Genomic DNA, 288358 nt, shown 5'->3' with positions numbered 1-288358 from the left:
CCCTGCCACTTGTTTTTTAGACCTTACATATCTCAAAAGATAAACAAGTCTTTATATCAGATACCAAGCTCAGAGCAAAAAATCAAAATCCACAAAGTTTTCTTTGCATAATTTAGCCTTCTCAAAGTTTTCCTGAGGAACACCAGCAATGGATTTCAGTGAATATACAAAATACCCACATTTCTGCAAATTTGTAAAGTCCATTGTTTTTGTATGCAGAAATTGATATACCCTCTGTGACTTTCTATTACCACCTCAACTCATTGGCTTTTGGATAATGTGAGTTCCAGTCATTTATTTAGAATTGACCTTTGAGGGAATTCCTGCTACAGATCTATAAGCAATGAGCACAAGGACATATACAGTTAAGCTTTGAACAACATGGACTTGAACTGCATGGGTCCACCTATATGCAAATTTTTTTGAATAGTAAATACTACAGTACTGCACCGTTGAATCCGTGGATGCAGAACTTGGGATATGGAGAAATCATGGGGCCAACTATAAGTTACATGATGATTTTCAACTGCACGGAGGATCAGCTCCCCTAACCCTGACATTGTTCAAGGGCCAACTGTATATAGTTTCCTGTATGTAAGTGTGAGTGTTATATGTACTTGTTGATGTGAGTTTTTTTTCCAGCATTTTTTATTATGATCAAAACCAAACAAATAAATGAAGAAATGAACTAGAAATAATTGGACTACCAGTGAAGAGGGATATGAGTTGAACATTTTAGTATATTCACTTCATGAAATAATACACAGCTATTAAAATGAAAGAAAGGGGTAAAGGGTGTATAAATTTATTTTATAAAAGATGACCCAGATGAACTTCACCTTCATAGTGTCCCAGAATCAAATAATATTCCTCAATTAATTAAGAAGCAGGGGCAAAATTTAAATAAGTATCAAAAGTAGGGGTTCATATTCAAATTGCCTGGTTGGAATAAGTGTCAGATTCTATTTTTAGACAAATAACTGAGCTGTTACATAATGTCCATCCCATATGCAATATTATGTTGGGGAGAAGGACAACCACCCAAAATTACCTAAAGAGGCTAGAGCAGAAAATGTTGGTCAGTGTCTGAGTAACTAATAAAAATTGATGGAAAATAAGGAATATCTCAGTTTCTAAGAAAACCTAATTTTCTCTCTGTGCAGAATTAATGCTGTGTTGCTGTCATGCTTTATAGGTCAAAAGAGGGCTGCAGTGGATTTCTGAAACCAGAATGTGGCCATGAGGCGAAGGGTAAGAGTCATATGAGGTGATGGTCCAGAAGCTCAGAATTCTTGGAAAGGAAGTCACGTTGATGTTGATAGAAACCCAAGCTTCTGCCATGGTCCTCTTCTTGTGGTCCACCCCTCTGAGAGACTGGAGATGTACTCTCCCTTCAGAACAGTAGAGAGTGTTCCTGTTTGCCACCTTGGTGAACCTGTCTTTTCCTGACGGGGCCCTGGGCTATTATCCTCTGCAGCTTTTGCTCAGGAAAGTAGTCAGCAGAATCTTGCCTGGGCTGCCTCCACATTCTGCCACTCTGGTATCCTGAGAGGTCTACCTTCTTCCCCCTATGCGTACATGCCATGAAAAAGTCCATGTGAAGAAGGAAAATGACTTTGAAATTACTCTCTACCAAATGTTTCCACAAAATTCCCTTCTTTGACATGTTCCTGAACTGCATTTCTGGGTTTCTGTGTTACATCTTTTCCATGTGTGTGCATGGCATCTTGAATTACAGTTCCATTTATTTATAAAAAAGGAAAGAAAAGGAAAGGGAAGGAAAGAAAAGGAAAGAAAGGAAAGGAAGAAAGAAGAGAGGAAGGAAGGAAGGAAGGAAGGACGGAAGGAAGGAAGGACAGAAGGAAGGAAGGAAAGAAGGAAGGAAGGGAGGAGGAAATAAAAAGGAAAACAGAGAGGAAGGTAAGGAGGGAGGCAAGAAAGTAGATGCAGGGTAACTGACCTAGAAGAAGGTTCTATCTAAAATAATAAGTGTGAAAAGTCAGCTACAGAGTGATATACGTAGTCAAATCGATAATCAAAATAACAACACAATGTAGACCTGTTCATATACCTGTATATGTTGATGTGAGCACAGGAGACGTGAGCAAGAGTACAAACATTCAAATGTTACTTCAACGAGTGGGATTGTGGGGGGAGTATTATCTTTATGCATTTCTATAGGGTTTGATTGTTGCATGAGCATGTTTTATTTTGTTCTTTCAAAAAATGTGACACAGAGAAAAGAGGTAGATCAAGAGAAAAATGGGAAAAGAATAAAAATAAACAAAAATGGCTAACAAGAATAAAAGATTCTGCCATACTAATAATTAAAAATGTGAATACAAGTAAAGAAATTCTATTTTCCCCTCTTAAACTGGAAAATATTAAAGAAAAAATAATTCTCAGTGCTGATTAAGGCACTCTGAGAACAGCACTTTTACACACTGCTGGTGTGTAATTTGGAAAAATCTTTCTGGAAATCAGCTTGAAAAAATATCACACACATAAGGATGTTCACATCTTTGATTCAGTGGATCCCTGTTTAGGGACTTATACTAAGTAAACAAGCAGAAATGAGAGCAAGCATGTGTGTAAAATGGTCTTTACTATAGTTTCCTTAAGAAGTAGCACAAATGATCCCACCATCCTTGCCACGAAAAAAGAAAAAGAAATCCATAAATGCTTTTCTATATTTCTCTTTCTCCTCATCTCCCTTACACCCAGCACATCTAAAATGCCTTCCCAGGGGGCTTCCCTGGTGGCACAGTGGTTGAGAGTCTGCCTGCTGATGCAGGGGACACGGGTTCGTGCCCCGGTCCGGGAAGATCCCACATGCCGCGGAGCAGCTGGGCCCGTGAGCTATGGCCGCTGAGCCTGCGCGTCCGGAGCCTATCCTCTGCAACGGGAGAGGCCACAACAGTGAGAGGTCCGCGTACCGCAAAAAATAAAAATAAAAAAAAAATAAAATAAAATGCCTTCCCTTCACTTATCCACACAACCCCTTGAGAGCCGTGCTGACCATATTTATGCCATCCTTTCACAGGGAAAGTGACTGGAATGCTCCTAGCACAGAGTCCCCAGCACAGCGGGGCTTTTCTTGTCTCACCACTTTTCTGCAGCAAATCCACCCCAGCAGGATAATTCAGTTGAATAAAACAAGTAGCCCTACACCAAAAAATATAATAATCCAAGATGTAAAGTTGTAAAGACTGGTTTTTAACTTTTCTTTCTAAATTTCTATATTTAACAATTTTCTAATATGGACATGAGTTGACTTTACAATTGGTTTAAATGTTGTGGTAGAACTTCAACACATCTTTTTTTTTTTTTTTAATTTTACCGAAGTATAGTTGATTTACAATGTTGTATTAACTTCTGTACAGCAAAGTGATTTGGTTATACATACACATGCATACATAATATATTCTTTTTCATATTCTTTTCTATTATGGTTTGTCACAGGATATTGAATACAGTTCCCTGTGCTATACAGTAGGACCTTGTTGTTTATCCATCCCATATATACCTATATAAACTAGTTTGCATCTGCTAATCCTAGTCTCCCAGTTCTTCCCTTCCCCACCCTTCCCCCCTTGGCAACCACAAGTCTGTTCTCTATGTCTGTGAGTCTTTTTCTGTTTTGTAGATATGTTCATTTGTGTCATATTTTAGATTCCACATATAAGTGATATCATATGGTATTTGTCTTTCTCTTTCTGACTCACTTCACTTAGTATGATAATCTCTAGATACATCCATGTTGCTGCAAATGGCATTATTTCTTTCTTTTTTGTAATAATCAACATGTCTTTTTTGAGGGGACACAATTCAACCTATAACAGTCACCCAACACACTTCATCAACCAGTCCCAGGTCAGAGACACGCTAGTATTTTCTTTCTGGACCCCACCTTGAGGACCTCATTCTGAAGATTGCTGGAAACCTACTATCCCTGAGCAGTCCTTCTCACAAAGTTAGGTAATGACATTTCCAAACACAAATCAAATCAACCCCAAAGACAGGAAAACCTTTCCACTAAGAACATTAGGAAGCTGTAAGAAAAATGTATTCTGAAAAATTTGCCTTCACCTCAATGTCAGAAGTCTAACAATCGAGACATTTGGAAGACTTTCCTGATAGTTATTGGCTTCTTTTCTAATATAAACATAGCTCACAATGTATCTCAACAAAGATTATGAATGGGCACAATACTGATGTCCTGATGGAATGCAAATGCTTCTGAAGTTTACCTGTCAAGAGCAATAAAGCTTAGCTGAAAACTCTTAGTAATAGAAATAATTTTATTTGTATTTTTATGTTACTATCAGAATTGAATTTTATATATTATAATGTTACTAGCACTGAACCTAATATATTTTTACATAATATCATATAAAAGTTGCTGTACTTTACTCAGATTCTGAATTTTTAATTTTGCAAAAAGTAATCTGTTTCAATAGTTAATAGGAAATCTGAAATCAGAGAGGCAATGGTTTTCTAGTTACAGATTATGGACATATTACTTATCTCTCTTCATCTTAACTTTCTGCTTTGTAAAATGGGGAAAATAATAACTACCTGACAGGATTAATAAATATGGAGTAAGAATGACTGTTCTCCAGACCTATCTCCAAATCTTATTAGCATATTCCTCAAACATTTAGCAAATATGTGCCTCAGTTTACCCATCTACAGAAATTAAAAAATAAAAAAACAAGCATGACAATGGTATCTATTGTACATGTTTGTTATAAAAATTAAACAAAATAGACCACATAGAAGAGAATTTATATGTAATGTATGTATAGTGTTGGTCAGGATTCGCCAGAGACACAGATCTAATAAGATGTGAACATGTATAAAAGGATATTTATTATAAGAAATTGGCTCAAGCGATATGGAGGCTGGTAAGTGCAAATCTGCTGCCCTTTGGGAACAGGCCTGATAAGCAGGCTCCAGCCACACTTGTAGGGCTGATCCTAGGAAGCTGTTCCTTTTGGCTGACTCCTTCCTGGTGCCTTGCCTTGTACCCAGTGGCATCTTCCCACAGCCTTTGACTTCCCTCCTAACCTCAGGGTCACATCACTCCTTTACTCAATCTCTTAAGAGTTCTCAGAGCAATAAAGGGTGTCCTATGTCTTCAGGCTCCTCCCAGGCCTGGGCTGTCTTGGGTTTGGATTTTGCTGTGGGGCAGCCAATGTCAGTGAGGTTGGAGCTGATGTTGGCTTTGCGAAGTCAGCTCAAGGTGGGTCAGGGATTTGTCAGCCATACCAGAAGCACATGGCAGGTGCAGAAACCAGCAACACCTCCCTCTTCTGCTGGGCAGCGGCCTGGTAGCCCATGTGCAGCCCACCTGTGACCCTGTTGCACTGTGGCAGACTGGAGAGCCCAGAGAACCAGTACTGCAGAGAAAGTCAAAAGGCAGTCTGCTGGAGAATCTCCGCTCACTTGGGAAGGCCTATCTTTTTGTTCTATTCAGTCCTTTAACTGATTAGGTGAGACCCACCCACATTACAGAGGGCAATCTGTTTACTCAAAGTTCACTGATTTAAATTCTAATCTCATGCAAAAATACCTTCCAAGTTGACATATAACATTCACCAGCACTCGTGCTAAATAAATATTGGATATTCTTTCACGTCACTGTCCCCTAGGTAGGCTAACACCCTGGCCACGAGGAGGAGGGTGTTAGAAGGCTAACAGAATTTTCTTTTAAAAATCAGGAGGAAAACAAAGACTGAGCTTACAGAGAAAAAGATACAGGATGGGACTCCAAGATTGGAATTAAAAAAAAAAAAGACTAGAAAAAATTTGAAAATCTAGAAATTTAGATTTGAGATTTTAGAATAAAAACAGAAGCAACTGAGTGGGAAGCTTTCTTACCAGGAGGAATCTAGTAAACACATTTACTGAAACTTGAGGAGACAGCAATTATACTGTAACAAGAGATTGCCGCTGAGGCTAAGTTATGCGCTATTCTCTGTTTCAGCCCTCCTTGGATCCCTTATGTGATAAGATTTCTGGTTAAGGCCAATATAGATCTTTTAAGATTAGGATAACATGAGCAATTTCACAGAATTGGAGAAGAAAAGAAGTCCTTCAGTTAACGTATCAATTTCTGCACCATATTCTGTCTTCACTAATCAACTGTAAATAACCAGCTCATACAGTTCTGAAAATCAATCTCATATGTTCATCCTACCATTTGGACTGAATTTAACACAGTGTTATGTAATTAGCAGACACTGTTTACTGTGGATTGAACATGTAATTGATGATTTGATATTGCAAGTGACGGTTCTGGGCAGGAAAATTTTTTTCCAATAAATTTAGTAGCACAGATCCATTGCCTGCATTTTTCTCAGTTCTGCACTTTGCATGAAGTAGGCACCATGATAGCCAATCAGAAAATCTGTTGGATTCCTGAGGTAAAACTGCCACAGTCTTTTAATTAGTATCTCTTTGCACAGCCCATTCTGTGAACATATTTTAAAACTTTCCGCCTTATCACATATGTGTTGCAAATTAATAGTTAGCAACTTTCCTTATGCCTGGAATTAAAATATATATCAAAGAGACTCAGTATTGGAATATCTAGAACTTCCAGCCAATTGCCCTGCCAACATTATGAAATATTATCTCTGGGAGTATTTTCAGGCTGTGGAGACTTCTTATGGGTGGAGCAACAAAAAATAATAGCCCTACTCAAAGTTAGGATAAAGACTGTTATTTGGAGATGGGTTCTAGATAAGAACTCTTCTTTGGGAAGTTATATGAATGCTTGAGAGAGTGTGTGTGAACATGTGCTGTGCACAAATTAATGTTGACTTTTCAGAAAATATTATATTTATAATAACTAATTATTTAGTGTAACATGTGATATACTTACATTTCATGAAACAATGTGTGTAAACCAAACCAAACAGCAAGGTGATTTTAAAATGTGTGTTCTCTTGAAATTTAATCCTCAGTGGAAATCCATGAGTTGCCATTTTTTCCTAGCTCTGAATGAGGAAACTGGGTCTCAAAAGAGTTAGTGATTTTTTCAGGATGCCCCAGGTCTATCCACTTCCAAGACCGGTGTTCATTCTACTAGACATGGAGTCAGAAAAATTCAGGCCAAATTTGGCTTGCTGTGTGTTTTTGTAAATACTGCTTATTCATTTATGCGTGGTCTATGGCTGCTTTCACACTACAAGGGCAGAGTCCCCTAGCTGCAACACAGATCCACATATATCCTCAAATATTTACTACCTTGCCCTGAACAGGAAAGCTGACTGACTCTTGCACTAGACTGTGCCTTCAGCTTCGTGTGAAGAAGGATACCACTAGACTTTTCCTTTGAGACCATCAGTAAAGACAAAGAAATAAGATACAAGCTTTTGTTCTGGTTATAACTGCTCAAATACCTGATGAATAAGGTTTACCCATTTCTACGTCTTTGGATTCTTTGTTGTAAACAAAAGAAAAAAACTTTGATGGACTTAAAAGAAGTTTTTGGATAAGTTAATAGCTCCAGAATCAAAACAAAAACTACAGAAAAAAGCTTTGGAGTGTCCAAAGACGGTGAACTATGTCAAAGTCCTGGTCTCAGGAATCCTCTGCTTGGGCATTGCTTTTTGTGCTGTCATCCTGGAGGACTTCAGGGCAGCATCCAGGTATGAGCATTGCTGCTCCTCTCTATATGACATGAAACAGGAGAAAATTTCCCCAACCAAGTCTCAAGATTTGAGGCTCAGGCAAAGCATCTGAATATTTGTATTTGGACAACATGACTCTTTAGTAACCAGGAGTGCACAGAAAGAATATGTATGTCCATCATCACCATTTCCATCAGTGTCTATAGGATGGTTCCCCAAATCAGAAGGATATTCCAATGCTGAGCTGGAAATTCAGTAAATGTGCATTATACCATTCTCTTGACTCCCCATCTGCATCTTTCTAGACATCTACTAACTAAAAGACAAATTCCCCTGTTATTTACTTTCCAGATTATGGATATAATTAATGAAATATTAATATTATGCCCAACTTTTGACAGTTGTGAAGGTAGAACCTCAGTTCCACGTGCACACTCTCTCTCTCTCACATACACACACACACACACACACACACACACACACACACACACTTTCAGATTCCTTCCCTTTTGTAGGAAGTGGAGATGCTCCCAGGGGTATCAGAGTATATTCACCAATAAGCATATTACCTTCTCTTGCAAGTGGTTACAAAATTACCTTAGCCCCCTTCTAGGCGGATGTTTCATAATCTCTCAGCGTTACTATTTTTGACATTAGGTTGCTCCAGGGCATGCTCCCTTCACCTTGTTCCTTTTGCCAGAACTGCCTTTAAATCATTACCCCATACTGTACTCACTTGGCCACCTTCCTCGTGGCTGCCACTAGTCACCTCAGGGCCATTCTGCAGCAGTTCCACTCAAGCTGCCACCTGCATTGCTAGACTCCCAGCTCTGTAGCCTCCAATTACAGCTCCCTCTGGCTGCTTCCATGGGATAGTTTTCTCCTAGCTGATCCTTTTCTGCTCCATTTAATGGATGGATGGCCCATTGGTGGCTGCTGCCCACCCTCGCTCTCCCAACCCCCCTTTAAATAAGTAGGGAAACAATTCTCCTTATATAAAGCTTTTAAATAGCAAGTAGCTACATATTGAGGTTTAAAACTCGTAGCTTGCATATGCAATTTATTTTTTCTCCCTACATTGTGCACACTATTTTCAGTAGCTAGGTTAAGTTTGGTTCAAATAACAATGAGCACACAGCACTCAGAGCCATTATTCTACTCTGATCCTCAAGCTCTGGTTGGATTCCAACTTATACTGGCTTCTTTTCACAAAAAAAAAGAATTATTTTTCAGAGGGTCCTATAATCCCCTCTTGAAATTTCCCCCTTATCAATTAAGCTTCAAGTCATAGGAAGTGTCTGAGTACTAATAAAACCCAATCATTTGCACTCTTCACATTCTTTTACTGGGAGCCTCCTTTGTTTCTATATAAATTGGTTAATTCTAGGGGCTTCCCTGGTGGTGCAGTGGTTAAGAATCTGCCTGCCAATGCAGGGAACACGGGTTCGAGCCCTGGTCTGGGAAAATCCCACATGCCGTGGAGCACCTAAGCCCGTGTGTCACAACTACTGAGCCTGCGCATCTGGAGCCTGTGCTCTGCAACAGGAGAGGCCGCGACAGTGAGAGGCCCGCGCACCGCGATGAAGAGTGGGCCCCGCTCGCCACAACTGGAGAAAGTCCTCGCACAGAAATGAAGACCCAACACAGCCAAAAAATAAATAAATAATTTTTTTTTTTTTTAGTAAAATAAATTAGTTAATTCTAATATGCACCAGATCACTATTCCCTGTTCCCTCAGTCAGGAAATTCTTTATAAAATCTCAAATTTATGTTTTCCTTCATTAAAGCCTGAATTCTTTCTATTCAGACTTTTTCAACATAAACAGAGGATGTGTAATCTTTTCCATCTTTTGTCTCTTTCTTTCACTTACTCAGAAATGCAGATTAAGAATTAAAAAATAGCTAATTCTTAGAGAGTTTATGGTATGCCAGGAGTTATTTTACACTCCACGTAAATGACCATTTGAACCCTCACTACATCACCACAAGCTTATGAATTAGGTCCCATTATCACCATCCTTGTTTTACAGATGGAAAAGCTAAAGCACATAGAGTGTCTGTGTGACATAATAAGAAATATATATTTGGTCTTGGCCCTGGTTCTTGATAATATTTAGTCTCTGTCCTCATTTCCTGGCACACAGCTCCTAAAACCTTTGGTTTCTCTGAAGCACTGTGTCTTTTTGTATGCTAATGAGATGACTGGTGGCTGTGGACTCCTGGATAGCTTCAGGACCTGGGCTGGCCGCCAGGGGAACTAACCAGTGATTACAGGGTTGGAACTTGAAGCACCCGCCGCTCCAACCTCCAGGAGAGGAGATGACTTGGACTTTGAATTAATCACCAATGGCCAATGGTTTAGTCAGCCATACCTAAAAATTAAGCCACCATAAAAATACTAAATGACAGGGTTCAAAACGCTTCTATGTTGGTGAACATGTGGAGGGGCTGGGAGGGTGGCCTGTCTGGAGAGGACATGGAAGTGCTGTGCCCCTTCCCCCATACCTTGCCTTACGCGTTTCTTCCATCTGGCATTTCCTAAGCTGTATGATTTTTTCTTCCTCAACATATTTATTTTTTTTGGATTTTATTTTTATTTTTTTATTTTATTTTATTTTATTTTTGCAGTACACGGGCCTCTCACTGTTGTGGCCTCTCCCGTTGCGGAGCACAGGCTCCGGACACACAGGCTCAGCGGCCATGGCTCACGGGCCCAGCCGCTCCGCGGCATGTGGGATCCTCCCGGACTGGGGCACGAAACCTTGTCCCCTGCATCGGCAGGCGGACTCTCAACCACTGCGCCTCCAGGGAAGCCCTGGATTTTATTTTTTTACTGAAGTATAGTTGATGAGCAATATTATATAATTTACAGGTGTACAACATAGTAATCACAATTTTTAAAGGTTATATTCCACTTACAGTTATTATAAAAATATTAGCTATATTCCCTGTGTTGCACAATATATCCTTCGATCTTATTTATTTTATACATAAGAGTTTGTACATCTTAATCTTCTACACCTACCTCCCTCGCCCCTTCCCTTCCCTCTTCCCACTGGTAACCACTAGTTTGTTCTCTATATCTCTGAGTCTGTTTCTTTTTTGTTATATTCACTAGTTTGTTGTATTTTTTAGATTCCACATATAAGTGATATCATGCAGTACTTGTCTTTCTCTGTCTGACTCATTTAATTTAGCATAATACCCTCCAAATCCATTCATGTTGTTTCAAATGGCAAATTTTCATTCTTTTTTTTTTTTGTGTGTGTGTGCCTGAGTAGTATTCCATTGTATATTTATACCACATCTTCTTTATCCATTCATCTGTTGATGGAAAGTTAGGTTGCTTCCATATCTTGGCAATTGAAATAATGCTGCTATGAACATTGGGGTGTGTGTATCTTTTTTAATTTGTGCTTTTTTTTTAGATATAAACCCAGAAGTAGAACTGCTGGGTCATACGGTAGTTCTATTTTTTAGTTTTCTGAGAAACCTCCATACTGTTTTCCACAGTGGCTGCACCAATTTACATTCTCACCAACAGTGAATGAGGGTTCCCTTTTCTCTACATCTTCACCAACATTTGTTCCTTGTGTTCTTTTTGTTGATAGACATTTTGACGGGTGTGAAGTGATATCTCACTGTGGTTTTAATTTGTGTTTCTCTGATGATTAGCAGTGTTGTGCATCTTTTCATGTGCCTGTTGGCTATCTGTATGTCCTCTTTGAAAAAAATGTCTATTCAGATCTTCTGCCCACTCCACCCCCCTTTTTTTTTTAAATTGGATTGTTTGGGATTTTTTTTTTTTTGATATTGAGTTGTATAAGTTGTTTATATATTTTGGATATTAACTCATCAGTCATATCATTTGAAAATATTTTCTCCCATTCAGTAGGTTGTCTTTTTATTTTATCAATGATTTCCTTCACTGTGCAAAAGCTTTTATGTTTAATTAGGCCCCATTTGATTGTTTTTGCTTTTTATTTCCCTTGCTTTAGGAGACAGATCCAAAAAAAATCATTGCCACAATTTATGTCAAAGATGTAAGTTGTATTTTTTTATAATAAAAAGGTGATTAAAATAAGTAATCTATTTTCCTGAGTTTGGTGAGCCATCCTGAGTTCTGTGAGTCATTCTAACAAATTATAGAGCCTGATAAGAGGATTGTGGGAACCTCCAATTTGTATCCAAGTCAGAGAGAAGCTGTGGGTGACCAAAGGACCTACTACTTGTGACTGGTATCTGTGGCTGGGGTGGAAGTGTGGATGTCTTGTGGGACTGAACCCTTAATTTGTGGAATCTCCAGGTAGGTAGTGTCAGAATTAAGTCAAATTGTAGGACACTTAGTTGTCATACACAGAGACTTAGAGAATTGCTTGTCATGGGAAAACCCCTACATAGTTGGTGACCAGAAGTATTAAGAGTATGGACAAGGTGTAGAGAGAAAAATAATGTGAGTATTTTTCTTTCAGATAGCACCATTTAAAGTCACTCTGTTAGTACATGGCAGAGTTAGAAATTGGACCCATACGGTCTGACTCTGGAGTCCATACTTCCAAACCCTATGTTTACTGTCTTTAACAGTAGGTGATTCTCAGTGGTAGGTAAAGTTTATTATTTTTTAAAAAAATAATTAATTAATTTCTGGCTGCATTGGATCTTCGTTGCTATATGCAGGCTTTCTCTAGTTGCAGTGAGCAGGGGCTACTCTTCATCATGGTGGCTGCTCTTGTTGTGGAGCATGGGCTCTAGGTGCATAGGCTCAGTAGCTGTGGCTCGCGGGCTCTAGAGCACAGGCTCAGTAGTTGTGGTGCATGGGCTTAGTTGCTCCGAGGCATGTGGGATCTTCCTGGACCAGGGTTTGAACCTGTGTCACCTGCATTGGCAGGTGGATTCTTAACCACTGCACCACCAGGGAAGTTCCGTAAAGTTTATTCTTCAATTACTTGCTTAGGTCACTATTACTCCTTTTTTAAAATATCTGATAAGGATGTGATTCTTTTAATATAATTATTTTTATGTTTTTCAGTAATCAGTACAGGATATTTCATAGTTATTTGATAAGTACTCTGATTTATCTTATTATTACTTATATTTTCACATGTTGTTTTTCTTTATGTATAGATATATTCTAAAATATAGTTCATTTCAACCAAATCTCATTGTGCACGTTGCTAACTATTGAATTCTCAATGAATCCTCTAGGACATTTTTTTATTTTGCTCAATAAATATTTATTGAATATACATTAATTAATTAGTACCAATCACTGTACTATATGCTAAGGTTAAAAAGATAAAATGAGATGTGGTTCTTGACCTTATCACACAGACATATAAAAAGATAATAGTACAATATCAAAATGCTAAGATGGGTAAATTCAGAATACTAGAAAACATGGAAAACTGATGCATATTTGTGCTTCTATGGCATTTAAAGAAGCAGAAATTTTGAAAGCTGAATCACAGAGCTTTAGTTTCTATATGTGCACATACATATTCCCTTTTTTTCTTTCCTGTTCCAAGATGATCCTGCTAATGGTACCTATAATGACTGAGAATAACTAAAGAGAGATAGATTTGTTCTGATATGCTCTACAAGTTGAAACATAAGTGGTCAGTGTGTTGTCTGTTTAGTATCTATAGCCACAGTCTTGAGTTCCTTTGATCTTTGTAGCAAAGACTAATTATCCTTTAATAGCCAGAGAAAAGCTCTATTCTAAAGGGAATGTTCTACATCTATTTCAGCTTGGTTCACACTTAAGCTTTGTTATCTCTCTCTGCCATCAACACTTGGCTGACTGACTTAATGTTGGGTATTTTCTCCAGCCCACCCTAGCTTCAGTTAAAGGTATATCCTCCCTCCTGTCTTGGCCAAGATACATTCTGATACACTGCATTCTGTTACTGTATCTTGTTGTCCAAGAAACAGTCTATTAATCCATTTCCAATGGAGAGAATTCTGTTGTGTAACTACTGTGTACTGTAGGAAATAAAGAAGAAAAAAATTCTGGTCTCTGTCCTCAAATATTTGAAATATGACTAAAAAGACAAAATTTCTGTTCAGGAAACAACTGCAGAAAAATGCAAAACAGTAAGTAATCAAGTGGTAAAGTGCGTGTAACGGTTAATAAGTGTTATAAGGAAAACTTCTCGTCACATCATAATTGAACCACTGAAAACTAAAGACAAAGGAAAGAACCTTGAGAACAACCAGAAAAAAAGGCACTATCTATAGGGGAAAAATGATTTGAATTTCAATGAATTTCTCTTAGAAAACCATGAGTCAGAAGGAAATGGCATGACATGTATAAAGTGCTAAAGTGAAATCAAAGAACAATCAACCTAGAATTCAATATTCTGCAAAAATATTCTTCAGAAACAAAGGTGAAATAAAGGAAATAAGAGAATTCATTGCCACAAGACCTGCTGTAAAAGAACTGATAAAGGAAGTTCTTCAATCAGTAGGGTAGGGATTCTAGAATGAAACCTGAAGCCTCAGAAAAGATGGAAGAGCAGCAGAAGTGGTAAATATCTGGGTAAATCTAATAGACTATTCTTCTCTTGAGTTCCTTAACATGTAATTGACAGTTGCAAGCAAAAGTTAAAATATTTACTCATGGAATTTATAAAGTACATACATATAATATATAAGACCACTGTAAAATAAAGGGGAGAAGGTAATTAAAAAAACAGACAATATAAGATTTTTACATTCCACTTAAAATGTTTAAACAGAGGTTCTAAGTAGAATGTGAAAAGTATGATTTTTTATATTATAATCTACAATAATCAAAAAGTAAAACTATTCAAAGAGATGCAGTAAAAAAAGTACTAAAAGTTAAAACAAAATACAGAAAAAGTTTAACCCCCTAAAAGGCATGAGAATGAAAACACAGAGTACAAACAGAAAACAAATAATAGAATGGCAGCCTTCAATCCAAACATATAAAAAATTACATTAAATGTAAATGATCTAAACAAAACAATTAAAAGGCAGAGGGTGACAGAAAGGATTAAAATGGTTCCATTATAGTTTGTATACAAGAAACTCACTTCTGATATAATTATATTGAATATAATAGAATAAAAAAATAAGAGGATAGAAAAGAAATACCATGCAGATCCTGATGAAAATATTCAGTGCCTACATTAATGTCAAACAAATTAGACTTCAGAACAAGGGCTATTACTAGTAACAGAGAGGGATTGTTGCATCATTATAAAGGAGTCAGTTCACTGAAGGACACAATAATCATAAACAATAAATGTGTATGCACCTCATAGCAGAACATCTAAATATATAAAGCAAATCTGACAAAATCACTGCACAAAAGACTGTGACAATTTCTATAAGGTTAAACACCTCATGAACCAACAATTCCACCCTCAAGTATTTATCCTAGAGGAATGAAAATTTATGTTCCCATGAAAACCTGTACAAGAGTGTTTATATCAGCTCTATTCATAATCGCCCCAAATTGGAAACCAATTATTCTTCAACAAGTGAATGGAAGAAAAAACTGTGTATATTCATAAGATGAAATAGCAGTCAGCTATAAAAAAGAATGAACTGCTGATACACACAATAGCTTGGATGAACCTCAGATGCATTATAAGTAATGAGGAGCTCATCATTGGTTCATAGGGTTTGGAGGTAGGGAGAAGATCTGATTATAAAGTAATAGCAGGAGGAAAGTTTGGGGAGGTAATGAAAGTATTCTGGATCCTAATTTTGATGATGATTATATGAATCTACACATGTATTAAAATTCATAGAACCATACCAAAAAAATAAGCCAATTTCACTGTATGATAAATTGAAAATAATAAATAAAATAATAAAATGCTAAGCACTGCTTTCAGACTTTTCCCAAACTTCTCAAGTCCATAGATTATTCCACCCATACATATACATTATGTACCCATTATTCCAAATATTTATCTTCATTTTTATCTCCTGATATTGGAATGAGGCATTTTCTCTGCCTATATTCTTTTACTCTTTATCTGACAATTGTTGAAGTAAGAATAGGGGTTATCTTTTGGGGGAAAGGGAAAGTTTTGGGAGAGAATTCTTAAGAGTCATGGGGTGCTGGTAATGTTTAATATTCTGATCATGATTGTATTTACATGGGTGGTACATTTTCTCTAAATTCATCAGGTAGCCTGTGCTCTTTCCTATATGCATAAAAAGGGTTTGAAATGAAAATTTTAAAACAGAACCCAAAAATCTCTTATCCAGCATTTAAAACCTATTCAAAATATTAATTCCCGTGAAGCCTTCCGCAATCTCCTGGAGAGCAGTTAGACCATACCTATGCCTCAGTTGTAAAACTTGTCATATTTTGTGATGATCTTTCATGCTGTGTGTGTGTGTGTGTGTATGTATGTATATACTCACACATATGTATGTGTGTGTCTCCTGCACTGTCCTGACTGGAAATAGAACATTAAATCGTTCAGTTCTTGGCACTCTGCAAGCACATGGTTGGCACCAACAAGCATGTATTCAATGAACATTGAAAAAAAAGTATGTAGAATTACTGTGTCTAGGAATGGTCCAATAGGCCCTGGTTTCTTTCTCCTGGCATCTCACTAGTGGCCATTCTTTCCTAGCTTGAGCATATCAGATGCTGCATTATATAAACAGCTCCTTTTTTCCCTTTGATTCTTTGCTTGACTACCAATAACACTTTGATCCATTTACTAATGCAGTGGAACCTATCCCTTTCACATGAGATGTGCAGAGATGTGTCCTAGCAGAGGTAATTCATAAGATTCTTGAGATGAGAGTACTGGTAGAGAGAAACATAATGCTCCAGTATCACAACTTTATAGGCAGGGTCACAGGAATATGTTTAAGTTGTTTGATTTCGATTACTTTTTTTGGAATGGACTTTCTTTTTGCAGGGGGGAAGAGTGGGATCTTGAGCAAAATAATTTGTTGTATCTAATCATACCTGGAAGGTGACATCATTGTGAACTTTAAAAAGCCTAGCCTAGTTCTTTGGTGAGACTACTGTAGTCTGTGCTACTGCATAATTCTATTGAAAATCCTGGTAGGGATTTAACTTGCTAACCGGCCCCCGGCATTGACTCATGGCCATGATTAATCTCTATATTTACTGTACTCATTTGGTGATTTCAGGACCAGTGATCATGTCAGCCGTGTTAATTTCAGTTGCTATACAGTTTCCATTTTTCTACTTATCTGACCCCTGAAAATCACTATGTAGGGATGATCTCAGTTGAAAAGGTAAAAAGAAATGTGCTTGAAGAAAGCTGTGTGCTTTCTCCCTTGACCACAAGGGAGGAAGAAAAGAGTTGATTTGTATCAACTCTACTTATTTCCATTGAATATAGTGTCCTTTGACCTTTGAGTTCTATGCATCTACAAATTAATTTATCATGGAATAAACTTTTCTTTTGGCTTTGTCTACATAGTCAAAAAAAACAAAAGGATGAACTTTTTCAAATGAATCTTGACTCCCATGTACCTGAACATTCAGGTTAAAAAGTATTAAACTTCCAAAGAATATGAGCTGAGGTATTTCAACAAATTTGATGAGTCACAAACTGTAAATTTACAGCAGAAGCTGGACTCATAATAGTTCTCAAGCCTTAATGTAATGCCTACAAATTATGTAAAATTCTAAGCAATTGAGAAATTCCATGTAGAGAGCAAGGACATGCTTTAAGACTGAATCACCTGCTTTTTTGTGTTAAAAAAAGAAAATAAATGCCTGCTACTAAGCTGGTTAATATGTATAGTGGGTTTTTTTTTGTAATGAATGCTTAAAAGAATAATACTAATTAGCATAATAATATTAAGCTTTAAGAAAATACTTTTAATCTTCAAAGCATTTCACAAAAGTGTATGTAGTTAATCTCTGAACCCTAAAAGCAACTTGCCAAAATATTTTGTTTTACAACAGATGCATTTCAGAAGGGTTTCATTCATCTTTACATTTTCTTGGGCATAACTACATATGTTTAAAAAAAGTGGGCTGTAGAAAATAAAATCCATCAAAGCCTTGCTTTTTAATGCAAATAAGCTTCTTTCTATTCTTTCTAGAGGAAAGAAATTGTTCAGTTGAAACTGACTATAAGCCCAATTCTGTTGAACCTGTGTAGTAAGGGTCATTTTGTGTATGACTGAGGTTCAGCTGTTCTCCGTCTCCACTCAGATCCAAACAAACAGAAATAGGCTTGAATGGCAAAGGGCGAAGTAAATATATTTTTAAAGATTTACTGCTGTACAAGAATTAAATTTACTTAAGATAAAAATCTTTACTAAAAGTAGTCATTTAGTGGAAACTGAGCTGGAACTTATTATTTCGCTGGAGTAGGATCCTTCTTTCCAACTGCTTTTGGAAAAGCATTTTCGGATATAGCCAGAGCTGACCTTCCAGGAGAACACACAAGTGTTAAGTGGAAGAATCAGGGCAGGGACTGCCTGCAGTCAACTCTGGGGAAGCAGGTGAAGTGTCAGGCACCTCTGTCTCATTACTCTGTATTTAATAAGCCTCAAAGTTAACGCCTTGCCTCCAAAACGTATAGCAATTCAAGATGCCAGCCCAGCACTCTTCTTCTTTGGTTTCTTTCTCTCTTTTAATTAAAAAAAAATGACACCAGTAATGCATGTTAATTGTTGAAAAATGAATTTAAGGAGATAAATAGAAAGGAAAGAAATGCAAAAATCTCCCTCATTCTTGTCAGAGATAACATTACTAAATTCTTCTGGACCTTTCCAATAAAATGATACCTTATTTAACAAAAACAGGTTCTCACTATACTTGTGTAATTTAATATTTTTAAAAACTTAGTATATATCCTTATAATTTTCATGAGACTATATATACACCATTGTTCTAATTGCTATATGGTATTTCATTTCTTAATGTCATTTTACTAAATGTAATGATCCTCAAATTTACCATATCATAAAAATCACCTGGAGGACTGCTTAAAAATATACAGTGATAGCCCTACCCTAGACATACTGCATTAGATTCTCCAAGAAAAGAGTCTTGAGAATCTTTATTTTTAACCAAGCTATCCAGGTTATTTGAGAAACAGTGATTTAAGTCATGTTTTGTATGTTTCATTTAATTCCCATTAAAAAAAAAAACTTTCCTATATTATATCTCTTCATCATGTTCTATCCTGATAGTTTCCTTAGTTTAAATTCACAGAGGTGGAATTACTCGCACACGTAATTGGATGCAAGATGTTTGTATGTGCTCCCCTTTGGTGGCATTGTGCTTCCAGAACAGGTGATGGGCAGGACCGTTCTTCCTCAAAACAATTATAAGCTTTAACCTCTGTAACTAGCAGTAAAAGTTTGAGGATGAATTCTCACCCAAAACCAGTTCATTTTGTAGAAAGTATCAAATACGTAAGTTAAACAAGAATTCCTTGTTTATACCCTCCCTTTTTCAAAATGTTAATACTTTGAATATTCACTATGGAATTTTGAAAGTAAAAATGTGACAAGTCTTCTGAATCCAGTGTTCTTTAAATTTGGTTATTGGTTAAACAATATGGAGTAATTATTTAAAAAACAGATTTCCAAACTCACCTAAATCAGGAAGGAATTTTCTGGAAATCTGCATTTTTCTAAACCTCCCAAGATATTTCCCATGTACAGTCAAGCGGGAAGACCTCTGCTGACCCCCACTCCCAGTTTTGTAGATGGAAAAAGTAGACCAGGGTAATTCACTGTTTGGCCCTATGGCAGATGCAAGTGAGTGACAAAGCTGTGATTAGAAGCCATGCCTGTGTCAGTGGATATAGTGTGCTTTCTGGTACTTAACTGTATCTATGATTAGGTCTATGGATTTATCAAAAATAGGCATTTTTGTTAAAATTCTACAAATAAAAGCTACTATTTTACAAATTCAATTATACTTAGACATATAAAATTTGATAAAGTAGCTAATACTGCTTTAATAACCAATAAAATAGCACTTAATGCTTTTCGGTTTTATAGTAAGTATAGCTTCCCTATTAATGGAAAATAAAGGCAAATATTTCAGAACTTTATCCAAATATAAAAAATGTTTTACGTAACCACCCATTTTCTCTCCAAAGAGCCCCTGTTTAAACTTTGTCCTTTCAATTCTTCTGAATATCTCTGTGAGAAAGCCTCATTTTTGTGCTAATCATCTTTAAAGATTTTCTTTCCTATTCAGTTCTTCCTCTAAACTGAGCATATGTACTGAGCCTGGAGGAACCAAGAACAGGCAGAAAGGTGGGAACAGGGGGCTTTTAAAGAGAATCAAATGCATGAAACTTCAATGATTAAGTCTAAAATCTTTAAGAGTTTCTCTATCCTTGGTTACTAAATGAGTTTATTCCAAGTGCATGATCACTGTTTTCCTTATTCTTCCTTATCTTTTACACTTTAAAATGTATGTGATTCTAGACTGAGTTATATTGCCAAGTTAGGTAGGTTCCCAAATAAATATGTGTAATTTTTGCTCCAAGAAAAGCTCTAAAGTTACATTTAGTCTGCATGAGCAATTTGACCTGCTCACTTGGGATTATGCGGGTGAAACCCACTGTTCTATGATATATATCTCATTAATGTTACAGAATTTAGGGGCATTTCAATTTTGAGCCAATATTTCCATTACTTTTATCTTTCTCAAAAGATGACTATTCAGAATTGGAATTTTTCATGGTTGACATCACTCTGACAAACTATTGTGCTCTTTCTGAGTGATATCAATGGGAATAAATAGTATATATATATATATATATATATATATATATATATATATATATATATATATTTTACCACTGCAAAATGCCTCCTCAATGTTTTATTGTGGAGAAACAAGTTTATTACATGAATTTTCCAAAATTTAACTTGTTGAGGATATTGAGTTTTAATTTATTCAAGTTTACAATTTGAAAAACATTACTTTTATCAAGATTGTGTGTGCTTGTGTGTGTATGTACATGTAAACAGTATCAAGAAAAGAAACGAGGGCTTCCCTGTTGGCGCAGTGGTTGAGAGCCCGCCTGCCGATGCAGGGGGACATGGGTTCGTGCCCTGGTCCGGGAGGATCCCACATGCGGAGCGGCTGGGCCCGTGAGCCATGGCCGCTCAGCCTGCGCGTCCGGAGCCTGTGTTCCGCAACGGGAGAGGCCACAACAGCGAGAGGCCCGCATACCGCCAAAAAAAAAAAAAAAGAAAAGAAAAGAAGAAAAGAAACGACTTATTGAAGGAGCTGACCCTTTATAGATGCATGTTCAATAATCTCTCATTCTTATAATGTATATAGTATGTACCTCAGATAAATACATATGTACACATGCATATGTGTAGAAACGTAGACAGGTAGATTTTATTAATTTAGTTATTGAAATTGAAATAAAATGTTTTGAACACATAGTAGACACAGGTGTGTCCAGTTATATGTTGCTCAAGCCTCTTAAATTCAGTAACTTAAAAATTGAATCTCAGGGACTTCCCTGGTCACGCAGTTGTTGAGAGTCCGCCTGCCAATGCAGGGGACACGGGTTCATGCCCCAGTCTGGGAAGATCCCACATGCCGCGGAGCGGCTAGGCCCGTGAGCCATGGCCGCTGAGCCTGCGCGTCCGGAGCCTGTGCTCCGCAACGGGAGAGGCCACAACAGTGAGACGCCCGCGTACCGCAAAAAAAAAAAAAAAAAAAATTGAATCTCCCCTGACATCCACATTTACTTCTTGTATTATCAGTTTCCATAAACGGCATTGCTGTTGTTCACTAATTCTCCCCAACATGAAGAGTCATCGAGTCCCAAAGATTTTAATGTCCTAATATCCCTCATGGCTAGATTTTCACTTAGTTGTACTGCGTTGAGTATAAGTTTTGTGGTATGTTAATAGGTGCTACCCAAAAAAAGGAGGAAGAAAAGGAGAAGGAAGAGGAGAAAAAGAAAACATTCTGGGGTTGCTACATTTGGAGAATGCTACATCATGCATATCAAGCATATTTTGTAATTTCAGGTTTTGAGGAAACCTTTAAAAAATTAAAATACAGAATAGTCATTTTTAAATTAGCTTCATCAAAGAACCATTTTACTGAAACATGGTGGGAAACCCCGTTTAGGCTATTCCCCTATTAATCCTTTCTCCACCACCACTCAAATCTTTATCAACCTTTACTTGGTTTTTGCTGAGAGCTCGCAAATATTATCCTTGACTTTATCCATATAATGCTCCACCTTAACATGAATAGCAAAGATATTCGTGGTTTCACATCTTTGCCTCTACTCTGTGTGTAGCCCCTCCAAACTCGGTGCCAGCCCTGTGCTCTTTCATTCCCCCACTTATTTGCACACACTGTTCCATGGTTTCTCCATCCTATCTATGCCTGACTAGCTGCTGCTCAACCTTATGAACTGCCATGGGAGTTTTCTCAGGAATATCCTTTCCTCTCCAAATCAGTCCCAATCCTCCCAAGGTGAGGTGGGCGAGCCTTCTCCATCTCACCATCACACCACACCCTGACTTAGCCTACAGCACTGAGCACTGAGTGAATTTTAACCATTGATTTACTCATGTTTTCCTCACCAAGGAGCTTGACATTCATCTGTATGTCCGCAAAGTGGCTAGTATTAGTTCAAACCCATGATTAATTAGTAAACTAATTAATTTCTACAACATCTAACAATAACACCATTAGCATCCGGGTGGGTTCTTCGGATTCTAGTGTCAAGAAACACTGTGAGGGCAGGCAGGATAGTCTAGTGGTAGAAAGCCTGAGAGCCAAACTGTCATTTACTAAAGGTGTGACTTGGGCATGTCACCTGACTTCTTTGTACCTTATTTATTTTTATATTTAAAAATATGTAGCTTATGAATAATATTAATAACCACATTTTAGGGTGTGTATGGGGATAAAACAAGCTATAAGAATAGTACCTAGGACATAGTGTTTATTAAATTTGTGGATCCTCTGTTTTGTTTTTGCTGGAGAATTGGAAGGTATGATATTAAATTCTCATTTAAAAAGGCAACATATTGGACTTCCCTGGTGGCGCAGTGGTTGAGAGTCCGCCTCCTGATGCAGGGAACACGGGTCCGAGCCCTGGTCCGGGAGGATCCCACATGCCGCGGAGCAACTAGGCCCGTGGGCCACAACTACTGAGCCTGTACTCTAGAGCCTGCGAGCCACAACTACTGAGCCTGAGTGCCACAACTACTGAAGCCTGTGCACCCTAGAGCCTATGCTCCGCAACAAGAAGCCCGCACACCGCAATGAAGAGTAGCCCCCACTCGCCGCAACTAGAGAAAGCCCGCATGCAGCAATGAAGACCCAATGCAGCAAAAATAAACAAATAAATAAATTTAAAAAGGCAACATATTAAATATACTATTAAAAATTAACTCTGCTCCAATTTCTGCAAGGTATTACTAGAGAAAGAATAGTATATATCATGCTGTTTTTCTAAGAACATACACACAAACCCACATAAACATACGCTCATAAACATACATACAGACATAAACACACACACAACACACAATGGTGTGCTTTAAGTAATTCCCCCAGAATTGCATCTTCATTTTTCTTGTATAAACTTCCCCCTAAATAGCTTTCAGGGAACCCATTTAATAATTTTTCCCCTGGGTATTGGTTAAGGATGCTGACTTCAAATCCCTGGTGAGGAGATAGGTAGAGGTCACAGGAATCTGTACTTTATATAACACCCCAGATAATTCTTGCTTAAGTAAAATTGGAGAATGGTTGTATAACCATCTTCTCTATACTTAAATTTCATTAACTCTGTCCTCTTGATTTATTCTCTCTCCCACAACCCCATAGCCCTACATGCTTCTATCCTAATCCCTCTAAGCATAGTTCAGAGGTCAGCCAGATATTTCACCTTTAACATCCCACCCAGCCCAGGCCCAAACCCTAGATCATTACTATGACCAAGGGCTTAGTTTTCCTGAAGCAGAGCTAGAATAGAGCATCCCTGAATTTCTTTTAAGTTTTCCAAAATATTCCTGCTCCCCATCAAATCTCATAAAAATAAAATGACTAGGGCTTTCCCTGGTGGCGCAGTGGTTGAGAGTCCGCCTGCCGATGCAGGGGACACGGGTTCGTGCCCCGGTCCAGGAAGATCCCACATGCCGCGGAGCGGCTGGGCCCATGAGCCATGGCCGCTGAGCCTGCGCGTCCGGAGCCTGTGCTCCGCAACGGGAGAGGCCACAGCAGTGAGAGGCCTGCGTACCGCAAAAAAAAAAAAAAAAAAGAAATAAAATAAAATGACTAATCTTTTTCTCTTTTCCTTCAAATACACATACGTATTACAACAACAAGAATTTAAAAATCCTCCCTCTGTCATACTTTTCCATTTACATAAAGAGATCGTAATGGAAACAAAAATTCAGTTTAATTAGAAGTAACCCAGACCTGTGGTAGGACTCTGGCCAAGTTATGGGTTTGAGTTTTCTCTGTGTATTAAAGGCACCAATAACTTTGAAAATTTCTGCTCTTGAATATTTTCAATGGAATGGTTTGAGTGCTGCTTTCTCTAGACATAATTGTTTTTCCAGACCTTCCTTGCAGCTCACCAATTAACATGCCCAGTCACTGATTCCCTTCTGCATCCTCATCTGGACTTGGTCTGGTGCATTACGTTCTGTCATGTGGTTTCTTCTTCCTCCAAGAACAACCCAGCTTCCAACATATAGCAAAATGGTTCACAAGGAGCCTACACAGCTCAGTGAGCTTCCCTATGAATTTCAGATATGTATTTAAGGGATTTTTCCAGTTATATATTGGCTATTCAACCTGTCAGATGATCAGTGGCTATAATCAAAGAGAGATCAAATTAAAGTAAGGATTACTTATTTTGGTAGAGATTATTGGTTGTTCTGCAATACCCATTCTTTCCTTCTACGTATTAATAGAATGTCTAATTTTTAGCTAAGTACAAAGCTTCTGAGAAATTAGACCATTTCCTTGTTTCTTTTGCAGCTGGATGGTGTCATCTGATTAAGTTCTTGCCAAAGGATATAAATGGAAGTGTCATGTGAGAACCTTTATTATGACAAAAAAAAAAAAACAGATGAATACCCTTTGTCTCTGATTCTTTATCCTATCATACTTCCTGCTGGATGGAAATCAGATGAAATGGTTGGAGTCTTGGCAGCCACTTTGGACTATGGGGATGACCATGGGACTGGAAGCTACACATGACAAAGAAACAGAAAGGAATAAGCCTGGGCCTCTGATTTCATTAGTACCGCAACAGTGTTGGATTTCATCAACAGAAAGAAAAGTAAACTTCTATTTTTGTTTAGGCAACATTATTTGAAGATTTCTTATCATTTGCCTTTGGACCTAATCTTAATACACATAACAATTCAAAAAATATTTTCAGAAAAAAATATTAAAGATGACATATGTGAACAGAACAAAACAGAGTAATGGAAGAAAAAGGGGAAATCTGTCATTCCTTATGCCTGGTTATCACATTTTGATATGATCATTAACTTTAAGGTTCTATAATAGGGGAGGTAAAGAGAAAACTATTTTTTGATCATCCATTATGTGTTATGCCTGTGAACTATGCTTTATATTATTTCTCTTTGAGTAGCAAGTGCAAGTTCCATTCCCAAATTGCATAACAAATTGTAATACTGAAATCAACCTGCCTTTTTCTGGTAATGTAATAAGTTTAACCAATCTCCACTATTGTGTTTCATAGTTTTTCACTGATTTTTCCTTATAGTCTAGAATTATAAAATCTTCAAGGTGAAAAATCTTTCTCTGTAGAATAAAAGAAATTGGTTTAGGTGATCTCTAATTAATTATGTAATAAACACTGGATAAAAATTCAGATCACTTGATTCCATTTTATTATTGCATTTCCTCTCATGACTGCATAAAATATAGACTTGGAAGGAAATGTAGAAGTATCTAGGCAACTTGGAAATAACTTTTGTTACATGTATACAGTTTTAGTGATTTCTAGCTGACTTGTGTAGTCCGACTTATTTTCTTGGATGCCTACCTTCTTTTTAAAAATTTTTTTAACATCTTTATTGGAGTATAACTGCTTTACAATGGTGTGTTAGTTTCTGCTGTATCACAAAGTGAATCAGCTATACAAATACATATATCCCCATATACCCTCCCTCTTGCATCTCCCTCCCAACCTCCCTATCCCACCCCATAGGTGGTCACAAAGCACCGACCTGATCTCCCCATGCTATGTGTCTGTTTCCCACTAGCCATTTATTTTACAGTTGGTAGTGTATATATGTCCATGCCATTCTCTCACTTCCTCCCAGCTTGGATGCCTAGCTTCTTAGGAGGTATTGGTTTATCCATATCCATTGTGGCATGTATCCTAGGCTTCATAGATTTGATGTTAATAACAAACTGCAATTTGCTTGAAAAGTCTATGCTGCTAATATTTCTGAGTCCCAAGCATCTGCAAGTCTAAGAAAGCAAAACACTTAGATAAATACAGTTCTCTCTAATTAATCTGCTTGCATCCTCACTTGACCCTGTAGTCTATACTCAACAGAGCAGCTGTAACAAGCTGAAACCCATCATGCTATTTCTCTTCAAAAATTTTCAAATGGCTCCTAAATTCAAAGTTAAACCTGAAGTCTGTCCCAGGCTTATAAGATCCTTTATGATCAATCCCCCTCCAGAACCCTTCAGCCTTTATCTTCTACTGGTCCTCCCTCAGTCATGCAGCTCCAGGCTTACTGGTCTCCTCACCATGCTCTGAACCAAGGAAATGGTGCCCCACAGGCTCTTCTGTCAGTCTGGACAGCTTTCCCTCAGACATCCAGGTGAAGCACTCCTTCACTTCCTTCAAGTTCTTGCTCTAACACCAACTTTTCCGTGTTTAGAATATAATCCCTCATGTTCCTGATTTTCCATTACCCTCCACTCTTTTCCCCATAATATTTATAATCATAAAGTATACAAAATAATTCTTATTGTTCGTCTCTGCCTACTAAAATTTAATCTCCATGAGAACACAAGTTTATATTCATTTGGTTCACTGTGTGCCCATTCTTAGAATAGTAAGTACTCTCAATATACTTTTTGTTGATATAAATCCATCCCAAGTCTTAAGCATCTGTGTAGAACTTGGTTCTAGTGAGGAAAGTGTAAGAAAAGAAGTCTGAACACATTTGTATCTAAGCTCCTAGAACAGAGCGTGTTAATTTTAGCAGACATCTCCTTGTGTTCTAAAGTATCTAAAAATTGAGAATAGGAGCATCCTGTAATTAAATGAGGAGAAATGTAGCAGAACTGGTTGACTTATTTCCATCATTTCTCTCTCTTCTCTAAAAGTTGTATTTATTCTACATTCTAAACGTCTCTTGAAATTACTTCTTCTCAGTTATTTCCTCTCAATTCTCAGGTCAGTACTCTTTGTCCAGCTATTCTTAGATTATGTTATATTGTGTCACCATATGTCCTCATAGTATCATTCTGTTCCTTGAACATTAAACATCCTATTTTACTGAGAACACGGAAAGTCTCATCAAGCCTTCTGAGGGCCTACACTGGTTCTGTTTGGCTCAGTATGACATTTCTGTTAACAAGCACAGTCCCTCACACAGAATGGGTGACAAATAAACATTGATTCAATGAATGAAACTCTTACCTAAACCTTTGTAATAGTCTTCCATCTGCTCCCTTTGGCTTCAATTTCTCCTGTTTCTTCCACCCAACATTCTGCAGAGGCAGAATTTTTCTAAAATGTAAAATGCGTTCAGTTCTCTTTCTTGCTTACAACCATTTATTACCTATAGGAAGAAACCAAATCCCTTAACTTTCTCCATGATATGATCCCAAACTCCCTTTATGGCTTTCTCCCTAGCGATTTCATTGTACATCCCATATATTCTGGTCCTCGATGAAACAACATTTCTTTGAAAATGTCTACTTCTTCATTCCAAAATGCATTTACACTATTGTCTCTTCCTGGAAGACAGTCTAGTCATCTCCTAACCACAGCCACCTTGGCTTTGCAGGATCTCTGGGGTCAACTGATATCATTAAGACAATAAAAAGCCCACCAAATTCCCTCCACCTGATCATGATCCCATCCTATGACATTTATTATGATATACATGGGAATTTTCATTTTATAACTGGTGAAGGTGTGTTGAATAGGGCCCCACCAGGAAGGGAGGCTGCAGAATGGCAACCCGCCACCCTCCCCCAGGCCCTAGCTCTGAACTTCTACAGTGAAGGGAGATTAGGATCATATTGGATTGAATTATTCCTGAGATAAGTTGTAAGGCACTTAGTCATTAAGTATAGCCTTGGATCCTCTGTGCCAGAAATAGGCAACTGGGGAGGACACCACCTAGGAAGTAAGCAGTGCTTGCTGTTACCATGGATGTCGCAGCATGGGCACTGCTGCCTTAAACTGCCTTTCACTCAGAGACCTATATCACTAGTTCTCTCACTTCCTTCAGTTATTTGTTTAAAAAAGACTGAAATAAGGCTTTGCCTAAACAGCTTGTCTAAAATTTCCATATATATCTTCTTTCCATGTGCTTATTTTTTTTCCTCCTAGGACTAATTATATATATATATATATATATATATATATATATATACTTATCTTGATTGTTGTTTGTTTCACCCATTAGAATTCAATCAGAGAAGAGATCCCTCATATCCATTCTACCTCACTGTTGCATCGTCACTGGCTAAAACAGTGTCTGGCATACAACACATACTCTACAAATGTTCACCAAATGAAGGGGGTAATCTGTCTGTACACCTACTGCCTCAACTAAGCAAGGATCTCCTTTTAGAGGGAAGTGGAGATATGATGGCTTATTTACTTCTTAAACCCTCCACCTAGCAAGTCATCACACACGGCACACAATGACTAATATTTGGTACTTATTTCATTACATCAATGAAATCCATATCAAAAACCCCTCCACCTTATTTGTTTTGTAGACTGTTTTTCCTTCATGACATTTTGTACAGCATCTTCTGTGATGCTTTACTGGATTTTCAAAGCACTAAGTGCACAGGAGAAATTCTTATTCTCCTTTCACCGCCAGGGAGATTAAGACACATGAGAAATAAGACCCATATTTAAGTCAGTGACATGGTTAGGATTAGAATCCAAAATGTACTCAGCCTATGATCTCCTGAGTCATCCTTATTTCAATGGCTTACCCTTGGATAAATATGTTAGAGGGGAAATAAATCCTTCTGTTTTCATCAGGGAATCTATTTGTTGACATCTGTCTTTTTCAGAGACAGAAGGAATATGTATTTCTTTTTTTTCTTAAAGCAGAGGGAGAGTAAAAAAAATTCTCACTAGAAATATTTGACAATTAAGTTCATTTAAGAGGGCAGTCAACACCTGAATGTTGTTTTCTCAATTCATATCACCATAAGTTTTATAAAAATAAAATAAAAGTGCACTTGTGAATAGACTCAATTCAAATATTTGGAGGCATATTTCAAAAGTTTCTTACTAAGGAGAAACATAGAAATAAGAAATGTATGCTTATGAAAAGGACCTAAAAACTTAGCACCCATTTCAGTACCTTTTTTTATGTGGGAGTCTGCTCAGAAGTCTTCTTTAAGTAAGTATTTATGAATAAACTCTCAAATTTCTGTACAAAAATAGCTTATTTATTTGTAAGGCAAGAATCTTTCTTTTATGCACATTGTTGCAGCATGGCAAGTGTAAGAAACGGGGAGAAATTTGAAGTCAGGGGGGAGTAGTTAGATTATTGCAATCATTTAGGTAAGTTTTAACTTCATTCAAGCAAAATTTATTCATCATCTATCTTGTCAATAGGGATACTATGATAAGAGAGACAGACCCAGGATGGACCAGAAGAGGGCTTGGTGAAACTGACCAGTGATCCTAATAAGGTTTGATGGATATGGCTCAAGGGAGAGAAAGGTGCTATAGGATATATGATGGCAGGACCTAACGTAGCCTAATGTGCTTTGACAAAAACAATGGCCTGAGAATCAAGAAGAAATAAATCTAAGAAATGTGTAGAGTGTAAAATCAATATAACTTCTAGAGAGGAACAAGGAGTCCAGTGTTTGTAGGAGTTGGAGAGAGGAATGTAGAGGGAGAATCACTACTCCTTAACATTGTGAAGAAGATTCTAGAAAACCTTACCATCCATACCTTCCATCATCCCTCCCTCTCACTTATTTTTTGACATCGCATTCTAGGCTTCCGTGAAGCCCCACATGTATGTGGTCTTGCTCATGTTCCTCTTCCTGGAACTGCATCTCTTACCTCTCCACCAGGCTACATCTTATCAATACTCTAAGATTCATCTCTGTTATGACCCCCTTGAGGAAACTGCTCTGACTCGGCATTCAGGTTCATCCAGTTCCCTGGTGCTCCCATAGCACTTTGTTTACACCTAGATGGTGACCCTTAGATTATAGTCTAACAGTTTCCTATGGACCAGGGTAGGTGTTATTTGTTTGTAATGTTCACTGCTGAAGGTTGTTTTTTTTTTTTCCTTCCCTTCTAGAGATTAGAGATAATACATTTCTCTAACATTGTGTGCTCTTTTTATCTCCTCTGTAGCTTGTTGGTGTTTCCCTGGTTGGTTGGTTGGTTGGTTTTTTTGTCCTGCCCTTCTTCTCTTTTCTCTGACTTGCCTTTAAGATCTTACTGAGTGTGCTTGCTGGTTGAGCCCAGTGGTGAATAGGTGTGACTCCTCGTTAGCTGAATATTTATTCCATGAGAATCCAGTAGCTTTTGCTGCTGCTCTGTGAGTGTGTCATATCAGTGACTCACCTCTAGACCTAGGTCACTGATTTTCACAGTTGAGACATCATATCCCTCCCTTTCTCCCTGGTGGGCAATTGAGCTGGACGGGGCTAGGGATAGAGATGCTGGAGTTGAAACATGACGTTTTATAGCCTTATTTCCTTTCCCTGCACTTTTACAACTTTTCATGGACCTTTCCTGGCCCTAATGAATCTGTATCTCCTGTGAAGGCACGAATATGAGAAGGTACTTCACAGCTGATCCAGCAAACCCATTCACATGTTCTTAGAGTTTCTATTATATGAAAATCCTTAAACTCTGCCCTTACACAGGCGACTAAAATATGGTCCCTGTTGTCAGTTAGGACTAGCTGACACTAAGTTGGCCTCTGTTAAATGTTTATTCCATCACTAAACATCAAGTGCTTCTACTTGAGCAAAGAAGATAAGAGTGAAGAGTTTGAAAGTAAAAAGTTACATAATGTATAATTAGTAGTTTACGATGATAATTTATGCTCATATGATTTAAGACCAAACCCCAATGGATTAGTATGTTCTTTTCTAGACATATATTTCTTAACATATTTGAACTTTCTTTATTGAAATAAAATATTTAGGAGACCTTTTGTATTTTTTATACCTTTATCTGAAATGTAAATGGACACTTTAAAGTCACAAAACATTAAAATGGTCACTTAGACATACACACTCACACACATGCACATATACACAAAGAAAATAAAATCAAACCTCTTGTAACAGGTTACAAGTTCAGGTTACAGGTTCTTTATTTGGTACTTTTAATCCTGGCCCATTCAAGGCTTATATAGGCTATCAATATTTCCAAAGTTGGGGTTAAAACCATGTATTAGCTTTAATGTAGGAAAAAAATAATTATAAAATGAAATGGGCAATACCAGGCAAATTGTATTTAAAAAGCATACTACTACTTGTACAGTTTTGCTTCAAGATATTCTCATGTGAATTAGAAATAAACCAGCTAATGAAAGACACTTTTATATTCTGCTCACTGTAGTTGCTGTGGTCATTTCTAATTGATTCACCATGGACAATAAACATTGAACGGATCAGTTTTGCTTCTCACTGATTATTTATTCTACCCCCCAAAACCATATTATTTTAGCTTACACATAGTTATAAAATGTCTTTTATGTTTTTATTATAACCAATTTCCTCCCCCCCTTTCAGCAAAAGCTAAATATGGATGAATGTTCTAAAACTTCTCACATTACACATAAAAGCTTTTTAAGAACAGTTTCCATTTAAAAGAATCCAAAAAAAATTTCTTTGGAAGGGGGTAAGATTGAATACACAATAGTGCAGAAATTCAGGGAAAAATAAAATAATTTAAATTTGACTTAGAGAAACACTTTAAAAAAATTTTTTTCATTCTTGAATTTTTTGCTTGTTAAACATTTTGGTGAAACTGATTCTCTGGAAAATTGGGATTAGATTTACGGCTCTCCCCTTGGGTATGTAGCAAAGTCCCTGCCCTTCACCCAGAACACTTATCCATCATCCCCTCCCCTGTCCCATGTCAGGTTAACTCTCACTTACCTTTCAAATGTCCTATGCATTATTACTTTTTTCATAAGGTCTTGGCAATCTCCTTGTCGATAGATTTTTTTCTGTATTTCCACTACTTACTTAGTTGAATGCCTGCACATAATAAGCATTTACTAAATAGCTGGTGAAAAGTAAGGAAATAAATACCTGATGTTCATATAACTTGAAATGCTAACTACCTCTATTAATAGGTGCATTGGTTTTTCAACTGATTTTTAACAGTTACCTTTCATAAAAGTAGAGTCCTCCAGCTTCCCGTTCCTAAGTCTTAGATAGATTTCACCCACAAGCAGAATTGAGAATCAAGCAGCATTCTTTATATACAGTATTATTCTTTCTTTATCTCAGTGTCACATTTTTTACTACTTCCCAGAACTACTGTGCCCTATTCCACTTTACCTCATTCCCATTCTTTTCTTTAATAAAACCAAGTCTTACAATTCTTGAATTTCTCAGGGTCTCAGTAGAACATTGATTATTTTATATAAGACCTGTTGAGTGGCTGTCAGGTTTTGAGAAAAGGACAAAGACTTTGAAAAACAACTAAAAAAAAAAAATCAGATTTTAAATTGTGGCTTCCCTATTTCCCAATTCTGGGGCTTTGACATTTATTTAACCTCTATAAGCTTTCTCTACATCTATAAAATAGGGATAATTACAGAAAACCTACAATATTGCTGTGAATATTAAAGGAGTAATTCATGTAAAGTGCCTAGAACAGTTCATTCCTATAAAGTAGGTAACTTCTAAATATTTTTTTTCTTAGTATTAACACTATCATCACCTAGAAGAGAATATTAAACTGATATCATCCTGCAAGTTTGTTTTAACAAAGTACTAAGATGTCTTTTTAAAATTAAGTAACTGAATAGTTGGCCAAGACAGCTATATTCAATCAATCTGGGTTTTTGTGATTCCTAATGAATCCATACATGTTAACATATACTCTCTTCCTGCTTTCCTTAATCATAATACATCATTTAATTCCAATAGAACTCTTAAAATATTATATCCATTACTTAACTTCTACCTTCTGGTTGATTTCTATTACCACATGAGAGAGATAGCTGAAAGAGTATTTTTGCATCTCATTTGAAGTTAAACGGGTTGAAGAATAAAATGATATTCTGCAATACCAAGCCTGCTGGAAGCACAACACATCAAATGAGTTAAATATCCAGGATCCAACAGCACATTTGAAGGAAGCAACAAGATCAAACACACCATTCTTTACCACTCACCTTACATTCTTTACTTACTCACCTTACAGATGAGTATGCTGATATCATTGGTACGGGTCCCCAGTTCTCCTATAGTGTTACCTAAGATATAGAATATATTTACTCTTTAGATGGAAATCATAAATAGAAAATTAATTTCAATCCTGTAAATATTTAGTAAATAAAAATCTCTGCCATATTACTCATTGCCCTCCAAATTACCAATAATACCTAAAGGGCACTTGAGATTTACACAGTTTGAAAAGATTTTATGCTTTAAATTAATGAAGTTTTGAATAAGAAATACATAGGAATGGAATAAGCATCAATCATAGACACATAAAATAAAAACAAAGTTTGTTACCCTGGATTAAAAAAAAAGAAGAAAATAACAAAAAAACCCAAATTTAAACCATACCATTTATTAACATATCCATAGTTTAAATGTAATTATACAGAAATGTTGAAAGTAAAAGAACAAAAAATACCATATACCATATAGCTATACTAGTATCAGAAAAAAATAGGCTTTAAAGCAAGGTAATTGCCAAAGAAAAAGTGAGAAATTACATATTGATTAAAGGGTCAATTTACCTATATGCATGCACCTAATAAGATAGTTTCAAAAAACATATTGTATGAATTGATCAAACTAAGAGAAAACAGTAAAAATAAAGAAGATATGAATAATCTGATTAATAAAATTTACCTAAGAGTATTATACTCCAAATTGACAGATTATGCTTTCTTTCAAGTGTTTCTAGAGTATGCTAACATTGAACTTATGATGAACCATAAAACAATTCTTAAGAAAATTTTTTAATTTAAAAATAATTTAGAGTATCTTCTCTGACAAAGGACTTGAACTAGAATTCAATAAAACAAGCTAAATAAAAAATAGCCACATATTTTGAAATTATACAATATACGTCTACATAATCATTGACGAAAAGGAAATTAGCAAATATTAAACCAAGGAACTATGAAAATGAAACATATCAACACTTGTGTTATACAGCTACTGCAGTGTTTACCTAGAAATGTATAACTTAAAGACATATTTAAAAAGAAAACCTATAAATCAGTGATCTAAGGATCCATCTCAAGATGTGAGAAAGAGAGCAGCAAATTAAACCCAAAGAGAGTGGAAGGTGGATATATTAGTTTTCTAGGGCTACATAACGAATTACCACAAATTGGGTGCTTTAAAATAACAGAATTTATTCTCCCATTGTTCAGAAGGCCAGAAGTCTCAAATCAAAATATCGACAGGATTGGTTCCTTCTTGGGGGCTCAGAGGGAAAATCTGTTCCATATACACCCCTAGCATCCAGTGGTTGCAAGCAACCCTTGGGATTCCTTGCCTTGGAGCTGCATAATTCCAATCTCTACTTGTGTTGTCACATCGGTGTCTTCCCCTGTGTCTGTTTCTGTGTCTCTTCTCTTCTTTTAAGAACACTTGTCATATCAGGTTAAAGGACCATCCGACTCCAGTATGGTGTCATCTTAACTTATATCTTAATTACATCTGCAAAGACCCTACATCTAAATCAAGCCACATTCACCAGTACCAAGGATTGGGATATGAACATATCATTAGGAGGGACACAATCCAACCCCAAACAGAAGAAAATTATAAAAAGCAGACCTTAAGGAATGTAAGAAAAAAAGCACAACAGAAAATTATTAAAGCCAAAATTTGGTTTTTGAAAAGAATAATAACAGACTAATAAGGCTCATAGATACCCAAGAAGGTTGATAAGGAAACACACACACACGAACACAAACACTTTAATTGAAGTTGGAAGCACCTCTTTTTTCTTCCTAAGCAGATATAAAGCAAAAATGAAGAAGATGAAGAGTAAAAGTGAGATCACTGTGATGTGGTTGAAAGAATCCTGGTTTAGAAAGTACACGATACAGTAGTCGTGTCTCAGATCTATGATTTATGAACTGTGTGAACATAGGATAATCAGTGAAATTCCAGGAATTTAGTTTTTCTCAGTTGTGAAATGTGAGGAGAGAGGCACAATCATCTCATGGTGTTGGTTTAATAATAAATATAAATGAAAACATCTTATAAATTTGAATGGTAGCAAATAAAGATTTAATGTGATTACAGAATATACATTACCAATTTATCGATTGTTTCCCTTCAATTATTTAGATATTGTCTAAATTACTACGTACCATAATTCCACATCTTCCTTCTTAGAAAACCATTAGCAGTGAAATCACTCCTTCTTTTTTTTTTTTTTTTCGTTACGCTGGGCCTCTCACTGCTGTGGCCTCTCCCGTTGCGGAGCACAGGCTCCGGATGCACAGGCTCAGCAGCCATGGCTCACGGAGCCAGTCGCTCCACAGCACGTGGGATCTTCCCGGACTGGGGCACGAACCCGTGTCCCCTGCATCGGCAGGCAGACTCTCAACCACTGCACCACCGGGGAAGCCCTCCTTCATTTTTAGTCTTGACTCCTAGAGTTCCTGTCAGAATTTACATCATCACATTTTAATTTTGTTTTTAAGAATAATTATACTCCTATTTGCCTTTTATCTCTCTTCAATTTAGTGTATAAAGCAATATAATATCAAAATAGCATTTCAGTGAAAATAGTCATTTCATGTAAAACATTCCTAAAGAGAGCAAAAAAAATCTAATTGTGACAAAACACAGGGTGGAGTTTATGGTTGTTGGCACGAGATCTGAATCTGCTTCCCCAAATGACTATTTTTATTTTCACAAAGTAAATATTTCAAGAACACATTTGGGAAAAGACGTGCTTTCCATTGAGATTTAGAAAAATAAACAAAAACATAATTTTTTACCCTGATTGCCATATATGGTTAAGAAAGTCCGCAACCAAGTATGTGAAATCACTGCTCTGAAGTGTGGCTGCAAATAAAATGGCAAGAGAAAAAGGCAGAGAAACCACAGCAGGAGGTGATTTATATTGTGCGAAACAAGTTCTGGTCCATCCTGTGCCATTGTTTGAGCACTACTTGGCCATAAATGAACCATGTTGTGCTTCCATTTTTGGTTCAGCATGAGTAGCAGTAAATTATGGACTACAGCGATGTGGTGTAACCCTGCCCCCCGTGAGCCACTCATCCTCTACATCTTCTTTCTCAGCCTATATCACTAGTGCCTTGTGCTGCTTCTTATATAAGCCACATGTGCTTTCCCATGGCGTATGAGAAGACAGGGAGATACTTATGTTCAGTAAGAGTCAATCAGAAATCCTGGTGGCCTTTCTACTGCTAGGGATCTGCAGAGGATGCTTACCCAGGAAAAATCTTTGTCATGACTCTCAAAGGCCATCATCTGGTGCCATGATAGATGAGACCTGATGGTCCATATAATTCTCTTTGTTTTCATAGATACTAATGTAATTATTGACTATAAAATTTGCCTGCCTTTTCAAATACATGCAGAGTATTTTACTGATGACCTCCTTCTTTAGGTTGAATAAAATAATATATTCCTTTTAGTTTTGAATATAAAAGAGTAAAAATTATCTGAATGAGATTTTTAAATTAATAAATATTGGTCAGCTTACGTTATGTTACCATATTTTCAATCGTCACAGTTCTACCTCTCATACAGCTTAGCTCTATTACATTAACCAGATTTTTGTACTCTAAAGCATGAAATGCCAGCTTTCATTTTTTTTTCCTACCTTTCATGTTTTGTTTTTTTTTTCTAAAGGATATCTCTCCCTTTGGTCATTTAAGGTCTGAAACCTTATTTTAGGATCAGTTTATTTTTGTTTTCAATAGCTCCTACTACAGTACCTACATAAAATTGACAAGCCATGCATGAGAGCTATGTAAATAAATGAACCTTAATATTTTTCATTTTTATTAAGGTCTAGTCTAGTAAAAAGTGAAATCAATTGGAAAATAATTTTTGCTGTAAATTCTCTAACATCACTATTAAACTTCTGTTTCTTGAACATTTCCATAGAGGTACACTTAACAGAGAAAGGATTTACATATATATATATACACATACACATACCTCATGGCTAGAAATACCTCTAAATTCTGCAGTGAGGGAACCATTTCTTTGAAATTTTATGATTTATTGTTCAACTGTACTCACAAATTGGTAAAAGTTCTTTAGCTGAAAGCATACCAGTAAATAAGCAAAGGCCTTGTAGAAAAATATTTTATTTTATGTACAAGTACGGTATTTGGCTAAAGATAAATAAAATAATTAGCTCATCATGAATGCAAGAAAATTAAAAAATAAGATATTTTAAATTGAGCATACATACTACTTACTAAGTGCCTGTTTCTGTTAGAAGTACATCTACAGCAGTCTTCTGAGGTAGGTGCTGTAATTATGTCCATTTCACAGACAAAAATCTGACGCACATGGAGGTTAAGTAACCTGCTAAGATTACCTGGAGAGTTGTAAAGTGGCACTTTAAATCTGGCTGTTTTCACAGTTCATGGGGTTAATCACTGTGCTTTATTTTCCAGTGATAAAAATAATGTCAGAAATCAAAGGAACCGATAAATGAAATTTGAAACATACAACATGTTGTTACTATGAAATCCGAATGTGGTTGTAATTTGAATTTTATTAATTTTCAAATTTTGGTTTCTATTTAATTTGTACTTTTATAGTTTGGTAAAAACATAAGAAATTTTTATCTAGTTTTGTGTCTACATATTTAAATAATATAAACAAATACGAGCAAATATTATGCATCTGCATTTTTCTTTTAAATAAATCCATATATTTCTTGGTTTTGAAAAACAGCTTGCTATGTACACTTTTAACCAACTTTTTGTGTCGTAAGAGTTACATACTTGTGTCTCCTATTATTATTTCTCTATATTTTTCATTTTATTTCATTTCTTTTGCCTTAAAATTAAGTCATAGCCATTTGATGCTCTATTTGACTCATAAAGGCTTACAAATAGTTATATTTAACTGCAGATTATACCTTATAAGAGTAGAAAATAAGCTTTTTTTTTTGTTTGTTTAGTGCTTTCTGCCTTGATTTCTACTTTGTGTGGAATTATGACTCTTACCACCCCTTTCCTTCCCCACCTTGTATGTTTTTGTCTAATATGACCTTTGACAATCCCTTTTATTTTCTGTGACATTTTGTTAGGTGTATTTTTTTTTGTTTTTGTAAGTAACATATAGTTGACTTTTGATTTTCCATCCAAACAGAGGTTGCACATTAATAGTGGATGCCAGCCCTTATCCATTTTGTCATAACAGATATGTTTGCACATCCCTATATCACCTTGCTCTATGTGTCATTTATATTTTCACTTTCTTTATTTCTACACCCTGACCTATGTATTATGTTCTCTTTGAAGTTAAATTCTAAGTTGACTCAGAAAGAATCCAAATTCAGTTTGATAAACAAGAATAGGAGCAGTAAAGTCTGAAAGCAAGTTTCTGACCTTCCTTTTTCCTCCCACCTCTCTGTATAAATAACCCATCTGTCAAAATAAGTTTATAGGTGTGGATAGGGGCTGGGGTGGGGTGAGGGTGGGTGGTGATTCCATGTGCTTTTGAGGCTTTGAAGTATCTGGAGAAACTGAGTCTTCATTATGTGTTGTCAGGCTTTCCCCTTAGGCAGACTGGAGCAAATGTGACATTTATCTGAGAGTCCTTCTAGATAAATGCAGGATAGAAATCTTCCTGTCCATTTACTGGCAGCATTGATGGGCAAACTGCTGTCAGTGTATTTGGATACTGACAAATACTTTGGAGTGACTGGAAAGGAAAGAGGGGGCATATTCTCTTTTGTTTGCCTCAGGAAAGGACTGATGACAAAGGGAGGCAACCTCACACACGTCCTCCTCGGGGGGACTTCACCTCTCTAGCAAGTTTCCTGTTAGACTATTGGCATTAAAGTGCCATGACTTCATCTCAACCCATGATTCCATCACTGTTACAGAAATCCCAGCAACTTCATCTATAAGGTTTCTTAAAACAGTACCTTTGGAAAAATTACTATATCAAACAAAAACCTATCAGGAAATAATCCTACAATCCATTTAAAGGAATTTAAGGGAATTAAACTAAGCTAATTAATGAGAACAAGAATGCCCTATTTAGGCAGAATTAATAAGAGAAAAAAGAGGAAACATTACATCTATAAGAATTTGTTCAAGGTTTTGAGAACCATGCTTATAATATTTAGAATTGATATTGCTGCAACTGAAAGAAATGCAAATCAAGTTGGTGTTAAAAAGTCAGAATTTAAGGACTGGTATGGCTAATCCAGGTGCTCAAATTACATCACCAGGAGTCAATGCCTTTTCATTGCTAACTTCAAATGTTAACTTAATTTCCATCACTACATGTTGATCTTACCAAATTCCAGACCTTTAACCTATCAGTTTCAAATCCAAGAGAAAAAGATCTATTAACTAACAGACTTAGAAAACATAAAGATTAAGCATTGAGTTTCAGTGTATTAATCTGTCTTCTCTGTACTTCCAAGAGACAGAAGTTCTGGGAAAAGATGAATAGATAGATTTTGAGGGGGATAATCCCTCAGGAAACTAACTGTGCTCTCATCAGAAGAAGCGGTAAGCAAAAATCCCTTCTTATCATTATTATTAAAACTGATGGTGTGAGTCCTTGTATGTTATTTTGTTAACTTTATTAATTGTTGTGTAATAGGGAGGAACAAATCTGACTCCATATTGGATCTGTTTCTTTTACTTTAACCTTTGTATTCTATTGTTTTGTTACAAGTTAATCACTAAAGGGATGTTGCCTACAACCTTAGATTATACATAGTGGCCCATCTCTGGGAACCCTGCCTCCCACATTATGAGAGTTAAGCTAAAATACATTTGTTTAGCTCACAAGAAATGTCCTGACCAGACCCACCTGTGAGTGCTTCAGGAAGGCAGAAATTAACACATCCCCTCTGGAGTCTGACTGGAACCAGGACATTATCCCCTCCCCTTTTAGTATAAAAGAAGCCTGGATTCTAATTTAGAGATGATAGTTCTTTGGGACATGAGTCCACCATCTTCTGGGCCTGCTGGCTTTCTGAATAAAGTCTCTATTCCTTGCCCCAACACCACATCTCTTGATTTATTGGCTTGTCCTGTGGTGAACAGTACAAGCTTGGGCTCAGTAAAAACTGTATTATATATCTTCTTATAAAGAATTATCATTGGCATTTCCAATGTGATTGTTGTTCCTATTTTTATTACTTATCTCAGTGCTTAACTGATTTAAATGCCCACAAATAGTGCTTTTATTTCACTTTTTTTTTTTACCACTTTTGTGTTATTATTTGTAGTTCTCACTTAGCAACCTAGAGTAGGGATTCAACATTTTAAAGGGATTTTGAAGATGATATATTTCCTGAAGCTTTTTATTTTTGAGAAAATATTTCTGTTATAGTTCCATGGAATGTAAACTAAGTTCAACATAATATTTATGTACCAGTATACATTTCTTAAGCTACCTACCTCCCAATTCTAGGGAGAAAAAACTAAGGGATCATGTAATTCTGCTTTTTACCTTGGCTTAGATGATTGGACCAAGGGGAATATTAGATATCAGCTGTCCAGTGACCAATCACATTTTCTCTCTAACACTTGAGACAAAGACCATGGGCAGCTATTGGAGTTAGCTACCATGAAAGGTCACAAAAAAGCAGGGTCTAGTGTCAGAACCATGACAAAGCCAAGTGACAGTCACTCCAAAGTTGTTGAATAACAAAAACTATGACTATGAAATAGAAACTGACTGGTATAGAAAAAGAAGAAAAAAGGCTGATGTGAGTCCAGGAGAATTAAATACATAACTGTCATATTTCTGGATATATTTCAAGTTTGGAAATTTGCAGCTTCATTAGCTTTCCTTGAGACTTTTGTGTTGAATCTTGTAGTTCAAAAAGGTACTTGACTCTAACAATGAGTCATTTTGCCTTAAACACCATAGGCCTTTCCCACTGTGTTCTGGCATCCAGTATTGCAGAGTCTAAGCTGCAATCAGCCTGGTTATGTTGTACGGATTTTTTTCAATAAATACATATATGTACTGAAAACATATTTTCTCTTCCTTATGATTGTCTTAATAACATTTTATTTTCTCTAGTTTACTTTATTGTAAGAATACAGTATATAGGGGACTTCCCTGGCAGTCCAGTGTTTAAGATTCCATGCTTCCACTGCAGGGAGTGTGGGTTCAATCCCTGGTTGGGAAACTAAGATCCCACATGCTGCACAGCACAGCCGAAAAAAAAAAAAGAATTCAGTATATAATACATACAACATAAAAAATATGAGTTAATTGACTGTTTACATTATCAATAAGGCTTCCAGTCAACAGTAAGCTATTAGTAGTTAAGTTTTGGGGGAGTCAAAAGTTATATGTGGATTTTCAACTATGTGTGGGGTGAGCAACACTAATCCTCCATGTTGTTCAAGGGCCAACTGTATATGATACTCAAAGTCATTCTAGGGCACACAGATGTGTAATAAAAGAAAAACTATATATGAAATAGTAACAACAAATACTTGGTCATAACTCTCAGTGAGTTCATAGTTTACTGGTGGAGAATGACAAAACTAGCTTTAATTTTATCTTATAAATGGTAAAGTGGCAATAGGAACAGAGAATGATAGGAGTATAGACTGAGGAAAATGTATTAAAGAGGGGACATTACCTCCTGAAGCAGTGAGTGGTTTACCTTGTGTTGTCTCTGTGATCTTGACCTCCTCCATTACTAGTCTCTTTAATTATTTAGTGAGTAGTAAATATACTTTCATTATGTGTAAATGTTTGCATTATCTACAAGGTGTGATAAAACTGAGTTTCTGAAACTCTTGACTAGAAAATGTCTAGGGAATGATGGTACTCCTGGTCTGTGGCTCAGAAAAGAATCTGGAATATATAAAATCCACATCACGCTATTTAATTCAGAGAGAAGAGATTGCACTCCTGCTGTGAATGAAACCTCCTCGCCGACAGGTTTTCCATTTGTCAGCTCTGACAGGGACAGATCAACATATCCAGTTTGCCTTCCTTCTCGGTTAATTTTAATCCAGAGAGAGACACTTGTGCACAAGTGAGGGAATAATATAAACTGTGCTTATCTTAATTTGCTGGTACCTATTTGAACAATTTTCCCCTTTTCATCTCAAGTTAATCAACATGAGTAAGAATTGAAAGTGTGTAAACATGTTAAAGAGTATAAAGAAATATAAAACGTATGACGGGAAGAGATTCCACTAGCTCAATTAGAGAACTGAGGAGACGAAATCGAAGGAGAAGAATATCACATAACAGAAAAGAAAATTACAACAATGTGAATACTGGCATATATATATAATTTATATATTATATATACATATGTATGTATATAATTTATTTGGAAAATTACTATGCCTTTTTCCTGCTGAGTAGTTAAAATTTATGTGTGGTCTATTGTATTTGGTGACTTTTTTCTTAAGTTTTCTAAGCGACCAATGTACCTTTTACAACAAATGCTATAAATAGAAGTGCATACAATGATAGAAATTCAAATTCTTACTCTTCCTTTGGAAATTGGATAACCTAGGAGAAATTCAGTATCTAACATTTAAAATAAAGATTCTTGGAGTTATTTCACAGTAAGACTTCTTTGAAATATTTTTTTAAGTACCTAACAATACACTTGGTAAATAAGAGATAATCAATATTGTGTTTTTTTCAAACAGAAACAGATATATACTCTCACTACCACCCTCTCCCCACACACTACACACACCCTGATTTCCTTTTTTTATTCTGAAAGCAGTTCCTTTCCTATCTGACTTTTAGTGCTATGTGAAACCACTGCCATATGGAGAAGTAACTCAGCTGGGAGAACTACAGTCTGATGCTTACTCTTCTGCTTTAGGGCCTTATTAAAATTTTAATTTTACAAATAATATGCAAGACATATATTCAAATGATGAGGAAGCTTTGAGGTAAAGATGGTACTCTCAATGTAAACAAGATAGTCAGATCTCATCAGGGAATCCTCTGATTCTTGATTCAAAACAAAGCATTGTTTGCTCTGTATTTGAGTGGTGAAGATTTGAAGACATTCCCCTTCATGATAGTTAGATGAAGTGGACCAATAGAGGCAAATACAGTTAAGTAGATAGGTAGGTAAGTAGTTGGGTAGATAGATGCTAAAATTAAATTTCTCATGAACACAATTCCAAATCCATATCTATGATTTTAAAGGAGAGTATCAAAATACAACTATTAAACCAAGTAGTTCAGGGATATGGTTTGAATATTCTGCAATAAAATATTGGTTAATACAGATGGACCCAACTTAAGACGGTTTGACTTAGAATTTTTCAACTTTATGAGGGTGTGAAAGCCATATGCATTCAGTAGAAACCTTACTTCAAATCCTGAATTTTGATCTTCTGCTGCACTATCAATATGCAGACCAATGATGTTGGGCAGTGGCATTGAGCTAGAGTTCCTGGTCAGCCATGTGATCACAATGGTAAACAACTGACACATTTATAACCATTCTATACCCACACAACCATTCTATTTTTCACTTTCAGTACAGTATTCAGTAAATTAGATGAGATAGTCAATACTTTATGATAAAATAGGCTTTGTGTTAAAGGAGTTTGTCCAACAGTAAGTTAATGTGTAAGTGTTCTGAGAATGTTTAAGGTGGGCTAAGCTATGTTGTTTGGTAGGTTAGATGTATTAAATGCACTTTCAAAACATATTATCAACTTATGATGGGTTTGTGGGGATGTAACCCTAAAGTAAATGGAGAAAGGTCTGTATACTATATTGGGTAAGCAATATCTTCCTCAAATCTCTTTTTGTTTCACACTTTGTTGCTGAAAAACTGTATATATGCAAATATCTATATACAGGCATATGCATGTATATACACATATTTCTGCTTTAATCCAGCATTTAAAAAAAAACAAATTTAAAAAACTTAAGACTTCCATAAAGATAAAAATATCATCATTCTGAAAAGCAGGTCTCATTTACTTATATAGAAACTGACATATAAGTCTAGAAATTATAATTAATTATATGAAAATTTCCTAAAATCCTATAATTCCCTCATGTTCCCACCAAAATTTGAAAAATGTACTTGTTTTCTTGGAACATGAATCTTCCTCCAGAAAGTAAAAATTGTGACCAAATAAAATTCAGATAAGTAAGAATTCATTCAGAATTTATGATTTTAAGATTACAATTATCAATACTTTGAATTAAGACAAGAAGGACATCTACCATAAGATTGCCAGACACAAAGCACCAAACCAAGGAGTGACATTCTAAGACAAGTGGGAGATTTTGTCAGTAAGTTGGTGCAAACACACTTTCTGATTTCTGGTGTTCATCAAGTGCTCCTCTTTGTTTTCCACAAGCTCACTGTCCTCATACCAACTGAGTCATCTGGTTCTATTCTATTCTATTCTAATTCTCTTCTCTTCTCTTCTCTTCTCTTCTATTCTATTCTATTCTAATTCTATTCTAATTCTATTCTATTCTAATTCTATTCTATTAATTCTATTCTATTCTATTCCTAACTGATAAATAATAACCAATATGAGAAAACTGGGTCATTAGGCTCCTTTGAATAGACACCAGGCATCCACAGCTTAAATATGTAAAGCTCCAGGCTGACAGATACAGGTCCGCCTCTGTATCAAAGCTGAGTCAAAAGCAGGACCCTAAGTGGGAGGGGAGCCCCTCTTGAAATTCTCACAGGAATATGTTTCTTTTCTCTGACAGAGCTTTTAGCTCTTTACTGTGGTTTCTTTCCTGCACTGAACTCTTAAAATTCCCTTGATCTTTCTAAACCATTTAAAAACCATCATTTATTTAAATCTTCAAACTTGTCATGGCAGGAAGTATTGTAATGATATGTATGAAGGAATTATGAAGAGAAGTGTAATGTGTGTGTATGTGTGTGTGTGTGTACTTGTGCAAGTCAGTGTGGCAAGTACAGAGAAGGATCATCTGGTAAATGAAAAGGATATTCTAATCAGAGTGAAAACGCCTGTCTTCTGTTTTTAGGTGGGAATATTTTACCACTGATCAGCAATGTGTATCTTCTAGTCACAAGCCTTCCATCATTAACATGAAAGAATTGGAACAGAACAAATCTAATATGGATTTCAATTTTGAGATTCTAAGATCCAAACACACAGATCTACAGTAAACACTATTTTAAACCATTTGACCAACTAAGACTTCCAACAACTGATATCCTAGTATTTTCTGGTAAACAAATCAACAGATTAATAAATGTCTAATGTGAGCCAGATCATAGAACTTGGGCAGCTCTGCTTGTTGGAAACACACTCCTTGTTGTACACTCTTCTATCTCTGTCCTTCCCTACAGTCATTTGTAAACAATACTGATGCATTATATGGGCATCAAAAAAATATAGACAATCATTTTTAATCTGAGTGCCTGTACAAGCCTCCTTCCCATCCCAGGATCTGCACTTAGCTGAGGAGGAAGACCAAGACATGCGGTGATAAAATTCTATCAGCTGATAGCATCTGAGGAGCAGGAGAGTCAGGGTAGGAAGTTGGGAACCAGAGCGACCCTGGGTTGAATTTTGCTCTGCCGCTGACTTTGCTCAAGTTTGCTCATAGGGTTGCTATTAGGATTCTGTGAAATAATCTATGCATATTATTTCTTTACCTGCATCATCACTGTAGATAGAAGGACAAGGCCAAAATTTATTGAACTAAATCAGGAAAAAACCCAACAAACAAAAAAAACAATCTTCCTTTCCCCTCTCCTTTCTCATATTTTCAGCCAAGTGCGAGTTCTATTGGACACATTGAAAAGGTGTGATGTCAAAGCAGAGCAATTGGAACTTCTGATGGAGAAGAGCTAGAGGAGGAAAAAGAACTGACAGGACCATTTCCATTCTAGATTCAGTCAGTATGGGTGATTCAATCTTCTTTATGGAAAAAACAAAACAAAATATAATACAAAGAATGTATACCTGGTGAAAGCAAATATATGAGTCTTTTGCAGACTGATGGTCTCTGTGGAAGTTTTTACAAATGTTCTTCATTTTATCACTGTAGAAACCACAAGAGGAACTTTAAGGAAGGAAGCAAGGATTGGGTAGATATTCAGGCACTCTTAGATCTTGCAGTAATATACCAAGTGCTATTTTTTTTTTTGTTTGTTTGTTTGTATTTTTGTTTTTTTTGCGGTACGCGGGCCTCTCACTGTTGTGGCCTCTCCCGTTGTGGAGCACAGGCTCCGGACGCGCAGGTTCAGCGGCCATGGCGCATGGGCCCAGCTGCTCCACGGCATGTGGGATCTTCCTGCACCGGGGCACAAACCCATATTCCCTGCATTGGCAGGGGGACTCTCAACCACTGCACCACCAGGGAAGCCCCCAAGTGCTATTTTAATACATCAGAGCATTATGCACGTGAGAAGGAGATTTTTGAATGCAAAACGGCCAACTGAAGTAGGAATAAATACAAACTAACAAGACTTTAAAGGCAATATGGGATAAAATATCCTGTCCCGTTTATAGATTTTATACATGCATAGTGATTTTATTATTTTATTAAATTAAGTAAACATTATAAAAGCTGAAAGAAAAACTGCTTTCTTTTTCAGGGATCTTTCATTATCTGAAAGACGTACAAAATAATGCTTAACATCTGGGTATCTCCCTTATTTAGACTGTCCATTGTAAAATCTGCTCTGCAGGGTACAGGGAAAGAGGAAAGCTCCCGTAAGCATCCTTAAGCACTAGGCTTGTGAGATCTCTTACCCACAGCAGTCTAGTTGAGGATTCCCTGATCTTATAGGAGGTATGCTCCAAATATGTGTGCATTAGGTTGATCATGGTGTAATGTAGGCATTATTTGGAACCAGAAGGAGTTGGATTTGACCCTCAAGGCCTCCATAAACTGCTCTGTCAAGTCGGACATCATCAGAGTGCATAAATTTCTTGCACTTCAAGTTGGAGATCATGCAACCCCTCTGGGAAGCTGTTGCAAGAAGTATATATAATATATGTCAAACACATAATTGTGGTAGCATAGTAGTCATCGTATAATATATTTGTTTTAGTATTTGAGGTATCATGCAAAAAGATAAGTGGAAAAATACTCTAACTAGTGCCTGATCATTTGGTATACTTTGGTCTTATTTCAGAAAAGTATGTATAACAACAACAAACCATCTGTTAGCCATTCCCATTCTCCTAGGTAAATGATTTTGGCTGTCCATTGTAGTCTATCTGCTCAGACTTGCAGACACTGTATTATTTTAAGTTGAAAAATATGTTGCATGCTCTAGTAATTCTTCTGTTCATTGATATTTCTCCCAGTACCCATAATAATGCTGAGAACACAATAGGCACTCAATAAATATGTAAAAATCCATAAATACCTAATTTTTTTATAATCTTTCTTAATGCAGACTCTAAAGCAAACCTAGTTAGGTTTAATTCCTAGGTCTGACATTACCTTAGGCAAGCTATGTAACTTCACTAAGATTCTATTTCTTTATCTATAAACAGTGATAATAAACCTCATCTCTTAGGACTTGTATATAAATAAGTTAAATGATATCAAACATTCCCATAGTAATTGAGAAAGAGTAAATCATCATTAAGTTAACTATTATTATTATACCTTTTTAACGTTGTGTCACATATCAAATACACGTTATAGTGAATATCAGATACAGGTCAATATTTGTTTTTTCTGGAAAGAAAATAGAAAAAAGAAAAAAAGGAAAAACTATCTTAACATGAAAATTTGATAACATACTTTCTAGTTTTCTAGTGAAAGGTAGGCTGAGAATATATTCGACTATTCAGGGTGTTGGGACAGTTAATTTTTTGAATGAATACAAGTCAGTACTTGTACAGAGAAGTAGCAGCATGCCCTGATCCTCTCTACTGAATCATAACAAAAGAAAAGTTTCAAAATTGCAAAGTTGTGCTTTCAAACAGCCTACTAGCATTTCCTCCAAGAAACAGTGATAATTGTATAAGGAATTTTTTCAGGAGTCTAGAAATGGCCTCAAAATCTTTCCAGCACACTCCTGAGAGCCCACACAAAAGATACAACTTATTTGTTATGAATGCTTGGCCTTATTTATCCAACTAGAGAATCTATAGGATGTGATTATTTCCTGTAATCTTGTTTGCTCAGAATTAAGCAGAAAAGATCATTAACTCTCAGCCAGAATACACAGGATCTTTTCTGAAGTGTACTAATGTTTGTTAAAATAATTCCAAATTTTTAATCTCGAGTTTCCTTTTCTCTGATCAGTTCTGGTTTATTTATATGAGCATCACCTGTCTGGCTTAAAAATTAAATTACTTGTCTTGAGTTTTCAATTTTAAAATGTTTGTTTGCTTTCTTACAGTTTGTTCTTTACTCTTAGATGATTAATCGCAGTGACAAGCAGGGATTTTGTCATCACCCTAGAGTACTTTTTGCAATCAATTAAACAAGAACATGAATAGCATTGTATACTACAATATGCGTGTTTTCTTTTTAAAGTCAATGTGAATCATCTGATTGTTCATATAATGTGACTGTATTTTAAGGAAAGAATTCATTTCCTCTTGCCTGCATGTTGCCATTCATTTTGAAAGCTGGTAATGGTAATAACTAACTTGGTTTCTTTAAGTTGAAGTTACAGTGATGATATTTGCATGTGCAACTGTTTCTGAAGAATGAGCAATTTTTGTTACTTTATTTCTAAATTGATAAAGTGGAGACAAAGTACATTTTAGTCCTATGCCAGCATACATTCAGTCAGTCGGGCATCTTTTCAAATTTATCAGGTCCACGTTATACCACCATATTTAAATTTACCATGCTTATGGGAGAAATCATATCAACATATCAAGCATATCCTTTCTCTTTTATTTTTATTTTTGCCAACTGACTTGTAGAGGCATAGTCACACAGTTGGGACTACATTGCTAATTTATCCTAGTTTGTGATGTCTTCTTTGCTCACTGTGAAATGACCTGAAATTTGAACTTGCATCCAAATTGTAAAAGATCCCCAAATCTATCTTAATTCCCCAAGCACATATAGTTCTCCCCAAAGTGATATCATTTTAATGTAAATAGTTTAACCCGCTGAGTGCTTATATTTTAGACTCTGAAGTATTAAGTAAGAAAACTTTCAAATCCAAGCTTCTGTGAATGGATTTTTATTTTATCCTGTGTCATACATGTCTATATTTTAAGGCTCTAACTCTTGCCCCTTTCCCCTGTATTTTTATGTAAATGTATTCTGAGCCTAATGTGTTTATAACTATTAAATGCCATGTGTTGGTCTTCTGTGCGATAATAAAGTACATCCGTGCCTTCCGAATTTCTCATGTTCACTGTCCTCCAATCAGCATCTGCAAATGTAACCACTTAAATCTGATCCCACTGTCTGAACCAGTTACTCAGATAAAAGGCAGCCAAGATCTAAGCCCTGCTCCATGTGGAACTCTCTTAATACTTCCCCCCAGAGTGGACATGGTTCCTCTTACCAGGAGTGTCTGTTTTTTGTTTCTTTCACTCATTCTTTATCTACTCCCATGTCTCCTCCTGGATTCTTGCAAGCTCTGTCTTAAGCAGGAGCCAATTATGCAGAATTTAACCAAAGGCTTTCTGAAATTCAAACAGTCCTAACATAGGTACTGTCATTCTCAACACTGCTGGTACCACTTCAGATTGGAAAGGATATTAAACAGGCATATCTGTTGTCTAAAACTAAATTTATCATTTCTGTTTTAGTCACTGGGTTAAAAAAATCACTATTTCATCAACTTATTTTTTAAATCTTCAATTATTAAATATGTATTTGTGCTGCATAATCCTCAATAAAGTTAACCAGATTTCTAAAAACTTTACTTGATTGCTTTTCTTTGAATCAGCTTTAAGCCAACGGCCGATTCTGTTTTGTGCATTTTTCTTCAGAGCAAAATTGTGATATCAGCATGAAAGTAAAATACAAATTTTAAAAATCTCCGTCCCAGGAATATCCAGGTTTTCATTGTGGCTACTCTTAGAAATAAGCTGGAGACTTGCATTAATACATGCTCTTCGAAGCTGTGTTTCATTAAGCGTGTTCCATGGCACCTCATTATTCTCCTATCTATGAAAGCATGGCTATGGTCATTTCATTCTTCACTATGTTAAGAAGATTTTATTTGGAATCATTAAGATGCCTAAATTTTCTCAAGTTTAATTCAGGAACGAGAGTAGCAAGTAAGCTTGTTTCGGCATTGAGTATTCCACAGACGTTCCATCTAAGGTCTAGGAGTGGTAGTGAGCACTTGATATGTGCTTTAAGAACATGACAGGCAATTTCATATTTATTTTCACGCTCATGTAGTCTTCTCAGGTAGGTGTTAATAGTTCCATTTTTTTCAGATGAGAAAATTAAGACTTAGAAAAGTCTTAGTAATCTGCATAAAGTCCCACAGCCAAACTATGAAAGCTTGCATTCTAACATCAGAATCATATGAATCTGAACTATATTCTTAGCCACTGAACATATGCTGCTCCAGAAAATGTGCATGCGTGCACACGCACATACACACACACACACAGACACACACCTGACTCAGAGATGAATCTCATTCATGAACTCCAGATCAAGAACTCTTGTTCCAAGTTAAAGTGAAAATTGAAGGGGATCTTGAGATTTCTTCTGGGTCGGCTACCCCATTTTACTGGGAAAGGGAAGGAAGTTAGAAACCAGGACAGAAACTCTATCTTAGGAACTATCATTGTTTTCTGCTGGACAATAGGTGGCAATTTTTTTCTCAAACCAGAGAGTAAATATCTTGGCATTTGTGGACCATGATATGGCCTCTATTGAAACTACTCAGTTAAGCAGCTGTAGGCAGAAGTCAACCATTGACAAGAGTAAATGAACAGACGTGGCCAAATTTGATCTGTTGTGGTTCCCACTGGTGACTCCTGGGCGAGAATACACAACATACTGTGGTTCACGGGAGCCTGGGTTTTGTCATCAGGATATAGGAGAAGGCACAGGAACAAAGTCATGATTTTAAACTTATTCTACTATGGTAAGTCCCTCAGTTACTATTTATTGACATGCTTTATCAAGAATACAGGCTTCTCAAGGGAGCTCTGTTACTACCAACAGAGACCAAACCATGGCAACTAGGTTTTCACTCTGGTGATGAAAATAGGTATCCGTTTTTGGTTATTTGAGGGATAAAACAGAGTGAATTTTCTGAATGTAGAGCTTCTCATGTACTAACAGCATAACATTTGGTGTGAGCATTTGGTAGTGACAAGTTCTGGAAGAAATTAGTCACATAGTTGCAAGGCTCATTATTAGGTTTTGGGAAGAAGGATAACATGAATGTGATGTCCAAGGAAAGAATCCCAGAGGAGATGCAGAAAGTTTAATGGAAATATTAGAAATTAGACTGTGAAATGGTGTTTGACAGCAGGCCTTTAAAATGGTCAAATTACAGGGGGAAAAAAGTTGATATAAGGCCCAAGACATAAAACAGTAAGTTAAGAACAGTAACAATTAACAAAGAAGGATTTGAACATAAAAAAGTGAGTATATACAGCTTCCCTGGTGGTGCAGTTGTTGAGAGTCCACCTGCTGATGCAGGGGACACGGGTTCGTGCCCCGGTCCGGGAAAATCCCACATGCCGCGTAGCAACTGGGCCCGTGAGCCATGGCCGCTGAGCCTGCGTGTCCGGAGAAGAGTATATAAATACGATATACCTTTTGAGTAATTTATTTCAAATGAAGCACTTGCAAAATGCATGCATTTGGTCTTGTCCATCTCAAAATACAGGTCAAGAATGAAGTACTTGGAGGTGGGAGAGGAGGACCAATGGGATTATTGTTATGTGAAATTTACACATGAAAAAACGTTCATGTGACAAAACTATTACCTAATAGCAGTCTCTAGCAACAGCTTCATAAAACTCTATCTTACCTCTCCATTTCTGTGACCTCCTCCTCTTTTTCGCCCAATCAGACCTCCATGTGTATTAAGTGTTGATCAAGTGGTTGTGAACCCCTTATAGGCTTCTCATTAGACTCAGTCACCCCCCAAATTATGACTACTGCCAGGACAGCTTCTGTATAATATGAACCCATGAAGCAGGGAAGGGACAATATTCCTGATGTTTGCCTGGCTTGACATTTATACACATAAAACTGTTTAGAATTGTGTTTGTTTGTTTGTTTGTTTGTTTTTTCTGGGGGCTTAGTTTTACAAGAACATACAGATGTTTCCATTTCACCTAGAGAAAAAATATGTGCTATATAATATCGAAGATAGAATTTAATTGAACCCATCAGATGATGATAAAGAAACAATGCTACACTTCAGTTGACTTAACTGCAGCTTTGTCCTTGGCTCTTTTCCCCCCAGCACCCTGTGGATTTCTTCCATGGCCTTTCCCCTCTTTGAAGTCAGTGGGAGCTCTGAGCTTAGAAAAGTCACCCAGAGTACAGAGGTGCACAGGACAAGGCTGTTTGACTTTCTGCCCTCGCAAGGATCATGGGGTGGGTGAATTAGTAAGCAAAAAGAGAAGAAAAATGCTAAACTTAGTCCAAATGCAAAGCAAGCATTTTTTTCTTTCTTTCTTTCTTTCTTCTTTTTTTTTTTTTGAAGTTCAATATTGTTTCCTTTACTTTTTTTTTTTTAGTATTTTGTGTTTTTACCTTTGCCCTTCCTGTTTCCAACAGGGGTTGGAAGTGCTTAGAACTCTTCAGAAAGCATGCTCTGTTGATATTTCTAACAGGGACTGGAGCAGAAAGTATGACTTATGAACTTCTACCCCTTTGATGCACTATCACTGAAGCTGGGAGTGCAAAGCATGAATGTATCAGGCTTGCATTAGCTCTCAAGGGACTGCCAAGATCAAGGAGTGTTGATGGGGATTTCAAAAGATGAATAACCAAGCAGACTCCTTCAGTGTGCATTAACACTAATAATTATTAGAGGGCATTACCCATGCTTTCCTTAAAGCAGAGATATTTAATGTTCCTTTTTTAATTGTATATGGGTTTCAACAAGTATCATTTATTAAAACATTTTGAATCCGTAAAAAGAAAGATATTTTATAAACCCTTACCATAATGGCCCATCACTACATTTTAATAAGCTGTTAGTATTTATTAAACATATAATTACTGTCTTATTAAAATAAAAGTTAATGCCGGTTAGAGACACTTAATATATTACTACTTTGGCTAGCTAATATCAACCTCTTCCATACTTTCCAACAGATGAATAAAAAATTTAATTACTGTATGTTAAAATTTTCTAGGTAGTTTACTTTTACTGCACTATTGGATTTACTTTCTCTTTTAATCTTCTTTGACTTTCCTGGGCCTACATCAATTCACCTGGTAACTTTTCACTCACATAAGACAAAGACATTTCCCTTGGGTCTACGGTCAAAGAATATGCCTGAACTGATAGATGGATTTTGATAGCAACCAACTGAATTTATTTCCATTCAGTAGATGTTAATTGAGCACTGTTCACATGCAAGAAATGATGCTAAACATTTTAGGGAATAGAGGAAGAAGCCCTAAGGTGACCAACTGTGCTGGTTTGCCCAGAATTGAATGGTGCCTGGGAATCGGAAATCAAACCAGGACAGGCGTTTCACCCTAAATGAAGTCCTGTCCTTAGGAAGCTTTCTCAAGTAGAAAAGGACAATGAATAAAGAGCATATGCTGTAATATTAACTTTTATTAGATGGCCCAGCAATGCAAATAGGCATATATTAATTCTGGGTTAGTGGCCAGAAAAGATGCTGCTAAAGTAGTTTTTGTTGCTATTAATAATCATCATGATTTTCGCCATGTCTTGTTTTAATGCAAAACCTCATAGAACATATGATAATCGTGGTACTTTTCTGAGAATTCTGAAGTTCTGAGTAGCTAAAAAAGCTGCACTAAGTTCTCCTTAACTTGGTGCTAGAAATTATAAAAATTGAGATATTTTGAGTTATATCTTCACTACCTAGTGCTTTATGTTTTTCAGAGAATTTCCTTAAATAATCTTGTTGGTACTGTTGTACACGATACATAAATTAATGCATCCAACAACAATTCCGTAAGATATTTCAATCTTACATATAGAAACACTGAGGCTTAACGTTAAGTAACTGGTCCGAGTACAAAAGTATAAATTGTAGCCAGGATTTGAACTTGGGCAGTCTAGCTTCAAAGCCCAAATTCTTAACCATAATTATTACCTGCCTTTCTGCAGGAGTGTTTGCCTTTGGTATTACAGTAATTATTATTTGGTTTAACTGGAACTTAATCAGGAGGGTTATCCCACACCTATATCTAGCACTGCAAGCGAGGTACAGGCTTAAACTAGCTGTCTTAAATTTTAGCCTGACTTTCTTTCCATTAAAATTTAGTTTAATTTTTTGTTATACCTAGCATAATGTCAACTCATATAATAGCATTTATTCATTCACCAAGTTATAGACAAAGTAGTGCTGGGGAATCAAAGAGATGTTGGAAAAATGATCACTTTCTTGGCATTTATAATCTAGCACGGAGAGGAGATGTTAGTTTTGGTTTGTTTAATTTTGGATTCATTTATTACTTTTTAAAAGCTGTGGTATACTTAAGTAGATGTAAGCTTCATATGAATAAGGAAAAATAGATAAATAAGCAAAGGGCTTCCACTCCGGTTGAAGCAGGTGAGCAAGATTTAGAGCTCCACCTCCCTGGTGCCCATCCCCCTTCATCACCCAGGAGGAGGGATGAGCTGTGTTCTGACCAGCGTGGTTTAGGAACCATTTCTAGAGATTCTAAGGCCATGGTATCTGTGGTCATGTCTGGGTGAAGTAATGGAGAAAGAGCTCACAGATCTGGTGGGATTTTATTTTGGCTTTAAAGCATAAGTAGTATTTCACTGATTCTACTTAGGGAAGTAGTTTTATTGTGTGGGGGTGGTCAGTAAGAAAAGCCAGCCATTTAACAAAATCAGGACATTTGCACTGAGAAATAATGACCAAAAAATGGTGTGAGGTTGTAAATGGCTTGAATGTGACATTATGCCTTATGGATTTCTTGAAGAAAGAAAATAGCTAAAAACAGGTAAATCAAAGGGAAGAAGCTGAATAGTCCTCAAAACAGGCTCAACATACGTGAAATTTTTCTCTCACAATGATATAAATAACCATGACACTTAGTCTTTTCACAACTTCAGGGTAAGTAATATTGACAGTACCCTTGAACTATTAGAAAGGTCAAAAATTCAGTCAGATTTCTTTTTATTATTTTAAAGAATTGTAGAGTCCTATCAAACTAAAAAGTTCAAGGTGTGCCATTCAAATCCCAATTTACATTTCTGGTCATATTCAATCACAGTCACCAGAACAGGAAAAGCCAAGGATTTGGGGATGAATTATTATACCCAACTGAGTTGTATTTATTAACCTGAAGAAGATTAAATTAAGCAGAGAAATATTTAAGAGAATTTAACTTGGATGTCAATATTCTGATTTCAGAATATGCTGTACATGTTTGACAATTTGAGAACTTAGCCAATCAGGCTAAATACTCGCAATTCCTTTCTAAAATGTGTTAGTCTAGTTTTGCAACTTTATATTGAGGTCTAGTAAAGTTTATACACACTAAAGAATTATTTAAGTGATTACCATATATATTGTATTTATTTAATTTACAAGATTTACTTAAGTATTTGGGACAGTTTGTTCTCCCTTGGATAATACAAGTACTTAAAAGAAAGAAACTATAGGGCTTCCCTGGTGGCTCAGTGGTTGAGAGTCCACCTGCCGATGCAGGGGACGCGGGTTTGTGTCCCGGTCCGGGAGGATCCCACATGCCGCGGAGTGGCTGGGCCCATGAGCCATGGCCGCTGAGCCTGCGCGTCCGGAGCCTGTGCTCCGCAATGGGAGAGGCCACAGCAGTGAGAGGCCCGCGTACCGCAAAAAAAAAAAAAAAAAAAAAAAAAAAAGAGAAACTATAATTGTTCTATAGATACAGTTTAAAATGTTTGAGAAGTGTATTTAATAATTTTGTAAATGTAAGAAAGCTGTTTTAAGGCTCCTTAAAAGTGATTGCCTTCACTTGCCATACTTACTAATAGAGATTAAAAACAAAGTAGAACAAAAAACTAAGTTTTAGGATATATAATATCAATACATTTGATATTGAATATTTAAATCAAAATATTTACAAATGGAAAATCATCCTTGAGGACATCAAAACTCACATTGGCGTTAGGTAGGTGAACTGAATTCACTATAAAGGAAAATACTTTCTGTGATACTTAGTAATTATGGAACAACTTAGAGATGGAGAGGTAGTTGCACTAAAAATAAATAAATAAATAAATAATAAAATGAATAGATAGAAAGCTACTCTGTGATTAGACACTCCCTGAAATCTAAGGAAAAATTGAGATTTTACCAGGTATCATGTTGATTTCTCAAGTGCCTTAGCCTTTGGACAACTAGGAACTGGAATTCTGAGGCAAGTTAGGATGAATACTGTTACATGCAAGAAGTTTCCATGGCTTAATGGACCACTTCACATCCTGCATAATGAGTGCCATTATCTGTCTTTCATAATTTTCATGCCACCTCTAAAAACAAAGTGATTGAGATATTTCGCACTGTAATTAACAAGTGTCTGATGATTCCGGTCTTAATTTCATTTGATTGAAAAGTTATGGCACTCATGACTGAAAGTAAGTGTGGGCCACATAGTTAACACTACATTAGCATTCAGTCCCAGCTGAGGAGTGGGGCTGGGGTGAGGGGCTGGTGTCTGCTGCTTATATTGCAATCATCTATTACTCCTGAAGCCTGCTAGAGGAGCAGTAGTTCTATGGTGTTATGAATGACTAAATGATCTCCTATCACTTTAAACATGGTTGATAAGGAGATATATTGGACTGATTTCATTAAATAGCTATGTAGCCCACACAGCCTAATAGTATAATTTGACAATCAAATTTGAAAGCCATTTTCTTTCCTACATAGTTTGGATCCCTCCAGAGGCAAACAAATCCCACACACTTTCAGCCACCACAGAGGCAAAAGTACTCATTTGTAAGAACCACATCAAGGCACCGGTTGGGGGTTTTCTTCAAAATGAAACATTTGCGGCCAGTTGACATTGCAGAAGTTTGGGTTGAGCAAACTGTATCAAGAGGGAAGTGTTTGCTGACAGTTTGACAAAAGTACATGTTGCTTTTGCTTTACCAGAGGAGAGGTTAGGCATTACACCGCCACTCCCAATGAGACCTTGGGGTATTGCGTAGCTATCCATTCACAGCTTTCACGGTGATGAATGAGGTCTTAGCAGATGCCTTGCAGAGAGGGTTAAAGAAGAATAGATTCCTCATATGTCTACCCTTTTCCCCTCAGATTGGACCAGGCAGATGATTAGAGAAAGAATGGTCTGGGCAGTTTAATGAAACCCATCTGCTTTGGCGGTTAACAGAAAAGTCCTTCAGAAGCTCTTGGAAAGTAAAAGCAATTTAATTTAAAAAAAACATATATATGTGCATATACATGATTTTTATATATAATAATATGCTTATATTATTATTTATTATATACACACATATGCACACATAGAAAAATATGTATTTATTTATTCCAAGGATAAAACTTTCCTTTTCTGCAGTCCCAGCTAGATGGCTATATTGCTGTATCTATATCCATCATGGGTCCCTGACTACACAGTTTGGAACTCAATAAATGGTTGTGTTGATTGAGCACAGAGGAAACTGAACCAAGGCAAATCCAAACCATTTTAACCTGTTAGGTTTGCAAAACAGCATAGGGAATTTTATAGCAAAAGATAATTTATTGAAAATACCTGATGGCATGAGGTATTGAAATAATACTGAATGCTTCCTTTCTCACAATGCCTTCAGGACTGGTTTTCACATAGGATCTCATTGAGGCAGCCAAAAGCTAAAACAGAAGGGGTAAAATCATTATTTCAACCTACAAACTTCAAAAATCATAGGTGATGTTTGAAAGAGATTTATTCTATACACACTAACTCAGACACTCTTTTATGCCATATGAACTATTTTTGTTTGAATCAGGTTTATATCAAAATTTAGTTAAAATCATTTTCATTCATGCTCAGAATTGAGTGTATTGCAAAATATAGACAAATATGTGTATATCATACATATGTATTTCCTAACGAAAGAATAAAACATGCAAAGAAATACTAGTGGCATTAAAAAAGTAAAAAGCATTAGTTTTTTGAATATTTTCATACTGAAACTTAGGAGTTTTTGATACTTTATGACATTTCTTAAAGTTACCAACAATGTACCATTGCTGCTAGGCAACTAATATTTTTTTATAAAGAGAAATATAATGGGCTTATATATTGTAAATAAATTGAAATTTTAGGGAAGAGCTCTTAAAACAATTTTTATTTTATTAAATTTATTTTTATTGAATATATTCTTCATATAATGAAAGTGTTTCATGAAAAATGTCCAGTTCTTTCAAAATCAGGACAGACATTTTTCAAATCTTTATGGAGAATAACAAGGAGGCTAGCCTGGGGATTATTTAACTCATAGCAAAATACATAATTTTTAACTATTAAATGATATGCTTATTCTTCTTTATGAAGAAATGACTCATAATATCAATTTTAGAACATCGACTCTCATCTGCTTTAAAGCATAAAAAAAAACTGCTTAAAAACAAATAACTGAATTGAGAACTTCCATGCTAAGACAAGTTGAATAAGTCATAAAAACTTCAGGGACCTTAAGGTTTACAACAATCGTTCTTAAACTTTAGAAAGCACCAGAATCACCTGGAAGACTTTATAAAGCAGACCGCTGGGCTCCACCCCTGGAATTTCTGACTCAGTTAGTCTGCAATGGGACTGATCACATGTCTTTTCTATAAGTCCCCAGGTGATGCTGAAGCTGCTTGTCTGAGGGCTATGCTCTGAGAACCACAAGTTTATACTAGCGATTTGATCTTTGAATGTGAATTCACTGCTACTAATAAGAGAACAAAAATATGAAATGATGAGGTACGTTAATCATAAAGAAAGGAAAATGTTCTTCCATCTGTTTGAAAAATAGCCTTTTTTGTTTGTTTGTTTCTTTAACTTCTTTTGCTTGCCCAGAAAACCAAATAGGAACCAGGAAATTGGAGGAGGAAACATGAATAGGCAATTGATTTGTATTTATAGCCATTGACCTTGGTGTAGAAGACTTTTCCGAATCTCACACTCAGCCTTCTTAAGTCGCTGAAGCATCCTTCTTTTCCATTTCTGTGACTTACTGAGATGTAATGGTAATTTTATATGGTTATTGTATTGTATCCTTCATAATTTTTTTTATCGTAACTCCATAACAGAACATGCTTTGTGTTATAGTGATATAATGTCTTGCAAAAGCTCTCCTTTTCTTACTTATGCAAACATTATTTGTCTAAATTTGTTGGGAAATTCTTAGCTCTCTAAACTGTTTCTATTACAAATTAATATAAATGTTAATGGTCATGGCTTTTCCTCTTCCTGACAGGAATTTCCTTGAATAGCCACAGTAGACTTTACCCTGCAGGCCTAGCACTTATTGCTACTTCATTACCTGGAATATCAAAACTAGGCATCATGTTTGGATAACAAGGAAGTACTTTCATACCTGGTCCACAAACCAGTGTAAGCCTCCTTCTCCAAATGAGAGCAAAAACTACCCCTTTCTTTCTGTTTCTTCTCAAAAGGAATCTGAACTTAAGCCCAATCACAATAAAAGGGTGATTTTCTGGAACCCTGGGCTCCTAGCCCAGTTCTCACAACAACATAGACACTCAACAGGAGGAGACAAAATGTAAGAATGTCATGGCATCATTTTTATATAATTTCTTTTTTGTAAAATGATCTCTCTTTTCCATGTTCACCTCCCCTCTTTCTGGCAGAAAGTTGATTTGCATAAGCACACTAGTGACTAATGTGTTGCTTTGGGAATGTCCCTCAACATCTCAAGGACTTAGTTTCCTTCAGTGGCTGGCTCTGAGTGCACTCTCACATGCTTTTCAGATTTAAAAAGGGAAGAGACCATGGTGCCAAGTAAAAGAAATTCCTATCACTATCGGAGTTTAAAAAACAACTTGGTTTGAAGTCAAAGTTCTGTGTCCTTCATCACCAGGCATAATCCCTAGGAGCCAAAGCACAGTAGGTACAAATCTCAATATATAAGCAATGCATAGAAAGAAAACAGTCCAGCCTATAAAGAAGTTCACTTACTTCTAATTTATAGAATGTCTCACTGACTGCCTTTAACATATTTCGTAAGCCAGTCTGATAACATCACTGAAGATGCTAAGTTCTTCACTGGCCTCATACATTGACCCCTGGTCCAGAAAACAAAATGATGTTCTGGGTGGTTTTCTTGGTATCAGAAAATTCAAGTTCATTCAGCAAGAATATCCCCAAATTTTCTCCCAAAAAACCCATTTTAAAGATTCTGGCAAATTATCATATCACAAATATGTGTCATATGGTGGTAGCTGTCTGTGCATTCCCCACGTATCCTCTTGTTTTGGTCTTTTGATGAAGTACAGTTAAGGTCTCAGGAGCCCCAGCCACTTAATGGAAGTGAACAGCATTTTGAGAGACCCAAAATTTTCATCATTGAATCTATTTAGGGAGGCTGCACAGGAGTCATTCTTCCCCTAATCTCCTACTGATTTTCAATGCAAATACTGCCAGCCAGGCTCTCGGCCACAGGATTTAGTTACGCACTTCACTGAAAACCATGTGTCAATGCAAATTCAGAGGATAAACCAGCATGCAAATCCCCAAGGTCTCAGCAAGTTATAATTCAGCCACAGTATTAGCAAAACAAGATAGCAATTATGCAAGAAATCAGCTGAAAGGTTATTTTTTAATTTAAAATTTTTGCATCTTTACAACTGGGAGAAATGAAACCCTGCCTATTCTTTCTTGTAAAACGCACCCAGTAGAAGCCAAAAGCGATATAGTTCATTATCACAGCCATGTTCTAAGATGAGGCACACATACACACACATCAACCTACAGTTACACAAACTGCTTCAGGAAGAGTAAAGAGACTTCTGATGAGATTCAATTGTTATATTTTTTCCAGTTTTTTTTAATCATCTTTCAGAGATCAGAGCATAATTGGCATCCAGTAATAAAAGATAGATATTTGAAGGTAATTAGCCCTGGGCATTTTTTCACCCTCATTTTTGGACACTTGTCTCAGGTCTGACAATTTCTCTTCAATCCCACTTCTGGTGCTGTTGCTAAAGTCACTTAAGCTGAGATGGGCAAAGACAGAGGTTCTACGTTTCATCAGTGTGTGAGGACCCATTTTGTGTTCAGAAAAGATCAACTATAATTTACAACTGGTAGAGCTATTTAGTTTATTTAGTTTAGGTCTAGAGTAATGAAAGTCCTCCTACTGCGTTGTAACTCTAAGAAGGCAGCAACCACCTGTGCACGATACCCTGGATACCCTGCAGTACTCATGAATAAAGGGGCAAGATAACCACATGTTTCACTGCAGTATTTTCAGGAGCCAGAAAGAGAGGCACAATTTTGGAAGGGAGACAGGGTAGCTGGTGTGGTTGCATTTAGGAATGGTCAGAGTTTAGGAAAGCAGAGAACATGCTTGAGAACTAAGGAGTCAGCCTGGTGTGGGTTAGAATGCAGGATGTTCCTTAATCTGCTGGGTAAACTGGACAAGTTACTAAACTTTCTGGACCTCAGGTATTCTGACATAAATGTTTAACTCCTTGTTTCTCAAAGTGTGCCCAGCATCAATGACACCCCAAAACTGCTGAATTAAAACCCACCTTAAAGCAAAGTTCCCAGGTTATTTTATGCATGTTAAAATTTGACAATTACTTCAATACCATACAACAGGTCCTGCATAAATGATAACATTGTTAATTTACTTAGTACCAACTGTCTCCCTGATGCTGTGTTAGGCTCAGTGGCTATAATAGAAACCAGAAACTACCACTGGTTTTTACTCGCTTAGTAGGAGAAACAGATTTGAACCGCATAAATGAAAAGGCTAACTACAGTTTGAGATGAGGGCTCTAAAGGCATTGGAGGAGGCCTTCTGAGCATAAGGAAGTTTACTTGGAAGGGGTGTCACAGGAGCTGTCTGATTATTCTTAAAGTTTGTCCTTAGCTCTGTTCAGAGAGACCCCCCCCCCATGTCATTCCTTCTTTCCCAGAGTATTTCGGTCTTAACATCTTATGTGCTAACCAGTCTTGCACTTCTGAATACATGTTAGATCCCCTGAGGATTATACATTTTCTGTCTCCTCCTTGACATCCAGTCCTGGACTTCCAAACAACCGTGTGCCCTGCATTAACTCAGCAGACATAAATCGCTCATTTTCTTCCTCAATGGGGATCTCTCAGAAAGGGTATTTAGGCTGGTAAGGGAGACTTATCTCTTGACTATTCAAGGCAGCAAGTGGAGCGTCTGCTGCAGCTCACAGGATTCCGAAAGGTCAAGCCCCCTTGTTGGACATGTTATATTATAGTTATTACTTTCCCTTGGTTTATCCTCCTTTAAGTACTATTCTTGTGCTCCACTGACTCCTGACCTGCCCACCCAAGACTGCTGGCTCCTGAGTTCCCATATCAAGGGTAATAGCACAGCCACACAAGATCACAATGAATGGAGAGACCCTGTGGGACAAAACCTCCAAAACAGGAAAATAGAAAAGAAGGAAGAATCTCAAATCCATCAACTTTTGACACTTGAATGCTGAAGCATCAGTATTAAAATAATGGTAGAGACTTATGGATTCTAATGACCATACCACAGTATATGCCTTCCAGAAATATTTTAACATTGTCACTAACTGATATTTTTAGAGGATCTTATTTTTTTGGGGCTTGTTCATTTTGTTCAGCAACTTACCTTTAAATGGAAATCTGACCACATCACTCTCCACTGCTTAAAGTGCTTCAACAGTTTCTATTAAGCAATGTACGCAAGGTTCAATTCCCTACAAGTCGCTTCATCTACTGTGGCCCTTTCACCTTGGATCCTGCCCACCTACTATATGGAAGACAGAGATTTCCAAATATGTCTTATTACTCTGTGAATCTGAGCCTTATTCTTCAATCTGAAATCTACTTATTCCATTTCCTCTTTTTTTCATCAGTAGTTACTCATATCTCCTTGATGAGGCCTTTCCTGACTCCCTGAGAAGAGCTAAGTAATTAGAAATTCCCAATAATGTCCCCATTAACTATTTTATTACACTTTATTTTTGTTACATGACATATGATACACAAATATTTCTAGTTTTTGCATGTTTTCACATTCTCTTGTGGCCTCAAAAGCAGACTTTTGAGTTGCTTATTCCCAGATGATAATACAGGTTCTGAAGCATAGTATGCTCTTGGGGAAAATGTGTTCAGAACATCAGGCAGGAAAAATTGTGTCCATTTAACAGATGAATGAATGAAATCACAGGGGTCATAAACTGCTTCCATCCATAATTGAAAGCAGTACAAAATTAAACACCAGATCCCTGCACATTGCTTGTTTTGTAATTAATGCTGAAATATTTGTAAAATCAACAAGAAGACTGTATGCAGGGAGACAGAAAGACAGCCCTACAAGCACTGAAATTGTATCACTTGCTTACAACAATCCCGCAAGTGTACTACGTAGGCACTTTCCAAACCTTTCAAATCCAATGTCATGTTAGGAAAATACTTTTTATTAGTGGTTCAACTTCCAAGGTTCCCAGAGCAATTTGTAAATATTATCTTATCCACTCAACTAAGGTAGACAGGCTGAAAACATTACACTTATGCTCCAGATGAGAGAGACCAAGGGAGTGTGTGTGTGTGTCTGTGTGTGTCTGTCTTTGTGTGTGTGTGTTTTGAGTGTAAATCAGCCCTCACTATGCTAACTCCTCCTCAGTCTGTCCCTCTCAGCTCATTGCTAGTTTACATGAAGCTTATCAAGATGACTGGGCAGAGATCCAGAGCAATCATTTAAATGACTCCCCTTCCAGGTTTCACACACTGTGTTCGTTTGTGTAATGCTAGAGACTAGTCAACAACACAATTTCTCTCTATCTCCTTCTCCATCTCTGTATCAATGTCTCTCTTCTCTTGTCCAGTCATGGCTTTCTATCAATACAATACCTCCTGTCCCTGAATTGGGGAAAAACTAGAAAGTATAAACCACATATTCTTCTCCCAGAGAGTTCACAATTCGATGGCATGCCAAAACTTGTTCACTGTTTCAATCATTGTTTGTTTATACGTGACAATAATTACACAGTCCAAACTATATGGCAAAAATGCAAGTGTCAATATGGTCCCTACTACTTGAGCAGGGCTTCAAGGAGTCATCTTCTCTGTGCCCTTAAACCCTTCAATAGAAGGACAACATCTTAGTTTATCCACTCTCATTTCTTGTGATACTTCAAGGGACTCCAATCATGCTGCTGGTCTCCTATTCTCACACTCATGCTGTGGAGCCCTATATCGAGGGCACAGGACAAAAATCTCCGGAATTAACCAAGCCCCTATAGTAACTGTTGCCATGGTCTCTCCTGACCTAAACTGGACAGCACGTGGCTCCATATTAGGTAAAATATTCACCATGTAGCATCCTGACCAATTACCTAATGCCATCCTGCCAGCAGGAATTTTCTTTGTCTTGAGGCTATAAAAGTTGGCTACTAGCCCACAAAGGGGGCCGGCTCTCCCTGCTCTATCAGGAAGTCGACCCACTGTATTTGCAGGGCCCCTCACTAACTCTGCTCTTTGTTCCCAATAAACTCACTCTCTTCTAAAATACTTTGTGTCTGGAAATTCTTCTTCCAACCCACACACGGACCACAACACATGCAGCTCCCAGTTCTGCTTTAACTCATGTTCTTTATTCTGCTTAACCCACCTTGCACATTTTACCTTCTCTACATAATCAAATTCTACCCCTCTTTCGTGATTCATACCCCATCCCCACAAATAAGCTTATTTCCTGGTGATTCTTTCTATCCCTGAAGACCTGGTAAATATTACAAAGGTTAGCATATAATTGCATATTGATTTATATTGTTCTCTATTTGTTCTGTGTATGCACATTTTATTTCCCCCAGGATGATCTAAGGCTACAGACTTTTACAAATATCATATCTTAAATTAGTTTGTATTCTCCAAAGGCTGGATAACAGTATGGACTCAATAAACACTTCTTGCTTAGGAGTTGGTATTGAAGCATGTTCATTGATTTTTCCTTTGCTTACACCGTGCACTCACAGCTCCACACCTATATTCATACAGTTCTCTATGCCTGGGGTTTCTTCTCTTTACCCTCAACTTTACAAATTTCTATTTGTCCTGCAAGAGCCAGGGCACTGAAGTATTTCTCCTTAGACATTCCCAGAATTAATTTGTTTTATTTTCATGCTCCTATGATACTTTACACAGTATCTATTTTTGCTGTAGTTACATACCCTTATAATGTAACTTTTATATTATCAAATTCATTACCATCTGTAGTAGACTGAAAAATGCCCCCCCAAAACATCCACCTCCTAATCCCTGTAACCTGTGACTGTTACCTTATAAGGCCAAAAAAGGGGGGGGGTGAGGTATTTGCAGAAGTAATTAAATTAAGGATTTTGAGGTGAAGAAATTATCCAAGATCATCCAGGTAAGCTCTAACTGCATTCGTATCGATGCTTATAAAAGGGAGACAGAAGGAGATTTTAAATAGATATAAAGGAGAAGGTGATGTGTATGCAGAGCAGATACTCGAAGATAATGATTCTAAAGACTGGAATGATGCATCCACAAGCCAAGGAATGACAGCAGCTATCAGAAACTGGAAGAGGCAAGGACAGGATTCTCCCCTAGATTCTCCAGATACAGCACGTCCCCTCCCACACTGGTTTCAGCCCAGTGATACTGACTTCAGACTTGTGGCCTCTGAAACTATGAAAGAATATATTTCTGTTCTTGAAAGCCATCTAGTTTGTGGTATTTTGTTACAGTGGCCATAGGAAACTAACAGGCCATCTCTCAAATTACTCAAACTATTTCTTATTCTTTTCTCTCCTCTACATTTAGCATTATACCTTCCTACGAAAATACACTTAAGAAATGCTTATTGAGTTCCTACTAGGTGCAAGGTATATGCTACATGCTTGGAGATGTCATTGCAGTGAGGATTTTAAAGGCTGCATTTACTCTGATGATGTTTTATTTTTTATATATCTAAACTTAAGCTTTCCCTGAAAGACCAGATTTGAATATCTAACTGCCTATTGTACTTTTCTGCTTGTATTTCCAAACAGTGCCTCAACTTTAAAATCACTGAAACATAACTTTTGATAGAGTCACTCCAGCTGTATTCTCTGGATGTCACACTTCTGCTTTTCTCTAAACTGCCACATCAACTAACCAAACTGCACAAGGTAAAAATCTTTTTTCTCTTCCCTCACCCTCTATATCCAACCCATCCCAACAAGTCCTCTCATTCCTGTCTCCAAATCACATCCCATATTCATTCATTTCTCTCCATCATCACCACCGTCACACACTTCCACACTCCTAAGGACTACAGTGGTCTCTTAACTGATTTCTTTGCTTCTACTCTTGTCTCTATTTCCTATAATTTATTCTGCATTCATTTTCCAGAGTGTTCTTTTAAAAGAGCAAACCAGTTTGTCTCCTATCAAAAAATACTCTAGTGTTTTACCACTGTAATCTTAGTTAGCTCAGGCTGCTATAACAAAATACCATAAACCTGGTGGCTTATCTGGAGGTTGGGATGTCTAAGATAAAGGAGTCAGCCAATTCCGTGTCTGGTAAGAGTTTGCTTCTTGGTTGCAGAAGGCTATCTTCTTGCTAAGTCCTCACACAGTAGAAAAGAGCAAGGTAGTTCTCTGTCCTCTCCTTATAAGGGCACTAATCCCATTCATGAGGGCTCCACCCTCACAACTTAATTACCTCCCTAGGTCCCCATCTCCAAATATCATCATATTAGGGGTTAGATTTCAACATATGAACTTTGAGAAGACATAAATATTCAGTTCATAACAACTTCATTTAAAAAACAAAAAATAACTCAAAATTCTTACTTCGTCTCATGAAGTGTATGTCTCAGAGTTCATTCCCTGCCACTTTTTGCTCTGTTCATTATGCTCTAACACATTGGCTTTATTTTAGATTTTCAAATAAATCAAGCTCACTCTTACCTTCAAGTCTTTACAGTGGGCTTTGCATTTTCTGATTGAAATGGTATTTCCTCAGAGTCACTTGGTAACTTACTATCATCATTTAAATCACAGTCTTCAGACGTTAACTGGTTCCTCTCTGCTACAAAAGCCAATTATAAATCTTTGCACAACACTTGGCACCTTCAGTTACATATTTTCTATCACCTCCTCACTAAAAGGTAAGCTTCAAGGTAGCAGGAAAGCCCTCTCTCTTTCCTTTATCTCTATCTCCAAAATCTAAATCAGCATTTAGCATATAATCATTTCTCAATAAATATCTGTTGAAAAAATGGAATGCAAAAATAAGAGCCCATTAACAATACCCAATAAATGAATAATGTACTAATTCTAATATAAAATGTATTCTTATGCGACCGGTCTGGGTTACAACAGGGACACACAAAAATATATTAAGACAGAATTTCTCTGCCTCTGTTCACATCAGAAGAACTGTGAAAACTCTAGACCAAAGGAGAGGAAGCCATCTGTCTTTCAGGAAGTGCCATCTCCTTTCTGCACATCTTCAGTTTCATGTTACATTGCTGTCTACCTGTATTATTTCCATGTACCTGATCCATCCTCCAAGGCAGGCCTTCTGCCAGTACTGCCACCTGAAGATGCTCTCCTATTTCTCCTGCCTTGGCCGCTCTGGTTTATCTGATCCCTTTCACAACCCCCAGCCGCACCACCACCAGGGCTTCCCTGTATTTATGCTTTTGAAGACACTGTCCAACATAGGCCAGGCAACTGACTGCTCCATTTCTCCACTCTGTGACACGTTTTTAACACTCACTCCAGCTCCAGGAAGTCCCTGCTCCTAAGGAAAGTTTGTACCATATGTCTGTCCCTTTGAAACCATTTGAAAGCAGTCTTGCCTCCTAGTCTGTCTACTCACAAAAGGATCAAAGCTAATTACCAATCTAATATCTGCTTGTACTTTACTCTCTTTCCTCTTTCTTCTTCTGCTGTGGTTTGAGTGAAAGACTTGGAAATTTGCAAATTTGGCCTAATACTTATTTAATTCTTTTGTAGGAAGTTTTTTATTTTTAACAAAAAATATTATTGTCTATATAGTCCTTTATTCCCATTTTGTTTACTTATTAGGCCAGTTTCTTTAAATACAAGTTAATTACATGAGATAAGACAAATACAGATGCTCAATAAATGGAAGATATCATCATTAGTGTTATCATTAAACAATTTACAAGGGAAAACCTAACTTCCATTCTAACTTCTATCTTTTTGCAAATGCTCTGCAAATACAGTGAGTTTTCAATGTGTAAAAGTCCTTTTTCATTTTCTCTCAGTAATGAGTTGAAAATGGAATATTCTGTCAGTCAAGAAACGATTCTTGTACCTAATGTCAAACATCAGATTTAATTTAATTACTTGATCAATATACCATTTGTAGTTGTGAGCACATAGTCTCATGTGCAGTTCGAGATTACAGTTTGTGCCTACAGAAGGAAAGGAGAAAAAAAAAGCAGTATCCAGCATATGATAGCAATTTCCCTTTGATCATGTCAAAAGGAAAATGTGTATAAAAGATGTGCTCAGCAGTTTATAAAGCAAATTCTCTCTCTCAATTTGTGAATATGGTCTATATTTATGTTCTCAATATTATAACACTGAAATATATTAACTACCTCAATAAAATCTTATTTCTTCACACATAAACAATATTCCAAAATAGCATATATTATCAATAGCACTGCTGATTACTTTGGATTCATAAAGAAACTTTCATAACACATTCTTCTGGGTAAATTACATGTTTCAGATCCATACCGTGAAATCTCCAAATTCCAAAAAAGAAGGAAATCAGCTCTCAATTAACTAGAGGCTTGTCTTAGAAAAAATATATTAAACAATTATACAAAAATAGAAATTTATTTCAAAAATGAAGATAAAATAAATCCAAGGGAGGTGAGATAAATAATTAGTAAGAGGAAATATCGGAATTTTCAAAATTTAATGAATTAAAAATCACAATAGATGGAATTTCCATTCAAATTGATTTCAAGGAATATTAGGGATGTTTCTAAAGAATTTCTTTCCTTTGTTTTCAGAATCAGCCATCAGCCACTAAGTCAGTTTTTAAAGGCTACAGTTATCCCTCTCTTAAATCCTGTCTGGGTAGATTTTAGACCTTTGCCTTTGTCAGCTGGGTCTTAGGCATTTTCTCCACTAGGAGGGTACCATGGCTTTCTACAAATCCTTCAGGGCATGATACTCTCAGTCATGCAAGGAAACTTCTTCAAGCAAAACTATGATTTATTCTGCCCTCTCAGCTCAAGTCTCCCCATAATCCTCCGGGGTCTTCCATAATTCTATACATCAAAGGGAGGAAGAACCTGTAATTTTGACAGCTGTGTTATTTCATTTTCAACCAAACACACTTTCTTTTTTTCAAGGATGAGAAACAAAATAAGTTCATATTGTTTTCAAAAGGAGACTCAACATACTTGGCTATGAAACAGAGGGGTCCCTTCCGTACTGTCCCAGCAGAGAGTGCTCTGGAGCGTTTATCTTCATCCCAACCACTGGAACTCACCCCAGCACATTGCTGGGTGTCCAGAAGTTTCTGTCTGGTCTCACAGTTATTCTGGGTTGGAAGACACTGTGGAAAGAGTTTTGCAGGGTAGTTAGGTGGGTAACCAGGCAATTAGCCAGCATGCTGCTGGCTGGATCAGGAATGAAGTTCCCACTCACAGGAAGACTGAGTGGTGATGGCATGAGCAGTAAGTGTCATTTTCAAGAAAACCAAGCAGAGATCTGGCAGGTACTCTGCACGTTCAAACATAATCCTGTTTGCTTTGCAGTGGTTCTTCGATCGGCTCAATCACAGTGACTGCCAGGCATTCGCACACTTAAAAAATTCTCCCAGCTCAAACCCCTACTCTTCTTTTGCTTTCCCAATCTCACCCAATGTAGGTCTCACATCCCCACTACTCCTCTCTACTGAGCTATTATTATTATTTTTCTTATTATTCCTATCACAATACACGTAAGAGGCATATCAGGAAGAGCCTGTTCACTCATAACAACAACACCAAACAAAACCACACAGAGCCAATTGTAATATAAATTAGTGTTCTCCTTTCCACAAGGAAAAGGGGGCTCTGACTTTACAAATAACTCAGTCTGGTGTTTCTTCCCAGGAAAAGAAAGGAGATGCTCACATTTCATTCTGGGGAAAAATGTCCTCCACGCCACTATAAACAGACGACCCCTAAAGCAGCAACGGAAAAAGCAAGCAAACTAAAAAAAAAAAGTTGACTTTTCCAAACAATTAAACAAAAAATTGAGTTTTCAGATCCCATTGTATCTCTCTGAACAGCCTCAAGTTTTTTGTTTTTTTTTCTTTAACCGTTCACACAGAGTTCTAGTCAAACTTTAAATTTCAGCCAATGATACTCACGAGGCCACTGGTCTTCAATCTAGAAACATTTTGATTCTCTAAATCCATTGACAATTCCAAGACTTTTTCCTGTTGGTTCTATTAACTTGTAGTCCAAAGTCTCATTTATTTATTTTTTTAAATTTTTGGGCACTGATGAAAGTTTCAAACATATTCTTTTCACAGTTCTTCACATAAAAAGTGCCCATAAGGTTGATTTAATAATCCAAAAATGTGTTCATTTGTTATCAAATGCTAAAGCTAAATGTAAAATATATAGGAAAATAAAATGTGAGTGATTGTAATAACAGCTAATAGAGGTCAATAATTATCAATCTCACTGCATTCTGCCACATTAACATTTTCTCATTTCTATGTACACAATTCCCGAAATAACAACCTTGAGATTTTAAATGTTTGCTTTATAATTTTATATGTAATGAGCCTGCTAACGAGATAAAACTATATACAGTTAAAAGAAATAGATTCTGTGGAAGTGAAGTACAGAACCTTAGTTGCTCTTTGTATAAAGAGCTTCTCTATGAAAAAAGAGCATTGGAATAGATGATTTCTGTGTTCCCTTCCAGGTTTTGGGATCTATGATGCCTGTCAGGCATTTTGTTCATGTTACTTTTTGGAGACTAGGGGCACCATTTTTAACTGTGGTGTGCTCTGTTTTCTCAGTTCAATTTACTCATCTGGAAAAAAGATACTATATCTGCACTGGCTTCCCTCAGTGAGTTTCTGTGAAAATATAGCATGTGGGAGTACTTTATGGACTAGAAACACTTGCAAATCATGATGGTAGATCTACTGTCCATACCACAAACTGCTATCAGAAAATAGAATTTAAGGGTTAAGGTGTGTGACCTGGCCGTCTAACTCAGATTGTCTTTATCTCCTCAATGCCACTGAGTCTGGTACCTGACTCCAAAAATAGGGATTCAGTTACCTACTTTGTGAGTTTATTGTGAGAATTGAAGGAGATAATACATGCACAGCTCTCATCACAAGACCTTGCACAAGTTAAGCACTCAATAAATGCCAGTAATTATTTTTGTACCCTCTTAGCCTTGTAGGGAATGCATCTGGGCAGTGATCATGAAACAAAAAATTAAGAGAAAATAAATAAGAAAAAAAGATTTAATTGTACTAATTTCTTAGAGTGGCCATTTCCCAGAGGTTGTTCTATCTCACAAAAGAGGAGGCAGAACTAAGTAAAAGTTAATTCCGTTTGGATTCTTTCCCTTTCAAATGGGAAAGAACAGTGTATAGAGGTCTCTGATCTCCATTCTCAAGATACTGATCAATTCTTTTAGGAGAGATGAAGATTGGTATACTAGCCCACCAGGCTGTTTTTTCCCCAAACTGTGCTTCCAAATACCAGCATTCCACAGGTGTTAAACAGATGTCACATGAGAAACGATTCTGTGATTTAGTAAAGCACGAGGGATGCTGCATTAGACAAAGTAAAACACATTTCTTTCCTGTAAATTTTCTCAAAGGTATTAATAAAATAATGTGCCTTATAAATCTTTGGAAAAGGAAAACAGTATACGATGTTTTTTAAACCTTTCTTCTGGTTAGAATCATGTCATTAATTTGGCACTCCTCACTGCTTCATTCTTTGCCTGACATCTAGTACAACTTCAATCAATGTTATTTGAACGAATAAATAAGATCCAGGCAGGATGAGGGGCAGAAAAGGCACTCAGAGAAGCACGTGTTAGAAAATTTATTTTTGCAGCTCACACCTGTAACAAGAAAATGAGCACATTTTCTGGGGAATAAGGTTAAACACAGAAACATATCTTGACTAGAATATGATTTTTAATTGAGAATGGAGGCTGGAGGTGAGTAGATTTTCTATGGCCTAGATTATTTGCTACCCTTTAACAAAAGTTGTGTCATGAATTGAGGGGAGGAAGTTCTTAGTTTCAGTTACAATTGGTTTCTTCCACTGGAGTATGATAAATTATCTCTCTTATCTAAGGACAAATATACAAACATTATTAGTGATTAATGAAATAATCTACTCATCCCTTTAAATTATCCAGGCATCAGATATGATTCTGTGACCTCTAATGCAGGAGATTGGGAGAGGTAGGCTAAACTCAATCTGAACAATCTTTCTTTCTGTTTTTTGTATATTTAATGGCCTTTAATTTCATCTAAAGTCATCATGTTCCCATGATCTGGAAAACATCTGCATAGGGAACACTGGAAGCTTTTCACTACATCTGTTGAACTATTGAGAAGAGCACTGAACTCCCCATGAGAGTCCTTGACTGCTACAGACGTTGCAGTGGACCCGTCACTCTGGCAGGACCCGTCACTCCCCCTACACACTGAGCACTGGGTTACACAGCATCAAGACACTCTCTACACCTTCTAATGTTTCCCTTTTGCCCTCAAATAAAGTTCAGACTTGCTTGCATGTTTTATGAGGCACTTCCTAGTTATCTCATAGACTCATCTCTCCATCTCTCTCACTCACTATCTATGTCCCAGCTATACTGGATTTCTTTCAATGTCCTGAGTAAGCTAGTTTTTATCTCATCTCCATATCTCTGTAAATGCTGTTTCCTCTGCCTGGAGTGGCCCGTTTCCAACACCCTCCTTCCTCCTTATCCTTCAGGTCTCTTTAAATTGAGCTCCCAACAGAGACTCCATATTGGCTTCCTTTTAATTGGTAAAGAGCTCCTCCTGTGAATTTCAAAAACATTCTGTTCCTCCTCTAAGAATCCATTTATTATCACACTGCATCCCAAACTGCATGTGTACTCATCTGTTCCTCCCATTAGACTTAGCTGTTATTTTTTACCTTTTTTATCTTTAAGGTTTAAGGTAATACCTGTTACAAAGCAATTACCTGAAAAAATTTGTTGAAAGAAGGAATAAAAATATAATGTAGCCAGGTATCCTTTAAATAAATAATCAAGTGCCTATATGTGCCCTGGTTAAAACGTAATAAACATGGTGGACAAAGTCCACAAATGAATATGTAATATTGTAAAAGCTGTTGGGAAATACTTATAATAATAATAAATGTTCTGCAGGGGTGAAACAGTGGTTGAGAGGAGGATAAGGTGTATAGTATAGAGCTATGGAAAATAGGGCTGGAAAAGAAGCAAAGTGTATTTTCAGAAAACAGGTAAATACAAAATAATAAAAAAAGAAAAATAGGCAAATTTCAAATCAAGAGAAGCCATGAATTTGTTCAGAAAAACAAGGGGTGTAAAATATTGAAGATGAATAGGTCATTGGTGTTTATTGAAATGGGTTAATTTCAGAATAAAACCGTGCTATCTGATCACCAAAGACACTATCCCTCTTCATCTTGGACACATTGTTAGACTAACTTTCCAGCCTCTCTTATGCTTCTGCTGGTTGGAGGCACACTAGCATGAGAGGGTTGTGGAGCCACAAAATACAAAGGACCTGGGCCTCCAAATCACTGGGGAGTTAAAATCTGCCTCTCGGTCAAGAACATACACTTCAGGTTGATTTGTGAGCAAGAAATATTTCCTACATTTTATATTTTAAACTTTAGAACAGTGTAGTACAAAAATTATTATTATCAACTACAAAGTGTTTTTAGAAATTTTCAACTGTATACATTTCACCTTTTCTTATTCAGACATTACAAAGATTTTGCTTTTATTAAAGATGATATTGGGGTTACTAGGCTTTGTCTGTAAATACAGTTGCCAACACTAGTATTTTGTTTATATTTATTAGGGGCTATATGTAATCCAGAAGGAAAGGGAAGAAGTAAGCAACACTTAGAATATATAGATGCAGAGAAAGATATACATACAGATATAGTATAGATAACAATAGAGACTCAAGTAAATGTTAAAACTACATAATGATTAATATTAATTTAAGTATAGCCAAGCTCCTACTATAAAGAAGTATATTAGAGACCTTAACTATCACACTTTGCAATCTATTTGGAATGTTCACCACCCTCAATAGATAACCATAAGCTAATCATTTTACAGATGCTTACGGGACGTACCCTCCCTCCAATAGCTTCTGTCAAACTCATCCAACTCCTAAGAATATAGCACTAGTTATTTAAACATTTTCCCACTGTACTCATAAAGTACTTGATTTTATATGAGTATACTCCAGTGGGAATTTGAGCACTAACTCTTATCCACTTTTACATTCTATATCATTTTAGCACATATAGGTGTTTAATTGGATTTGGAGGATGTTTTCTTCTCTTATAACTTAAAGCACTTTACATCTACTTGGTGTGCTTGGGAGGTGGGGGAATGATGAGTCCTGCAGAGATTAATTGCCATTGGAGCCTAGACTAACTGCATTTAAAAATCTAAACGGTGCCAAAGAGAAAGGTACAAGTATAAGCTCCAAGCAGTTGAGTTTGGGCTGGAAAACCCAGTTCTGCTACTTTCTGCAAGACTAGAAATAAATAAATAAATAAATACAGATAAATTTAAGAACATAGGGATGATAAATAGTAATGACTAGTACATACCAAAAAAGATATTAACACTTGGATTTGAACATCTTATCAATTAGAGCTAGGGAAAGGAAAGCCAGCCATTTTTTTTAGTTTCAGCTACAAAACTAAATAAGTAAATAAAAGTGTGATTTTTTTCATTTGGATTCATGACTTGGATTTGTGACTTTTCCATTTCCAAATCCTGACATAATCTTTACCACAGAAATGCCATGCAGCATCTGATTGCAGTAGCATAGATAAATGTGCAGTTCAGAACAGAACTGAAATAATGGTCTTATTGTTTGCTTGTTATGTTTTAGAATATGCCCTATGTGTTCAAATCTTTCTTCTTGTTACTTAAGGAGCACCTGAAACTCAGTGCTTTTATAATTAGCAAGGTCATAAAAATTACGTAAGAATTATATAAACCATCCAAAGGGATGGAGAATTTTTCTTATGTTCAAGATACAGAAACTGATTACAAATATAAACCCATCTATGTTCATACACAACAGTTTAATCAAAATAACACCCTAATCTCAGGGGTGGATTTTTTCACTTGTTTAACTTGAATATGAGGGGCATAATTCTCATAATAAGATAACAGTGTATATTAACAGAATACAAAGGACCCACCTTATTATTGCTGTGCAATTATGATAAACTCACTTTTTATTAATCTTCTACCTCAGGCACAGCAATAATTACTGATGCCAGAGTACACTCTCATTTAATAATTGAGGCAGCTGTCATATTTATGAAGATGCCAGGGAAGATGCAAACATTCTTGCAACCTTGCTTATTAACTTTGACAAGTATTCTTTTGCTGTAAGATTGTCACCATCACATTAGATAAGATTAGATGAAAAAATAATTTCCATTTGAATGATGTGATCTTTGTGTTCTTTCTTTATTAAAAACACACAAACCACTTGAAATGTATAATTGTGTTCGAATAGTTATTCATGGAATAAAAGGCACAGTTTACTTAAAAAAAAAAAAACATCAGTCCCTATTTTTACATCTCAATGTGCTGAAACGTACTAGGATTGAACACATCTGTTAGAAGAATTAGATACGGACCTTGCAGCATTCTTCTCTCGTCTAAACCAGCTCACTGGTACTTAAAACAGAACTAAATAAGCTGGCTTGATTTGCTTTTGTCCCAGGAGGAGGATAAATTCTGATTATCCCTTTGAGAAACAGGCAAATTTGTTCTGTCTGCATCTAGAAAGTGAAGGCTACACACCATTCAGAAATTGTAATTCAGGTTCATGCTGCAAATACAGAAGAATATGTGAAACAGAAATCTAAAGGCTTAGTCACTAAATCTGAAAGATGTCTATTTGGAAACAATAGCTAGAAACAGGAAGAGAGATAATATACCTCCATATCTGCATACATGAGCTTTCAAAGTAGGTGCATAAATGAAATGAATGAGGTAAAAGAAAATTACAGACAGCCACGACATGGAGGTAAAAATGAATACAGACCTTAGCAGGCAAATCAGAATAAGATGTCCTACTCTGGGCAGAGAGAATTAACATCTCCCTATTGTCCATATCACAATTGTATCAATGGAATATATAGAACCTTTGACCTGTAAATTCAGTGAGGAATATTCCTGAATTCTGCATGTCGAAAGAGTAGGAGAAAATAAAATAATACAGAATAAAGCTGCATCTTAAAGATGCAGAAGCAAAACCTCAATTCTATTTTCTGCTCTCTCCTAGACTAACTTCTAGGTGAAAAACATCTGCTTCAAAGAGAAGATAAAAAATGATTAGGAATTTGAAAGTCAAAGGCCATAGAACCATCAATAGACCAGTGGAAATCTCAAGCTAGTCTTCCTGAGATCTTTGCAAACCATATGTGCTTACTTTCTACCCATTTCTTTAGTATATTTGTCTTATGATACACTCCTATATCTATTTAATATTTTTATATTATTCCTATGCTAACTTTCTTTTATACATGGTTGTCTTTATTGGGACATATGTTTGTTTTATTTAAGTATATCACCTTAAATAAAAATCTGTGCCAATGAGTGGTTTTATGCTAATCCCATTTTTATGAGGCTCAAATTTAAAACATTAATTGAGTTGTTCTTTAATGGGATATCATAGGGAATCCTTTTGTAGCATTAGTTACCCCAAATTTATCTTGTATGTAAATTCAGATTTATACATACTGGGTGTGTTTAAAAGAGATTTCTAATGTGGTGGTAAGCTTTTCATAGGTAGAGCTCCGATCTGGGTCTTATAATTATCTCTGTATAGGATCAAGCAAAAGCTTCTGTCTCAATGGCTGGTCATAGAGGAGCAGTTGCAGCATTTCCTAGAAGCTCTTTAAAAATGCAGAATCACAGGCCACACTCAAGACCTAATAAATCAAAACTTGTATATTGATAAGATCCTCCACTGATCATATGTTCATTTAAGTTTGAGAAGCACTGCACCCGTATAAACAATTTTGTGTGTAACTTGTTTTATAGATATATATGGTGCTAGAATGCCAGTAATTTTGATGGTGATAGTGATGGCAAAGATGGTGGTATCCCAGTGGTAATGTCATAACGGTGGTGTTTTTGGTGGCAGTGGTGGAGGTTGTGATGGTGGTATCAGTTTTCTTCCCAGGTCCCACTATATAAAAGAAATATCACTTCTATCACTTTGGTATGAAAAGATCACTGGAAAAATAATTAATAAAAATGAGAAAATTGTATTTACTAGGAGTCATAGGAGGGGAATTTTATGAACTTAGGAAGAAAATACTGATAAATCACTTGAAAGAGACATAAGATTTCCAAAGTTTATGCCAGAGAAGGCCTAGAAAGGATAGTTCCTGGTAACAAACAGATAATTTGAGGGCAAGAACTGAACCTGACACAATACAGTAAGCTCTGCCCTATTACGTTCAATAAATCTCCCACACAAGACTCAGTTGCTCCTCTAAAGAAATGTTAACCAAATAGTTAATATAATTTTGAAGTATGGATACATTGTTAGCTTTCCCATAACACTCAATTATTAACTTGTTCAATGTGTCTTTATGTTTCATCTCAGCCCAAATTATCATGAATATTTGGACATGAAAATTGTCAATTTTTTTTTCTTCCTCTATAACGGAACACAATACAGGAATAATGAATGTTTTGAAAGGGCTGGTGAAAGTAAGAACCTGGCTTCTGGATAACCTTTCATAAGCAATCAGCTTATCCTCTTTATCTTTTTAGCCCTGTGGCGTTTTCTAGGATGGCATACTAACCCAATTGGATTAAGGTCTGGGGACCTGTAAAGAAAATTCAATCTGCATTTATTGCTGTGTTATAATCTCCCTCTGCAGTGCATAAAGTTTCTACTGTACAGACGATGAGCTGGGAATCAAATTTCATCAACAGCTGTCTGTAGTGCCCTGTGAGGAGTACTGAATGTACCCCCACCGTGCCCCCGGCTTGAGTGAGTATCTTCATTGGCTATCAACACAGAGTCTCGATGTGTTTAGGGGTCAGTAGGAGACCCTAAAGCAGCATATTAAAATTGTAATTGCAGCTATTCTGTCAAGGAACTTTCCCTGTTGGTAATTTATAAAGAATATGATAACATATGTCCATAGTCATTCTGCAACCTAGGTTCTCCTGAAGCTCTGTGTGGACTACTATCATGTCTGGATGACGAAAACTGCTGTGTAGCACTTTGTTCTTAAAGCATGGCCCCTTTATGAGTGCAAAGAGAAAGACAGATTAAAATAGAATTGTTTTCATTGTAAAATTAAAAAAGAAAAACACCCGAAAAGCGGGGGAGAATGGCTACATTTATCCTGGAAAGCCATGATATGTACCATCTTTTAGGGAAACAATTTCGGGGGGTTAATATTCACAGTGCCTGTCTAAGGCAGGAAATTGAACTAAGTCTCTAGAGTTCCACTGTCAATTCATCAGGATAAATAAGAGGCTGCAATGCAGCATGTTCCAGACGAGAAACAGGCCTGAGGCAGCTTCTGCCATATTTCATTAGCAACCTTTCTGATCACTGGGTAATACCTAAGGAAAAACATGTATGTCACATAATGCAATGAAGACCAAAACAGGTAGTCAGAAAGAAAGAAAATAACCCTCAGTCATGGTCTTCTGAGTTCTGTAATTATGTGAGAAGATAAAATTAGAATAAAGTATACTCTAAAATGAGTTAATGTATTAAAATGTTTGATATTTTGTTTATTCGTTTTTCAGGGTCAATGGATTGAACCATTTTAGTTAGAGATTTTTTGTTGCTTTTTTTTTTCATTTCATAATTTTTATTAAGTGCCCTGTAAGATATACATACTTACATTAAACATTTGGGGGGAGGCAGCAATTAAAGATCATGATCTTTGAGTCCTTCCAGTAGTAGAATGATTTGCTGTATACAGTTTGCACTGAGATATGCATACATCTGACTCTGACCCCACAAAGCTTCCAGGTCCCTGCAGAAAATTTTAAATATATATTTTATTTTGTTATCAATAGGTAAATCTTTGGCATCCCACTCATTCTTACTTAGCCCAAGTTTGTGTGTGTGTGTGTGTTCAAAATGTAAAATATTTACAACTATATTATTACAACTATATTATTATTGTATACAGACTTACTGTGAGAACTAAATTAGCTATATTATGTGAAAAATCACAATTTAGACTGTAAAATATTGTTCAATTGCTTAATACAAGTACAATGCCATATTGGAAGGAAGGCATTTCCCAGTGGGGAAGCAGAGCAGGAAATGGAGACCAGTTGTGTTCACATATGTGAGATGACCAAGAAAATGACGGAAGAACATTTAGAAATGTACATTGGGGCTATATTACTGAAAGTCTAAATACAAATTTCTGATAGTTTTTGAATTGTGTTAAAAGGAAATAAGCTAATGATCACTGGCAAAATAAACTTTATTAAATTAACTTTCAACTGACTTAGGAAATAATGCACAGAAGTGGAAATGGAAAGGTAAGGGGAACAGATATTGTGAAGAAGACAGCTGAGTGCAGTGTCTTAAGGTAGAGAGAAATCAAGAAAGGGAAAATGAGCTTTTTGCCTAAATGAGGGTACCTAAAAAAACATAGAAAGCTAGGAAGAATAGATGTAGATGAGATGATCATTTCTATTCTCAAATTTTCCAAAGAGTGTAGTTTTTATGGTTTTATTTTTTCTGTTGATAAGAATTCCCAGTAACTTCCTGACACAGTTCTAAGATATACACATACACATAAGGAAATTAAATTTTAACAACTGGAAAAATTTTGTTGGAAAGGATTGTTAACAATATAATAAAATACTTGTTTTTCTCATCCTCTGTGTGGTCTTCTGTACTGAAAATATTTGATGGGCCCTAAAAGACCACCCAGAGTTTCAATCCTTGCTTTCCTGACTGGTTCCTTAATAATGTTTACTTTTTCTTCAATTTTTCCTGCTTTATTTGAATTTGGATTCCTTATGTATCTAAACATCCTAATAAATTGGAACTCATTGAATAAAATGGCAGAGGTGTAGACAATAAAGCCAATTCTACAAGAGCCAAATATTAATGCATTGTATAAATGAATGTAACAGTAATCTATACAGTATCATCTACAGATAGATTGCATAGGACTTATTGTATATCTTGATAATAACTTCTAAGCAATTTAAAGTAATTATAACAACCAATGGTAAAATCAACTCAGCCACAAATGATAAGGATCCCATTGGTCATTTTAGAGGTAAATTAGTTAAGGGTAACATACCTCTTTATCTCCCTAAAAACAAAATAAAAATATTCAGCAACTACCTTATCATGAGTGGCAAAATCCCCAAGATATTTTTCTAGACTGACTCATTTACTCTCCAAAACCTAGTGAGTTGTTTAGCAATAAGAAGATCACTAAGGTACAATATTTTCTTAATATAAAAGTTCCAATTCATCCAATTATGTTGTTTTTATAGGTGCTTTAAGACTCCAGTATAAAGAATCTGAATTTGTCTCAATTTATCATGTAAACCAGCAAATGACACTTTTGCAGTGGCTAAGGATTATGTTTGTGTCCTTAGTTATAAATTCCTCTTTCTGTGATACGGAAAATCGTTTCTATGACATTGAAATAGAGTTCAGTAATACAAACTTGTCAGAATTACTGTAAATCCAGATAGAACCAACCAGTAATTTTCTTCTATTTTCAATTCTTTTACTAAATATCTGATTTTTGAAGCCAAAACTAGTAGTTTTAGAGAAAAACAAACCTTTAAAGCTAAATTTTAGACTTTTAGCTTATTTATGTGTTTCTACTGATTTCCATGTGATGACAAGTACATGATTTCAATTTTAATAAGTGATTTGAGAGCTTGGAAAATTTGTCTCTTCTGTATTTAAGTGTTATTCCAAGTTCTTTTCAGCACAGAGTTAAGCATTTCATAAGTACCAAATGTTGCTCTTGAACACCCTAATTAACATATGCAAATTCCAATTTAGAAACCTTCATATATTTATGAACTGAAATTTTTTGTTGTTTTTAATTAAGAGAGAGTTAAATCATTCCAGACTCTCAACCAATGTGAATTTAGTTTTAGGGAAAATGTACAAACAGAAATGTTTTTAAGAAGATTTAACATTTTTTCGAAGGAAGATCAATTCTGTTTTGTTAGTGTTAAAATTGGTGGGCAAGGGTGGATATGTTATACCAATCTAACCAATCAGAAAGGTTTGAATCTGTTTATCATATTAGTGCTAAAATTGACAGGAGCATGAATCAGATAGAAATTAGAGACAAGAAATTTCTCAATTGTTGCTTGTTACAATTCCTACTGTTTTCAGGAAAATTTTAAAAAATGAACAAAAACAGAAAGAATAAAACAAAAAAACAACTTTGCATCCTAAAGCTTATCTCGCAAAAAAACAGCTCTCCATTTTTGTTTTGTTTTTGTTTTTGGAGTAGGAGTGGGGAGAGGTCATGAACATGACCTCACTGTGAAGGAATGAGAATTTCTAGTCCAGGTGCCCTCATCCTTCCCTGCAGGCTGCTACCCCCATAATTGCCAAGGGGAGGCTGAAGCAGGAGCCTAGAGGTGAAGGGAGGTGAGTGAGGGGAGGAAACACCAGACTCTCTCTCCCCTTCCTGTCCTTCTCAGGTAGCTCCTCTGGCAGTGGCTGCATCTCCTTCAAGTTTCCAGCTCCCAGTGGACAAGCCAGGGCGTGGCCTCAACTTCCCGTTCTTGTGATGCTTTCTCCTCACTCTGTCCCACCAGTGGAGGGGTGGTGATAACTTCCTGCTGTCATCTCATTATCCTATTTTATCACCCGGTTAACCAATTGCCTGTATTCCAGTTCTGATTTAAATACTCAAGTAATTTCTGTTTCCTTGCTAAACTCTGATATGCTCTTTTTCAGATGTCTAATTTTTGCTCATATAATTTGTATATTCCCTAATATGCTTTTCCTCTCACAGACTGGATTTGCAGTATATTTCTAAAGGTAGCTAATCAGTACTAAAGTTTTCCTTTATTACATCAATTGACATGAAAATCTTGGTGCTTGATGTTTTATTTTGAAATTCCTGTAATTTTATGGCTTATTTACTTTAGATACTGGAGTTCTAAAAAAATATGTTTGACCTATATTTTAGGAAAGTTTAGTCTAAACAGACAATTAGAATTTATTTAGTCCTTCACTATTCACCTTTCAGAATAGTGCCCAAGAGGTGATCTCTTAAAGAGTTTTGTATTCAGTCAGAAATTTGAAAGATTCTAATGCAGATTATAAGACTGACAAAATCTTCTGTCTAGAAATGATTGGTTTATCTCAAAGGAACCTCTAGTGCAAGGTGGGTGGAATAACTCACATAACATAGACTTAGAGATGACTTAACCTTACAGAATACTTGCATGATTGTTTCTATGCCTGTTTCTTAATAAGAGTTGCTAGGTAAGAGGGAATTGGGCCAGATTCTTCTCTATTGAAGTTGTAGGAAAGAGCTAGCAGAAACCAACTATGGGCAGCTATTGTTATCCATAAAGAAGAAAGAAAAATAGAACGGAAGAAGGAAAATAGGAAAGAAGGAAGGGAGGGAGGGAGGAAGGGAGGAAGGAAGGAAGGGAAGAAGGAAGGGAGGGAGGGAGGAGGGAAGAAGGTAGGAAAGGGGGAAGGGAAGAAGGGAAGGAGGGAGAGAGGGAGGGAGGAAGGAAGGAAGAAAGGGAGGGAGGGAGGGAGGGAAGAAGGTAGGAAATGAGGGAGGGAGGGAGAGAGGAAGGAAGGAACGAACGAACGAAGGAAGGGAGGAAAGGAGGAATGCAAGAAAGAAAGAAGGAAGGAAGAAAGGAAGGAAGGAAGAAAGGACTAACCCAGAATTTATAAAATGTGTCACTATTACAAACAAGATAAATAAAAAGAAAGCCACAGCTAGAGATAGCATGAAACCCTGAAACCCTAGAGAATAAATAAATATTTTAAATACAGCTAGAGGAGGAGACAATTCTCTTGAAAATTTCAGAACAATCAAATGACTATATAAGAGTGACTCTCTCTCTCTGGGCTATCTTTCTGTTTCATTAATCTACCTGTTGACCTTGGTTTATAATAAGTCTTGAACTCGGGTCTGTACATTGTCCAACTCTGTTCTTCTTTGTGAAGATGGCTTTTTATATTCTGTATTAATTTTGGAATTGGCTTGTTACTTTCTCCCATTCCTCCAAAAAAACCCTGAGATTACTGAGCTCTTTTTAACTTATGTTTTTTAAAGATTATTCTGGTTTCCATGTAGGAAATGTTTTAGAGGGAAGAAGAATAGAGTAGGGAGCCCAGTTTGGAGACTATCACAGTGGTCCAAAAGATGTTGATGGAGGCCTCATACATAGGGTACCATTGAGACGGACACAAGTGAATGGGTTCAAGCTAGACCTTATAGGGAATTCAAAGAGATGGAGACAATTCGGAGAGCTTGAGAGCATGGTTTAGGGCATTTATGAATGTAATTAAAATGTGATATCATGGATCGAGGTGTAAATTTTGGAGTCATTTGACATACAAATGAAATCTGCATGAATCGGATGTGATTACATAAAACCAGCATGAGACTATCTTATTAAATTATTGGAAAAAAAGTATTACATGCTATTTTGGGGGATGATAGGAGGCTAAATGAATTAATCTGCAAAGTAACCTTAGAGTTGGGTATCAAGGCATGATGATCTGTAATTATAATGTTCTCTCCTTCAGTCATCTCATTCTGTGAACCTACTTAATCAATCTGGCTGTATAATAAGCCAAGATGTCATGTACACCTCATGAATACATTTTACTAAGGGTGGAAATCATTGCTAAATGAGTTTGAAACCTGAAGTGGTAATGGGTGGGGTGGTGGCTAATCCCTGAATTAAAAGAATCATGTTTAAGATGTAAAACTGGCCTCAGATGAGGAAAAACCTCCAGGGTCTGAATTACAGAATCTCTCGTGCGGGCGTGCGCGCGTGCGCGCGTGTGCGCGAGCTCGTGTGTGTGTGTGTGTGTGTGTGTGTGTGTGTGTGTGTGTGTGTGAACAATAACAGTTGGAAGCTGTTCTCTTCTTCATCCAAAAAACAGCATGCTGAAAATCTTAGCTCTAATAATTTCCCTAGATGTAAGCGTTTATACCAAGAGACTGAAAATGCCAAGTCATTTCATAAAATAGATTATTTTCTAAAAAATTCAAGAGGAGAAAGAGACTTAACCCTTTGACCCTTCCTAAGAAGCTGTTTATATGAGTGTCACTTGACAAAGGAAGTGGAGATTATTAGACATAAAATATTCATTCGTTAGACATAAATTATATGAGCATGTCCTACATACACTATACAAATTCCTACTTAAGGACCTCATTTGTAAACAATTCAATTAATAAGCCTTGCTCCAATACCTTCCTACTTCCTAGTCTCTTAACAATTGGAAAGCCTATTATAAACATCTTTATGATCCTTTTACCTGTATATCACATAAATGTCACCCATTATAGGAACAATCTAGAAGAGAGGGCATTCTTAATAAATAATACTCTAGGTCAGGTATATTTCTAGTCCATTGGGCTAAAGTTCTGAGGGAAGCAAAGAAGTTTAATAGAGCTATGTTCTCTTAGGCATTCATAAAGGCCAAGAATAAATCCAAAATAATTATACTTTGGGGAGCTGTAAAGGAATGCTTTGGTGCATATAAGGCCTATAGTTATAGGAATGCCACTGAAATACCATTTCCTGTTTGGAGAATTATTGAGTCACAGAATCTTTCCACACAGGTGTCCCCAATAAATTATGAGTGCCATGCCTTGTCTTTGAGTAATATCCCTGAGAATAGTTTAACGATCTATGGAGGATATTCATGGAGTTGGGGAGACAAAAAGAAAAAGAGGTCTTCCCTGGTGGCGCAGTGGTTGAGAGTCCGCCTGCCGATGCAGGGGACGCGGGTTCGTGCCCCGGTCTGGGAGGATCCCACATGCCGCGGAGCGGCTGGGCCCGTGAGCCATGGCCGCTGAGCCTGCGCGTCCGGAGCCTGTGCTCCGCAACGGGAGATGCCACAACAGTAAGAGGCCCGCGCATCGCAAAAAAAAAAAAAAAAAGAAAAGAAAAAGAAATAGTTTTGAAGGTGGATGACTCACCAAGGGTTATATTTATATAGACAGTCTATCATTTTAACCCAGACTGTTCAAAATAATATTTATTTTGTTTCTATAATATACACAAACCTGTGTAGCATGTTGTGACACTTTCAAGAGAAGTAGTAAAGCTGGAGCCTGTCTTCAGAGAGTCTATAACTTATTTAGGAAGCCTGAGATACATAAAGCTGAAAATTCAAAATAACATAGGCATTACCCTAACTTTTGAGTATGTGGCTGACTGATGGAGGTCTACTCCATAAACAACCTCTATGAAAGAACCATACTTTTATTCTGTACTGTAACATGCCCTGGTGAAATAGCCACCTTTTCAGAGTACCTAGAAACTGAGAGTACCCATTTGGCTGATTTGTAGCATTGAGATGTAAACAAGCATATCCCGTATGGGTATCGAAAAAGCCATTGTTTCAGTGATAAAAATGAATAGATTCAGTTGGCAGCAGCATTTGTCCATTTGCTGTTTATCTTCTCCCTGCCTGAAATGTGGATGCAATACCTGAAAATGGAACAACCATCTTGTGACAAGGAGAATGAAAGCCACAGGCCAAGAGGATGGGGAAGGAAAAACTGAAGAAATCTGCTACCCCGATGGCAGTATGAGCCACCATCTCAGCTATGGTGAGCATACCTTTGGATTTCTTATCATGTGAGGAAATATAGTGTCTATTTGGTTAAGCTTCAGATTGCTGAATTGAGTCCTAACTGATAAATATGTTATTAAAGTCAATAAATGAGTCATGACATTATTCCCAGTAAAGTCTTCTTTATTTATAAATTCTCTGAGCACTATCTCATTTATTTCTCACAACATCCCTACTGGATTAAGTGACAAATCCACTTTTCCAGATGAGAAATTTGAGATTCATGGAGGTTGTGTCTGTTCTAGGATCACACAGATAGTTCATGGTAGGGACAGTAATAGCACCTACTTGCTCCACTATATTACCATACTTTATCAATTCAATATCAATAATATTAGAGGTTTCCCTAATATATATTAACTAAAAAAATTCTACTTTCTGTTTTACTTTTTTTTTTAACTTTTGCTTGTGTGGGTCTTATAATTCCATGAATATTTAAGCTACAGTAACTTACTAGAAGTTCACAATTCTATAATGGAAGAAATAATTCTTGCTATTCATCTTCTACAGCTGGGGAAGTTGAGTTTAGAAGGTGAAGAGCTTGCTGAAGAAAGGGAAGGAGGAAGAATATGCTTATTTTATCCAACCCTAACATGTCACCAAACCTTAAACTGATTATTTAAAATCAATGCTTTTATAGGTCTAGTTTGGCATTTAGCTCTTTACTTACTCTCCCTTACCCCTCTTTCCTTAGTGAAGATCTCTCTCTGAACCTGAAAATAACATGTTTAGGAACCTGAGTCAGTACTCTGAGAATCCAAAGCCACGTTGGTTCTGTCGATGACTACTACAGAGTCCTGAACAAGTGATTAAAGATAGCTGTTCCTAGCAAACTTGGACCTCATGGCAAACGTATATCCCCAAACTGACGAAATACGGGGGAGTTCACCTGTGTATATCCAACTACTAAATGCTGTGACACATTTAGATACTTAGGTAGGAAGTAAAGTAATGAGGGCTGCAATGGTGCCAGCAAAACATACAAAGGAAGGTGCTGGGTGACCCCTGAGCAGACTGTCTCAGTTATGTCTAGGACTTTTCAAGGTGAGTCTGACGCCTGCTGGTGGTCTGTCTCACTTTTTCCATATTTCTAAGTATGCTCCGTGGATTTGGAAATATTTATGCACCATGTTAAGACCTGCCAGTCTGATTGCCACTGTACCCCCTATGGAGGCACATTATTGAATAAACAGGAAAGCTTTTATCCTGCCAACCTGCTGGGTGTCTTTCTCCAAGGCTGAGTCAACACACAGCAATGGTTATATGATATATTTGAAAGCTTAGAGGATAGGGGTTATCTTTACCAGATTTATTAGGCAAGGGTGTCCTTAAGGTCTTTCAAATTTTTGCATGTATAATGCTGCATTACTCTAATTCAATAATTACTGATATATGCATTTTATTTAAAATCTAGAATTAAATAAATGTTACCTAAAGATCTAAATTTTGTGAGTTATTATAAATACATTGGGAAAGCTGAATTTCATGTAGCCTTAGAATAATTTAAAAGCAAGCACAAATTTAAAGTAAGACACACGGTTTGTATGAAGTGAATGTGCACATTGGTCATTGCTTTAGGTTTATGTTTTACTTTTTAAGAAAATATATATCCTTTCTGTTGTTTCTCAGTGGGCACCAAAAGCATCTGGAGTCAGTTACATTTATTTATGTTCTATTCTAACCAAAATGGCTTAGCTAAAAAGTATTTCAACATTTATTTAAGGAAAAATAAAACTGACTTTAGACTCACATGCCAGGTTTTAGCCCAGAGCAAAGTGTCATGGTTGATTCCGAAATGAAATGGAAACACTGACAGACTCTTTATCCTGGCAGTGTTATAAGGATAACAGGTAAATACAATAGTTTAAGATAATAATAGGTAACATTTTCCAGGTTTTGCTATTAAAGGTCTCTCAGCACAAACAAGCTTTATAAAGTTCCTCTAAGAAAAGTTAGTTTATAAGATAAAAAGTCAAAATTCAGCCAATTTTCCATTGCAATAAAATATGATTCTTTTTTTGGTTGTTTTCATATTGTTGGTTTCCCTTTGCAAGTTTCACATGATTAGAATATGTGCTTTTTGATATTAGGCCTCTATTTAAAAGCAACACTATAAGCATCAATAAAAGGAAGGCATATAATGAGATATTATTAAATTCCCTTTTAATGCAACTTAGGTGTTTACAAGATCTTTTAAAAATTAGTATTTTTATGAAATATCCCTTATCTCATTGGTTTCCCATATTACTTCAACTTATGATTCTTTAGTGTTTGTATTTAATTGAAATTCTGAACATGCTGACATTGTAGTTTGTATTTATTTTGAAATAAATTATTGTTTGTTTGTTTGGTTTGGTTTTTATCATTAATGTTTCTCAAGGAGAAATATATAAAATGAGTGCATGGATTTGGGTGAGGAGAGCAGTGTTTAGATCCTGGCTCTGACACTCCTGAGCTTTGCAATTTTGGGTACTGTTTGAATTTTTAAAATGGGAGCTAAAATAGTAGCTAAATCAAAGGGTAAGTCTGGAAATGGAAAGAGATAAGGGGCTTAGCAGAACTCCTGACTCATCGCAAATGCTCTATAATGCTTAGCTGTAATCATTTACTGTGTAATTTTTTTTTGTCGGAATAGCATACAGTGCAATTTCCTCCATCAAGCACCAGTTAGCCAACCACTATGAAGTGGTGTTTAACGCCAGTTTTACAGAGCTACTGTTGTCGTTATGAATTTCCATACGTGTGAGGGTCTGTTTCTGGACCTCTTTTCTATTTAACTGGTCAACCTGCTTTGTGTCTGGGTCAATAAACACTATATTATTATGGTTTTATAAGATACTTTGAAAGTTAACTGTCCAAGTCCTCTCAGTTTGTTTGTTTTAAAGACTGTATTGCCTCTTATGGGCCCATTTACTCCTCTTCATATACGTTAGAATCTACTTGGTCAAGTTCTGTGAAGAATTCCATTGTAATATGTATTGAAAATTCACGGACTCTATAGATCAACTTGGTAGAATTGCCATCTTTTGCATTTTGATTTTTTCTTTCCATATGCATGGTATTGTTTTCTATTTACTTATATATACATAAACACACATTCATAAACACATATGCATACACATATATACTCTTGTATAACTTCCAATAATATTTTTGTATGTTTTTCATATAGATCTCTTTATGAAAGATTATTCTATTCATGTATTTATTTTGCTAAAAGTAATTTCTGAAATTAGGTTTCCTATTTGTTGCTGGTGTATATAAATTTAATAAACTCCATTATTAATTCTGAATAAAATTATGTGTAGATCTTTACTGGGTTTTGTGTAGGCAGTTATACTTTCTGCAGTATTTCGAATGTTGAGTGAAAATTTTGAATAAGAAAGAACAGTGAGCATATTTTTCTTATTCCTGATTTTAAGAGAAAAGTCTGTTATTTCACCACTATGTATGATGTCTGAATTTTTGTAGATATCCTTAATCTGGTTAAGAAATTTCCCTATTTTTGTTTTGTTTTTTTAAAAGAAAACAAGTGTAGAATTTTATGACTGGTTTATTTGCATATATTGAGATTCATGGTCATGTAGTTTAATCACTTAATTTGGTGAATTATATTTATAATTTTTTTTCTAACGTTCATTTACATTAATTTCTGAGGTTGACTCCTTTAACATACAATTATTGACAACTTACTACATATAAGGTCCTGGTCTGGGTATGGGGGCTTATCAGTGAACAGAACGGACATTCCTTAACAGAGTTCACATTGACTACAGAAAGTATTTAAAATTGAATAAGTCGTATATTACAGTCATAAGTACAATAGAGAAAACCCACAAAACTAACTTATTTTCAATACATTGTATCAGATTTTTTGTTCTGGAATTTTTTAGCCAATATTTTGTTTGGGATATCTGTGATCTCATGAATGTGGTTGGCCTACCATTTTTCCTTTCTCATAGGGTCTTTTATTGGATAATAAGATTTTATAAGCCTCATAAAATGAGTTGGGGAGCATTCATTTAAATTTATTTTTGCATTGTATTACTTGTCTAAATGACATACTAACAATTTGTATATGTTTTCTCCAATCAAGTAATGAATATTTCCCCCAATATATTTATTCATAAAATGTGCAAAATAATTACCTCCTCTGTATAACTTACATCAGGGTTTGTGATAATTCAGTAATATTTAGTATTTCTTAATTCAGTGTGATTTATATCATTGCATCTGTTCTTACTTTGATCATTTGATTTTGTATATCAATGCCTAAAACAATGTGAAATATTTTCTGGTATCAATGTTTGTATTCTGCATAAAATTCTGCCAGAATGTTATCAAATTCGATTCTGGTTTCTGTCAAGTGAAGAAAATTCCCACGCTCACATTATTTCTGGAATGATCATCTCAGTGCTAGACATGGCCTCGCCAAAAACAGAATCATATAGATTATGCATTCAAAAACAGCATTTTTCTCTCATTTCCATATAATTTTGTTATGCAGAAAGGCAGTTGTTAGTGTTTTTAAAAACCATATTTCAATTTATTATACTTCAATCTATTGAAAATGCACATTTTTAATTCCTGTTACAATGAATATGTGATAAAACTGTTAATCTTTATACCCACTCTAATTCTTTAATCGACTATTTTCCACCTCTAAAATATTTGCAATTCAATAAAATTTAACAAAAATAATTGGAGGCAGAACAAGTAACTAGGATCTGATCACTTGTTCAACATATGCAAGAAAAATATGTATGTCTAAAAATTTCCTATATATACCATCTTTCAGACAAAATGACCAATAATTTAATACTGAAATTTCAAATTTCATGTCATTTTTTCTGTATCAGAAATAGCATATTTATTTCAATGAAGTCTTTAGGATAGTCTCTCTTCCTGTTTTTCCTGAAATTCATCCATGATGACTGACATGTAGGTAGAAAGTATAGATATATCCTGTCCTGTTAGTGAAGTATCTTCTACCATATAATGGCCAAGTTAGTAGCCCTGAAGTCATTTCCTGTTTTCTGGAATTTCACCCATTCTTTCAAAAACTTTATTCACTTATCCAGATAATTGTATTTTATTTTCATCTCTAATTGCTTTTTATTTTTTGCTGATAATTCTTTGAAGATGTATTTCTTTAAATAGTGAAAGAATGCTATACAGCAAAGTAACATAACACAGAATTTGTAAAAACTTTAAAAATGATCTACCTCACTGAAATATTGTTATAGCAATTAAATATGTACTCATGAAATTTCTATTTCATCAAATAAATGCTTGCAATAATATAATTAGTGGATATTTATGTATTAATTTATTACTACTAATAAGTCACAAAGTCACTTACTTTGTGACTTATTAATTGTAAATGAAAATTATTTTCTACTTACCAATTCATATTATGACAAAAGTAACTGCAGATTTAAATTAAGAGCTTGACAGTATCATTCCAGCACATGAAACAAATGGTAGACCATATGACTGCAATGTGAAATGTCATATACAGCCAATGTACTAATTCAGGTAGAGGTTTTATTTTATTTTATTTTTTTATTTTTTTTTAACATCTTTATTGGGGTGTAATTGCTTTACAATGGTGTGTTAGTTTCTGCTTTATAACAAAGTGAATCAGTTATACATATACATATGTTCCAATATCCCTTCCCTCTTGCGTCTCCCTCCCTCCCACCCTCCCTATCCCACCCCTCCAGGTGGTCACAAAGCACCGAGCCGATATCCCTGTGCCATGTGGCTGCTTCCCACTAGCTATCTACCTTACGTTTGTTAGTGTATATATGTCCATGCCTCTCTCTCGCCCTGTCACAGCTCACCCTTCCCCCTCCCCATATCCTCAAGTCCGTTCTCCAGTAGGTCTGTGTCTTTATTCCTGTCTTATCCCTAGGTTCTTCATGACATTTTTTTTTTCTTAAATTCCATATATATGTATTTGTCTTACGGTATTTGTCTTTCTCTTTCTGACTTACTTCACTCTGTATGACAGACTCTAGGTCTATCCACCTCATTACAAATAGCTCAATTTCCAGGTAGCAGTTTTAGATGCTCATCAACCGACACGTCAGTCAGAAAATAGTTTTAAATTTTAAATTATTTTTATTTTAAATATTTTTTAAAATGTGGTAGATTTTCAATGGAGTTATAGTACCCAACACATGCCTTTTTTGGTAAATAGAAGCAAAACAAAATATAATCTCCAAATAGAATAAGACATTTTATTTTCTTCTGTTGAAAAGAGTGCTAATGTACTGATTTATAAGAATAAATACTCTATCTTCCAGAATATTTTTATAATAAATGTACAAATTATCCATCTTTGGATTTAGCAAAATCATAAAAAATAGAGAAATAAATTCCAAAGAAATGAAGAGGTCTACTAATCTGCCTAGCTCATCCTGCAAGGTGGTACCCATATGCAGCCTGCCATGAACAGCCTGTCATGATGATTCACAGAAGGTCTCTACTGACAAATCCATCTACACCATTTCAGGAAAGTAGCCAATGACTTTTTCGATTTTTCTAAATATATCTCCAGAGTTGTTCTGCATTGTTCTTTTTTTATATAGTTTAGTCACTCTCTTCCTCTAACTCATAAAGCACAAATATAATCCGTTTTCTTAATTTAAGAAAGAGTCTTGTTTGGTTTCAACTGCAGAATCATGGCACTTTGAAAACAAATGATGCTGGACTGTCAAAAACTCAGAACTATGTGGCATCATATGGCTCACCAATTCAATGCCATAACTTTATATAAAGTTTCAGTTACTGGGAAGATGGCTGCTAATGTTGTAGATGTGTTTATACATGCAACAGAGCACACTGGTACACAGGCAGTATCCTCCCTGCCAAAGTTAAGGCAAAATTTTTTTCTTGGACAAAGAGAAAATTATTTGATCAAGCAAGCTCTGGGCAGTCCTACTGGGTAAGAGACTGAAGTTACCAGGAGAAGGAAATCAGATTGTCAATGGGGGCGAGGATGGGGAATAAAATTGCTGGTGCAGGGCTGGAGTTATATTTAATAGCTCTTCCTCTCTCATTTTCCATTTTTTTACTAACATGTCTTTCATAATCAAGAGTATGTTATCCAACTTTGGGATTGGCATACAAAATGTAAAATGTATTTATATCAATTAGAGGAGCAAAATCGAACGTGAACAACGAGCAACAACAAAAAAGATGGCAAACATAAACCAGCCATATGCTATAGAAAAGAAAGCTGATGTGCTATGATGATTTCAAACAAAATTGACTTTAAGATAAATACATTACTGGAGATAAAAATTTCAAGTAGGCAAGATGTTATAATAAATACATATTTAAATGAGCCTAATAAATAACCTCACACACACAAACAAATTGTTAGAATATAGAAATTGGTAAATCCACTATTGGGGTGGGATATTTAAACAGATTTTTATTGATAATTCATAGGACAAAAGGCTACATTTTTATAAGATTATAGGAAATTTAAACAACTAAAATAGAAGCTCAGTTTAACAGATATACAGACAACCATGTGTCCAAGAAAGAGAGTATCCATATTTTTCAGAGCATACATGCAACGTTTACAAAAGTTGGTGTTATCTGAGGTCACAAGTCCTCAATACAGTTAAAAGAGTTAGAATCATGTAGCGTATGTTTGCTGTACCATACTGCCCTTGAATTGGAAATCAATAACCAAAATACATGAAAAAAACCTTATGTTGGAAAATATATAAACATTGTTCTGAATAATTCATGTATCATAGAAGAAATCATACTGAAAAATTGAAAATATTTGGGACTGAAATATCATAAAAAACACTTCCTATGAAAGTATGTGATACAATTTAAATGGCACTTAGAGGAAAATGTATGGTATTTACATGTTTTCAGTAGAAAAGAAGTGGATTAGTCGTTAGAGCTGCCATAGCAAAGTACCACAGACTGGTGGCTTAAACAAAAGAAATTTACTTTCTCATCTTGAGAAAGGTGTCAGCAGGCTTGCTTTGTCCTGAAGCCTCTTTCCTTGGCTTTCAGATGGCCACCTTCTTGTCGTGTCCTCACCTGTATGTGTCTCTTCTGTGAGTACAAAATTCTCTCCTTATAAGGATACCATTCAGATTGGATTAGGGTCCACCCTAATGGCCTCATTTTAACTTAATCACCACTTTAAAGGCCCTATTTCTGAACATAGTCACATTTTGAAGAACTGTGGGTTAGGGCTTCAGCATATGAATTTGGAAGGGATACACTTCAGCCTAAAACAAGAAGAAATCTGTTAATTAATGAGCAATGTGTCATACATAAGTAATTACACAACAATCAACGATAACTACCAAAACAAGCAGAATTAATGACAATAAAGCAAAGAAAAATCAATGGGATATAAAACCAGAAACACAACAGAGAAAATCCAAAAAGACAAAAGATAAATCTTTGCAAAGACTATAAAAGTAAAAATAAATAAACACCTGACATGATTGTTCAAAAAATACAGATGAACAAATAATACAGTCGGTCCTCCATATCCGCAGGCTCGGCTTTCTTGAATTCAACCAAACTTAGATCAAAGTAGTTTTTAAAAATTACAGAAAATTCCATAAATTTGCCACATTAGCAACCACATATGTAGAATTTACATTGTATTAGTTATTATAAGCAATCTATAGATGATTTAAAGTGTACGGGAGGATTTGCATAGGTTATATGCATTTGTTATGCCATTTTATAAAAGGGCATTGCACATCCATGGATAACCAATCTCCAGTTAATGCAAAGGGATGGCTATATTAGGAATGAAAAAAGAGCAACACAAGCTCTAAGCAGCTTCTTCCATCCAAGAATCTCTGTAAAGTTGTCTCCTACTAATTATTACTGAGGTTGTATCTCTGCATTTAAGTGAATCTCTGCCTTCATTCAATAACTAGGTTAAATATTCCTACTAGCTTACTCCCCAGCAAATCAGTTATTGTAATATATTGTAAGTTCCTATGCATCCCTATTTTAAACTAAACCATCAGAGATGAGATTAAAAAAAAAATGGCATCTTGATACAGCTCTAAACTCAGAGTTTGTCTTCTGCCTTGCACAGCATTGAAAATTCCTATTTCCAAAGCCTCTCCTCCAAATGTTCTCTTCACCTTTATGGATTAATAGAAAATTCTCCCTTGATAAACACAGCCCCCAGCTCTTCATAGTGAAGACCAATTTATTGCTGTCACTCCCTACATACCTCAGGGCCTGGAGATGGGTTAGATATCCTTCTTCCTCCCTTCCACACTTCAATATCACATTTTCTTTTCCTCCTTCAAAACCTCCAGCTCTTTTGAATTGTATATCACACAATAAGAGCAACCACTGTCCTTCTTTGTTGCTCTAATTCTTTGACCTCCTCAATGTACCTTCTTGCTGGAGATTTCACCACTTGGCTCATACTCGACTTTCTCCATCTTTGCTCTTATCACCATTCTTGGTGACTTCAATATATTGGATGCCCTGAATAATCCATACAACACTCAGGGCTTAAATTTCCTTGGCCTCCTCATGTCCAATGGTCTATTACTTCATCTTAATTTGACCATTATCAGGGTCATGGGATCGATTTTGTCATCACTACCTTACTTCTAAAATTTCAAGTCTAATATTGAAATTTCTCACGCCATCTCCACTTCTTCAGGTGGTCTACTCTTCTCTTTTATAACAGTCCTTTTGCCTTATCGAGAAGTCTTCTCCACTGGTCTGCCCTAGTCTTTCTACCAGTCATCCTCTCAAGGTCATTAATTTCTTCTCTACTCAGCTTAGATTCTATGGTACCTCATTATAAAAATTCCTTGAAAATATCCTCAAGTCCCTTGACCCTTTCTGCTTCTGTTGTTTTTGCCTGAAAACACTAAATCTACCTAAGCACCTACCTTTCTGGATCTGTACTCAAGCAAAAACACATGGCTAGAGATAATGTAAAACTAAGTTTACCAATCACAATTTAAAATCAGCACCTCAAATAGCAAATAGACAATCTCGCTCCATCCCCTTCTAAAATTTATTTTGCATCTAATGTAATACTTATTTTATATCTTCCTCTTTCTCCTAAAATCTAAATACCACATCCCTCCTCCCACCAATTCAAAGCAATTGGAAGGAATCTATTTTATTTTACTCCTACTCTACAATCTTACTTGCATCTCATCTCACATTCTCTGGCTCTCTTTCTGATTCAAAAGATGACATTTTGACAAGTTGGTCAGTGTCCAAACTTTTCATTGGACTCTGGATTCCATTCCTTCTGATTTTCTCAGAGTTTTATTACTGTTATTTCCTCTCACCTAAATCATGATTTTCTCCATTTCTACTGATTCATTCCCAGTGGCATATAAACATGCTCTTAGATTTACCATTTTAAAAATTGACAACACAACTCTCTTTCTATATCCTTCAACTCCATTATGTCTCTGATCCGCTTCCCAGTAAAACCTCTTAAAGCATTAACTATTATTGCTGCTCTACGACTTGTCCTTCCTGTTTCCCTTCCTCTTGATCCAACCAGATTTCCATATCCAACATGCTGAAGCTGCACTAACTGAGATTCTTATTAACCTGTATGCCACCACGTCTAAAAAACAATTCTTTATCCTTATCTTCTTTTTCCTCTCAGCAGCATTTGATGTAGATGCCCACTTTCTATTTCTTCAACCACATTCTCTTGCATTTAGAGACACCATACACTTCCATTTTCCCTCTTAACTTTCCATATCTTTCCATCTCCTTTGTCTTCCACCTTCCAAAACCTCATCTTCTGTAGACTGAACTACTTAAATCATTTCATAACTTTTTTTTTGCGGGACGCGGGCCTCTCACTGTCGTGGCCTCTCCCGTTGCGGAGCACAGGCTCCGGACGCGCAGGTTCAGCGGCCATGGCCCACGGGCCCAGCCGCTCCGCGGCATGTGGGATCTTCCCAGACCGGGGCACGAACCCGTGTCCCCTGCATCGGCAGGCGGACTCTCAACCACTGCGCCACCAGGGAAGCCCTCTCAGAACTTTTTAATTCATCTTTACCTCCTGTCCAATCTATTTCATGCAGACCATCCAGAGTAATCTTGTTTAGAATGTAAATTATGCCATATCACTTCCCTATTGAAAACTCTCAATTGCTTCCAATTACACACAGAATAAAGTTTAAACCTCCTAAATGACCTATAAGGTGCCTGGCCTGGCTTTTTGTCCTCTTCCAATTTTCCTCATCATCAACTTGGTACAGTGCAGACACATGGGTCTTTTTCTTTTAGCCAAACATACTGATTTTGTCCCTGCCTTATCTCCTTTGCATTTTCCAGATATTCTCAGCCTGGAAGATTCCTTCTCATATCTTTGCCAGTCTGGTTTCTTTTCCCATTCAGCTGTAAGCTGTAATATTGCTACCACACAGAGACCTTTTCTGAGCATACAGAGTAAACCAGCCTCTTCCTTCACTTAGACTACCCTAGCCCTCTGCTTTTTGATCTTCTAATAGTTACTACTATTTCACAGCATATTATTTAAAATTCTCAATAATTTTGAGATAAATATTATCACTACTGTACTTGTATAGATGACAAAATCATGGCTCAGATTAGTTAAGTGAATTGTCTAAGGTGAACATTTAAGTCTCAGTTCTTTTTGTGCCCCCAGATCATTAGCATTGAAATTATCATGGAATATCACTGACATTTCAAAGTAGATTACACAAAATTCACTTGCGTGTGTGTGCATGCGTGCGCGCACACACACATACCACAAATAGTTTGTCTTTTACTTAATGTTGACTAGATTTAGGCCAGTCTACTTTATCTAGGAAAGCACTGGGGCAATGGATCTCTATGTCTCTGTAAATGAGAAATGGTCAACCTTTGACCAGAATGTGATCAGTAATTATGATTTCCAGACACCACTCTTTTCAGACTTAAGGTAGGTAACTCTGAAATGGTTGGGTTAAATCATTAATCCCACCTACGCTGACTGGAGCTAGAGTTAGAAAGTTGAAACACAGACCAAATTCTTCATACTAATGTTTACATTCTTTTAAACTGCCTTGAGTGTGATCACCCAGGGGACTGAGTATCCTATTAGTTGAAAAATGCATGTATATGGGTATTTATAATATTGAGAGGTGGGGGTGAGAAGATAAAGGGGTGTGAAGAATTTAAAAGGCCACAACAATTTAGCAAACAATAAGTCTTTAACCAGGAACACATGGTTTCTCACACCATGTGTAAAACATTAAAAGGAGAGAAAAAAAGAGAATGATGGTGTTGTGTTACAATGCAAAAGTAAAAATGTTTGTTTCAAGAACGCTTTTAGTAAAAATAAAATCTGTTCTTCGTACAAACTTTCTAATTACTAACTGTGTTTATCTCTGCTTGTATGTGTGTTAAACACATTGTAAAATATTCACAGTTGAGTGCACAAATACTTATCAGATTGAGCTCATGGACTCCATAAATCACAAAAATGCTTTAGTGCATCATGTAGTTTAAAAGGGTAGCTGCCCAACAATCTTTAGCTCTTATAAAAGAAATAAAGTTTAATTCACTTTAAAGGTAGAGAAGGGTTTGTGGGGGTTTTTTGGTGTTTTTGTTCTTTCTTATTTTTGCTTTGTCATCTCTCTTTCTATGGAAAAAGCCCGTTTCTTTTCATATCAACCATTAGATAATGTGGCAGGCAGCGTTCTAAAATGGTTCACAATGATTCATGTCTTCTATTATTCATGCCCTTGTCTAATTCCCTCCTGTTAAGTGCAGGCTGGGCCTAGTAGCTTGCTTTAAAGAAATTGAAAATGGCCAATGTGATTGGGTATCACTTCCAAGATTAGGCTATAAAATCCAGGGACTTCTTTCTTGCTAGCAATCTTTCCTTTGCTTACACCCCCTCTGCTCATTCACTCTGATGAAGCATGCTGCCATATGGGGAAGTCCACGTGGCAAGGTACTGAGAGTGACCTCTGGACAATAGCCAGAGAGAAACTTAAGCTCTCATTCCAACAGCCTAAGAGGAAATGAATTCTGCCAACAAACAGGTAAACCAGCTTGAAAGTAGATCCTTCCCCAGTGGAGCCTTCAGATGAGATGGTAGCCTAAAGCTGTCACCTTGACTGCAGACTTGTGAGAGACCCAAAAGCAGTGAACCCAGCTACATTGTGCCTGGATTCTTGGACCACAGTAACTGTGAGATAATAAATGTGTGCTGTTTAAGCCAATATATTTTCAAGTAAATTGTTATGCAGCAATAAATAACACCAATAAACAACATAATCAAAGAATAATGTGACTTCACAATTTCCTTGACCAATCATATCCAACAGTAGGTTTTGTCTACTCTACCACCTCAGAATCTATTTCAGTCTACCTAACCATGCTATCATTTCCCTTTTAATCCCCATTACCATTTGCTTCAAATATTTCAATGTTTCCTAAGAGTTATGCCCATCTCCAGACTGGTACATTCCATTCCAGCTTCTACAACAGCATTTCCCAATCTAAGGTTCACAGATTTTCTGAAAGGAAAAATTCCTTTAACAAATTAATCTACAATAGGCAGGGAATTTTATTCTCCTTAAGAGAGTCATAACTGAAGTTGTGATATTGTCATACATCTTTATTCAATAAAAAGATTCTCAAATTCATTTGACACCAAGACTGCCCTCTCTTTTTTCATATAGTTTTTTAAAAGCATTGATAATATTTTATGGGATCAATTTTGTCACAAAATAAGAAAGAAAGAAAAAAAAAACCTGTTTGACGGATACTGCTCCAAACTTCTGAAAGAATAATTTTCTGAAATGCACATCAAGTCATGTCACTGACTTGCTTAAAACACACGTTGGCAAACTTATGTTGCTTATAGAATAAGGTACAAAGAAAGAATACAAATGAAGACACGTATGACCTGCCTCAACCTCTCTGGGCCTTTCTCTTAGTTCTTTATGTGACTCTCTGCTCTGCTCTGTTTCCCTTATCCTCCAGTCCAGCCTTACTAAACCCCAGACTCCAGTTAGTTTGCTAACTATTCTTGCGGTCTCAAGATTGCTAGTCTCCACTCACATGTCTTCATAAGAGGAGAGTGAGAACTCTTGTTTGTATGCCTACCTCTCTTCCCTGAATGTTCTGACAAACTATAACTCATTTTTCTATTCAGGTCAAGTCATTTAATTTATAAAGCATTTGAATAGCTTAAAGGCTCTAGAGAGTGGGATTTCTTTCATTTCTGAGAGTGTTCTTCAAAAGTAACACTCATTTTAGTACAAATATTTACAGAAGTTAAGGTGTATTTCCTTTTAATATCTTCATACCCCTGATGGTGAAATCATTTCAGGTTTAATTACACTGAGAATTTTCTTTCTTCTTTTCTCTCTCAATTTGCTATAGCCTGCCTACATGAATACTTCTATAATTTTATTATATATAGTTCTTTGTATATTTCTACTTATAATAGATAACAATAGTCTTGAAGTCAGGTAATGAGATATTCATTTATGCACCCTCACAGTGCTTTGATAAACAATTAATGCTCAAATAACAGAACACTCATTCATTCACTCCTTTATTTTTTCAGTAAACTTCGACTTCTAAAATAATCTTCCTGGTTTTTCTTCCTGAGTGCACTCTTTTAAATATTTCTTATGATTTTTATTCTATCTGGTGCATTCTACTACCATATTTATGATTGGATGCATAAACTGTTACATTTAATAGTTTCTTAGTTCCCTAGTATCTTAGTTCCCTAGTATCTTGTTTGGTCTTCCTTGTGATTGCCAGAGTGCTCTGATAATACCTGAGCTTGGTGATGTACTCTTTTTTTTTTTATAGGAAAATAAAAATCTGTGCAATCACTTTATTTCAGTAAATTTATGAAAATGTTAAATATCCATGGCTTGAGTACTAGCAAGACATAACGAATAAATATAAATCAAAGGAGTTTATCTAAATCATGTTTTTTTAATCACTGGCATTCATGTGTAGTTTTCACAAGTAAATTCTTTATCCAGTATATGGATACATATTGCTAAAAGTAATGATATTGCCTAGACTATAAATTTTAAAATATATATGTAAAAACAGTATTTGATGAAAAGTTATTTATCTGAATAGTGGGATAAATACTCATATCTATAAATATCCTTTATTTATAGCTTTAATGGCATCAATATTCATGAATTGTGAAACTGCTTGAATTTTTATTGTCTTGTTGTATGCCACAGATCTCAAAAAAAGACTGCAATCACTATTTAAAAAGTTGATTGTATATCGTACCATAGAACATAATATCACTTTTATTAAATGTTTTATTATTTAAACCTCTGCATGGATCCCATGCTTCACCAAAATTTCATTTGCTTCATTTTTTAATTATATACTCTTCCATAACCAGGCATAAAATTAGGATATGATTAGAATCAGGAATAAAAAGCCTTTCACCATTACGCGATTTCCATTCACGTCTTATTGTAGCAAAATACACTAGGAAATGTGTATAGAACAGGATTAAGTTTTTTAAGTGGTGATTTTAAAAGTTTCCCTCCATTTTCAGAATAAATTTAAGCTGAATGATTTTCAGTTTTATAAAACTATTATTATACAAATGATAACAGTAATGTTACCAGCCTATTGTAACAAATGCCTTGCAGCTGGAAAACCCTCTCTAATACAAATTAATGAAATTGTGTTGTCACAGTCCTATCAAAGAGACATAATCTAGTGGGACTCTGTGAACATCTGTCATTTAGGTCTTACCATCACTGACTTCTTATTTTAGTAATAACATCTCACATTTTTGGCAAAATATTCTCCCCTCTGCATTCACACCGTTCTTCTGCAGTCACTCATCACAATATCCTTCTGACATAGCTTTGAGCAGATGACCCAAGACAACTGTAAAATAATATCCTCTAAATCACAAGAAGTGGAAACAGGAATAGTCATGTAAACAAGCAAGATAATCTGAGTCCTGCTTTGGAATTTTCCTTACTGAAGATGAGAGGGGGGCTCCTTTCTTTCCTCTGGGTTGAGAGCTTCCAGTAGCCATGTCAACAACTAGGAGAAGTCTGGTGTAATTAGGCCAGTTCATCTGCAGAATGGGAGTCAAGATGGGGAAACGGAATTATATATAAATAATATCATTCAGCTCACGGGATCCAGTCATATGTGCGTGAGGACAAATCTATTCATATCCTCGCCAGTTTCATGAACCACTAAATTTCTTTAAGAAAGTTACTTTTTTTTGAATTGACTGTTTATAATTTCAGTTTTCTCATTTGCCACCAAAAGATGTTTCACTAAAATAAAATAAATGTCTTGGGAGGAATGACCAGGAGTTTAGGGGTGCACATAAGAGAGGTGTGTGGGTGGCTAATAAGACAAATGTCTTATGCGAAGTGAGAGTTTATTAACTCTGCAATTATCTATTCAAATAATTAAAGAAAACATTATACAAATGGCCCCAAATGAGAATATGTTTAAACTGGCTCAAATGTGACATGAGTCAAGGTGGTATCTCAGATTGCTGGCACTTTAGAGATCTTACTTTTACATCATGATCAGAGAAAGCCTTTTCACGTATTTCAGTGCAGTTACAATTATGATGTGTCTGCACACACTTCAAGTCTAATGAAAATCATATAAACATAACACATGAAAGAAGAATTGAGAAGTCTTTCTGTTTGCTTCATAAAACTATCTGGATAAGCCCAGAAGTTGGATAAATGAAATGGGGCTAATATGAACAGATCTGAGTATAAAGTAAGTAGCACTGAATTGCACTCTAGTCTCAGTTTATCTCTGAAATACATTTAATTTAGATGCTCTTTCTGTCCTCGGTTACCATAATGCTGGGAATAAACAGCCAAACAAGGAACAAGCCGCAAATCCTAGTGATTTAAAACAATAGGAATTTGTGTGGTTCACAAGTCTGCAAAATGGCTGGGTAGTTATTCTGCTCTCAGGTGTGCTAATTCATGCCCCTGTGGACAGCTGTTGGTAGCTTGGGTGGCTTTGCTGATGTTAACTGGTTCTATCACAGGTCAGGGGCTTTGGCTAGAATAACATGTTTTTTTTCTGCATTGTCTGTCCACCTCCAGCAGGCTAATCTATGTCGATTCTCATAGTGGTCAGCTACATATAGGGAGAGAAAAAAAGGGGAGGTGGCGGGGAGAGAGAGAAGAAATGCACACATTCTCACATTCTCTTTGGAACTAGACTCAGAATTGGCACAGTATCCCTTACTCTGCATTCCATGTGACAAAACAAGGCCACCCCAGCTTCAATGAGGAAGAAAACGGACTTCTTTAATGGCAGAAGTTACAAAGTGACATTGCAAAAGGCAGATGTATAGCAGAGTGGAGAACTGGGATAATTTTTGCATCTGATCTACAGAGATAACCTAGGAGTGTGTGTGTGTGTGTGTGTGTGTGTGTGTGTGTGTGTGTGTGTTTTAGTTTCTGAAATTTCTGTATCCACCACTCTAGGCACTTTCCAAATAACATAAAGTCAGTATCACCCAGGGCTCATATTCAACCCTGGATTCCATTCAGGAATGTTATAGGAAAGGAATCTTGTTCATGTTAAAGTTATGAATTATTTCAAATTTAAGTAAAAATAGTCTCCACATTCTAAATGAAGATGCAATTTATTTTACTTTCAGAGAATTATACATTCACTTATAAGAATCAATTCCCATCCATTTCCAGATGGGAAGATAAAAGTCTTGGTGGGGCTTCCCTGGTGGCGCAGTGGTTGAGAATCTGCCTGCCGATGCAGGGGACACGGGTTCATGCCCCGGTCTGGGAAGATTCCACATGCCGCGGAGCGGCTGGGCCGGTGAGTCATGGCCGCTGAGCCTGCGTGTCCGGAGCCTGTGCTCCGCAACGGGAGAGGCCACAACAGTGAGAGGCCTGCGTACCGCAAAAAAAAAAAAAAAAAAAATATTACGGAGGCAAAGTAAATAACACTAGCATCACACTATCCAGTATCTGCAACACTGGTTGTTATAAAATGGCAGAATAACATCAAAGTACTACTGAGACAAAATGACTCTACCTAAGAATTCTATTACCAACCAATATCATTCATCTGTTCAGGAGGAGAAAAGTTAATATGGTCAAAAAATTACTGTATCAGCCATTTAACCTATCGGAGGAAAATGCTGGAAGTATATAATAAACAAACTAAACTATAAGAGGACTTCCGTTTTAGGGGAAAATGAAGTGGGCATGAAACAATGTAAACAATAAACCCTAAAACATATATAGTTAAAAATCCATGAGTAAACCTAATATCTGGGAATAGGTAGTATGTGTTAAATATGGATGAAATAAGGTAAACAGTACAAACAGAAAACTTTAAAATAATTTGAAAATAATGGCACTAGAATAGCTCAGATTTGGAGAGAGATTGAGAGAAAGAGGGTATGTCCTTGCTTTGAATAGGGTCACATCAAAGTTGCTTTAGCCATTACAGACATAGAGTCAATTCCATTCATCCTTCTCATAGAACCACTGACAGGTAGAAGAGTGTAGTGATGGAGTTTACCTGCCTTCTTGAGCAAAGTCCTGTGTGATACTAGCTGAATCACACTGGGCAAGTTACTTAATAGTTTTCTCCTAAGTAAAATGGAAAAAATATTTGATTTGACTCATAGTTGATATGAGGATTAAATACAGTAATATGAGTAAAGTGATTAGCAAATCCCAGACATGGTATGCATTAATAAGTGTTAGCTACCATTATTTTAGTAATTCTTCAGGAAAATATATATTTTTGAAACAATTTATTGAGGTACAATTTACATTGAATAAAATGCACCTACTTTAAAGGTAGAATTCATTATTTTGATAAATATATATATATCTGTATAACCACCAAAATTAGTAAATAGAAACTTTTATGACCATGAAAAATTCCCTTATGCTCCTTTGCAATCTATATCTCACACTCGAAACACACACACGTGCACGCACACACACACACACATACACACACACACTCACCCAAGGCCTTAGGAAAGCTCCAAATGCTTTCCACAATGTAGTATAGTTTTGCCTACTTTAGAATATCATATAAATGAAATAATATAGCAGGTACTCTTTTTCTATCTGACATCTTTCACTCAAATTAATATTTCTCATATTTATTCATGTTTTTGTATGTATCCCTAATTTGCCCCTTTAATTACACCATGATATGTTGTTGTATGGATATACCATAATTTTATTTTCTATTCACCTATTGATGAACATCAGCTGAATGTTTTTCCATCCTTTCACTTTTTACCAATCTGTCTTTATTTAGGGAGTATATTCATTGTATACAACAACTTGCTTATTTTTCCCCATGGTGTAACAATCCCTGCCTTTTTATGGCTTTATTCACATCATTTACATTTAATATCTACCTTCTTAGATATATTTCCTAGTCATATTATCTGTCTTTTGCTCCTTCCTTTCTCTTTTAATACTTTTTTAAATTGAATTTTTGGTATTCTACTTTATTTTCACCATTAATTGTTATGTCCATCTCTTTGTTTTACATTCTAGTAGTAGATGCATGGTTTACTATTTGCATCTTTCACTTATTAAATTCTATTTTAAAATAATGCTATATACCTTCAGGATTAATAAAGAAATTTCACAGTAGGCCTTTATTTCTACTTTCCCAGTTCATATGTTATTGTCATTCATTTGACTTATACATATATTATAAAGCCCACAATACACTGTTATTACTCCTGCATTCAACAGCTATCTTTCAAAGAAATTAAAAAATAAGATATAAATCTATTTTTTATTTATGCATGCATTTACCATTTCTGGCATTCTTCATTTCTTTATATAGACACAAGATTCCTTTTGGTATCTTGTTCTCTTTTATTTCCATTAACATTTTGATTCCTGTGGGCAGGCAGGCAAATAATTTCCTTAGGTTTTTCTCATTAAATATTTATATAGTAGTTCTTTTTTAAAAATTTTTTGAGGAATCTCCATGATGTTTCTCATGATAGCTGCAACAGTTTACACCTTTACCAACAATGCACAGGGTTCTAATCTCCACATTCTTGCTAGCATTCATTGTTTTATGGTGTACTTGATAGTGACCATCCTAACAGGTGTGAAGTGATAAATCATTGTGATTTTTATTTTCATCTTCTTGATAAGTAGAGATGTTGAACATCTTTTAATATAGTTGTTGTTCATTTGTATGTCTTCTTTGGAAAAATGTCTATTCAAGTACTTTGCCTATTTTTAATCGGATTTTTTGGCTTGTTTTTGTTATGAGTTTTAGGAGTTCCTAATATATCTTGGATATTAGCCCCTGATCAGATATATGGTCTTTAAATATTTTCTCCCATTCCGTACATTGCCTTTGTACTTTGTTGATTATTTTTCTGCTTATACACTAAAAAAAACATTGATGAAAGGAATTAAAGATGACACAATCAAATGGGAATATATCCTGTGTTCATGGATTGGAAGACCTAGTATTCTTAAAATGTTCATTTTACCCAAAGCAATCTATAGATTCAATGCAATTCCTATCATTATCTCAATGGCATTTTTATAGAAATAGAAAAAAATCCTAAAATTTATATGGAAACACAAAGGACCTCAAAGAGCAAAAAAACCCTGAGAAAGAACAAAGCTGTAGGCCTCACACGTGCTCACTTCAAAACATATTACAAAGCTACAGTAGTTGAAAGAGTATGGTACTTGCATAAAGACAAACAAAGAGACAAATGAGACAGAATAGAGAGCCCAGAAATAAATCCATGCATATATGATCAAGTGATCTTTGACAAGGATTCCAAGAATACACAATAGGGAAAGGGCTGTCTCTTCAATAAACAGTGTTGGGAAAACTGAATAATCATGTGCGAAAAAGAGAAAGTGAGGGCTTCCCTGGTGGCGCAGTGGTTGAGAGTCCGCCTGCTGATGCAGGGGACATGGGTTCGTGTCCTGGTCTGGGAAGATCCCACATGCTGTGGAGCCGCTAGTCCCGTGAGCCATGGCCGCTGGGCCTGCGCATCCAGAGCCTGTGCTCCAAAACAGGAGAGGCCACAACAGTGAGAGGCCCATGTACCACAAAAATAAAGAGAAAGTGAGCCCTTATCTTACACTATACAAAAATAATCAATTCAAATGGATTAAAGACATACATAAGACATAAAATTATAAAACTGCTAGAAAAGATCATAGGGAAAACTGGATTTGACACTAAAAATCACTGGCAACAAAAAACTTTTAGCACTTTAAAGACGTTTTATTTATGTCTGACTTACAATACATAGTTTCCGGTGAAAATTACTCTGTTTTTCTTTATGTAATGTACCTTTTCCCCTAGTCTGCTTTCAAGATTTTCTTTTTAACACTGTTTTTCAACAATTTCATTTTGATGTCTTGGGGTATTTTCTATATGTCTATCCTATTTGGTATTTTTGAAGTTTCTTGATCAAATGAGTTTATATTTTACATTAAATTGGAAAACTTTCAGCCATTATTTCTTCATATATTTTTCTCTGTCCTCCCTCACTCTTCTCTCCTTCTGTGACTCTAATTATCTCCATGTTAGACCCATTGAATTTCTACCACAGATCCACTGAGATGTTCATTATGTTTTAATATTTCTCTCTCCATCCTTCACTTTGGATATTTTTCTATTGTCATATCTTCAAGTGCACTAATTCTTCTGCTGTATCCAATAGGCATTAGTCCCATTCAATAGATTTTTCTTTTCAGATTTGTTTTTTTTCTCTAAAAGTTCCATTTTGTTTTTTATATCTTTTATTATCCTTCTATTATGTTCATATCCTCCTTTAAATCCTTGTGCATATTTATAATAGATTTTTTTAAGATTTTTTTCTGCTGATTCCATTATCTTTGTCATGTCTGGGTCTGCTTCAGTTGATGGATTTTTTCTTCTGGTTACGGTTACGATTTGCTGCTTCTTTATTTGTGACACATTGTTTTGAATGAAGGGTACTGTGAATGTTACATTGTTCCGTGTTTGGATTTTGATGTCTGCTTTTATAAAGTGTTGAAGTCTGTTTTTATAAGGCCTTTATGTTTCTTGTAGATCAATGTAATCCTTTCAAGATTTATTATTAAGCCTAGTTATAGTGGCATTACTCCAGAGCTAAATAGCCCCTTTTTAAAGGTGATCTTTAGGGGGCATCTACTAATAGCTCTAATTGATCAACAAGGTCTCCCTGGGCTTCCCTGGTGCTGCAGTGTTTAAGAATATGTCTGCCAATGCAGGGAACATGGGTTTGAGCCCTAATCCAGGAAGATCCCACATGCTGAGGAGCAACTAAGCCCATGTGCCACAACTACTGGGCCTGCGCTCTAGAGCCCATGAGCCACAACTACTGAGCCCATGTGCCACAACTACTGAAGCCCGTGTGTCTAGAGCCCTTGCTCTGCAATGAGAGAAGCCCCTCCAATGAGAAGCTAGAGCACCTCAACAAAGAGTAGCCCCCACTTGCCGCAATCAGAGAAAACCCACGCACAGCAACGAACACCCAACACAGCCAAAATTAATAATTAATTAATTTAATTAAAAAACAAAAACAAGGTCTCCCTACTCTGGCTAGATGGAAATCAAACATTTTCCCAACTCTGTATGAGCTCTGAGAATGTTTAACTTTTTCTTTCCACCTCTGCACATATCTTTATGTGCATGTAGCCACTCAAGGAGACTCCTATGCAGATTTCTGAAGCTCTTTCTCTTAGTAGCTCCATCTTCTGTAATACTCGGGTTTGCAAATTCTAGCCACCTCTGCTTCCCTGACCTCCCATTTCTGTAAGTATGACTGATAAACTCACCTTGGAATTTCTTTCCCTTTAGTGTAGACTGAGAAGTGCTTCCAGGCAGAAAGCCAAGGTGATTGTAGAGATCACAATCTTTGGTTTTCCTTCTTCCGGAGATCATAGTCTTATTCTGCTTGTTGTATAGTGCTTGAAAATCTCGTCTAGTTTTCTCATTATTCATGGCACGTGGGTTAGTTCAATAATGATGACTCTAACATTGCTGGACCATGAAGTCTCAGCATTTACTTTCAATACAGCATGATACAAGTATCTTGGCATTAGTTTCATAAACTTCATAAGTTTTCATAAACTTATAAAAGTGTCTGCCTTTTTCTTGCTATTCTTACTGTCTAACATTATGCCTGACATAAAGTTGGCCCTCGGTGTATGTTTGTTGAATAAATTAATTAAAAAAATACTTATGGCCTATTATAAGAAAAAAGCCAGAGCTTCTCACCAGGATAGCTGCTGCTTCAAAGAATCAGTTAAGACAAGGTCTGAAATTCAAGTGTGTATACTATTTATTTATGGAATTACTTATGCGAGAGTGACATGCATAAAAATATGTAAAGAAGTGTTTATATTAAAATCAATGCTCTTGATAAGGAATATCAACCATCCAGAGACACTATCAGTCTAAATGTGTATGAGTCTGGGAGTCTTGAGAAAACTGTTTAATTTTTTCAACCATCGCTGAAGACTTAAACTTACCTATTTTATCTAAAGTGAGTAGAAATACTCAAATGCTCTCACTTCAATATGTGAAACATAATCATCATTGGTCCAGAGTTGTCCCAGATGAAATTGCCATGTTTTTATACTTCAATCTGCAAGTTACTGAAGTTGGTCTTCCTTGGCCTACTGGTCCTATCCTGCATATGAATACTACTTTGCTACGTCTAACAATTTAACCCTAAGAAACCTGGGAAACTCACATCAGGATTAGTTTCTTTGACTTCTGGGAACAATTCAACATTTGACCATTATAGGAACCATTGCTAATTTGTGCTCTAATTAACTTCCCAAAACCATAATGATGGCTTGTTTTTTTTTTTTTTTTTGAACCTCCACTCATTGTTTGCTCTTAAGGATTGCTTGGCTTAACAGGGTAAGGAGCTAACACTTAATTTTATTTCAGATAAATTGGTAATAAATATATCCTATTAAGAAAACATTCTAAGAAAAGCAAAAGAAACTCCATGAATGCCAACTAGTAAACATGCTATAGAGGAAATTCCTATAATCAAGGATTTAAGCAAGTCAGTCAGTCACCAATTATAAATTTAGTTCCGACAGGGGGCAAACCATTTAAGACACTAAAGCCATTCAGCTTTAAGACATATGGTTCCAAGTTTTGATGCAAATCTAAAGGTGAGGCATTCAATTTGAATAAAAAATGAACAAAAGATATTTAAATTCAAATCATTTTTTGCAATGGATTTGACATCTTTATTGTTTCTTTTATTTTATATTGTCCATGGCTTTTTGCATATTCTTATAGAATCATAGAACTTTAAATGAAAGAGGATCTATAGAAATTATGCAACACACATGTTCCCGCTCAGGGTGTTTCTTGAAACTACAGATTTCGGGGCCTATCTTGTAGAGATTTTAATTCAATTGATCAGAAATAGTCCTATAGTCTGATTTAAAAAAAAAAATAACTGAGCAGAAGCACTGATATAATTTAATTTTCATTTTACAAATAATGAAACTAAGACCCAGAAAAGTTAACTGATTAGCCCCAGTTTCTACAAAAGTTGGTAATAAAAAAAAGAAAAAACAAATGAGATCATAATCCTGGAATGCTGTTTTATACTCTAGAGCTTTTTCTATTGCTTCATAATCAAAAACATTGTCTGTATAATATTAAGTGGTAGAAATCCTTGAAATTCTGTGCTAAGTTCATGTCTCTTATCAAGCTGTACTTTCTCTCCAGATCTCATCCACTGTCATGGTGTTTTCCCATATCTGCCTTTCACATCCATCTCCAAAATTCTAGAATTCTATGTTCAATTGCTTAATTAACCTTTTTATTTTAATCGACTTCAAACAAAACACATGTAAAGCTCAGGTTTTCATTAATATGCAGCAAGCCTTATCTGCCTCATCTGCCTTATCTGTTCTCTGTCTCAGGAAATCACACTATCAATATACCCAGTTAAACAAGTTAGAAGCCTGAGAGTGATTCTGGACACTCTTTCTCCCTTATCGACATATCCAAAATATCATAATTCACAATTTTTCTAAGTGTTGTTAAATTAAACAGGGAAGCCAATAGACTCAAGTGGTTCCTATACCTTAGCAGCTTATGTAAGCAAACCCAAACTAAAGCCTGTAAATGCCTCAAGGTTAAGAAATCAAAATGTAAAGCCAGCCAGTCAGAATATGCCTGCACAGCTTTAGTTTATCATAACCTAGCTCTGAAACTTTGTTTCGCCCCATATAAGTAAAGTAACGTTGCTAACCAATCAGCATTTGCCCAGGGTAACTTCTTCATTCCTCCTCACTTTGGTCAATAAAACCCTCTCCCTTTGTACAACTCTTCAAAGCTCCTCTCTATTTTTTTAGACTGGATATTTCCCTATTCATGATTCACTAAATAAAACCAACTAGATCTGAAATGTACGTGTCTGTGAATCTTTTTAACGGTATTTAGCAAGTTTGTTCAGATCTTCAAAGCCACCTTCTTCCATGCTAAGATCATTTTACTCATTGACAGCAGCAACTGATTTGGAAATGATCACCTTCAGCATTGACTTCTTCCAATCGTTCTTCACACTGTTGAAGATAAACCTACTGAAAATGTAAATCTGATCATGTCAAATGTTCCAATGGTTTCCCACTGTCCTTGAGATATATTCTAAAAATGTCAGGCTAATTTATGTGGCACCACTTAATCTATGCCTACTTTCAATCTCAATATAATGCAATCCTATTTTTGCCCTCTATGTTCCAGTCATACTGGGACCATTTTTTGATCATCAAATAGGGATTAATAGCACTATAATTGTATTTGAGGAATAAAATGAATTTCCTCTTGTTAAACATTAATCCAAAGCCAACATAATTTCATTTGCCATTATTTCCACTTTATTCTCATTAATGTCATTTGTAAGTTGCCCTTGTTCTTGAATTGATATCTTCTGTTACATAAAGAGATCATCTAAATTTTAGTTGTACTGTTTTAATACTATTGGCACACTCAAATAAATAGAAAATACTTTTTAAAAAAGATTATTCTAAAATAGGATTTGTTGATTTGACAAAAAGTCTTGAGGAAATGAAAAGAAAATTTAGAATATCACTATCATTTATTGTACTAGTCTGTTACAATCTTTACAAATACCATTAGTTTAGTTCATTATAATAGTACACAATAGTGTAATTTGTCACTGAAAACTATTTGTCAACATACTATTTAAAACATTCAAATTTAACTAACATTTATTGAGGCTGTATTAGCTGCTAGCAAATAACATATTTTCTTATTGAAATTTTAATACCGTCAGCTGGAGCAGTAATGATGATGATATCTAAGATGCACTGAGTGCTTACTAAGTGCCTGGTGTTATGATACACAGTTTACCCAGTTTATCTCACTTGATCCTCATAATCATATCTAGAGACTTGATCTTTTTCATTGGGTGAGTATATTAAAACTGCTTGTCAAGTAAGCATTCAATAAATGTATTTGTTATTGTGACTGTTTTGCATTTATCTCTTTTGATAGATGAGGAAAAACGTAGGCCCATAGCATGCACTTTTTGGCCTGTTGTTTAGCCAGGATTATATCATAGGTCTTCTAACTCCATTCACAATGTTTTTTCCATAGATTCTTAACAAAGAAACACAAGAATGAAATAAACTCTGACATTTACTTTTACCTTTGAGACTTTTTTTTTCCCCTTCTGGAAGATTCCCCTTCTCCAGATGGCATCATCGAAACATGGCCCTGACCATTTTGAAGAGGACAGATGTTCCAGAGGGCCAATGAGAGATACGTGTGTGGATAACATTTATCAAAGTTCCAGAAATGGGTGCATGACCTAAACACACAGCAAGTCAGAGCCCCTTTGCAGCATTCACTATTGATGTCGGTAATGAGTTTCTCTTTACTTCTGGGATTGCTGGTGCTAAGAACTTTGTGACTCTGGAGTTTCTGGGGGCTTTTTCATAGTAACCTGGCAAGCTTGTTTGAGAATCCAGCCAATATAATTAAAAATTGTTTAAGGTGATAGAGAGACTTAATCCTTATGAGAATTTCAGAATATCTCAAACTTTCCAGATTTAAATAAACCTATTTGTGTGTGTGTGTGTGTGTGTGTGTGTGTGTGTGTGTGTGTGTTGGAGGGGGGAAAATGTTTCACTTAAGCCTGTATGAGTTACATTTCAGTCACTTTAATAGAGGGCCTAGACTAAAACACAACTTCTCAAATAAAAATCGTATTGAAAGATTCTTGTGGTTATGTTTCTGAAATCATCATAAAATTTTCAGTTTATCTACTTCCTTTGTCCTTCCTCCTGCCCTTTACCACACTCTGTATTCTTATAGACCTCTTTTCATTCCTTCCCTCCTTCCTTCCCTTCCTTTCTTCTTTCCTTCCTTCTTGTTTTTTTTTTCTTTCTAATTTGAGGGTGTCCAACATATTACATCAATCTTTTCCATGCTCAAGCTGTGAACCAGGTCAGAAGTAGAGGAGGCAGTGGATAGAGACAAATTACTTACTTTTACCATTTGCTGGATTCTGTTTGCTGATATTCTGTAAAAGTTTTTGTATCTGTACTCATGAGGGCTATTGAAGAAAGCTGTATTGTTTCATTGTTTTAATGTCTTTGTCTGTAATCCTGAACTCATAAATGAATTGAAAATGATCCCTGATCTTCTATTTTCTCAAAGAGCTTTCTTAAATATTTGATAGAATTAACCAATAAAACTCTCTGAGCTTAGAATTTGTCAGAAAGTGTTTATTAATAATTAAACTTTAATTATTGAAATTATGCTGGACTACTCAGATTATTTCTTCTTCTGTCAATTTTCATAATGTGTGTCTTTCAAGAAATATGTCCACTTCATCCAAGTGGTCAAATATGTTGCTATGAATTGTCCATAATATAGGCTTATTGTCTTTATAATGTCTATTTGTATAATCTATAGTATTGCCTACAGTTTAATGCCCAGCCTGATATTCATAATTTGCATAGATCTCACTTTTTCTTGATCATTTTCTTGGTCCTTATAAACAACCAGGTTTTGGTTTCATTGATTTTTATTATTTGCCCAATTTCTTTATTTCAGGTTTCTATTCTTCTGTTTTTTATTTTTGTTTTTTCCCGTCTACTTCCTTTGGGTTTAATATGCTCTTCTTTTCCTAGCTTAAGGTAGAGATTTGATGCCTGATTTCAAAACTTTCTTTTCTAATATAAACATAAAATAATTAATATCTCTGTAAGCAATGCTTTACTTGTATCCTGTAAATTTTGCATTTTGTAGTTTTTATTATCTAGCATTTCAAAACATTTTATAATTTTATTTGTGATTTCTTCTTTTTCCCAAGAGTTATATGAAATAGGGTTGCTTACTTTCTATACATTTGTTCCATTAGTTTCCAGATGTTCTACTAATGCTTTTTAATTTAATACCAAGTAATTTCAATTATTTGAAATTTATTGAGACTTGTGCTATGGTCCAGAATACAGTCCAGAATGTTTTACATGCACATGAACAATATGTATATTCTTTAGTTGTTTGGTGTGGTGTACTATAAAAATTTGATATCAAGTTGGAGAACAGTGTTGTTCAGACCTTCAAAATTCACACTTTCTATGTATTTTCATAATTCTCAAAATCTCCAACTAAAATGGAATATTTATTTTTCTTTTGTGTTCCGTAATTTTTGGTTTATCTTTCAAATTGTTCTTATTTGATGCACACATATTTAGTATTGTTTCTTCATAAATTAATAATTTTATCAATATAATGTGCATGCTCTTTACCTCTGGTAAAATTCTTTGTTCTAAGGCCAACTTTATTCGATATAAATATAGCTGCTTCATCAACTTAATGATTACATTTCCCATGACATGTCTGTTTCATCATTTTACTTCTAATCTATATGGCTATTTTTATTTAAAATATAAATATCTCATATATTTTGTTGCTTGTAGACAGCATATAGTGTAGTCCTGCATTTTATCCATTCTGACAATTTTTGCTATATAATGTTTTAGTTTATTTAAATACATTATAATTATAAATATGTTTGGGTTTAATTCTACCATCTTGATAGTGGTACCATGTATTTTTTTCCTTTATATTTTTTTCCTGTATTATTTTGAATTATTATAGTAACTTTTCATTCCATTTCACTCCTCTCTTAACTTGTGTGTGTGTGTGTATGTGGTTCCTCATAGGTTTATAAGACACATTTTTAACTTATCACAGTATAATCCCCCCAAATATTGTACCACTTCAGTGTCACTCCAACATAGTTTTATATTCCCATCCTTCTTTATATTATCAATATTCAGTTTATTTTTATATATTTTAAGACCTCAACAATATATTATTAGTTTTGCTTTAAATAGTCCATTCTTTTAGAAAAATTGAAATAAGCAAACAAGCAAAAAAATCTCATGTGTAACACAATGTCTCTGTATGTGCATTTTGTTTAATTTCAGGTTCGCATGTAGTTCCATCTCCTTTCAGAATGAAGAACTTCCGTTTATAGTAGTTGTAGTGCAAGTGTGGTGGAATAATTCTCTTACATGTATTTGGCTTTACATTTTTACCTTTTTATTTGTGTGGTTTGAATGGGTTGACCTACAAATTTTTGTTCTGTTGTCTCTGTCATGCATTGTTTCTTTATACAAGTCATCAGTTATTCTTATATTTGTTTTCCATATATAATTTTCTTTTTTTCCTCTGGCTTATTTTAAGATTTTTTTTCCAGTTTCCATCAATTTTACTTTTATGACCTTTGGGGTATTTTCTTTCTGCTTCTTTTCAGTAGGGCTCATGGTGCTTACTTGATCTGAACTATTATTGTTTTCATTGCATTTAGAAAACACATTTTACGTTTTATAAGTATTTTTGTCTTTCTTTTTGTAATTCCAATTATGCATATGTTAGACCACTTCATATTTCCCTTAAAGTAACTGAGGACTTTTCATTTTTCTCCAAACCATTTTTTCTCCCTTTTATTTGGATGCATTCTATTTTTCTTTCATTTTCACTTATCTTTTCTTCAGTGTCTCATAAGCTCTTAAACCAAAATAGTGAATTTTCCATTTTAGATATTCTAGTATTCACTATAGAAATTCCACTAGGTTCTTTTTTATAGTTCTTTTTTTTTCTATTTCTCCTCTCATTATACTTATGCTTTCCATAACTTTCTTAACCATATTTATAATAGTTGTCTTAAAGTTTTTATATGCTAACTTTGTCATTTCTATACTTCTGAGCCTATTTCTATTGATTAATATTTCTCATGGTTCCTGGTTACAATTTTCTCCTTATTCAAAAATCCAGCATATCAATGCCATTAAAGGTCATTACATTTTAGTTTTAGGCACACATAATATCACGTTTGAGTATGTGGCTAATTCTGTCCAGTGAAAGAAAATGTTCTATACAAGTGATTCCCAAAAATATCTCTGGTTAAAGAGGTTTCTTTTTCTCTTTTTATTATTTTTGAGTCCTTCACAGATAAGTACTTTTGTAAAATACAGTAAATATGAAATACTAGGGGAATACTAGTATTTTATTTACTACTGTACTTTATATGTACATTATATACAGATATATGTACATATATATCTATACATTGGTATACCTATATAGACATGTATATACATTACCTATATATCTACATATATATATATATATATATATATATATATACACACACACACATATCTATCTATCTATCTAAACTATTGGTTTTATTTCTCTTGAGAACCCTCACTAATGCAGATTTTGCTAGCAGGAATGATTATAGAGGAATAGAATCTTAAGGATGAGTTTCCTAATTTGTTTCTGGAGTCTCTGAAATTGGCTTTCTCATGTGATTAGATTTAAAGATGCTAATGACTCTATTTCTAGGAGTAGATAGTTCATGGTGTGATCTGGCAATAGAGATATACAAAATACTTTCACTGGATACTCCCAATAAACCACTTCTAAGAAACAAGGAGCTACTAATAAGAACCTGCTGAAAAAATAAATAAATAAAATAAAATTTAAAAATACAAAAAAAAAAAGAAGGAGCTGGATTGCTGTATATATGATACTTTTGAACATTTTTGGAAAACTAATGTGAATATATTAAGGTTGGCTTGTTGCTCTTATGTCACTGGACCAAGAGGTGAAAGAACAGCATGAGGTCAGGGATTCAAATTCCCTACTTGAGTCTGAATGACCTGAAGGCTTCTATGTATGCCTTGCAGGAGACCCTTCAATATTGTTGAAATAATTTTGATACTGTGAGAAAAAAATGACCTATGGATGAAACTTAAATTGTAGACGAGAGGTAAAAATTTTCAAAGAAATAGCATCATATCCCAAATTACCTACCTGAAGACTATACCTGAAGTCCATTATATCATTTGATTTTTTTAGTCATATGAATCAGTCCATTCTCTTATTTTTAGAGTTAATTTGTTTGGATTTCTGTATCTTGCTACCCAAAGTATCCTAACAGATACAACTGTTGTGATGCCTCCTGACATTGAAGGAAGAGCCCAGGACCCAGGTAGCTGTGAAGAGAAACTGTTGACATATACAACTGAGAGAAAAGAATCAATGGTCCCCATCACCAAACGTTCCAGCAGAGATATCTTGAAAAAATCTTTTGATTAGGGTACATTAAGTCAAGAGGCTTCTCTGGAGCACTCACTAAGAATGAATTATGAAATTATGGTATTTTTGTTAGCATGGTAGGACCATTCATCCTTTGGCTTGGGCCTCTTAAATGCTTACTATATTGTACATTTACATGTTTAGATGAGTATCTTCCAATGGCCTTCAGAGTTAGTTTATTATTCTTACTGTTCACAATCCATCTCCCTTCTTCTCTCTTGGGGAGAAATTTGGCTCAAACTTTTTTGGGTCCTCTGAGAATCTGCTTCTGGTCTTGGCACATACAATAAAGCATTTTATAAAACACTGTCCTTCAAAGAAAAATGTGGATCTAGATTGCAGCCAGCCACAAAGTGAGAAATTTTAATTTTTTAACAACCAAGGGAAAACAATTCTGTTCTTTTTATTTGTTAATAGTGTTGCCACAGTGGTAGTGGTGGGAAATTTTTTCTAAGCCTTTGGAGCTATTCTAATTGGCTACCCTACCACAAAACACTGATTTTCTGAATCTTAATGAGGGCATCATTTAACTCCCTTCTTGGCTACAAATTGCAAGTCTGTGGATCAATTTTTATCCTGGTACTGGTCCTTCTGGTTTGCAATGTGCCTGTTGCCCAGCTTGTTTTCTGGGCTGGTGGTTAGCCATCAAATCCCATTTGGCAATTTGAATAACAATTGGGAAGAACAAGCATATGACAAAATCTGTATGCCACACATTAACTTCTTGGGTCTCGAGGGTTATGAAGTTAGTGATGGGTTACAAAAGAAAAATAAAAACAATGAGTTAAAACAAAATCTGTTTGGCATAGAAGCAAAGAAAAAACAGGGACTAAGGGGAGATGATGTAAAGGAAAAGACAAATGGGATGTGATTTTGCCTGTGCCAAGTATGCACTGGCTAGAAATGGCAATTGTTTCCAACAAATTAGGAATGAGCATGAGTTTGTATTGTCTCTTTGGAAAGCTAAAAATATCTAAAAGTTCTAGCTCCATGACACCATCCTAACTCCTGGACAATGGGCACTTTGTCCCGTCAGAGGGCCACACCACACTGGGTAAAATGTTGCTATTGATGAGTGAAATTTGACATCATCACCATGCATCTCTATATGATACTTAAGAAGAAAAATTAAGGCAAAACAATTTTTTTGTATAAACAAAATTTGTTTCTTAACTATTTGACTTAGTTGCCACATTTCAGCACACATGCAATCTAATTTGGGGCTGACTCTTCTTAGCATGATATACATAGGACTTTTAAAATCTGAGTATATACTCTGTTGGATTTGGAGGACACATCAAAATCCAAAGGTCCAATATGGACTCAAGGAATTGCTTTCACCCAGGATGTTTGTGACCTTTCCCCCAGTTATTTGATAACATCAACATTAAATAAAATGTCAAATGGAACACCATAGATAATAAAATGAGCTAGAATTAAAGAATAACAAATAAAGGAGACTGTCTTGTTTTCAAGAACACTGATTGTGTTTTACCCAGTTCCATGCCATCCCCAAAGATCCAGTTCAGTGCTGGATCTATACTTCAGGTTCAACTGCTGATCCATTCTCAAAATCACCTTGAATCCAATGGAGAGTCATAATGTCATTTCCTTTTTTCTTGTTCACATCTAGATACTATGCTTTTTGTTTTCCATTCTCTGTACGTTGACACTCTCCAAGGAGACTGCCTCTTTTGTTTTCCTGTATTTTTTTTTTCCTTAAGAAACCGTTTTAGATCTCCTAACCTACTGGTTCAGATTAACTTACATCAAGATTGAATATTGCTATAAGACACCCCTCCCTTCTCTCCTGAACTGAAATCTTTCTACTCTTTTCACTCTTTCAGATGTGTGTTTAACGTATTAGTGTTTATTTTCTCATTTCTGGCCCAAATGTGTCAGTAATACATGAAAACTCAGTTCACATAGATGTCGTGATAAAGAGACCCTGCAGGAAGAGGCCCTGAGGCCCTGTTCCAATGCGGCCAGAGATTCCATCTCGGGAGTAGAAGATGGAATCCTGGCCAATGGATATGTTGCTTGTGTTTAATATGTGGAAGTGCCTCGCACCTCTCCATCTAAACACACTCCCCAGCTCAACTTTGACACATTTACTGCAGGTTTTGCAAACCTGAGGGGAGAACAGGACTAATTCTGAAAACAGGAGCAGAGAGTATGATCTATGGAGGAATAAGCAGTATATCTTGGGGCCATTAATACTGGAAGAATACCATGCAATATGTGAATTTTCTAAATTAGCACCAAGATTTGCTCAGCCTCATTAAAGGAACAAACTGGTCTGAAATGAGGGAATCCCTTTGGTGTCGTTTTTACCAGGCCCCATTTACTAAGACCTTAGGGAAGAAGATTTGATACTAGGCAAGTGGAGGAATTTTTCCCAAATTGAGTTTCACTGGGTGGGAGGTAAGTTAATGAAAACAACTCTTTGAAAGTCAGCTGCTCTGTCTGTCAGCTGTTGGAGAAAATACTAACATCATCTAGTTATAGCTTTTCTACCTGGTGATTTGGCTGCCTGAGTGAGAGCCTCTTACACATTTTGAATTCTCAACACAACCCTAGAATCCTGTAAAATGTAGGCCAAGAGCCAAAAAGCCCACAAAAGTCCTTGGTTTGCCCTGGATAAGAAAATAAAGTCTTTTTGAGTAACAACACAGTTGGTAATCGACCATGACAATGAATGTGTACAGCCTTTTCATGTGCATGAAGGCAGTCACCGCAGTGTTCTATGTGCCACACTCTGCCTATGGCTTACTCTATATCACTGGCACCGGGTGGTTGTTAAAATGACATATTTCTGTAGCAGCAATTTTATATTTTAATATAAAGGCAAACACAGTATTCTTTTATAAAACATTCTGAAAATAGAAAAATCATTTTTTGGTTTTGTTTGTATTATTTATTTATTGCTTGCTTTGTTTGGGCGGAAAGAGTAATGGTAAATTTCAAGACTCCACAGAGCAACTGCATTTCACTACTGTAGTGGACACTGTTGGAAGCCATCCAGCCCTCCTTATCTAGCTTCTGGCTTTCATTGTCCCATCCTTTATTTATAATTGTATCACACTCATGGCCAAATGGACTTAAGGCCACTTAATCAATTGCTTATAAGGTGAAATGAAACAGCCTGGTAAGGATGAATATATAACTCTCAGGTCTTCTCTCCTCCAGGACACTTTTTATTATTAAAGTATAGTTTCTTGGCAAAGGGGGTCAGCCAGACATTGACAAGTACTGCTAGTTACTTGACTTGTGGCTAAAGGTCAATCATGAATCCACTCTAGACATCAGTTTCTTCAAAAAGAACATGAACAGGTTGGGCTAGACTACACCTAAAACTCATCACACTTGTAATTCTACCATGTTAAATTTGGGTATCCAACTATAGACTTTGTTCCTGAATTAGAGTGTATTTTTTCTGTTTCAAAGACATTTGGAACTATAACGGTTAGCAAAGTTCACTCCCACTGTTCTTAGATTCTCTGATGTGGCCACGTGCAAAGGCTATCTATAAGTCCTGAACTTCTAAATCTCAAACATCAGAAGGAAGCAAGGAGCTGTGAAAACTACCCTTGTTTCCTGTTTCCCAGATCACATCACTAAATGAGATGACTCAACTTCTAAAATCCAGGAATGCAGCAGGGTAGTCTTCAATATTTGTTACTTAATCCTTTAATGAAATCTTTGTAAGGAGAGTTTCATTTAAGAATGAACCCTCAGTTTCATATAATAAAAAGTATTTTTAAGAATTTAAGTGCTTTTCACTACTCGTGAAATGCAGATAATATAGGTCTTTTCCTACCTGATTTGTAGTTTGTGTGTATATGTGTGTGTGTGTGTGTGTGCGCGCATTTTACCTTCATACCTGACTAGGGCAAAGCCAAACCTAGTGTAAAACTTTCAAGCTTACCCATATTCAAACATATGTTTCAAAAAATTATCTGGAAGTTTATCCTTAAAAAAAATTTAGTATGTAACTTCTTGGCATTAATCCCTATTCTTTTTGATGTGAAAAAAATGTATAATGAAGAAAATAATTGAGTAAGTTGAATTATTTAGTTAGTTGAGTGAAAGATGCATTCTAAATATTAGATAATTATGAATCTCCTGTTGGTCCACAGAAGCATGTGGGGTATTTGAAACCATTAAAGATTACACGGTGCTCTTCTAAATCTTAATAGGTAATATTTTGAAACTCTCTCCCAACTCAAAAACATAGATGCTAGATAAATGTTTACTAATAATGCTTTCATGTATTGCTAAGTTTATAGGTAAGTAAAAGAATTTCCCAAAAAGGGAAAAAAAGAGTTGGTTATGCACATTGTCATTTATTTCAGAAGAATCATCAACAGTTAAGTAGTTCACTCATGCATTCAACACACATTCATATACAAGTAACTATGTATATGATTACCTAGGATTAGAATTCCAAAAACCTCAGAATTTTCCATTTGACTTTATCACTGAGGCTTAAAATCCAATTAGTTCTGTACAAGCGTATCCAGTTTGAGATGGGAGATTTGCTGTATCCAATTCTATTACATCTCCGAATTTTATTCCTAGCAACTAATTTGTGAAAGGAAAAAATTCTGTTCTATTTCTCAGTGAAAACTTTAACACAATTCTCTACCTGTTAATTGTTTTTATTCTATTAGACAATAACAAAATTATCCCAGAACACTCACTAAACTTATAAAATTGTTTGAGAATAGAGATAACATTTCTTGCACCAAAAAAATGAATAAAATGTTGATGACAGTGTCCTGATGCTTGCTGCCCCTTATAGGATGCAGCTCTATCATACTCCTCAATTTGGAGACTTAAAATGAAGTTTAGAGCATGAGAAGTCACAAATATGGTAATGGGCATCAAAATACCATGGTCACCCAAGAAAAAAGTGGTACCTTTTGCACCAAATAATAACATTTTTTTAAGAGCAAACGGGGTGGGGGAGAGAGAGACAGAAACAGAGAGAGAGACAGAGAGAAAGAGAACAGTAAAGAAAAGAGAGGGAAAGGGAAGAAGAAGAAGGAAGGGGGCATTGGGAGATAGAAGGGAAGAGGAAAAAGGCAAACAAAAGGAATTTTAAAAAAATCTACTCATCCTTCAAGCTACATCTTGTGAGTTTTGTGACTGATGAAACCTGTCCACAGTAATGAATTTACTATGAACTAAAGACTCAACTTTTGGATTTTGTTTTTGCTTTGTACTTTAGTTTGTTTTTCTTTAAAATGCTATCATCTTAGAAAGTTCAAGCCTGAGATTTCCCATATATTCCCTCTGGATCCTCTCAAACTGTGATCCTTTAAAAAAAAAAAAAAAAGAGTACATGAATTAAAAGATTGTTTGCCCAGTAGTAAAGCAGGTTGAAACTTCAAATAGATCACATGTTACTTTCAGGAAAGTAGAACTCTTCCCATTAGTATAAGTGATGAGCTTGTTCTAATAATTCACATATAGTTAATTAAGTCTTATGTTTACAGGATAAAATAAATTACAGGGTTTTAAAAATTTTTTATTTATTTATTATCTTTTTATTTTATAATGGAGTATAGTTGATTCACAATGCTGTGCTAGCCTCAGGTGTACAGCAAAGTGATTCAGCCACACACATATGTGCATTCATTCTTTCTCAAACTCCCCTCCCATCTAGGTTGTCACATAATATTGAGCAGAGTTCCCTGTGCTACACAGTAGGTCCCTGTTGGCCATCCATCCCAAATATAGCAGTGTGTACATGTCAATCCCAAATTCCTCAACTATCCCTCCCCCCCCACCATTTCACCCTAGTAACCATAAATTCATTCTCTAAGTCTGTGAGCCTGTTTCTGTTTTATAAATAAGTTCATTTGTTTCATTTTTTTAAGATTTTAAGATTCTACATATAATGTTGATGATATCATATTGCTCTTTCTCTGTCTGACTTACTTCACTCAGTAAGACAATCTCTAGGTCCAATCATGTTGCTGTAAATGGCATTATTTCATTCTTTTTAATGGCTGAGTAATATTCCATTATATATATTATCACATCTTCTTTATCCATTCCTCTGTTGAAGAACATTTAGGTTGCTTCCATGTCTTGGCTATTGTAAACAGTACTGCAATGAACATTGGGGTGCATGTATCCTTTTGAACTATGTTTCTCTCTGTATATATGCCCAGGAGTGGGATTGCAGAATCATATCATAGCTCTATTTTTAGTTTTTTAAGGAACCTTCATACTGTTCTCCATAGTGGCTGTATGAGTTTACATTCCCACCAACAGTGTAGAAGGGTTCCCTTCTCTCCACACCCTCTCCAGCATTTACTGTTTGTGGATTTTTTGATCATGGCCATTCTGACTGGTGTGAGATGATATGGTTTGATATTAACTCCTTCTTTAACCCTCTGACATCCAATGCTACATTGCTCTATTATCTAGTACTGTTCATCAAATTTATTTATCAAGAATACCATCACTGTGCCATTTCATTCTACTTACAGAAAGTCTTCCCCTTAATGGCACATCCCCATTCCTAGTATTTCTATAAGAGAATGACATATTCCCTTTGGCTGTCTCTCCAGCCAGAATAAAGCCAGTGCTCCACAGTCCTGTTTCCACATGGCTTCTTCTTCAGAGCCATTTATACCTTCATTTTGATGATCAGTTTCAAGAGGTATTAAATTACAAGGTATTTATAACACTACCATACAACATTTTATAGTTAAGGAAAATAGTATTTCAAGAGCCTATTACAATATAGTTTATGATGTTTGTTTTATAACATTTCAAAAATCACTTGCTCTATTTTCACATATGGTAGGATACATATTTTTAGAAAATCTATGTGAAATGGCTTTTATGTATATTTGTAAGCATTGCCATATAAATGATTCAGGGAAAAAGTAATCAAACTATTATTCAACTCAATTTACCACTTGACCACATATTTCATGGCATTCATGTATTAATTAATTAATATATTTATACATGTAGATGCATGCATATATATATATATACATTCACTTATATACTCATTTATTTAAAAATGGATCAATAACTCCTCTGTTCTAGGTACTCTTTTGAGCCAAACAGTAATATATTCATCATTATTTGGCTTTGCTTTTTAAAATGTTTTGCTATTTTTAAAATCCAATGTGTCCTGTTAAAGCAAAGTTTGTTTACAAGACCATTTTATGTTCAAATTTTTAATGGACACTGGATAGCCTAATGGAAAATCATCTTCAGAGAATTTTAGGGTTTTTTTTTAATAGAAATTACAAATATGTTCAAACACCTGCACATTTCTTAGCATTGACCACCAGTCAAAGATCCAGTGACAAATTCCTCTGAACCTTAAAATCTCTAGAGAATTTCTTTCCTACGTTGGATTGATTTGCTTCTTTATCTTTTTCTTTCTATAATAGGCATTGCTCTGACTTGGGCTTCCCTTTAGCAGAACCTAGAAACAAAGTGAGCGGAGGCCATTAAGAGAAAATCTGGATCTGGAATATCTCTGATGCTGAGAGGGTCACAGTGGGGATCAGGAAGCAGCAAGGAAGATGCTTAGTTTAAGTAAGATATCCAAAATACATAGGTCTTTTCAGAGTACATACTTCTAGTCAAAAAAAAAAAGACGTTATAAGACCTAATTATTTGCCATCTTAAAAATCTTCACAGTATTCCATCTATCAAAAACTCATTATCTTTAGCTCTTTCCATTTTAATTGCTGACTACGGTATGGTGAACTTTCCATGTTATCCAGCATTATTGTAAAAAGAATTGGTGCAGAGTTGACAGTGAGATTTCTACACACTCATTCTTTATTCATCTTCATGTTTATTCTTTAAAAGTTCCCTATAGAGATCCATTTGAATGATATCCATTTGAATATCCATTTGAATATTCAAGAATCTGGGAATATGACACTAATTCCCAGAACTAAGAAAATAATAAAGATCATAATGGAAATAAATGAAGTAGATAACAGAAAAATGATAGGGAGTAATCAACAAAACTAAAAATTTGTTCTTTGACAGGATCAACAAAGTTGATGAAGCTTTAGATTGACTAACCATGAAAAAAAGGGAGATTGCACAAATTAATGAAATTAAGAATGAATGAGGATACATTACTACAGACTTTAGAGGAATATAGACGATTATAAGAAAATATTGTGAACAAACATGTGCCAAATATTAGATAAATTAGATGAAATTGATTCATTCTTAGAAAGACACAAAGGACCACAACTCATTCAAGAATAATTTTAAAATAAGCATAGACATATAACAACTATAAAGACTGAATTAGCATTCAATAAATTTCCCTCAAAGAAAAACCCAGGCTCAAATAGCTTCTAAGGCAAATTACAACAACCATTTAAGGAAAAATTAACATCAGTTCTTCACAAGCCATTTCAAAGACTAGAAGAGGAAGAAACACTTCCCATTGCATTCCATGAGGCCAATAGTATTTTGATATCAAAGCAAAGACAGAAAAAGAAACCAATATCTCTTACAGACATAAATTCCTCAACAAAATACTAGAAAACTAAATCCAGCAATATATAAAAAAGATCAGGGCTTCCCTGGTGGCGCAGTGGTTGAGAGTCCGCCTGCCGATGCAGGGGACGCGGGTTCATGCCCCGGTCCGGGAGGATCCCACATGCCGCGGAGCAGCTCACATGGCATGTGAGCCATGGCCGCTGAGCCTGCGCGTCCAGAGCCTGTGCTCCGTAACGGCAGAGGCCACAACAATGAGAGGCTCGCGTACCGCAAAAAAAAAAAAAAAAAAAGATCATAGCATGACCAACTGAGATTTACCCTAGGAATGCAAGTTGCTTCAGCATATAAAATCAATCAATATAAAACACCATGTTTATATAATAAATGGCAAAACCCCATGATAATAGATGCAGAAAATCATCTTACAAACAATAATGACCTTTCATGATTAAAAAACACTAAAAATATCTAGAAATAGAAAGGAACCTTTCTGATAAAAGCAATCTATGAAAAACTCACAGCTTGCATCATAATGGTGAAAGATTGACAGCTGTCTTCCCACGCTCAAGAATAAGACAGAGATGTCCATTCTCACCACTTTGCAAAACTGCACTGGAAGTTTTAGCCAAGAGAATCAGGCAAGAAACAGAAATGAAAGCCATCCATAATGGAAAATAAAGAACATATAAAATTTTTCCTCTTCACATAAGCATAATATTGGATGTAGAAAATCTTAAGGAATTCCAAAAAAAAACTATTATAGCTACTAAACTGTTCAGCATGTTTGCATGATATAAGGTTAATATGCAAAGTAAATTGTATTTCTCTACATTAGCAATGATAATGTGAAAATAAAATTAAGAAAAAAGTACATTTACGATAGTATCAAAAATAATAAAATTCTTAGGAATAAACTTAACAAAAGAAGTAAAAGGTTCATACACAGGAAACTCTAAAACATCACTGGAAGAAACTCAAGGTGACCTAGTTAAATAGATAGGCATTCTGTATTCATGAATTAGAAAATTTAATATTGTTAAGATGGCAATACTCTAAAAAAAACTGATCTACAAATTCAAAAATAATCCCCTCTCAAAATCCATGCTGCCTTTTTAGTTGATCCTAAAATTTACATAGAAGTGCAAGGAATCTGGAATAGCTGACACAATCTGGAAGAAGAAGAACAAAAAACAAAATTGTAGGACTCATACTTCACAATTTCAAAACTCACTACAAAGCTACAATAAAGACAATATGATACTGTCATAAATAGAGAGATATAGATCAATGGAATAGGAATGAGAGTACAGAGATAAAGCTTCTCATTTTTGGTCAATTGATTTCAGACAAGAATGTCTAAAGCATAATCTTAGCAACAAATAGTTCTGTACAACTGAATATCCACAGGAAAATGAATAAAGTTGGACCCTTACCTAGATAAAAATTAATTCAAAATTGTTCAAAACCCTACATGTAAGAGTTGAAAGTATATAACTATTAAAAGTAAACATAAGAGTAAAGATTCATGATCTTGATTTAGGCAATGGTTTCCTTTATGTGACCCAAATCATAGAAATAAAAGAAAAAAAAGGCAATTTGGCCTTCATCAAAATTAAATTTTTTTGTGTTCCAAATGACACTATTTTAAAAAGTGAAAAGAACTCACAGGATAGGAGAAAATATTTGCAAATCATCTATCTGAGAAGGGGCTATTATCCAGAAAATATTTTTAAAAACTCTTACAACTCAACAATAAAAAGACAAATATCCAACTTTTAAAAATAGAAAAGGGTTTGAATACTCTTCTCTGAAGAGTATGTACAAATGTCAATGAGCACATAAAGAGATACTCAACACCATTAGTCATTAGGGAAATGCAAATTCAAACCACAATAAAATACCACTTCACATCCACTTGGATGGCTATAATTAAAAAGTGGGACACTAACAAGTGCTGCATGGATGTGGAGATATCAGAACCCTCATATTACTGATAGAAATATAAAGTGATGCAATCTCTTTGGAAAATAGTTTGGCAGTTCCTCAATATACTAAACATAGTGTTACCATATTACCCAGCAATTGTACTCCTAAATATCTACTCAAGAGACATGAAACCAAATATACATATAAATTTTTTATATAAATGTTTATAGCAGCATTATTCATAAAAGCCAAAGAGTGAAAACAACCCAAAAGTCCATCAACTAATGAATGGATAAGCAAATGTGGAATATTATTCAGCAATAGAAAGGAATGAAATACTAATACAAGCTACAGCATGAGTGAATCTTGAAAATGTTATGCTAAAAAAAAAGAAGCCAATCATAAAAGACCACATATTGTATGATTCCATTTATGTAAAAAATCCAAAAGCAGTAAATGCATGACATTTTGAGGATGAAAGGTTATTGTTGCATAACTCTGCTAATACACTAAAAACACTGAAATGTAACTTTAAAGGAGAGGCTTTTATGGTATGTGAGTTATATCTCAATAAAGCTGATATAAATAGGAAAAAGATCCCCCTGATTACCATGTAAAATTTGATTTTATGAGAGCAAGATCTGATGTCAGATCTTTCATGGTAGGTGGCTAACCATATAGGTCAGCAAGTGAAGATGGTGATTGAGACAAAACCAATCCCTCTTGTCGTTCTGCAAATATCACTACAGCTTTGGGGGGAAACAATATGAAAAGCAAGGCTTCAACACTGCATCATTCTAAAGCATTCTAGTCCATCAGGGCCAATTATCTTTAATGGGATGGAAATTCCTACTGCCACTGAGTTGGGGCTGATTTGAGATTAGGAAGCAAATTCTCAAAGGACAGATGATCTTCAAATCACTGTCTATGAAAGTATCAGAGATAACAAAATAAACTGGTCTATTTGTCATTGGTACTTTTATAATGATAGTGTGATATTTTTAAAATATGAATTTATTCTCCTATTCCTAATTTCTGTCTCATTCAAAACAATTATTCCCTTCAGTTTTATTAAGATTTGGTGTTCTTGCATTACAGAACAATAGGATATCCCTAAACTGTGAGAACCACTGCCCAAGAACCCCAATTTCAACGTGTCCTTGAAAACACAAAAGGAAAAGTTTGCAAAGCCTCTACTTTCACCCTCTCAGGAATCACCTTCATCACACAGCTAATCTAAACCTCTCTGCTGTTTCCCAGTATCACGTGTATCTCTTGTCAGCAAGATCTGCAAATTACCCTCTAACCATTCAATTCACATCTTGTAGTGTTTAATGTCTGTCTTTTTTGTCTTTTCTGTACATTAGTTCCTGCCAAATGCTTTCTTTGAAGAGAGAACAAAATAAATTCTGGCCACTAAGAAAGGCCAGACCTAATTCCATCTTCAAAATATTCAAGTGATGAAATAGCATTTTACCCTTTTTGGGTCATAGTTATGGAAGGGAATGGAAAGTTTTCTAGTTCACGTAAACAATCCTATCAACCGCACAAGGAAGAAAGAAGCCTGAGTAAATGCATCAGGTCCGACATTCTTAGAGGAGAGTTACTTTCAATGTTGTAGCTGGGAGCAAACTAAGAATTTGCGTAGTGTAGGTTGTTTTTACTCTTGGCAACCCTTAAATTCCTAGTAAAAAAAAAAATTAAAAACATCTTTGAAGTCTTCTTCAATCCACTATCACCCTGAGCAAACACTATTTTGACGAGCACAGTGTCAATGAATCATAAACAAATGGATTAAATTTCTAATAAACTACTCATGAGTTTTAAAACTTAGATAGCAGTCTACTTCCTGCTGTTTTGAATCTTAAAGTAAAAAAAAGTGGTTGCAAGTTATGTGCTGATATTAAATTTCTTTCTGTTCTTTATCAAGCATTTCACATAAGAGACCAGAAGTCACTCTTCTGACTTTTGATTGGAGAAGTTTCACATAGCATTGCCTTTTTATTTTATTTTTTCTTCCAGAAACGCTGCCAGAAGTCTCTATGAGTCTGGCACAGTCATGTTGAATCTGTGTATAGATGTTCAAAGTGAGCACCTCTAAAAAAACATCATTAGTTACACCAACTACAGTTACAGTCACACCAGCTAACTTGGGGTGGAGGTAGAAAAAGGGAATTCCTACAATTAGAATACCACTATTATCATTCAATATGTTCCATGTTGTATGCCTGCTATTAACTTGTTGGATTGACTTTTCAAACCCAAGAAGCATTATGACATCCCCTAACCCTTTTTTTTTTTTCTGTCACTCAAGTAGCAGCCTCCCTCAGGTGATGATAATGGAGTGCAAATGTTCTGCTTTCTTTATCCCGGGGTGAGAGAGAGAGAGAGAGAGAGAGAGAGAGAGAGAGAGAGACCAATAATGGGATCACAGGAATGAGAATGAATGACAAAATGAAAAGAGGGAGGAGAGGAAGGAGTGAGTGCATGTAATGAGAGTGACAAATTAGTCACTGGAGGAGTCAAAGTGAAAAAGAACAGCTGTATAACACAAAAGTGCACAAGCACTGCTATCTCATTAGGGTTTACTAGCTGCAAGGAAATGGGGCGTGAGAGAAAGCCATGGCTCTGAGGAAGAGAGGAAGTCCTTCATGTATTATTTGGAGGGGTAGAGTTTCAGTGTTCTCAGCCTTCCCTTCCTCTCTCCCCTCCTCCTACCACCCAAAAAGCATTACTTATGCCTGATTTGCTTATTTCTCAAGAGTCAGTGAGTAATTTTAATGTGCTTTGTGGATAAAGCCAACAATGTTATGGAGAAAGAAGGAAGAAAAAACATTTTTTTTTTTCGATATCCCATCACTGTTCTCTTGACTGAAATACACTTGGCCCTAAATTAGCTGATCAAGCATTACTGGCATTCCTAGTATGGGAGAACCCATGGAAAATTAGCATTTTGTGTGAGACTGCCTTTATGAGCAGGCTGAGAAAGCATCTATCACTCTTGTGATTTAAGGAGCACTAAAATCCCACTATGCTCCAACACAGCTCCTCATATTTAATGCCACCTACTAGAAAGGTCCACATTACTTTCTCTTCAGCTTTCTTCTTCCTTTTAAATAATGGATTTTTAACTTGAATTCCTTGGGTGGTTTCAGGACACCCAGAACATTTTTACTTGGAAGACTATTAAGCTGTATTGACCAAAGAAAAAATAATATGGGGTGAGGGGAATGGGGTTAGGTGGCTGAGAACCAATACTTCTGCTCACTGTAAAGAGGTTTTTGGTGGAGGAAGGAATCAATTCATTATCTGTTATTCCATTTGACAGAAGTGGGATTACAGGTTGAGATGTTGAAGGAGGTTCAATTGGGCTCAACAGGGAATTGTTCAACGATGAAGCAGGGAGCTTCTGATTGTGGTGAAGTAAAACAGAGGTTAAATGCCACCCAGTATCAGCAATATTTCTTTTATTGGGTAGGAATACTCCTTGTCTCCAGAGATCCCATTCAGTATCTGTTTATTCTCATCAATTACACCTTATATGAAGAAACACCTTTCCAATATGGACTTTGCCTTAGTATAAACTTTCCAAAGTTCTCTAGCTCTAGAAGAAAAAACCTATTTAGGTTCCATTTTAAAATCTTACTGTTTAAACCATCTGACCTGGGACTACATAATTCTGCTGAAATACATAAAATGGCTTTTGTCACTGACTGAACCATAACCATCACTGAAAGCCATTCTGGGGGGAAATGTCAATGGCTTCATCCATAGTTTCAAATATGGTGTTTCCATTCAAGCAACTGGACCACACACTCTTTCTAAACAGGAAAATCTCAATATTTGAGTCCAGCCAAACAAAATCCTCTCTCCTATTGTCATTTTGTATTGTATAGCATTTAAAATTCTGAAGTTAGATTAAGTATAAAAATAAATTATTTGCAAAACAATTGCAAAGTGAAAGTATTTTTCGGAGGAAGAGATACAATTTTGCAGCCAAAATTTTTCTATATGAAGTTGCTGGGTAATATAACAAACTAACAAATCCTTTCATATCATAAATCACAAAAACATGGTAAATATGAATTGAGAGGAAAGAGAATGCAAAGTGCAGCTATAGAAATATTGATTAAGAAATGTTGCTCCAGGTTGAGAATAACCTGAGTAGCAGGGTTGGGACAACAGAATGTAAGGAAGTGAAACACAGGACAGTTAAATCTGTCTGGGTATGATTTGAGTCAGGGAATTGTGACTGAACCCAGCTGGCTGAACCCAGGAGAAATTCAATAGATGGTATTTCTTTGAACACCAGTGGCATAATCATTCTGGAATTTTGGCAAAGGCAAGGTTATTATAGGTATAAGGAGATGGTCATTCCTGAAAGGAAGATAAGAATCAAAGACAAACTGCTAATGCCAAATTTTGGCTAAGACACAAAGAAAAAAAGATGGCAAATCCTTGAAGAAAAACTACATCTGTGTCAAAAGTGTACTTTAAATTGATTTAACGAGCAAGTTCTTGTCATTAACAGGATTAGACTGCATGCTACTGGAAAAATATGACACATACATAGTATTTGTTTTTCTGCTGAACAAATAGAGAATGGGGAGAAAAACAATAACAGGTACCATCAAACTTTCATTGATCTTGAAATATCATGTGCAATTCCCATGAGGCTGAGATATAGGCAGCTTTTGAACATGGCTAAGATTGACCAAACCACAATTTAAAATATTTTACATAGCTATATGAAACTAATAAATAGTAGCAATAGGTAGGCGTTAGATGATGAAGCTATTCAAGCACATTAGGCAAATAGACAATTGCCTACGTTTTGACAACAGTGGTACATCTGCTTTACTTGGTAAGATCTGCAAGACAGAGTAGAAAGAACAGAGGCTTTAGAACATAAAGGCCCTGACACAAGCTCCAGGTTTACCACTGACTAGCAGTGTGGTTGTATTCAGGAACAGTTACTATCTCTGATTTCCATGAGCTACAGTTTGCATATAAAGAAAGGGCCACATATGAAGAAAATAACAGCATGAGTATCTGTCTCATAGAGTGATTATGAAGATCCAATGGTATGGCATATGTGAAAACATTTTCTAAATTATAAAGTGCTATGAAATTGTAAGCTATGATTCATCAATAATCAAATACATCCACAGATGTTTCCAAAAGTCAACTCAACTATAAACGGCAACTTCAAACCCATGGTTGCAAACCAGCCATGTGCTATCACATTCCAAACTCAGTCATTTAGGCCTCTAACTATTCTGGGAATAGTGTTCATTTTTACTAAAAGAAGGTTTGGTGAAGCTGTTAATTTAGTAATAGGTTGTACTCTTTTCAAGATTAGTCATTAGGGTTTAACATTATATTGCTGTTAGAATAAAGACCCTAAAATGGACAGCATTTAAAAGAAATGAACAAACTACAGTGGAAAAATGTAATACCAATAAAACAAAATGAACCGTTTTGCTAATCGGCTTGTGTCTTTATCAATAAATCATGTAACTTCTTTAAGATTCATTCAAAAGTTAATGAATTTTTGGTTTGTGATTTAAGCAAAATATGTTGTTAAATCAGAAAAATGATGGTAAAAACCATTTGTGTATATAGAAAATGTCCCTCCGGTCTAGTTACCTAGCAATATTGAGGGTCATAATTTGGATAGTATTTTAGGAACGACCATTAAAAACAAAATATATCATTGTTAGTAAGTTTCAATACAACTTGTTCTGCATGTCTATCTTAACAACCATAAGAAATCACATCATTTTTTATTTCCTGGAGTCCTTTAAAACGCAAATTGTTTTTGAATCTAGTACTTTTCCAGTTCATTGACAACTAAGGCTATGAAGTGGAGACAATTATAATGTAAGTCTTAATTCTCTGGGCTTGGATGACTGACAGGTCCCAGGTGCTCTCATCGAGAGATGATATTCTCCGGGTGGCAGAGCATGGGTCCAGGGTAGATTTCACAGGCAGTTAGGCTGATGGCTCTACAATTGCTTCCTGGTCTGTCACTCGCCTGCCTGTTGATGGGTTTCAATGGGCTCTCCAGGTCCCCTTCGGTGTAATTTATTCTTGACTTCTCTTTGATCCTGAGGTAATGGAGCATTTTATCAATTTTAGTGAATAGGTTTTGATCAGATTTTTTTTTCAGAAGATCAGCATTCTCAGCTGTTTGGTCAGGGAAAGCAGGAAAGGAGGTGAGGCAGAAGGCCTCTTTCCCTGTCTCTGGATGCTTTTTAAGTTAACCTTTATAATGCGTTCCAGGTGGCATTCCTCTAGTCGTCCGAAAGAGAAAGTTTTAAAAAACACAGCAACGCTCACTTAACCCTATCTAGAATGAAAGGCACCTTATCAGAGGTCCACTGGCAAGGGATTTGGATGTTGAGTTTTTGTAACCTTACCTTTGTTGTGGTAGTGTGATTTGGGCCATTTCAGAATCCCTTTCTGAGTTTTAATATAACTTATTAAGCCAGCAGGATATATTTATCCAGTCATCTCCAGGATAAAAGGAGAGGGAAATGGTAAGCTCCAGAAAATTCAGTTATTCCAGATATTGAGTGTTGGCAGATAAGTTACTGTGCTGCGATTTGGTTCATCAAAGAGAGAAAGAGAGTTTTTTTTTTTTTTAATTTCCAAATTAAGGGCAATTATTAGAAAGCTACACTGACATAAAATTTAATTAGATTTATCCTTGGCTCTTCATTAGCATTCATGAAACTTTAAATTGTGATACGTCTTAGAATAAATTGAGAAGCAGAGTTTATCTATTAGAAAAAAAAAAGTTAGTTATTTACTTTAAAGTACTGTTCATAGGGCTTCCCTGGTGGCGCAGTGGTTGAGAGTCCGCCTGCCGATGCAGAGGACACGGGTTCGTACCCTGGTCCGGGAAGATCCCACATGCCGTGGAGCAGCTAGGCCAGTGAGCAATGGCCGCTGAGCCTGCGTGTCCGGAGCCAGTGCTCTGCAACAGGAGAGGCCACAGCAGTGAGAGGCCCGCGTACCGAAAAAAATAAAAAAATAAAAAAAATACTGCTCATAAGATGGGTTAAGGCCCTATGTCTGGGCTTTGAAGTGGAATATTTCTTTAAAATATTATAAATAAGAAATTGAAGCCTCTAAAATTCAGTGAATACTATTTTGTTGATCTCATCTCATTTAATGCATTAAGTTTTCTGAAGGAAGCGATAATACTGACAATATGTAGTGGATTTTTTGAGACAGTTCTGATTTCATGTTATTTCATCTTCTTATATAGGTTATTTCTTTAAAGGTGTAATACATGCAATTTAATGTCAAATTTAAAAATAAACCCCCTGCTAACTCTATGTATTTATGGAATGCCTACTTGTGCTCAATAAATGTGGTGTTTGGTACAGAGACTACAGAATTGAATAAAACACTTGTCCTCATGGGTTTTCTTTAAGTTTTGTCTTCAAAAGCATGGCTACCACGACATTTCTAAGTCTTCTTTTCTCTGGCTGTTTATTCTTTGTTCTGGCTGCTAGAAAACCAAATTAATAGTCCATGACTAGCATCTGTCCAGAATTATATTGCATGTAATTTTATTATTCTTACCTACTGTTTTAGTCTTATTTTTATGCTCATTTCATTTATTTAAAACTAGTACTCTCACAGGCTGCCTCATATTACATTTTAAAATGAAATGTGACATTCATAAATAAGGAAAATAATAAATACATTGTTTTCCTCTCCCATTGAGCATCTATTAGACTGAACATGCAGTGAGTTTTCAATAAATCAGTGTTGATTGATTGATTAGTCATAAACCCAATGTTTTTCACTAAGTAGTAGGTTTTATGATTGTTGGTGTTTGCTACGTATGGTTACAAAAGAATTTTTTTCAAAATATAGGCCTCTCTTTTGTGAAAGAATTGTTCTGCCCTCAGATTTCCACAGCTGTGATAGTTTTACAAGAATTGGAATGGGAGGGTACCTCTGCTTCTTCCCTGTAAAGCTCTGTCTTAAAGATGGAATGTGGCCAACTGAATCCCTACGCTTTGAATGCTGAACTGTTTTCCCACACAATTCCTTATGCTTTCTTCACGAGGACTGATTATTTATTAGCCAGGTGAATCATAGCGAGAGGATGGGATAAGACATTTTAAAGTTTCAAATATAGACTCACAATACTGTAGAATAACACAGTGAAGACAGTTCTAATAATGAATACGCCAAACAACTCCCATTGCCTGTACCTTTGCTGAATAAGTGAATGGATAAACAGGACTTTTACAGACGAGTCTCTAGTGAAGTGATATTTCAGTGGGTGTTCTGATGGATGTACACATGTATACTATAAGCCTTCTTCCTGTATTGAATCACTACTACTTTCAAGATACTACGTTGAATACATAGTTGAATTATGACCTAAATTCTGTTCTAGAACCTGCCCTCAAACTGTAAACAACAACCTATGGAGGAGACAGAAATACCACAGTCAAATACTTACATAACTTTAAGTTCTACAAGGAGAAACAAAGAGTAATGAGAGTCAACGCTTATGTAGCATTACTTATGGGCCAGGAAAATTTTAAGTACCATAAATGTAGTAAATTATTTCAATTTTATGAGAACTCTTCAAGATATATAATATTATTAACGTCATCTCTATCTTACAGAAGAGAAAAAGAAAGTAGAAGTTTAAATTTACTGCCTAAAGCAGAAATAAAGAAGGAAATTAAAAATAAATTATTTTGGGATCTAGGACATTTTATAGAATAAATAAAATTGGGGTTGGGGCCGGATCATGAAGGATCTTACATAACAGATCATTTAATATTTAATTTCACAAATATTTATTAAGTACTTCTAAGTACCAAGAACGGTCTTAGGAACTGGTGGATGTAGCAATGAACAGTGATATTATGGACATAATTTCCTCAGTTCCATGCTGCCTTCTCCAAGTTATTTTAATTTTGTTCTATCTGAAATTAAGTATTTTATCCTCTATGTGTACAGTGTTTCTCCTTTTCTTGAGGTCAGTTTTACAGAGTTGCAATCTCTTAGGTGGGCAATGAATGCTTATGGAGTAAATCAGTGGAAGTTAATGAAAGTTAAAGGCAGATTTAACTGTCGGGATTTTGCACTTGCTACTCTCTTATCCTAAGTCCCATGTCTGCCAGTTATTTACTTAGCAAATTTCCTCATCTCCATTAAGTTATTTTTTTAATCCCTGTTCTGACCATGTATTAGTTAATGGTGTAACCTACCCCTCCTTCACCTGTCCAACACTCTTGTCCTTTACTCTGTTCTACTTTCTCTTTTCCTGCAGTATTATCACTGTACAAGTTATTTAATTTACTTATGTATGATGTTTGATACCTTTTGTCTGTCAGGACCCTTTAGAAAGTAAGTTCTGTGAAGGCAACTGTTCATTCATGTATCCAAAGTGCCTAGAACATAGCTGATACTCAACACATGTTTATTGAATAAATGAATACATGACTAAAAAAAGACAGAAAGTAAATGCCAGTGGGAAAAAATCGTGTCCTCTCCAACCATTGTCTAGTTACTATTTCTTACAATGCTCTTTCAAGACAAAAACTCAAGAGAGGACAGATAAAGTTAAAACAAACAAAGGTGATACTGCTGTGGCAGCCTCTTCAAATTCAAGTCGAGGGTCTAGATCCGAATCTAGAAAAGGCTGAAAGAAAGTATCCACTGTAAATTGTATCAATAGTGGCAAGAGTGTAAGAGTTGGAACAGAGTAATAAGTTAATTCACTTCTTCTTTTATTTTTGATGTCTGTTGGTAAATATTGTGAATGAATACTGCCAGGATTTTCAGTAAGGAGTACATGCAGGGACTAGTAAAGAGCAAAGTCTGCAATTTTTTAAGAGACATTTGGTTTATTAATAGGACATTTACAGAAGCCTCCAGAAGTGGCCATTACCAATGGGAAGGATTTGAGCTGAGATTCAAGATAAAGTCTCAGTCACATTAGGTTGGCTGCAATCCTGTTTGTACTCAGAAAACATTTTGTTCCCTGGTCTCAAAGGATAAGGAGCCACAGAGCACAAATATACCCCAGACTCAGAAAACATATCTAACAAGGATTCATTCTGAACACAAGGGGCTAGGCATTTCTTTAATGAAAAAAGTCAAGAATATGATATTATCTTCAAATATTTCCTACTTAAAATATATAAAATTCTTTAAAAAATGGAGAAAGTGGATTAACCTATGAAATCAAATAAAAATATCAGAATATATTTTCATAATGGAACAGCTACAATTAGCAGCCCCTCAAGGATAGATTTCTATGCAATTCAACAAATACTTATAGTGATAAATTACATTAATGTATCAATTTAGACATTGCCTATTTAGATTATAGAGTCTAATTATACAAGTTGAATATGTCTGGATTTCACTGCTTGTTTATCAGGTGTGAATTCTCTTTCTTTTTTTGGAGGGGGGGGTACGCAGGCCTCTCTCACTGTTGTGGCATCTCCCGCTGCAGAGCACAGGCTCCAGACACGCAGGCTCAGCGGCCATGGGTCACGGGCCTAGCTGCTCCATGGCATGTGGGATCTTCCCGGACCAGGGCACGAACCCGTGTCCCCTGAATCAGCAGGCGAAGTCTCAACCACTGTGCCACCAGGGAAGCCCAATTCTCTTTCTTTTTAAAGCCAAATGGAACTGAAGTGGAACTGAGAACATCTGAAAAATATGCTCTGAGTTTGTAGTCAGAAATGTCAAATTTACATTTTGACTAAATTAAGCAGTTTCAGTTTTTAAAGTATTTATATAAACAACATGTCAATAATTCTTAAGTTATGAGTTTAATTGTAAATGAGTGAAACAAAGTGGAGAGCACAAAAGTATACCAAAAATATCTGAATCATAATAGCTAAAAATGTAATTGTTACAATTCTGTGCAGATTCTACTATTTTTAAGACTTTCACCTGACAATTAACTATAGGAAGCTATACAACTTTAATATGTAATTTTATCTAAAGTATTAAAGTATTTTAAAGGAAAATGAGAGGATATCATAGTTACTTAACAGGGATACCGAATAAGGAAGCATTTGGGGTCTCACTGCAAAATAGGCACAGCTGCACATCAGTGCAGTTTAATAGCAACTACAACTAGTATTTTACTATTAATTCTGTCTGCTGCACAATGCTATAAAGTTCCTACTATGCAAGCATATCCATAAAGTTTTAAAAGTTGGCAATTTTCAATAAGAATGTTTCCTGTCAATACACATTAGCAATACGTGGAGTTCAATTATTGATATTTTTCCTTTTAATTTAAAAATAACCTTCCTTCAGCATTATCATTATTAATTTTGCTTATTGTGAGTCCATAGACAACACTAAATTGTGTACTGATAAATATTTGAGTCATCACTATTTTTTATCACTATTTTTCCAATAACTAGACCTTAAGGCAGTATGCACTGCAAATATCCCCCACTCTTATTCCTTATATATGTTTGTATATCAAAGTAGATATAAACTTACTACCTGTCAACACCCAGGGTGCTTATGAGTTTATACTCTGTTGGGGATACCTTGCCAAAAAAGTGTGATTTTAAATCACTTTAATATGGAGTCAAATCTAATGGGTAGGTAATTTTGTGAACATTGTCATCTAGCATAACAGTACATAACTAAACGTTTTCTTTAGTTTACGAAGTAAATAGTATGCAATGCTCATGTGCCACAAGAAATAGTTTACTTTTTTTCCTTTTAAACTATATGTCATCCAGTTATTTTTTTTCAAAGAGAAGGTGAAAATATGTTGAAGAAAGGCAACTGGTTCTCTGTATAAGTGGACCCTGGTCAAATGTTTGTTGACTGCTGCTTCAGATAATAGTCTTTACTGGATTTAGTGATGTATTTGCCCACAACTTCTTGTGTTTTATACACATCCTCCAGTTGCATCCCAAAATACAAGACCAATTCTGTTGTTGCCGAAAATACAAGAAGGTTTCCATCATGGTTCAAGACTCAACATCAAGTAGGCTTTGATGAGCAAGACTCAGGCTTTGAACCTAACTTCCAGGGAGGCAATTGGAAGAGGAAGAAGAGAGCATGCTGAGGGCTATGACATCCCTGGCCCTTTTACACTCATTTTATATCTCACGACCCTAACTAACGGAACTCATCTGAGATCCCTTGACTTCTCAGTGGCCAAATTCAGAATGGAAGCCAGAATGATCTGACCTGATGCCCATGCTTTTTACTGCACTGTGCTACCTCTCCTAAGATGCTCAGGCCATTAGGACACTGACATTACATGTGATCAAATCTTCCCCTTTTATCCCAGTTCTAGCAACTACATCCTTGCTTTGTTGCTTCTGTATAGAAGCTCTGCCTCAGATTTCCACTGCCTTTCCAGCTTTTCATAATAAGGAATACATACCAATTAGCCCATAAAGTAGAGAAATTCAGTTAGAAAACAAAAAGCCTATGATGCAGACACCTATGATACTGACCTCTAGTCAGTAGGTAGTGTCTTCTGTCATCCATAAGGCAAAGGCAGGCATCAACATCATCTAATATGTCATATTAAATGGGGGAATTACTTGGTACCAGGGGTGAAATCAGGTTTGTGCCACATAACATAATTAATGTAAAGGGAAAATAATGAATTTGAAGGGATGCCATATGGCAGGCCATAACCCACTCACACCATGCATTCTATGAACAAGTAACTCTTTTCCGGTTGGTGCCCAAGGTTATTTCGGAAGGTTTCAGCATCTCTTCTTGAAGCCCAAATTTTAAGTCCATGCAGAACCCATGAGCTTCAGTGTCTGGACAAAGGGACTTTTTAAGTTCCATACCATCCTTAGACTTTCTTGCACCAGCTGTGAAAATCAATTAGCCCTGGTGAAAGCCGAGCTGCTCTGTGTTCTCAATAATGAAAAGGGCCAACTGCACATAGCAATTTTCTCTGTCCTCACAAATACGAATGGGGACCTTGAATCTTTTTTCACTGCTCCATGGAATTGCCTTTAACTTCTATTTTGAAAGTCGCCAGACATGCCAGGAGATTAACACAGAAGACTCTCTGGAGCGGCAGGAAAATTATACCATTGCACAGCAGTGACATTTGTGACTCCCTCAGGCTGGTATGCAGCCACCAGACAGTCAAAACAAACACCTCCCAAACACACTCCAGAACTCAACTCCCCCTCGCCTCTGCTCCCTTAATAAAAATGGAAATTGCTGATGGTACCTCATCAATTTTAAAGCCCCAGTCAGTAGCTCAGATAATGCTTCAAGAAAACAACAGTAAGAAAATGCTGTGTAAAGCTGGACAGGGAGAAGACCACTGAGATAATAAGTGAGCACTGGGAAGTACCAGAAGGGCAGGGTTCACTCAATGGGTAAAAAGATTTGAGATTGCTCCTTACCATCCTGTCCTTTGTGGAAGGGTAGCCACTTCTGGAGAGGAGGAATAGAAAAGAAGCCTCTCTCCGTCTGGTCCTCTGTAACACTGCCATCATCATGCTCATCATCAACTGCTTTCTCTATAAAATCATGACCTCACAGTAAATTCTTCACTCAGTTAAGCAGGGTTTCTCAGCCTTGGCACTACTGACATACTGGGCTGAGTAACTTTTTATTGGGGAGTTGGAGGGACCACTCTGCATTGTAGGATGTTTAGCAGCATCTCTGTTTTTTTTTGTTTGTTTGTTTGTTTTGGGTTTTTTTTTGCGGTGCGCGGGCCTCTCACCGTTGTGGCCTCTCCCGTTGCGGAGCACAGGCTCTGGATGCGCAGGCTCAGCAGCCATGGCTCACGGGCCCAGCCACTCCGCGGCATGTGGGATCCTCCCGGACCGGGGCACAAACCCGCGTCCCCTGCATCTCTGACCTCTACTCACTAGTTGCCTGTGCTCAACCTCTCCAAGTTACAATAACCAAAAATGTTTCTAGTCATTATCAACTGTACCCTGGGGGGGGGGCAAATTCACCCTAGTTAAGAATCAATGTTACATTGATGCTTCTTTTAAGTCCCCAGAGAACAAAAAAATTAGAAGACTCAAGGAAAATTCATGCTAGTAAAACTGTTGAGTATGTACCTAAACTGTGTCTGATACATACTGGCTCCATATTTATAATGCAATTAATCAAAAGGTAACTGGCTTTTATTACAAGTCTTTAAATGCACATGGAGATAGAAAACTAGATAAACAAGGTTTCATTTTTAAAACAATTAAATTCAAAGACATTGCTTGTTTCCTTATATATTATTAAGATATTTTGTCTCACATTATAACAGTTAACACATTGCAATTCTCGCATATATTGTCTCATTTGTCTCACAGGGGAGAAAAATCAAATTAGTTCCCATTTTTATTTTGCAACCAGATGCAGTGAGTTTAAATGACTTGTTAGAGAGCAAATGTCAAGCCTTTTAAAATAAAAGTAATGCCTTTTTCTACACAACAGTCTTTCTATGTACTTGAATAAGACTCATATTTTGTACCTTAAAGTTAATAAAATTTAAGTATTTTAATTAAAACTGAATTATAAAGGAAGAATGACTAGATGAAGCTTAGATTCTTCCTTTCTCAGTTAAAAGTAATCAACAACTACCATGAGCAAGCCACTGTATTCATGGATGCTGAAGGCATAGAACAGTCGATTTTGAAGGGGATTATGGTCAGTTTTAGCAGTGAATGGTGAGTACCACATTCAACAGAGTGTGGTAGATTGCAGTACTACAATGGTTACAATGACTACAAATTCCTCCAACACCTGTATGGATAATACCCTTGATCTTGCAACTCCTCCAAGCTAATGGTGAAGCTTATGTGTTTTTCTACTCTCTAAATCTGGACTTGGCCATGTGACTTGCTTTGTCCAAGAAGTCATTAGAAAAAAATAGCAAAAGTAGAACTTGAAAGTGCTTCTACATTGGGATTTGCTCTCTCTTTGAACTCTATAACCATGACCATGGAAATGAGCCCAAGATAGCTTGCTGGATAATGAAAGACACATAGGCAAGTCATTGCTGTGGTCCAAGGTGACATCATGCCAACTTCTCACCTGTGAAAGAGAATATGCTAGACTAACAAGCCCAATCACCATCTGCCCAGAAAGATGGCATGACTTAGCCCAGACCAAAAGAATTGTCCAGAGGATACACAGAATCAGGAAATAAGAAAGTTTTTTTTTTTTTGTCTTAAGCCATTACGTTTTGGAGGTATTAATAGCAGAAAAAGATAACTAATGTAAGCTTTAAACTGCATAAGCTGGCAAGCAAACTACTATAACCAAGTTGGAGATCAAAATGAGTCTGTCACATGGTCACACTGCCTTTCGTTTAAGTGATCCATGAGAGAAATACAAGTTTGTTGGGCGAATTTCTATAATAGGCTGAAGGTAATAACTGAAGAATAGACACTATACAACTTCATACATATTATATATTGCTCTTAAGCTATAATCTTCACCCTCATCGTCACACTGCTTACTGTGAGGCAGGTACAGAGTGTTTAACCTGTCTCATTGTCGTCATCATGGGAAAAGATAGTAATACCCACTACCTAGAATTATTATAAGGAGGAAATTTGACTCAAGGATTTGGTTACTTGTCCAGAATCCCATAGCTGATAATTATCAAAGTTAAGATTCGAATTCAGGCCTTAATAACATCGTAGGTCGTGTTCTCAGTCACTACTCTCACAATCTTGTTTCAATTGATCTGTGTCTCCTTAAACTGAATTTTGTCATAGTTTTCCATCTACCAATTCATTCATCCACTTAGGCATGAATGGATGCATTCAACAAACTTCAAGTGCATAATATGTGCTAGATATTATTAATGAAAAGTTAACAAGATAGATACTATACCAGCTCCTGTAAAGCTGATTTAACTTACCTACTGTTAGCCCTCCACCTCCTACCTCCTTCACACCACCTATCCTGAAATAATTTTCTTTCTCTGTTTTTTTTTAAACACATTCACAGAGGTTTTCTTTTAGAATCATAGTAGACTTTTATAGCTTGTGGTAAGTCATGTTTCTCCAGAAACCAGACCAATGATATGTGCCATATATATATATATATAGAGAGAGAGAGAGAGAGAGAGAGAGAGAGAGAGAGAGAGAGAGGAGAGGAAGAGAGAGAGATTATAAGAAATTGACCTATTTACGGAGGCTGAGAAGTCCCATGATCTGCCATCTGCAAACTGGAGGCCCAGGTATGCTGGTGTTGTACTTCTAGTTCAAACCTGAAGGCTTAATAGGAACCAGGGGGTCTAATGTTGTAAGTCCCAGTTTGAGTCCAAAGGCTCCAAAACCAGGAACACTGATATCTGAGGGCAAGAGAAGCTGGTTGTCCCAACTCAAACAGAGACAGCGAATTTTCCCTTCCTCCACATTTTTGTTCTATTCAGGCCCTCATTGGATTGGATAATGTCCACCTGCATTGGTGAGATGGATCTCTTTACTGTCTGTGATTCAAATGCTAATCTTTTCCAGAAACATCCTCACAGATACACCCAAAAATAACGTTTTACCAGCTATCTGGGCATCTCTCAGCCCAGTCAAGTTAACACATAAAATAACCATCAAAGAGCTATGGAGGACCTTTAGGGACAATGCAATACAACCCAATCAGTGATCAGATTAGGTTAGGAAACAGAACTCTAGAGAGTTTATAATTTCAACAAAATGAATCACATGTGTGTGTGTCCACCCATGTGCATTTGTGGTATCCAAATACATAAACATCAGGGAACATTTTCTGAGAAAATTAAAAAGGGAAAAATTTTAATCTCAGAGTGAGAGCACACACAGCAGACATTATTTTCAAAAATGGAATCAGATCTATGGATACAGAGCTATCCTCTGTTCCAGATGTCATTGGAGCTATTTTGCATAAATTATTTCCTTGAAATCTCACAGCCACTTGTAAGGTAAAGAGTGGAAAAAGAATGGCAGCATGGGTACAGAGCTCTACTCCAAATCCTGAGCTCTCTACACTGCCTTCTAACTAATTAAACACATCTAGAATGGATAAACAATGTCCTACTGGATAGCACAGGGAACTATATCCAATCTCCTGGGATAAACCATAATGGAAAAAATATGAAAAGAACATATATATATTTATATATGTGTATAACTGAGTCACTTTGCTGTACAGCAGAGATTGAGACAACATTGTAAATCAACACTACTTCAACAGGAAAAATAATAAAGTAAAGGTATTATTTTGGCTGGAAAAAAACCCATCTAGGCAGGTTACCTTTAAAATCATGTCAAGGCATTCCCACAAATGTATCTCTGACTCTGACAAAAAAAGGATACAGACAGTAAGCCAAAGATGAGCATTCAATACTGGCTAATGTTTCATGAAGGAAGACTAACTGGTGTATTAACAGTTTAGCACCCTCTTTAGGATATAATATAAAATCCATACATTTCTTTTTATTTAAATCATAGAATCCAGTTTTATAAAATAGTGCTAATGTAAGAACATTTCATAAAACCCCAACATTTTATACTCTGTATGCTCTGTCAGTGGCTAAGAGCACTGATACTCTCAAACACCAGCATCCATACTTGAGATAAAAGATTTTATTTAGTGCTTGCTTCGGCAGCACATATACTAAAATTGGAACGATAGAAGATTAGCATGTCTCCTGTGCAAGGAGGACACGCAAATTTGTGAAGCATTCCATATTTGTACAGCCACTATGGAGAACAGTATGGAGGGTCCTTAAAAAACTAAAAATAGAACTACCATACAACCCAGCAATCCCACTACTGAGCAATATACCCTGAGAAAACCATAATTCAAAAGAGTCATGTACCACAATATTCGCTGCAGCTCTATTTACAATAGTCAGGACACGGAAGCAACGTAAGTGTCCATTGACAGATGAATGGATAAAGAGAATGTGGCACATATATACAATGGAATATTACTCAGCCATAAAAAGAAACGAAATTGAGTTATTTGCAGTGAGGTGGATGGACCTAGAGTCTGTCATACAGAGTGAAGTAAGTCAGAAAGAGAAAAACAAATACCATATGCTAACACATATATATGGAAACTAAAAAAAAAAAAAAAAAAAAAAAGGTTCTGAAGAACCTAGGGGCAGGACAGGAATAAAGGCACAGACATAGAGAATGGACTTGAGGACACGGGGAGGGGGAAGGGTAAGATATGACAAAGTGAGAGAGTGGCATGGACATATATACACTACCAATTGTAAAATAGATAGCTAGTGGGAAGCAGCTGCTTAGCACAGGGAGATCAGCTCGGTGCTCTGTGACCACCTAGAGGGGTGGGATAGGGAGGGTGGGAGGGAGATGCAAGAGGGAGGAGATATGAGGATATATGTATATGTACAGCTGATTCACTTTGTTATACAGCAGAAACATACCATTGTAAAGCAATTTTACTCCAGTAAAGATGTTAAAAAAATAAATTAAATTAAATTAAAACATAGATAAACAACAAGGACCTACTCTACAGCACGAGGAACTCTACCCAATATTTTGTAATAACTTGTAAGGGAAAAGAATCTGAAAAACAACATATATATGTGTGTGTGTATATATATATATATATATATATATATATATATATATATATATAAAAAACTGAATCACTTTGCTGTATCTGAAACTAACACAATAGTGTTAATCAACTATACTTCAGTTTAAAAAAATATTTGTGGAAAAAAAAGATTTTATTTAAACCAACAAATTATCATTTTTTACAACAAAAGTGTAACATAAGTGATTTGTGAATTGCAAATTGATCTTCCCTGCTGGGAGCCATAACTAGTTTTAGAACTTTTGCTAGAACAGGCCACATATAAATATGTGACTATTAAATAATGCCCAGGTCTTGATGACATAATTTATTCTTCTGACACAAGCTGTTTTATTTTCTATCCACCTGTTAAGTGTTCCGTTGTAGTAAACCAAGGAGAATGAATCAAACATGACACAAACTCCAGCTGCTATGGGTAGACTGGGGCAAACCTTGGATAATATGCTTCATTTAAAGCATTGACAAGCAAACATTTCCAAGGTCTGTAAATCACTCCAGTGGTTGCTAATTGGGACTACAAACATTTCACAGGACATGTTATAAGAATTGTTTCTCCTACTTAAGGCTTCTCAAGAGCATATGAGAAAATGCCTCAGTATATTCAGCAGGTGTTCTGAAGACTCCATAAAACAGCTACTAGTATGGAACCTTCCAGGTAGGTAGAACTTTGACCAGCATCTTCTGAAATGCTTTTCTCAGGCCTGGTGCATAATGGTGTTTTGTGTGTGTGTGTGTGTGTGTGTGTGTGTGTGTGTGTGTGTGTGTCTGTGTGTGTGTGTGTGTGTGTGTGTGTGTGTGTGTAAGAAACAAACAGACATTAAGTGCATATACTGCCAAGTTTGTAGAAGCTACGTTAATCCCTTGCATGTGGACATGCCTGCCAATTTATTAAGCAACGCTTGGTCTTCTTAATCTTATTTTTTTGCAGTTTGAACTTTGTTTCCCCACATTACAAGCATTATTTTAAAAACAAGAATGCAGGGATGTTTTTAAGCTCTGACCCCACTGCACATCCTCTCTGAGTCTACATACAATCAGAAAGTTGAAAGCATTGTTTTTTTGATTAAAAAAAATATTACTCTCTATTAACTTTCCTGTCAAAGGGAGACATTTAACTCAGAGTACACAGAAACGCATTATTAGCCATTAGTAAATTATCAACTCTGATCCTGGGATGGTAAACAAATTATTTTGTGCATGCCTCTAATGAGAGTAAACAAAACAAAATATGTCGTTTCATCTGTGCTTCTAACATGACTCCATGTGTGCAATTTGATGTGGTCTCGTTGCATTGTGGTGAATGTCACCATCTGAAACAGAACTCCAGGAAAGGAATGGCACTTCGAAAGGCAAATACATATGTTGCTTCGTTGTGTATTTTTGCCCATATGAAGTGATTAATAATAATATCCTTCTATCACTCACATTCTACAGTTTACATCCTGCATCCAAGAATGAAAAAAAAGTAAAGAATTAAGGAAAAAAATACATAATGGCAGCTTATCATATAAGTAGTTTCTCAACCTTGAGTCCAGTTTGGAATATCCAAGTTGGTCCTGCACTACTAGTTAAAAATTATATTTATTTAAATTGACATATAAAATATATATATATATATTTATCTAAAATGTATATTTATTCATTTAAAAATAACTGTATTTTTGAATTAATAAATTGAATCGATTTTTGCACCAATATATGTGACAAAATACCAGACACCTAACAAAAAATGTAATAAAGACAATGCTAGCAGGTTCATCCAAAAAACAATTTAAAAATTACAGATGAGCCATGAAATGCAAGTAATATACATTAAGCTAAATTTCACTTTAATAATGATTTTACATGCAAAGTATAATTTAATTGCTATAATAATCCATCAAATAAATATCATTAACCATATTTTAACAAATGAGGTAACTATGATCCAGAGAAGTAAAATGATTTGTCAAAGATCGTGTATGGAAGGGCCAGGACACAAACCTGGGTTAATTTGACAAGAAGTCCCAGACTCTGATTTTGTGATACTGGAATGCCCCGAAGAATTTCCTGGGTTAAACTGATTGAATCTGCCATATTATTTGCCACATCTCATCATAACCCTATCTTATTACTTGTCCCCAAGACATTAAATAATAAGAATTAGTTTTTATCTGAAATATGGTTACATTTTCCATAATCTAGATTTTGCCTAGAATTTTAGAAGTATATGTATTTCAGATATGGAAATACCCTGTCAGATGATAGACTGGAAATGCACTTTGGAAGTTAGAAGGAAATTTTTTCTAGAAGAGAAAATGGGTAAGTTGGCTGGAGTCAGGAAGCCAGAGAAGCTGCTTTAGAGGAAGAGGTCCAGGTAAAAGGGAGAATTCAGGGCGTGGCAGCAGGTGAAGAATCTGAGAGTCGGTAAAGGGTTGTGTTATCTTCCTGTGGAAGTAATTTGTCTAGATTGTTCCCAGCCCTAGAGATTAAATTCTCTGTGATGAAACCTGAGAGTGATGTGGGATTTCAACCTAAACCCATTCTAGGAATCTTCTCTACAGGTACCTATAGAGAGCAAATAGCAACTAAATTTCTGAAGCTCTTCCAAGCTGATAATAAATCCTTAAATAAGGAGAGCAAATATAATAAAGGATTTAAATGCTCTACATTTTAATAATATTCTTTACTTCAGACTTGTAAGTTTTGTAGGTATTTTAAAAGCCAGTCATTCAATAATTTATTCAAACATTCCTTAGGAATCAAAGCAAGAAAAACAATCAGAAAAGTAGTGCTTCTATACTGCCTGAGGTGAAATCATATTTTAAATGTACATTCCTTTTACAAACTTTATTACCAATACATTTAAAGACTTCATTTTTGGAAAACCAATGCTGTATTATAGGAAGTTAGTATTTAAACCCTTCTGCATAGGATTTACCAGGTCATGTGGGATGAGGTGAAGGATGTTTTATATCCCTGAAATCATCCATACTAATGTACATAATTACATATCTAAGAAAATGTCCATAATAATTTATTTTAAAGGGAAAATACATTTTGTTTCTTTATTAAAATACAAACATAATGAGCTTCTATATTTGGATCATGAGAAATGCTTACATTCCCGCGAATCAGTGTTTTCCAAAGTGTGGTCTAGGACCTATCTATATTAAAATTACCTGGGGTATTACTGCAACTGCAGCTCTTTGAGCTTCATCAGAGACCTACTGAATCAGACTCACTTGAGTGGGAGTATATTTTTAGGGTCTGTAAGTGATATTTATTTATATTAAAACTTAAGAATCTCTATAAAGATAAGATCTGGATGAAATGTAGTCTATTATCTCTTCCAGTCATTTTTTTCCCAAGGTGAAATTAAAAGAATATGAATCTCAATAGGCAAAAATAGTCATGGTGCTGTAAGACTGCTCTTTACCAACTCCTTCCCCTCCCACTGACCTGAATGGCAGTGGTGATTTCAGTAGCTAATGACCTTATTATATATCATGATAGGAGTGGTCTTAGTCTTTAAACTTCTGCACATTTCTGCAACGGTCACTTCTGAGTCACTTCTCTGCCACTATCCAATGCACGGTCCCTGACAATAACTTATGTATAACAGCCTTGGCTCATTAGACCCCAAGTGGGACCATGCATAAGACAAACAAAGATCCAAGGACTGGCAAGTTTGCAAAAATTTGCTCTCTTATTCTCTCCTGGAATTGTAAAGAGGGGAAAGCAATTTACATAGGATTTCAAAAAGCTGTATCATTCTTGAACTTGCACCTCTGTACTATCTCTGATTTTCATATACTTGGACTTTTTAAAGAGGGCACGATGATAAGTCATCCACATATGGTACACACATTTTCTTAAAGAATGTATTTCACTAGCTTTAACTCTTTTTGACAGAAGGGAAGAACAATCAAATGATATTCATTATTCAGCAATGGTGTGATCTCCAAGAAGACAGTTATTTAAAAGCTGAATGCAGTTTTGTTCTAATTTTCTGTACAGAATCAGCTTATAGTACATATGAAGGAACATAGCAACTAGATAGTTCATATACACTAATGACGATGAAATTTAAACCTTTATCTTATAGTGACCCTCCCGAGTATTCTTTAATTTTTTTATATAGTTATTCAACAAACATTTATATAGGACCTCTTTTATTCCATCTATTAGAGTGGGCACTAAGAAAAAATTCACTGCCTCTTTTGTATGTGGACCCATAACAACAAACTGCTAAACAGACAAAAGATCTTTAATCCAGGTCACAAACCATGTATCTAGTCCACTAGATTATTTAGTCCTCAAGAAGAAATTTGAAATATCATGACAGCATCTTATGTAAAAAGCAGTGAGGGGGCTTTAAATTAATTGTTCATGCAATGACATCTCATTTTATCTATTTTATACAACTCAATTTTTATGGCATCTTTTGATCTATGATTTGGACTGTTAGACACAAATGATAAAATGTGGCTTCTATAAAATTATAAATGATCCAAATGGTCGTCCAAATATTATGGCTACACAAACTATAAGAGCAACAAGTTGTTTATCCTTTGGATGGGCTAAAGAGTGAGTAAAAAGTGATGGGGAAATGGTAAGTAAGAGAAGTCAGAGTTTAATTGAGTTCCATTTACACAGAAGGCCCTAGGCACCCAGAGCTGCCTGAGGTTCTACAGATCTCTGTTCAGTTCCATGGGGAGGCTAAACCTTTTACTCTCTTGTTGCTGTTCTTCCTGATTTCTGGTGGTTTGGCTTCCCCTTGTTTCTACTGCACACCAAGAGTTGAAAAATGGCAATGATAATTTGTAGTACTCGTTCTCTACTGTCTTTCTTCTCCTCTACCCATTCAATCAGTGACATTCATTGCTTCAACAAGTTAGTAAATTAGGGGAAAAGGGGGGTATTAGAACAGAAAAATAGAAGAGTCCTTGATCCCTGATGACAACCAAGTACTTGCACCAACTTGCAACACCTAGCTCGAGAATATTTTTATGGTAGAGCTCACTTCTTGTTCAAACCACCTTTATTTAGATCTTCCTCAATATGTAGTTGAATCTCATTTTAAATGATATACTTACCAAAACCTTATGAAATTCATTTCTCCCTGCATCCCTTTCCCTATCTCAAGTTATTCTGTCTGGAGAACTCCTATTTATCTCATGGAGCACATGTTCGATGCAATAATTTATAAATCTATTCCAGTGATATTTACGCTTGAATAGTATACATATCCTCATGTCAAAGGAAATGAGCTCTAATGCTATCATATCAGACAGCTAAAAAATAATTAATCCAGTGAAGCACATTGAGGTAAAAAGTCTTGAATTTTTATTACTTAACCATATCTAGTAGCTTTACATGAAAATTATAGCACTATGCTGTCAGTATTTTCTGTGTCCAGTCAGGGCAGATACCCTCAATGAAATACACATGAGCTTTTTTCTACTGTAGTGTTTGTATAGTTTCTGGAAATCCTAACTCCTTTAAGTAATGTGCATTTGATTTTGTCTCTGAAAATGGTTCTTTTTTTTGTTTTTTTGTTTTTTTGTTTTTTTTTGCGGTATGCGGGCCTCTCACTGTTGTGGCCTCTCCCGTTGCGGAGCACAGGCTCCGGTCGCGCAGGCTCAGCGGCCATGGCTCACGGGTCCAGCGGCTCTGCGGCATGTGGGATCTTTCCAGACCGGGGCACGAACCCGTGTCCCCTGCATCGGTAGGCGGACTCTCAACCACTGCGCCACCAGGGAAGCCCTGAAAATGGTTCTTTTTTTCCTATTTATCAAGTTTCCAAAGACCATGTTAAATAAGATAAGGTATCCAAAAGAAGAGAGCATGAAGGTGAGAAATTCTACTATGAACTTTAGTTTGAATGACTTCCTTTCTGGTTTTTATCACCAATGATTTAATTTCTCACCTCTAGGGAAATGCAAGTTAGCAAACTAAAGCAAATTTATCACTTCTGAAAACTGCTGCAAGACCCCCAAGACAGAACGATTACCCCTAAATTGAATTTAAATAAAAGTAATTTGTTTAATCTTGTTTTTTAATTCATTTACCTCTGCACAGAAATCCTCCTGGAGTTTTGAAACTCATCAGTGATTATCCCTGGAGCTGATCCAATAATGTGAGAATAAATACACCATTAACCAATTATACATAATGACTCCAAGACATACCAATAGTGGAACAGTTCAGGTGATTTATAAGGCTCGCTTCCAACAGCCTATTCACAATTCACATCTTTTCTAAAAAATGCATTAAAAGTTAAGCAAGATTTTAGATCTGCTTACATTCATCTCCTCAGGATATGAATAAATGAAACTAAGCTATTTATTTAAAAATTTTTGTTTGTGACATATGGAAATCCTTGGGTGCTGGGAATGAAATATTTATTTGAAGCCGGCAGAACATAATTTAGATTTTGGCTTTTGGTGTCTTGATCTCGTCCTGCATGTTGACACAGCATAAAAGCTACTGAATCTTGACTTTCAGAATTATCAAAAATCTGAGAAACTATGTTTTGTTTTCCTTTTCTCTTTCAGGATAAAGTTTTCTGTTTACTTATTTCTTTCTAAGCTTTACTGAGGTGTGATTGACAAATAAAATTGTATGTATTTAGGCTGAACAACATGATGTTTTGATATATATTATGAAATGGTTACCACAATCAAGCTAATTAACACATCCATCACTTCACATAGTTATCTTTTGTGTGTGTGGTAAGAACAGCTGTGAACTACTCTCTTAGCATATTTCAAGGATATAGTACATTATAATTAATTATGCTGTACATTAGGTCTCTAGAACTTATTCATCTTCTAACTAAAATATGTACCTTCTGACAGCATCTTCCCTTTTCCTTTATCTCCCGGCCTCTCATAACCACCATTCTACTGAGAAGTTGTGTTTTCAATATTTAACAAAGGAGTTGAACTATGTGCCATATGGATCATAATCAGATCATTATTTGATGTATTATTTGATATAATCACCTTCCTCTAAAAAATAAGAGAATATAAAAATGGGTTGTTTCAGTTTAAAAAATGTTTAAGGATTTCTGGAGACCAGGGAGATATTCCTCCATTTGATGATATTCAATCAATTATACATTATCAACTACTCTCCAGACAGTGTATAAACGAGAATTGAAGAGTAGACTCTAGAATCATGGAGATTTCATTCAAATACTAAGCTCACCAAATTCCAACACTGATGAGCTATTGGACTTTGAGTAAGTTCTTTACACTTTCTGAATCTTTAGTTTTTTTATTTGCAAAATGGATATGATCAAAATGGTAGCTTAATAGCAGGGTTTTTGAGAGGTTTAAAATTAGTAATCCACTCATAGCCTTAGCAGATGTCAAACACATGGTCAGCTTTCCACATGTCAATCATTATTACTATATAATAAGGAAATACTCACAATTTATTTCTATTTTACCTTTTGTGCTCTACAGATTACTACATGAGAGACTGGGGGTATATTCTTTTGCTTCTACCAATACTAATGGACTTATACATTTTACCTCAATAAGCATGGATCATTTAATAACAACAACAACAACAATAAATGAATATATCAGGAAAATATAGAAAGTTACTGACATACAATGAGTCAAATGTGTGCTAAGTTCTATAATGGATTATTTTTACGACACATTTAATTGTGAAACAGCAATATACAAGATTATCTCTGTGTTATACAAAGGATAGGGCTTAAGCAGAGATTGATAAAATTATCTGAAGCCACAGAGTTAGTAGGTAATACATACTCAGGTGTCTCACACTTGTGTTCTTTTCATTGCATTGGGCTGTGCTTCATTGAGCTGGCACAAGAGCAGTGGAAAAAATTTGGGTTGGCCATATGTGCAGACACTATAAGTATAGATGCCTATCAAATGCCAAGCCATAAAAATATAATTATTAAAATTATTTACTGCATGACAAAATGAAGTCACATTAAAAAAAATTCTACATGCCTGTTTTAGTACTACAATCCATGAATCATGCAATGTCCTTTTATTACCACTACAGGGAATGCAGAGAGGACAAACAGACTCACACCATAAGGCTAAAGAGTTGATAAAACAAGTGCTATGTTGAGATGATAGAGATGAAATATAAAATTCCACCAAGATTTCTGACGAAGTATCAGTTGGTTAAAATGTTTTGTTTATATAAGATGAGATTCCTATGTGTTTGTAGATATCCTAGGCTTTTTTAATGTGATCAGAATGATAATTCTGTCAAAAAATAAAAGCATATCCTGTGGAGCTTTATGTTAGTAAAATCAAATATGCTTATCATTAACAAAATGCTAAAAATATTTCTTTGAAAAAGACCTTAAATCACACAAACATATATTGAGCTGTAACAATCAGAAAACCAGACTACAGTGGCTTAAACAATAGTAGTTATTTTGTGTACATACCTAATCTGAGAGTAGGTTTTGCTGGCATTTGTTTGAGCACTTAAGCATGTCATCTTTCTGTCTACCTACTTTGCCATCCTAAGACTGTTGGTTTTTCCCCACTTACCTCGTGGTGATATGAGCATGTAGCAGCTATGGATAAATCACCTATTCTGAAGGAAAGAAGAATGGACAGGTGCAGAAAATTCACCACATGCTTTTATATAAGGGAAACAATTTTTTTTGAGAACTAAACCTTCCCCATAAGCAGAATTCTGCTTATTTCTCAGAGGCTGGAACTGGGTTAAATACTTATTATAATAAAAAAGATACTGGGAAAGTAAATATTTGGCTTTCCAGCCCCTTTTGTGGAGGTGGTAAAAGAAAAGGAGGTTGGAAATGTCTTTTGAGTAGCCAATTAAGAGAAACTGCAACAAAAGTGGACAAAAATCCAGGTCTGCTTTGATTAGGCCAGTGGTTGACAATTTGAGGCTGGGATACACAAGTTGGCATGTGGGTAGAATTTACGATGGTAGAAAATACATCTGTGCATAAGGACTGACCTTGTGGAGATTGGTTCAAGATGGCAGAGTATAAGGACATGTGCTCACTCCCTCTTGCAAGAGCACCGGAATCACAAACAACTGCTGAAAAATCACTGACAGGAAGACACTGGAACTCACCAAAAAATATACCCCACATCAAAAGAAAAAGGAGAAGCTGCAGGTGGATGGTAGGAGGGGAACAATCACAATAAAATCAAATCCCATAACTGCTGGGTGGGTGACTCACAAACTGGAGAACACTTATACCACAGAAGTCCACCCACTGGAGTGAAGGTTCTGAGCCCCACGTCAGGCTTTCAAACCTGGGGGTCCGGCAATGGGAGGGGGAATTGCTAGAGAATCAGACTTCGAAGGCTACCAGGATTTGACTGCAGGACTTCGACAGGACTGGGGGAAATAGAGACTCCACTCTTGGAGGGCATGCTCAAAGTAGTGTGAACATCAGGATCTACAGGAAGGAGCGGTGACCCCATAGGAGACTGAGCCAGACATACCTGCTGATGTTGGAGGGTCTCCTACAGACACGGGGGGTGGCTGTGGCTCACCGTGGGGACAAGGACACTGGCAGCGGAAGTTCTGGGAAGTACTCCTTGGAGTAAGCCCTCCCAGAGTCTGCCATCGGCCCCACCAAAGAGCCAGGTAGGTTCCAGTGTTGGGATGCCTCAGGCCAAACAACCAACAGGAAGGAATCCAGCCCCACTCATCAGCAGACAAGCAGATTAAAGTTTTACTGAGCTCTGCCCACCACAGCAACACCCAGCTCTACCCACCACCAGCCCCTCCCATCATGAAGCTTGCACAAGCCTCTCAGATAGCCTCATCCACCAGAGGGCAGACAGCAGAAGTAAGAAGAACTACAATTCTGCAGGAGGTGGAAATAAAACCACATTCACAGGAAGATAGACAAAATGAAAAGGCAGAGGACTATGTACCAGATGAAGGAACAAGATAAAACCCCAGAAAAACAATTATATGAAGTGAAGATAGGCAACCTTCCAGAAAAAGAATTCAGAATAATGATAGTGAAGATGATCCAGGACCTCAGAAAAAGAATGGAGGCAAAGATCGAGAAGATGCAAGAAATGTTTAAAAATACCTAGAAGAATTAAAGAACAAACACCTAGAAGAATTAAAGAACAAACAAACAGAGATGAAGAACATAATAGCTGAAATGAAAAATACACTAGGAGGAATCAATAGCAGAATAACTGAGGCAGAAGAATGGACAAGTGACCTGGAAGACAGAATGCTGGAATTCACTGATGCAGAACAAGATAAAGAAAAAAAATAAAAAAGAAATTAAGACAGCCTAAGAGACCTCTGGGACAACATTAAACACAATGACATTCACATTATAGGGGTCCCAGAAGGAGAAGAGAGAGAAAGGACCCAATAAAATATTTGAAGAGGTTATAGTTGAAAATTTCCCTAACATGGGAAAGGAAATAGCCATCCCAGACCAGAAAGCACAGAAAGTCCCAGGCAGGATAAACCCAAGGAGAAAAAAACACCAAGACATAAAGTAATCAAGCTGACAAAAATTAAACACAGAGAAAAATTATTGAAAGCAACAAGGGGAAAATGACAAATAACATACAAGGGAACTCCCATAAGGTGAACAGCTGATTTCTCAGCAGAAAGTCTACAAGCCAGAAGGGAGTGGCATGATATATTTAAAGTGATGAAAGGGAAAAACCTACAACCAAGATTACTCTACCTGGCAAGGATCTCATTCAGATTCGACGGAGAAATCAAAAGCTTTACAGACAAGCAAAAGCTAAGAGAATTCAGTACCACCAAACCAGCTCTAAAACAAATGTTAAAGGAACTTCTCTAAGTGGGAAACACAAGAGAAGAAAAAGACCTACAAAACCAAACCTAAAACAATTAAGAAAATGGTAATAGGAACATACATATCAATAATTACCTTAAATGTGAATGGATTAAACACTCCAACCAAAAGAAACAGGCTCACTGAATGGATACAAAAATAAGATCCATATATATGCTGTCTACAAGAGACCCACTTCAAACCTAGGGACACATACAGACTGAAAGTGACGGGATGGAAAAAGATATTCAATGCAAATGGAAATCAAAAGATAGCTGGAATAGCAATACTAATATCAGATAAAATAGATTTTTAAAATAAAGAATGTTACAAGAGACATGGAAGGACACTACATAATGATCAAGGGATCAATCCAAGAAGAACCTATAACAATTATAAATATATATGCACCCAAAATAGGAGCACCTCAATACATAAGGCAACTGCTAACAGCTATAAAAGAGGAAATCAACAGTAACACAATAGTGGGGGACGTTAACACCTCACTTACATGAATGGACAGATCATCCAGACAAAAAATTAATAAGGAAACACAAGCTTTAAATGACACAATAGACCAGATAGATTTAATTGATATTTATAGGACATTCCATTCAAAAACAGCAGATTACACTTTCTTCTCAACTGCACATGGAACATTCTCCACAATAGATCACATCTTGGGTCACAAATCAAGCCTCAGTAAATTTAAGAAAATTGAAATCATATCAAGCAATGCTATGAGATTAGAAATCAATTACAGGGAAAAAGTAACAAACACATGTAGGCTAAACAATACATTACTAAATAACAAATAGATCACTGAAGAAATCAAAGAGGAAATCAAAGAATACCTAGAGACAAATTACAATGAAAACACAACTATCCAAAACCTATGGGATGCAGCAAAAGCAGTTCTAAGTGGGAAGTTTATAGCAATAAAAGCCTACCTAAAGAATCAAGAAAAATCTCAAATAAACAATCTAACCTTACACCCAAAGGAACTGGAGAAAGAAGAACAAACAAAACCCAAAATTAGTAGAAGAAAAGAAATCATAAAGATCAGAGCAGAAATTAATGAAATAGAACCGAAGAAGACAGTAGCAAAGATCAATAAAATGAAAAGCTGGTTCTTTGAGAAGATAAACAAAACTGATAAACCTTTAGCCAAACTCATCAAGAAAAAGAGGGAGAGGACTCAAATCAATAAAATTAGAAATGAAAAAGGAGAAGTTACAATGGACACCGTAGAAATACAAAGCATCCTAAGAGACTACTACAAGCAACTCTATGCCAATAAGATGGACAACCTGGAAGAAATGGAGAAATTCTTAGAAAGATATAACCTTCCAAGACTGAACCAGGAAGAAATAGAAAATATGAACAATCACAAGTAATGAAATTGAAACTGATTAAAAATCTTCCAACAAACAAAATTCCATGACCAGATGGCTTCACAGGTGAATTCTATCAAACATTTAGAGAAGAGCTAACAGCCATCCTTCTGAAACTCTTCCAAAAAATTGCAGAGGAAGGAACACTCCCAAATTCATTCTATGAGGCCACAATAACCCTGATACAAAAATAAGACAAATATACTACAAAAAAAGGAAATTAGAGACCAATATCACTGATGAATATAGATGCAAAAATCCTCAACAAAATGCTAGCAAACAGAATCCAACAACACATTTAAAGCATCATTCACCATGATCAAGTGAGATTTATCCCCAGGATGCAAGGACTCTTCAATACACACAAATCAATCAATGGGATACATCATGTTAACAAACTGAAGAATGAAAACCATATGATCATCTCAATAAATGTAGAAAAAGCTTTTGATAAAATTCAACACCCATTTATGATTAAAACTCTCCAGAGAGTGGGCATAGAGGGAACCTACCTGAACATAATCAAGGCCATAGATGACACACCCACAGCAAACATCACTCTCAATGGTGAAAAACTGAAACCATTTCCTCTAACATCAGGAACAAGACAAGGATGTCCACTCTTGCCACTATTATTCCACATAGTTTTGGAAGTCCTAGCCACAGTAATCAGAGAAGAAAAAGAAATGAAAGTAATACAAATTGGAAAACAAGAAGTAAAACTGTCATTGTTTGCAGATGCCATGATACTATGCATAGAGAATCCTAAAGATGCCACCAGAAAACTACTAGAGCTAATCAATGAATTTGGTAAAGTTGCAGGATACAAAATTAATGCACAGAAATCTCTTACATTCCTATACACTAACAACAAAAGATCAGAAAGGGAAATTAAGAAAACAATCCCATTCACCACTGCAACAAAAATAACAAAATACCTAGGGATAAACCTACCTAAGGAGGTAAAAGACCTGTACTCAGAAAACCATAAGACACTGATGAAAGAAATCAAAGATGACACAAACAGATGGAGACATATACCATGTTCTTGGATTGGAAGAATCAGTATTGTGAAAATGACTATACTACCCAAAGATTCAATGCAATCCCTATCAAATTACCAGTGGCATTTTTTAAAGAAATAGAAAAAAAATCTTAAAATTTGTATGGAGACACAAAAGACCCTGAATAGCCAAAGCAGTCTTGAAAAAATGAAAGCTGGAGGAATCAGACTCCCTGACTTCAGACTATACTACAGAGCTACAGTAATCAAGACAATATGGTACTGGCACAAAAACAGAAAGATGGATCAGTGGAATAGGATAGAAAGCCCAGAGGTGCACCCACGCATCTATGGTCAACTAATCTATGACAAAGGAGGCAAGGATATATAATGGAGAAAAGACAGCCTCTTCAATAAGTGGTGCTGGGAAAACTGGACAGCTACATGTAAAAGAATGAAATTAGAACACTCCCTAACACTATACACAAAAATAAACTCAAAATGGATTAAGACCTAAATGTAAGACCAGACACTATAAAACTCTTAGAGGAAAACATAGGAAGAACATGCTTTGACATAAAGCACAGCAAGATCTTTTTTGCTCCACCTCCTAGAATAATGGAAATAAAAATGAAGATAAACAAATGGGACCTAATGAAACTTCAAAGCTTTTGCAATGCGAAGGAAACTACAAACATGATGAAAAGACAACCCTCAGAATGTGAGAAAATATTTGCAAATGAATCAACTGACAAAGAATTAATCTCCAAAATATATAAACAGCTCAAGCAGCTCAATATGAAAAAAACAAACAACCCAATCAAAAAATGGGCAGAAGACCTAAATAGACATTTCCCTGAAGAAGACATACAGATGGCCAAGAGGCTCATGAAAAGCTGCCCAACATCACTAATCATTAGAGAAATGCAAATCAAAACTACAATGAGGTATCACCTCACACCAGTTAGAATGTGCATCATCAGAAAAATCTACAAACAACAAATGCTGGAGAGAGTGTGGAGAAAAAGGGAGCCCTCTTGCACTGTTGGTGGGAATGTAAATTGATAGAGTCACTATGGAGAATAGTATGGAGGTTCCTTAGAAAACTAAAAATAGAATTACCATATGACCCAGCCATCCCACTACTGGGCATATACCCAGAGAAAACCATAATTTAAAAGACACATGCACCCCGATGTTCATTGTAGCACTATTTACAATAGCCAGGTCAATGTAAGCAACCTAAATGCTCATTGACAGACAAATGGATAAAGAAGAACTGGTACATATATACAATGGAATATTACTCAGCCACAAAAAGGAATGAAATTGGGTCATTTGTAGAGATGTGGATGGATCTAGAGACTGTCATACAGAGTGAAGTAAGTCAAAGAGAAAAACAAATATCGTATATTAACATATATATGTGGAATCTAGGAAAATGGTACAGATGAACCATTTTGCAGGGCAGAAATAGAGACACAGATGTAGAGAACAAACATATGGACACCAAGGGGGGAAGGTGGAAGGTGGGTGGTGGTGGTGGGATGAATTGGGAGATTGGGATTGACATATACACACAAATATGTATAAAATATATAACAAATAAGAACCTGCTGTATAAAAAATAAATAAAATTAAATTTAAAAACAAACAAACAAACAAAAAAAGGACTGACCTGTGCTAAATTGAGAAGTACATGCCGTCTCTTTTTGACACCCTCATCTCTTCTGTGTTTTCATTATCTGACTATTCATGGTCTATCTTTCCCAGAAACCGTTAGCTTATGCACTTCCACTCATACTTTCCCTTTTATGCCCCTCAATCACTGGGCCAAGTACAACACAAAAAAGGAGGGGCCATTAGCAACCCTTCCCCTTTTACAATCTATTTCTGATCTTTGGGACTTGACTTTTTCAATTCTATGGCTCTAAGAAGTCATTTAGAAAATTATTATTGATGCTCATTATAGCTTTAGAGAGCTAGTAGGTTAGCTAAGCAATGTAAAAGTTTATTGGTTCTCTATATCTGGAAAGCACTGCCATGAAAACATACTGATTCAAGGTTGCAATAAATTCACAAGGAATTTTTATATTTAGACTGGAACATGAAGAGAATATAGCTCCTTTGTCACTGTAATTCTCTTTACTTTGCATATTTTACAATGATTATAACAGCTTTCTCAGTGACTTCAACAGTAGGTATAGATATAGGAAAAGATTTGGAAGGAATTTTTGTAAACATTTATGAAATCATTGTAAAGATTTATGTGATTATGAACACACTGAATATTTTCTCATGTTGTCTGATGGTCATTATTACATATGTCCTTTCAAGAAATTGTATTAATTGACTCACTGCCATGACTGTGGATGTGATCTCTATCCAGGAAAGAGGATAGAATGTTTAAGAAAACAGACCGATTCATCTTGGCTGTCAAAACAAGAGATCATGGAATTAATGATGCTAACCTTTTTATTAACATGAACACTCTCATGTGGAACGAGTTTGCTCTAGAGGTCAGTGCATTATGCTGAAACTTCTTCATTCCTCAGACTCATGTTTTGCCTCTTCCCTGTATCTACCCAGGGAATAAAAGAATGAGAACAAATACTATCTGGAATTCCTCCTTTGTTATGCAGCCCATCAAACTTGATTAAATGTAGTATAAGATTAGACAATATAGGCCATGGGAAAGGCACAACTTAAAGGTAACATGGGCTCCCCTTGTTGTACTATAAACACTATAGCAGCATTTATTAAGAGACTGTTTGTTAATCCATTAAGAACCAGCAAGTTTTCTTTTCTCCCTCTTTCTTTCATCTCCTATGTGCTCTGTAAGTTAAGACCATTAAGGAGGTCTGAAATTACAGCATACTGAATTCCATATATATTTTATTTTTTTTATTTCCTTCTTTTCCCTCCCTCCCATCACACCCCTCTTTCTTTGTAAGTTTTAAAATTCTTCCTTCATGGGGAAAATCATTTTAACAGACAAATTCCAAAGTCAGAGCACATATCACAAACAGAAGACAGCACTCCCACCTAGCATTTCAAAGTTTTTTTTTTTTTTTTCCTTTTGTCAAGTATTAAGAGCATTTAGCAGCCACTACGGAAAACAGTACTGAGGTTCCTCAAAAAATTAGTAGAACTACCATAGGATCCAGCAATTCCCCTTCTGGGTATTTTTCAAATGAAAACAAAAAGATACATGCACCCCTATATTCATTGCAGCATTATTCACAATAACCAAGATATTGAAGTAACTTAAGCTTCCATCAATAAATGACTGGATAAAGCAGATGTGGTATATACGCACAATGGGATACTACTCTGCCATAAAAAAGAGTAAAATCTTGCCATTTGTAGCAATGTGGATGGACCTAGAGGGTATTATGCTAAGTTAAATAAGCTATACAGAGAAAGACAAATACATTGTGACTTCATGTATATGTGGAATCCAAAATACAAGACAAATGGACAAACATAAAACAGAAACATAGCCACAGAGAATAAGTGGTTGCCAGAGGGGAGAGGGATGGGGGTGCTGAGTGAAATAAGTTAAGAAAATTAAGAGTTACAGACTTCCAGTTACAAAATAAATGAGTCACAGGATGAAATGTACAGTGCAAAAAATATAGTCAGTAATAATGTAATATCTTTGTATGGTGACAGATGATAACTAGATTTATCATGGTGATCATTTTGTAATGTACAGAAGTAACAAAACACTATGTTGTACACCAGGAAGTAACATAGTATTGTAGGTCAGTTATAGTTCAGAAAACAAATAAACTCATAAAAAATCACATTTGTGGTTATGGGGTGTTGGGGGGAGAGGGGTTGGATGAAGGTGGTCAAAAGGTACAAAATTCCAGTTATAAGATAAATAAGTGCTAGGGATGTAATGTATAAAGTGATTTAAACAATTAATACTGCTGTATGTAATATATGAAAGTTAGAATAAATCCTGAGTTCTCATTGCAAGGAAAAATGTTTTTATCTTCTATTTTATATCAATGTTAAATGATGAATGTTCACTAAACTTAGTGTGGTAATCATTTCATGATGTATCAAATCATTATGCTATATACCTCAAACTTATACAGTGCCTTATATCAATGATATCTTAAAAAAAGCCGAAGGAAAACAGGGTATTAGAATACTTACAGTATGATATTTTATATCAAATAATGAGATTGTTTTTACTTTCCTTTTCCTGTTTCAGCAGTAGATGGATATAGCCTAAAAGTAGGCATTGCAAAGTTTCCTTAGCGTGACACATCTATGTTTGAAACATTTATGATTTGTTTTGATAGTTGAAGTTCTCAACAAAATTATCAAATAGGTGAAAACTACCCCTCACATCCTCACCACTTAGTTCTATAATCTCCTCTCTACACTTTTCTGATATCCACCACACAGAACCATCATTGTTCAAGACCATTATTCCTATGAAAGATAAATAAAAGAGGCTATATTTCATTCCTATAGAAATAAAAATATTTTGTTCCATGTTGTAGTACTAATGTTGGGGTTTCAGGTATCAGGCAAGAGAAAATTCATGGAGAGGACTTCTGCTCTTCAGAAAGTCTGAAAAACTGCCACTTCAAATCAACAATAAAAGTAGAAAAAAAAAGTGGGAATAAATGAAATCTCCAGGTACAAGAATAAGAAATAACAGTATTTAAAGTATTAACAGAGGAAGGGAATCCCATGAGTAATATCTAGAAGCAGATTAATAGGAAAGCAACAAGAAAATATAGGAATGTTGAAGCTCAGGGAGAGGAAAACTCCAAAAGGAAGCAGTTAATGGGAACCAATGAAAGAGACAGCCCACTCATTTTTAAGGCTAATCACTTTAGCAACAAACATTTAGTTTTCCTTGAGCTGGAGGCAGAAGAATTAGGAATAGAAAGTGAGAAAGAAGACATGTTCCAGGAACTTGGCTATGAAAGGAGATGAGTTCTAAAGAAGAAGCTAAGTGGGGCCTTGGTGTAGAAGAGAGTGTTCCTTTTAGTTTTTATGAAGATAGGATTTAAACATTGTTTATAAGCTAAAGGAGTCAGTAAAGAGAGAAAAAGTTGAATATATAAGAAAAAAGATGTAAGAGCCAATGAACTAAGGTCACCTGGCAGGCAAAAGGGGGTGGGAAGCAGAGTAATGATAGAATTTGTCTTATACAAAATGTATGAGAAGGGAAAGCGATGATTAGGGTGGTTGAATTTAGATGAGAATTTAGGTGAATTTAGGTGAGAGTGAGTTAAGGATGTTGAAGAAATTCCTGTCTTATGATTTCCAATTTTGTATGGAAAGGGGAGGAAGTGGAGAAGGAGGTTGCCTTAATATTAGTCTATTGTTCAAGTATGCTACAACATGGTGATTAAGTTTATCATAGCAAAACTTGTCATGATTTTGAATCAATATTGCTATGCAAACTGAATTCATTGTGTTTACAAAACATTATAGAATATAAGAGTACTGCAAACCCGAGTCTATTCCAAATGAATTGGGCAAAAAGGAAGGATCACATGTGAAACATAAATATAAATATAAAATAGGTTAAGTAAAATGTAAAATAGATAGCTAGTGGGAAGCAGCTGCCTAGCACGGGGAGATCAGCTCGGTGCTTTGTGACCACCTACAGGGGTGGGATAGGGAGGGTGGGAGGGAGACGCAAGAGGAGGAGATATGAGGATATAAGTACATGTATAGTTGATTCACTTTGTTATACAGCAGAAACCAACACAACATTGTAAAGCAGTTATACTCCAATAAAGATGTTTAAAAAAAAATAGGTTAGGTAAAAAATATAGGGTGAAAATAGCCCAGGGCAATTTAATAACAGGTATTAACTGTAAAATAGACAATAAACGCCAAAAAATTCAAAAAGAAGAGCTTATATGGATCTAATATGAGATTAGTATATAATGAGACAGTATCATGTAATAGTTGAGAATGAAACTTCTGGAACAATACTGCCTGGGTTTAAACATATTTTCCCTCCTACTTGTAGGACCGTGGGGAAGTTACTTAATATTTCTGTAATCTTACAAATTTTAGGATATAATTGAATAATTTCACTAGGCTGTTGACCTCTCACCAACCACGCGAAATACTCAGAAGAGCACCTGGTATCTTGTAAGAACTCCATAAATTATCAGTAGAAAGTGATTATCAATATAAAGAAATCAAGGTTTGAACTAAACTTTGAAGAATGAGCAGAGAGGTATACACATTGAAATGACTTTGGCTGCAAATAACAGACAACCAAATTCAAAGTCTTTTAAAGGAAAGGGATTGTTTTGGTTTATTTATTGGGAAGTCCAGAGGAAGGGAGGACTTCAGGTTTTATCTTTTTTCTGCAGTCCTCTGGGCTTCTAGTTAAATCTGTGTTGGTTTCTTCCTCAAGCAAAATAGCTGTAACAATTCTAGGACTCAATCTCTGCAAAAGAAACCAGAGGAAAAGAGACCATCCCATAATATGGCTCTCTCACATAAAGGAGGGAACAAAATCCCCAGGAAACCCTTTCTGATGTCTCTTTGACCTCAGTTTGGTCCTGAGAATTTATTATAACTAGGAGAATATTATGCCCTAGTTGGTTTAAGCCCGGATCCTGAAGCACAGAGTCCTAAAGTTCACCTCTGATGTGCTGGTGTTTATCTCCCCAAATTGTGACTACTCTACAATGAATCGAGGCCAAATGGTTATTGGAGAAATTATCACATAATCCCTAAGCAGGGAGAGTACTTCAGGCTTAAGTAAGGTATGCAGAATTGGGTTTGCTGATGGCTATTGTTTAAGTCACAGTTATGGGCTTGATTGATGCCCAGGATTTTAGGGGAGAATAGAGCAAATTACATTTGGGTAGTTCAGTCAGATTCCTCGTCAGTTCACGAGAACACTGAAAGCAGCCCGAGAAGCCAAACCTATGATGATAAATGTAAACACTATCTTCAGTATGATAAACTCTAGTTCAATCTTCATATTTTCTTTGGTCTTGAACCAAGAGACTATCACATTTCATGAGTAGCATGCATTAACTTCAATCCACCCAGATCTAAGTGAATATGAAGAATCTGCTCTAGTAGTTTCCTGAGAATAGTTTGCTTTTATTTTCCCTTTTTCTCTCAAGGGTTTTCATACACTGCGACAAAGATTCTATTGTACATAAAGATAAAAAGGTATCACATTATAAGCATTGAAACAGTCTTTTAAGGTAATGAGTCATCTTGTGGAGAACTTTAGCTGTTATAGTCCCCTCATTATAGCTCATTCTTTTACTGGATGCAATTTACAAAACTGTCCTCACAATTTTTTAAGGAAAAAGTAAGCTAAACTCAGTCTCAACCTCTCAGTGGGACTGACTTTCTCTGTATATACTGAAGACAGGATCATTGAGGATAGAGTAAGATGCCAAGAACTTTTTTCCATTCATAAATCTTCATCATTAAAAAACAATTCTCTCTCTATATAACCCTTTTATAGGAATCTATCATAAAGTCTCATCTTACAATGTTGATGAAAGATTTTCATAGCAAATATTTTTTTCACAAGATGAATTCAACATGCCAACTATCATGAAATGTTTTGGCACTTGTACAGTGCTTTCTCAGTTTATTTATTGAGTCATGTATCATCTGTTCTGTCTGCCGAGTACCTATGTGGTAACTTGTGCCAATTAACAAAATACAAAAACAATCACTAATCTCCCATCCTCTTGACTAATCATATGCAAGGCAGAAGGAATGAAATAGACATGATGTCAAGAAAAACATCTGATCTGTTTATTCTTTGAGACAAAGCATCTTCTAGGGAGTGAGCTTTCTTAGACTCAGCAGAAAAGAAAATTTAAGTGGAAACATAACAGCCTTCCTCTGCCTTTAGTCATGCTTCAGTGTCCATGGCTTTTGTGACCCTTGAGTTCTATGCAATAGAACAAGCAAAGCCATTCTGAAGACAAAATGATGACTGACATTCAAATTATGCTTAACATTAGCCAGAAAACAAAAGGAATGAGTTAGTTTTGATGAATTAAGAAAGAAATGAACTATAAGTTTATTTGGACCTGAATAAATAATGACTTACGGGATTTTTCAGATGACTTCTCAACCATTCCTACTAGAACTGTGGCAAGGTATTTCCCTTAGATTTCAACCTTATATGTTCTTTTCAAAATTCAGAATCAATTTTAGATCAATCTACATTTAGATTTTATTACTGGATAATAAGAAAACTGTTATTCTCATTATTTTTTGAAAAAAATAAGAAAGCATGAAGTGTGTAAGAAAGGAAGACAAATATTTCTGTATATTTTACTCTATTATTTGAACTAGCTTCTATTTTCTTCAGTTTCTGAATAAGTCATTAACAAAGGAAACAATGAATCTTTATTACTTGAAGCACCTACTTTGGTTTTCTTTTTTTATTCAAGCTTTATTGAGATGTAATTGACATATAACATTTTGTAAGCTTAAAGTTTACAACCTGTTGATTTGACATATTTACATATTGGAAAATGATTACCACCATAGGGTTAGGTAACACCACCATCATGTAACATAATTACAATTATTCAAGGTGCAATAACTTAGCAACTTTCACGTATATAATACAGTATTATTAGCCCTAATAATCATGTATATTAGATCCCTAGAACTTATTCATCTTACAACTGGAAGTTTATATCCTTTCACCAACATCTCCCTGTTTCCCCATCCTTCAGACCCTGGTAACTACCACTCTACTCTCTGTTTCTATAAGTTCAGCTTTTTTAGTTTCCATGTATAAATGATATTGCGTGGTATTTGTATTTCACTTATTTCACAGCATAATGACTTCAAGCCTCTTACAAGCTGTTGCAAATGGCACAGTCTCTTTCTTTCTCATAGCTAAACACTATTCCATTGCATGTATATACCACATCTTCTTTATCCACTGACAGACATATAGGCTGTTTCCATTTCTTTGCTATTGTGAATAATGCTATAATGAACATGGGAGTGGAGTTATCTCTTTGAGATTGTTTTCATTTCCTTTTGATATATACCTAGAAATGGGATTTCAGTATCATACTTCTAGTTTTAATTTTTTGAGGAAGCTTTACACTGTTTTCCATAGTGGCTGCACCAAGTTACATTCCCACCAACAGTGCACAAGATTTCCTTTCTTTCCACACCCTCACCAACACTTGTTATTTGTTGTCTTTTTGACAAAAGCCATTCTGACAGGTGTGGGATGATATATTCTTGTGGTTTTGATGTGTATTTCTCCATTGATTAGTTATGTCAAGCACCTTTTCATGTACCTGTTGGCCATTTGTATGTTTTCTTTAGAAAACTCTCTATTCAGTTCCTCTGTTCATTTTTTTAATCAGGTTGCTTTATTTTATTTCTACTGAATGTATACATTCTTAACATATTTTGGATATTAACCCCTTATCGAATATATATGATTTGCAAATATTTTCTCCCATTCTGTAGGTTATTTTTCATTTTCTTGTTTCTTTTGCTAAGCAGAAACTTTTCAGTTTGATGTAGTCCCACTTACTTATTTTTGTTTGTGTTGCTTGTGCTTTTACTATCACACCCCAAAAATCTGCAAAGACCAGTATCAATGAGATTTCTCTCTCTGTTTTCTTCTAGGAGTTTTACAGTTTTAGGTCTTATGCATAAGGCTTTAATTCATCCCGAGTCAATTTTTGTGAATGGTGTAAGACAGAGGTCCAATTCCATTCTTCTTCATGTGGTTATCCAGTTTGCCCAACACCATTTATTGAAGAGACTACTCTTCATTCATTTAGTATTCTTGACCCCCTTGTCAAATACTAGTTGACTATATATGTGAGAATTTATATCTGGGCTCTTGACTCCACTCCATTAGTCTATGTGTCCATTTTTATGGCAGTACCATATTGTTTAGATTACTACAGCTTTGTAGTATATTTTGAAATCAGGACGTGTGATTCCTCCAGCTTTGTTTGTCTTTCTAATGATTGCTTTGTCTATTTGGGGTCTTTTGTGGTTCCATATAAATTTTAGTGAAAAGTTCCGTTGGCATTTTGATAGGCATTTCATTGTATCTATAGATGGGTTTGGGTAGTATGGACATTTTAACAATATTAATTCTTCTGACTCATGAAAATGGGAAATATGTCCATTTGTTTGTGTCTTCGTCCATTTCTTTCATCAAAGTCTTGTACTTCTCAGTGTACAGACGTATCTTTCACATTTTTCATTAAATTTATTCCTAAGTACTTACTGTTTATTGATGCTATTGTAAATGGTTGTGCTTTATTTCTTTCTTCAGATGTTTTGTTGTTAGTGTGTAGAAATGCAACTGATTTGTGTATGTTAATTTTGTATCCTGAAACTTTACTGAATTTAATAGCTCTAAAAGTTTTTTGGCAGAGTGTTTAGGATTTTCTATATGTAGAAAATCTAATCTGCAAACAAAGACAATTTTACCTCTTCTTTTCCAATTTGGATGATTTTATTTATTTATTTATTTATTTACTTCCCTGGTTGGAAATTCCAGGGCTATGTTGAATAGGAGTGATGAGAGTAGACATTCTTGTCTTCTTCCTGGTCTTAGAGGAAAAGGTTTCAACATTTCACTATTGAGTATAATGTTTGCTGTGGATTTGCCATATATAGCCTTTATTGTGTTGTGGTGTATTCCCACTACACCCAACTTGTTGAGCATATTTATCAGAAAAGAATTTTGTATTTTGTCAAATGCTTTTCTGTATCTATTGAAATAATTATATGATGTTTATCTTTCATTTAATTAATGTGGTATATTATACTTATTGAGTTGCATATATTGAAACATCCTTGCAACACAGGGATAAATCCCACATGATCATAGTGCATGATCCTTTTAATGTGCTGTTGAATACAGTTTGCTAATATTCTACTGCAAAATTTTGCATTCATGTTCATCAAAGATATTGGTCTATAATTTTTTTTTTGGTATTTATCTGCCTTTGGTATCAAGATAATGCTGGCCTCATAAAATGAGTCTGGGAGTCTTCCTTCCTCCTTAACTTTTTTGAAGAGTTTGAGAAGAACTGGCATTAATTCTTCTTTAAATATTTGGTAGAATTCACCAATAAAACCATCTGGTCCTGGGTTTTTCTTTGTTGGGAGGTATCTGATTATTGATTCAATCTCCTTAGTCACTGTTGGTTCTCTCAGATGTTCTATTACTTCATAATTCAGTCTTGTTTGCTTGTATATTTCTAGGATTTTTTCCGTTTCTTCTAGGTTATCCAAACTGTCGGTGTATAGTTGTCTATGTTATTATTATGACTAAGGTCTAGGCTGGCTGTTGGTGGGGTTCCTGGGCTCCTGCAGGGGCAGTAGAGATAGGGTATCAGAAGAGCTTCAGGTAGATGGTGTCTACAAATGTGAATACCCATGTGATGAAAGCTGTTGAAATATGCAGGAGATCAACAGAGGCTGTGCTGGCCATTGGTTCCTTCTCAGTGGCAAAATGTTCTGAATTTGCAGAGTAGATCTCTGTGAACCACATTTGTTCCCACTGCATGGTTGCTATTAATAGCCCTGTTTTTTTTTTTTCTAGACAATTTAGTTCTCTGCAATTTCATCATGTTTGTAGCTTTATGTATCCACCACCACAGTCTACACACTGAACAATTCTAGCACAAGAATCCTTCATGTTGCCCTCTATAATCACACCCATTTCCCTTTGACACACACCCTTCCACTGTCCCTGAATTATGGCAGCCACTAATCTATCCTCAATTTATAAAATGCTGTCATTTCAAGAATGTCATACAAATGGAATTTAAATTATTATATGTATCAATACTTCCTCCATTCATATTGCTGAGTAGCATACATGGTATGTTTGTACCAGTTTGTTTAACTAGTCACCTGCTGAGGGACATCAGTATTGTTTCCAGTTTGGGACTATTACATCTGTGTTCATCTGCTATGAACATCTGTGTATAGGTTTTGTGTAAACACAGTTTGAATTTCTCTGGAATAAACAGCCAAGAGTACAATTATGGTGTTCTATGGTAATTCCATGTTTAGTTTTATGAGCAACTGCCAAACTGTTTTCCAGAGTGGCTATACCATTTACATTCCCATTAGGAATGTATGAGAGAACGAGTTTCTACTCATCTTTGCCAGCATTTGATGTTGTCACTTTATTTTTTTTTTTTAAATTTTAGCCATTCTGAAAGTGTGTAGTGATAAATCATCATGGTTTTTATTTGTAGTTCCTTGATGGGTAATGGTGTTGAATATATTTTCATGTACTTGCTTGACATATGTTTATCTTCTTAGATAAAAGACTTCTGTTCAATTATCTTTCCAATTTTCTAAATGGGTTTGTTTTATTTAGTGAGTTCTAAGATTTCTTTATATATTCTATATAATAGCTTTTTGTCTGTCATTTGCTGCCAGTCTGTAGCTTGTCTTTTCATCCTCTTAACATGGGCTTTCATAGAATATTTTCTTTTTCTTTTACAGATTATTCTCTTGGTGTCGAGTCTCAATAATTTCAATTTTTAATATCATTTTTAAAATAAACATCATTTATTTTTTACAAGTTTTCTTAAAGATCATTTCTTCCTAAATTTCAGCACATGTAAGAATCACCTCTTAAAAGACTGACTCCTGGGATCTACTCCTAGAAATTCTGATTCAGTAGGTCTGTGATGGGCACTGAAGATATGCATCTCTAACAAGTAGCCAGGTGATGGTGATGCCTTTGGATTACAGACACATTTTGACTATCAGTGAAAACTTAATTTCTGGTCTTTCAGGTTTCATCAGAGACCATGAAATGGGAAAGTTAAGACTTCAAATGACATAGACCCAAACAAACAAAACATTCTTACATTTGTTAATAAATGAATTTTACGCAAACAAAACATTCTGTTTGGAAACTCTCTCATCTGTAAGGATCACCTAAGAGAGAGATCATGAGGGGGCCCTTATCAGTGACAGTGAAGTTAGGAAATAACATAACTTTAAAAGTTTAAGTGAAGAGATGGTTGGTGAAGATATATTGGCCTTAATATCTTGACTTTTATGGAAAAGTTTGAAGTTAACCAACTTGTGTGATATCAGAGGCTTTATGAACCCTAATACTAAAGGTGGGAGATTTGTGTTGCTTATCTCTAAATACTTACATTATAGAAACTAAATATATTGATCAAAAAAAAAACCACAAAAAATATACTTCAAGAATTAAGAGTTCTCTTGTCCAATGGTTTCCATTTTTCAAAGCAAAATTTTATAATTTCATATGCATGCTGCAGATCTTTTACTCTCTCACCATTTCCCTGAGAATCATTTTCAAATGTGCCAATGTGGCCTTTGCAGCCTTGTATTAGCTTACCTTTGATTAATTCCTAGGTTTATCTCTCCTATGTCTCATTCTAGAACATAAACTCTAGCCAGTTCTTGAAATTTCCCAAATATCTCTGCAAAGCCTTTGCAGAGTCATTTTCTGTCTTTGAAGTGCACTTGCCTTCAATAAGTTGGTATTTTCTTACATACCACTTTCCTTGAATGCCCTGCTTCCCTACTGGCTGAGTGAGATGCCCCTTTTATGCTCCCAGACCACCACACACTGGTTCCCACAAATCTGTTTTTATCTCTGCCACCAGGAATCTTATTTACCTCTTCGTATTTTAGATGTAAGGAGGGAAGAATCAATATCTACATTATTCATCATTGTATCTCCACCCCATAGCACAGGACATAATGAAAAAATGGTGCTTAATATTTATTGCATGAATACATGAATTAATGAAACAGCATATGATTATTAACTGCCACTGCCTTCTTTCTAAATAAAATTTGTTAAGAAATAACTTCTTACCAAGGTCACTTGTGGGCCTAAAGTAGAAGGTCAGGAAGTCCAAATAAATCAAATTCTGTGTTTTCTTTTTTTTCTTGTCTTTGTTTAACTTTATTGAAGTATAGTTGATTTACAATGTTGTGTTAATTTCTTCTGTACAGCAAAGTGACTCAGTTATTTATATGTATGCACACACACACATATATATATATACACATATATATGTATATATACATATATACTCTTTTTCATATTCTTTTCCATTATGGTTTGTCACAGAATATTAAATATACTTCCCTGTGCTATGCAATATGACCTTGTTTTTTACCCACCCTATATATAATTGTTTGCCTCTGCTAATCCTAAACCCCCATTCCTTCCCTCTCCTACCACCCCTCCTGCTTGGCAACCACAAGTCTGTTCTCTATATCTGTGAGTCTTTTTTTGCTTCATAGATATGTTGATTCATATCATAGTTTAGATTCCACCTATAAGTGATATATGGTATTTCTCTTTCTCTTTCTGACTTACTTCGCTTAGGATGATAATCTCTAGGTCCACCCATGTTGCTGCAAGTGGCATTATTTCATTATTTTTGATGGCTGAGTAATATTCCATATATATATCACTTCTTCTTTATCCATTCATCTGTCGATGGAAATTTCCGTTGTTTCCATGTCTTGATGTCTTGGCTATTGTAAATAGTGCTGCTATGAATATAGGGGTGTGTGTATCTTTTCAAATTATGGTTTTGTCTGGGCATATGCCCAGGAGTGGGATTGCTGGATCACATAGCAACTCTATTTTTAGTTTTTTTGAGGAACCTCCATACTGTTTTCCACAGTGGCTGCACCAATTTACATTTCCACCAACAGTGTAAGAGGGTTCCCTTTTCTCCACACCCTCTCCAGCATTTGTTATTTGTAGACTTTTTAATGGTGGCCACTCTGACTGGTGTGAAGTGGTACCTCATTGTAGTTTAGATTTGCATTTCTTTAATAATTAGTGATGAGCATCTTTTCACGTACCTATTGGCCATCTGTATGTCTTCTTTGGAGAAATGTCTATTTAGGTCTTCTGCTTATTTTTCAATTGAGTTGTTTGTTTTTGCTGCTGTTGTTGTTGTTGACTTGTATGAGCTGTTTGTATATTCTGGAAATTTAAGTCCCTGTCAGTCACATCATTTGCAAATATTTTCTCCTATTCCATAGGTTGTCTTTTTGTTTTGTTTATGGTTTCCTTTGCTGTGCAAAAGCTTATAAGTTTGATTAGGTCCCATTTGTTTTACTGCCTTGGGAGACTAACCTAGGAAAACATTGGTATGATTTATGTCAGAGAACGCTCTATGTTTTCTGTTCCCTGTTCCTCCTACCTAGTCACATTTTTATTTCTGTGAAGTTATCTCAAAAGGATATACCTTACCAGACTATATAAATTTAGTCTGGAAAAACAGAAAAGAATAATAGTTAATCTTTCCTATATAAAGGCAAAAGAGTATTACATCAGTTTTTCTCTGAATTTGATGAGGGAAAAGAAGAGGTGCTGTATGTTAATTGAAGTTATATTTTTGCATATTATCAACTTATCACCCTATTGAATTGCCTCTTGGGTTCATATAGGATCCACCCAAATTGCCATTTTGTTCACAACTACCGTATCTCATCCAGCAAAATTTTGGCAACAAGCCCATTACCCAGATTTGCCTTCTCATAATATGGGGCATGGAAATATCAGCTAACATTTCTTTAGTGTTTATTACATGCTTTCTGTTAGATGCTTTATAGCCTTTATATCAGTGAATCCTCCCAATTCTAAGTATTGGTTGGAATGGAGAAAACAGAGATTTAGAATGGATTAACAGATGTTTCCAAGGCCACACATCTGGTAAGGAGTGAAGCAGAAATTCATGCATAAATGTAACTCTATTCCTCATGCTCTCTTTGAAACATTATGTTACATCACAATTACTTTTGAATTTTAAAAACCCACGTAGGTGAAGGTTAACACTTTTTATAAAGTTAGAGTCTTCAAAAATGTACATTAAAAGCTTTAGAAAAAATGATGGTATGACATACCTTGGTAGTTCAGTGAGAAAAATATGTTCTTAAAAAAAAGAAAAGAAGAAGAAGAAACATGGACAAAGGCAAAAGGATGTGGTGGGTGGGATTAAATCACATAACAATCTTCTGCCTCTTCACAATGTAAATGATTCACATGCTAAGCCTTTCTTTCATTTGTGTCACTGTAGACACTAACCAATGGGTATTTGTTGACAATTAGCTCTCAGTCTGTTTGGTGTCACTATGTGCACACAACACATTTTAGACATTGGAATCTCAACATGTCATTAATGAATAAGAATTCTGGGTGTTAGAAAGAAATCCCAGAAAAAAATAATTTACAAAATATTTTAGTCATGTTATTTCAAATGTGTCTAAAAAAACCTTCAATATATTTCCAGCATCTCTTTGAGAAGTGCTGACAGGTGTCCTTATTATTGAAGAAACTGTGGTGTTTCCAAAGATCTTTATCTAAGTAATAGTTTTAGAATATATGTATATTGCAAATTATCCTTTTAGAATTCAAACTTATTACAATCATAGTACCAACACAGAAGTTAGATAATTTTTATGACAAAGCTCTGATCTATGAGAAATCAAAGGCCACATGTTCTTTTATTCTTTGAATTTTCTATAATAAGAAACAGTCCCTGTCAGTCTTTGTTTAGTTTGCTGAATAATATTCAATAAAAATAGAAAACAATTTATAATTTTAAGGGTAAATAATAGGATGGAATTTAATATGAAATAAAAAAGAAACTAAAATTAATCATGCAAGTTTTTCTGTAAAAGTCTTTACTTATTTCCAAGAGAAATACAATTTAAATTTCAATTAGCTGTGTTTTTTTGTAAGGTGAAAGCAATATAAGACAATTCCTTGAGAATAATTTCCAGAAAAATAATACTTAAAATGTTAAAACTTCCTCAGTGAAATTTACCAAGCAACTGACTACAACAAAATGCTTTTTACAGTATCATGATCAACTATAGAAAAAAATTACTCTATTTTAATATACAGAACTATAGAATAAATAAAATGTTATTTCCATATTATTGATTTTGCTATGAGCAGAAAAATGTCTACAAATCTTATTAATTCTTAATCTGAAAACCTCTGAGAAATACTCCACAGTTTTTAGAAGTCATTGAAAAAACAGAATGTAGGTTGTCTTTTATTTCTTGTATATGTCTCATCTTTGTTCCCAAGCATGTTGCACTCAGTAGGTGCTTCATAAAAGACTTAATATTGCAGAGGAGAAGTTGGGCTAACACAAAGACTGGCATCTGTAGATATTTTCCAGATAAAGTTAAAGGGCCAGTGAAGGTCATGACATTTTGAAAACATTTCAAGATGAAGGAATTTTTTCTTAAGAAAAAAAAAAATCTATTGTATAATCACTTCCAAAATGATCATCTCCTTCACAAAGAAATTTTTTATCCTTCTTTGAAACTCCCATTCCAAATTCAATGAAAGTTGTACTTAAATGTTTCTATGAAATTTCTCCTGGTTTTCGTCAAAATAAAATTTTCCCACTAAGTCAATCTGTGGCATTCCAGGGAACGAACAGGGAGAAGATGCCATTCTTATTCTCTATCAAACTCCTTTTTCAATTCCTAATTTGAAGCACTGGATCTGAATATATTTGGCGACAACTCTCAAAGCATGAAATTTGTTGGCTGAGAAGTAATGTTATCTATTCCAGCTTAACTACAAACACAAGAACATTTTTTTGTGTGGCTGCTATGGAGGAGGTATTTTGAACAGCTGCAGCAGTGATTGGAATAAAAAATTGGAGGTCAATTTGTCTTTATTCCAGATTATACAGCTCAGCATTTGTAATATGCAAACAACACACCATAATGAGCTGTAGGTTTCCTGTTTGTAATTTCCCACAGTAACAATTACCATCAGTGCAGTGGTACTCTCAGTGGATTATTTTGGGGCTATTTTAGAGCCAGCCCTTGAGAAACATCTGCTGAATTTGAACTTCACTACCTAAACCATACCACTTCTAATAATACTTCATAATAACGAATATTAATATGAATAATTCCAGTATACACTTTTGAGCACTTACTATATGCAGGCACTGTGATAAGCATTTTGCATGTTACACAATTATTCCACGAGTTAGTTACATTAATATCCCTATTTGAAGGATATAGGACCTGAGGCTACAAAGGTAAACTGACTTGTCATTTACAGGGATGGTCATGTTGATAGTTTGTGGCAGAGTTGGGAATACAGTTTAAGTGTTTCTGGCATTTATGGTCTATATACATGTGATTGCCTCACTTGTCCTGAGAGCCCCCTCCTCTGATTTTCTTTGGTATTTATGGGCAAACAGCTTACATGATGCTTAATCACAAACTGCTTGCAGTATTAGTTTTCTTTTTTATCCAATATTTTCTTATATACATATGTGTATATGTGTATATATATATATACATACAATATAATAGATACTATGATACAATAAAATAGATAATATAAGCAAGATGCCAGATAAATAATACTGAAAACAATTGCTACATTTCTTAGAATATAGACTAATAACAATGAGAGAACAAGGAAAGGTAGGCAACTAAGGTTTAAGGATTATGACTTGATATCATATACCATGTGCTTCATTATATAAACAGTAGTAAAAAGGCATCGTTTCTTTTGCTATCAAGAACCCCATCTCCCTCCTAAATGCACCATTATTTCCTTTGGAGAAGTTATCTTTCCTTGGTTGGCCTGCTTTCCTAGTGAGAGTTAGTAGAAGCAACTGAATCTTCCTCCTCCACACCTTCCACAGAGTCAATTGTCTGAGACTTTATATCTTGAATGTTATTTGCAAAAGCCAGTAAGCCAGAATCGACACAGCCTGTCCTGCTGCTTCCCAGTCCTTCAGAGCTCAGAGATCAGATCTTAGTGTCTTCCATCTTCAAGCCTGCTTTTCCAGCCTCCCAGTGACCCTCTGGAATGCTAACTTTTCAAGAACTTCCCCCGTGTTTAAGTCAGCCACAGTGAAGCCAGAACTCCCTGGCATGACCATGCTAATTGTGTGCCTCAGGCTCTCCTCCTGATTGGTTGGGTCTTGAGTCACAGATAGACACTGATAGGTAGAGGATACCTACTGATAGAGAATGTGACCATCACTCCTAGTCAAAAGCTTGCTGTTAACTGGGGAGAGGGGGAGAAAAAGAACCAGATGAGGCACATCTGGAGAAAAAGAACCAGATGAGGCACAGTAAAAGGGCTTCTTAAATTTTCTTATGAGCTCAGATTTTTTTTAAAGGCATGTAAGAATTAGAAAGAGACGTAGTTGGGAGTCAAACAGGTACTTTAAAGCAGTTGAGTTAGTCTAATTCTTACATGTCATTGAAAAATTTGAGCTTAGGAATCAGAGGATCTGTGCTCAAGGTAAAGAACTGTCACTTATTCCAGGACAGGAAATTGGCAAGTCTTACTACCACATGATTACACTTCATAAACTATACAATGAGGGGTAGACCTACCTTTTATCTAAGAGTCTAGTAGCTTTATTATTCATTGTTAAATATAACTTAAAGGAATCAAAATAATATGTTTGTACCAATTGAAGATAAATGAATGTATATTCATGAAATATGTTAGTTATTTTTAAAAAGAAATACTTATATGTCTTCATTATACTTATATTCTTCATTGTACTTATTCAACTAAGAAACACATTTTAATGCAATATACACTTTAATGCAATATAAAATGAGCACACTCATTTGTACCACAAATATCCCCCAGACCAATAATGAATGTTTGTCACTAAGAGTTCCAAATGACTTTCATTGATAACAACATTTTATTTTGAGGTGCTTTAAATAGTCCCCTATTGACAGATCACAACTTTTGTTTCTTAGCAACCTTTAATTTGTTGTAATGAAACATCTGATTCATGCTAAAGAATTTAAATTACACATATACAAGTTGTTTCTGCTGGAGAGTGAAAAGAGAAATGTTAATTCAGGTTTTGTCTAATGATAACATATTCTGAAACAGTATGGTCTCAGTTGAGAGTTTTTCTCTGAAAATTTCTTAATTAGTTTTGATTTGTTTTAGAAGTAGAAAAATCACACAAATTCCACAAAAATAATTGTTTTAATAGCTCACAGTCTGTTACTATAGATCACTTAATAAGATAATTTGTAGGGAAGTTCACAGTTAATCAGCCTTTAAAGGAAAGCCAGAGTATACTGCACATACCAAGAAACTGCCAAGACTCCACCAGTGTTGGTTAAATTCCAGATGCCTGATGCAAGGTCATAGTGATCACTGCAGCAACACACACTTCTAAGGGATCATTTGACTCCACTAAAAGTCAGTTTTCAAAGATTTATATTTGAAACTAAATGATGTATCTTTATTCACAGAGGAACACTTTCTGCAAGCTATTAGGTGAATCTTCTATTTAACAATTATATCTTTGGAAGGTGTACTATTATCTATGGGAAAATATAGGAAATCAATTCAATTAAATCATTATATTCAATAACTATTTATTAAGGCTTATTTTGTACTGGTTACAAAAGAGACTCAAAGATGCTATACTGTGTTCCTGTATTCAGTGAGCCTATTTTTTTCTGAGGACCATATAGGGTCACAAATACCTTAATGAGCTAAAGAAGGGAACGGTTAATGTGAACTGGCAAATTAAGAAAAAGCTTCATGGATAAGGGACTCATGGAGGTATATTTTGAAAGGATAGAAATGCCATAAGAAAAGACCAAATATAAGAAGAGAAATCGATAAAAGCACAAATACATAAAAACTTGTGCTTACCAGGGATGCAAGGTAGGTCTCAGATCATGAATGACAGAATTAGATGAGCTAATTTTAATAAAATTAATTTTAGATCACAAAAGAACTAAAGTGCATCTTTTAAAAAAGGCACTAGATCTTTGTATTTGTAGAAGTTTACTTTAGAGAAGGAGAGTTCAATTTGCTGAAGGTCTTTAAGCTTTTTAATCTAGCTGGTGAAAGAGTGTTTAGGAGATTTGTTAACCCTCAAAAATTGCATGCAAAATTTTGTGTTTGAATTTTTCTACTTGGTCTGTGACTCCTCAAAATTGTAAATATTGCTGTAAGATCATCCAGAACCCATAAATGGGGAAATAGTTTTCCAATTTCAGTAAATTAAATGTCCATCAAGTTACTTGCTAAAATCAGAAATCTGAGAGTAAATCTTGACACTATATTATAAATCACTATTCTATTTCAAAAATATGAAATCTTTATCTGTCTATCTCTACCAATATCCTTTTTACTTAAATCACCATTTTCTTCTCACCTGGGTTAATTCAATTATCTCTTTAAAGGCTTTATCTCCTAATTATCTTTTCTCCATTTTCAGTGTAATTTTTAAGAATATAAATCAGCTCTGAGCTCTTTCTTAAAAATCCTTCAGTGTTATTCTTTGAATTACAATGCAATTCAAATTCTGCAAAAGGGACTACCTACCAATCCCTCCTCTCACCACTCTCCTCCTGTCTATGCTCCAGCTATACCAATAATCTGAGATTTTTCTTCATTTCCCCAAACACAGACAGCTTATTATCAATGCAGGGCCTTTGATACCTTCCACCACTAGCACTTTTCCTGGCTTTAATGTTACTTGCTCAGAGCCTGTACCCCAAACAAAAGTCTAAATTACCTCTTGTTATGAATCAGAGCACCTGGTTACTTATCTTTATATTATACATTAGAGAATCTAGCATCGTTGTGTCTGTTTCGCCTAAGGGGAGACTAGGTAGGACCAGGGCATAAGCTAAACTGAGTCATATCTCATTCATCATCATATACACAACATCTAGAATGATGTCAACCAGCTACTTGATGCTCAAAATGTGTGCTTGATACAATTAAAAAATTTACCTTCCCCCAATTTCTCCGCTTATACTTTAAAGGTAATGCACATTAGAAGACCACATCATCCAATTGTATTTCCTCAAAAAAAAGGCAAAATATTTTATATTAGTAAGATTTGAGCAGCCAACTTTAGGCAAATAGTAGTCAGAGGGGTAAAGCAGGTTAAAAATTCTGGGATTTTCACCAATGTGTGTGGTAGATCAAATAAGAGATGTCCCCAAATGTTCTTGACCTAATTCCTGAAATCTGTGAATTTTATGGCAAAAGAGATTTTGAAGATGTGGCTAAGGGGAGGGACCTTGAGATGGGGAGATTATCCTGTATTATTATTCAGATGCACCCAATGTGATCAAAAAGGACTTAAAAATGGAGGCAGAGGGAAATGTGACCTCAGAAGAATGGTCAGAGGGAGATGCAACATTGCTGGTTTTAAAGGTGGAGAAAGGGACCATGAGCCTCTAAAAAGTGGAAAAGGCAAGGAAACAGATTCTCTTCTAAAACCTCAAGATAGGAATGCAGACCCACCGACATCTTGATTTGAGCCCAGTGAAACCTGCATCTGACTTCTACCCACCATAATTGTATGATAAAAAAATTGTAATTTTAAGCTTTTAAGTGTGTGGTAGGTTTGTTACAGTAGCAACAGAAAATAAAGACAATGCCTTTAATTAAATGCATTCTGGGCAGTCCTTTACTATTATATACAGTGGTTCCCGAAACTCTTTTCAGTCTCTAAGTGTAAAAGTATCCAATTGGGCATATATCCTTCTAAAGATCTAGCAAGTCTTGCTTTTTTTTTTTAAAGATAGTGTGACAAGTCACACCAATGGCCCTAATTGTTCACACTCAGTTAATTCCAAAACAAATAAAACGAGTTAGTATCTCATTAGCTGATTGCTACCCATTATGCCTACCTATCAGCAGTTAGCTTTCAGGTTAAATTATAACTGTTTAAAAGGGAGAGAGTTATCAGCTGAAATTCTGAGCACCTGTCACTTTTCAGAGGAACTGCACCTTATCAACAAACTACTCTCCTCAAGAGCGACACCCAAGCATTTGGCCATAGAACTGTCTCTATTTTGGAAAAAGTGAACCATCTGGGTCTAAGGCAGAGAGGATCTTGACAATTAGTTTGCTTTATTTTCCTTACTTTGTTCTCTTTTTTTTTGAAAACTAACTTTCTCTCCTTTGATTTGCTATACCTGACAGAATAAACTTCAATGGAAAAAAATCATACATGTCTATTTCCCTACCATTTTTTGGAGGGGGAATCTTCTGAGTTCTCTCAAAGATATTTCCTCCATGGTAAAAGAGCATAGAATATAGATCTTAATTTACTTCACTGAAAGAGATATTTCACTGAAGTTTCCCTCTCAACCCCCCTTTTCTAAGTACTAAATTCTTTATGGCACCTTTCCTCTTAAGCCCCTGCTAGCCATTCAACACAGTCAGTGCTTCTGTAAGATGAAATTCTATGGTCTGAATTAAAAGGGGCTTTGGGGAACTTACCTAAACCTCACAAGGGCTTCTAAAACTTTTTCATTCAATTACATCCAGTGGGGGAGACAATTCTAAAGCCACAGCCCCATCCTGATATTTCTGTACTTACATTTACCTTAAAAATTCATGAGGGCTTCCCTGGTGGCGCCGTGGTTGGGAGTTCGCCTGCCGATGCAGGGGACATGGGTTCGTGCCCCGGTCCGGGAAGATCCCACATGCCGCGGAGCGGCTGGGCCCGTGAGCCATGGCCGCTGAGCCTGCGCATCTGGAGCCTGTGCTCCGCAACGGGAGAGGCCACAATGGTGAGAGGCCCGCGTACCGCAAAAAATAAAAAAAATAAAAAAATAAAAAAAAATTCATGAAAACTTTGGCTTTTCTGCCAGTATATATTTGTGTCTACTTCAGTATATATTTGTGTCTACCTCCGTTCCCTCCAAAATTTTATGTCTAATAGCTTCGAAGAACATACACTACACATTTATCCATTTCTTAATTTATTACTGAATTAATCAATTTGAGAAATTTTCTTATATTAGTATGTGTCATTAACTCTCACAGGTAGTATGCATAAATGAGTCAATTGTGTAAATCTGGCCCAAAAATATAATTAGAAGACAATCTGAAACATGTCATGGTGTTAAAAAGGAAGAACACTTAGGGCTAAATCACTCTATATCTTCATGGGGCTCAGATTTAAATGTAAATAATTTTCAGGAGGGTAGCATACAATGTATGTGGATACTATGTATAGGTCTATGTAGAGTATAATGTATAGTACTATGGCTGCAATTTTCAGAATTAGCACTGAAGCAATGAGACTCAGAAAAAATTTGAACAGGACGTTGAGGATGGAAAGGAGTGCCTAGCAGACATTCAGGGAGTGGGGTTGGCAGTTCTGGCCCTTGAAAGTGAAGAAGCCATTTTAGTTCCCAAGGTTAAGCACCGGGGGATATGCTGACCTGCTGCAGAGCAGTGTTCTCACACTTCTAGTAGTGTATCAGAAGTGCCTGGAGGCTTTGTTCTTGGCCTCCATCCCCAGAATTTCTGATTCAGTAGATCTCAGGCGGGGCTGAAAATGTGCATTTCTAATGAGTTCCTAGGTGATGCTGATGTTGCTTTTTCAGAGACAAGACTTTGAGAACCACTGAGCTAGACGAACTCAGCAGACAAATTTGGTCAGGTTCATTTTTTGGTTTTTAACTATGAATTTGAGAGCTCCCAGGAGGGAAAAACCAGATGTAGTACTGACAGATAAAATACTGCTTTTCTAATCAAAGGTATAGATTTGTGTCACATTAAGTGGAATGAAATGACCCTTTCAGATACATATAAGTATTAGTAACATATATGCAGGGTTAAAATAATAATAGAGAAGCTGTTTAATCATTTTTAAATAGTTATTTTTAACAATGTTGAAATATTTTACTTAATGTTTGATGCCTATAACATTTCAAATTACTAAATGCATAAGTAAGGCACTCTATTTCCTAGTCTTTTTCGGAAATGATATTAGCAATTTATTCTTTTAGCAGTCTTGTTTAAAAAATTGTACCTTTTAATGATACTTTAGTTATTTTGAATTCTTTGAAACAGATATTTTATCACCTGTCTGCTTTCACAAAGACTGAATTGTTTGTGGGAAGATTCTATTGTTTTTATCTTTTCAAAGATTACTTTCCACATGAAGTGACTTCACCCAAGAAATGACATATCTTAATTCCTTTCTTGTTCACTACTTTAAAAGTCAGTGGAGGAATATAGTTCAAAGCCCTGGTTCCCAGGATATACATCTCTACAAAATGCTAAGCTCTGATTTAAATCTTTAATATTCAATTATCCTAACAGATAAATGAGTTTTTCCAGTACTTACCCAGGACAGGACATTATATAGAGACAAAAGGTCCATCTTGTAGATTAGTTAGTGATATGTCAGTTCTTCCTATTTTCTAAAGCCTTTTACAGAACTGCACAGCTCTGCCTCTCATTACCCCACGCCTACAACTGAAGAAATGAACATATTGGTGCATGCCCACTCCTCCTGGCATCTTTCAAGTAAGTAGGGGAACGAAGTCCATAAGGAAGAAACTCTCCCAAGCGGCCTAACCCACTCACAATGATCTATCATATGAAACTGCCAGCAAAATTTATTAGCAAAGAAACCAAAGGAATGATGTATTGTGTAAAGAAAGGAAGAAATATCACCTTTACCCTCTCCATTCCCAGTTTTCAATATTCAAAAGAAATCCTAGAATATTGTTTTTCTTTTATCTGGTACCTAGAAAGAAACTAAAGCACATTTGGACTGTGAAAATCTATGTCAGAATATTAAAATTCATTTGATTTCCTGTTATGTACATTTATAAGTAGTCATGTATGCACAAATTTATGTAGTTAGGGACAAGGAACAATTTTGTAAATATCAGTCTCCTGAGACCATGTTGCTATGGTCTTCCCTATGTAATTTTTGCTATCTTTCCTTTGGCCAGTTTCCTTGTCTATATTTTATCACTTGAATAAACTATTTTTTTGTTTGTTTTTTGTGATATTGCCACCTTCCCAAAATTAAAGCTATTAACTCTACATGCATAGGTCTGGAAGTTGATTTATTCACATATATCAATCTAATTTTCCTGCTGTTGATGATCTTAAAAGGTTGGCATAAGATTTTCTTCTGGGCACAGAAGTTCCTCATGTTTCTATTATGGATAATATTCTTTTATAACAAGAAAGAGAGGAAATTTTAAAATATTTTATGTTTGGGGGCAGAAAATACTATTTAGAATTGCTGTTGCATGACCATGTAGCAGAACCAAGGAACACATGTTGGGGAACAGAGTGGAAGGTAACTAACTGTATCCAAAACACACATGTTTTCTTCTGATGATGTTCCAAAAACTTGTTTTAGATAAAATCCAAATATATCCACAGCCATTTCCAAAACTTAAAGCTTTTAGTTATTTTAGTTTTCCATTTGAACTGAACTTCATGCAATTCTAAAGTATTGGAGATTCAAATAGGACACCCTATATAGAATCTGTGGTTGTTGAGATTTAAAGCTAATTGTATACATTCAAGGAGTTTATGCAGTTCAAATATTTGACAGAGCTATCAGTTAGAGACCAACTGTCATACATGCAACCCTTATTGTCTCTGAGTAACTGTATGAGGAAGGTATAAGAGAGAAATGGGAGAGGGAACCAAAATACCTATTTTGTTCCAGTACTTTAAATAATCCAAATTAAAATAAGATGGTCTTAATATAAGATCAGTTTACCTATGTAATCTTGTCCTGATGTGTTAAAACCATAGGTTTATTGCACCCTGTCATTGTATCAGTAAATACTATCTAGGTTTGTAATAATTTTCAGAAATTTTGTTTTTAATATGCAAGGTAAGTAAAAATATTTTCCTTTACTGACTTTGTTAATTTCTTTTACATTTTTTATTGAATCTTGGTAAGTAGTTCAATCACATGAGCACACTAAATACATCTCTCTATATTGAAATTTGTGGTTTGAAATCATCAGTATGAACTTCAGTCTTTTGTGTTTTGGTAAATAAAAAATATAAAATGTGAATAACAAATCATACTAAAATGTTATTAGAGTCTTTCATGCTTTACTTTCTAACAGTAAATGAATACCACAAGAGGAAGCAGAAGAATAATGAAGTTCCTGTTATCTAACAACCCCTGGTAAAAGAGACTGCTTCTTTGAAGAAATCAAAAGTGTCACTTATAGTTTTGTCTCAGGCTCAATTTTTGAATGTTAATTATTAAGTATCCTGGGAAAAATGTTTCTTGCATATCAGGTTGGATTCTAGTTCATTGGCTACATAAGTAGTGATTTTACCTAAGATATGTGTGTTAAATGATGTAATTTACCCAGGCTACAGAGAAACAACCCAAAAGACAACAGAAAAGTCCAGGTTTTAACCACAAATGATATATGATGGTCTTCTGATTTGAATAAGAAAGGTAACTCTCCATAAAGTATTTATTTAAGGGCTCCCAGATTAACTATTTTGATGGAAATGACTGATCTATTTTAATAAACTGGATCAATTCATCCAAACAACCAATTTTAATTATTTTTTTTTTACTTTGATCATTAATTAGAGAATGATTTATATGGCACAGCCAAGACATAGTCATAAAAACAAATGCAGTCTTCACAAGTAATTTTTTTAAATGCCATCTGAGATGAAAAACAGAATAAAACTGTTGCCCACCTTTCCCCCCACTTTCTATATTGCATTCATTAACGTTTGTTCCAGCTTTAATGTAAATTTCCAGTGATAATATGAGATTAATAATATCACACCTATTTTTAACTTTAGCCTTCAAGTTTTGGTTCCTACTTTATACATTAGAGGCAAATAAAATTGTGTAAAATTTCACGCACTCACTGCAAACTAACATATGTGTGTGTGTGAGTCAGAAGAAAGGAATTGAAAGAAAACTTACTTTTAGGGAAAATAACAAAATTTTTGATACAGGCCCTACTTGTTTACTGAAAAATCTAAGTAAAAAGTTCCTTCTGGTGAAGTAATTATCAAAACAAATATGTAGGAGGCATTTCAATGTTAATCAAAATACAATTTATTATCACAAATCTTTCTTTCACATAGATAAAGCTGAATTTTAGTTTTTAGTTTATGCCAGTTCTTCATAATTACCAATGTACCTACACAGGCAACTGTCTATTCAGACAAAGAGTAGACAAGAGCACTTGTTTTGTCAGTATGAGCATATGGAGAGCTGGCTAGATCACTGAACATACACAAACCCTAATTCCCTGAAAAATGGTTCAATAATACTACAGTTTCAATAAAAGATTCAGGCATGGGTTTCCTTTAAAATTTCCTCTCCTGTCACACATTCTTAGTTGAATTCAGTACTTGAACTTTACCACTATTTCAAAACATCAGTAAGTTCAGCATCAGCTACTATAAGCTTAGAGTTGGTGATATTAATGCAAAACCTTGATGTCCAGGATCCCTTCTTTCATAGAGTCCCTCAATCCCAACTCAAACTTCCCCGCCCCAGACACTTGGCCTAAATTAAGTTCATGTTATCCCAGTTCTTCTATTTTCTAGATTTCTTCCACCGTTTATAATGCATCACCAAATCCAGGAATCATGCCCTGAATTCTGGTCCAAAGGACTGGGCTTTTAAAATTTAATGCCTGCCAGTGGTTGGGACCAAGCCTCCTCGTAGCAATTTGCTCCTTACCACACGGGCCATCCAAAACAGGACCTGACTTTTAACAACTACCAAATCCTCTAGACAGTTAGTTACCTGAACTCAAATAACATGTTTTATCCTCTATATCATTCTCCTTTTATTTGTCTACTCTTGGTCTTCTGGTCTCCAGATGTCTATCACATCTTAGGTAGCTGCTATATTTCATTTACCTCTTTGAAAAAGGAGAGGTGGGAAGAAGATTTAGATGTGAAAGCAAGAGTCTGGAGCTGAGAATATGTAAATATCAGTAAAAATTCAGGGGTTTTCTTATTGAAGGTTATGCAAAATACTCTTTGTATGCTTTTCAGTAAAGTATTTTTTAATTCAAAAAAATTATATGCTATTGTTTTACTTTCAAAAATTTGGAAAATTCTGGCCTGACTCCAAAACTAAGAGATGAAGGGGAAGGGAGAGAAACAGAGCACAGCTGCTTGCATACAAGTAATGAAGACAAAAAATTAAGAGCTTCCTTCAAGTGGAAGGTAACACTTCCCGAAAAGAGACGGTCAAGCTTTGCACAACTACATCTTCCCACATAGAGTGACTGCCTTTCAAAGCTCTCCCCTGCCTTCCCCTCAGGTAAGATTCCATTTAAGCTATCGGTGTTTGCCTTTTGAGGGTGAGAGTCTCCTAAACATCTAATAAGAAATGACATTATCAGAATATAAAACTGCTATTTATTTTGTTTTTTTTGTTTTTACCTCTCATTTAAAACAAAATCATCTTTTCTTTCTGCCCATCTATTAGTTCCATTTTGTTGATAGCTAAATCAAGGACAAATATGAAATCAAATTATATTCTGATTAAAAATGTAGCTTCAAATAAAATTCATGCTTGTGATGATTGACACTCAGTGGCATCTGGAGAAGAAATGTGCTGTTTCCAGCTCACACTGATTAGGGAAAAATAATGGATATTAAATCAGCACACTAGCCCTAAATAAAATGAATTTCCCACTTAGTCACATTTTGAAAATGATAATGGCTTTTCAAGTTTTATGATACATAAAATACTACCAATGATATATAAATTACACGTGAAATGGAAAAAAAGAAAGGGAAAAGAAAGATACTGGCCCCTTTGGTCAGTTTCACACCAGACAAGTTTGTTAATAGGAGACTGACATTTATGAAACTGTAAATCTGAGATGGATATTTAGTAACTGCAAGTTTCATTGTGACTGCCTGGAGGGGTGGGATAGGGAGGGTGGGAGGGAGGGAGACGCAAGAGGGAAGAGATATGGGAACATATGTATATGTATAACTGATTCACTTTGTTATAAAGCAGAAACCAACACACCATTGTAAAGCAATTATACCCCAATAAAGATGTTAAAATAAAAAAAAATTCTCTTTGTATAATGTTTTAAAGTTTATCAATTGATGTTGGATGTTATCCCATTTTTTACAAAACCCTATGAGTAGACATAGTAACGATAGTATACATAGCAGAACATCTCCATTTTTAGAGGAGAAAACTGATGCCTTGAGATATTAAGCTGTTTGTCTCGGTGATGTGGATACCATGTACAGTCTGAAGAACTGAAGAAGTCTCTGATTCTCGGCTCCTTCCTTTGCACTCCCTCTGGTTGGAAGGGACATGAACACGATAGCACTGAACATCAAAACGTTCTCTCTTCCCACTGTTTCTGAATTCCTATAGCAACTACCATCTGCTTGAGAAACTTTCTAAGGATATAAACATTGTGTGTGTCATATCCATATACTTAGATTTATGAAACAGATATTTATTGAGCACCTAAGCTGTGAAAGCCACAGTAAAGGTCACAAAAAATGAATAATGACATGTTTCTGCCCTCAATGAGCTCTCAATGAGTAAGGAAGATTTAAAAAAAAAAAAAAAAAACATAAGAGGAAAAAAGCAATCTAGTGAGTAAAAAGTGGAGAAAAATTATTTTGCTGTATGAATCAGATGAGGAAGATAGAACCTCCAAATAAGCACAACATCACAACTGTGTTTCAAAAAATTAAAAAAATATAAACATGAAATACAAAGATCATGGTACTTTCAGGCTGAGGGAATAACATGACAAAAAACTCATGGGAACAGGAATATCTGAGGACAGTTTAATGTGGAATGCAGAATATTTGAAGGCAAATAATGGTAAGTAAAATTGGAAGGGTTGGTGAAGGCATGGATGTCTTTGTACATCAGTCAGGATGTGTTTACAGTTAAAAAGGCAATGGAGAGTTCTGAGGGATTTTTTCTTTGTTTGTTTTTGTTTTTGTTTGAATGGGAAGTTAAGTGATGAAATCACTTTGTTAAAAATAAAGAAATAAAGCTGCCTAAATACTGTTTTAGTTTAAAGAATGCAAATACTCTGGGACTGGAGAGCTATGTTAGGGTGGCAACTGTAATAATCTAGACCAAAGGTAATGACCAGTCCATGCTAGACAAGGGGAATAGTGAGGGGAAGACAAGTTTGCAAACTGCTGTCAGGACAAGTCAAGCACATTTAGGGACTGACCAGACATCAGGACTAAGGGGACAGAGTTACAAATTATTGATTTTTCTCCTCCAATTGACTGGAATAATGCCACTGCATTTAATAGGAACAGAAAATCCCATGGAAATCTGAATTGAACAGAAATTGATGGATTCCATTTTTAAGAAACCTAAAAGAAGTATCTCACACTCAAAAATAGGGAGAATATTTTTAAATATGACAGGATTCATTCAAAGTTGTCAAGGAAAACCTCCTGTGTTCCCCTTTACTCTCACATGAGTACTACACTCACAGCACTTCTGATGCCAGATGCATGGGTTTATTCCCACACCAGCCTGTTCTTGGATACGAGCTGGGCATTCCACAATTCAGTGCAATTCGGACACTATCTACCTGGAGTTAGCATTATATCCCACAAATTAAGGGTTCCATCTGAGGAGACTGCCCCTTTGGATGACAATTACAAATAACAGGTTGTCTCCACTACTTCTGAACAACCAACTATAAATAGGGGTTCCACAACCCCTTCCTAGTTTTCCATAATGTGCCAGAACATCTCGCAGAACTCAGGGAAATACTTACATTTACCAGTTTATTATATAATAAAGGATATGATACAGGCTACAGATGAACAGCCACAGGAAGAGATACACAGGGCAAGGTCCCTGAGAAGTTGAATGCAACACCCTCCCAGTACATGGATGTGTTTACCAATCCAGAAGCTCTTCAAATTCTGTTTATTGGGATTTTTATGGAGGTTATATCATGTAGGCATGATTCGTTATTAACTCAGCCTCCATCACTTCTGCCCTTACTGGCTGAAAATCCCGAGCATCTAATCATGACTTGGTCTTTCTGGTGACCAGCCCCCATCTTGAAGCTATCCAGGAGCCCACCAAGAGTTGACTCATTAGAGCAAAAGACATTCCCATCACCCAGAAAATTCCAAGGGATTTAGGATCCCTGTGTCAGGAACTAGCATCAAAGATTAAATATTAGAACAAAAGATATTCCTAATGTTCTTACCACTTAGGGAATTGCAAGGACTTTAGGAGTTCTGTTCCAGGAACTGGGACAGAGACCTATATATATATATTTCTATTATACTTATCAATTAGTATTTTTCTTGAAATGAAGATATTTTGATTAGGCAACTAGAAAAAAAACCTCTGAATTCTTAATAGGGTCAAGGCAAAGTATTATCCAGTTGTGTTCTTACAGACAGGATCTGGTTATGTTAATTGATCTGTTTATCGACAGGCCTAAAGTAAATGCACCATTTATCTAATGGTTGATTGATGAGTTTGCCTTCCAAATCGAAAAGAAATATTTCTCACATTCCACTGCATTCCCATTTCAGATTTAAAGCATACAGTGTATTTAATTTTTTACCAATGTGCCAAATGGGGCCTATCAGAACATGACATTTGGGATCCATGCCATGGGGCCATCTTATAAGTGAAAAAGCTTTATAATGAGGTACTTCTGCTGCTGTGGCTGCCAGGAATAAGTTCTTCAGTGAGGACTAAGCAGAGAGGCATTATGCCAAATTTCACACCAATTCAAATTGTATTTGGACTAACCTTTAGGGATGGAATTGATTTTCTGTAACAGAGTTTTACCACCACTGAGAATATTCAAAAGAAGACACTGTAGGCAATTCTAAAAAGAAATTCCTGAACTGTTTTGTGTGATGACAACCTGATTGGAATAAATTTAGAGCCTCCCATGGTGACTATTTTGAAGGATCAAATATTCCTTGGACATAGACTTTCCAGTACTTTTGGTAAAAAGTCTATTTTATGATTTTATTATAATATACATGCATGTAAACACAAAGCCTGTCTGCAAACACACACACACCCCTGAAGACACACTGCTCTATTTGATATTTGGCAGATGTCATATTATTTTTTTAAATGTTTTAAGAATAGCACACTAAAACACATCCTTCCCAGTATGCAACCCCATGTGAATTTTAAGGAGTACAAAGTCTACCTTTGATTCATTTATACTTTAACTCATCAAAATGTCATGCATGAGAGACATTTGATGTGCAAAAGACAGCTGGGTATTTCTCCAGTCTTTCCTTTCTCAGACACAAAATAACAATCTTTGCTAATTATAAATAAAACTACCTCCTTGTAAGATTTAGACCAATTCAAAGCTGAGGGGGAAAATGTTCTTTAAATGTGGTGTATGTTGAGAGGAAAAGAAAAAGAAGGTAAAACTAGGTAATATCAGAACTAAACAGTCATTCAGTTTCCTGCCCTTAATTATCATATGAAGTAATAAGCAAGAAAAGCAGGAAGCAGGAAGATGGAGTGCTTTAGCCAGGGTGTCCTTGCAAGTTTGGGCCAGAACTAAGGGTGAGTCCTCTGTTGCAAAATCTAATTCTTCTTCCACTAGACAATAATGACTTTTCAAAGAAATCTATATCTATACATGAAAAAATACACACCTATATATATAGAAAGAGAGGGTAAGTATGTGTGCATATATATGTGTGTATGTGTCAGTGTGCATGTTTGTGTGTACATGTGTGTGTATGTTTGTGTGTGTGTGCATAGATAGATAAATACACAGACATGTTGACAGATAGACAGACTAAATTTTAAGGGTGGAACTGATTTTCTGGAACCAAGTTTTACCACCACTGAGACTATTCAAAAGAAAACCCTGTAGGCCTTGTGAGGAATTTCTCACATACCTATAATTTATATAATGTTCTTATGACTCATATGATGCTCATCTAATTCATGTAATATTAGTACGATTTCATATATATGAATATAAAATAAACTTTAAAAATAATATTCTTTGCACTTTTGCTCAAATCATATTACAATTCAAATCTTAATGGGTTTTGTCCTAAGCCAAAAAGGTTTTTTGAGGGGACAGGAGGCAAGTGTGTCTGTGAAAATCTTGATGGTACAATTATAAATTTCCTTTTAGAAAAGAATAAAATGTGGTATTTCTGTCAACTTTAGGAAACATTAGAATGCCTTTATCTTGAATGACTGTCTTTACCTCTCTATATGATTACTTACCCAGGCACATGACCTGTCTATAGATCAAATCTAAGGTCAATGCTAAAGGCAACCTAAATATGCACAGATTTATAATCTAATTTTGCTTCAATTCCAAGCAAAACGATGTTCCAATTTTGACTGAGGTCTCTCTTTTTTTTTTTTTTTTTCTAATTGATGTCATTACTATCTGTCTATGGAACTGAGCATGCTTGAATTCCTTGGATAGGTGAGAATACAATCTCCCACGGGAACAAAGCATTAGCAATCGACAGAATTTATCAGAACTATTGACTTTGGCAAATCACAAGGTAGATATTATAAACCAGTATAAAATCATGTAGGTTATCAGTGAAAGAATTCCCAATGGTTGTTACTGGATCATCAACAGATAAGAAAATTCTCATGATCCCTCCCCCTCCTCCTCAGAGATAATAATAACAGTTCAGAGACAGTGCTCACTGAAGTGTTTCCTGGCTTTGGTATTTCTGTTTTAGTAAAATATGATTTTGAAACTTTAATCGGTAATTTATTACTAATTAAGAGCACAAGTTTTAGAATGCAGTTGAGTTTGGTTTAAATTCTGGCTTGCTACTTATTCGCTAAATAATTAGCTTTGATTCTATACAGCACTAGACATTGTTCTAGACTCTGAAGGTACAAAGATATGCACATTGACCTCACAGCAGCCTTCCAGAGCTTCCACCCAGTGGAACAGATAAGCATGCCCCCAAGAAGTTACAGAAATGATTGTAAAGTAATAACTGGGATGAATATGACAAAAGAGAGGTATTCATGGTATAGGGATGTATAATGAAGGGAGTGTGGGTTCATTAGCAATGAGCTGAGATATGGTAGTCACACAGGAGTCACCCAATAAAGGAAATAAAAGAGTATTATGCTTTAGGTAACAACCACAATGGCCCCCAAGGTACAAAGAGCACTGGCTGATACAGGAACAGAAAGTTAAACAGTCTGCCCAAGGGAAAACATACATATGTACGTGTATCTGTGCATGAACATGCACATATGCCTTCATGTAAAACATACATATTTTTAAACATAAAATATAATCATACTTTATAAATTTTTTCTGCAATGTGCTTTTTTAAAAAAAATTATAGATCATAGATATTTTTCATGCCCTTTCATATATATCTGTATTATCTACATCATTCATTTTAATTATTGTCTTGGGTTCCATTAGGTTTAGCACCATAATTTATCTATTTTTCTACTGATAAAAATTTAGGGAATTTTCTAGTTTTTAAATTACAATAATGCATCAGTAAATGTTCTTGTACCTATATTTTAGTTCAATCATGTTAATATTTCAGTTAGATTTTTTTTAATTGGGGTATAGTTGTTTTACAATGTTGTATTAGTTTCTACTGTACAGTGAAGTGAATCATATGTATATGTACACATATACCCCCTCCTTTTTGTATTTCCTTCCCATTTAGGTCACCACAGAGCACTAGGTAGAGTTCCCTGTGCTATGTAGCAGGTTCCCATTAGTTATCTATTTTATACATATTAGTGTATATATGTCAATCCCAATCTCCCAATTCATCTCACCCCCACCTTCCCCCCTTGGTGTCCATACGTTTGTTCTCTATGTCTGTGACTTATTTCTGCCTTGCAAACAGGTTCATCTGTACCACTTTTCTAGATTCCACATATATGTGTTAATATATGATATTTGTTTTTCTCTTTCTGACTTACTTCACTCTGTATGACAGTCTCTAGGTCCATCCACATTTCTACAAATGTGGACCCAATTTCGTTCCTTTCTCTGGCTAAGTAACCTTCTATTGTATACGTGTACCACATCTTTATCCATTCATCTGTTAGTGGGCATTTAGGTTGTTTCCATGACCTGGCTATTGTAAATAGTGCTGCGATGAACATTGGGGTGCATGAGTCTTTTTGAATTATGGTTTTCTCTGGGTATATGTCCAGTAGTGGGAATTCTGGGTCATACGGTAATTCTATTTTTAGTTTTCTAAGGAACATCTATACTGTTCTCCATAGTGGCTGTATCAATTTACTTTCCTCCCAACAGTGCAAGAGGTTCCCTTTTTCTCCAAACCCTCTCTGGCATCTATTGTTTTTAGATTTTTTGATGATGGCCATTCTGACTGGTGTGAAGTGGATACCTCATTGTAGTTTTAATTTGCATTTCTCTAATAATTAGTGATTTTGAGCATCTTTTCATGTGCCTATTGGCCATCTGTATGTCTTCTTTGGAGAAATGTCTCTTTAGGTTTTTTGCCCATTTTTGGATTGGGTTGTTTATTTTTTTGATATTGAGCTTCATGAGCTGCTTGTATATTTTGGAGATTAATCCCTTGTCCACTGAATCGTTTGTAAATATTTTTTCCCATTCTGAGGGTTGTATTTTCATCTTGTTTATGGTTTCCTTTGCTGTGCCAAAGCTTTTAAGTTTCACTGGGTCCCATTTGTTTATTTTTGTTTTTATTTTCGTTACTCTAGGAGGTGGGTTAAAAATGATCATGCTGTGGGTCTTCCCTGGTGGCGCAGTGGTTGAGAGTCCGCCTGCCAATGCAGGGTACACGGGTTCGTGCCCCAGTCCGGGAAGATCCCACATGCCGCGGAGCGGCTAGGCCCATGAGCCATGGCCGCTGAGCCTGCGCATCCGGAGCCTGTGCTCCGCAACAGGAGGGGCCACAACAGTGAGAGGTACGTGCGAGAAAAAAAAAAAGATCATGCTGTGATTTATGTCAAAGAGTGTTCTTCCTATGTTTCCCTCTAATAGTTTTATAGTGTCTGGCCTTAGGTCTTTAATCCATTTTGAGTTCATTTTTGTGTATGGTGTTAGGGTGTATTCTCATTTCATTCTTTTACATGTAGCTGTCCAGTTTTCCCAGCACCACTTATTGAAGAGACTGTCTTTTCTCCATTGTATATTCTTGCCTCCTTTATCATAGATTAGTTGCCCATAGCTGCATGGGTTTATCTCTGAGCTTTCTATCCTGTTCCAGATATTTCAGTTTGATTGTCAGACTCTTGCTTATAATTATATTTTGAACACAGACAAAATTGCCTGTGCCCTTCTGGGAATTGTGGTTGAATGAGAGGTCAATAGTCATATGAATAAATTCATAATTAAAGTATTGGTAAACATTCTGAAGGGAAGTAAAGCATTCTATAAGACTGGGGAACCTGATTTCAACAGGTGCAATGGGTCAGGAATGGCCTCTTTTATTCTGAGACAGAGCAGTAGAAGTTAGCTGGGTGAGGCTGGGATCTGTGAGGATTCTGAGAAGAGAGAAAGGCAATCTTATCTCCAAAAGGTGGCTAAAGACCTGAGCAGGACCATGGTGAGTTTGAGGAGTGTGTATGTCTGGACCATAACCTAAAGGGAATGCCAGGAAATGACGAAGAGAGAAGTAGGGCAGGGCTTAGCTATGCAAAGCCTTATGACTCTACCTTGTTCTTTGTGTACTGAAATTACCAGTTCTGTTTTATTCTTTCCTGTCCCATTTGAATTATTGAAGTTGACCAACTGGGCAACTGTCCTGTAAGTGCTCTGCATCCTTTCTACATTTACATTTTCTTTAAGCCACCCACTTACAAAGACCACAGGCTGCACAAAACAATCACCAGGAGCTGTTGAGCTTATAAAACAAAAACAAAACAAAACACAAAACCCTGATGCTTTGACCCACCCACCTCTATAAATTCTGATCTAGTCAGTCCAAGGCAAATCCAGGACATCAGTATTTTTTTTTTAAGTTCCTCGAGTAGAGTCAAGTTTGAGAATTAATGTTTTAAGGCAGTGATTCTCAAACTATAATGTGTGTATGGATTACCTATAAATCTTGTTAAAATGCAGACTCTGATTCAGTAGGTCTGGGATGGGCCTAAGGTTATCCTTTCCTGATATGCTCCCAGTGATGCTGAAGCTGCTAGAATGGGATCACACTCCAAGTAGCAATGATACAAGGGACTCAAAGTCAGGCTCATGGTCATGTAATCAATTGCCCCTCTAATCCCAGCTGGGGAGGAGGAGGTGGGGGAGAGATGATACATGGGGTCAGGAGACCTAAATTTTATGTATCTGTAATTAATAAATAACTATGATTTATAAGTCTAATTTATAATTTTTAAATTTATGACTCTTGTCCAAATCACTTTATCTTACATACAAACTGAAAAACTACATATTTCAAAGGTCTTTCTGGAAGAACAAGTGAGACAGAAACTTGAATGTATTTAATAATATGTAATTATTACTACAACTACTGCCACCAAGTGTAATTATTATTGTTATCACAGCACTCAATTATTGAGCATCTACTGTGTACCAGACAGTACTTTGGTGCTTCTCCCATATATTGATCCTAGCTTTATTATCCCTGTTTTACATAGGAGTAATCTGGCCTTCATGGGTTAAGCTGCTTATAAACTATTTAGAAGTTTGCTAATATATTTTATATATTATTTAATATGTTATCATTATTATATTCTTTGGAGGTCCTGTGGATCACTTTGATTTAACTGGCTGCTGGTTCTTTTGATCCCTCACATTTTTCTGTTCCTAGTTTATTAAATTATCCAACCTGAAGTTATCTTTCACTGAGGAAGTAGGGCCAAAATGTATCCAGAAAATGGTTCTTAAAAGTAAAACAATCCTCTGTTCTCCTCTCCCATTTCCTGTGTGTGCACAGGCATTCATACGATGCATTAAGATTTAGCTCCAACTCTTTTCTCTGCTATTAGCCTCACAGTTGTGACATTTACACTATATTCTGCCTTTCCAGAATTATCCAGAAAAAATCATTTATTTTATACCACAGTGCATGAGCTAAATCTTTTTTATCTCAAATAATTTAGAGACCCCGATATACACATATAATGCTGTGATTTATTCTATATTTACTGAAATGTAATATTAGCTTAATTCTGTTTTTTTTATAGTTGGAATGTATAAGTTCATATGTTTTTAATGCATCTTTTTTTTTTAAATGTTGCCACTTAAGAAAATAAACTAACAGTACTCATATATACTTTTCCTTTCCTTTTGGCCTGGTTTGCAGGTGTGCTGTGGCATTCAAATTCTTGTAGTCTTGGCATGTCTTCAGAGTACAAAGAATTACTGTTTTGTGGAATTGAAAGTATATAATGTAATTAATATTCTTGTTTTACTGTGTTAGTGATAGTAGCGAATTTAGGATTTTTATTTTAGGTGTGAAATTATACTTTAAAATAGTTTTAAAACAGATGTACAAAGACCCCTCTGGTTCCTTATGGCTATTACGAGATGTTCTTAATACTTTACATATTAACCTATTCTCCTAAGAATAGAATGTCTTTTTTATTTATTTATTTTTTTTTTTTAAATTTGCTGTACGCGGGCCTCTCACTGCTGTGGTCTCTCCCGTTGCAGAGCACAGGCTCCGGACGCGCAGGCTCAGCAGCCATGGCTCATGGGCCCAGCCGCTCCGCGGCATGTGGGATCTCGATCTCCCCGGACTCGGCACGAACCCGTGTTCCCTGCATCGGCAGGTGAACTCTCAATCAATGCGCCACCAGGGAAGCCCTAGAATGTCTTTTTCTTTGTTTAAGATCCAAAACATAAAGACCTTTTCACCCAGCGTGATTCTATATCACTCTATCTCTTCTACCTACTATTCATAACCCCTTCCTGGTTTCACACAACTATAAATGTATGACAAAAACACACCAAAAATATGACAGAGGTGAGTAAATGCATTTGGAGGGTATCAAATCTTCAGAGATGAACTATTTGGTCAACTTTCTCTGCCTCTGTGTGTTTTGCAAAAGCTAGCTATTCAGAAGTATTTCAAGTGACTTAATTTTCCACTTTCTGTTAGGGCATTTAAAAGTTTGTTAGCCAAGAATGTGCATTTCTTGTGGGTTTTTTTTTTTTTTTATATGAGAAATGTTTCTGAAAGTAGGGTGTTGTTTCACATAAATCTCAACAGAATTTTGCACATAATTCTTAAAGTCAGAGAGAGAGAGAGAGGAAAGGAGAGGAGAGGGAAGATACAGAGGTCATACACTATACATCATTTAAGAATTAAGCAAATTTCATAGCACAGACTGAAGGGCTGAAAGATTAGAATGCAATTCTGAAGAAATGATAGGAATTTCAATCTGTTACATATTTTTAGCACGCTGGAGCATGGTGAGAGGACATCAGGAAAGGAATTACAAGGAGGGAACTGAGCTGAAATTATGCCTATTCTCTTTAAGTTAGGGCACATATTTTGATGTTAATCTGGACAGGGATTCCTGTCTTTTGGAGTAAATATATAAAAATCATTATTGGTTCTCTTTCGGGGACTTTTGAAGATCATGTGGCAAATTACAGATGGAAAAAAAGAAACAGAGTCTCTGTTTTCAGCAAGCTTTCTGCAACGTCTCAATACCAGAAAGATACTTTGGCTGAGCATTTCATTCAGTGTACTTGACAAATAATCTGACTTTCTCAGGAAAAACACAAGTGAGTGGAAGTTTGTAAGTCAGAGCTTCAGGTTGTGGAAGTAATGCAAGAAAGAGAAAGAGTTGCTGGACAGAGGCCAGGGCGAAAATGAGCCGGGGAAAATGTAGAACAGAACACTTCCACCAAGAAATTAGAAATACTTGAAGGGTCATCCAGGCAAGAAGATAGAACAGATCTGTGTGGCAGGTATCTTGGATAACTAACCATAGGCTTCCAAATAAATGGAATGGGAATATGCAAATACTTAAAAAAAAAAACAGAAAAATGTTTTTGGAAGATTACATATTTTTGATCAATCCAAACAGATGAGATAGCATAGATGTGATGATTTATGTCTTCAATACTTCTTTTCCCTGAAAAATCTGTGAATGCTTGCAAATTGTAACATATAATTATTGCTATTTTTAATGTTAATATTATCATCACTATCATCATGAATATAATTACTCTGAGTCCTTACTGTTTTGAAATATTTTCTAAATCATGACATACCTATAATAAAATGCATTAACTAATCTGGTATTAATTGTATATTTAAAGTGAAACTAAAATTCTTGGTCCGCTGCATAGTACTTCCATTATAATCTAACATATATAATGGCTAATCTAACATATATAATGCTAATCTAACATATATAATGCTAACATATATAATGGCTAATCTAACATATATAATGCTAACATCTTCAGTCTGGCATATTTTAGAGTAGTTAAGAGTAGGTTGTCCAGGAAGAAGAGTCAGGGGCCAATTCAACTCAGGGCTTGGCTTCAAAATCAGGCCATACTTGGAGTTATGTGTCTAAACTTCCCTCATGTAAGAATTGGAAATTGATAAACAAAACCCTCTGAATGAAGGGGTTGAGGTGGAGATGGAGGTGGGGGAGAAGAGCACTGTACATAATTTGGTTGCCTGAGAAGTTAGGAGCAAAATGAGGGAGAAATTTGCTGGCACATGGACAGCAAAATCTGGCAGTATCTGATTGATACAAGTAGCCATACCAAATTCTCAGGCCTTTCATTATGTATGTTTTCAAAGGGACACTGAATTTTAAAACTACAGCAATATATTTGTGTGCCATATTTACCACTTGATCACACCCTATATTAATGTTCTAAAATGTGAACAATTATGAAGGAAATTTTTTTCTTACTTTTCACTTTATTTCAAATAATTTTCAATAGGCAGTACTTAACCAAAACCAGCTGTATCTTCAAGTCCCAATCATTATTATGAAGTCATTTCTAAGAGTGCTTTGATTACTTTAATGTGGTTTAATTTTGAACATTCTAGTAAAATCTTATACAGTACACAAATGGAAAAGCCTAGTCAGTCTTAAAAAAGTCTTTAGAGCACATTTTTCCTTTCCTTCCTTGTTTGAATCTTTCATTCATATTGAAGTTCCTGAATTCATTTAGGGCATTTTCCACCAAATAACTTTCTTCAAGGTCTTTGTGTGTAGAAGACATGCAATCAGATGTCTTATTCAGCAAATTCATGTTAAGCATACTCTTTTAAGCTGGAACTACCTGATAATGGTAGGAGAGTAAAACGATATATTCTTTTCTTAATTATAAGGGGAATTGGAAAGTGCAGGAATAATCTTATGATCAATCCATGTCTATCAGAGATGCATACTTTCTGACACAACTAGTGCCAATTGGCCAAAAATATTTTATCTTTGTTTTTCCTTCTAAATACATGGGAAGAGAGGACAGTATGATATAGTGAAAGGACCTATGTTTGGAGGTAGATTGGGGCCTAAACACTGTTGATCCTACATTGTGGGAAAGTTAATTATCTGATTTGCAATTCCTTCCTCCATAAAATGGGAATAAGTCCAACATTTCAAGGTGGCTCTGAAGATTAGAAAGAGTGTAAGCAATAACAGCATATTAGTATCTATGATACATCTGGCAAATAGTGATGAATATCATCTGGATAAAAAAGTAAAAATGCAAAATGTAAAATTCCAGTAAAAGGAAGGTGTAATTGTATTATCAAAAGTGAAGTAAGTCAGAAAGAGAAAAACAAATACCATATGCTAACACATATGTATGGAATCTAAAAAAAAGTAAAAAGGTTCTGAAGAACTTAGGGGCAGGACAGGAATAAAGACGCAGACATAGAGAATGGACTTGAGGATATGGGGAGGGGGAAGGGTAAACTGGGATGAAGTGAGAGAGTGGCATGGACAGATATACACTACCAAATGTAAAACAGATGGCTAGTGGGAAGCAGCCACATAGCACAGGGAGATCAGCTGGTTGCTTTGTGACCACCTAGAGGGGTGGGATAGGGAGGGTGGGAGGGAGATGCAAGAGGGAGGAGATATGGGGATATATGTATACGTATAGCTCATTCACTTTGTTATACAGCAGAAACTAACACACCATTGTAAAGCAATTATACTCTAATAAAGATGTTAAAAAAAAAAAAGCAAAGCAAAACAAAACAAAAAAAATTCCCCTTAAATAGTGCTTTATTTAGGGCTAAACAAGCTTTTAACATCTGACTTACTCATAACTGACGCTGAACTGTCCTGGATTGCCTGTTAACTTCATCAAAGTTACCGTTTCTTCTTGATGGTGCATTGAATGCATTTTCTTTGTTTCTCTAGGTAAGTTAGTCTCAGTTCTTGCCAGTTCACAGCTGTCTTAGTCATCCTCTTGAGTATAACCCCACTAAAGGGACAATGTGGACCACCACACTAAAGGCACCACCTGCAGACCACCATGGAATGAGAAATGTCTGGCTGGTAAATAAATGGCTCTAATTACTGTATGCCACAGCAGAATCTCCTCGAAACAGAATTGTGATCTTGCGACATAAGAAGAAATATATATTTGGTCTTTGTCCCCAGTTCTTGGCACAGAGTGCCAAAAATCCTGAGTGATAGGGGTGAGAGGAATGTTTTTTGTAATTTATAATAAGCCCCTTTCAACCATACCTGAGTTTATGCTAAAGAGGTGACTCTTGATAACTTCAAGATGGGGGCTGATTGCCAGAGGAACCAAGGATGTGATTAGATGGTTGGAACTTTCAGCCCCATACCACAACCTCTGGGGATGGAGGAAGGACTGGGGACGTAGTCAATCACCAATGGCCAATGATTTAACCAAACATGCATATGTTGGAAACTCCATAAAAACCCTAAAGGAAGGAATTTAGAGAGCTTCCAGATTATTGAACACATCCACATGCTGGGAGGGTGACACACCCTAAGCTCCATGAAGACAGAAGCTCTTGCACTCAAGACACTTCCAAGACCTCACCCTACATACCTCGTTATCTGGTTGTTCACTTGTGTCCTTTATAATAGCCTTTATAATAAACTACTAATATTAAATGAGGTGTTTCCCTGAGTTCTATGAGTCATTATAACAAATTATCAAGCCTGAGGAGGAGGTCATGGGAATCCCTGATTTGTAGCCAAATTAGACAGAAGTGTAGGTAACCTAGGGACCCATTACTTGCGATTGGCATCTGAAATGAGAGGCGGTCTTGCGAGGCTCATGGCATCTGAAATGAGAGGCATTTGGGACTGAGCCCTTAACTTGCTGGGTCTGCACTAAATTTGGGTAGTTAGTATCAGAATTGAATTAAATTGTAGGACACCCAGTTGGTGTCTGCAGGGTATTGGAGAATTGCTTCGTATGGAAAATCCACACATTTGTCATCAGAAATATTGTAAGTAGAGAAACAGTTTTTCTTTAAGAAGGTTCTTACTTTAACTTAGTACTCACAATTTTTTTTCATTAAAATGTACGTAATTAACTTGCTAAGTGATATGGCATCTGAGTAATTAAGAAAGTCCTCTAGATTAGGTTTAAGGATGTTCCTTTAAGCAAGTAATGAGGATTTTTTTTTCTTTTGTTCATTAAAGCAGTCCCAAAGAAACTGAATGAATTTCATAAGGGACAGTATTTTTGTTATGGAGCATTTAATCATAAATCCATATATCTTCTTCAAAAGAACCAAGAGACCGCAGTCCTAGCTTTTGATCACTGCTGACCCTAGAGCACCAAATTCTTAAATATGTGACATATTCTGGCTCAGAAAAGATGAAGTTGACTGAATTCTCTCTCAGAAATTTGACCTGAAAATGCTGAGATAATGAAAAACCTAGTAGTGGAAATTGAAACTAAAAGGATAACAAGCAGAGGTGGGTTCATAGCCATGAGATTTAATGAGAGCCAAAATTATGAAGAATGAGAAACAATAAAGAAATGAAAAGATGGGGCTATGTGGTCATGGGATGGGGCTGGGGTGGGGTGACAAGAGGGGACTGAGATCTAGCCAGATCTCCAGTGGCCTAGTTTTTAGATCTGGAATGGACCTAGGTCAATGGGACCCTTCTTTCAAATTTACCCCACCAGTAGGAAATAATGTATACAATTAATATGCTAAGAGATTACATTTTTTCTAATTCTAATTAAAATGGCCCAGGTGAGAAAACAGATATTATACAATAAAAAATACTGAAAAGAAAAGGATATGCTCATGAAGCTGGAGTAGGGAACAGAAGCAAACATTTAAGTGGGACTGAATCAGTTGTTTTTGATGAACCCTGAAGTAAAGATCTACAATTTCTTCTGATGATGTTCCTAGAATTGTGTTGGTTCATTCCTTTCCTCAAAGTACATTCAAGTCCTCCATAAAGACCAGCTGAACAGATTCCTGATTTCTAATCCCAGCTTTCTTTTTTCTTCCACGTAAACATTCAATAACTTTCACCTATCATTTTACTTTAGTTAGATGAAACTTTGTTCCCTCTATGAAAATAACCTAGTTAGAATATTCATTTTCACTGTTTTCTACAGTAATAATTGTTCTATCTCTTCAGTGTGTGTGTGTGTGTGTAGGGGACCAGACCAATTCTCTCCCATCTGGGGAATTACTGTGTGTTTTAATCAATTCACCTTCTATGATGGCTTTTGTAATTCTACCACATAAAATTCATTACCTTCCTATGCCAACTAGTTCATCAACCAACTTATGCAAACATGAGCCTTAGCGCAGTGGAGCTATGACACTGACAATAGGGTGAAGGTTTGAGACTTGGTCAAATCCAGAGAATAATATGTGATCAGAAGGAATTTAGGTAACAGGTTAAATTATTTTGCTATTAACAAAAGCAAAAAAAATCTACTCTTGAGTCCAAAGCCATTGAGAGATTTGAGGCTCTGAAAAATATACAATATCAGTTTCTATATTTGTTTCCACATTTGCAAAGGGATGTTAGACAAGATAGGCCCTAGAAGATTCCTTAAAGTCTAAAACATGGTGATATTTCATACATTTCATAGAACAAACTAAATATCAATCAAAGCAATGAATTTCTGTGAAAGCCTTAGTTGAAAAAAACCTAGAGAACTGACTAATAGCACCTATGATTATCATGTTTTATCCATTGCTTTTGTAAATATATGATAAAGCACATATTATGCTCACTATTATGCAAGTATCACATAAAATAGCTTCACATGAAGACAGAATTTCTGAATTTCACTAGAAATAAAAAAATAAATAGGAGAAGAACTTGTCAGATTAAATTATATATATTGTCTTTCAAGTCAATACATAGTATGTATTCACAAAACACAAGACATCAAATTTACTACTTTATTCAATGTAATATAAAATTGGAATAATCTCCAACCCTATAGTTTAAAAATTCAGGTACACACATCCCAAGGCTTACAAAGAAGATGCAGTGTGAGAAGGGAAGATATTTGATATGTATATAGTCTCTCTTTCCCTTTCTCTCTCCCCCACCCCTCTTTCATACACAACCCCCACACACACACACACAGACACACACAGACACACACACACACACACATTGACACTAACATCATTGGCATCCCCCACAGCCTTTGATCAATTATCAAATCATCAGTATTTAAGGAAAAGGGTATGGTTCCACAAAGGGGATAAGTTAACTGTGGCTTCCTCATTCTGTTATTCTGTTATTCTTCTTCAGTACAAAATTATAATATCTAACTTTAAGCTAACTCTGAAAAAAACTGACAGGTAACTTAACCATAATTCTGCAAAAAATTGTACATTGACTACTGTAACAATAAAGTGTATACAAGGAAAGAACAATAAAATAGCAGAACCATCACTTCTTCTAGAATGAGCTCTTCATCAATTTAATTATAATGTGTAATTCATGTATGCATCTAAAAAGAAGATGGCCAAAAAATTTCAAAATGATTTAGATGGCTATTTGAAGTAAAGATTTATATCTTTATTGTAAACAATAAAAATATATCCTCTTTCTGCATTTTTATGTCCCTAATAATAGTATGAGGTCATCATAATGAGTATTATTAAATAGAATTTATTTTAAATGAGAGCCAAAATATTTAGTACCTTAAAAATAAAACAATTTACACTATTAATAAAGGAGATACATTTATTAAAATATATTATACATTCTTTAACTCATCTTTAGAAAATTTCTATTTAAGACTATTTTATAATATATATATATAAAATATTAGTTCTACTGTGTGTGTGTGTATGTGTATACCAGAAATAAATACAATTCACAATTTGTGAGTCCAAGCTTTGTTTTGTTTTTGTAGTTGTTTTTGTTATTGCTTGTCACTGCGCAATCAAGAAAGTTTGAGGACCACTACTCAAGACAACCCAAAGAAAAGTATGCAGTAAGATAATCTTAACCAACAATAAGATTACCTTACCATCAATTTTTATTACATTTTTATAGAAGAATAAGTGTTTCATATTTTATGACATGGCGAAAATTAAAATATACTCTATTCAAAATATAAATAAGTTAATATTAAAAGTCAGAAGGATCTAACAGTAAAAGGAAATTAACTTGTTTGTATTTGTCTGAACTTTCATGGAATATTATTTCCTAAATTTAGAGGGCGATTTTAGAGAAATTGTAACTTAATCTTTCATCACATTCAAGATTTCCTTCTACAGCATTCCTAATATTCAACATTTAGAGCCATTTTGTTATTGCTATTCAGTCCCAGGAGGTCTTTCCCTTGCCAACAACTATTTTTAAAGGATAGATAACTCTAATCATTAGACTTTTTCATAATTAAAATTTACCTCCCTTTCTTCTTTGGTCCTATGTATGTTCTCTGGACTAATCCTGAGATACAGTAAATAAAACTTGAAAATAACTATCACATATGTTGTTCAGTCTTCTCTCTTGGCTTAATATTTTTATATACTTCAAACAATCTTTTTATAAATGCCTTTTATTTTTCACCATCTGACTGATTTATAACATCCCCTAAATGTAGTGGTTAAAAGTGTAGCCATGATTCAAGTAATAGTCTTGATAATATAAATTTTTACTAGGAGTATTTGGGTTTTTCTGTTGTTGTTGTTTTTTGTGGTACACGGGCTTCTCACTGTTGTGGCCTCTCCGGTTGTGTAGCACAGGCTCTGGACGCGCAGGCTCAGCAGCCATGGCTCACGGGCCCAGCCGCTCCACGGCATGTGGGATCTTCCCGTACCAGGGCACGAACCCACGTCCTCTGCATTGGCAGGCGGACTCTCAGGCATTGCGCCACCAGGGAAGCCCAAGTATTTGGGTTTTAATCACGTTTGTACCCTCCAAAATGCAATACACTGACTTTAATATATAGGTCCCCAATAACTATGTCTTCAATGATTGTGTATAGTAGTCCCCATGGATCTCATCAAAACAGAAGATAATATGGCTATTAATCTCCATATATATTTTAACACATCCTAAGACCCAAGATCTTGTAAGATGCATAAGTAGACCCATTATTCTGAAGGATGCAGGTATGTCTATTTTTCAGTCTAGATTTCCTGGTAACAAAGCTTTCTACCACCAAGCACCTCCCTAATCCCCACCGCTTGCTCTCCAGATCTGCCATTTTTAGAAGGAGATTTTTTTTTTTCATTTTACAGATGAACTGCCTTTAAGAAAATAGCTGGAATTATTTAGAAGTGGGGAGGGAGAGATGAGAAAGTGTGATAAATTAGTAGAAGTGATTATATGACCTTCCATGAAATGGACATAAACTCAGCACATGATATTCTAGAGACATTGAAAGAAAAATAGACATATGCAAAAAGTAGAATGAAAATATGCCCAGAATGAAGTTGTACAGTGCTCTGAAGGTTGTTTGCTGTAAGCAAGTTTCATTCTATAATGGTTACAGTGAAACTCGCTACTTCTGTCTGTCTGCAAAAGACTTGATCTAATGAGAATATATGCTAAATGTCCAGCTTACAATATTCTTTCTGATAAGGATGTTCATTGTCTTTGGGGAAAAATAAAGATAAGGGATTTTACATTACCTAATATTACCTGAAATGAGACAATTAGAACAATGTTGGCACAGCCTTGGGAGTAGAAGCTAGAGGTGAATAAGAATAAAATGAATTAATAATTAAATATTCACTGGCACTGCAATATGCTCAACACTAATTATGTGCATAGAGTTCTAGGGCAAGTGTAAGAGTTGACCTCTGCAATGGATGAGCTTATATCCTATTAGGGAGATGATGACAATGACAATGATCACGATGGTGAGGATGCTGATACATGTCTAACCTGAATTGCGTGCTGACCACTCTGACAAATACTTTTCATGTAGTAAGTAATCATAATGAGCTGACTAGTTAGGTAAAGTCACACAAATGAAGAAACCAAGACACATAAAACTGAATTAACTTAAGCATTATTCTAAGCTAGTGAATGATCAGTTAAAACATTACCTCATACTAGGTATAACTGGAAGCCCATGCTCTTAATCACAGCTGCATCATATTGACTAGTGTGAAGAAATAATAAAAGCCCTTTTTCCCATCATACATTTGGTAATATATTGACTGCTAAAAATGTTTAAAAAGATGGATATTATTATGAGCCAGAGGTAGATCCTTCAGGGAGGGTTTCATGGAGAATATGGGCTATGAGCCAGCCTTTCAGTGATGACTATGATTTGAACCAGCAGAGGGAAGAAACCAGGGTATTCTTTGCTAGGAAACAAAGAAACAACGAGGAAGGTACTAGACTCAGGATTGATAAGATGTGTAAGGGACAGAAAAGAAGAAGGTATGTTCCAAACCAGGGTGGGGACAGTCAATGTGAATGAAGCTAGATGAAGAGGTTGTAGCTACACAATAAAGAATCTTGACAGTCACAGATAAACCTACACTTGAGGCATATTCTTGGATCAATTTAAGGAAGAGTACACATGAGTTCTGAGAAGAGTAATGGCACGTTGAAAGGTACACAAAAGGATTGGCAGGAGGAGGGGCCAAAGTCAGAGAAAGCAGTTAACAGTTTGTTACAGCACTGGGGCATAAAGCAATGGGTAACAATATGGTGAGGTAAATAATAAAGATGATTTGTTTTTGTTTTTGTTTTTGCGGTACGCGGGCCTCTCACTGTTGTGGCCTCTCCTGTTGCAGAGCACTGGCTCCAGACGCGCAGGCTCAGCGGCCATGGCTCACGGGCCCAGCCGCTCCACAGCATGTGCGATCTTCCTGGACCGGGGCACGAACCCGTGTCCCCTGAATCGGCAGGCGGACTCTCAACCACTGCGCCACCAGAGAAGCCCTAAAGATGATTTTAAATGAATTTTTAAAATCTCTACACTGCAGAATATTTTTATCAGAAGATTTGTAAATAGATTGAATATTTATTTTATCCCAATGGAATTCTATTTAAAAAGTTAAGCTTAAATGCTGGTACTTATACTAGTAAGAAAGAAAATTTTCTATAATGAAATTTTATATGAACAGTTCTGTATGAAATGACTCAACATTTTTCTCCAGCCAACTACAGTTTTCACTCAAACATAATATTCTCTGCTATACCAGATTTTCTTAAGGAGTAAAGCCCCCTCAAGAATATTAGACATTTCTGAAAAAGTCAGATACAAGTAGCTTGATAGAATTTAGAGCTCATTTTAGTGAACAGAAATTGAAATTTTTCAATTGCCATTTTATCAACCTGAAATAGTTAATGACCTTTACCACCAGGGAATAGTTTTAAAGGGGATGAAAATGAGTTAGTATTATGAATTTAGTTCTAACCAGCATTTTATTTTTTGATATGTACAATATTTTAGTTTAATAACTGTTATATGCTTTGCCCCTCTTCACTTGTCTTAGTTGAAAAATACTCTAAATGGAAAAGTAACAGAAAATAAGTATTATGGCTTGAGGACTTGGGTTGAATTGTGGGAAAACAAATCACTCAAAACAAAATGAGTTTGGAAGCAATGTTTACATGTAAACTGGGTGTGAGGCAGGTTTGTTTTGTCTTTTTAAATAGCCTAAAAATTTTAAATTCAATTTTGGGCATGAAAAGACAACAAAAAGGTTACTCTGTTTCTGTTATAATGGATGTCTTGATTTCAAGTGTAATATTGTCTTTTTCACAAAGGCTTTAGATCTAATTCATTGCCATTGTTTAGAGATGCATAAGAACAATGTTTACCTTATATTTAGCTAAGCCCAGAATATTTTTGTCACATTTCCTACAAATTTGAAAGAAGAAACATGAAACTTTAAAAAATGTACTATAAAAACAGTTTCCCATTTTGAGTGGTTGCCAACTGGACCATCAGTGCTGCTACAAATGCTACTGCATCTCCCTAGTTCAGGGCCTTTCAAATTTTACTATGAAAATGAATCATCTGGAACTTCAGAGTTTGCATTTTCTAACTCACTGCCAGGTGTTATTGATGAGGCTGGCCTTTGCACATCAAATTCATTAGTGAAGCTAAAACAAGTTTCTCTGTCTCTGAACTGTTGACATTCTGAACTGGATAATTTTTTGTGGGGGTCTCTCCTACGCATTGTAGATTGTTTAGCAGCATCCCTGGTTTGCAACAAGCAAAATATCTCTCTAGGTGTTACGAAATGTATCCTGGCTGGAGGGGGTGGGGGGGCAGGGGGAGGAGGGGTAAAATCATTTCAAGTTGAGAAGCACTAGATTATTCATTCACCTTTTCTTCCAGACCAGTGGCTTCCCTTTGGAGTATATGTATCCCAGGGAATACACAAAGGTATTTTTTTTTCCACAACATGAATAGATCTCAGGAAATCACTTTCCAGAGGGAGACTTCCAAACATACTCTTCTCTAAGCTGATCTAAAAACATGTCTGCAGTGTGTAGGCATCAGTCAATTTATTCTTTCCTATTCTCTCTTCACAGTAATCATCTATCACTTCATAAAAGAGCCATCTCACAGCCATGCCGAATCTTACTATGGTGCCTTGACCCATATATAAAAACTGTGGGGCATCAAACTAAAGGATGATTTCAGAATTTGAAACCTTGGGAACAAGGCACCTTGTTGGATATATGTATTGATGTTTCCTACATTATTCTGTTAAGGGCACAGTGTGGTGTTTAGAAACAATGTGCTTTGGCTAACACTGATGTATTTTGAAATCAGATTATAAAACATATATTGTAAAGTGATATGGCAGAAGCACTGGGAATTTTTATTTAACTACCTTATCTCTTCCTTGCCCTTGCTACTGTCAAAGGAAAAAAAAAAATCACTCCTGAAGGAGTGTCCTATAAGATAGAAACAAACAGTTTTATAAGAAATTGAAGGTTGCAGTGCCTTGCTAATCAAAAGAACAAATTTATGGCAAGAGTTATGCCTTATATCTATTTATCACAGAATTAGGATTTAGAGTGAGACAGATGTCACAAAGATATGCATTAATAGTACTGGTTGAATTAAAAAATAAAATAAAAATATTCTGAAAAAAAAGTCTAAGTTGGACAGGTGGTTGGAAAATGACAACTTGGGGACATCCCTGGTGGCACAGTGGTTAAGAATCCGCCTGCCAATGCAGGGGACACGGGTTCGAGCCCTGGTCCAGGAAGATTAAGAGCCAGCAAGCCACAACTACTAAGCCCGCATGCCACAACTACTGAAGCCCACGTGCCTAGAGCCCGTGGCCCACAACAGGTGAAGCCCCGTGATGAGAAGCCCGCACACCGCAACGAAGACCCAATGCAGCCAAAAATAAATAAATAAATTTATTTTTTAAAAAAAGAAAATGACAACTTGGTTTTCCAATTAGATTCTCTGACAGATATGTTTTGTAAACTGAATGAACTAAAGCTATAGCTGAAAAGTTTTGATGAAAATATGTTTAGGACACATTTTAAAATAAAAACACTATCAAAAATTGTACTAGCAAAAATATTTATATGATAAAACATTCAGAATTTTATAATCCTTTCTGATTATACAGTTTCAACAGGGGGATCTCTAGATGAAAAGTAACAGGCATAACTGTCATTTAATAAATTTTGTTAAATCTTTTTAAGAGTATTTCTTAGGTACTAAGAAATTAAACGACTAATAATTTGGGGAAAAAATTGCAAGCATTTTTTTTTTCTAATTCTTGAATTACACCAAAATTAAAGGAGGGCCTAGTTGAGTCGTCAGCTGATAGATTACTACAAATAATTCTTAATGATTTAAAATCATTTGATAATTTGCATATATTTGAAAGGAAGTAAAAAATATCCTTGTTTTGTGAACATGGTTTCTTAGGGTTTACAATTATACAAGATGTAATTGATGCTGAACCTCAAACTGTTATAATAATAAAGTAATATATATCCACACAGATATATAAACTTTGATACAAAAAGTCCATCCATCTCATTAAGAATACATTGTTGATAACAGTTTGCATGTTTGTGGCAGTGACGGGAAAATCATTTCTGGGATCTCTCTTCAAGAAGGAACTTTCTGTTGAACTGCAAAGCTTGAAGCCATCTGAAAACCTCCAGCTTTAGTGCCTTCATGAACTGATGCTTCAGCTCTCCAGCCAAGGCCATGCTCTTCCTGGACAGCCCTCAACCAATGATTGAGTAAGCTTTGATCACTGGGCTTGGTCACTGCTGCTCAAGAGAAGATTTCTCTGATGGGCAACTTTTGCTTGGCAGCCTCTGTTGGGTTGGCAAAACTTTGTCAGATATACATTGTGGTTTGAGACTCTCCCACCAAATCTCTTCTTCCCTCTTTTACTTTTTGCAGGCATTATCCATTTCCCCACCCCTACCTCACCCTCAATAAACCTCCTGAAAATCTAACTCAGTCGTGGTATGTGGTGTGTCTGTGATTCCAGAAGGATCCAACAAATACACTGTTTGATAGTTATGCACACATATAACTATATTATATATCATAATTATATATCATTACATTTATTGATTGAGTACAAATACTTTTAAAGTTGTTTCACTACTTTTTAAACTCTTGTCTTCTAGCACATTAAACTGTAAAAATCTATTTGTATACCTAGTTTTCTTACAGAGGAGTATGAAAGGGTGAGTAATAAAATATTTTCAAGCATAAATATATCTCCTTAGGTTCAAATTCTGAAGTTCCATTTCAAGAAGAAAAGGAGACAATGTTAACATTTCTGAGAGAGAAAACCTTGTTTATATTTTTAAACGGATAATGGTGAGTTTGAAATACTTAATTTAGGTTCCATTAATGCATCTTAAAAATGATGCAAAACTTTAATTTATAAATATCAACAATTACAATATGCCAGGAACTTTTATAATATTTAAATTTATAGTGAAACATTACAGATATTAATTTTAAAATTCTTGAGAAGAATCAATAGTATTTCTCAAAATTCATTTACAAGGTAAATCCAAGTAACATTTTGGACTACTATCACAGGTGATTATCTTCTTTCAAATTTCTTGTTACTCCTGCTATTTTCCCCATTATCTGATAAACTTCCAACTTTACTGATATAAAAAATGCAACCAAGAGGAAATTTCCACCTGCTCCTTCCATTCCTCTACCTACTTCCTTGTACCTGCAGCGCATGTATCTGGCCTTCACTCCTGTGATTATGGATGGGCTATACCTTCTCATTCTCTTAACTAAGCCCAACCCCTCCATTTATGCACAAGTAATAAACTTTTCAAATATTCAAAACTTCCGTCCAATGATTGTAGTTTTTTCCTGTTAAAAACAAACAAAAAATCTCTCTCCATCCCACATGCCACTCCAGCTACCATCTCCTTTCTCTGCTCCCCTTAACATCACAGTCAACCTTTCAGCACCAGACTTCACCACGACTGCTGTTGTCAAGGCCTCTAATGAGCTGCTAAATCCACAGGTCAGTTCTCAATCCTCAGTACTTAATCCATCAGCAGCATTTGACACAGTTGATCATTCCCTCCTCTTCAAACACTCTTCACTTTGCTTCCGGGCCAACAGACTCCCCTGTGACAGTCAATTCTTCCCTGTTCCCTCTGCTTATGTCCCCTGATTTTCTGAACTTTTAAAAGCTGGAGTGACCCAGGGAGCACTCGTGGATCTCTTCTCTTGTCTATCTATTCTCACTAGCTGGGAGAGCTCTCATCCAGACTCATGAATTTAAATAAGCTGATGAGTCCCACTTTGAAATCTCCAGCCTGGAGATTCTCTTCTGACTACAAAATCATATATCTGAAGTCCCATCTATTATCTCCACTTGACTGTCTGAGAAGCACGGCGTAGGTAACAGGTCACAAAAACCTTGGATCAGCTACTTGGCTAACACCCCACTTTAAATGCATCAGCTACTACACTATTTTCAAAATATATCCAGAATATCACGACTTTTCTCCACTATGACCTGGATCCAGTCAGCTATTTTGCCAGGATTCTACTGCAATAGTTTCTGCCATAGTTCTCTTACAGTCTACTATTGAACAGAGCATTCAGAATTAGCTTATAAGAACAGAAGTCAGACCATGGATTTATTCTGCTCAAAATGCTCCAACACCTCCCAGTCTTGCTCAGAGTAAAGGTCAAAGCTCTATAAGCATATAAGCATCAGCAAGACTCTGCATAGCCCAACCTCCACCCCTACCCTGTTCATCTCTCTGACCTCATCACACAATACCATCTGCCTTGCTCAGTCAGTTCACCCACATTGGCCTCTTTGCTGTATCCATGTCAGGCATGTGATCCATTCAGGACATTTTTGATCACTATGTTTTGCCAGGAATACTCTCCTTCTAGATACCTGCAAAACTCACATCCTCTCCTCATTTATGTCTATAAATGTCACTTTCACAAAGAAGAATTTCTGGGGAGACCTTCGAGATGGCAGAGAAGTAAGACATGGAGATCACCTTCCTCCCCACAAATACATCAGAAATACATCTGCATGTGGAACAACTCCTACAGAACACCTACTGAATGCTGGCAGAAGACCTCAGACCTCCTAAAAGGCAAGAAAATCCCCACGTACCTGGGTACAGCAAAAGAAAAAACAGAGACAAAAGAATAGGAAGGGGACCTGCACCTCTTGGAGGGAGCTGTGAAGGAGGAAAGGTTTCTACACACTAGGAGGCCCCTTCACTGGCAGAGACGGGGTGTAGCGAGGGGGAAGCTTCGGAGCCGCGGAGGAGAGCGCAGCAACAGGGGTGCAGAGGGCAAAGTGGAGAGATTCCTGCAGAGAGGATCAGTGCCGACCAGCAATCACCAGTTCGAGAGGCTTGTCTGCTCACCCACTGGGGCGGGTGCGGGCTGGGAGCTGAGGATCGGGCTTCGGAGGTCGGATCCCAGGGAGAGGACTGGGGTTGGCGGCGTGAACACAGCCTGAAGAGGGCTAGTGCGCCACGGCTAGCTGGGAGAGAGTCCGGGAAAGAGTCCAAAACTGCCTAAGAGGCAAGAGACCACGGTTTCAGGGTGCGCGAGGAGAGGGGATTCAGAGTACTGCCTAAACGAGCTCCAGAGATGGGCACGAGCTGTGGCTATCAGCGCAGACACCAGAGATGGCATGAAACACTAACGCTGCTGCTGCAGCCACCAAGAAGCCTGTGTGCGAACACAGGTCACTATCCACACCTCCCCTCACAGGAGCCTGTGCAGCCCGCCACTACCAGGGTCCCGTGATCCAGGGACAACTTCCCCAGGAGAACACACGGCGCACCTGAGGCTGTTGCAACTTCACGCCAGCCTCTGCCACCTCAGGCTCACCCCGCATTCTTTACCCCTCCCTCCCCCAAGCCTGAGCGAGCCAGAGTCCCCTAATCAGCTGCTATTTTAACCCTGTCCCGTCTGGGTGGGAACAGATGCCCTCAGGCGACGTACACGCAGAGGAGGGTCCAAATCCAAAGCTAAACCCCAGGAGCTGTGTGAACAAAGAAGAGAAAGGGAAATTTATCCCAGCAACCTCAGGAGCAGCTGATTAAATCCCCACAATCAGCTTGATGTACCTGCATCTGTGGAATGCCTGAATAGACAACGAATCATCCCAAATTGAGGAGGTGGACTTTGGGAACAACTGTAGACTTGAGGTTTGCTTTCTGCATCTAATTTCTTTCTGGTTTTATGTTTATCTTAGTTTAGTATTTAGAGTTTATTATCATTGATAGATTAGTTTATTTGGTTGCTCTCTTCTTCCTTTATATATATATATATATATATATATATATATATATATATATTTCCTTTTTCTCTTTTTCTGAGTGTGTATGTGTATACTTCTTTGTGTGATTTTGTCTGTAGAGCTTTGCTTTACCATTTGTCCTAGGGTTCTGTCTGACCTTTTTTTTTGGCGGGGGGGGGGGGGGGTGTTTCTTTTGTTTGTTTTCTTAGTATAGTTTTTAAGTGCTTGTTGTCATTGGTGGATTTGTTTTTTGGTTAGGTTACTCTCTTCTTTCTTTTTTTTAATTTTTACTAATTACTTTTTATATTTTATTTTAATAACTTTATTTTATTTATTTATTTATTTTTATTTTTTCTCCCTTTTCTTCTGAGCCGTGTGGCTGACAGGGTCTTGGTGCTCCAGCCAGGTGTCAGGCCTGTGCTTCTGAGATGGGAGAGCCGAGTTCAGGACACTGATCTGCCAAAGACCTCCCCACTCCACGTAATATCAAAAGTTAAAAGATCTCCCAGAGATCTCCATCTCAATGCTAAGACCCAGTTACTCTCAACGATGAGCAATCTACAGTGCTGGACACCCTATGACAAACAACTAGCACAACAGGACACAACCCCACCCCTCAGCAGAGAGGGTGCCTAAAATCATAATAAGGTCACAGACACCCCAAAACAAACCACCAGACGTGGTCCAGCCCACCAAAAAAGACAAGATCCAGCCTCATCCACCTGAACACAGGCACTAGTCCCCCCACCAGGAAGCCTACACAACCCACTGAACCAACCTTAGCCACTGGGGGTAGACACCAAATACAACAAGAACTATGAACTGCAGCCTGTGAAAAGGAGACCCCAAACACAGTAAGTTAAGCAAAATGAGAAGATAGAGAAACACACAGCAGATGAAGGAGCAAGGTAAAAACCCACCAGACCAAACAAATGAAGAGGAAATAGGCAGTCTTCCTGAAAAACAATTCAGAGTAATGATAGTAAAGATGATCCAAAATCTTGGAAATAAAATGGAGAAAATACAAGAAGAGTTTAACAAGGACATAGAAGAACTAAAGAGCAAATAAACAATGATGAACAACACAATAAATACAATTAAAAATTCTCTAGAAGGAATCAATAGCAGAATAATTAAGGCAGAAGAACAGATAAATGACCTGAAAGATAAAACAGTGGAAATAACTAACACAGATTATAGGGGTCCCAGAAGCAGAAGAGAAACAAAAGGGACTGAGAAAGTATTTGAAAAGATTAGAGTTGAAAACTTCCCTAATATGGGAAAGGAAAGAGTTAATCAAGTCTAGGAAGTACAGAGAGTTCCACACAGGATAAATTGAAGGAGAAACATGCCAAGACACATACAATTCAAACTATCAAAAATTAAATACAAAGAAAAAATATTAAAAGAAACAAGGGAAAAACAACAAATAACACACAAGGGAATCCCCATAGGTTAACAGCTAATCTTTCAGCAGAAACTCTGCAAGCCAGAAGGGAGTGGCAGGACATATTTATAGTGATGAAAGGGAAATCCTACAACCAAGATTACTCTACCCAGCAAGGATCTCATTCAGATTCGATGCACAAACTAAAAGCTTTATAAACAAGCAAAAGCTAACTAAGAGACTTCAACAGCACCAAACCAGCTTTATAACAAATGCTAAAGGAACTTCTCTAGGCAGGAAGCACAAGAGAAGGAAAAGACTTACAAAAACAAACCAAAACAATTAAGAAAACGGTAATAGGAACATACATATCAATAATTACCTTAAATGTAAATGGATTAAACGCTCCAATCAAAACACATAGACAGGCTGAATGGATACAAAAAGAAGACCCGTATATATGCTGTCCACAAGAGACCCACTTCAGACCTAGGGACACATACAGACTGAAAGTGAGGGGATGGAAAAAGATAGCCCATGCAAGTGGAAACCAGAGAAAGCTGGAGTAGCAATTCTCATATCAGACAAAATAGACTTTAAAATAAAGACTATTACAAGAGACAAAGGACACTACATAATGATCAAGGGATCAATCTAAGAAGAAGATATAACAATTGTCAATATTTATGCACCCAGCATAGGAGCACCTCAATACATAAGGCAAATACCAACAGCCATAAAAGGGGAAATCGACAGTAACACAATCATAGTGGAGACTTTAACACCCAACCTTCACCAATGGACAGATCGTCCAAAATGAAAATAAATAAGAAAACACAAGCTTTAAATGATACATTAAACAAGATGGACTTAATTGATATTTATAGGACATTCCCTCCAGGAACAACAGGATACACTTTCTTCTCAGGTGCTCATGGAACATTCTCCAGGACAGACCATATCTTGGGCCACAAATCAAGCCTTGGTAAATTTAAGAAAATTGAAATCACATCAAGTAACTTTTCTGACCACAACATTATAAGACTAGATATCAATTACAGGAAAAAACTGTAAAAAATACAAACACATGGAGGCTAAACAATACACTACTTAATAGCCAAGAGATCACTGAGGAAATCAAAGAGGAAATCAGAAAATACCTAGAAACAAATGACAATGAAAACACGATGACCCAAAACCTGTGGGATGCAGCAAAAGCAGTTGGAAGAGGGAAGTTTATAGCAATACAATCCCACCTCAAGAAAGAAGAAACATCTCAATTAAACAACCTAACCTTGCACCTAAAACAGTTAGAGAAAGAAGAACAAAAATAACGCAAAGTTAGCAGTAGGAAAGAAATCATAAAGATCAGATCAGAAATAAATGTAAAACAAATGAAGGAAACAATAGCAAAGATCAATAAACTAAAAGCTGGTTCTTTGAGACGATAAACAAAATTGATAAAGCATTAGCCAGATTCATCAAGAAAAAAAGGGAAAAGACTCAAATCAATAGAATTAGAAATGAAAATGGAGAAGTAACAAGTGACACTGCAGAAATACAAAGGATCAGGAGAGATTACTACAAGCAGCTATATGCCAATAAAATGGACAACCTGGAAGAAATGCAAAAATTCTTAGAATAGCAAGACTAAACCAGGAAGAAACCAAAAATATAAAAAGACCAATCACAAGCACTGAAATTGAGACTGTGATTAAAAATCTTCCAACAAACAAACGCCCATGACCATATGGCTTCACAGGCAAATTCTATCAGACATTTAGAGAAGAGCTAACACCTATCCTTCTCAAACCCATCCAAAATATAGCAGGGAGGAACACTCACAAACTCCTTTAACAAGGCCACCATCACCCCAAAGCAAAACCAGAAAAAGATGTCACAAAGAAAGAAAACTACAGGCCAATATCATTGATGATTATAGACACAAAAATCCTCAACAAAAAACTGGGAAACAGAATCCAGAAGCACATTAAAAGGATCATACACCATGATCAAGTGGGGTTTATCCCATGAATGCAAGGATTCTTCAATATACACAAATCAATCAACGTGATACACCATATTAACAAATTGAAGGATAAAAACCATATGATAATCTCAATAGATGGAAAAACAAGCTTTCAACAAAATTCGACATCCATTTATGATAAAAATCCTCCAGAATGCAGGCATAGAGGGAACTTACCTCAAAATAATAAAGGCCATATATGACAAACCCACAGCCAACATCATTCTCAATGGGGAAAATCTGAAACCATTTCCACTAAGATCAGGAATAAGACAAGGTTGCCCACTCTCACCACTATTATTCAACGGAAGTTTTAGCCACAGAAATCAGAGATGAAAAAGAAATAAAAGGAATCCAGATTGGAAAATACATAAAACTGTCACTGTTTGCAGATGACATGATACTATACATAGAGAATCCTAAAGATGCTACCAGCAAACTAATCAATGAATATGGTAAAGTAGCAGGATACAAAATTAATACAAAGAAAACTCTTGCACTCCTATACACTAATAATGAAAACTCTGAAAGAGAAATTAAGGAAACACCGCCATTTACAACTGCAACAAAAATAATAGAATACCTAGGAATAAACCTACTTAAGGAGACAAAAGACCTGTATGCAAAAAACTATAAGACACTGATGAAAGAAATTAAAGATGATACCAACAGAGGGAGAGATATACCATATTCTTGGATAGGAAGAAACAACATTGTGAAAATGACTGTATTACCCAAAGCAATCTACAGATGCAATGCAACCGCTATCAAACTACCAATGACATTTTTCACAGAACTAGAACAAAAAATTTCACAATTTGTATAGAAACACAAAAGACCCCTGAATAGCCAAAGCAATCTTGAGAAAGAAAAACAGAGCTGGAGGAATAAGGCTCCCAGACTTCAGACTATACTACAAAGCTACAGTTATCAGGACAGTATGCTACTGGCACAAAAACAGAAAGATAGATCAATGGAACAGGATAGAAAGCCCAGAGATAAACCCACACACATATGGTCACCTTATCTTTGATAAAGGAGGCAGGGATGTACTGTGTAGAAAGGACAGCCTCTTCAATAAGTCGTGCTGGGAAAACTGGACAGGTACATGTAAAAGTATGAGATTAGAACACTCCCTAACACCATACACAAAAATAAGCTCAAAATGGATTAAATACCTAAATGTAAGGCCAGAAACTATGAAACTCTTAGAGGAAAACATAGGCAGAACGCTCTATGACATAAATCACAGCAAGATCCTTTTTGACCCACCTCCTAGAGAAATGGAAATAAAAACAAAAATAAACAAACGGGACCTAATGAAATTGAAAAGCTTTTGCACAGCAAAGGAAACCATAAACAAGACGAAAAGACAACACTCAGAATGGGAGAAAATATTTGCAAATGAAGCAACTGACAATGGATTAATCCCCAAAATTTATAAGCAGCTCATGCAGCTCAATATCAAAAAAATAAACAACCCAATCCAAAAATGGTCAGAAGACCTAAACAGACATTTCTCCAAAGAAGATATACAGATTGCCAACAAACACATGAAAGAATGCTCAACATCACTACCCATTAGACAAATGCAAATCAAAACTACAATGAGGAGGACAAGGAGAAGATGGCGGAAGAGTAAGATGCAGAGATCACCTTCCTCCCCACAGATACACCAGAAATACATCTACACATAGAACAACTCCTACAGAACACCTACTGAACACTGGCAGAAGACCTCAGACATCCCAAAAGGCAAGAAAGTCCCCACGTACCTGGGTAGGGCAAAAGAAAAAAGAATAAACAGAGACAAAAGGATAGGGACCAGACCTGCACCAGTGGGAGGGAGCTGGTGAAGGAGAGGAGAGGTTTCCACACACTAGGAAGCCCCTTCGTGGGTGGAGACTGCGGGTGGCAAAGGGGGAAAGCTTCGGAGTCACGGAGGAGAGCACAGCAACAGGGGCACAGAGAGCAAAGTGGAGAGATTCCTGCACAGAGTATCAGTGCTGACCAGCACTCACCAGCCTGAGAGGCTTGTCTGCTAACCCTCCGGGGCACGCGGGGGTTGGGAGCTGAGGCTCGGGCTTCAGTAGAAGCAAGCGCAGGGAGAGGACTGGGATTGGCGGCATGAACACAGCCTGCAGGGGGTTAGTGCACCATGGCTAGCCGGGAGGGAGTCCAGGGAAATTCCAGACCTGCCGAAGATGCAAGAGACTTTTTCTTCCCACTTTGTTTCCTGGTGCACGAGGAAAGGGGATTAAGAGCGCTGCTAAAAGGAGCTCCAGAGACGGGTGCGAGCCGCGGCTAACAGCGCAGACCCCAGAGATGGGCATGAGATGCTAAGGCTGCTGCTGCCACCACCAAGAAGCCTGTGTGCGAGCACAGGTAACTATCCACACCTCCCTTCAGGGGAGCCTATGCAGCCCGCCACTGCCAGGGTCCCGGGATCCAAGGACAACTTCCCTGGGAGAACGCACGACGCACCTCAGGCTGGTGCAACGTCATGCTGGCCTCTGCCGCCGCAGGCTCGCCCCACACACCATACCCCTCCCTCCCCCCGGCCTGAGTGAGCCAGAGTCCCTGAAGCAGCTGCTCCTTTAACCTCGTTCTGTCTGAGAGAAGAACAGACGCCCTCCAGCGACCTACATGGAGAGGCGGGGCCAAATCCAAAGCTGAGCCCCTGGAGCTGTGAGAACAAAGAAGAGAAAGGGAAATGTCTCCCAGCAGCCTCAGAAGCAGCGGATTAAAGCTCCACAATCAACCTGATGTACCCTGCATCTGTGGAATACATGAATAGACAACAAACCATCCCAAATTGAGGAGGTGGACTTTGAGAGCAAGATTTATTATTTTTTCCGCTTGTTTTTGAGTGTGTATGTGTATGCTTCTGTGTGAGATTTTGTCTGTATAGCTTTGCTTCCACCATTTGTCCTAGGGTTCTATCGGTCCAGTTTTTTTTTTTTTTTCTTAATAATTATTTTTATTTTAGTAACTTTATTTTATTTTATCTTACTTTATTTTATTTTAACTTCTTCCTTCCTTCCTTCCTTCCTTCCTTCCTTTCTTTCTTTCTTTCTCTCTCTCTCTCTCTCTTCTTTCTTTCTCTCTTTCTTTCTTTCTACTTTTTCTCTCTTTTATTCTGAGCCGTGTGGATGAACGGCTCTTGCTCCTTCAGCCAGGAGTCAGTGCTGTGCCTCTGAGGTGGAAGAGCCAAGTTCAGGACACTGGTCCACAAGAGACCTCCCAGCTCCACATAATATCAAATGGCAAAAATCTCCCAGAGATCTCCATCTCAACACCAGCATCCAGCTTCACTCAACGACTAGCAAGCTACAGTGTGGGACACCCTATGACAAAAAACTAGCAAGACAGGAGCACAACCCCACCCATTAGCAGAGAGGCTGCCTAAAATCATAATAAGGCCACAGACACCCCAAAACATACCACCAGACGTGGACCTGCCCACCAGAAAGACAAGATGCAGCCTCATCCACAAGAACACAGGCATCAGTCCCCTCCCGCAGGAAGCCTACACAACCCACTGAACCAACTTTAGCCACTGGGGACAGACACCAAAAGCAATGGGAACTAGGAACCTGCAGCCTGCAAAAAGGAGACCCCAAACACACTAAGATAAGCAAAATGAGAAGACAGAAAAACACACAGAAGATGAAGGAGCAAGATAAAAACCCACCAGACCTAACAAATGAAGAGGAAATAGGAAGTCTACCTGAAAAAGAATTCAGAATAATGATAGTAAAGGTGATCCAAAATCTTGGAAACAGAATAGAGAAAATGCAAGAAACATTTAATAAGGACCTAGAAGAACTAAAGAGGAAACAAGCAATTATGAACAACACAATAAATGAAATAAAAAATTCTCTAGAAGGGATCAATAGCAGAATAACTGAGGCAGAAGAACGGATAAGTGACCTGGAAGATAAAATAGTGGAAATAACTACTGCAGAGAAGAATAAAGAATGAAAATAACTGAGGACAGTCTGAGACCTCTGGGTCAACATTAAATGCACCAACATTCAAAATATAGGGGTTCCAGAAGAAGAGGAGAAAAAGAAAGGGACTGAGAAAATATTTGAAGAGATTATACTTGAAAACTTCCCTAATATGGGAAAGGAAATAGTTAATCAAATCCAGGAAGCACAAAGAGTCCCATACAGGATAAATCCAAGGAGAAATACGCCAAGACACATATTAATCAAACTGTCAAAAATTAAATACAAAGAAAACATATTAAAGCAGCAAGAGAAAAACAACAAATAACACACAAGGGAATCCCCATAAGGTTAACAGCTGATCTTCCATCAGAATATCTGCAAGCCAGAAGGGACTGGCAGGACATATTTAAAGTGATGAAGGTGAAAAACTTGCAACCAAGATTACCCTACCCAGCAAGGATCTCATTCAGATTTGATGGAGAAGTTAAAATCTTTACAGACAAGCAAAAGCTGAGAGAGTTCAGCATCACCAAACCAGCTTTACAACAAATGCTAAAGGAACTTCTCTAGGCAAGAAACACAAGAGAAGGAAAATACCTACAATAACAAACCCAAAACAATTAAGAAAATGGGAATAGGGACAAACATATCGATAATAACCTTAAATGTAAATGGACTAAATGCTCCAACCAAAAGACACAGATTGGCTGAATGGATACAAAAACAAGACCCATATATATGCTGTCTACAAGAGACCCACTTCAGACCTAGAGACACATACAGACTGAAAATAAGAGGGTGGAAAAAGATATTCCATGCAAACGGAAATCAGAAGAAAGCTGGAGTAGCAATTCTCATATCAGACAAAATAGACTTTAAAATAAAGACTATTACAAGAGACAAAGAAGGACACTACATAATGATCAAGGGATCGATCCAAGAAGAAGATACAACAATTGTAAATATTTATGCACCCAACATAGGAGCACCTCAATACATAAGGCAAATACTAACAACCATAAAAGGGGAAATCGACAGTAACACATTCATAGTAGGGGACTTTAACACCACACTTTCACCAATGGACAGATCGTCCAAAATGAAAATAAATAAGGAAACACAAGCTTTAAATGATACATTAAACAAGATGGACTTAATTGATATTTATAGGACATTCCCTCCATGAACAACAGAATTTTTCTCAAGTGCTCATGGAACATTCTCCAGGTTAGATCATATCTTGGGTCACAAATCAAGCCTTGGTAAATTTAAGAAAATTGAATTTGTATCAAGTATCTTTTCTGACCATAACACTATGAGACTAGATATAAATTACAGGAAAAGACCACTAAAAAATACAAACACATGGAGGCTAAACAATACACTACTTAATAACGAAGTGATCACTGAAGAAATCAAAGAGGAAATTTAAAAAAAAATACCTAGAAACAAATGACAATGGAGACACAACAACCCAAAACCTATGGGATGCAGCAAAAGCGATTCTAGCAGGGAATTTTATAGCAATACAATCGTACCTTAAGAAACAGGAAACATCTCAAATAAACAAACTAACCTTGCACCTAAAGCCATTAGGGAAAGAAGAAAAAAAAAACAAAAAAAAAAAAAACAAAAAAAACAAAGTTATCAGAAGGAAAGAAATCATAAAAATCAGATCAGAAATAAATGAAAAAGAAATGAAGGAAATGATAGCAAAGATCAATAAAACTAAAAGCTGGTTCTTTGAGAAGATAAACAAAATTGATAAACCATTAGCCAGACTCATCAAGAAAAAAAGGGAGAAGACTCAAATCAATAGAATTAGAAATGAAAAAGGAGAAGTAGCAACTGACACTGAAGAAATACAAAAGATCATGAGAGATTACTACAAGCAACTCTATGCCAATAAAATGGACAACCTGAAAGAAAAGGACAAATTCTTAGAAATGCACAACTTGCCAAGACTGGATCAGGAAGAAATAGAAACTATGAACAGACCAGTCACAAGCACTGAAATTGGACCTGTGTTTAAAAATCTTCCAACAAACAAACACCCAGGACCAGATGGCTTCACAGCCGAATTCTATCAAACATTTAGAGAAGAGCTAACACCTATCCTTCTCAAACTCTTCCAGAATATAGCAGAGGGAGGAACACTCCCAAACTCATTCTACGAGGCCACCATCACCATGACATGAAAACCAGGCAAGGATGTCACAAAGAAAGAAAACTACAGGCCAATATCACTGATGAACATAAATGCAAAAATCCTCAACAAAATACTAGCAAACAGAATCCAACAGCACATTAAAAGGACCATACACCATGATCAAGTGGGCTTTATTCCAGGAATGCAAGGATTCTTCAATATATGCAAATCAACGTGATACACCATATTATATATGCAAATCAACGTGATACACCATATTAACAAATTGAAAGAGAAAAACCGTATCATCATCTGAATAGATGGAGAGAAAGCTTTCGACAAAATTCAACACCCATTTATGATAAAAACCCTGCAGAAAGTAGGCATAGAGGGAACTTTCCTCAACATAATAAAGGCCATATATGACAAACCCACAGCCAACATCGTCCTCAATGGTGAAAAACTGAAAGCATTTCCACTAAGATCAGGAACAAGACAAGGTTGCCCACTCTCACTACTCTTACTCAACATAGTTTTGGAAGTTTTAGCCACAGCAATCAGAGAAGAAAAGGAAATAAAAGGAATCCAAATTGGAAAAGAAGAAGTAAAGCTGTCACTGTTTGCAGATGACATGATACTATATATAGAGAATCCTAAAGATGCTACCAGAAAACTACTAGAGCTAATCAATGAATCTGGTAAAGTAGCAGGATACAAAATTAATGCACAGAACTCTCTGGCATTCCTATACACTAATGATGAAAAATCTGAGAGTGAAATCAAGAAAACACTCCCATTTACCATTGCAACAAAAAGAATACAATATCTAGGAATAAACCTACTTAAGGAGACAAAGGACCTGTATGCAGAAAATTATAAGACACTGATGAAAGAAATTAAAGATGATACAAATAGATGGATAGATATACCATGTTCTTGGATTGGAAGAATCAATATTGTGAAAATGACTCTACTACCCAAAGCAATCTACAGATTCAAAGCAATCCCTGTCAAACTATCACTGGCATTTTTCACAGAACTAGAACAAAAAAATTCACAATTTGTATGGAAACACAAAAGATCCCGAATAGCCAAAGCAATCTTGAGAACGAAAAATAGAGCTGGACGAATCAGGCTCCATGACTTCAGACTATACTACAAAGCTACAGTAATCAAGACAGTATGGTACTGGCACAAAAACAGAAAGATAGATCAATGGAATAGGATAGAAAGCCCAGAGATAAATCCACACACATATGGTCACCTTATCTTTGATAAAGGAGGCAGGGATGTACTGTGTAGAAAGGACAGCCTCTTCAATAATTCATGCTGGGAAAACTGGACAGGTACATGTAAAAGTATGAGATTAGATCACTCCCTAACACCATACACAAAAATAAGCTCAAAATGGATTAAATACCTAAATGTAAGCCCAGAAACTATGAAACTCTTAGAGGAAAACATAGGCAGAACGCTCTATGACATAAATCACAGCAAGATCCTTTTTGACCCACCTCCTAGAGAAATGGAAATAAAAACAAAAATAAACAAATGGGACCTAGTGAAACTTCAAAGCTTTTGCACAGCAAATGAAACCATAAACTAGACGAAAAGACAACACTCAGAATTGGAGAAAATATTTGCAAATGAAGCAACTGACAAAGGATTAAACTCCGAAATTTATAAGCAGCTCATGCAGCTCAATAACAAAAAACAAACAAACAACCCAATCCAAAAATGGGCAGAAAACCTAAATAGACATTTCTCCAAAGAAGATATACAGACTTCCAACAAACACATGAAAGAATGCTCAACATCATTAGTCATTAGAGAAATGCAAATCAAAACTACAATGAGATATCATCTCACACCAGTCAGAATGGCCATCATCAAAATATCTAGAAACAATAAATGCTGGAGAGAGTGTGGAGAAAAGGGAACACTCTTGCACTGCTGGTGGGAATGTGAGTTGGTACAGCCACTATGGAGAACAGTATGGAGGTTCCTTAAAAAACTACACATAGATCTACCATATGACCCAGCAATCCCACTACTGGGCATATACCCTGAGGAAACCATAATTCAAAAATAGTCATGTACCAAAATGTTCACTGCAGCTTTATTTACAATAGCCTGGAGATGGAAACAACCTAAGTGTCCATCATCGTATGAATGGATAAAGAAGATGTGGCACATATATACAATGGAATATTACTCAGCCATAATAAGAAACAAATTTGAGCTATTTGTAATGAGGTGGATGGACCTAGAGTCTGTCATACAGAGTGAAGTAAGTCAGAAAGAGAAAGACAAATACCGTATGCTAACACATATATATGGGATTTAAGAAAAAAAAAATGTCATGAAAAACCTAGGGGTAAGACAGGAATAAAGACACAGACCTACTAGAGAATGGACTAGAGAATGTGTGCTTAGATATGGAATCTAAAAAAAAAAATTATATATATATATATATATATGGTTCTGAGGAACCTAGGGGCAGGACAGGAGTAAAGATGCAGACGTAGAGAATGGACTTGAGGACACGGAGGGGGAAGGGTAAGCTGGGACGAGAAGAGAGAGTGGCATGGACTTATATATACTACCAAATGTAAAATAGATAGCTAGTGGGAAGCAGCCACATAGCACAGGGCGATCAGCTTTTTGACCACCTAGAGGGCTGGGATAGGGACGGTGGGAGGGAAATGCAAGAGGGAGGAGATATGTGTATATATGTATATATATGGCTGATTCAGTTTGTTATAAATCAGAGACTAACACACCATTGCAAAGCAATTATACTCCAATAAAGATGTTAAAAAAAAAGAAGAAGAATTTCTTGGTCACCATATTTAAAGTTGCAGCCACTTCACTACCTTCATGGTATGTCCTAACCTCTTCCTTGTTTCAAATTTTTTCATAGTACTATTCCCAACTGATATATTTTATTAATATATTAGTTCATTTATATCTCCTTCTCTTAGAATAGAATACCATGAAGACAAAGATGTCTATCTTTCTTCACAGTATTGCAAAATGTCTTGTACTACAGCGTGTTCTCTTTAAATATCTGTTCCATGAATGAAAGAAATGAAAATCAGACAAAGAGAGCCAGAAGTGACAACTGTTTCCTTCTTGGCTTGTGAGGACTTCACTTACAGAAATCCCCTTGATTGGATCAGATGACCCAACCCACAGGTGACAAAAAATCAACTGTGGGGAATTTATTTGTTTATTTATTTTTTTGCCATGCTGTGCGGCTTGCGGGATCTGAGTTCCCTGACCAGCGATTGAACCCGGGCACCCCACAGTGAAAGTGCAGAGTACTAACCACTGGACTGCCAGAGAAACCCAACTGTGGGGAATTTAGAATTGTTGATTTCAACTACTGTCTTCCCTTCATGAAGCAAATGCACGAATAAATTATGTGAATATTATATATTTAAATGAATTTCCTTGGTCTTTTGTAGATAAAGATAGAAGAGTTCAAATAAATCCAAATTGAAACAAAAGGACATTGAACTCAAAGCTTGCTTTTAGGCTATTTTTGTTTATCTAACTAAACTCATTTTAAGATTGCATGTGCAAAATGCCAATTTCCCTACAGAATTATCTTACTGTTTACTACATAAATGTTAACTTTCATCATGTGTCTCGAGCTAGTTTAAGTCATTTTAGGACAATGGAAGATGAAATTAGAGAGATAAAGTATACTGACCTCCTGCTCACTCAAAATTCAATCTAATTTCCTTGTAAACAATCTCTGTTGAGAGGGAGTGATGGCAGCAATGTCTGTGAATTTCCAATGGAATGAGTAACAGTATGTAATCACGAAAAGACAGAATTTTCCTTTGAAATAATTTAGATACCTCTCACTTAAAATATGGTATAGTGAAACCCTGGGCACTAGAAAGAATTACTTAATGAATTTCAAAGAGTATTGCCAGGGCCCTAGAATAGAACCAGTGATAGAGGCCTAAATTTACCCCATTCCACCAACTAATCCATTCTTCATTAAAGTTTGAAGAATCTGTTTGTTCATTGAAATGCTACTGATTATGAAACCATGACACAGGAAGAAATTGTTTCACTTGTGTTGTTTCCTGTATTTGCTTCAAATAGTTGGGACACAGAAAGTATACCACTTTAATTTAAGAAGTGGATATAGCTGAGTCAACATTTATAAGGGTACTTTGCTCTAAGCCCAGAGTGACAAAAAGAAAACATAAAATTCTAATCATTAAGTTCTTAAGAACATTCCAATGAACAGTGACTGACTTCTAAACACCACAGGGCAAAATTTCAGGACTTTGTAAAGTAAAAGAGATAATAAACTGTTAGCACAAGGGGATGAAATTTTTTGAAAATGAATACTGAGTTGAACTCCTTCACAGCCACATGGGAGACGTATGCATGGAAGAGGAGAGAAAGGGAATGAACGCATTCCCTAAGTGGAGCGTGGAGAAGAATACCCTATCATTCTGCTCTCCTGTAGTTTCTAGACCAAGCCAGTGTGTCTGGTTCTCTGAATACAACTGTTCCAGAGACAGAAAGAAAAATAATAAATCAAGTCTTTTAGAAACATTCTGCATCCCAGGAGAAGTGAATCATGCCCAGCCAGTGGGTTGTGCTTGTAAGGTGAGTGGAGAGAGGGACAACTTTTCCAACAGCTGGCGAAATAGTATCAACTCTAAAGCTGAAATGAGAGAGTCTCTCCATAAATGTCACCATCGCACATTCCAAACTAATGGTCAAAGAGTTATGTGAGCTTTATTTTTCTGCTTAAACAGCACCTGTCAATCTTACTCCCTTAAATCATCTTCCGGACATAATATGAATTTGTCTCAGTAAGGAGACTCAACAATTTCTATGGACAGTTAATTTCTTCACTCAAAATTGAAAAAGAGAAAGGGAAATCATAGATATCCCTTCTTGACAAACTGTTTCAATTAACTATGTTATAGGAGGATACAGACCCTAACACTAGAGGCTAACACCCCTTATCTTCCATTCCAGTGTTAAAGCTTAAGTTATCATTTCAGTAAAACCAGTCATAACAACTAAGGGTACAGGTAATCAAAATCTAAATTCAGTCTATAGAGCTGTACTTCCCAATATGGTAGCCATTAGGCATATGTGGCTATTTAAATTGAAATTAATTAAAATTAAATAGAAATTAAAACTCAGTTCTTCACTCAAACAAGCTACATTTCAGGTGTTCCATAGCCACATGTAACTAGTGACTACCATATTGTACAGCACATGTATAGAATATTTCCATCATCACAAAAAGGTCTACTGAAGAGCAGTGCTCAAGCACAATATATAAATTGAAAAATAATATATATTTTATTTTTATATATATATATAAAATATATTTTAAATATATTACATTATAATATATATATAAAATATATTTTAAATATATTACATTAATATATTATATGTTATATTAATATATTATATAGTTGAAAAATAATACAATCAGTGATACTAGAAAGGAATGAGGAAGATGATTTGATTCATATAGGAAAAGGTCATTTAATGCATCATTCTTACATGTTTTTTATGAAGACCTCCAGCCAAAGCAACTAAAAAATCTTCAGCCATTATCTGAGTGCTCATTATGAAGTTCATCATGTCATTAGTGGTTTTCTTGCAAAGTGTTAAGTTTATAAAGGTTTATAAATAGTTCTTTATATTTGAAGAAACAAAAAAGAGAAATTATATTTGACTACCATTAACTTATATCTCAGCCTTTTTTGATCCAGACTAAACAGACTAAATATTGTGAGCTAAATTAAAAAACTGTAAGTTTTCATTATCACCTTAAGTCATGAAACCCATAAATAGATATGGTATTCCATCAATATTTTGATTAGGAGAGACTTTCAGACTGACCACTGGCAATCTGTCAGAAGAAGCATGCTGAGTCTTCAATTATTCATCCTAATTTGATGTTTGAATGTCAGTCACACAGTTAACATTCAGGCGGTTTCTTTTTATATATACAGTTTCATGTAAAGGCTACTTTTAAAGTGTTGAAATAAATTTAGTTAGAATTAAATTGAAATATGGATTTTACCAGTTGAAACACTTTTTCCCTTGAGAGATTTCTCTGAGATGATAGACCGGATTGTACTAGGAGTCAAATTTCTTGTCTCTCCTTCTCTTTGTCAATATGGATCTTAAGAAGTAGTGGAATGGAATACAAGGGATTTAACTGAACATCAAAACCAGTCTCTACATTGGAGGCTAAATCCATCGGAACACGTAATGAAGCAAGTCAGTGAGGACCACAGAAGCTGGTGCTCTTGTGTTGAAGTTTGTTTTTTGTGTGGTTAACTTTTTATTTTGCCTTATTTCTTTAAGAAAAAAGACATTAAAAGAGTAAAGTGGGCTAAGTTTGGGGAAAACTGTCAGAAGCAAAGGAGTAGCCAGAGCAGAAGGAAAGGAGAAATGTGCAGGTAATCAAGAAAGTAAAAAGAAAATAGTTTGTAAACAAGAAGTCTTTAGACTGAGGATGGCCTATCTCTTCATAAATTCCTTTGTTCTGTAAGACACATTATTCTTATAATTTCCATAACCCATATTTCCCCAGACCTTACCAGCCCATAGGCACAAATAAGCCCCATTCATATTAAAGTTTAAGTTAGGTGGCTCTTCACCTCGACATGGGCTGTTCCCAACCCTCATGTCTCCCTCTGTCATTTAGGCAATCACCTAATAATTTCATGCCTAAGCAACCCTATTTAGGCAACTATTCACCCTATTTTGGCAACTCCACCAACGATGTTCTCTATAAAAATGTTAGTGGCAGACCTAGAATGTTTAGTGTGTCATTCCCAAACTCTTTTCTGGTATGTGGTAAGAGCAGGGGTTGGGTTAGCTCCTGTTACCTGCAATGCTACATATTTATTTAGAAATACAACTCCAACAGCCATTTCTCCAGAGGGCATAAAACCAAACCTTCAGACTGATAGAAAAATGCTCTTGTGTTATTCTCTTCATCACCTTCCTCTCCCCTCCAAAGAACCAAGACCCAAGAATACTCATCTCATCAGAAAAAAATTAATAAGTAGATAGATAGATCGATAGATAGACAGATAGATAGATAGATACTGTTATGTATATTATATTATCCAAATATATGCTCAGTTGGGAGTGGGGAGGTTTGGATCAGCTCATCCAAAAATGTAGACACTAAAACCTAATCTGTTCCCAGCTAATAATCTCATGCCACATTTCCATTGACCTTGATCCCATTAGAGTAGGTAGGCAATGATGTACCTTCCAATCCAGAGCTAGAATACTGCAGATAGGAATCCGTCTCTTCACATGTTCATACACCTTTGAAGTTCACCTCTTACTATTTTTCTGTTATATTTGGTGAAAGGTAGTATTACTTCTTTTCTAGCTGCAGTGGCAAAGCTTGGGCTTCAAGATAGTCTGTAAAGAAGTTTTTCTAATATTGTGTGCAGCAATAAAATCCTATTTTGCTTCTCAGTAATTAAGGATTTAGAAGCTCCATATCTGTTCAAAATAAAGGGAGTTGCAATTAATGTATGCTAACTTTTACTTTCTGGGGAAGACCTGGGAAAATAGATGTCATACAAGCCAGCAAGAGTTTGAAAAGGTTAATTCACTAAAATGTGGTGTTTACCTAGTTCTTGAGTAGAGAAATGGAGCAATAATAGAGAAGTTATAGAAACAGTAACTACTAAGAGAGTTGATCCAATGAATCAAGTGTTCAGGTAATAAATCACTAACTCTTCTTTCTTTTCTCCCTTCATCTTCTCTTTTAAACTTTAAATGGCTTCCAGTCAGGTAACTCATGACTCAGCCTGGCCTCCACTCTTTTTCAGGCATCGGTAACTTTAATGGCAAGTGGTCCCATAGACAATTTTGTTGGACAGGTGGTTCTGCAACTATTTTGGTTCACTTATTGGGTTTATACTGCAAGTGTGCTTTTTAAACTCATCTCATGCAATATACATTTCATAGAAAGAATGGGCAAAGACTAATAGTTAATTTAGTTATATACAGATGTAGATATAGATGAAAAATCATACTCAAAGGAATCCCTATAAAAATGGGATATAGAAAAAAAAACTAAGGGGAGAGGAAGTAATTGATCATATTGTAATAGGTCATGAAGGAATTCAAAACCAAGAACATTGGGCTTTGGAAATTATTCCCTTGATTGACAGGGAAGGAGGATGAGATGGAAGGGATTTAAGACCATGAAGTTGGATAGGGCACTGGAAGGAGTAAGATGGAACACAGCTTATAGATAAGAATTGTGTCGTGATCTGTATGCCACAAATTTATTATGCTTTCCTGTAAGTTGCCATGTGTGGTGCTTGACTAGAACAGGCCTGAGTGTTGGGAGAACTGAGGTTGCTGCTTTCTGTGCATTCTGACAACGGTTGATAAAGCTGCCTCGATGTTCAGTCTGAAGTAGGGTTCAAGTTACCTTACCTCTACAGAGTTATGAATGCTGGATGGAGAGACAAGAGTAGTAACACTATTTTTTTTTCCCTATGATGATCATTAAATAACATTTACTTATTTTATACAGTAATCAGGAAAAGTAATGTATATGATTTTAGCAATATTTTGTAATTTTTACATGTTATATGCTCTCTAAAAATGTCCTAACTGTGCTCCTCAGGACCTTGCTGTTCAATAAAAATTTACAATGTAAAGTTAATCCATAACTCCCAGAAAATGCTTGATCATGGTCTCTAAAAACCCTCTTCTCTATCAATACACATGATATTCAGTACTGCATTGCCCTGTATCAGGGAGAAAATGCCAATGTATATTCCAGAAACAACAACAGTCTAGTGGTTGGGGGACTGATGTCTGTACAGCACATTGCTGTATGTCAGAATTTTATAGACCTCTAGGCTCCAACAAAACAGCTAATAAATTTGTTCCTATTATAGTATAAAGACCTGAAGTCATCTTTTTTTGGGTAAAAGTATTACATAAATATTAGAGCATGTTAATAACTTTCTTGTGCACATGTCTGCCACATGCTTGTGAACAAAGAACTTTTTAAACTACAGAACTGATTCAGACATCAAAAATGTCGTGTTTTTAATTGTTCCTACTGTAAAAGGTAATGAATATTTTTCGTAGATATTTGGAAAATACAAAAAAGGAGAAAAAATATCAGGCCCTGACCTACTTTCGGAGGCTACCACTGTTATCTGATCTATTTCCTAGAGATTTGACTTTCTTAAATATTCTCTCACTGAGACTAATCCGGGTTCAAATAATTGTCACCTGAAGCTTGAGATATCAATACAGCTCGTATTTGCTCTCCCTTCCTCTGGGGCTTTGCCATTCTAAACCAGCCCACATATGTGCAAAAGAGTATTCCTAAAAGGTTATTCATGGCTGGTTCACTCTCTTGGCCTTGGCCTAAATATTGAAGAATGAAGGGTTTAGGAAGGGAAGCCACAAAAAAGAAGGAGGGGTGTCTTGGTAATTTGTTTTTCAAAAAGATCATAAAAGGCTGTTTACATTATGGGAACCTCCGATTTGAACAGATGGTTCTCTGAGATTTGGTACAAAATGATTGTAATTATTCGCCAAAGCGTGGGACTAAGTAGACCAAGGTGTGACTTATTTCTACACCAGTTGGCTTCATTTAGCAACAGCAAATGCCCCATCTCATGGTCATAAACTTCACCCTGACATCTAGAGAAACACCTTTCAAACATCTACTGCAATTCCAGGAAGCTGGGTGGCAAAAGCATATATTGATCAAAGATGAAAATCCCACTTCACTGTTGGAAAGTCTCTTTGAGGATATATGCCACCATCGCAGGCAGCACCAAAGCTGCATCTAGATCATCACGTACTGGCTCTGAAATGGAACTGACACACACAAGTGTTCTTAAATGCTATGGATAGTATACAATTAAAAAATCTCTATATGGATAGATGGACTTAGCAACAAAAGGTTGTGGCTCCTGCATCTTCACTGCAGAGACTATCCCATGTCTCCACTTTAAACTCCCCAGAGTCTTCATTCCTACAAGGTAAAATCAATGTTCTTAGGATAGTATACATTGCCCTCCACAGCCTCTTTCTTCTACTGTTCACATTTAATTCCAAACAGATTGTAGTCTCTGCACACATAGCTCTGTAACCTGCCTTCACTTCTTTGTGCATGTTGTCATTTCATCAGCTCTCTTTAAAGAGTCAGTTAAGTTCAGTCATCACTGCCTCCTAGAAGCCTTCCTTGGTTCTCTGCCTACACTGGATATTGATGGTGTCCTATCCAGATCCCCTTTACCGCCAGTACACTGATAGCCATCATTTGCTGACAGTGTTGGCCAATCACAACTCTCAGTTGTACTCTTCTTTGGAGAATTTCCTTCAGCCAAATGGGAGCCATTTTTTCCATAGAGCAGAATACAGCAAGTTCCAGCAATCCTACAGCTCAAATCCAAGCCATCACCTGAATTTGGGAATAAAGTTTCACTGGAACACAGAGGTGCTGTGTCTTACATACTGTCTTCCACACTACAATTGCAGAGCAGTTGCAGCAGATACTAAATAGCCTAAAAAGCATAAAACATTTACTACTTGGGCTTTTACCAAAAAAGTTAGCTGATCCCTGAGAGTAAGAAAACGTGAGAATGATTCTATGTCGTAATTTGTGCTCCAGAGTCCAGAGCTTTCTCATTGGATCATACTGAAGCTGACCAAACCACATTATTGTTTAGCTTTTTCTCCTGTCCTACTTTTCTCCTTCATTCCCTTTCCTAAGGTCACCCCCTGAATGAATCAGTGAGGGTAATTTAGGAGTGGATCCTGAGGGACCTGGTTCAAAGTAAGCAGAGAGAGCAGTACATAAAACAGATTAAGGGAGAGTTAACTAACCTATGGTCACTCCACACTCTGGCAAGGGTCTTGTGTTATAACTCACGTACTGTTGAGATGGATGGTTCAAGCAGCTTATCTGGCTGGTCAGTGACCTGGCTGGGAGAGCATAGTAGGAGGGTCAATGACAAGGAGATCTGGGAAAGAGGCATGTGGGCACAAAGGATGAGTTTCATTTTACTAAATGTCAATGCCCATCAGAGAACATCCACTGCAGAAGTGGTACTAAACCAAGTGGACAGAAGACTCGGTGAGTAAATGTAAGCCAGATCCTCTACTTGTTTAACTACTGGTTGCACGATGAACTTCTGAAAAGAGTATCCATGACTAAGAGGGTAAAGATTATAATAGATGTTCTTATCACACACACAAACACACACACACACACACATACAAAGAACAATAATAATTATAACAACAATAGCAATAATGAAAAATAAGAGGGAGGGAAGAAACTTTTAGAGGTGATAGGTTTATGGCATAGATTGTAGTGATGGTTTCATGGGTGTACACTTATCTCTAAACTCATCAAGTTGTACACATTAAATACACACAGCTTTTTTTAAAAAATGTCAATCATATTTCAATAAAGTGGCTTAAAAAAAGAGTGCCTATGGTAGCAGACATGAAGACTACACATGTGTTCAAAACCATGAGGAATCTCTCATCAGGTCTGAGATGCTATAGTGGAAGCAGAAAACTTCAGGATGCTATTCCCTCTCATACATTCCATACCCTTATCTCCATCTTCCATGCACCTCTCCGTATTTATAAAAGTGTTTTACTTGGGTTTAAGATACATGCAATGCAGTCTGAGCCTCTCTTGACGTATTTATGAAAGCTGATTCTCAGCTAAACCTCAAACATTTTGCTAATTCCTGCAACCTTAGCCTGAACCTGTACCATAAAATAAACTTCAGGTTACCTCTTCTTTCAGCTTTTTTCTTTGATAATGTAACATTTCATAAGGGTCAGAATTTCCCTGTAATAAGATATATTTGTTTTGAAAGTATTTGCTGTATTTCTGTCTATAGACAATAAATTTAAGAAGATGATCATGGGTCCTAGCCTTGAATCTATACAAAGAATAAAACATGGGGAGAAGGTAGAGAGTCTGTTTTTACTAATCATCATCATTCTGTAAAGATGTCAACTCTCCTCCCATTTCTATTCCATGTGGACTTTATCACATCCTTCTGCCTGGCATTGAATGAGACCCCTGCTCTGTTGTCCTTATGCCCTAAAACACATCAGGCAGGGTCAAGGCCAAATTGTAATAGGGGCAAAGAAACAAAACAAAACAAAAGCCTTCCCTGGATCTAATTCCCTTGAACTAGGGATGGAAAGAGTATCTTGATCAAAGAAATAATTTTGGAAGACTGAAGATTGGGAGGTAATATGTTTTCTTTATTGATTAATTGTAAGATAAATGTAGAAATCTGGTCTTCTGATATAATTGAAGGGAAAGCTTCTCTTTGAGGTGCAGAACAAAAATAAGGAATTACTACTTTTAAAATAGGAATGAAGCAGTTTAAGGGGAATACTTTCCGACCCAAGATACGACGTGATTATTTCAGAAGAAAATTTCTATGATTTGCTAAAAATTGAGTTCTTAATCATCATCTGAAGTACAATCTCTCCGTTTTTAGAACATCATTTGGTTTGGGACTTTATAAAAGGTATAAGTGTAACAAACCTTTTGGATGAGATTTCTCTGTAAATTCCACCAACACTGAGTATTCAGAGAAACTCACCTGTATTCAATGATGTAGATAAAGCAAAGGTTTTGAAATAAGAATTCATTTTAAATCCAAGCTTTGCAAATGAATACTCTCTAACTAAATTCTCTGGGCCTTGGTTTCCTCATCTATAAATGAGGATACTCTACCTTAAAACTGTGTTGCGACCGTGAAATTGGGTGACATATATGAAAGGGTCTGGCACAGAAACAGTAAGAACTCAGTTGATCTCTATGTTTTCTACTGTTCTTCTCTTCTTTCCTTCCCTTGAGAGGAAAATAAAATGACTCCTGGATTATCAGTACATGAATATGCACGTTTTGCAACATTTTACAGTTTTTCGAAAATCCAATTTCAACTACGCTTTTTTTTTTTTTTTACAATATAATTACTCTGAGGTAGAGACATGATATGCATTCTATGTGATAATCAAGTTCAATTTCTATTATTCTGGGCAACAAAATCCTGGGGATGAGGGTGGCAGTATGCTACAGATGCTACAAAATGGACGAACTATGAGGACAGTATGCTGAGTGAAATAAGTCACAAAAAGACACATAATGTACGATTCCACTTAAATGTAGTCTCTGGAGTAGTCAAATCCATAGATAGAAAAATGAATAGTAGTTGCCAGGGGTTGGGAATAGGGGGAAATAGGAAGTTGTTGTTTAGTGGGTATAAGTTACGCTTCTGCAATATGGAAACTGTTCTAGCTGCTCTTGGGCCTACGGATCACTTTTCTTCCACCGTTGATTCAGGGAATTTGATCCACAAGACCTTTATATTTCACTTCCTAAAGCCATTGCCACTTTTTCTTTTTTGGCCATTTTACCCCAGTGCCTAATGTTTCTGGAGTTTTCCCTAATAGAGAGAGCACACCTCTTGCATACTATCCCTCCTTCTGAGCTGTACTTTTATTCGGGACTGCACATTAGAATCATGAGAGCTTTAAAACACCTCAGCCCTACCCTAGACCATTTGAATCAGAAATGTTAGCGGTAGAGCCATGATATTTTCATGTCTAAAAGTCTTATCAGGGGACTTAAATGCATAGCATGGTTTGAGCACAACTGTTTTAAGCCTTTCCTTATTACTTATCCCATTTAGTCTCACCTTCCTTAGTCCCATTCCCTCTAGGTCTTACTAACAAAAAGAGAAATTTGTATTTTATTAATCCATTCTTAAATGTTAATAATTGATGTTACATAAAATATTATCGTTCCTGAAAAAAAGTAGATAAAAACATGTGTGTTAATCAAATTATGATGGTAATTTGTGGTAACTGCTTGTCAGGAAAATGCGATATCCAGTCTTTAACCAAGTGGAGTGTTTTGCTCCTTCCCACAAACATCGTAGCATTGATTATTTAGCCCATCTATAATTGAGCCCACCCTAGGATATATACGTCAGATGTGTCAGGTTTTTATTAGTCTCTTTGACAAAAATGATTTAAGAGTTGAAATGTATATGCAACAGCCTTTTCCAAACCACAAAGTCAGATTCCTTGGTCAAATAAATTTAGGATAGCCTGCTAAATAGATTCTAGTACCAAGTCCTATGATGAGGGGTGCTCCCCCCACCAACAAGCAATTCTTGGGACAACAACTGAGTGTCCTATAATTCAACTCAATTCTGACACTACCTACCAGGAGGCAGCACCGGATTCCATAGGTTAAAGTTTCAGTCCTACAAGACTGTCTTCGCCTGTTGCCTTTCAGAACCTGTACTCCTGACTCGCTGGCTATAAATCAGAGGTTCCTAAGACTCCCTTTTCAGGTTTGATTAATTTGCTAAAGTGGCTCACAGAAGTCAGAGAAACATTTTACATACTAGATCATTGGTTTATTACAAAAGATATATAACAAACACAGGAACAGTCAGATGGAAGAGATGCATAGAGCAAGGTATGGGGAAAGGTCTGGGAGCTTCCATGTCCTCTGGGAGGGTGCCATTCTTCCCAAATCTCCACATGTTCATCAACCTGGAATCTCTCCAAACCCTGTCCCTTTGGGTTTTTACGGAGGCTTCACTACACAGGTATGATTGAATATATAATTGGCCATTGGCAACAATTCAACCTCCAGCCCCTCTCCCCTCCCTGGAGGTAAGCTGTGGGACTGAATGTTCCAACTTATAATCACATGGTTGGTTCTCCTGGCAACCAGCCCCCATCCTTAGGTGTGGTCCAAAAGCTACCTCATTAGCATAACAAAAGACATTTTTAGGGCTCTCATTACTTTGGAAATTCCAAGGGTTTTAGAAGCTCTGCGCCAGAAATAGGGATGAAGGCCAAATATATAATTATTATAAATCACAACATCACACCTGCCTCCAATAATCCTCTCCTGGAAACTATTACTTTATCTTACCTGATATATTAGGAATTTGAAACTACTGAATTCAGCATATAATGCTTGAAAATATTTAACAAATTAGAACAATTTTAGTTAAATAAAATGAAACCCAGTGGCTTCATTCTAATAAAAAAGAAGGCATTTGCACAATATTTTTACTACATCAATTCACCCTCATGATCAATGCAAACTGTCACTCTGATCTGTCCTATGTAACCTAGAGAGATGAACAGTAATACAAGTATCCACATCAACGCTGATGGATCAATGAATGAGTCATATAACTTATTAGTATCTAAATATTGAAATTCTGATACAGTTTTGAGTCATGATAAGTAACACATGCCAACGAATCAATATATTATGTGTAAATAATTAATTAATGCCCCTTTCTTCCCTCCTCTCTCTTAGTTTCTAGGAGAATGAATTAATAGGACTGTCTCCATTTATTTTTTTCCATATTTATAAGGGTTAACATTTCTATGTTTTGAGAAAATGCAGAAGGAAACAAAAAAAAAGCTATAAAGCTTATAAATAACTGTAAATATACCATCTGTCTTCAAAGTAAAGAGTCTTCTTTAGGTGAATTTAAGTCATTCATTTAGTTTTATCATAATAAATCACCATCATTATCTACTTGCTCATGTGCATTCTAATCATGGCAGGATGAGGTGTCTGCAACTATGTAAATATGAATATTCTACTCATAATCAAAACTGCAATATAATGACTCACATCATGCCTAAAGGGAAAAGCAAGACTTCCAGAAAAAGATCCATGAGGGGATTTGGTTCAACCATGTTTTAACTAGAAAGCAGAGGTTATTTCTGAAGAGATCAGCCTTAATCATGCTAAAGTATTTGCAATCAGCATTAGACTATTTTCCTAGGCCTAAAATGCTGGGCTCAAAGCACACTTGTTTTATCTTTACAAAACCAATCAGCTCTCATTTTAATTCAGTGAACTATTTCACAGTATTGGCAATTTTTAATGAACTACTCCAAAGAATAGGCTTATAAAAATGGCATTCCCTTTTCTTCTGATTGTGTCAACTTCAATGACAAATGTGAGAAAATAGCAAATAAGTTTTTTAAAAAACCTTTAATATTTACGTGGTAAGTATTTTAACTGTAAGGCTTAACAAACAACATGTTCCCCACAATTTTATTCACAACAAATGTGGAACAACCCCCAACAGAAGGGCAACAAATAAATATATTATGGAGTATATATCATGTGATAATATTGCATCACTATAATGTGTATTAATGAACAAGTCTTAATAAATTGAGAATATGTTCACAATAAAATGCAACAAGAGAAATGCAGGAAACCCTCTATAAAAGTGCCATCAAGCGTATACGGAAAATGCATTGAAAATACACCAAAAATAATTTCAGTGGTGTCTCTTTATAAGGATTAGGTTGATTTGTTATCTCTTGAAATAGTTCTGTATTTTTCAAACTTTTTACAGTGGCCATGTAGTACTTATATAACCAGAAAATGCTTTTTTTTATTGATGGCTCTTCTGTGTATTCTTGGGCATAGTCCAGTTAAATCACTGAAGCACCACTAAAGTCAAGTACACCTTATACTCTTCCATGCCCTGGCAAAATTCCAATTCCTTAGAAAACACACTGTGCTTTGCCCTACTTTCAGACTCTTCATTCTTTTTATTCTGTATGCAAAGTACAAATGTAGGAAGCAGGAAGCTTTATCAGAGCCCCATCAGTATCAATGGCTTTATTCTATTTTCTTATAGTGTCTTTTTTTTTGTGGATTCTTACTAATTGCATGACATCTCTTGACAACAGGTAACAAGAGGAAGACCATGGCCATGCAGCATGAGAATCAGCTGGTCATAGTAAGAGCCTGATATACTAAAAGGTGATGCCAAAGAGGGAGCTACGCTTGAACCTTGTCCTGCCCATTATTCAGTTAGCCCTGAATGATAGCACTGAATAATAATAATCTCGGAGTCTGATCCCTTTGTGTAATATTAAGGAAATATCATCTGTATCCCATGCACTATTTCAGACTTATCACCACATACCCAACACTGAGCAACTTCATTTCCCACACAGAAGCAAGCAGCCCCCACAAGGGCAATGCTACCATTCTGCAGTGGAGAAATTTGAGACTGATTTCTTGCCTTTTTCCTGAAACTGTGAAGAGGAGAATAGTTACTTAATATTAATGAAATCTGACTTTCTGACTTCCCTCCGCTTAATTTTGTCTTTAAAAATCAACATAACTATTCAAGCCTTTTTACCAAATGTTATCAGCCTTCCCTTCATGTTTGATGACTCAATCTGTCCCAAATCTAAGACTGTGAGTAAATGATTCCAAAACCATTAATTCAATGAAGCCAAACAATAATCAATGCAGAAAAAAAAAAAAAAGATAAAAATGCAAAAGCATTCCTAGTGAGATTTGACAAAAATGACTATACCTACATCATCCAACTTCTCTAATTGGTTAACAAGGAAATGCACTGGGAAGAACTGTTTAAAAAGCAAATTAATTGGCATTTCACAGAATAAATTATTTGACTGGCAGAAATTTAAAAGTCAAAAATATGCTCTGAGTCTGCATTTCAACTCCCCACATATTGCATATAAGACACTTTTTCAATTCCATGTTAAATCAACTAACTTACTCCTTCTTAGTAGAAAGAGAAGGTGGCTGTTAGGGCTAGATTAGAAACAGGTATAAGAGATGGAACTTGAAATTACTTGTGTTGAACCATCTATCACAAGATTACAAGTGAGCATAGCAGGAGGTTCACATGTTAGTAATATTTTCTCTACTACTCCTAACTTTTGGTCATCTGCTGTCATAAAGATAATATCAAAACTCTACTGGAAAATCACTGTTATTTCCCATTCCATCTATAACACTCCTTCAATACGCTGGGGAGAGGTACAGCCTGTAATAACATCTTTTCTTCTCTGTACTCTCACCCTAGAACATCTCATTCTATTTAGGACATAAATAAATATCTTATGTTCATCACCCCCAAATTTATCTAGTCGTAACATTTCTCTGAGTGTGACCCAAAGGCTGAATTGTCTTTTAGACATCTCCATTTGGGCATCAAATAGGCACCTCTTAGTCCCTACCCTACAAAGCAATCCTGATCTCATATTCCCAAGTGTTTCCCATCTCAGTTACAGGCAATAACTTTCACCAATTGCTAAGGCCAAAGTCATAGTCATCCTCAGTTGTCTCTTTCTCTTGCCTTCATTCTTCAGTCTATGACCTAGTTCTACTCATTTTTAAATTTAAAAAGTATCCCAAGTCTAGACACTTCTCCCCATCTCCATTATTGTAGGTGCAAAACCTTTGGAGACAATGTTAGCAGCTATTAGTGTTAAAGGAACAAGCAATTCATATCAAAATAGGCATTCTAAGAGTATGTGGCAAAGAAACATAGTCAGAAAAATAATTTCAGGGCCATGGAATTACTCAGCTTCTATTAAGAATAAAAGGCTTCCATGATCAAAACATGTTTGAAATACTGGGTTTAACAGTTAAAATAGGTTCATTTGCCCTTAGGTTTCTCAGAGCCTTTAGTATGGAAATATTCATCAAAAATTTCACAGAGTTGATATAGTATAAAGGGTATTGAAAACATATTTGAACATGAAACCTGTCTGAGGCAAACTCCATACCAGTTTAAGAAACACTGCCTTGAATAAAATGTTTAGACTTTACATGTGTTGACACTTCCAAATTTAAGATGTTTATTCTTCCAATTTGTTGTTGTTTTTGCTGCTATTGTTGTTGAATCTTTTCATTTTCCCAAACTCTAAACATGAAATATTCTAGGATTTAGTTCTTTAAATTCTTTTTCTAATCTCCACAAGTGATTATTTCACTCCCATGGGTTTAAACACTATCAATAAATTCAGAAATCTCTTGTCTATCTCTAATAACTACCCTTAATCCCTGCTGAACATCTTCCTTGGATACTTAAGAAGCATCTCCAAGTTAACTCTTTATGTGCCCCCATCCCAACCAGCTCTGTCTTGGCTTGCTATTTTAGTAAATGGCAACTTCACTTTTCTAGTAATTAGGCCAAAGAAACACTTGGGGTCATCCTTGACTTCCTCCTTCTTTTCTCATGCCACATATCTTATTTATCAATTACCACTGGCATTCAAGACATATCATTTCTGCTGAGGCCACTAATTCGTGTCATTGAGCTACTGCAAACCATATCCCTCCTCTGCCCAACACCCTCCATTGGCTCCTTATCTCACTCAGAATAAAAGCCTTTACCATGGCCTAAAAGTTCTTACACAATTTATCCTGGACTACTTCTCTTACTTCGTGTTCCTATCACTCCCTCTTCTCTCACTACACTTTAACTGAGAGGTTCTCTTTGCTGTTCATAAACTATGCCAACCATGCTCCTACCTTAAAGCCTTTGAACGTAGTTTCTTCTGTGTTAAGTGCTCTATCCAACACTCTAGTCTCTCCATAGCTTGTTCCTCACTTGGTTCAGGTTTTGGTTGGCATACTGACCCTTAGAGAGGTCTTCCTTAACTAGCCTATCTGAAATAGTACTTTTCTTTCCCCATCATGTCATCTCTTTATTTTGCTTTACTTTTTTTAATACTACTGTGATGATTAATTTTATGTGTCCACCTGGCTAGGTCACAGTGCCCAGTTGTTTGGTAAACACTAGTCTAGACACTGCTGTGAATGTATTTTGTAGACGTGATTAACATATAATGTTAGTTCACTTTAAGTGAAGGAGATTACCCTTGATAATGTGGATGGACCTCATCCGGTTAAATGGAGGTCTTAAGAGCAAAAACTGAGTTTTCCTGAAGAAGAAGGAATTCTGCCACAAAACTGGAACATAGAAGCCCCGCCTGAACTTTCTGCCCATCAGCCTGCCCTACAAACTTCAGTCCCAGCCTGCAATATCAATACCTGACTGAATTTCCTGCCCTACCAATACTGTCTTGCCAGACCCCATGATCAAGTCAGCCAATTTCTTAAAATAAATCTCCTTATTCACACACACACACACACACACACACACCCTATTGGTTCTATTTCTCTGGAAAACCTTGACTGATACAACTACTTACCTGATGTATTATGTGTTCCTTTGTTTTTTTCCTCTTCCTACATCACTAGAATATAAATTTGTAAGACAGGAATTTCATTTCTTTGGTACATTATTCCATATCATCTACTAAAAATGTGCCAGCAGCATAACAGGTCCTCACAAAATGTTTGTTGAATGAATGAGCGAATGCTATTTTGTAAACAACTTAATTCAGGGTAATTAAATCCAAATAAGAGCATAACAGAACAAACAAACAAGGAGTGCTAACTTTATGAAGTCACCATGTACCTGTTACATAACTTTCACAAATATTTCTAGGAAATGATCTATATATGTCCACATGCAAAGTGTAAAAGTAATCAGCAGTGTCATCTTGTGTATCTTCTTATTTAACCCCACAATCTTTTAGTATATAGCTAATAAGTTCCAAGAATTTTCACATGTGTGACGTTTAATACTCATAAACATCTTACAAGGTAAGAAATTGTATTTAAGATGTAAGAAATCTAAGGCTCAAAATGGTAATGGGGTAAAACATAATTTTGTTGTAGGGAGGAGTGGAACATTGCATTTAATAGTCAGATTAAAACACATGCTTTTTTATTACAGCAAATTTAGATGATCAGAAGAAACAAGTATTATCACTTTCTTATTAAATTTCTACTGCAGTTGCATGTAGTCTGTCGTGTTTCATCTTGTTACAAAGGAATAATAATATTATTGGTTGGGGAGGTTGTAAAGAGTTGCATGAAGTAATTTATATGACAGCTCCTATCCTAATTTATAACAGATGTAGAATTAGAAAATTATCAAGTTTGAATCTTTCAAATTCATTCTTGATTTTAAAAGCCAAAACCAATGACGTGAATTTTAAGTGGAGGTATTGACACAAGACTAAGAAAATGGAGCACATCTATTGACCTTATGAGTTGATACATAGAAAAGAGAAAAATCTGAAAAATATTTCCAGGTAGGTACCGTGATGTCACTAAGAATATAATTAGCCATTGTGTCATGAAGGTTACTTCAGGTCAATTTTATTTTTATTCTGTACTAAAATTGTAAAGTTTATATGAAGTTCTTGTGTGGCCTTCTACCTTTACTACAATGATTTATTGTTATATATCATTTAAACCTAAGACAATAGTTCTTAGATATTTTGTAGGAAATCATATTCCTTCATTTACGTTTGTTGTAGAAAATTCGGTTTTATTCTGTTTGGCTCACTGTGACTTCACTGATTTTGTTATGATGATCTCAACAAGCATAAAACCTGGTAGTAACCACCTATTTTCTTCCTTGTACCTATTATTGTATAAGTTAAAAAAAAATTATTATAGCAATGACATGTTCATAGCTCACCACTAAGTTTTGACTTTTTTCTTGATAGTACCCACCACCTTATACAGTGGATGCTCAGTAAATGTGTATTAAATATGAATTACCTCAAAATCTGAGTTCACCATCTCACAGAAACAAATAAATGGTAGAAAAAGACAAGGCACTTAAATTCTGTTTTGTTAGTAATATATAAAAATCATGCATATATATGAGGGTTTATCTCAAATACCTTGGTAATTTTCTTCACATCAGCATTATAATTTGGCTGTGTTTTCAAATATCTAACTCTTCCACCGCTAGAATTGATAGTCTGTCTGAAAATCCAATTGCTTGAAATTTTACCAATGATGGTGTTCAGAGTCAGGAATTTATCAAATAGCTGCATTTTCCTCATTTGGGGATATTTGGAAAACATTTCACTATCTCCACCATTCAAAAGAAAACACTGTCTTCGCCTTTAATGAACAAAGCATTTACTTTTTTTGGAAATGTTTTCACCCAAAGAAAAAGGTTTTCATTTAGAAATGTAAACATTTTGGCTGTTCGGGTGGTACCAAATAAAAGATTCCCTGATTGCTTTAAATGAACCATTTAGAAATCCTTGCCAATGTAGACACAGTCAGTCAGTACTCCACAATGTGTCAAAGTGTTCCACCTTCACTGGTGCTTTGTAAATCACACCAGGGATTTCAGTAAATTAAGTCGACTTTTTCACTAGAAACCAGATGTTGCACCTCCACTGAGTTTTACTTGGGAAAACAATGCACTATTAAGTGACTATGAGCCATGCAATCAGGAAGAAATATTGCACCTGGATGTCAAAATGCATGCCAAGTTTCAACCAGCAGCAATAAAAAGCCTTCAAGGCAACACTCAATCCCCCATTAACTGGAATCTAGAATCTAATTTCTAAATTTTCTAAATTCCAAAGATGTGTGATAGACCTTAGAGTTAGGTCAAAAGCACCCCTAGTTTGAAGTGTCTAACGTGAAACAGGATGTGTGTGTGCATGCGCACACACTTGTGTGTTTCTGTGTGTGTGTGTGTGTGTGTGTGTATGTGTGTGTGTGTATCTGCAGCAAAAAGCCCATATCAAAAAAGACTACTGGAATCAAAGACCTAATTCAGCCAGTGCATCCAGATTCTACAGCAAAAGTAATCAAACAATGTTGAATAAAAAAAATAAAGAGAAAGAAAAGAAGGGAGGTTAGGCAGAGGAAAGAATGAAGGAAAACAAAGACAAGAAGGAAGAGAGGAAGGAAGGAGGGAGGGAGGGAGAGAAGCATGGAAAGAGGGAACAAAGAAAGAAGGAAAGAAGAGAAAAGGAAAGAAACATTTAGAAGCTGAAAATATATATTCATCAACTCGAATGTATGTCCAAGACCTCCCAGATTGTAGCTACGAATAACTGCACTTTTCACTCACCCACAGGACTCCAAATTACTTAAGAATACCCCAGTTTTTCTGGGCATCCTCAGAAGAGTGTCTCACATGAACAAATAACTTGTCCACTGCCGTCACCACACAGCAGCACACAGGGTCTACCCTGTTCCTCTCCTCTTACTTTTATGTCTACTTGTCCCCTGCCATGCCCGTGAAGCCAAATGCTGGAGCCTTCCTGCCACTGCCCATTATATGTCTTCCTTTTTTTATCCTAAGGATGCTAACCCATGTTGCATAAGGCACCTTCCAATTATCTTAAATTATTCCAAGATACCTAGCAATACAAGATATCAATGGTGTATATGAAAGAATAGGAGAATGACCTCTTCTCTAATTACGTTTCATATTTCATGGGACTCTGGGCACAAGCACAGATGATTGTTCCGTGTAGGTGAGATAATCTTTCTTATGTCAGCTTCTGGTCCTTCTCTACCATAGGAAATCAAACCTAACCCAAGGAGCTAGCCATAAAACACAGTTTCTCACATCTTACTCAGTGTTCCACTATTAGCACATTGTCTCCCAACCCCAAACTCTTTCCTTTTCCAAATTGTAAGAGAAAACATGTCCTCACATGACAGTGGATGTATACAGGGGAAAAGATGCTTACATGCCAGCAAGTTTGTACTAATACCATCCTGAATCAGGTAACTCCTTACATATATATTTATATCTAATTATACATATATTTATATAATGTGCAATCAACTCCCACTCTTTATAATTTCATTTATACACAAAGCCTTTTTCTAAATTTCCTATATCATAAAATTTATAATTTCCCTAAAATAACCTCACTGCATTTTAGGGAGGGAGGAAAAAGACATTTCAGACAAACCACCCATTTTTAAGAAAAGAAAGGTATTGACAATCAACATCTGAGAAATATTTGTAATTGATAGCTTTACTGAGTTCACTGCTTGCTTTGATGGATGTACTATCAATTGCTGAATTAAAAAATGTCCCTAACACGTAATAGTTGAAAAACAAACATGTATTATTGTACTGTTTATGTGGTTTAGGAACTCAGAGGCAGTTTTTCTGAGTGGTGTGGCTTAGGTTCTTTCATGAAATTGCAGTCAAGATGTTGGTCAGGTTTACAGTCATCTAGAGGCTTGACTGTAACTGGAGATATGCTTCCAGAACAGTTCATTCTCATGGGTGTTGGCAGGAAGCCTCCTTTTCTTGCCACATGTACTCTCCACAGGACTGCTCCGGCATCCTTGGCATCCTCTCAACATGGCACTGGCTTCTCCAAGAGGGATTTAGCCACGAGAGAGCAAGAAGGAAGTTACAATGTCTTTTATGACCTTGTCTCAGAAGTCACACACCATCACTCCTGCCATATTCTCCTAAGTAGAAGTTAGTTACTAAGTCCAGCCCACATTTTAAACTAGGGGAATTAAGCTGCACCTCTTGAGGAGAGGAGAATCAAGGACTTCTGTATATATTTAAAATCACTATAGGAAGAATATGTAAAGTACTTAACAAAGGCTCAGGAAAAATATGGCCAAGACTAGATGAATCCAGGTTCCCTTTACTGGAGATCCTAAGATACTGTTCTTTGAGACAAAGAGGAAAATATCTTAATATATAACAGTATCATTTGACTAACATCTATGTTTTGGATCTGTGTAGATTTTAGCCTATTTTAAGGTCTTCACATAACTGAGGTAAAGACAGACAGACTTCATTCTCAATTCTTTGGTCCTTTGTGTTGTTGTTAGTATGGGCACAATTCCTTTTCTAGTAAATGATGAGGAACTCTCTCATTCCAATGGTAGTGCCTATACTGGCAGATGGCACTTTGAAGTGGCCTAAACAAACCATTTATAGGAGGCATGAGAATGGCATACACGGTTTTCCAGTTGGGAAGCAATAAGCTACAGATTGCACCATATTGCTACTGGCACGACAGTTCAAAGTACCCAAACTGACTTAGAGGAATGTTAGAAGACAAGTGAATACGTTATAATAAATTATGTTATGATAAAAATCTGCCTCAGCATTACATCTTAGGGATCCTTCAATGTAACAGCAACAAAAACAAAAATAAGATATTTCATTTTTTCTTCTCTGAGATTAGCAGTTTAATGTGTAGGTGGCAGGATAGATAACAGACATCTCGTTTAGCAGAAGTAAGCATCGACAGTGGCAGCATGGGCAGCAAATTTTTATAATATTGGCAATTCAAATTCAAGTATCAGATTAGTACGGTATTAGAATCATTCACTGGAATACGCTTGGAGGACAAAACTTTTCTCAGCAAAACTTTCAATGATTTTTAAGCAAAATAATATGGTGTGTGTCAGTGTGTGTATCAAAATAGGCCATCCAATATTAAAATGTCTGATGTTCAGCCATAACTTTAGTATAATTTACAAAATCAAAATTCATCTGAGTCATGGATCAAACAGAGCGTTATAAAATTGCAGCCCCACTGCTGTTATTCCAACTTTATATGCTCATGGCAAATCCTGTGATGTCAGCATTTAGGACAAGCCCTGGCTTTCATCTATTCTAATTCAACCACCAAAGTATTTAAGTTGTGACTCATTTTCAATTTGTCACTCAAATATCACCTACGAGGTACACAATATGATTCATTATCCAAATCAACCATATCAAAGCAAAGCCTAGGGCTTCCCTGGTGGCGCAGTGGTTGAAAGTCCGCCTGTAGCTATAGGGGACGCGGGTTCGTGCCCCGGTCCGGGAAGATCCCACATGCTGCGGAGAGTCTAGGCCCGTGATCCATGGCCGCTGAGCCTGAGCGTCCAGAGCCTTTGCTCTGCAACGGGAGAGGCCACAACAGTGAGAGGTCCGCGTACCGCAAAAAAAAAAAAAAAAAAAGCAAAGCCTAGTCTTTCTTCTTCTGCCTAACAAGTGAGGCATCTTAGTAATAGAGTTTGTAGGAGTGGCCATTGTAAAATAACTTCTCTGTGCTTGAGTTTAATATTTATACTTTAAAAGGCTACCTGAACTTATGAGGACATGGTTATAGTAAGACCAGTTTTTATTCTTTCCGTACAGCCTCATTATGTTAGCTTTTGCCCTGTAACAAACTGCCCTCAAACTTGGTGAACCAAAACTACCACTGATTCACAGTTCTTTGGGTTGGTTGGATGATTCTTCTGGACCGAGCCAGCTCAGCTGATATCAGCTGACCATGATCACTTGTCTGTGGTTATCTGAAAGGTCAACTGAAGGAGGGATAATCTAGGATGGTGTCACACCTACACACCTGGCAGTTGATATCCAGTCACTTGAGACAACAGGGAGGACTGGATCGGATGTTTCTCATCATCTAGTAGAATAACCTCGGCTTTTTCACATGGTGGTCTTAGAGTTTCCCAGAGCAGCAAGAGAGGGACAGCTCCTCTGCTGGCATAATATTTGCCAATAACTCACTGGGCAAACCATGTGACATGGCTGACCCAGATGCAAAGGGAGGAGAGATAGGTTCCACTTATTGATGGGAGGATCTGTCATGTCACAATGCAAGGTCAGGAAAGAAAAGAATATGCAAAAAATCTTACAGTGTACAACCTTCCTCTTGTCTCAACCTTCGTAAGAGCATAGAGATCCAGTAGAGTTCACAACATGGGCACAAGTAGTGTGTAACAGTGAAACAACTATGGGCTTTGGAGTCAGAAGAATGATCTGACCTTTCATTCATTCACTGATTGTTAATCAATTTTAATTCATTAATTCCTTCAAACAGTATACATTTATTGAACACATAGATTATCCCAGACAATTTATTCAATAATCATTGATTCATCAAATGTTTTATTGAGTGTCTCATGTTCTAGGTGCTATTCTGGGCACTAGATAGTTGGCAGAGGACAAGACAGCAATAAAGAAGACAAAGTTCTATTCTCATGGAATTTGTATTCCACGTAGACCAATGCACACACACACAAACACACACACACACACAGAGTAGAACATTTAAAAAAAATAATAAAAAGAAGAAATGAAGGAGTTACTTTGACATAGATGGTCAGGGAAAGCCTCTCTGAGATGACGTTTCACTTGATACCTGACAACAGGAAGAAATCCATCCTTCAGGATGGAGATCTTGGCATAGGAGGCAGAGGCAAGATCCTAGGGCAAGAATGAGCTTCATGTGCTCAAAGAATATAAGTGCCTTTCCAGAGATGAATGAGTAAGGTAAAGTGTACCAGGAAAGGAGGCAGGGGCTGGGTCATGCTCAGCCCCTGAATCCTGGATTTAGGAGTTTATGCTCACTTTCATAAAAAAGTTGCTAGAGGGAATAGTCTATAAATGAGGGGGATATGACATGGCCCCAGGTAGGTACATCTCTTTGGCCCTATGGGCTTTTGCTCCACAGAAAAGGGCAGGGCTAGAGCAGGACCAGAGTGGGGTCCTCTATAACACAGAGTCCAAGAAAGTGAACCCTATTACGCAGCCTGAGGGTAGAGTCCCTACCTACAAAGATTTCATATGGCGAATGTGGGAACAGTATTTTAAACACAGGGTGGAAAATGCTTGTTGAGGAATACTCACATGTTGCTTGACACCCCCCCCCACACACACACAAATAAAGGATAGTCCATGGGCTATTAAAAGATTATAAGAGTTTATATATATATATATAGAGAGAGAGAGAGTTTATATATAATAAAGATTATAACTTCATAGGGTTATTTTAAGGGAATCACGACCCATAGCAACACCCAATATATATTATATGCCTTCCTTTAAAAATAATCAATAAAAATACATACATAGTACACTGTCAAGCCCAATGGTAATCACGAAAGAAAGTTTATAAAATTTAGTCACTGCCTTCACTCTCCACTCCACTCCCTCTTTAACACTGAACTTTGATGTCCACGTCCACCATCCTCTAACTCTCTGTGTCTCTGGAATCCACACCTCACTATCAGAAACACAAATGTCAGCTTAATCTCTTTATGTTACACGTGTCCAGTATTTCAGATCACACTTGCCAACATTAGTGTGAAATATCTATTTATGATTACATTTGTAAGATAGGGATTCAATCCCCCTTTGATTATCTATTACAGCAGTAGTGTGATTGAAAAACTACATACCAAGAAAAATTATCTAATTTAGGGTGCATGTTCAAAGGGTAAAGGAAAATTCTTTATTATTCCACAAGGAGGATAAGCACACATCTACAAAATAATAAAGATCAAAATTTTAATTTATCTTGGGTAATTATTTTCTTTGCATTTAAAAAAATCAAGCATACTACACATTTTAATTCAGTTTTGCTTGTTTTAAAAAATTGAAAGCATATAAAATAGATAACTAATAAGAACCTGCTGCATAAAATAATAATTAAAAAAAATTGAAAACAACACTTTTAGTTTGTATTTATTCCTTGTTACTTCAAGATGAATAAATTTCAATGATGAATAAAGACCAATAAAATTTTGAGCCTTGAATCTTATTTTATACTTCTTGGGAGATAACAAATGCTCCTTGAACCCAAAATTGTTGGTGAAAAAAATATTAAGAACACTTTTTTTCTTCTTTTTACAATCTCTTTCCCATTCTCTCTACTGTTGTTCCTATAGCATTGTTTCTTACTCTCCTCCCCACAAAATCCCATAAACACACATGATCCAGAAACTATTTATAAATACACAAACAAATCATTTCCCTTTACTGTTCTGCAGACTAAAATAATAACTCATCAAGAGCAGCTTAGGCAAGCAGTTATTTGCAGGGCTCAAAGCCTCATGTCTACTAAATGATGATGATTTCATTATATCATGTAGAAATCCATATCAAATTTTGAAGTGTTGGTATATTAATTAATAGGTACTCAGTTTTAGAAAAAAGGGAAGAAACAATCAAATAAATGTGTCCAGCAAATATTAATGATACCTCTTTATAATATATATTTACATGATTATTGGCATTTATTCATTCAACAAATATATAGTATTAATCTCTTACTATAGCCAAGTACTGTTTTAGAAACTTGGAATAAAACTTTATATAAGACACAATAGGAGAAGACAGCCTTGTAAAGAATCACGAAGGCAGAAAAGATGAACCATCTTACTGTTGCTGGGGATAGGGAGTGTCAATGAAAATCCTACTGAGGAGGTGATTATGAATAGGGAACAAATGGAAGGTTTATGGGTTTACAAAGAGAGGAATAAACAGTGAACAAGGACAGAATGAAGTCTAAACATAAAGGTGTGAAGTCCCTTCACGCATCCTGGATCCAGCAAGTGTTTTGGTACTGCAGAATCTTAGGTCTTTGTATACTAACAATAGGGAATGAGGCTCAAAATACTGGTAAGGGCAATTGCTGAAGAATCATTTAATGCCAGATTAAAGAGTTTATAATTAACCTTGATCATATGGAGAACCATTAAAGAGTTCTAAGCAGGAATGTGGAATTTGGAAGCAGCATAAAATCTGGACTGATCAACAAAGAGATAATTTAGAAATCTCCCCTGCCTGAGCACCAGAATGAAGTTTACATCATAGAAGGATAGGATGGGCTCTACAGACACAGAAAGTAGAATGAATCATGTTCCTAAATAGAAGTCCCAAGAGTTGGACTAGAGAGACCCCAAAGTTATAGGGTGACCACACTGGGAATTTTTATCAGCTTGTACATAATTGTGCCTAAGGCAATATTATCCATAGTTTTAGTCTCCATTCAGTCAGAAATACAGACATCTTACTTTATGAACCATACACAAGTCTCTATGATGCTCCATTGCCCAACTCCCACCCCTTTCATACACCTCTATGGTTCAAACAGAAGTTTTCATAAAACTATCACCCTTAGTCCAGGAGATGCATTGGGACATCGACAGTTCTTGTATATCTATTTCATTTAGAAATGGTAGATAAGACCACCTAAACTGATTGCACAACCTTCTACTATAATACATGGTGATCAGCAGTTTGAACAACATTAGTTTAGAAAAGAAGAGAGTCTGGATCACTTGAGTTTACGGTTGCCTGTGTCCAGGTCCAGCCAAGTATATGCTGACTTAAAAGACTACTAGAAAACAGCTCTGGAGCAATTAGACATCACCTGCCCGGTCAGCTACACCTGATACCCAAGAAAAGCCAACTGTTTCTGAATTAATTCTACTCTCTCTATCTCTAGCTACTTTATCACCAGCTACTAAAGTATCAGTGGTTACAACAACGTATTTTCTGTTACTAATAAATCTTCCCTGGGCATATCAGAGCACTGTATTTTAAAATGATTTAGCAGTAACTATAGAGCTACTAAGTGTTACGTGAATTGGATCGAGTTCTAATTGCCTTTATCACATACTATTTTTTTTTATTTATATCACTTGAAAAACATCCCCAAATGCATTGTATATATATATATATATGATGTTTTCAACACCAAGCAACAAATGTCATTATTACCCCCATAACCACAAAGCAGGATTCCTTTTTACCAAGCAGTCTTATTCCACAGATATTTTATTTACTTGTTTTTTTCTTCTTGAAAAGTTGCAAATAGCACTCTAATACAATTTTTTCCCTTCTTGGACCACTAGTTATATGGGAACAACTGGAGATATTTATCCTTTATCCATAGTTTCTCTGTATCCATAACAGTCTATCTGTACACTTAAAAGTGAGCCTTAAAAGCTTTTCCAACCTGTTTGTATAGTAGAAACTTTCCACTCCCCTTCATTTAAAAAAAAATATTACCTACTTACATGGAGTAAAATACTTTAATGTATACAAATAACCAACTCTTCCCATTCTCACCTATCCCATCATACACATATATTTGGTTGGTTAGTCAGTTTGAGACCTAAAATGATTTAGATTATGTTTATTTCATAAACTGATTTTCTTTCTATAACTAATTTATGATATCTCTGTATTATAACCTAATAATTCAGAGTATGAATTTGTAATCAGGCACTTGAAAACTTTGTCCCATCTTGGCCTAACTTGGTTAATTAATATTAATGTTTAATATTCTAATTAATAATAAGTTAAATTTCCTTCTCTGTTAAAAATGGAGATAATGAGAGTATCACCTTATGGAATCTTTCTGAGAATTAAATAATATGGAGCATGTAAAGCACTTAACAGTGCTTTTCATATAGCAAGGGTTTATTAAATGTGAGCTATAATTATTGCTACAGAAATGTGTGACCTCAGTGCCTTGGCATAATAAGCATCTAAATGTGTCACCTTCTATCTTTCAACCTGCACTCTCAACCTTTCAACTCTCAACACTGAAAAGCTTGACTGAACTGCTGGAGTTCACATGAAGACTGAAGGTTGGGCATGGACTTTATCATTTTGTTAAACATTGAAAATACTTTTTAAGTATAACATTACCTGTTGTCATGACTTATTATTTATTTCACAAATATAGTTTTACAAATACATATATTACAATTACATAATGAAGATATATAATGTGTACTCTCATTATCTTCATTCTTTATCATTCTTAGGAAGTAAAAATTTTTCAAACCAGCAAACCCCTACCAAAAATAAATAAATAAATACATGTAAGCTTTCCCAATGTATTACTTTCCATAGCTTTGTACATTGAAAACCATTTGGACTTACACATCAATATCTTCTGTAATGGGGAAACACAGATTAGAAAATGAAAAATAATAATAGTAAAAAATCTGTTACTATGATCTGTTTAAATTCTTCAAGGTCTTTGATTCTGCTCTGTGCAATCACTATAAGGACAAACACAGTGCGTCTGAATAACTGTACTACATTAACAGTTTGATTTGGAATATTGTAAATTTTGGGAATACTTCCATTGTAATTATTATCTTATAATGCCTAGAAAAATTTTTGTTGGGCTAAAGGAATTTCTTAACAAATATTCTACCTCCACCACCTGGCCTCATGTTCTTTTCTTCTATGATCATATTTAGTGACTCATTTGGTAAATCTTACCACAAACAGAACTTCAATTACAACTTAAAAGTCTCAGTTTTCAAAGTCAAAGGCTCTTCAGGTTGCTTTAGAAACCTTGACACTGCAGTGCTCCCAGAGAGGAGGACTCCACAGGAAGACACGGGACGAGGGTGGCGGTCCTTAGTTTCACTTTAAATATAAATCCAGAGCCAAATTATATTAGCGAATATTGAGCAACATTGTCCAATCCTTTCCAAGCCCATTTATATTTCCTCTTAATTAAAAAAAAAATTCTTTACCATGTGGACTAGTATTTCCAAGTACTTATACTTAATGTCACATACTCCCATTTCAAATGAAAGCCTCACATTTTTTTCAGATTTTGATTTTGAAACTTTTGTGAATTCAGCGGACCTTGAGTTCAAGAAATGACTCTTCCCGGAATGTGGCCAGTTTCGCCATCTCTCAGGGCTCAGTTCCTTCTCTTATAAAAAGAAAACATTACACTCTCTACCTTACAGGCTTGCTGGGAGATATAAATGAGGAAGTGTATACCTTATTTAAGAGCGTACATATGATAACTATAGAAAATTATTATGACTTCTTTTAGTTACAACCTCAATAACTTATTATATGTTTTTAACCATCACCTTCACAGATTCTCTTTAATGCTACAGCACAGCATCCTTGCTCCCATCTTAAGTACTGTGCACTTCCTTTGCATGTCTTTTCAATGTTTTACCTTCTCAAAGTGCAGAAACCACAACTGCCCACATCATCACAGGTGTCTATGTACAACCTATCCCTTGCCATCAGGCTAATATTTGATTTGCATTCCAGTGTCCTTCCTGATAACATCTCATGTTTTGTGACCCCACTTACATAGTTATGGGAAGGGCTGAAATGACTGGGAAAAATTTTGCTCGATTTAAAACACATTTCTTGATCCACACAAGCCATTGTGCTGGGCCAAGTTACGCAATGATAAATAAGGACAATATAGAGAAGAGAGACTCAGCAGCTGCAAGGCAAATGCTACCAGCATGAACTGTGAGCCAAGAACCGGAATCAATACCCCAGAGGCCTTTTTTTATGCTCACTGTTATGTTTTATTCTTCATCACTTTACACTGCACTGGCTGACACTAAAACTCATCGGGTACTTTTCTGCTCACTTACCCAGATACTTAGGATTCCTATAATCTACTCTTATATGATTGATTCTGCATTTCTGAAAAGCTCTTAAGGTCAAGTATAAACTCAGAGATTTCACTCATTCACCAGCTTACACACAAAGTAATTTAAAATGTATTTATTAATACGTATCTTCAGTGTTTATAATTGCCCATGCAAACAAATGCAATATTTTTGCTATTCTTTATCTTAATCGTCTCCATAAAAAAAAAAAAAATCAACAAATGAAGACAGTCCCATTCCAGGAATATGCAGTTCTTAAAATGTACCTTTAAGGAAGAGCATGATAGCATATTTTTGCAAGTATGAGCAGATCATGTGTCCCACTTCACCTTTATCTGTACAGGAACACCCCTCCCCCCCCAGCCTTGCAAAGTGGCTTAGATGGGTAGAGCCTTCCCTTGAGGAAATTCTGTGGCTTTCTGTAATGAATCATAATTACACTAAGACTCACAGAATTGGTCAAGTTGCTATAACTACGAGAAGGCAGGCTTTGGCATCAAACCTCCACAAGATTGAATCCTGGCTAAGGACTTATCAGATGGCTATTTTAGAAAGTCAGGAACATCCCTGGTTATTTGCATTTCCACATTAACATTACCAGATGTATCGCATCTTAAAAAATTCCTTTTTTATTAACTTTATTTTCTTTTCCTATGACTCTGTTTAACCTAGTCTGCTTACTTGTACTACTTTCTTTTTTTTTCCTAGCAATTCATCCATAATCATTTTCACAGGAGTCTCTAAACTTTGCTTTCCTGTTTGTATAGATTTTTCTCTATTCTTCGATTTACATAGACTTTTCTCCATCCCTCAATTTGTTGGCAATGTTTAACTTATTCCCTCTTTCATGAATCCTTTCTGGTTCCCTAAGAAGCTTGTGCTCAGCTCCTGTCTGCTTTGCTGCATCACTTGAAACTTGCTTTGGCAATACTGCTCTGAGATGCCTGCCCTGGGCAGCAGTTGAGGTGCTTGCCCTCCTATCCACAAGGATGCCCCAGACAAAGCCACCCTGCCCACCAAGCCCAGCTTAAGGACTAGTCTTGATCTGAGCTTGTTAGTATCTTTCCCACATAAGTTTCTTGAGTGACAGAGCAAAATGCAGTATCTAGAGCAAGACCCAAGCGGTGTACCACATGGCAGCCCTGCCCTAAGTCAGTTGTTACTTTTCTTGAGTCTATAACGCATTTCTTTGATAGAGTCCTTGCCCTCAGTAGTGACAACTTTATGAACATATATACATTTTTAAGAATCCTGAGAAAAGAGTCCAGGTGAACATTGAACTTCATAGCAGATGGCTGTTTTCAGGTCTTTCTATACTCTATCCTTAAAATTGTTCATTTTGAAAAAATCCCTTGCCATTAGACCAAATCAGACTTGACTAGGTCTCAAATTCAATTATATTTTAGGTGGGTTATGCTCTTCCTATGCATGCTTTAGAGAAAACTGTTTTAAGTCTGCAGCAAATCTTATCCTACCATTTCCCTCTTTAACACTGTCCCATGACCACTCCTCCCCCACTGCATACATTAATGTCAGTTTTGCCCTGCACAACTCAGGGGGCACTAGTGTCATAGAATAAAATCTATACAACCTTTGCCTATGGACTTGGTACAGCCAGTGAAGCCATTTTCTTCATGATTTGCCCTGATCTACCCCTCCAGCTTTACTGCCTTCCACGTGCCCTCATCCTACATGCTGTATTTGTGCACAGTGAATTGCTTTTTCCTAAACGTGCTGTGCTCTAATGTTCTGTTACCTTGCAAACACAACTGATACTGTATGGAATGTTGCTACCATCTTATCTGCCATTTCCACTCAGTCCTTTCTCTAGATTACTCTACAGAGGTTAATAGTCTTTCCTCTCCTCCCTGATCATCTTATACCTAAATCAGATTTTCATTTGTCTTAGTGTTTGTCTGTCTCCCCTCCAGACTTTAAGGACCTTAGGGAGTGGGCTGTGTCGTGTTCACCTCTGACCCACAGTTCTTGGCATGGATCAGGCCCAAGGGAATTCTGAAAGGGTTAATATGGCAAACCCAGGAAACAGGCTCCCTTAGTTGCATTGTTGGCTCCAGCCTTCTGTCACTTACACACTGTGTTACTTGGTCAAATGACTTAACCTGTGCCACTCTTTCTTCAATAGTAAAATGAAGCTTGTAGTTCTATCTGCCATAGAGGTTACTTGCAATTATTAAGGGAGTTAATACATGTAACATAACTAGAAAGGTGGTAAATGATAAACACAATTGAAACATTAGATATTAGTATTATATTGCTATAATTACTATAGTTATTGTATTATTATCTCTTTAATAATATTGCGAATGAGTAGTTCTCAAAATTTGGGATGCTAGAGAAATGCTTTTAAAACCCAGAATGTTAGACTTTAGGGTCCTGGAATCTGCATTCTTACACATAATTCCACATTTTTTAGACACATTTCCAACACTGTGATGAATCAGGTGGAGGTCATAAAATGTCGACCAATTCTAAGATTCTAAATTGTCACATAAAGATTATGGTGTATTCCTTATGGTGATTAATACACACACACAAAAAGAAACATACCGTTCACCTTTAGCTATTGAAATTAAAACAAACTTTTTTCCTAGATTATCCTCAGTGTCAGAAATGTATATGTACCTGAACATTCGTTCTCTTTCTTTACTGTATTAGTTTATATAAAAATCTACTTTTGGTGTCTAGCATTCATAACATTAATAATATCTCACATGCTTATTTGAAGCACTTTGCAAGTTAAATTCACTATTCCACTTGCTTACTTTGTGATTTTTATACATATTTTATAGATTAATCTAGTCACTCAATTAAGCAACAGAATGAAATTAATTTTGCAGTGTTGATGATAAAATATAAGAGGAGAGACCAATAAAAATCAGTATCTTGCAAGTTTTCTTGCACTGTAGATAGAATAATAAATTATCCTCCCCAATATCTTCATTTTAGTTGAAGTTCTGGAGAATTCTATTTTCACCATTTATTGTAGTCAAGGCAGGTGTTATTTGCTCTAAAAGCTGGCATATGCTGTATTACCAAGTGTGTATATGAGAGAGGGGATTTGTAAAGCCAACAATTTTGAACAACTTCAGAGAGAATTTCATATTGACTTTTATTTGGCATGTAAAATCCAGGATAAAACTCAGATAGCATATTCCCCCTATAAGATATAGACAATAACTAAAAGTTTTTGAATTACATTTGAGTGTGTGTGTTCTTGTTGTTGTATGCTTATAGGAATGCCCAGTAATAATTACTTAAATAGAAAACATGGGTTAAAGAAAAATATAAGTTCAACATTATGACTGAGAAGTATTTTTACTGTATGTATTTCTGCAGTAAGTTGCTTTTGAGTCTAAGACAACATTTCCAGGCCATAATTTTCTTCCTTGAAACTGTCTATGGAAGCCACATGTAGAAATGATGAGAAATTAGGGACTACGGTACAAGTCAAAAACATCCTTACTAGGAAGAGATAGTACAGACCTAGTATTAAGCTAGAATTCTCCCTATACTGTACTTTAATTTTAAATTCTCCATTTAATACCAAGAGACACATTCAAATACCCAAGAGATGTGAAAGGCAAGATAAAGTATAATGCTTATTTGTAAGTGGAACAAGTTAACTTTCAAAAGGGTTGGTTATGTTATGTTTGTTATCCTGTTTTAGGTTCCATTTTATTTGGCTTTTTCTCCTAACAGTATCTAATAAGACAGCATCTATACAATTCCTTCTCCTCTTCAATATATATGCTTTCAGCATCTACTATGTGCCCAGCACTGTTGTAAATGCTGGAAAAGAGGAAGAGCCAAAGGCCCCGCCCTCACGGAGCCTTCATTCTAGTGCCGGAAACATACATTAATGTAAAAATAAATGAATATCTGTCAGATTCAGTGAAAAATGCTAGGAAAGAAACTAATTCAAGGTAATGGGATGGGGGAAGGCTAGCAGGCAATATCTTAGAAAGAGGAATCAGGACCATACAAAGAAATGACATTTTATCAGAGACAAAAATGAAGTGAAGGAATCTGTCTTGTAACTATCTGTGAGGAGAGCTTTAAGCAAAGGAACAAGCAGGCGCAAAGGCCACGCAGGAGAAATGTGTTTAAGAAGTTCAAACTTCTGACTTTTCTATTTGCTGCCTCTGGCCACGTTACCAACTTTGAAACTTAGAAAGATTAATCACCTTCTAGCTTTTCGCTTTCTGTCTCAAAGGCCTAAATTGTATTTTCCTTTTTGTCTTTTACTAATTTCCTAAAAATAATTACAAAATCAGTACATGACTTCTGGTAAAAAATTAAAATTATATAACAGAAGTTCCCCTCTCCAGGCCCATCTCACCCCCCATCTTATAAGTAATTACTTTAGTTGCTTTTCATACTCTTATTTTTCATTATTTTTTCTTTGCCTTTATATGCATACCTATACATAAGGCGATATGTGGGGGGGATTTCTGTGTGTGTTTTGGCGCACACACATATACATATATATACTTCTTTGGTTTTACTTTTCTGCCTTATTTTTTTTAAACCTAAGGCTATATCTATGTTGGATCCCTGAAGCTATATGCACCCTAGAATTAGCAGCCATTTCTGCTTATAATCAGATAAGAAAACTTAAGTCCACTGCTCAACCTTTATTATTTCTACCTTTTTTGTTTAAACACTGAATTCACCATAGTGAATTTAGTCCAAATAGGTACTGAACTTGAATTCTTAATTACATCTACCACGTAGAAAATTTATTCCGAGGCTGTCACCATTGTGATCCCCCTTTGTTTATTTTGCCTTCTGACTCCAGTTACTAAATATCTATTAAAATATTTCCTTTCAGAAAATATTTGCATGTTCATGATGCTTTAGGTAGTATGACCCCATGACCCCAAGACCTAACTTGCCAGGACTTTCTCTTTTTTAATGTCTAGTAAATTCTGCCTTGTATTGGCACCTCTGGCTCCATTATTTCTATAATCAACCCAAAGCCTCCAGTTTTGTTTTACTCTGATGGTTACAGGCTTGAGAACAACTAAAGTAATTTTATATCTTTTGTTTGCTTGGCTCTTTGAACTGCCCAGGGCTTTGCAAAACAATTTTAAAATATAGTTATGATGGTTTTCTCAAAGTACATTTTAAAGTTTCTCATAAATGGTTTTTCAGACTGTTCTACCAGACTAATACAGAGAACCAAAAATAAAGGAATCGTTTTTTTAACTTCCATGAAGTAAAAAGTTTTAGGTTTTAGTAAGCCAAAGGGTTCTTAAAAGTTATTTGTTTTTTTTTTTCCTTTTCATGAGCAACTTACAAAAGGGCCCCTACAATATTCACAATTATGCTTACAATTTTCTTCCCACAACTAATTGAAGACACAAAACTTGCACCCACAAGCAGCCACCACAATGACCACAGAATGACAATGAAGGGGCCTACGGTCAGCAGTGATTCAGTACGCCTGAAATGTTTGCAATTAAACTTAATGGAGGGGAAATAGGCCTCTCTTTATAAGCGGTCATCTCCTTTTTTTCCATTGATTCAACCACATTATTAAACACAAATAAGAATATATTTTCTCTAAAATTCACAATTTGATTCAAGTGTCTGTTAACACAAATGAACTCAACTATCTGTTTTCTGCACTATTTTGAGAAATAAAAGATAATTGTTGTTGATTTAGATTTTCCAAATTTTAATATGGAGCAGAGCAGAGAAAATCAGAAGAGAGGTACAGTCCAGTAGAAAGGAAGCTATAGTTATCTAAACACACTATGGCAAAAGCAAGTTCCAAAATACCATTAAAGACCCCATAAAATATTTTTTAGAGCCTGTAAATAGAGCTGTTGTGGTCAGACATTTCCCCTCCTATGCATACTTTAAAGAATAGGAAATTGAAAGACAAAACCAATACAGTAAAATATTCATTAACACTATCAGGAAATCATCAATTAAGCTGACCCTCATAAATTGTTTAATAAGCGTTTATACTAACGAAGATCTCATTAAACCAGAAAATAAACATACACCACACCACTGCTGCCAGTGTCTCCTTTTGCCTCCCTTATTTCCAGTCATACGTAACATTGAAAGATCATGGAATAGACTCTACTGCACCCTTTCTAGATTTGTTAAGTGAACAAATTTTCCTTCATACCCAGATCACACCCAGATAAAAATTCCCATTGTATTGACCCAAAAGTTAGGACATGGAAAAAGTGTCAATCTTTTTGGCCCATTGTTGGATTCTCATTGTTACCAACCTTAAATTTGTCTAAGAATTTAGAATGAATTTAGAACAAATTATTTCCAGAATTTAGAATAGGAGTCTGCCATTATTTTATAGTGGAATCAACTATGGCCCCAAAGGACAGAATATCTAATCAGAAAATTATTGAGCTCTCTGAAAAGGCAAAAAATAACCCCACATAACTTGAAAGATTTCAATTCATCTTGCAAATATGAAAGAGTAATTTTCTGCAGTTGAATTAAGGATTTTTTAATCATTTAAGTACCTAGTATGATATTTGAAATATTTTACTCATAAAATTTTAGAATTTTCTTGGAATTTTAAATTATATTTTGTTACTCAATGAGAGCATTATGCTATAAACATCTTAAAATAATCAAGAAACATAGTTTATAAGGCCAAGATTTCATACAAAAGATTTCTCCAGCCAGTAGGAAGAGTCAAAATGGATCCTTAGATCTTCTGAAATTATTTTGTTTATCCTCCCTTCTTGCTTTGCTATTTCATTGTTCTTTTATAAGTATCTTTTTTCCATTTATTTGCTTGTTCAACAAATATTTACCCAAGACACATATTTTGTGCTAATGCACTATTCCAGGCACCTACCTGGATACAAAAGGAAAATAAGACAGAAGTTTCCCCCGTTATATTTTAATATAAGCAAAGGAAATATATACTGTGATATATCAGAAGGTCCTAAGTGTCAGGCAGAAAACTAAATCAAGAGTTTGGACAAAGGGTCCCATAATTATAATTATGGGAAGGACACTCTTTGTCCCATGGGACCAAAGGATTGGTTAGCTCAACTAAGAGTAACTGAACATTCTCCTGCGGTCATAGGACCACACTCAAGCAAGATCCATTTCGCCTTTACAAGCACACAGACATGGATATTTATCCCACACAGCTGTTAATTGCATGTGGCTTTTCCCATGATTAATTAAATGTGGCCTTGACCTTTGTCTTTTCTTTGCTTCGTGTTACAATCTTTGCACCAAGCCAAACCATTTTTTTTTTTCAAAAATGGATTCTTCATCTCCCTTTGGATCTCTCGGTGGTATTCAATTACATTTTTCAATTTTCTTGTTTTGCTCCTTTCGGTGAAGACACGTAGCACTAGTGTGAATTCGCTATCTGAAAAATTATCCATTATCTTATCCAATCTTCTGTAGTTGACAGGTTGTCCCATTTTGCAATAGAACACATGATTTTACAAAGTATATCTTGTCTAGTAAGGCATTCATAGAGCTTGAACAGAAATCAGGTATTATCTCAAACAGTTATTCTCAATCCTGGCTTCATTTTTGCATCACCTACGTAACTTTAAAAATATTGATGCCTGGACCTGGACCGCACATGGAGAGTTTCATTCAATTGTCTGAGGTAGGACTCAGGCATTGGTAGTATTAAAAATCTGCCTAGGTTCTTCTATTGTTCAGCCAAGGACTACAAGAAACTGGAATGAGCCTTTTTGCTCAGCATGAGCCAGTATCACCAGCATAAACTGGGAGCTTTATAGAAATGCAGAATCTCAGGCCCCATCACAGACCTACTGAGTCAGAATCTTCATTTTTAACAAGGCCCTGGGTGAACTGTATGCATACAAAAGTTTAAGAAGCATTGCCCTAGATATAGACTTTCATTTTGTATGTAAGGCAATTAGGAGTAGAGAAGTTAAATCATTTGCCTGCAGTTGGTGTAGCAAACTAGGGGAGGGGTGGGGTAAGAAGCCAGGTGTTAGGCGTCTCAATCTTGAGCTGCTTCTCTTTGCCACATATGGTCCTCAGCACAAAGGACTGTAATTTTTGTAAGTGACTGGAACCTTGATGCAAATAGAAAAAAAATCTCTGCATGGACTAATTAAGGAAGGAAGAAAGTATATTACTGTTAAATAAGAATTAAAAATAGTTTTAAATAAATGTCACTTTATATAGCAAAAGACGCTGAGTAATTAATATTGATAATTTTCTCCTACTTTAATGAGTATACATAAACTTGCTTGTCATAAAGATCTTGTACAAACCTTTAGAAATACTTATGCCAATCAAGCAATATGTTTTCTCAAGGAGACTGCCATATCGTATTTCTTTTGCTTTGTTTTACTTGGTTAATCCTTTTATCAGAAATTGAACAAAAGCAAACCTTTTGTAGACATTAAGTATCATAAATTCAAGGTAGTAAAATTAGCTTTAATGCAATTGTGCCCTTCTGAAAAGCTATTTGATTGATGTTAAAACATTTGAATGTGGTTAGAGCATATAGTATGTTCCAAAAAAACTTTTTTTTTTTCACTAAAGAAAATGCCTGGAAGAATTTGCAACCTAATCTGTACCCATCCAGCTCCATTTATTACCAAATGCAAAGATCTCTGAGCTGAGAGCAGGTGGCTTTGTTAATAAAGACTGGTTTGAACACTTCTGTGTGTGCATTTCAGTTCCTTAATCTTTAAGGAAAAATATGGTTACATCTCTCCCACTACCATAACTAAGAAAAATATTTAAAAACTCTATTTTCAAAGAATAGAACTACGTAGATTTAAGTTAAGTAAATTCATTTAAAATGAGGCAGTTCTGCCATTTATCATAATTCAAAACTATAATAAAATGTCCTCATGTGAAGTTGTAGTGTTCTGTTCCATTACATACCAGTATTTCCTTTGTAAATTTTGAGTCACTATTAATTTAAGTAAGTAATTATTTAGGTCCTTATTGAGTACTGTAAGTTTTCATGCCCCCATCTCCAAACAAAACGAGAAATAATTGTTCTCTAAGATAGTGTCATTTGTGTCTTATTTGAGCTATCAATCATCTTCATCGATTTTGGATGAACTGTCTCCTTAGCTGTTACACTTATGCCAAATTAATTTCACATCAGAAATATCTCCCTGAAAGTATATCTTTCATCCATACCCTTTACTATAGGTTTATATGATTTTTATCTTGATTTACTCTCCCCTCAACCTTCATAAGTTTCTCTTTCTCAGTCTCACAATCAGGGTGTATTTTACTGTTTGAATCTACGAATCCCATTAAACTATTTCTAAGTCACAGGTTGCATATCAGAACTGGCTGTGCTGAATTCGGAAGAAGCATAAAATGTCCCTAAGGAAAAAAATGACGGTTTAGGAGATAATGAACACAGCTTCCTACTTTGACTAATATGTTTGAAATCCAAAACTTGAAATTGAGATCCAAATTGTGTTCAATATTTTAAAAATAAAAGTGTACACAAACAGTTTTGATATGCAAGCTGTTACTTTAAAGACAACTTGAAAGAGTTTTCACTCCCTTTCCTCAAATTTACCGTTTACTAACTATGGAAAATAGAAAAAGAGGAAAAGGGAATCAGATCGAGAAATGAAGAGAGAAAAATAGATATGTGGAGAACGGGAGAGAGGAAAAAGGAAGGGGTTGGGCAGGTAACATAGCAAAGCTGGAATAATTCAATAGTTAGAAGCATACATTGACAAGTATAAATGTCCTCTGATTACTGTGAGTGGGAGAAAGGGGGTGCTTTAAACATCTCTTCTTGTATATAATGACCCACACAAACTACATTAAAAGAACATTACAGCTGTTTTAGGAAATTCACAGTTCAGGGTGAAATATACCATATGTCCTCGATACCTAAACACAGAAGGGTGCATGAAGATAGCTATTAGGTTGACTCCCTGTTGTGCCTAGGTACTGGAGGACATATGGTGCCTTTCACTCTTGACTAATGTTTCCTTCCTTTCATTGTTTCCTGCAGTAACTCAAATGTCTTCAGAGTGTTGTTCTCCAGTCTAAGGATTGAGTCTTCATGAACAACTATCCTCCACAACAACAACACACACATATGCATAAGCTTCTTCTTGCCCAAAGTGATTTTCCTCTGTGTAACATACCATACTTGGCAATACATACCCATGACTAACCAATCTGGGAACAAGTTAAACATATAACGATGACAATATTGCTATATGTGGGCTGCAAAATGGAACAAGGTGTTATAGATGGAAATGTCGTTTTCTATGTCTGTGAGTCTCTTTCTGTTTTATAAGTAAGTTCCTTTGTACCAATTTTTAAGATCCCACATACAAATGGTATTACATGATATTTGTCTTTCTCTGTCTGACCTACTTAGTATGATGATCAATAGGTCCATCCACGTTGCTGCAATTGACATTATTTCATTCACTTTTACACTTAAGTTGCATCCACGTCTTAGCTATTGTAAATAGTGCTGCTATGAACACTGGGGTGCATGCATCTTTTTGAATTACAGTTTTCATCTTTTCCAGATATATACCCAGGAGTAGGATTGCTGGATCACATAGCAACTCTATTTTAAATTATTTAAGGAACCTCCATACTGTTCTCCATAGTGATTGTATCAATTTACATTCCTACCAACAGTGCAAGAGGGTTCCCTCTTCTCCACACCCTCCCCAGCATTTATTATTTGTAGAGTTTTTGATGACAGCCATTCTGACTGGTGTGAGGTGATACCTCATGGTAGTTTTGATTTGCGTTTCTCTAATAATTAGTGATATTGAGCATTTTTTCATGTGCCTATTGGCCATCTGTATGTCTTCTTTGGAGAAATGTCTATTTAGGTCTTCTGTTCATTTTTGATTGGGTTGTTTGTTTTTTTGATATTGAGTTGCATGAGCTGTTTGTATATTTTGGAAATCAATCCCTTGTTTGTCACATCGTTTGCAAATATTTTCTGCCATTCCATATGTTGTCTTTTCATTTTGTTTATGGTTTCCTTTGCTGTGCAAAAGCTTTTAAATTTAATTAGGTTCCATTTATTTATTTTTGCTTTTATTTCCATTACTCTAGGAAATGGATCCAAAAAAATATTGCTGTGATTTATGTCAAAGAGTGTTCTGCCTATGTTTTCCTCTAGGAGTGTTAGAGTATCCAGTTTTACAGTTAGGTCTTTAATCCATTTTGAGTTTATTTTTGTATATGGTGTTAGAGAATGTTTTAATTTCATTCTTTTACATGTAGTTATCCAGTTTTCCCAGCGCCACTTATTGAAGAGACTGTCTTCTCCATTGTATACTGTTGCCTCATTTTTCATAGATTAATTGACCATAAGTGCATGGGTTCATTTCAGGGCTTTCTATCCTGTTCCATTGATCTAGGTATCTGTTTTTGTGCCAGCACTATACTGTTTTGATTATTGTAGCTTTGTAGTATAGTCTAAGGTCAGGGAGCATGCTCCTCCAGCTCCATTCTTTTTTCTCAAGATTGTTTTGGGTATTTGGGGTTTTTCATGTTTCCATACAAATTTTTAAATTTTTTGTTACAGTTTTGTGAAAAATGTCATTGGTAATTTGATAGGGATTGCACTGAATACAAGATTGCCTTGGGTAGTATGGCCATTTTAACAATATTGATTCTTCCAATCTAAGAACATGGTGTATCTTTCTGTTTGTGTCCGTTTCAATTTCTTTCATCAGTGTCTTAGTTTTTGAAGTACAGGTCTTTGCCTCCTTAAGTAGGCCAGCATACTTTTTGCTCTTTTCTTTCCCAGTCTCTTTGTATAAAGAGATAAGAGATAAGCTATATTCCATTTAAGTTGCATTTTAAGAAAGTACATTTATCAGATTTTTAACCACTAGGCCCTTGGAAATAATAAAAACCTATCAATCATATATGTTCATTTAGTTGGTCAGAAGAAAAGAAAAACAAAATGCTTCAGCTTTCTTCCCTCACTTACTTACCCAATGATCTAATCCTAACTCATTTTCCTCTCACCAAATCCCCAAGAAACAGCACTGAATGGAGAAAGTATAGAGAAAAGGGGAAAAAATGGCAAGAAATTGAAGGATGAGAAGAAAAATTAGACCAATGGGAGAGATCAGAAAAAGCACCACATATCTTCTGGGGGACATAACTGCTGGGCCACTGTATCATGTGTATAACATGCAGACCTGTGCTTGGTCACCCAGGAAAAAGGCTCACAAATACCTAAAATGAATTAAGAGCATGCCATCTGTGTGTTTTAAGGAAGAATCCTGGTGGAGATGGGACACAAGGCAGCTTGTAGCAGAAAAAAGGCATGACCCTGGAGGAAAAGGAATGTGCTGAAGTCGAAGTTCTGCTAATTTCTTCTCATTGTGTGGTCTTGGCCAATTTATCTAACCTAATCTTCAATTGCTTATGAAGAATCCTTCATTGAAAGAATCATACTTAAGCAGAGTATTGTGGGAAGACTAAATGAGATCGCCCACATGAAAAGCATATTGAAGTGCATTATACATATGCTCAGCAAATCCTCCCATCTCCCGTCTCAGCAGCCCTGAGGTGAAAAGCTTCTGAGACACCATTTCCTATGAGCTGGTGAAGTTTTCCAGCTGGGGTGTAAAGACTCTTGCCAGGATTAGCCCAGAGTATTTGCTGAGAGAAAATTAAAATGAAAATATCCTAAGTTTATTTAACTATCTTAACTTTCAAAAAAATATATGTCTTCCATGTCATATATGATTTATTCCTAAACCACCAGAAATCTTCTAACCCAGATATTCTCCCTGCTTTCAGAGCAAGGCCTAGTCATGTGAAATCAGGAATCCTATTTAAAACAATCTGCTTGTTGACTGAGAGATAATTAGAGCCCCATCAGTTGATTCTCGGTCCAGAAAAGTTTCAATCGGTATTTTCAACTTGGGCAGAGGGAGCTATATTTGAGTCACTGGTATAGAAATTTATCAACCTCACTTTTGCCAGATTATCCACTCAATAACTGTCAAGTTCCATTACTGTCATTCACTTGAGGTGTTTAGAGGCAGGTAAGTGCTACGTCTCCTCTTCCTAGTAGCCTCATTACCAAAAGGTATGTAAGCCTAGGCTATGCTAAAGTAAGGGGAAAAAAAAATACCTCAGAGGCTAAAATAACAAAGGCGTATGTCCACTGCAGGTTGACTGGAGGCTCTGACCTTGTCTTTGTTATTCTCATTCTGGGTCCCAGATGGTAACTAAAGGGAACATTGCCAGACGCCATGGCAGAGGGCAAAGGGAAAGAGTCCTAGAAGTCTTATAGCAGCAATTAAATGCTCAGTCAAGAAGTGCCTCTCACAACGTGCTACTAATCATGAACACCAAGGTTCAATGTCCCATGAAAGATGAATAATCAGAAGACTTTGATGCAAAGCATTAATAACTGCCTCCATATTTCACAATGAAAGCAAGTCTCAGAAAAATTTCCCACACAGGCAAACATTTATTAGCAATCAGGCACAAAATCAGTCATATGATTATTTATTTGTTTTTAATGTTTTTTTTTTGTAATAGAGTCCAGTCAGAAGACATAGCCTTGCATGACATAGAGAGAACACAGAACAATGACTCTCTAGACCTGGTCGAAAGGTATTAGTTTGCTGAGTTGGCTGGATTATCGGAGTGATAGGACCCAAATAATTATGGTGGTAGGGTCACTGACATATATTGAACATTATCCATTTCATCCATAAAGTTATTTCTAGCAAACCATATACTAATTAACAAAACATTTGTTGTCAATTTCGATAAGGATCTTTGAAAAACTTGAATAGCCACCTCTGGCAGTGGAGTTCTATTTAGGGTAAATCAAATGCAGACTGACTGTCTCTTGCTTCAAAACAAGTCGCCTTAAAACTCAATAAGCATACAAAAATAAACTTGTATTTCTCATGCATCTATAGTGTACAGCTCATAGGGGGTGAGTTCCTCATCTATCTGTGGGTTGGCTCTACTCCACATGTCTCCCCTCTTTCTCTTAGGAATAACAAACTTCCAGGAACATTCTTCTCTGACTATGGCAGAAGCACAAGAACTCAATTGGAAACATGCAAGGAGTCTTGAAACCTAGGCTCAGAACTTGTATAGTTACTTCCACCTCCTTCATTGAACCAAAGCAAGTCCCACGGGTAAGGTCAGAATCAAAAGACAGGAAAGTTCTCCCCAGTCACGATGGAAGTTTTTATAAAGTTACATAGCACAAGCATGTAAATGATAAGGGGTACAGTCATGATAGCAATCTAACATACAGCCCTACAGAATAGATAAAAAATAACTCACATATCCATACGTCATTTTGCTTTTCATTCCAGTTTTCAAGTTTCAGAATTCTCACTGCCTACAGTGGATTCTGATCTGTGCAGAACCCGATCATGTGACTCCTAGTTGGGGTCTCTGACAATTACTGCTTTAGTAAAAACGAGTGTTTTCTGATAGCTCTAAAGTGTACTGGGCAGAACAAAGGAAAGGAATTAGATCATTCTTCCAGCAACTTGAAGCAGAATAAGGAATCAAGATAAAGGACTTAATTCTATAGCTATTTTGAGTTAAGATCAAAGACAGTCAATTCTCAGAACATGAAACAAAAAGGTGATATGAAATTTTGTCCCTTTCAAGTATAAAATTATACAGATGACTCACATTTGTTTGACCATACACCTGCAGTGTATGCTTTACAGAGCCTGGCTAATAGATTAAAAAAAAAAAAAAAAAAAAAGGTTCCCTGTGAGATGTTTAAAAATCATTGAGTTGGAATGTTGCTACAGAGTACATAAATTCCAGAAAGAATAAACAAATTCTGAAGAGAATTTTAGCTTTGCCTGATATCTGGTCAAATTGTCACTATAAAAGCCTGTTCGTGTGTACAGGGATCTGGGGAGTGACAAGGTGCTATGCTCTCCTGAGCAGGGAGTCTCGCAATAAGCCTGAATAATGCATGTAGTTATCTCAAAAACTATAAGATGAATCATCATTTTCTCTGAATTTTATTAAGCAATTTTAAAGTTTACTGGCAGCAGATAAAAGGTGAGATTATGACCTGGTCCATGTTGGTTTCTGCAAGTGTAAAGGAGATCTAACACTGATGATGTACAGGAAGCATATGCCCCCTTAATTACACAAAGCATTAAGTTACTTACAGGAGAATCGGGAACCATATGGCCCATTAGAATCAAAAGTCAGAAGGTAACAGAGACTAGGATTTCTGTGCTTTCTAACTAATAGAGATGTCATGCAATAGAAGGTTCTTTTTATAACTAGAAACAGTGCAGAATTTCATCTTTTCATTTGGCTCATTCAAAAGCTTTTTACATTGTTCTAAGAATGGCTGTGGGAGAGCAACACCCACTTTGATCGTTTTGACTCAATTTGTCATATCTGTGGAACAGCACTTACTAGATTGCATCATGATGTCACTGTTTATTTACTCACAGAAGTGTGGGCTCTTCTAGGTCAAGGGCTCCAGCTTATGCAGCTGAATTTATCTATTCTCAGTCTGAGCAGACTCTTAAGACTGAGTCATTGCTGATGTTTCTAAAGGCTGGATGATGTTTATCCCAAAGCTAACGTTATATTTCTACAGAGAAAGTTGACATTTTGTAAAAAGAAAAATTATAAATATCATTTTTTCCCATATATAGTAGATCCTGATGATGAAAGATAGTTGAAAGACCAGAAAGTGTGTGTTGCTTTAGAAGGTAAAAATGGACCAAGTAGATTTAGTTTGGACTTCATAGCTATACCAGGATTGGATTTTTGAGACTTATTTTTCAAAAATGACTTTAATAAATAATTTTAATTTCTAAATCATGAGATTCTCAAGTGTATAATGTAGGAACAAGTTTTTTTAATAATTGTTTTATAATTGTTGTTTCACAGTATCTGTCTGGTGATGGTCATTGTGAAGATGCAGCCACAAGAAAGATGACCCTTGATTTTGACCTTGAGCTTGGTGGTATAAAGGTAAAAAAGGCCAACATACTAGCTTTCTATTTTGCTTTGTAAAGAGTGCCAGGATGGGGGACAAAGTAAGGGGAGTTCAACCACCATATTCCTCATCACACAATAGCCTTTAACTTCATTCTTTAAAATTATTTTATTAAGTTTGAGATATTAGAAAGACCTACTTGTGCTTTCATCTTATTTATAGTGCTTCTTGGAAAAATCAAATTTGCTCTAAGCTTGAAACATCAGAATTACATTTTCAAGCAAAGGACAGGATTTAAATGCATATCACTAATTCTTTAAATGGATAAAAATATAAATAATTTTAAATTATCATTTATCAAAGTTGTGATATTAAGCAGCCTTTTTAATATCAAAATGTATCATATGCCATCGTACATAATAAGTTAATATATGTTAAATAAGAAAATGGATGATGATTAAGAGTGAAATGAAATCCACAGTTCTTTGAAATAAATGCGTAATTTTTAATTACCATATCATTAAAATACATGTTATACATTTGTAAAAATAGTATGTGTGTGTACTATATACATACAAGCAAACAGTTTTTAATAACCATATACTTTTGGAGACCGCTCATAATAATCTTGATTCTGTCCCCTCTCAGGGCCCCACCTATTAGGTTAATTAAAAGAGAGACGTATAAGACAGTAATGCAAAGACATCACTCTGTTCAAATGTGGGAATTTGTTGACTACATTTTACTGACCTTTGCCAAATGTGATCACAACATTTGGTGGTTCCATTTCACCGGGTTTTGTGTTATGAAAAAAATATTTCTGAAATGTATTCCCAGCTTCACTGTGATATCAGCCACTGCCAAACAAGCCCAGGAATCTCAAGGTGCACCTGCTGTGCTGCATTTATATTTATATATATATATATATATATATATATATATATATAAAATACATGAGAGAATAAAACTTAAAGGGCAGTGTAAATCCATGGTGACTTGCATGTGGTCCCTGTACTGGGCAAGTCTCAGGGAGTAGGAAGAGTACTTCTTCTCAGGAAGAAGGTGAAGAGTAACAGTGAAGTACATGTGGAAAGGATTTTCTCAAGTGTAAAGAAATAAGCACATTTTTAAATTATTTGCATTGTTCCTTAGGGTGAGAAATTTATTTCTCAATTTTATTTTATTCTCAAATTTATTTTCTCAATTAGAAGGAAAAATAGGCCTTTGAGATTTAAGTAATTAAAAGACAAAAATAAAGCCAAATAAGCACAGAATAGAATGCTTATGTTAAATCTTGTAGATGCTATGTTATTAATTAAAATGTATGCTATACAAAGGTCTCCATAATCTGTTTTGATCCCTCTGCTACATTTCTGCTATCACATGCCATATCCTGCATTTTGGCTATACCAGACAGCAAGGAGATATCAAAATTAGTCCTTATTCCACCTTCACATCTGCTGTTCCTGGAATTTTCTTGATAACTTCCTACTCATATTTTCAATCCCAAATCAAATGACCCCATTGCATGAAGCCCATCCAGAATTTTGTAAGCATTAGTTGCTGCATCTCACCACACAGTACCACATGCTCCCTCTGCTATGGCTCCTGTGACATGTAAAAGTCAAAATTATTCACTCTCCTCATTAGATTGTAAGCCTCTAAATGTAAAGAAATATTTTATTTGTTTTGCATTTTCAGTGCCTAACATGTAATGGGCCCTTTAGAAGCCTCATAAAGTAACATGCATATATTTGAGACTAAACTGGACAATTTATAATAGATGGAAAGTGTGTATCAAAGATATCAATGTTTGCAAATATGGTATCTTTAACAATTTAAATTTTTAAGTGTAGGAAATTTCCAACTCCTCTAGTCTAATATAAAACAATATTTTTCAAAGGAAAGATGTCTTTAAATCTACATACAAGTGATACAATCAGGCTATCATATTATGCCTCTATAAGATGACTTTAATATGCTGGCATTGATATTTATCTTTCTAATGTAAAGCACTAGCTTCACTCATCCTATAAACTCCTTGAGAATAGAGTCCATACCATAGAATTTTGTGCCTCAACGAACCAACTCAGTAACCAACAAAAATAAACACCAATAAATGCTCGATTATTTTTTTTTATATATGTATAAATTTATTTATTTATTTTGGCTGCGTTGGGTCTTCGTTGCTGTGCACGGGCTTTCTCTAGTTGCAGCCAGCAGGAGCTACTCTTCCTTGCGGTGTGCAGGCTTCTCATTGCAGTGGCTTCTCTTGTTGCAGAGCATGGGCTCTAGGTGCACAGCTTCAGTAGTTGTGGCTCGCTGGCTCCAGAGTGCAGGCTCAGTAGTTGTGGCACACGGGCTTAGTTGCTCCACAGCATGAGAGATCTTCCTGGGCCAGGGATCAAACATGTGTCCCCTGCATTGGCAGACAGATTCTTAACCACTGTGCCACCAGAGAAGTCCCTCGATTATGCTGATGTTAAAAAATGTCAATTGCATGTATTCCCTAATTTTTATGTAACGTAAATAACTGTGTGATGTTTTTCTCTTTTTAGGATGCCTTAATGTTCTCTAGTTCAGTTAATCATCACAGAGTACTTGTTCCTTTTATCTAAATTCCCTTCCTAGCCCAATTTACTGAGAATATTTTACATATATTTGAAGATTCAGCTTTCCCCTTCCCAAGCAAATTGTCTCAGGCCATTTCCATCCCCCACCCCAAACTAAGTTAAACACTCCAAACTCTGTGTTCCCACTTAATAAACAATAAAATGATATGCACATCTCACTGAATTATAATTGATGTCTCAAAATATGACTCCCTTGTTTGAAAAGGGCCATGTGGTCTTCATTTGTATATCCCGAGAGCTTCACATAGGACTCTGCACACTGCAGATTCTCAATAAATGTGGATTTAATGAACTAACAAATGAATGAATGATGTTAAAGACAAGCACACACATCATATCAGTGTGCTGTGGTCCTTTCAGTAGCACAAGTGTGTAAGCAGAAAACTGTGGGCAAGATCAAATGTATAAACGCTGCTTCCAAATTACTGTTTGATCACTGCATACAGCCTGAGTCTTAAGCCTAAGTTGAAGTCCCCTGAACACTGTAGGAACTCAGTAAATAATAAAACATGATGAAAAGGCTATTTTACTAAATTGACTACTTATTCTAAACCTTGATCTTTTTGAGAAAAACACACTCATATCAAAGTAAATATCACTGACATAATTAAAATTCAAAGATCAAAAATGTATTCAGAGTTATTACATCATACATTATTAGGATATAAATACCCTTGCTTGCATGATGTGCTATAGAAATTGGGAAGAAAGTTCACATTTGCATATCAATGTGGAAGTCACCAAAAACGGAACAGTTATAGAAAGAAATCTTTACCTACCATTAGAGGAAAAAGGGAAATTCTTTGAAGCCATATCGTTTGGTTAGAAGAAATAGTTGACTAAAAATGGAATGCAGGTTGGTTCCTCTCAAATACATTTTTTATTAAAAAAAAAAAACAGTCTTTAAATGTGGCCCAACTGCTACCTTATCTTTAATCAACTTGGAACACAGGTCATAACAGAAATTAAAAGAAATACTTTGATATTGGCTTAAGTGTAAGGTCTCAAGTGCATGGCCATCAAAATATAGGACTTATAGAAATATATATTTCTGCTCTGTTAACATCAAACAGTTTTTTGTCTTTTTTGTTTTTTATTTATTTTTGGCTGCATTGTGTCTTCATTGCAGCACGTGGGCTTTCTCTAGTTGCGGCGAGCAGGGGCTACTTTTCGTTGCGGTGCGCGGGCTTCTCATTGTGGTGGCTTCTCTTGTTGAGGAGCATGGGCTCTAGGTGCACGGGCTTCAGTAGTTGTGGCACGTGGGCTCAGTAGTTACGGCACACGGGCTTATTTGCTCCATGGCATGTGGGATCTTCCCGGACAAGGGCTCAAAACCGTGTCCCCTTGCATTGGTAGACGGATTCTTAACCACTGTGCCACCAGGGAAGCCCAACATCAAACAGTTTTAAAGAACCCAGAAACTAGGCAGATGACAATAAAAGTAGCCAAACACGTATCACCCTGTAATGTACAGTTGCATCTGCCTCTCCCTGACATAAATTTGAATTTGTGACCAGTGGCTTAAATTCGACTTCTTTTTCATATTTTTTAAAAATAGTGATCAAAGAAGCAAACTGTTTCATATTCTCTGCTTTTCTTCTTCCTCTGTCAGACTCCTAAATGTTGCAATTGTGTGCAACACTCCTGGATGCTCTTTTCTTCTCTCTTTGTACTTTATACTTTTAAGCATCCTTTCTATGCAGATGATTTTGAATGTATTTCTCAGTCTAAGACCTCTCTTTAGGAGGTTCCAGAGGAACCACACACCCAACTTCATACTTATATCTCTTTTGGAAACCTTTTATGTATTTGGAGTGTTGCATATCTCAAACTGAACTCTAGGTTTCCTTTCCTCAATTCTCCACCACCTCAAGTGTTCTTCCTTTCTGTTAAGGCTAATTCCATGGACCCAGGTGCTCATGCCAAAAATCTCCAAGTCATGAGAGTCTCACTCTCCCTAGGCCCCTATACTCAATCCATGAAACCTTAATTGATAAGAAACCTCCAATTAGAAAGAGAATCTATTCACTTTTTCATCTCTAGGTCTGCTTATTAGTAGTCAGGCTTCTCCAGAGAAACAGAACTAATAGGATGGGCATGTGTATGTATATACATATATATGTGTGTGTCTGTGTGTGTGTGTGTGTGTACACACAGAGGCAGAGAGACAGACAGAGAGAGAGGTTTATTCTAAAGGAATTGGCTCACATGATTGTGGGAATTGGCAAGTCTAAAATCTATAGGGTAGGCTGGCAGGCTGGAGACCCAAGAAAGAGTTGATATGGCAGCTCAAGTCCTAAGTCATTCTGCTGGCAGAATGCCCTCTTCCTTGGGGGAGATCTTAAGGCCCTTAACAGACTGGATGAGGCCCATCCACATTATAGAGGGTAATTTGATTTACTCAAAGTCTACTAATTTAAATATAAATCTCAAATTAAATATATACATGCACACATATACAAACATATATATGTATATGTATGTGTGTATATATACATCTTCACAGAAACATCTAGAATAGTGTCTAGAACTAGCCAAGCTGAAACATAAAATTCACCACAACAGTCTCCATCCCTACCACCCTTCTTCTAGGGCAATTGGTAAACCAAACAACTAGTTACTTTACTTTCAATCTCCTGGCCTGTAGGCCAATTTCCACACTGCTGTCAGAATGATCCTTTTTAAAATACAAATTGGGTCAAGTCACTCTTTCCTGCTTAAAATACTGAAGTGGCTTCCAGCAGGGTTAGAAAAATTTGAAGCCATTACAGGCGCTTCTGGTCTGGTCCTGCCTACCTTACTGAATTGAATCTATTTTCTCCCTTGGAATCCAAACATTGAATCCCTCTATTTTCTTCCTTGGAATCCGAACTCTAACTCTATTAATCCTCTCGCAGATCTCAGAGTACTTTATACTCTTTCCCACCCCGAGGCCTTCATACATGCCTCTTTTTCTTAGAATGCCCCTCCCCCAACACTTCACCTAATGAACTCTCTGTCCTTCAGGAGTTGCTTAAATGCAACTTCTCTAGCCAAAAGGCTATTCTTTATATCTACCATTATAGCATGCACATCTCTTGCCAGCATTATCACAGCTTATTAGAATTATATCCTTCACTTATGGAATTGCTTGAGGCCTATTACCACCCACACGCCTGTGTGTGCCAGCTCCCTCCCCCACACTGCTACATACAACACAACCAATTCCGTGAAAAGAAAAAAAAAAAGACGGTCTCCATTTCGTCCACTGTGGTATACTTGATATTCGGCACCATACCTTGAATGTAACAAACACTCAAAAATGGTCATTGAATGAATGAGTAGGTACATAAGTGAATGAATGAATAAATATCATTATCATCTATGGTTAAAAATCATTGGGGAAAAAGAAATGTTTTATAGGAAACTAGTATCTTAGAATCCATTTTACATAGGGGAATTCTGGAGAATGTTAGAATAATAACCAGTTCTTCCCATAATGTACTACATTTGCATGTATATGTTCCATCTGTACCATACCCTCCTCTTAACAGATAAGAAACTGTGGTGTGAAAAGACTGTCACTTGTCCAAGGTGACAGGAAACATTCAAATAAAGAACAACAAAATCACTGAACACAATTTTAACAGTCAACAAACAAAACAGAAAGCAACCTGAAAATGCTTAATATTTATTTTTATTGATAAAACTCTAGTGAAGATATGGACAAGTATGTCAGTGAAACATAACTGAATTCTGGAGGGAGAAAGTGCTGAGCAGTGTATTTATATGTTCCCTATCATTCAGGCAGTTTCAGGCTCACCAGTGCGTGGCCATGTTCAAATAAAGTCCATTATTTTCCTGAGAAATAGGAAGGAAATGCTTCTAATTTCTATTCTTTTAAAATAAGCTTTAGCAATTTAATTAAAACTTAAAAAACACATCAATACATACTCTCCCTTGCTGGTCTTGAAGCTATATATTAATTAAGCAAAATGATTCTTTACATATATTTTCTTCACACTTCTTTATGTCAATCAGGTAAGATAGACTTTGACAAAGTTCTACCTCAATTCTAAACAGAATGGGTTCAAAGTTTATGAATAAATTTTATCAGGGCTCAGATTCCATTCAAGGAGACAAAAATAGGCTTGTTGACTTAGTTATAGCTCAATTACTTGCCAACGTTTATCTCAATCCATCTCTAACAGTTTAGTTGAAAGCACAGTTTTAAAACATATAGTATATTTTATTCTGCTTACTTCTCAAGACTGGAACGAGCAATAGTCTCTACAACAAACAGAGATATTTCCAAACTACGCATTGTTTGCTCTTTTTCGTGTTTACAAATGCTTTGTTGGCAAATGTTGAACTTATCATAAACATTCCTGAATAATGCAGCGACAAGATCCTATTTGAGCTGTTTATCTCCGTTAAACTTTGCATTTTTCTCCTCATCCATTACAAGCAAAAGCCAAATTTTTAGTACTCCCTTGCCTCAGAGCTATAAGGAAAATAGCAGAAACTACTTATAGGCAATTTTTTTTCCTCTGTAAATACCTGGGCTTATTGAAAAGAGTAACTATTGTCTCAGAAAGAGAGGTATCAGAAGAAAATCCTTTCAGAAATAGGAGAAGAGAGATTTCCTCCTGGTGTAGGGAGAGTATAAGGTGCCCAGTGGTCTGCACCGATATGTTCCAAAGTTATAAGATCTCTGGTTGCAGGGAGCTTTCCAAGGCCTCAGAGAAGAATGGCTTCCTGGTGCTCACAGGGAAACTAAACCCAGGCCTAGAGCTCACAGCTTGGTCAGCATATCGCCAAGAATGGCACAGACACTTTGAAACTCAAAAGCATGGAGAAAAAATGGGCTGAGATGCTCCCAGCACAAACATTATACTGTGAAGTTGAAGGTAAAGCAACAGAAGATGGTTACGTTTTAATTAATATATCATGGTTTAAAATTTCTAAGAAAACTTAATGCTACAGATCTTGGCTATCTAACCACAATTAAGTACTATTTTGGTATCATTATGCAAATTGTGCCTTAATAATTCTATATTGGAATAGAGAGTTTGTATATATGTTATTAGACAAAAAGCATCCTGACCGGACTAGGGATTATGCTTCAACAGAAAAACCCATCTGCATAATTTATTTTTACTACCTGTTGATCAAAATAAATGAAATCACCTGACCTTGAATCATGTGACCCACATATAGAAGGCATTACAAAATTATTTGTGAACACAACAAATAGGTCAAATAAGACCCAAATATGATCTGCATATCTATTTTTCCTATGTTTTGGTTTGAGAAAATTCTAAATCTTAAATTAATTATACTAAGTGAAATAGCCCTTAAGCCCCTGAACACTTTTCTTTAAGGTGTGTATGTTTCTTCTACATATATTTTATTCGGACAGATCTTGGTGTTTTTTTGTTTTTTTTCCCCAAGATTCATAGTAGGTACCCAATAAATATACACTGAAAGAATGAATTAATTATATTGGTAATAAATGATAATCATAAAATATCCAAATGCTTTGGAAATAGAGAAAAATACGAAAACATTTCTTCATTCCTCTTAGAGGAAAGCACTACTGAGTTAGTGTTCACCTTTCTAGTCCTTTCCAAACTTTTGTATATACATGTATATGTTCATGTAAACATACCTAAATAAGTTCACGCTACATATTTTCTGAAATTTGTTGAATTGTATCCTATGAAAGATAAGCTGAAATCCTAAATACCAGTACCTATGAAATGTCACCTTATATAGAAATAGGGTCTTTTCTGATGTAATCAAGTTACAATGAGGTCTTTAGGGTGGGCATTAATCCAATGTGAGTACCGAAGAAACAGAGCTATAAAGAAACAACACAGAGAAAATGCCAAGTGATGACAGAGGCAGAGACTGGAGTGATACCTACAAGCCAAAGATTGCCAAGGATTGCTGGTGCTACCAGAAGCCAGGAGGAGGCAAGGAAGTATCCTCCCCTAGAGGCTTTGAAGGAGTATGGTCCTAACTACATATTGATTTGGGACTTCCAGACTTTGGAACTGTGAGAAAATAAATATCTGTTCTTTTAAGCCACCTAGTTGTGGTAATTTGTTACGGCAATCCTAGGAAAACTAATGTCCTTCTTTTTTCACTAATAATAAGTTTTAGACATCACTTCCAGTTTCCATAATAGTGTATATAGTTCTTCCCTATTTATTGTATAATTACACTTACTGCAACACATCTTAACACAGTCTTTTGCTCAAAGCTAGTAACTGGCAAGCACTTCTTAAGGTTTTTTTGGAACAGATTTCATGGTTTAAAGAAAGCATGCTTTGCCTATGGTGAAAGTACTCGAACAACAAACGTTGCAAACATGAATCAAAACTCCCAAGACCCATAGAGATAAAGATAGACAAACATGTCCTCCTAGACAGTCATTTCAATAATGTTGTGAACTTACTTATAGTACTTGGATTTCTTTTCCCCCTGAAATTTAAAATATTGGATTAGGTCAGCCTATCACTAGCAAGTTATTTATGGATAAAAATAATTCTTTCCCTCCACCTTCCCTCCCTCTCTTTCTTTCCTTCCTTATATATTTTGTTGAAGTGTAATGCACAGGTCATAAGGGTACCACTGACAGCATTTCCATGAACGAACAGCCATATAATAAGAACACAGGTCAAGAACAGGTACCTTATCAGCAGTCCTGGAACCATCCTCTTGTTTCCCTTTACCCCCACCAGACCTAAATTTGGGCTTTTATCTGTTAACCAAAAATTGCATGGTAATTAAATCTCACCATAACCTCAATATCTCTCAGCGTTTCAACTACTCATCTACCAACCCTACTGAGCCCTGCTTAATTCTCCCGCACATTTTCTGCCCTTTATCACCCCCCACTCTGCGCTCCAGCCACAAAGAACCACTCCAATGCCAGAAACCCACCTTGCCCCTCATGCCCATGAAACATCGCTCTTATCATTCTTTGTTTCTAAAACACCCTTCTGACTCTCAGCTCACCGCCATCCTGTTCTCTCCTTTTCTGCCTCACCAGATGGTCCAGATCTTTAAGCATTGCCTCCCCACACCTCTTTCCATTCCTTCCCCATGGCTTTGTCAGGGGCCCCTTCTAAGTTCTTCTTGAGCGTGCTTTTCTTTATCAGTGTTGCAGCACTCACCACACTTGAGGAAAATTGCCTGGCTCCTTCTGCTGACTGCTAACACCACAAAGGAGCGCCAGAATAACCTGTTGATCAAACAAAGCCAAGGTTATTAGCACAATGCAGTAGGGGAGAACACCATCTTGACTTACTTGTGTTTTACTTACTTGTGTTTCAGAAGGGGAGGTCAGGAGTGTATACTTATCTTTGTTTTGGAATCTGGGTGCAAGTAGTTGAAGGTGGAACCGATTGTGATATAGTTTAAGACTGCTGGACACGGAGACGTGAGGAACTTGTCATGAGTCTTAAAAAGTAAACGTTTGATAAATGATCTTTTTGCAACCTGTGATCCTGAGATACAGGCTTATCCGCTCAAAAGAGTAACTCTTGATCAAATCAATTGGGTTTCAGGCCTTTCTTAAAGCAAAGAGTAAAGTCCTATATTGCCATGCGGTTAGGATTATCTAACTAATCGTGTCCACACAGCTAGTCAGGTGGCCTGGTACTGCAGTCCCTCCAGGAACGGTGCAGCCCCTCAAGGGCTGTGGTTGCAAATGCATTCGTTGTTTTCTACTCACCGCTTTGGTCCTTGTAGCTGCCGCGCTACCGGTTCCTTCTTATTTCCCGCCCGCGGGTCTAAATTACGCGATGTTTCTGTCTTCTCGCGAGGTTTCGTGCTTCCTAGTGTTCCCGCGGCTAGTATTTTTTTTTTCTCTCTTTCCGTCGCAGCGTGCAGTTTGCGGTAGAACCAACTGCTTGATCTGCCTTAGTTTGCCTGTGTCAGCAGCCCACAAGGTGTTGACTTTGGTGTCTTTTAACCAAGTGACTGGCAAGTGCGTGTACAGTAGCACTTCATGCCCGGGACTTTTGTCATTCTGGAGGCTTAATGTGTTACCTCTTTCTATCACAACAAACCCAAATCCAGAAACTATTGTTAGCCAGTTTTACGGAGGTGGCATCTACAGGTAACATACTTCACGTGGCAGGGCCGAGGTTTCAGCCAGCTACCAGGCTCCTTCCTCCCTCCCTCTTTCTTTTTTCTTTCCTCCCTCCCTCCCTCCTTCCCTCCTTCCCTCCTTCCCTCCTTCCCTTCCTTCCTTCCTTCCTACCTTCTTTTCTTTTTTCTTAAGATTAAATAGCTAAAATTTAAGCCTCTTTATTGATTTCAGGTAATTTATTTGGCTTGAAAAAACATGCAGTGCATAGTTCCAATGAAGAACTAATTACTTTCTTCCAAAGAAAAAAATAAAATAGCCAACTAAAATATTCTTCCAGTCTCTAAATGCTCCTAGAGAGCCACCTTCCATAGTACCTGAAACACAGCAGTCTGGAGAGTTGGTCCCACAGAATAGATTCATGTCAGCAAAACAAGAAATATGCTATTTGTCTCTCATTACAAGAACATACCCTGAATGCACCTAATTAACATACTTATTTTTAAAAAATCCCTCCGTGTCCTTCTCATTAGAATGATATCCATAAAGTCTAGAAATAACTCAAAATTAGAAGGTGGCCCGAGTGCTAACACTGCCTATGGCTCTTCCTACAAAATAGTTTCCAGTCTGTTTTGAATGTCTGAAAAGAATGGCAGGAATTAAAGTGTTCTGCTTGATTTGAAGAGAGCTTCCCAGAAGGACGCGGAGGGCCAAGAAATCCACCTGCACGCTTGGTGGCAGCTATCTAAGAGGCAAAGCCAAGAATCTTCTGGATATTCTGTCAAATCGACATAGTACAGAGAGTGTACAGGAAGGTGAAATTGTCCACAGTCAAGCTATGTAGAGGCAGGTGATCTTAGGTATCCTTCCTCTCACTTTTCAACCTCATGGTCCTTGAGGGCAGGCATTGTATGTTGTCCACTATGACACATTTAAGCTCACTGCTTATGTGAGTAACTAATAAATAATAAAAATATTAACACTCTAAGGGAGCAGGGTTTAAAATGAGTAGAGCCCCCTGTGAGCTACAAATTAACCTGAAAACATTTACTGAGAACCACTGCCAGTATCTATTTCCTCCCTCAGAAGTGTTGAACTCAGGGAAATGGAGTTTATGGTGAATATTGAGAGAGCCAAGGTCAAACCTGAGGATAACAGTCAGTGCTGTGGGAGAGTAGGTTGAAGTGAGGTGCCTAAGAAGTCAGAGGTAAAGAGCAAACATGAGAGGCAGACAAAGCCAACCCAAGCTAGGAAGGATGTAGCAGCTGAGGGTTACCACATACCAGAAAATACCGGAGCCAGGCAACTGTTCAGAGTTACAAAAGCAGCCACCACTCCGTGGAGATGGGTGGACCTGGAATCCAGAGCAAACAGGCCTCAGTGGATAGCTCCTTTTACTTCTTCTGTTATAGATATTGTTCAAGCTATAACACGTTCTTGGGGCTTTGCCCCAGGAATCCACATGGCCATAGCCTCACATTTGACAACTGCTAAAACTTCAGCTTTCCCCATAAGGAAAAATTCCTGTCTGTTCTAAATCCTTCATGATCAAAACTTTAAAAACCCAGCTGGCTACATTTCAAGCAAGGAAGAATTTCGGGACCCTTATAAGAATTGGGATATGGAGTCTGCAGAGAGAATTAATAATTTTAGGATTTGATTCATGCCGAGGAAGAGAAAAAGGTTTAAAAGCCAAAGTTCTTCATTCAAGGAACTGCACATTGTA

At 36.1% G+C, this 288358-nt stretch overlaps 1 non-coding gene across 1 annotated transcript; it reads left to right on the top strand.

Annotated features, from left to right (window-relative positions):
* Nucleotides 1-146370: 146370 nt before the first annotated feature.
* On the top strand, nucleotides 146371-146473 carry LOC117311272 (U6 spliceosomal RNA). Its single transcript, XR_004525496.1, has one exon. It is a non-coding gene; the product is annotated as a U6 spliceosomal RNA (small nuclear RNA).
* Nucleotides 146474-288358: the final 141885 nt, after the last annotated feature.

This window comes from Tursiops truncatus, chromosome 2 (genome assembly GCF_011762595.2).
Source record: "Tursiops truncatus isolate mTurTru1 chromosome 2, mTurTru1.mat.Y, whole genome shotgun sequence".
Classification (NCBI taxonomy): Eukaryota; Metazoa; Chordata; class Mammalia; order Artiodactyla; family Delphinidae; genus Tursiops; species Tursiops truncatus.
Note: the sequence above shows the minus strand (reverse complement) of the source record. Positions and strands in the feature narration are given on the sequence as shown.